This window comes from Globicephala melas, chromosome 2, assembly GCF_963455315.2.
Source record: "Globicephala melas chromosome 2, mGloMel1.2, whole genome shotgun sequence".
In the NCBI taxonomy this organism is placed as follows: domain Eukaryota; kingdom Metazoa; phylum Chordata; class Mammalia; order Artiodactyla; family Delphinidae; genus Globicephala; species Globicephala melas.
Window position 1 is genome coordinate 16604223 of NC_083315.2, and position 288358 is coordinate 16892580.

At 42.2% G+C, this 288358-nt stretch overlaps 1 protein-coding gene across 7 annotated transcripts; it reads right to left on the bottom strand.

The window, feature by feature from the left end:
• Positions 1-14584: 14584 nt before the first annotated feature.
• On the bottom strand, positions 14585-153929 carry NRP1 (neuropilin 1). Of its 7 annotated transcripts, none has more exons than XM_060293150.1 (18): positions 152666-153241; positions 149124-149298; positions 98464-98645; positions 92160-92387; positions 86089-86244; positions 83904-84070; positions 58168-58323; positions 54915-55059; positions 45908-46239; positions 41207-41351; positions 36967-37071; positions 32850-32909; positions 26581-26718; positions 22544-22818; positions 21958-22054; positions 19798-19848; positions 17364-17673; positions 14585-17044 (listed from the first exon to the last, which is right to left on the bottom strand). In XM_060293150.1, the coding sequence occupies exons 1-17, from the start codon at positions 152736-152738 to the stop codon at positions 17384-17386; spliced, it is 2775 nt and encodes a 924-aa protein (XP_060149133.1). In that variant the 5' UTR covers positions 152739-153241; the 3' UTR covers positions 14585-17044; positions 17364-17383. The 7 variants fall into 7 exon arrangements, with proteins under 7 accessions (XP_060149133.1, XP_030692947.1, XP_030692954.1 ...); XM_030837087.3 differs by adding an exon at positions 153769-153929 and having other exon boundaries at positions 14586-17673; positions 152666-153180; XM_030837094.2 differs by having other exon boundaries at positions 14586-17673; positions 22544-22815; positions 36988-37071.
• Between the last annotated feature and the right edge of the window lie 134429 nt (positions 153930-288358).

Genomic DNA, 288358 nt, shown 5'->3' on the forward strand with positions numbered 1-288358 from the left:
AGCAATAAGTCCCAACCCTGGACCACCAGGGAATTCTCAACTTTAATTAATTTCTGAGATGCCTAGGGGCCCTTTGGAATACTCGAAGTTAGCTAGAGAAAGAAACTTACAATCTGTTATCAAAAGCAGTTCAATATTCCAGAAAAACTTTGTTCTCTCAACAGAGAGAGAAAACCAAATTCCAGTCTTATGCTAGCTTACTATATATAACAAAATTCATTTATCTAATTAAATTCAATCTAAATCAAACTTGACAATATACAAAATTCTTTTCTCAAAGTTCCTTTTTCACAAACCTTTTATAACTTTCTGGACCCATATTAATTTTTCACTTATTTTCCCCATATATAAGCAAAACAGCTCTAGGACAAAATACTTCTTTTTTTCTTCAAAAAAAATCTCCATTCTTTATACCTTCTCTTGCTGACAGCACATATCTTACTTGCTTCACACACTGAAATGCTTCCCCTATCATTTTAGTAGATTTAATTACATATTACAATTTTTAACCCTTAAAATCTTAACAAAACCAAGAAACAAGTAATTGAACTGTCTGTTATACCAGCATCTGTAAAAACTATTTTTAAGTAAACATCCCTGAAACATAATTACTCTGAAAGTGTTTATCCAAAAGCTTTTATCCAATTTATCTCTATTTTATTATTTATGGCAATATCACACATAGACATATGTGCCTCCAGACAGAGACCCCATAGCTTTATCTTAAAACTTATTCATGAATCAAATATTTTAATACAGAGCTCATTAGTCTATTAATAACAGTTGGAGTAAGTTAAGTTTACAAACTTCAGTTTAAAATATCTTTCCTCCTTTTTTTTTTCCTGGCTTGAAGTTCTACTAATTAACCCAAGGCTGAAGTCTCAGGCAAAGTGGGCTGTTTTTGTATTTCAAGGACATGATATGAGTTAACTTCAAGTTTTTTACTAGGAACTTTTGTTCTCATGGATTCAGAATTCTGAAATTTTTTTTTTTTAATCAAGCCAGCTTTCTCTAACTGCATACGTGAAAAGAACCAGTTTTGGAATTTCAAAAGAGTTTCATCTTAACCAATTTTCTCCAGAGTCTAAAGAATACTGTTACCATACATTGTTAAAAAATTTATCTTTCTTTTTCTTTAGTCATAATCTCATAGCTAAAATTTTTCTAATAAATTGAACCTGAATTTCTCATTTTACAAAAGACAACAAAGATACCAATCACACAAATGGAACATACATTCACACACCACAAGACAGAACTGTCACAATCCTCCAAGACGACCGATACGGTGTCCCAAACAAACACGTCCCCAACATAAATGGTCCTCGACGTCACACACACCTCAGAACCAATTGGCAAAATGCCCAACAGCGCTTCGTGCTCACAAATGGTCCTCGACGTCAGACACACGTCAGAACCAACTGGCAAAATGCCCAACAGCGCTTCGTGCTCACAAATGGTCCTCGACGTCAGACACACGTCAGACCAACTGGCAAAATGCCCAACAGTGCTTCATGTTCACAAACGGTCCTCAACGTCAGACACACGTCAGAACCAACTGGCAAAATGGCCAACAGCGCTTCGTGCTCAAAAGACAAGTTTGCCCGGGAAACACCAGTGGACTTACTTGGTCTTGGAGCTCGTCAGCAAGTCCAGATGCATGTTTCCGTTCCACCAAGGAAAAGCGTACGTTGACAGCCAGTGCCGAGCAGGGGAGAAACAGGGAGGATCCCCCAAACACATGGTTTCGGCAGCTGCTAGGAGCGTCCCCCCAAACCCCACTGCCGGGGCCAGCGAGCCTCGAGCGGCGGCTCCTCACAGCCATCCCGGCGCGTCATCATGGCGGCTCAGCTCGGGAAAACCCCGGGAGCAGATGTCGCGAGAGTGCAGCAGCCCCAGGTTGGGAGCCAGAGACTGTAACCGGAAGTGGGGTAGGGCTGCTCGCCGCTCTAAAGCCAATAAAGAGGCCAGGTTGGTGGGAAGGAAAGTTTGCTTTATTTCAGAGGCCGGCAGCCTGGCGGGGGAGGGGGCAGAGGCCTGTCCAAAGGCCGACTCCCCGCGCTGACAATCAGTGGGCAAGAGCTTTTATAGATGTGGGGAGGGGGCTACACGCAGAAACAGCACAGTCAGCTCTGACAGTCATCTTGACGTTGGTCATCGGAGGTCTGATCGGCATCATCTTGATTGTTTTAAGTACAGTTAATCTTCAGTTCCAGGGTTACTTTTTTCCCATTTCTTTGAGTCCAGTTCTCAGAACTGTGGAAGCTATGTCATGGCTACAGTCTGGACATCACGCAGTTAACTTCACCCACCTGGTGGGGCTTTCAACATCTATAAGACAACTCACGGGAGCTGTTTTCCCTTGTTTCTGTAATTTCTCACTTCTCTGATTAAACTTATTGTTTGGCTAAAATTTTTCCACAGACATAAGGCAGTCTGAGGACATGGTGGGCAAGGACCATAGGGTCCTGGTCCGTTTCAGTAGGGTGTGAAAGAAATGTCTTTTAAGAAAAAAATCTTGATATGTGAACCCTCCAAGTTCTTGCTCCATAACGAACTCCTGGTAGGTTAAACCTGCCCCTAAATTTTCCCCTCATTTCCCATTTCCATGAAAGTTCTCTTATTCCAACCAATCACCATGGCTCCTTTATTCAGCAAATATTTATTTAGCACTTACCGTGTGCCAGACACTATTCTGTATGCTGTGGAAACTGCAGTGAACTAAACAGACGAAAGTCACTGCCCTCGTGGAATTTGCATTCTATTAGTGTAGATGGATAATAAAATAAATGAGTAAAGTATACAGTAAACAAAAAGGTGATAATTTCTATGGAAAGAAAGAAAATAGGGAACGGAGATGGGATAGGACTCTGGATATAATTTGACCTCCTTTCTTACGTTTTGGACACAAACTTTTCCCAGTCTCCCATCTGGACAGCTGAGATGCACGAGGACTTTACAAATGACTAAATAGTACTAAAATGAATTAATACTAAGTGGCTAGTTGTTAAGGGAGATTCAAGTAGAAATACACAGAACATACTTGAAGTATAAAAAAGTGTGCTCCCAGGACTCACGGAGCCTGTCTCCTTTTACACACTGCTTCCTGACCTCCCTAGTCTCTGGACAGAAGGGCTGCAATAATTCCACAGGCCCGTAGCCCAGGTGCTGCACATCTTCTCTGCTGACCTGTCCCCACATGCAGGAGGCCCCTCGCAAGCCAACATTCAGGAGTCTCATCTTTGACACGAGATGTCTCATTTTATTTGCCCGCTCCCCCTAAGTTACTCCTCTCCCTGAGCTGTGATTGGTTTCCAGCCCGAGAGGCACCTCACTGCCCCAGGTGGTGGGGGTCATGGATGATCTCATCCGCCTTCTCCAGCAGGACTGCCCTTGTGGGTTGTGGCAGCGACACCCACTCCTTATGGGATATACATGCGCTCCCCACTTTGCTCAGAGCCTTCACAGTTTGGTGGGGCCATAGGTCGGTCTCAGGCAGCATTGAAGAAACAGTGAACAAACTTTCTTGTCTTCTCTGGCACAAAGGCTAGAAGCCCATGCTCTGACTGGCATTACAGCAAGAGGTGGAAACAGCCCAGATCCTTGAACAGAGCTGACATGCAGAGCTACCAAACCCATAGTAGACTCCGTGTGGGTAAAACATACACCTTTATGTGTTGAGCCACTACAACTGGAAGTTTCTTTCCTACCACAGCTTAGTTAAACTAATACCCAGCCTATAATAGTCAAGTGAGATCACAGCACTGGGCATTCCAAAGCATTCCGATAACACTTGACATTTGGCAACAAGGAGACCATTCCTTCACACGGAGGAGGCCGTGTGGGGCAGCATCTCAGATTACAAACTTTGGGTTAGACAGAACTGGGTTTGAATCTTGCAGATGCTACATACTAACTGGTTGTGAGACATGAGTCATATTGCTCAGCCTTTCTGAACCTCAGTTTTTGTAACCTCAATTCATCAGGTTGTTTTAAGGTTGATGGAAACATCTAGTAAGGTTTGGTACACAGTAAGCACACAGAAAATCGTAGCAGTCATGATGATAAGGAGTTCAGAAGTTTACGTAGAGTAGATTCAATAATGTGCTCGCCGATTAGCCGAACCACACACATCTGATGTCCGAGCTCTGGGTGCTAAGGGAACAGAGAACAAAACCAAACTGGTGTCACTGCCTGGACCTCTCCAACCACCCAAACTTTCTAATAAATACATGAAAATAAATCAAAGGGATGATTTGTTATTTGGATGACCGAATAACATTATTTGGTATTTCTTCTTACAACTCATAGGAACTTAGGTAACTTAAATATATATAAAATTAAAAGTTGACCCAAGAAAAATTATGTTTAAGACTCCAGATATAAGGTCTTTTTAGATATAGGACATGAATCACAGCAGAAATTTTGAAAATGATCTGAGGGTAATGATTGAATCTGCTTTAAATACATCGCGAGGAGTAGCTTCAAGATGGCAGCGGAGTAAGATGTGGAGATCACCTTCCTCCCCACAGATACACCAGAAATACATCTACACGTGGAACAACTCCTACAGAACACCTACTGAACGCTGGCAGAAGACCTCAGACCTCCCAAAGGGCAAGAAACTCCCCACGTACCTGGGTAGGGAAAAGAAAAAAGAAAAAACAGAGACAAAAGAATAGGGACGGGACCTGCACCAGTGGGAGGGAGCTGTGAAGGAGGAAATGTTTCCACACACTAGGAGCCCCTTCGCGGGCGGAGACTGCGGGTGGCGGAGGGGAGAAGCTTCGGAGCCGCGGAGGAGAGCGCAGCAACAGGGGTGCGGAGGGAAAAGCGGAGAGATTCCCTCACAGAGGATCAGGGCCGACCGGCACTCACCAGTCCGAGAGGCTTGTCTGCTCCCCCGCCGGCGCGGGCGGGGCTGCGAGCTGAGGCTCGGGGTTCAGTCGGAGCGCAGGGAGAGGACTGAGGTTGGCGGCGTGAACACAGCCTGCAGGGGGTTAGTGCACCACGGCTAGCCGGGAGGGATTCCGGGTAAAAGTCTGGAGCTGCCGAGGAGGCAAGAGACATTTTCTTGCTTCTTTGTTTTCTGGTGCGCGAGGAGAGGGGATTAAGAGCGCTGCTTAAAGGAGCTCCAGAGACGGGCGCGAGCGACGGCTAACAGCGCGGACCCCAAAGACGGGCAGGAGACGCTAAGGCTGCTGCTGCCGCCACCAAGAAGCCTGTGTGCGAGCACAGGTCACTGTCCACACCCCACTTCCGGGGAGCCTGTGCAGCCCGCCACTGCCAGGGTCCCGGGATCCAGGGACAACTTTCCCGGGAGAACGCACGGCGCGCCAACGTCACGCCGGCCTCTGCCGCCGCAGGCCCGCCCCGCGCTCCGTGCCCCTCCCTCCCCCTGGCCTGAGTGAGCCACAGACCCTGAATCAGCGGCTCCTTTAACCCCGTCCTGTCTGAGCGAAGAACAGACGCCCTCCGGCAACCTACACGCAGAGGCGGGGCCAAATCCAAAGCTGAGCCCCAGGAGCTGTGCGAACAAAGAAGAGAAAGGGAAATCTCTCCCAGCAGCCTCAGGAGCAGCGGATTAAATCTCCACAGTCAACTTGATGCACCCTGCATCTGTCGAATACCTGAATAGACAACGAATCATTCCAAATTGAGGAGGGGGACTTTGGGAGCAAAGATATATATATATTTTTCCCTTTTCCTCTTTTTGTGAGTGTGTACTTGTATGCTTCTGTGTGTGATTTTGTCTGTATAGCTTTACGTTTACCATTTGTCCTAGGGTTCTGTCTGTCCGTTTTGGAGGGTTTTTTTACTATTTAAAAATTTTTCTTAATAATTACTTTTTATTTTAGTAACTTTATTTCATTTTACTTTATTTTATTTTATTTTATCTTCTTTCTTTCTTTCTTTCTAATTTTTCTCCCTTTTATTCTGTGCCATGTGGAGGATAGGCTCTTGGTGCTCCAGCCAGGCATCAGGGCTGTGCCTCTGAGGTGGGAGAGCCAAGTTCTGGACACTAGTCCACAAAGACCTCCCAGCTCCATGTAATATCAAACGGTGAAAATCTCTCAGAGATCTCCATCTAAACGCCAAGACCCAGCTCCACTCAACGACCAGCAAGCTACGGTGCTGGACACTCTATGCGAAACAACTACCAAAACAGGAACACAAACCCATCCATTAGCAGAGAGGCTGCCTAAAATCATAATAAGGCCACAAACACCCCAAAACACACCACCAGACGTGGACCTGCCCACCAGAAAGACAAGATCCAGCCTCATCCACCAGAACACAGGCACTACTCCCCTCCACCAGGAAGCCTACACAACCCACTGAACCAATCTTAGCCACTGTGGACAGACACCAAAAACAATGGGAACTACGAACCTGCAGCCTGCGAAAAGGAGACCCCAAACACAGTAAGTTAAGCAAAATGCAAAGACAGAGAAACACACAGGAGATGAAGGAGCAAGGCAAAAACCCACCAGACCTAACAAATGAAGAGGAAATAGGCAGTCTACCTGAAAAAGAATTCAGAATAATGATAGTAAAGATGATCCAAAATCTTGTAAATAGAATAGAGAAAATACAAGAAACGTTTAACAAGGACCTAGAAGAACTAAAGAGCAAACAAACAGTGATGAACAACACAATAAATGAAATTAAAAATTCTCTAGAAGGGATCAATAGCAGAATAACTGAGGCAGAAGAACGGATAAGTGACCTGGAAGATAAAATAGTGGAAATAACTACTGCAGAGCAGAATAAAGAAAAAAGAATGAAAAGAATTGAGGACAGTCTCAGAGACCTCTGGGACAACACTAAACGCACCAACATTCGAATTTTAGGGGTCCCAGAAGAAGAAGAGAAAAAGAAAGGGACTGAGAAAATATTTGAAGAGATTATAGTTGAAAACTTCCCTAATATGGGCAAGGAAATAGTTAATCAAGTCCAGGAAGCACAGAGTCCCATACAGGATAAATCCAAGGAGAAACATGCCAAGACACATATTAATCAAACTATCAAAAATTAAATACAAACAGAATATATTAAAAGCAGCAAGGGAAAAACAACAAATAACATACAAGGGAATCCCCATAAGGTTAACAGCTGATCCTTCAGCAGAAACTCTGCAAGCCAGAAGGGAGAGGCAGGACATATTTAAAGTGATGAAGGAGAAAAACCTACAACCAAGATTACTCTACCCAGCAAGGATCTCATTCAGATTTGATGGAGAAATTAAAACCTTTACAGACAAGCAAAAGCTAAAAGAATTCAGCACCACCAAACCAGCTTTACAATAAATGCTAAAGGAACTTCTCTAGGCAGGAAACACAAGAGAAGGAAAACACCTACAATAACAAACCCAAAACAATTAAGAAAATGGTAATAGGAGCATACGTATCGATAATTACCTTAAATGTAAATGGATTAAATGCTCCAACCAAAAGACATAGACTGGCTGAATGGATACAAAAACAAGACCCATATATATGCTGTCTACAAGAGATCCACTTCAGACCTAGGGACACAAACAGACTGAAAGTGAGGGGATGGAAAAAGATATTCCATGCAAATGGAAATCAAAAGAAAGCTGGAGTAGCAATTCTCATATCAGAAAAAATAGACTTTAAAATAAAGACTATTACAAGAGACAAAGAAGGACACTAAATAATGATCAAGGGATTGATTCAAGAAGAAGATATAACAATTGTAAATATTTATGCACCCAACATCGGAGCAACTCAATACATAAGGCAAATAGTAACAGCCATAAAAGGGGAAATTGACAGTAACACAATCATAGTAGGGGACTCTAACACCCCACTTTCACCAATGGACAGATCATCCAAAATGAAAATAAATAAGGAAACACAAGCTTTAAATGATACATTAAACAAGGTGGACTTAACTGATATTTATAGGACGTTCCATCCAAAAACAACAGAATACATATTCTTCTCAAGTGCTCATGGAACATTCTCCAGGATAGATCATATCCTGGGTCACAAATCAAGCCTTGGTAAATTTAAGAAAATTGAAATCGTATGAAGTATCTTTTCCGACCACAACACTATGAGACTAGATATCAATTACAGGAAAAAATCTGTAAAAAATACAAACACAAAGAGGCTAAACAATACACTACTTAATAACCAAGAGATCACTGAAGAAATCAAAGAGGAAATCAAAAAATACCCAGAAACAAATGACAATGAAAACACGACCACCCAAAACCTATGAGATGTAGCAAAAGCAGTTCTAAGAGGGAAGTTTATAGCAATAAATTCGTACCTTTAGAAACAAGAAACATCTCAAATAAACAACCTAAACTTACACCTAAAGCAATTAGAGAAACAAATTAGAAGAACAAAAAAACCCCAAAGTTAGCAGAAGGAATAAAATCATGAAGATCAGATCAGAAATAAATGAAAAGGAAGTTAAGGAAATGGTAGCAAAGATCAGTAAAACTAAAAGCTGGTTCTTTGAGAAGATAAACAAAATTGATAAACCATTAGCCAGACTCATCAAGAAAAAAATGGAGAAGACTCAAATCAATAGATTTAGAAATGAAAAAGGAGAAGTAACAACTGACACTGCAGAAATACAAAGGATCATGACAGATTACTACAAAAGCTCTATGCCAATAAAATGGACAACCTGGAAGTAATGGAAAAATTCTTAGACATGCACAACCTTCCAAGACTGAACCAGGAAGAAATAGAAAATATAAACAGACCAGTCACAAGCATTGAAATTGAAACTGTGATTAAAAATCTTCCAACAAACAATAGCCCAGGACCAGATGACTTCACAGGAGAATTCTATCAAACATTTAGAGAAGAGCTAACACCTATCCTTCTCAAACTCTTCCAAAATATAGCAGAGGGAGAAACACTCCCAAACTCATTCTATGAGGCCACCATCACCTTGATACCAAAACCAGACAAAGATGTCACAAAGAAAGAAAACTACAGGCCAATATCACTGATGAACATAGATGCAAAAATCCTCAACAAAATACTAGCAAACAGAATCCAATAGCACATTAAAAGGATCATACACCATGACCAAGTGGGGTTTATCCCAGGAATGCAAAGATTCTTCAATATATGCAAATCAATCAATGTGATACACCATATTAACAGATTGAAGGAGAAAAATCATGATCTCATTAGATGCAGAGAAAGCTTTTGACAAAATTCAACACACATTTATGATTAAAACCCTCTAGAAAATAGGCATAGAGGGAACTTTCCTCAACATAATAAAGGCCATATATGAAAAACCCACAGCCAACATCGTCCTCAATGGTGAAAAACTGAAACCATTTCCACTAAGATGAGGAACAGGACAAGGTTGTCCACTCTCACCACTATTATTCAACATAGTTTTGGTAGTTTTAGCCAAAGCAATCAGAGAAGAAAAAGAAATAAAAGGAATCCAAATCGGAAAAGAAGAAGTAAAGCTGTCACTGTTTGCAGATGACATGATACTATACATAGAGGATCCTAAAGATGCTACCAGAAAACTACTAGAGCTAATCAATGAATCTGGTAAAGTAGCAGGATACAAAATTAATGCACAGAAATCTCTGGCATTCCTATACACTAATGATGAAAAATCTGAAAGTGAAATTAAGAAAACACTCGCATCTACCATTGCAACAGAAAGAATAAAATACCTAGGAATAAACCTATCTAAGGAGACAAAAGACCTGTATGCAGAAAATTATAAGACACTGATAAAAGAAATTAAAGATGATACAAATGGATGGAACGATATACCATGTTCTTGGATTGGAAGAATCAACATTGTGAAAATGACTATACTACCCAAAACAATCTACAGATTCAATGCAATCCCTGTTAAATGACCAATGGCACTTTTCACAGAACTAGAACAAAAAATTTCACAATTTGTATGGAAACACAAAAGATCCCGAATAGCCAAAGCAATCTTGAGAAAGAAAAACAGAGCTGGAGGAATCAGGCTGCCTGTCTTCAGACTATACTACAAAGTTACACTAATCAAGACAGTGTGGTACTGGCACAAAAACAGAAATATAGATCAATGGAACAGGATAGAAAGCTCAGAAATAAACCCACACACATATGGTTACCTTATCTTTGATAAAGGAGGCAAGAATATACAATGGAGAAAAGACAGCCTCTTCAATAAGTGGTGCTGGGAAATTGGACAGGTACATGTAAAAGTATGAAATTAGAACATTCCCTAACACCATACACAAAAATAAACTGAAAATGGATTAAAGACCTAAATGTAAGGTCAGACACTATAAAACTCTTCGAGGAAAATATAGGCAGAACACTCTACGACATACATCACAGCAAGATCCTTTTTGACCCACCTCCTAGAGAAATGGAAATAAAAACAAAAATAAACAAATGGGACCTAATGAAACTTAAAAGCTTTGGACAGCAAAGGAAACCATAAACAAGACGAAAAGACAACCCTCAGAATGGGAGAAAATATTTGCAAATGAAGCAACTGACAAAGGATTAATCTCCAAAATTTACAAGCAGCTCGTGCAGCTCAATATCAAAAAAAACAAACAAGCCAATCCAAAAATGGGCAGAAGACCTAAATCGACATTTCTCCAAAGAAGATATACAGATTGCCAATAAACACATGAAAGAATGCTCAACATCATTAATCATTAGCGAAATGCAAATCGAAACTACAATGAGATATCATCCCACACCGGTCAGAATGGCCATCATCAAAAAATCTACAAACAATAAATGCTGGAGAGGGTGTGGAGAAAAGGGAACCAACCCTCTTGCACTGTTGGTGGGAATGTAAATTGATACAGCCTCTATGGAGAACAGTATGGAGGTTCCTTAAAAAGCTAAAAATAGAACTACCATACGACCCAGCAATCCCACTACTGGGCATATACCCTGAGAAAACCATAATTCAAAAAGAGTCATGTACCAAAATGTTCACTGCAGCTCTATTTACAATAGCCAGGACATGGAAGCAACCTAAGTGTCCATCAACAGATGAATGGATAAAGATGTGGCTCATATGTACAATGGAATATTACTCAGCCATAAAAAGAAACAAAATTGAGTTATTTGTAGCAAGGTGGATGGACCTAGAGTCTGTCATACAGAGTGAAGTAAGTCAGAAAGAGAAAAACAAATACCGTATGCTAACACATATACATGGAATCTAAAAAAACTAACAAAAAAAAAGGTCATGAAGAATCTAGGGGCAAGACGGGAATAAAGACACAGACCTACTAGAGAATGGAGTTGAGGATATGGGGAGGGGGAAGGGTAAGCTGGGACAAAGTGAGAGAGTGGCATGGACATATATACACTACCAAACGTAAAATAGATAGCTAGTGGGAAGCAGCTGCATAGCACAGGGAGATCAACTCAGTGCTTTGTGACCACCTAGAGGGGTGGGATTGGGAGAGTGGGAGGGAGGGAGATGCAAGAAGGAAGAGATATGGGAACATATGTATATGTATAACTGATTCACTTTGTTATAAATCAGAAACTAACACACCATTGTAAAGCAATTATACTCCAATAAAGATGTTAAAAAATATATATCGCATATTCAAAGTCAAGAAGCATTTTAATCAACATTGAAAATCTTCAGAAATTGGACAAAAGTAGAGCAGTGACAGCCTAAGAAACCATGGAATGGTTTCCAGACAGGATTACATCAAGATCGTTAGTTTTGCCAGCATCACGTCTCTGCAAGATGATGATGGGGCCGTGAAGAAGGGTGCTAAGTTAACTCATGTCAAAAGTGATGGTCGGGGGAGATGCCCAAATCACTGAAAGGAGCATTACAAAGACTAGAACCTGCTCTCCATCCCGAGAAGTCATCTCAATCAAGCTGCCGAAGGGTGAGACTCAATTGTACCATCCCCAGACAGCAGGTCCATTTCAATCCAACATTCTGCCAGAACAAGTGACTTTCCAACTCTATTAATAGGGCAGTGATAAAATTTGGTATTGGCTATGAATGTTTCACGTTTATGGAACTCCTACATCATAATAGGTATCATTCTAGTTAGACGCGGAGATGAGAGACAATCTTTCTATAAAGAAAAGCCTTCTCTTGGGAGTCACCGTTGGACAACGAAACTCTACTGTCTGATAGTTTCTCAGTTATTTGTAATAAGGACCCTAAGGAACAAGAGTAGAAGTTATTGAAGAAAGATTAAATTGGGTTCACCCTACTTTTACCATTCAGGATTTTAAAGCCATTGGAAAGTAGTAAACTGTGTGAGATGAATGAGGCAACTTCTTTTGAACAGGAAGATTTGGCTTTTCACAAATTGGTCCTCCCCTTTGACTCCTGACCACACCGTGATGAGTAACAGAGTATTCGCTTTGGTCTATAGAACTTTAAGTTTTCCACCAAGCAACATACTTTGTGAGCACTCTCTTCCTCTCAGAAAAGTCCACATGTAGGGCTCTCACCATCAATGAGGCAGGATGGCTGCAACGTGCTTCTGGGCTAAGTGAGTGGGATTTCCAATTTCCTAATTTTACTTTGTTTTCCAGGCTGCATTGTGCTCAGGCTCTTCTGTATTGTGCTCTGAGAAACCTGCAGTGATGTGTTCTCTGTCTTGGAGTGTCTCAAAACCACCAGGCAAATTCTGGAACCACTAGCTTAGTGTACCTGCAGGCGGGGTCGCTGCTTCTCAGACCTGAATGGATGGGCGTATGGGTCATCTGGGGAATCTTGTTAAAATGACTCAGCAGGTCTGGGGTGTGGCCTGATACTCTGCATTTCTAACAGGCCTCCAGGTGGTGCTGTTGCTCCTGGTTCTTGAGTAGCCAGTCCCTCTGTGGGCACCTGTCGAGATCATGCAGTACTATGGCATGGTAGGAGGAATGGAGGGGGAGATGAGACCAGATACGTGCTGGACTCATTCCTCAACCTGCCTAAACTTTGGAGTCCTCATTTATAAAGTAGAATAATGAGAAAGCTTAGCTCCCAGAGCTGCTGTGAAAATAGAATGCTCTCAGTATTAAGAAGTATAGTGTTATCACCATACAAGATTCCCATAGAGTTTACTCCTTCTCTCCTAAAATGATAGAATTGGTTAATGGGAACTTTACTGCTACTAAGAAGTGGCATACGTGTGATAACGTGATGCTCTTATCTGTATCATCTTGCAATGTTTCTTTGGAATATTAAAAAAAGAAATGCCAGAGATCATCCTGGTCTCACTTGCTTCTTGGTGCTAAGTTGTACTCAGTTTGAAGCTCCCTTCCCTCTGGCTTCTCAACCCCTGAGCTGAAAAGCTGCTTAAGACGCCTTCGTGGATAGAGTTTAGGGAAATAGAGCTAATTCTTGGCAGAACTGCTTTTCAATGCAACACAACAGCTCTATCACTGGGAAGCAGAAACATTACAGAATGCTACAAAATCCATCTGATTTGCAAAAAGATAAAGTGCAATCCAGCCCAAGTGGTGATTAATATGTTAGGAGGGAAGACAGGAGATGGAACAATAAATGATTTTCATGTTTGAAGTTAAATGTTTCAATCCTCGTGACCTATTTAATTCTTGACTTTGGGAAGAATTCTACAGTGATTTAGCTCATTAAACCCAGGAAGAAAAGCCTAGCTTAGCAGCTAACTAGGGATAAGAAATGCGTGAAAAGCATGTATGTTTAAGGTTTCTCAAACAATGAAATAGAAAACATTAATCTATATGGCCCTTAGCGTTCTTCAGAAAGTATCTCCGGATTAATTCTGATAGACTCCTTGTAAGTCATCATGTTTTCTGGAAACACCCATGAGCATAAATAGAATTTAAGTTCAGTAAAGTGATTACCCAACTCTGGATCTTTTCTCTAAGCAGAGAGACCTAAAACTCCACTGAATAGGGAAAATGTCCTCTTCTTAGTTAAATCTTGGAAGATGCCAAAGGTGTCAGTGTCCAGAGAGAAGTAGGAATATTGATTCACTGGGAAGAGCTGTGCAGAGCAGTCCACCCCTGTGCTTCAGAATTTAGTTTTCCTATAATCAGAGAAAGGTGAAGAAAGAACCGTTAGCACATGGTGGGGATAAGGGGAGGCCAGTTGTGTTGCAACAAGCTTTTTTGTTTGTTTGTTTGTTTGCGGTACGCGGGCCTCTCACTATCGTGGCCTCTCCCGTTGCGGAGCACAGGCTCCGGACGCGCAGGCTCAGCGGCCATGGCTCACGGGCCCAGCTGCTCCGCGGCATGTGGGATCTTCCCGGACCGGGGCATGAACCCGTGTTCCCTGCATCGGCAGGTGGACTCTCAACCACTGCGCCACCAGGGAAGCCCACAACAAGCTTTCTTAAGGGTTTACTCTACTCTACCCTACCCTCTTGTCTTTGTTTATTATTATTACCACTACTATTATTTTAGTCCCAGATGGAAAAGAAATTTTCCTAAGAATTACCAAGTAGCTCAACTTTGCCCTTTCTCAAAATTTAGCATAGCTGCATGCCTAAACACTGTCAGATTTATTATCTATTTACTACAAGAACAAAACTTACCAACAGATATTTGGGAATTTCATTTAAAAAAAAAACTTTACTAAATGGAATATAGAAACATTTGACACAAGATTTGGAGTTGAAAATTTTCCATTTATAATGCCAAATTCTTTATGCCTTATCTTGACAAGTATCCAGTTTGGGTTGATATTCTTTCAGGAAATGTCTTCTTAATCTTCTCTCCTTATTAGGATATTATTTTTAAAAGAGAACTTTAAAAAATCTTGAAAGTTATTTGATGCTGGAATAATACCAATTTCTTTAACAATAACAAAGCTAATATAATAAAAGCCATCAGGTTTGGGATATTTTAGGAAAATGTTTAATTCAACTGTTTCTTTGGAATGTAGTAGTCATAGTTTGGAATTTAAGTTACAGTTCAGTTCTGTGTGGTTTTTTATGCAACTCAGTGTCTGAGAATACAAATGTCATTTAAAGTTAAGGCTTCGCTGTTCATTTTGAATCAACAATTTACAAGTGTCATATTGTCATAGAAAATAAAAATTTCTGTAAAAAAAATTTGCACAAAACTTTATGATGGTACAAAACATGAAGCAATAATATACCAGTAAAATGAAAACATTTTACTACAGAAAGTTTTATAGATCTCAATAAAGAAAAAAATATGTTATTTTACACCTTTTAAAATTACGAAACAATCTAAAACAATATAAACTGAACATTTTGTAACACTGCCTTTACAAATTAATAACTTTATAAACATATAATTTTTAAATATATTTATCAGTGCAAGATACTTTCAAATTTAAAGTTGCAGTATCATTTTTCCTTGGCTGAAGACAACTGTAAGTCTGTTGCCTTAAAGGTAAATCAAGTCTTAGTGCTTTCATCCTGGTACGATTATAACGGCTGAATGGATGCCTCTGGGGATAAGAATCTATTCTTCTTTCATAGTGATCAATACTTTCCTGGAAACGAAAGGCATTCTCAATTCAATTAGACCAGGATGAATGGACTTTCCCCTCCATGATGCAATGTGACTCCCACAAATATATTCGAGTGAGACCTACAGCAGTGCCGGAAGGGAGGAAGTTCTTACCTACAACACGGCATGGCACAAATACACGGAAAACAACCAAAGCTTCTTTGGGTTAATTCAATGCTGCCTGATAGGATATTTACTTCTCTGTGCCATTGGAGGCTTAGGTCTTAACAGCCCCAAGGCAGGCTTTTTGTTTGTGAGGCACTGGAAGTTTCTAGAAGCATTCATTCAAGTCTCTGTTATTTCAGGGTTGCTGCAGACTGAATTTTTAAAAACATTTGTTTTGACTTTACTCATTTTCTTCCCCTCTGTCATCTTAAAATACTTCATCCCCAGGCACCATGATTTATTGTCGCTTTCTTAAATTAACTGTTCTTTCTTCCACTTCCCTTATCTGACTCAATACCAAAACAAGAAGGCTCTCACGGGTCATTTTTGTGTATTTGGATGTAAAAATCTCCTGTTTTTGGATATGGGGAGAACTCTATTCCTTTGGGTCTCACTTGAAAGCCAATTAGTATTATTTCTTCTCTCAACTTATCGCTATTTTTATTAAATGCAAACATTTCTATTGAAGATCATTTCGATTGGAATAGACAGACAAATGGCTTAGGAAAAGAGATACTGTCACTTTAACCAGTTAACAAGGAAACCAAAGTTAGACTTTGGAGGGCAAAGTTAGGAATTTCCCTTATTTATTTACTTTCCAACATAAAGTCTAGTAAAAGTGTTCGCCATTACCAGCAGGTTAAAGCTGCAAGTTTCTTTTCTGGATAATGGCAAATGCTTAAATCCTAAGAGAGGAAAAAGACAGAGAGATAGGAGAGAAAGAGTTTACATTTGAAAATACATTCCATATGAAAGAACAGTAAGAGAGAATATTGCAGCTTTATACAAAAGGGTCAAGAGACATGAAATTGAACTACGGAAAAAGCAGAACAATTAAGCCACGTTGCCAAATCTTCAGAGCCCTTGCCTACCCGGAGGCTGACATCTCACACTAAAATATACTTTCTTCTTAGTCAGTGGGCCACCAGGGTTTGATTCAAGAGGAGGGCTTTCACCAGCGAGAAACAGGGCGGGTTAATGTAACACAATGAGAACCAGTACAAACAAAAAGGCACTTGAGAGGACGTAGACCAGCCAGTGCCAAGGATTCTTCGTTGTGGTTGTCGGCATCACACCCAGTTGCCAGCAGTGTCTGGTGATCGCACAGTTTTCTGTATGGAGTTCACAGCACAAGGTTGAGTACAACACTGGAAAACATGGAGGAAATCTGACGGTATTGCTTCGTAAACAGAGCTGACACGCTAGACTGGTACTGAGGCTACGGTACTTTAACAGAAAGCATCCTACTCCTTCTTTGCCTATGCACAACGCGGGCGATGATACACAAGGCCAGCTTCAGGAGTCCACTGAAATGTGGTTACGCGAATATATTCTGGGCACTGGGCTGCAGGTAGCATGTCCGTCGAAAGGGCCCCACTGAATACACCTGGTACCAGCATCTTGGATTTTGCAGTTTCCGAAGAGGATCCAGAAGAGGGAGAGAGAGAAGGGAAAGGGGAGTCCAAATGAATTATTAAGTCAATCATACTTGGTCTCAACACCAGCATTTGATTATTCAAAAGAAACCAACAGAAGGAAGCTGACTGTACAGCATTTCGATTGTTAACACAGCTAAGTCGTTCATGTCTGTCGGCCGAACTCATCGAAGCTCCTGAGAAAACCTGGCTTGGCATCATTAACGCACTTCCCAGCCTGAACAGTGAAAGATCAGCCGGTCCCCAGCTCAAGCTCTGTCCTCCGCTCCACTCTCCTGCTCACCTGGTCACCTCTGTCTGCCTTCATGCCTCCGAGTAAGTACTCTGTGGATTCAGTTTGTCTTTTTTCAACTTCACGCCATCCACAAGTTCGAAGTTATAGTTCTCCAGGGCAGATAAGTTTCTTTCCGACATCCCGTTGTGCCAGCAGGCACAGTACAGCACGACCCCACAGACGGCGCCCAGGAGGACGCCCAGGGCGCTCATGGCGATGATGGTGATGAGGATAGGGTCCAGGGTCTTCAACACGTTGCCCGGCTTCCTGGAGATGTTCTCATCACCGTCTCCCGTGCCTTGGTATCCTGGGGTGCTCCCTGGGGAGAAAAACGAAATTGGCTCCATGAGCCGCCAACGTACCAGATGACAGCAGACAGAGAAATGGAGAAGAAGGAAAGAGAAAGGAGTGAAGCAGACATCCGGACTGGGCTGTCCTCCCCGAGAGCCTGCGGGGGATTTCTGCAGCGGGGGTTTGGTTCCCCCATCGCCAAGAAACACCAACGTTTAGGTTTGACTCATCGCTGGGAATTGAAGGTGGGAGGGAAGGGTATTGGGTGTTGGTGCTGTGATTCTGACAGGAAGCTTAGCGCATGGAAACCACTGACTCTGGGTAAACGATGAGGGTTCGGTTCTAATCTAATTCCGATTTCATGCAGCCCGCCATCTGTGAGATTGTAATCTGTATTTATCGTCCTTGGCCAGATAAGAGGTCTGTAAACTTTGCAAAATGCTTCGTCACACATTTGTCTAGAGGGGGATTTAACCATTCCTGGCACCTTTGCCTGATCCCAAAACCCGGCACGAGGAACCCGCCCAAGCTGTCCTTCTGTGTGGTAGTGCTACCACATATCAAGTCTTCAAGTTTCCTCCTTGAGTCAATGGTGGTTTCACTCAGGAAGGAGAGGGCTTTCAGAAAGAAGGAGGGCATGCCTGCTGCTGACATTTCAAGTGGCTTATGGCTCCAGTCTAGAAGCTGGGTCAGTGCTGTGCTGAACAGAACACATTTAATAATCAGCATCTTTGCTGCCCTGGTGGTTTCGCTGCAGATGGTCACACAGCTCTGCGCTCAGGCACTGGGGAAATGTTTTCTTTACAGTGGAACATGAGAAATTACTAACATGGGAGCTTTGAGTCTCATTACCCGGGACTAGAAATGAGACTAAAATGTCCATGTGCAACAGGCCTGGTGTTTACTTAATGGTGTTCTGATCAACAAGGATTCCAATCAAAGAAAACTAAAAATATGAGACGCAAGTCCCTAAATAGGGGGAAACAAGCCATGGGGACACATTAATATTCTCTCCCTTGATGCAACATTGTTTTGAAACAACCTCTAATAAAGTTTACAACCCAGCGTGGACTACATAACTAAGCTAAACGAGTCACGTGTTAATATGACCAACCGCAGACATGGGGCCATCTTTATTTGTCTCCATCAAGTCCAAGTCTGGCTATAGTAGGTCCACATTTCTAAGGGCAACAGGTGCTGCTGTTGATGGGTAGGGCACAGAACTGCCGGCAGCAGCTGTGAGTGACGCTGGGGCAAGTGTCCAACACCACCACTGCTGGCAGGAGGCGCAGAGACTTCTGGGAATAAAATAATATCAGGCAAGGCCTAACTCCGACCACATGTCTTGCGTTGGATCACAAAGCAGTGTGCAACGAAAACACGCATTTTTGAGTTAATCAGTCTGAAGTCCGAGGCTACCATGTAATTTGCTGTGTTACTTAAGGCCAAGCCACTGCTCTGAGCTTCAATCTCCTCATCTGTAAAATGGGGATAAATACACTCAGAGAGCAGCTGTGAGGATTAAATAAGATAACTTATGTAAAGCGATTGGAACATACTAGCTACTCAATAAACCCCCATCAGCATCGTCAGCATCATTGTCATCAATACTGTGATCATTATCGCAAAACGAGGGTTTCAGGAGAGGAGGCTGGGAACAGATGGCCCAAACAAAACAGATTATCACAGAAATTGGGCTCCCGGTCTCTACAGATTATAGCTGGATATAAACCAGGAACAAGAATTTGGGCTGGTTTCAAATTATTATATGAAAATTATTGCAGGTCTTTGGGTAAGAAACAATCTTCACTAGTTTCCTGTGCCCATGGTTACAAAATGAGAGTGTTTCACATCATTGCCCTCTGGGTCCCCTCTTGCAGCTCAGGCAGGGAATGGCCAGGGTGGCACACGTCCCCAGGGCTCGCCCCCCTACACAGGCTGTGCCTCTTACGGCGTGAGGCTCCCAAGTCTGCAGAGCAGGTAGGAGAGGGCACTCTGACGACAGCCCAGGCACAGCACCACGGATGCGGGTGTTTATTTCATGTGAGCTGCTTTGATACACCAGTGCACCAAAGTTCCAGAAAGCTTCTTCATAAATATACTGAAAGCCACAGTAAAATATTTTAGAAATCGGTCAGCAAGACAAATTTACCTGTTTCGTCGATTTTACTTTCTGGGTTCTTTTTATCCAGGTCTGCTGGCTCTGACGAGTCAAACAAAATTGAAAGAGATATTTGAACTGCCAACCAAATACAGTACACATAAACCTTTACACACACACACACACGCGCGCACACACGCACACACACACACACACACCCCACTAATGGCTCTGCTGGGTTTCCTTTGGAGTTTTTAGTACAATCTGACCCCACCAAGTAACTGGAGAGCTATAGAGAGGCAGTGTTAAATGACTAGGGAATTGGTGTCAGATCTAAATCCAGGAAGCACTGCTGGAGCAGAGTGTGTTGTCTTAGGAGAAGAGCAGGGAGGAGGGAAATGGTTTTGGCATTTGGAGTGTGGGGAAATCTGGTGAAAATAGAAAACAGAAGTGGAGTTGCACATATGGCTACCATCCTGTGCTTTTGTAGATAACTGCTTCGTAAGTGTTAGTCAGTTTCTCATATGGTATGTCAGCTCATTAAGGCCAGAGATTGTGTCCTGTGTCTTACCAAAAAAAAGAAAGCATCTGGAGGGAGTGGAGTTCTGGTATCCCTTATGGTTCTGAGTAGAACACAGGGACCTGGTTCACTTCTATGTCCCCAGCATTTAGAACAGTGTTCAGAACATACGCGGTGACTCAATAAATATTTATCAATGCATGAATAATTAACAAAGAGCTGATAATCTCCCAGCACCCATGGCTAAATATTCAAGGAAATATATTTGTCGAATAATTGTAGAATTATCTTAGACGCCTTTTCATTGTTACAGCAACACCAAGTTTTAATGGTGCTGTAGCTGTGACTTTAGCTGTGAGTATAATGCCCAGCGGTGAGCACAGCTAAGCAGATGAGTCACATGAAAACAGAAAGGCTCACGGACTCGTCTTAGCTTCTATACATTCACTGTAGCCCTGGATGCTGCTTTGCACATAGAAGGTGGTCAGTGAAAACCTGTTGAACCAGATTGAATGTATTTCTTGGTTTCAGCTGGTAGAGCTTGCTCTCCCATTCCAAAAACATCACCATCAACCTTCTCATCTTGGAACAGGAAAGCAAGCAGTACGTGCCCTGCGTAACGGCATGAAACATACATTTTAACAACTGTGTAGATCTGGATGTGGGGAATTTGTAAAGTAGTTGCAACTTAAATATTAAGCCTTATTTTCTGTGAAGATCTGCAAAGTACTGTGGCAGGAAGCAGTCTTTGGGTGAGACTGTCCTCTTTTTCCCCCAATTTCTTCAATCAACCCTATCAAATTATTGCCACTTTAGGGATTACGTATATCCAATACATTGTATAATAAAAGCTTTGTAAATTGCCGAAATGACCAAAAACCCATTATAGCCAACAGGCCTCCTTTGTCTTAAATTTGCCCAATAGGATTATTCCATTTTGTTATAATTAACATCCTATTATATAATGATATATAACAAAAGTTTAAGTGTAGCAAATGGAGCTTAAGACTAATTCCTGTGCTATTACATTGCCATTAGTGGTGCTATTTATAATTATATATCAAGAACTGGGAGAATGAATTGGTTTCCTACGTCAGACTCTTACCCATATACACCAGACCGATGAAATCCATAAACTCTGAAATACTAGGCAAAGTCTCTAAATTTCCTTTATTCTTTTGAGTCAACTCAACTGTTTTTAGAGTCAGAAACATCTACTTATTTGTAATAAAGCGAAGAATGATGGTGTCTATGATTCATTCACATTGTAATCTTCATTAAATCCACTGTGCTAAAAAATTTCAAAGGCCTGCTGCTTGTGGACACACTCAGATATTTGGAATTATCCAGCTGTCTGAGTTTTACGCTTCTCATCACAATGTTTAGGCATGGCGTACACAGCCTGGAAACCGTGAGTTTCTTCTTTGCTACGATCTTTGGATTGCATATTATTTGTGTAGTTTTGTGGGTACCAACCAGACATTCTAAGGGAACCAGGTTAGATAATGGGGCAGCTAAAGGTAGACTGACCTGGCCTTATGCCCTGTTGCACCAGACCATGCGTTCTATAGGATGTGCTTATAGCCCACATTAAAATTCGAGGTCCAAATGAACACGACAAAGACCATTCAGTGGAAAGACACGTGCCCTGAGCAAGCACTGCTTTGGTTTCTACAGCAACCCATACTTACTTGTGCAGTCCTCTTGAGGGATGTGGTTATTGATACTAATGTCATCCACTGCAATCCCGCCAAGGTTGCCTTTTCCGATTTCACCCTCAAAAATCACCTAAGAAAATGAGATCGTTTTCACAGTATTTAAATGTCGGGTCCCAGATAACAGTGCTTACAAACGCTTGTTCAGCTCAAGTCACAGAACGTAAATGAAATTCGTGAGGTTTCGAATGATCACACGATTTGCTCTTCAATCCATATTAACTGCTTGGGGATGGCATAAAACTTCTCCTCACTGTATTTTTGTATGATACAGAATTTAAAACTGGAAAAAAGCAGCAAATTAAAGGAATGTTCATTGTGACAGCCCCAAATAATTATTGAGTAGCATTTTCCCTTCTTTCTCAGCAGTCGGTCCTACGTCTGTAATCTAGGAGACTGTGAAATATGCTACTGAGATTATCATCATTGCAGCAGTATCTCAGGTTCACGAAACACCTGAAATAAAATTTGGAATTTTTTCTGCATCTCATTTGCATAACTTTCAAATATTACCCCAGAGACCCCAAAACAGCTATCCGCCCCATCCTAGAGAAGGGCCCACCTGGTAAAGTTTCAGAGATTTGTGCAGCAGGACACGCCCCTCTTTCCAGTGGTCCCCTTGGTGTCCGATGGCCATCCAGACCAACTGGTCATATTCCTCTGGCTTCTGGTAGTGCAGTTTGACCCTCAGCGTGCCCACGTGTGAACCAGACATGTGATACCAGAAGGTCATGCAGTGGGCAGAGTTCTGGGAATAAACCACAGGGCTCACCAGGCGAGCCACTTTGCCTTTCTGGTTTTCATCAGCTTGGGAGTAGATGAAGTTGCCATCTCCTGCTGTGACAAAAAGCTGTGTTAAAGAGAGTGGCCAATGGATGAAGCTTTGTCTCTTTTCTGTCAAGTTCTGCTACTCAAACCTTCTCTCCTGGGCTGAGCACCAGAACCCAATTGTGCAGGAGAAGGGAAAGTGGGCAATAGATGGAAACCTCACTGACACTGGAGGCTCTGCTCTCAGCTTCTGTGAAAGCACGTTTGTGACAGAGGCTGTAAACAGCGCTCGTCTGATACCACGTATCTGGAACGCACTGTCACACGGACACGGGCTATGACTTGTGTTGGTCTCTGCACCATTGCAAGCAGATCGGATGTACAGGAAGACCTATTTTCATGCAACTTTAAGATTGCTTCAGCAGCACACACGTGAACACAGACACTAAATGGAAACATTTAGATGTGTTCTTATCTATTTACCATTGGAACAGGTAGACTTCTGGTTGATGATGCTTTGGTCACTGTAACTGCTTGATAATAAAGCTGCAGTTTGTCCAAATAATCTGGCAATCTTTTTTTTTTCTGCCAAACTTCGATGCTTTTCCCCTAGTTCGTTTTAATGGCTTATAAATTCCTTAAATACACCTGAGAGCCTGAAACTCAGCTGTGAGCCCTACTTCTGTTTGATGTGGGCTTCTGGTTCTAGGAGAGGTGAGGCTGCATTTCTGAGGCTTATTAGAACCTGCCATTTTGGCAACCGAGATGCTTGCCGAGCTTGGAGGACTAACTCCTGGCTCTACTGTTAATGACCCCCTGTGGGAGCACTGCCTTCTGCCACCACCTGGTCTGAACACACAACTCGCGTTTCACTGTTTGCTCTGCAAATAGCAATGCTACTATAACGCCGCACCTGCTGAAAATATGCATCTGATGCTGAGCCTCAGCGGGCAGCGGGATGTTCGGTGTGCTGCCCCAGAGGCTGGCGTGCTTGGGAGATACTCTTTCCCTGCGTGTACGTGGGCGCATCCTGAGTCAGCAGCGTCCAGGTGAAGTGATGTGTCCTCAGGCGCTTTCCTCCCTCACCTGGCTGCTTGTCTGAGATGGCTCTCAAGCACGCTTAATACAACCGGTGGGCGGGGAAAATGAAAGGAGAGTGGAAATAAAAAACATGGCCCCGGGCTTCCCTGGTTGCGCAGTGGTTGAGAGTCCGCCTGCCGATGCAGGGGACACGGGTTCATACCCCGGTCCGGGAAGATCCCACATGCCGCGGAGCGGCTGGGCCCGTGAGCCATGGCCGCTGAGCCTGCGCGTCCGGAGCCTGTGCTCCGCAACGGGAGAGGCCACAACAGTGAGAGGCCCGCGTACCGCAAAAAAAAAAAAAAAAAAAAAAAAAACCACGGCCCCGGCAGTCACGTGTGATGCTCTGGACCACGCAGACTCAAGTCACCCCTGGGGTCTGTTTCCTCCCGCTGATTTACCAAATGATGCTCGCCTGTCTGTGAGCTCACCTGTCTATGGTGCCCCTTCACTCAGCCCACCAAGACGGGCTGGTAAGACACGCCCCCATCTTGCTGCTGCCCACCCCCCCCCCCGCCCCCGTCCCCGATCTTATGGAGAAGAATGACGTTGAGGATGCTTAGCTTAGATGGTCCCCGAGTCAGGCCGCTTCTCTGCCCCCTCCTGTGCTGTCTTCTGCCACTGTTGCTCCCCCGGCCATTGGACACCCTCATCCCACTGCGCTGGAGCCGTTTCCCACCCAGAACCAGACTGTGAGCACCTCCAGGGTTGGGTTCCCTCCCTTACACCTGAATCTCCAGCGCCCCTCACTGCATCTGCCATGTATGTGGGCGGCTCGATAGCATATGTGCAATGAAGCGGAGGAAGATGCGGGTTTCGGAAATCCTCTGAAAGGAGGAACGTAGCTTCATTGTTAGAGGTCAAATGCAGAAAAGCATGTGGGATTCCTTTGGTAAATCCAAAATTGGGCCGCAGGCTATTGTACCTAGATAGTGTTCATTTTCCGAAATCTCCACGTTAGATTTGCAAAGTGCCGCACGTGATCTGTGGCAGGCTGTGTGCGTGTGTCCTGTGGGGGGGGGGGGCTCTTTTCATTCAGACTTTTTCATGTTAACAAGTTCCTGCCTTTCAGATGTCAGGCTCACCCATCTCTCTTGCCAAATGATTGTGTGTCTAGGGCTGCGGGGGTTCCTCCTGGTTTGGGCAGACCTGGCACCACTGCCAAGTAAATTGGGGCGTCTGGGAGGACAAAAGAGACCAATCCTTCTGAAGGAATCGCACTTCTCAGCCGCTAATCTAAGACAAGCCCGCCTTTTCTGACACTCCAACACATAAAGTGCTGATGTTTCTCCTTTCAGGGATTTTATCACAGCTCTGGGTCGGGAACTCTCTCTCCGTTTTCTCAATTAGCACTGTACTTCTGCAAGCCTTTTAGCTTTTCTCTCTGGCTAACATAGCTTTTAACCTCCTTTGAATGTCAGATCCTACTGAGCCATTTTGCTTCACTTTGCATCAATTTTTCCACCATTACTGCCTTCATTTCAGCTAATTGCATTTGGTTAATTTGATGCCATTTCTATGTACAGTGCCATTTACAGTCAAAGTATTTTAAGTTTTCTAAAACTGCTTGTCTTAAGATTCAATTGAAAGTGTCTCAGAATTGAAGGAGTCCAATTTTATCCAATTTCCTTGTCATTCTTATTAGGAAAGGAAGTAGCTGTGATGGAAGGAGGCCTATTCAACCTACTTAATGGTTGTATTCACAGGGGAAAAAGTGAACAACAAAGTGGGAAAGGCATGAAGTACCCTGTGCCTGTCCATCGGCCCACTGGCCCACTCACCCCAAGCACATGCATGGGGAGACTCGGCTTAATGAGATTTCTCAGCATCAGCAAATGCCCCTCTGGGGTCTCTTTTGGGAAACATGACTTGAGGAAGCAGTCCTGTCGGTATCACTGATTAGGGCAGAAGTTCGTGAGTTGGGTGTTTGTGTGTGTGTGTGTGTGTGTGTGTGTGCGTGCGCGTGTGTGCATGTGCATTTTTCTGCAGGACACTGATGGTTCTTTATTCCATATTTCAAGTTGGGTGATAAAATGACTAGGAGGAAAGTGGCTGACGGCTCCCTATGTACCCCAACCCTAATTAATCTTAGAAGGAAAGTAAGACAGGAGGTGAGGTGGGTTGAGGTGTGGCGAGGTTTCTATCTGCTCGGAGGGAATGGGCTACATTTACAATCTTCCTCAAAAGAACAAGATTTCTACCCTTACCCCAATCCATTTCCACTTCATGGGTCAAGAGAGTAAGCGTTAAGCTCACTTATGGTTTCTGCAGCTGCGAAATAACTGAGATGACACCATCTATGGTGGTGTTTGGACTTGCTTCCAACCAATCCAGAGTCAGGATGCTAGAGATAAAATAAGACTCGTAGGATTTGATGGTGGTTGAAGTTGCGTTATGTACAGAGAGGGTTCATTTTGCTATTTCTTTTCTACTTTTGAATACATTTGAAATTTCCCATGAAAAATGTTCAGAAAAAGTAGAAAACAGGTATTAATTCACACACACTGGTTTGCCAAGTTTGCTATTTTTTCAGAGGGGTCAATGAGTTGCCACATTTAATCAGTATTCTCTACAAAGTGGCCTAAGGGACTCTCTACTAGGGAAGGACATGATGTTAATTCCAGAAAAGAAAAGCAAAAGTGAATGCTCTGTAGTATTTTCTAAACTCCCTAAACTCACAGACCCATCAACCCTCCGCAGTAACACTTTCTCTAATTCAAAGAAATGAGGCCACAGTGAACCCTCCGTTACCTGTGTGATCCTGAATCGGTCCCGTCTTGCTGGTCAGCACACTCCATCTGAGCTGCACGTGATTGTCATGCTCCCAGTGACAGAACGTCTTATGAGAACCCCAGCCAAACTCACAGTTAAAACCATATGTTGGAAACTCTTCAGTGGGTGGAAAGGAAAAAAACAGAGACAAGCAGAGAAAGACACATTTAATCATTTAGGTCAGAGAGGTCCTTAATTCGTTCATGGAAAGCATGATTTACATAACTTCATGTCTGTTTGAAAATTCCAGGAAAGCCACAAAATCCAGGATTACCACGAAACTCAAAAGATGCATGGAGAAGTCCAAATGCTTACAACATCATATTTAGTAACATTTAAAAATAATTTTTTTTTAAATCCAGCTCAGAAAGATTATGGACTGCCTGTCAAATTGCTACATAAAATTTCCAGGAAGGTTACTTTCCAAAGCATGTATATTACATGTATATTATGTTAGCGTTCTCCCTATTTCCGCAACACTTAATGTGAAAGATACTCTGCTCTTGAGGATGAGTCATATAAATTGATATCCACCAATGAAAAGAATCTTAATTAGAGATTGATCCATGAACCTCAAAAGTCTAGCAACGTGACTTGGCTGAATATCTCACCCTGGAGGTTATTTGTATTCTCACCACACCAGCTTATGCTTCAGGTTTTTACCGGCAGATCTCTGAAGCATTGCTTAAGATTATTTTTTACTTCTGTGCTTTATATCAGGTCAGGTATTTTAACTGGAAGCCTCTGCTGTTTTAGTGAATTTTCAGATTTGCCTATAAATTGTTTGCCCCACTTAAAACCTCAATGTAAAGTCAAGTAAAGACAAAGCATGCTGGAATAGGTACCCACTTGTATATTTTGTAACGTTCAAAATGCTTCCTTTGGAATCTAAAAGGAAAGTATGAAGGGAGTCTCAGGAATGATGTGTGTGTTCTACAAGGTGCTCTTTGGCTATGGGGTTTTTTAAACCTCCATAGCTTTATTTTTTTACTCAATCCTTTTTTTTGGGAAATTGGTTAACTTTTTAAGAATGGGGAAAATGAAGTCTTTGATGCTTGGAATTTTGGGGGGGTAAACTTGAGCTAACAATAAAAAATAATCCTAAAGATAAGATTCTCTTGGCTTCTGCCAGTCCACTCATCCCCCGAATATACGATAAAATTAAGCACACAATAGGGGCTGGTTTCTCTAATGAGGGTTATTGCTTCTCACTGAGTTCAGGTGTCCACAAGATGGCAGCATTGAGACGAGGAGGAAGGTGCCTAGGGCAGCTAGCCAACTGATCTAAAAAATAAAGCCTCAAAACAACTTCTCTGTACAATAAGGGAAGCATGGTATTATATGCTGTGTTAGGGTCAGGCTGAGAGCCTATCTCATTTGGATCTTTTCTTTAACTTTGTCTAAGCATTTAACACAAATATCTTGCTTTCTTCTCCGAGTCTGGGCTCCCTTGCCCCTCCCCCACTTCAACAATGGCAGGAGGGACTGTAATGGAAAGGTTTATTGAATAGATAAGAATGAGTTACTTTGCATTTTCAGTTTCCAAGGAACTCTTTTCAAATGCTAATGTGAAATTTGGAAGGAAGGCACCACACGCATTGTCAAAACTGAGCAGGATGGATTCTCCCATCCGATGACAGTGTGACCTGCCAAAGGATTCACAGGGACAGCTGGGAAAGTAAACCTAGTAAGTCACGTGATGTGTATAACGTGAGCACTTTCAGTTCGGGCAAAGGGCTGTATTTCACAGCGGTAGTGTCACTGGAGAGATAGATTTCATGCCTAGTCCATCATAACCATGAAATAGGGCTTCTTAAAGCATGAGAAACCCTCTCCAAAATCTGCCCCGCTTCTGTACAGCAAGATTGAATTTTGCAGAAGTAGTGGTCAGCTGAACAGTGACAGAATGGTTGAACAACCTTGGATGTCAACGCCCACAGCCCCGAAAGGTACTGTTGTGTAATCTCGTGTTAGAAAATGTTAATATGGGAAAATGTTAATATGTGTGTGGTTCTGGGGGTCTCTACTTAAATGTTATTTATAAGACACGCACAAAGAGAAGGGCAGTAAGCCATTACAGCATACACATTTCTGGTTATATTTGCCTTGTAAATACATTAAATTTATTGTATAATTTACAGAAAACCATACTATCCGTAATTTGGCTATTACTATTCTGGTGATGTCATAAAATATAAGAAAAACTCGGGTATTTTTGTCATGGCCAGGACAGAGGATGGCTTTGCCTGAAGGAGTAATTCAGGCACTTCTGCTCCAGTGAATGGAAGTCAGCCTTTATCTTCCACTGTTCTTCCCAATCTACGAATTTAACATGGCGATCTGCTCTAACTACTCTTTTATCTGCTTGTCCCGATCATATAATTTATGGCAATCTTGTTAAATTAAAATAAATGTTTTTTTTTTTAATCAGTACCTTTTGTGGGGGATGGGTATGGAGTCAGAATAGTTCGATGTTGAAGATTCAAGCCTGGCTAGAAAGGCTATTAAACACACACAACACACAAAAACATTTCCAGAAAGGAAAAAAAAAAAAAAAAAGAGAAAGAAAGAGGAAGAGAGAAGGACAGGAGCAGAGGAGAAAAGGGCAGAGAAAGAAAGAGGAAAAAAAGCAAATGGACGAATGAAATGTGTATATAGGACTAAGTACGTGTGACCTTTCAATCTTCAAAATATTACCCAGGCCCTGTGGCTGCACAATTCTCATTAAATTCATTGGGAATAATCTGGCTAAATCCCTCCTTGACTCTTCAAAATAGCAGGAAACAATATTCTGCACTTAAATTTATAGCCCCTGTGAGCCAGCACCAGCTGCGCCTGGTGAACCCAGTTTGCCCAGAGTTAGATTGTCGTTAGCACCATATACGTACAAGGATTTAATTTTTAAATCTGGTCTTCAAAACTTCTATTGGGTATGCAAGCTCGCTGACTCATAGGCTGGTCTTGCAGTGGAAATAAGTGGAGGTGCCTGGGTCAACGCAACCAGGGGTCGTGAACATACTCTGAACTGCTCTAGTGGATGTTTGGGGATCCCTGGAGGGTAAGAGGCTTCACCAGGGGGAGCTGGATTTAAAATGCAGGGTTTCTCATCAGTTCCTGGCAGAGCATTTAAACAGGCTTTTATGCATCCGATTACAACCCAGACAGTATATGAATATTATATGCCCAATGAATGTATTATATTGAGAAGAATCCTCAACATGAAGACTTCAGACTCTGCTTGAATCTCTAGTGGCTTCAGCAAAATCAGATGATGATGCAAGTTTAGGGTCTGACTTGCTGCTGCTTGTCAAGGTGCCTGCAGGACAGTGGGGATCCAGGTATCAGTCGGTTCATCTGACCATGGGGTGAACACCACAGTTAGACCTGATCTCTGAGCATTGGCTTAGCCAGGAGGTGACAATGAACGGAACTCCTCAAAGAAGCTCAGACAGTTCACTATCCATAAACGAAGATCTAGAGAGCCAGATTCATGACTCAGACAATGGAAAAACAGGAAACCAAGGCAAGTTGTAAAGGACTCTGCGCTGACTGTAGAACAGACAACCCCATCAATAAGCCCTGTGGTCCTGTAACAGAAAAGAACAAACCTTGGGGACTTCCCTGGTGGCGCAGTGGTTAAGGATCCGCCTGCCAATACAGGGGACATGGTTTCGAGCCCTGGTCTGGGAAGATCCCACATGCCGTGGAGCAACTAAGCCTGTGCGCCACAACTACTGAGCCTGCGAGCCACAACTACTGAGCCCACGTGGCAAAACTACTGAAGCCCGAGTGCCTAGATCCTGTGCTCTGCAACAGAAGCCACCGCAATGAGAAGCCTGCACACTGCAATGAAGTGAAGCCCCCGCTCACCGCAACTAGAGAAAGCCTGTGCGCAACAACGAAGACCCAACATAGCCAAAAATAAACAAACAAACAAACAAATAAATACATTAAAAAAAAAGAACACAACCATATTATAAAAAAAAAAAGAAGAACAAAGCTGACTGCATATTGGATCTATTCCTTTAGCTCTAACCCTGTGCTCTCTTGCAGGTGCTTAGTCTTGTTGGCTCTGCACTTTTGTAAAAGAATGTTGCCTATAGCCTGAAATATACAGGAAAGCCCATTCTCAAGGCTGACCTTTAAAGGTATTACACCTTTCCATTCATATAGAAATAAAAAGTTGCAGAATATAAAATAACAATTGTCTTGTTGGAGGTTTATAGGAACATTGTGACCACACGTCCACGAACAGCTGCAAGAACAAAGGATTCCAGCACTAAGAAGTTTACAACAACTAGCCACATCCCCTCCCCTTTTAGTCTAAAAGAAGCTTGAATCCTAACTCGGGTAAGATGGTTCTTTGGGACACTAGTCCACCATCTTCTCGGCCTGCTGGCTTTCTGAATCAAGTTGCTATTCCTTGTCCCAATACTTCGTCTCTCGATTTATTGACCTGCCGTGGGGTGAGCAGTATGAGCTTGAACTCGGTAACAGTTTGACGTGAACTTGTTCAGGTGGTGGTAGCAAGGGGTCTTACTGGTTCACGATTTGTACCTCTGCCCTCTGACCACAGGAGACCCTATGAGATGACTGTCTGCTCTGGATCTCCTCTGTGAAGCTATCAAGACAAAGGCCTTGAGTTCATGCACAAATCAAAAGTTCACAGAGCCATTCCTGGTCTGATAACAAAGACTTCCAGCACTGAGGGAGAGTCAGCCCATTTTGGGATCTGATGTACCTTTCCATTTTCCCCAAGGCTGCTGTTCATGTTTGGTTTTTTGATGACCCCTAGTTCTTTGGACAGGCAGGAAAAGAGATGAGATCTAACAAGCTAGCTGGCAACTTCCTAGTGATTGTAATTAACTCTCTGGCAAGAGGAAAAACTAGAGAGACAGTTAAAATGTTTGTTACATTATTAGAACGTCACTTGTTCACCTTACCCCTCTTCCCTGTGACAGAGGGTCATAAAGAACCTGCAAGGAAGTTACCCCATAAAAACCGCCCTGATGGGGCTGAGTGGGAAACCAGGAATTTCCTATCAGGGAAGATGGGAGGAGAGCAAGAGCCCCATCCAGGAGGCAGGGGCAGCCAGCCAATCCCCCAAGGCTACGTTTTATAACCTGAAAAGGTGTGGATGGGACTCCCAGCTGGCTGTTGGAATTTAGCTGAACACTATTCTTCAGTTTCATCTTCGGTATTTGGGGGTGTCTGAGCTGAGTGGTAGCAGGGAGTGTGTCACCCTGAGCCCACCATGGGGAAACCTGGGGTTAAGATCAGCTAAAGGGAAGTTTGTTTTGCTGGTTAATTGGGTCAAGAGTGACAGCACCCTTTAAGGAAGCATGCTAATCAGAGCAGTCCTTTCTGTTTTCTGCTGGCTGCGGAGGGTCTGCTGTTGAGGAAACAGTGATGCACACCACATGCCCCATTAAGAAGTGACCGTGGAGGCCAAGGCTGCGGGCTTCAGTAGAGGAAATGGGAGAAGCTGGTGAGCTGACCTGTTCACCTCACTCTAATGATTAACTTTAAAGTATGTAAAACTTCTGATTGCTTATACGGACAGTTTCCCCTGGTGTGTGTCTGTGGGGAAGATTTTCAAAAAATACCAACAGAATACAAAAGAGAGTGAGGGGGAGACCACCTTACCCCTGTGGCTGGGCCCTGATCAACAGCAAACCAGAGGCTCTAAAAGTCATCACAGGGCCTCTATTAATAAAAGGATGCAGAGGTGCCCTTCCCGAGGGCGCGCCTCTCCGGGCGCACTGCTAGCCCTGGTTTCCTGCACCCCATCTCGCGGCGCACCCACTGGAAATGCGGCTGTAAACCTGCCAACTCTGTGGCAGACAAAACTGACAAACTTCGCCTGTCTCCGATTTGCTGAGTGGCGATGAAAATAAATAGTCAGGCTGCTGCCTGGGAGACTTCCTTCTCCTGAGTTTGCAAACACAGTCCGTGTCCTAGATGTGCTGCGTTTAAACAAAGTATGTTCCTCGGTTCCTTCCGCTGAGAGCGGGGATTGTCACCATTTGGCAATGACTGATGGGGAAGGAAATGTTGCTCCCTGCTGCATATACATGTGGATGAAAGGAAAGCAGTGTTTATGGCTCATGCTTGGGGACCAGATGCTGGTGGCATCTCTGCTAGGACTTTGAGGGAAACGGAAACTGAGAACCGTAGCGATGTGCTATTTTGTGGGAAAGAACAGGCATATGTGAAATCTACCACATTTTCTCTTTGGTATTTGATACCTGATTGTATAGTGCTGTCTATCACGGTTGGCTTTTCTGTGGTCAGCACAGTGGTACCACCTGAAACACAGAAACAGTAACATATGAGATGAGAAAAAGGCAGCATTGTAGGTAATATTTAGTAGAGAATGCTGTATGCTTACATACATCTGTTAGAGGCTAGCAGTTCCCTCAGATAATTCTTCCTTTAATTCCAGCTATAGCAAATGTCTTAAATTTTGTTCACCACAATACATTTATTCATAAAGCATCTAGGCAGTATGGAGAGTTCCAGACTTCCTTCCAAGGGCATTCCCTGACTCCCAGACTAATCGACGACGCTCACAATTGCAAGAGTGAAAAGCAAAGGCCGCCCAAGGTCCTTAGTGACTTAAGTATTAAACTTGACCTAGACCTCTAAGCTTCAAATAGTTTCCCAAGGTTTCAGATGTGTGTCTTGGGGGGAGTTGCAAGGCTGGTCCCCACAATCTATTTTAAAAACTGAAGTTTTAAAGCAGATGGCAGTAATTCCTCCTTTCTTTTGCGGCTGCGGTTGTTTGTTTTTCCCAAGGACAAATAATTCCGCCCAGTATGCAGTTCGGAGAAGCTGCAGGAAAAGGGGAAGGGGCGGAGGGACACATTTCTTCACAGTCCCGAGGAGCTGGAAGGCTGCACAAACAACACCCTGAATGCCATCAACTTCAGTCAGCCCGGGTCGACTTGGAATTCGTGGTCTGGGGACCAGTGGAAACTTAGATTTACCCTCTTAGCTTGGGTATCTTAGCTCAGCCATTTTCCGCCCTTCGTCATGAGACTTCTGTTTTAAAGTCCCGTTCTTCAAGTTGCCCAACCACAAGCATCACCTGAACGCTTCTTGAAAAACTGGTTTGCTGTTTATTACTTTGGTGCTTGCGAAAGCCATTTCTCCATATGTGTGCCTGCCTTGCAGATCATGGTCGAGAGCATCTATTTGCTTTCCCGAGAGATAAAGTCCTGGGTAGACTCAGGGTAAGGGCATGGGGGGCTCATGCCCATCGTGGAAAGTTTGGAGGTGGCTCTGAGGTGCCATTGTACACCTCCCAGTAGTGTCATTCAATAGAGACTGTAGTCATCTCTATTCTGGCCGAGGCCTAGTCCTATCCTGCAGCTCCCATGGGTGAGAAATCACCCGGATCATGAATCAGAGAGCCGTAAAACTGAGCTCTTGAAATGGCCTGAAGATTTCTGAGCTAGTCCACTGTAGCACCAAGTCGTGGTACCCCTGCTGGCCCAGTAAATATGCTGGATAAGTGGTCTCACGTGTGCACGGCCTCAATGAGGCAGGCGCTAGGAGAAGCCATTACATATATTATGGGTTAAGAAGGTGAATCTATAATGGCAGAATTGGAGGGAGGCCAGACACATTAGCATTCCGTTCCCAGTGGTCTTAAAGGAGAAAGACTCAAGGTGAAACTTCACTTTTAAAAACAGATATGCACTGTCAGTTGTGTTAGAGGTTGGGAGCCAAATTCCGCTGTTGGGGACACACAGATCCAATGTGAAATTTGGCCTCCTGGTGCCTTTGAAGCCAACTGTATTATCTAATGACATCAAAGGCATTTGCAAATGAGTAACTTCAAGGGTGAATTTTCACCCTGACAAGCAAGCAAGGGAGAGCAAAACCTCTCCTCATTTCCATGCATTTGGTACAGTTCACCTGGAATTCAGTGTTGTTTATAGGTAATGAGCATTTTGCTAAATACTTATTTCCCCCTATATTCAAATAGGCCACCCCCCCAGGAGAAGACATTAAAGTGACATCATCTCTGTTAAGGAACCGAACCTTAAGAGAGCATTGATCCCAATTTCCATGCTGCCAACCATCAGGGTGAAAGGGAGAATACTTTTCATTTGGTTTTGGACACTGAACGTTCAAAGTTTGCAGCTGTGACAGAAAGAGCAAGGAGGGTACAGACTTGTGTGTGAGCCCAGGAGGTGAGATGCTCACCTGTGAAAAGATAGTGGGTTAGGTAGGGGCAGGCTGGGCTGCTTGCAAACGCCGGCAAATGTCAGCCCGCCCTTCTTCAGAAAAGACTAACACAGAGCTTCATAGAGCAAAATAAGCTTTTAAAAAAGGAAAAATGGGCCGTCATGCAGTAAATGAATACAAAGCATGAGGATGTCTTCTTAGATCACCTCTTCTTGTTGGGGCAACAGAGTGAGCCTTCGCAGCACCCCCGGAAGTTCTTAATATATGCACGTATAGATCAAATTATTGAAACAAACGTGCTGGCCTGAGAAAATGACTTTTTTCGCCAGGGTAATATGTAAAAAAAAAAACCCAAAAAACTAGAATGGATTTTTTTCTATCTACCCAATAAATGATTTTAAATGCTGTAGATAAACTATCGCCTTGTACTTATAAAGGACTGTCAGTGTTTCCAGTCAAAATGACCCATTTTCTGTGGTTTGCAACTCGGGGCCATACACAATTTGCTCCAGGCTAACAGACTCACCCTATTTCATTCAAAGGCTTAGGTTTCAATTGATTCAGTCATGAGCCAATGCACAAATGAGAAGGTTGGTTGTTCTGACACAAGGAATAAATCTGAGGCTTTGTCTCTAATCAATATTAACTGACCACTTTAGGGTTTATAAAGGAAAGAACCTCTCCTCAAGAGGGTAATTGAACAGGGGAGTCTGTGATGACGGCAGACGTTCCTTTATATGAGGATTTTCACTACGGATGGGACGTGTGACCGGGTTTGCAAAAAGCCTGAGGTTTGCAGAGTGTTCACAGGCGACCTTGGGAAGGTTCTGCAGGACCTGTTTCACCAGACTGGTACTCTGTTTTAACATCAGCCGTATAAGCTTTTTAGCTGGAGCTTGACATCTTACAAAGAAAAGCCCTCTGCATTAATTAGAGTAATTTTTGTGGCTTGCAACTACTTATATACAAGATTTGTTTTCAAAAGCCCATAGCCACGTGACATTTATTGGCCATTCGACTGTAAGCAATTATCCTGGAAATTTGGAGGCAGAGAACCTTAGGAGGTAGGATTTAAATGTAAACTCAGTTCATGGTACTAAACTTCTGAGCTAGATTTTACCCCTTATTCCATCTCAGGGTGCAGAGCAGTCTTCCTCCTTCAGAAGAGAGCTTTTGAAGTAATTGGAAATCTGGGACATTTCCTTCCACATTTTACATTAATGCGTTAGCTAATAACGTGGCACTATTGTGAAGTTACATGGTAACGTCTTCAGTTTCGCCCATGAAAATGAATTACGTGGGCTCTCCTGAATCCCTTTTGGGTAAAAATACAGACCTGCATCCACGGGCTCGTGTTTAATGTAAAATGAGAGTCAGATGCTGTAAGAAACTGTGTTTTGATCTGGGTAGCAGTAAAGGCCCCATGGTACCTTTGGCAGCAATAGGGTGATAATTCTAGTGCTTTGGCCAGTTTCCAAATGGTGGCGTCCCATTTCCCCACTTGCTTAATGTTTCCTCTGCCAGTCCAAGTAGAAGAGAAGGTCACTTTCTAGCTTTTAGAGTTTTAGAATATCATGGAGTAATCCTCTAAATAAGTTTGTGAGGCACGTGGCACACACCATCCCTGATCTATCTGCTAGTGGTGATGTCAAATAACAACAAATTCTGCCCTTGTAAATTCTAATGTAACATGATTCGCAAAATCCTAGCTTCAAAGCTGCATTTCAAATATAAGCTTGATTTCATTAATTAGTTGGTTAAAGGATCCACTCAAAAAATTTGATCCCGGTTAGAAACTGAAAAGAAACGTTCTCCAGCGTGTGGTTATGTACGGGTGGCGCACATGTTATCTCGGAAGGGGGTGGAGGTCAAAGATGAGAATCAGTTTATGTTATATTTAGCCATGGAGGAATTCTTATCCGATGAAGACAATCCTAGCCTTTGGCTCTGAAAATGGCTAACATTATCGCTCGAATGGCTGTGGCTGTGAAGGACAATTTGTTTACACGACAACATGAGGAAATGAAGATGCACGTGTTTTGGCAAGGCTTCCTCCCGCCTGCCGCCGCCGTGAGGATTTCCGAAAACACAAACAGACGTTAATTAGCGGGTCTCGACTACAACATGAACTGAGATGGTACAGCAATGGGATGAAGATGGTTTCTGCACCTGTGAGCTGGAAGTCATCACCTGTTCCGCTGTGGCAGTTGGCCTGGTCGTCATCACATTCATCTACCAGGTTCCCATTGGGAGTGGTCGGTCCAGCTGTAGGTGCTGAAACAAGATCCAAAGATTATTTTCTCACACCTCTGAAATGTATTCTCCAGCCCCCGGCTGTTGATCCTGCTAATGCTTTTGCAGAAAACTCTAATCTGTGGTTAGAAGACCGGGAGTGTGGTTTGCCTCTCTTTCAGGAGCGAAATATACTCAGAGTTTGCAGAATGCGTTGGGGACTGCTTTGTTTTGGTATTTGATCTGTATCTCCTTCGTAGAATTGGCTGCCTTAGCATTTTATACATTGTTATCTACATACACATCCTTTTTCTGTAAAGTTCTTGTATTCTCACTGGTTATTTATTCATGACCCTGAAGTTGGGAACTTTGATGATAGAGATTTGGCTTGAACTGTTTTTCCTTTTATTTTCAAGGTGCTAGAGGACTGACTTGTCAAGAATTCCTTTATATTCTTGGTATTTACTAAGTTTATCTTGTAAAATTTTCCCCAAAAGTGAGTCTCAGCATTCATTTTTAGTACAATATTGTTCTTTATTTCTTTATTTTTTAAAGAGCAACTCCATTTCCCTCTAAGTAAGCTTCTCAGATTGTGAGCCCAGGCAGGTGTCTGGGAGTTCCCTGGGGTCCTTTTACCTTAACTCCCAGAGGACTACATTCCACTGCTGGCAGGTATTCCCATAGCTTTGAGTTTGTAGTTGAAAAGTAGCCAACATTAATCAAAGACTGCTTTTGAAGTTCTTTAAATTTAGTTCCGTCTATTTTTCTTTTCCAGCCTGTTACTCATTTTTGCAATCTGTTTAATATCTTACAGTTTTCGGCATTACATTTCACTTTACATGACTTGAGATAATGGACAGTTCTCTTGATGTCTGAAAACCAGACAAGATGCTGGGAGTGGGGGCCTGTTCTCTAACAGCTTCTGGCCAATTGGAATGTGCTGGTAACTGCTGCTTTCTCAATAAAAATTTGACCCTGTTTGTTATTGTGCTAAAGGCCTGAGCAGAGTTATAATAAATGTAGAAACATAGCTAGTTTCAACTTCCTCAACTGCCCCAAACACACACCAATAATAATTAGGAAATCGCCACGTACAGGTAATGTTCACACCGTTTAGGGGTACAAACTAGACTCTGTAAAATGCATACACACGTATTCTGGGTTCTGCTTATTGCTAACACTGAATCAATAGAATCCTCTTTGGCAATCCAGATGCTTGCCTTTGCTAAGCTGCCTTTGCTCTTGGTAACGTGCCACTTTCAAACTCTCTATTCATCTTGCTGGTTTTTCCACATTCCTTATGGTATTTAAAAAGGAGGAGTTTTGCACTGGAAGTGGACCAGGGTAGTACGGGGATTAAATTGAAAAAAGTAAAAAGTGATGTCCCAGTTTTACTACTTGAAAATCTTTTATCTTCTGTGGTTCTCTAACTGTTTCTTAAACATAAGAGCTAGCCCCAAATAAGATGGAGACTCCGAGATGGCTGGGCTGCACATCACCCTCTTTCTCTATCTTTGGGTATCTCCTGTAGCACAAGGTACAAAGTCAGTATTTAATAAGGGCCTATTAATCGTTTTAAGGGAGAAGAAAAACACTCCCTTTCACCAACTGTGTTAAACAGCTTTGACAACACTTTCCCTGGGTGCTGGCTCCTCGTGTGGCTTGGGGCAACTTCCCCACCTCGGTGAGTGCCTGCAAACATCTGCAGCAAACCCCTTCACCACCATTGCTACCTCACCACAGAGTTGACACTGGCAAACTGCCACCAGGCTCAGTCTTTTCAACCATCCATTCATTCCACCTTCTAAATCAATGTCGCTTCCCAGAATTGGGGCTAAAGTCCTGCATCGGAGCAGCAGACGCCCTTTTCCAGGCAACCACATTGCTCAGCACACTGAACGAATGTGTCTGCAGGTGGTTCAGTCTGCCCATCCCTTCTTTTTCTTGGCATCTTTGCCAAAGTCCTGGCACATGGTCATTCTTGGTCTCTGTTGACAGTGACTAGATGATTCAGAGGTCCTGGGACATAACTACAGATATGGAAACAACTACCTAATAAAGAATCGGCGATAATGGCCTGCTTTTCGATAAACACATAGGAAAGCAGCTATGAATTATTCACTAGGATGGTGATTTATAGCTTAAGATTCTTTAGTGTGTAAGAAATGTTTTATGATATTTAATGTGCTCAGGAATGTAATTATATTTGGGTAGCTCAAAACACAAATAATTATGAAATCCCAAGAAGGTGATATTTAAGAGGCATCCTTCCAAACAACTCTGAGCATATGCTCAACGGATTAACATCTGGGTACCAACAATAGCCATTCTTTGCACTAACCTAGAGAAAGACCTTTCTGGGGATGAAAAAGTTGGTATAAGGTTACTCGTTTATGCCCAAATTGAAGGCAGATGGGAATTCCAATGCACAAAAGCATTAAATAGTACACTACGCAACCATCATATTTTTTCAAACATTCATCTCATTCATTATGTGAAAAAATGCAGAGGAGAGTGCAGTTCTGAGGTCAGTGTGAGAAGTGAATTTGTCCTTGATATGACCTTCCTATGATAACCTAAGTCTATCTTTAAACAGACCTCACTGTACATTATATATATTATCTCATGTAAAGTTTCGTTTCTCTGCAGCAGCCTAAGAAATTCATGCAGGGGACTTCCCTGGTGGTTTAATGGTTAGGGCTCTGTGCTTCCACTGCAGGGGGTGCGGATTCAATCCCTGGTCGGGGAACTAAGATCCCTAAAGCCTCACAGCGTGGCCAAAAAAACCCCAAAACCAAGCCAAAACAAAACAAAACAAAAAAACCAACAAAAATTCATCCAAGATAACGTCTTGATGTTTCAGCCCGTCAAATGCTGCTTCCTGCTAGTATGGGATGGTAGTCAACACTGCAGATGCCAACTTGGACCAGACACGGACCTCTGAACAACACTAAGAAGGTCATGGAATCTGTGGTCGCCGGGGTTGAGGGAGGGGGACTGCTTAATGGGTAGGGGGTTTCACTTCGGAGCGATGGAAACGTTTTGGAACTAGATAGAGGTGTTGGTTGCATAAATAATTGTCAATGTACTAAATGCCACTGAATTGTTTACTTTAAAGTGGTGGATTTTAGGGAATTCCCTGGTGGCCTAGTGGTTAGGATTCGGAGCTTTCACTGCGGGGGCCTGGGTTTGATCCCTGGTCAGGGACCATCCTACATGCCACGAGGTGCGGCCAAAATACAACAACGACAACAAAATAGAATAAAATAATTAAGGGCTTCCCTGGTGGCACAGTGGTTGAGAGTCCGCCTGCCGATGCAGGGGACACGGGTTCGTGCCCCGTTCCGGGAGGATCCCACATGCCGCGGAGCGGCTGGGCCTGTGAGCCATGGCTGCTGAGCCTGCGCGTCCGGAGCCTGTGCTCCGCAGTGGGAGAGGCCACCGCAGTGAGAAGCCCGCGTACCGCAAATAAATAAATAAATAAAATAAAAATAAAATAATTTAAAAAACAAAATGGAGGATTTTATGTTATGTGAATTTCACAATACATCATTTTAAAAAAAAGTCAAAGAAGACAACCCCACAGAATCTGAGGAGCGTTATGGAAACAACCTACAAAAAATTAGGATGTGAAGGCACTGTTATGGAAGACAGGGCACGGGGCCAAGTCCTGAAGGATGGGCCCGGTTTCTAGGGGCAAAGCCCAGGGGCAGCAAGTGCTGGTGTGTTGGTCTACCTCCTCCATCCATGCTGAACTACTTGAGTGTAAGGTCCACGTCCTACAGACCTTTGTGTTCCTGGTGCCCCCTTTGTGTCTGGGGAAGAACTTGTACTCAGTAAACATTGTCAAATGAGAAGATAAACTAATCCCAAGGGGGTAGACAAAGGACTAGGGGAAGATCTGGGAATGATGCAGAGTGCACTTAGGGACAGGAGAAGGCTGCTTGTCTACAAGTCTTCCTGTTGAAACAGGGAGAAATGAGGGTCAGTAGCGTATTTGCTGAATAAGTCGTGCAGGGCGTCAGGTGATGAGCCTTACGGACCAGCAGGCACAGGAGACACAGGATCGCCCAGGAGAAATGGGGCAATTTGCAGCAGCACCGTCAGGGGCATAAGTGCATGATGAAGGAACTAAAACATCTGGGGAACCAGGGCGGGCTCTGGAAATCGTGCTTACCTTCCACCTCACAGCCCAGCAGCTCCATCCGTAGCCCTAGTCCACCGTGAGTGGCTCTCTCGGGGTAGATCCTGATGAATCGTGTGGAAAGGGGTGGAAATGTCCGTAGCTCAGGTGTGTCATAGTTGTTGTTGCCTTCAAAAGACTGTGAAGTATGAAGAACACCAGGTATTAACAAAACCTCCCTTTCAGCAGAAAAGTCCTTCCTTTAGGACTCTTAGCAGGGCAGAGAAATGGGCCTCATTCTACTAGTTCGTAAACGGCTGACATTCCTTTCCTAAATGAGAAGGGAAAAAACAATCAAACCTTCTCTAAGAAGTGACAGATGTCGTTTCTTAGAAACTCTGGAGGATACACTGAGGCTAGACCAGAAGCTGAGGATTTAATGAGACACATTTTTAAATGACAGTCTGATGTGCCTGGGAGAAGTGACACTTTTACCACTTCCTTGAAAAAGTGGAGGAAGAAAACTCAGGAAGGGGGCCTGCCATTTTTCAGAGCTTGTAACAGACACCACATTTCCAATAACAACTCCTGTCACATTCTCTTAAATGAATGGGTCCTGGTTTTGCTAAAACTCCGTCCTCTAGAAGAGCGAGGAATTCCATTCCTGGAGGAGGAGATAGTAAATTTCACGTACTTCAAGCTCTCTGTAACCAAGAACTTGGGTTATTCCAATCCATTGGAACTGCTGTTGACTTAAGCAGTACCACCAGCTGGAGGCATTTGTAGATAAAAGACTTTCTCATCTCAGGAAAGTGACAGGGTCCTGACCGCTAAGCGATGTTCTGATGCCTGGTTGCACTGCAGTGAGTTGGCACCTCTTGGTGAAGAGCATTCCTAACTCGACATCACTGTGACACGTTCAGGAGCCCGGCCGTTATTGCCCTGCTGCCACTGGATTATTCTGTTTTCCTTTTTACAGTGACAGGAAGGTCAAAATCCTTGAGTGGAATCATAAGAAAATAGAGCAATGGCTAGGTTTGTTTTCTCTTTTAAGAAATGGATAAGCCTCTCTGTATCCTCTTCTCCCAACATCATTCCTAACTCTGTCCAGAATGGCAAGAAGGGAGGGGATTAGACAAATCAAACTGCCTTATCACTGGGAGTATCCTTTTATATATCAAGCATCATGTGATGTTTACTCGTGCAAGGCATTGTTCCATGTGCTTACAATGTATTCACTCAGTTAATCCTCAAGACAACTCCAAGAGGTAGGTTCTATTATTGCCCTTCTTTTACAGGCAAGGCACAGAGGGGTCAAGTAATTTGCCATGACCTTGGGATTCAGACCTACCAGTCTTATCTGGCGTCCTTCACCACACTGCCCTTAGAAACAATCTAGTCTGATTTCCTCATTTTAATAGATGACAACACTGAAGTCTAGGACACTGAGGTCTATTCCCATGGCCACACATTCAGTTTCATTGCTTTTTCTTTCAACGGATTATGATTTGGGCTTCCAAATCTGGTAGATCATATTGAGTGGGTGGCCATATCCAACAGGAGTGGGAACCCTGCCCAATACCTGGGTCAAAACATCACAAACCAGCCAAAGATGCCATCATTCGGTGGTGGAAATATCTAGGCCAAATGGGTGACACAAGTAAGAGAAGCTAGATTGGGAAGGTTGTGACATAACTAGAGGTTTTTTCTGAGTTCTAGAAGTAAATTAATTGACCTTTTCCAACTCAGAAAATCTTCCAGGAATCTAGAAGCACAGGGCTAATACAGACCCACCTCTCTCAATTAAAGTTTCCTTTTATCATTTTCAAGAGTAAATTCACTACCGGGGGCCTCTGCATTCTTGACAGAACTGCAGTTGCTGCCATTAATGGAGAATCTGACGTATAACGTCAGGCCCAATGAAGTGTTCTCAGTAAGATACTAATTATAGTAAAAATAGTATTACTACACATGCAAGTTCTGTGTACGTTAACATAGCTCCAACATTCTCAGGAGAAAAGCACTTATATCTACGGAGTCCCAGGCTTTTCTCCTACTTTTACCTTGAGCAAAGAATTAGCACAATGTAAATACATTATAAACGTTGTCAGTGATGAACTGGGCAGAATATTAGCAAGGAAGGGCCGTATGGAATTGGGCTAAGTTTGCTAACATAGGATTGTTTACAAAATGTCTTTGTGTCCTTTCACTAATCATGCTTTAGAAGAAGAGGGCTTGGAGTATTTAGATCTATTTGCCCCTGAAAAGTCTAGTTGATTCAAAGACTCTGGGGTCCCTTGTCCATCATGCACTATTTAAGGGTAGGAAGTAAGGTGAGGGCGTAGAGGATTTTAAATCCATCAAAGTGCTGTTTTAGAACACAAAACAGTGTGCTCCCTTTACCGTACGTAAAAGGTACTTGGCATCCTAAGCAGGTAATCTTCATTTGCAAGTTAAAATATAGTATGTTTTAACTATCTTTGTGCAATTTAGAAATAAATACTGCTCCTAAATGGAAGGTTTAACCAGTTTCCTTTTTCATCTTGAAGATTTTATTCCAGGGGAAGGACATGTTAGGAATCAGAGACCAGATGCCATGTAAACAATTTAGAAACTTTTATGGTTTAAATACATAAGAACATGATAATGATGGATGAAATGTTTTAGGAAAAAAATCTAACACATTCAACCAATCTTGAATGGAGTTTTTCGTTAAAATTGAAAGCTGTGTGCTGGCTTCTTGTGAATGCTATATGCGATGTCCTACAAAGGGAGTGATAGCTTTAGACTTGATCGCAGACGAGTGGATTGGATACTAAAGGCCAGGAAGCATAAGACGCATCCCATCCAGAGCCTATGGCAATTTGTCTCCTTTCCCTCTTAGAAACCGAATGTTGAATAAAGTGTCACAACAGCTCACACTGCCGTGCGACAGTGGCTCCGGGAAGTTGTTGATTTGCAGCATATTCACACTTGGTGCTAAAGCCACAGGGCTCACAACTCCTCAGAAAAGATCGCCTCTTAGGGGAACTCCAGTTTCTGATGTTTATTTTACTTTTTCTTCTACCAAAACAAGAGGGGTAGACATAAAAGGGGAAAATGAAATGGACACAAGCAAGAGAGTAGCTGCACATAGATTAAAAAAAAACCCACGACACTGGAAATGTTTTAGAAACCACAAGTTAACTGGGGATGAGATGGGAGAGGAATTCTTACATTTCCAACAGCATCATCCCTCTTGGTGGCCCGCCCACTGGTGCGGAGTGCAGCCGTAGGGACAGTCTCTGCAGAGCCTCCACATCTGGGCCGAGTGGGAGCTGGCTGCGTGGCCCGGCTTTGTTTATTGTCTGCAAAGCCTTTGGCCCCAGTGACTGTATGAAGCCATATTCCCACACTCCCATTCCCTCTAATGAGCTAAAATCTTTTCATAAAAGGAGTAGGTCCTTGGCAAAGCAGGGACGGAAAGACTGGGACCGAAAGGCCAATTGTGCTAGGCGTGAGAAGTATCATCAGTTGAATACAGAACCCACATATAGTTCTGCATGCAGAACTGAACTTCTGGGGGCTCTTCCTTATTTTAATCTGAAATCAGTTTCTAGGCCATGCAGCATACTCAGGGTGTCCTTTCCTAGTTGGTGTTCTGTGCTCAGGAAATGCACATATATTTAACCAAGAGCCTTAGAAAAACATAATCACTAAAGAATACCTGTTGCGTTAAAAAAAAAAAATCATGCCACGTGTTCTGGTGAAGGTTGGAATATTTCTTTTTCACTAGATCCTCAAGGGCCAACTGCTTTTTGAAAGGTTCCAACGTATAAGAAATAGACATAAGCATTATTCATGATGGCCAAGAGTTAGAAGCAATGAAAGTGTCCGTCAGTGGATGGATAGATACCCAACATGTGGTCTGTACATACGATAGAATATTATTCAGCTTTAAAAAGGAATGAAATTCGGACCCAGGTTACGACATGGATGACCCTTGAGGACATCATCCCAAGTAAAATAAGGCTAAATATTGTCTGATTCCACTTACATGAGGCTCCCGGAGTAGTCAAATGCATAGAAACAGAAAGTGGAATGGTGGTTGTCAGGGGCTGGGGGAGAGGGGGTGAAAATATTGTTTAATGGGGGGTGGAGTTTGTTTTGCAAGATGAGGAAGTTCTGGAGGTGGGCTTGCACACCAGCGTGAATGTACTTAACCCTACTGAACTGTACACTTAAAAAGGTTAAGATGGCAAATTTTCTGTTATGTGTATTTCAGCACAATTATGAAACTTTTGAAAATTGTAAAGCACTACAGAATTTAAAGAGTTTTTCATTCAATAAAAAAAAATTTTTTAAATGTAAAAATACACTTAAGGGATGCGTGACAGAAGGGCCCTGGGGGCGGGTGCTCATGGAAGGATTAGAGTCTGCAGAGAGATTCTGAATTCCTACCGCAGTGGCCCCCTGGACCCACCCTCACGACCTCCCGGTCCCCTGAGCCACCTGCTGTTCCCTATGGGAGAGAAAGGTGACCGGCGACGCGATTCTCAGCCGTGGAATTCCTGTCTCCCCTAGAATCTTACTGTCTCCATCACTCGCCCCCGCAGATCCCACGGCTTTCAGGAAATGAGAAGCAGCTCTTCCACAGGAAGAAGCCGGGGTCCTTGATTCAAGTCAAGGCCGTGAGGCAGGGCCCCCTCCCGGCACCGCCCCCCACTCCCGGCGCCGCCCCGCCCCCTCCCGGCGCCGCCCCCGCCCGGGCCTCACCTTGGCCTTGCGCTTGCTGTCGTCCATGACCATCTTCCAGTCCGAGCCGTTGTTGCTGTACCCGATCTTGAATTTCCTCATGAACACCTTGTTCTCCCGGTGTTTGCCCCCCTGAATGATGACGCCCCGCACAATCTTCTCCTCCGCCAGGTCCACCTGAAGCCACTCGTTCACGTACGGGTGCGGGGCGGGCGGCAGTGCCCAGCCCGAGCGGCTGGTCACCAGGCGGATATTTTCAGGCATCCAGTTCCTGTCCCCTTGGTTGGATGCTGTGATCTGGGAGTCGGAAATAAGTCCGGACACCATACCCAACATTCCAGAGCAAGGATAATCTAGAGAGGGGAACGGAATAGGCGATGTAAAATGATTTTCTAGAAGTCTCCATGCTTAGAAAGAGAATCCAACATATTGAATAAAATCATGGTCTGTACGCATTCATGTAGATTTGCAAATGTCTGGATCATCTGACATTAAACCAGAGCTTCCCCGTTCCTCTTTTCTACACTCCCTGCCCTACACTCACAGTCCGGTAAAGAAAATCTTTGATAAGAACATTCATTTCTTCCCTTTTTGAGTTCTTCTAAGTTTAAGGTCAAAGTATTGACGTTCGGTCCCTTTGGTATCCGGAAGTTATCTCTAGATCAAGTACAGGCCCTGCCCAATGGAGGTTCAGTTCATGCGGGGCTGGAGATGTGTAAACCAATAATTCCAACAGCAGGAAAGTTGCCAAGACAAAAGCAAAAAGAAGATGATGAGGTGGTGAAGAGAAAGAAAGTGCTCGGCTCAGCTTGAAGAGGTAGGAGGGCCCCCTCCCGGGGGTGGGGGAAACCTTTGGATTGAGCGTTGAAGGAGGGGCCCATCCTCCCCCCAGGTGTCCTCCCCACCCCCGTTTCTAAACTGCACGAGAACTTTGCACGATCCCACTGTCAACTCAGATGTCCCAAGTCCAAACAGAAACAGTCCTTTCCCCTCGACACCAAATCCCTTTATCCAACTCTGCACTTTAATGGGTGGAATCACCACCAATCAGCTAGCTCCTGCCTAGTCATCTTGTCTTTCCGTTTTCCGTTTTCCATTCCTGTTCTGCTACCAAATCCTGTCATATTTTTGTTAAAAAAAAAAGTGTTGCGATCTTCATTTCTTTTGGCATCGTCTTGATACCATGGCTACATGCCAAGTGGTCTGCTGACTACCCTCTCAAGCCCCAGTTTTGAATCAACAACACCCGCGTCGCTTTTCATAATTTTTTGTAATGTCACTCTTATGTTCAAAAATCTTCCGTTGCTAAGGAAAATAAGCCAGACACAAAAGGACAAATACTGCATGATTCCACTGATATGAGGTACCTAGAAGAGTCAAATTCAAAAGGACATAAAGTAGAATGGTGGGTTCCAGAAGCTGGGGGGAGGGGAGTGGAGAGTTAGTGTTTCATGGGTATAGAGTTTCAGTTTGGGATAATGAAAAGTTCTGAAGATGAATTGTGGTGATGGTTACACAATAATGTGATTACTGAAGCAACTAAATTGTATCCTTAAAAATGGTTAGAATGGTAAACTATGTTATGTACATTTGACCACAATAAAAAAAAGAGAGATCTTTGAAAAATTTTCATGGCTCTCCATTATTTATGGGACACTATAAAAAGTCTCGATCTGGTTTTTCAACACCCTCATTTTGGCTTCCTCCTAGGTATCTAATTTTATTTCCTATTACTGACAGTAATCCATTTTCTTCCCACATACCATAGAGAGAATTCTCATCATTGCCTTTGTTCAAAATGTTCCTGCTGCCCCCTCATCCTCCTGTTGACAGAGGTGAGTTCTGCCCAGACTTTCAAACCCAGCTTAAGGCTCTTCCTGAAAACTTCTCAAATGACTCTATCCTTTATCCTGAACCCTCCCTTCTCAGAAATATGACTACCATACAGGAAGCAGCACAGAGTTTAGCATTAAGCCGTTCTCTCCATGTTTTAAGATTGGGAGTCCTGTGTTCAGAACCAGATTAGAAATTCCTCAAAGGCAATGAATGGCATCATAGATCTTTCTATATCTTCTATAGCAGCCCAAGGAGCTTCTGAGCAGGAGAGTACCCATCACTGATTAATTGATTGGTGGGTTAATAACAAAATGTTCAACACTTCAATTATTCTCTTTGCAAAATTGTACATCTCCATTGAGGACATGCCAGGAAGGAGAATCTGTTTTTCTTTGAAACAACTCCATTCTGCATAAATCAAAATTCAGCCTAAAATGTAACCATCGTGAGAGGCATGTTTCTAATACTATTAGGCTGTGTCCGTGTTACCAGCTGACCCTTAAGAATGAATTATTCAGATACTTTCCACCTGAGTTGTGCAGTTCAGATCATGCCATTTCTTTACTCAAAAATTCGGTGCAGGGTTTCCCTGGTGGCACAGTGGTTGAGAGTCCGCCTGCCAATGCAGGGGACACGGGTTCGTGCCCCGGTCCGGGAAGATCCGACATGCCGCGGAGCGGCTGGGCCCGTGAGCCATGGCCGCTGAGCCTGCGTGTCTGGAGCCTGTGCTCTGCAACGGGAGAGGCCACGACAGTGAGAGGCCCGCGTACCACAAAAAAAAAAAAAAAAAAAAATTCGGTGCCTGCTCACCTACAAATTATGCACGTACTTTCAACCCAGTGTGCCAGGTCTTCCATACCATGGCCTTGCAAGGCCCCTCCTCCATGAAGGCTCCCTCACCTCGGTGGTGGTAGTAGTTGGGGGCTTTCTCTCATTCTGTTCCCTCCACTAAAGAATTCCCCATCATTTTGTCCTTCCCACTATCTTAAAATCTTGACCTGTTTTCAAATTTTACCTTATATATTCAATTTTTCTGATCTCTCCAACTAGACATGGTTTTCCTTCTCTGGGGCTCTTCCTAGCTCTCCACCTGCATGTCTCATGTATACTGGCCATATTCAGTTCTTCGGGTTGCTACTTGCCTCCCCAGGTTTTAAGTTCTCTGAGGGAGTGAACCAAGTCATATTAAAAACTTTTCTATGACTCCTTGTGCCCTTTATTCTTGGTATTTACTCTGCAAATATTTGTTGAATGAATCAGCTTATTAACACAATAAAAGGCAGTTGTCATTTTCCCCAAGTACCCTTTCCTGTAATTCAGCCACAGTGTTTGCTCCAGGCTGGGATCTGGAAACCAAGAATAAATTCAATGGGGATTATAAAAAGATTGACAAAAAAGATTTTACTGAGGGTCTCTGGAAGTTATAGTGTTAAAAATAGAAGTCACATTTTCGGTCACTGTGGTCACACCTGTCCGGTTCAAAACCAGCTTTTGCAAAGAAAATGTTTAGCTGGTAATATATACCAGATGTTACCACTTGGAGAAAAACACAGTTAACTTGAATACTGTAAGGAGGGCAGAACCTTTACCGGAAGAATGTCCCTTCTCTAGTGCAGAGCTGGCTGGGGCACAGTCCTCGCATCCACAAGCCTTGTGATACCAGCCCACATCCTGCCAACATGGCCCTCGTGCAGTCAGAAGGGCATTCCTTCTGCAAGTCGGCCTCATCCAAGATCAAGGAAGAGGCACCTTGATTTGCCTTTGACTGAAAACCAGTGACTCACTTTCAGCCACGATTAGGAGAAAGGTTCCACTAACAATTCAAGGTTTGCATAAGCTGCTAGGATCTAGCTCTGTTCGTCCACAGTAGGCTAGCTCAGATGTGCCCTGATTAGCCTGGCTCCATCTCAGATCCTTTGGAAATAGTGTTGCTAGATTTAACGAACAAATAATCTAACAAAAACAACAACACAAGAAACAGGCTGCCAAACTAAATCAGAATTTCAAATAAACAGCAAATAATTTTTTAGTATAAGTTTGTCCCCAGTATTGCATGGGACCTAACTTATACTAAAAAGTTATGCATTTATCTGCATCAAATTGAACTAGACATTCTGTATTTCACTTGGCAACCCTGTTTAGAAACCTTAAAACCAATCCTAGATGGGAGGGAGAAATGAGTTCTGTGATGGGGAATTAGGTGGTTCTTTTCTTTTTTTATTGAAATATAGTTGATGTACAACATTACATTAATTTCAGGTAGACTACATAGTGATCTGACATCTGCATATATTATGAAACGATCACCATAAGTCCAGTAACCATCTGTCCCCGTACAAAGTTTTTACCATATTATTAGCCATATTCCTTATACTGTACATTACATCGCTGTGGCTTATTCATTTTACACCTGGAGGTTTGTACCTCTGAATTTCCTTCACCCTTTTCAACCCCCCACCCCCGCAACTCCTTTCCCCTCTGGCAGTGGTTATTTTCATTGATGTTATTTTCCAGTAGAATCTCTGAACTGAGCTTTAACGTGAAAACAGATATACTGGTAAACCAAATAGTTAACCAGTTTTCAAGGAATGAGGAGGTAATAACTGCATTTGATGGGTGAAGCTGAATGAGCATAATTTAATCTTCCCTCGATGACTCAGAAGGTACCTCTGGATGTTGTAGGGCCTGAGATCATCCCTGCAAACTCTGATCAACACAGGAACACGCTGACCTGTGCAGAAGCCGCAGTTAATTAACTTCTGGTTAACGAAAAAGTCAACAGCGTTTGTGGTGTGTTCTCAGACAGCAAGGGCATTTTCACCAGTTTCCAGCTTTGCCAAAATGATGAAGCCTACCTTGTCAAAATAATGAAAATGCTCCTTTGTCAATTACCTACAAAGTAGAACGGTTTGCTCCAATTTTGTTTTCCTTATCTCTCTATATGGTGACCCACCATTGTATCCTCTGGTTATTCCAGGATTGCTGTATTTCTAAAAAATAATTTCTGAATGGAAAAATTGGTTTAAAACTTGTGGGCTCTGGAGACTTTGGATTCAAGTGATGTGTTCTCATGGTAACTTTTAATTCAACAGTTTCTTTTAAAAAAATCCAGATTGAGTTGGGGCTTGCCCACTCAAGCGGAAAGGGTAAAATTTTGCAATCCAGTCACTTGTTTATCGTAAGAAATGGATAAAACTGCAGTTCATTCATTCATTAAAGAAATAAGTGTACTGGGCACGTATTTTGTTCCAGGCACACAGGACGCAAGGAAAAGAAGATAAACATGGCTCCGGCTTTCATGCATCTTCCAGACCCCCAGTGAACCTGCAGTCTTGTATTTCTTTCATTGGTCTCCACGGAGGGGACCATGGCCTCTAAAAGATGAAAATTATCTACTCTGGTAATTAAGAAGAAAACACGGAGGGCTTCCCTGGTGGCGCAGTGGTTGAGAGTCCGCCTGCCGATGCAGGGGACACGGGTTCATGTCCCAGTCCGGGAAGATCCCACATGCCGCGGAGCGGCTAGGTCCGTGAGCCATGGCCGCTGAGCCTGCGTGTCCGGAGCCTGTGCTCCACAATGTGAGAGGCCACAACAGTGAGAGGCCCGCGTACCGCAAACAAACAAACAAACAAACAAAAGCCCCAAAAAACAAAAAAAAAAAGAAGAAAACACTGATACCATTGTCTCATTAGGGGCTCTGTTTGCTGGGGCCTATTCTAGGTTCAATTTATTGAGTACCATGAACTGTTTAATTTACTGGGTACCATTTAGTGAGCATTTACTCTAAGCCAAGCGTTATAAAATCCTTTCACTTAAATCTTCATTACAGCTGAATCAAGGAGATGGAGATCTACTGACTGACAAGGAGATGGAGATAAGAGGGACTGAGGGTCTTGTCCATGGTCACTCATTCACTAAATGGACAGCCCAGAGCAAAGCCTGGATATGTCTGCACACCTTCTTTCTGTGTGACCATCGTTATGACACACTGGCCTCTCCCAAAACCTGCTTTGATCAGTTATTTGGCAGTTGTAGCGATCTTACTAAAAAGATCTTACTAGGAAGTGTCTAAAATATATTAGGGGTCGTGATTAAGACAGCAGCAGTATGCAATTTGAAAAAAATTAGCTACTTAAAGTAACTGTAAAATAGAATATGTGTGAAAATATCAAAACATGGTATTTTAGACCTCTGTTTAGATAACTAGGTCATTTAACTATTTTTAAAAATCCAGTAAATTATTTGCCTTGTTTACCTGTAAAGACTCATATGCCTAGAATTACCTTTCAGGAAAATCCTTGTGAAAATGAGAAAGGGCAGTTCAGGCTTAAACAAGGATTTTGTTTAATTAAAAGGAGAGCCAGAAATTCAGAATTCACACTAACGCATTTGGAGTCTTTATGAAGTTTACTTCTTTTTTTCTGGTACAGTGACGTGAAATTAGGTGGGAGGAATGGACCAGCAATTTCCACCCTGCCCTCAGATGGCCTTGTTTCTATGAATTTATGGGTAGTCTCTCACATTTGTAATGCTCTGAAAATGACCTAGAACTTTCATGCAACTGCTGATCAAGAATAAAGCCAAGGTGGGACTCCCCTGGTGGTGCAGTGGTTAAGAATCTGCCTGCCAACGCAGGGGACACCTGGTCCAGGAAGATCCCACATGCCACGGAGCAGCTAAGCCCGTGTGCTACAACTACTGAGCCTGTGCTCTAGAGCCTGCGAGCCACAACTACTGAGCCTGCGTGCCGCAGCTACTGAAGCCCGTGTGCCTAGAGCCTGTGCTCCGTAACAAGAGAAGCCACTGCAATGAGAATTCTGTGCACCACAATGAAGAGCAGCCCCCGCTCGCCACAGCTAGAGAAAGCCAGTGCACAGCAACGAAGACCCAACGCAGCCAAAAATAAATAAATAAAAAATAAATAAAAAATAAAGGAATAAAGCCCTTTTGTCCCTCCAAGCCCTTCTCCACCCAATTCCTGCCTCTAAGGACTTGAACTTTCTAAATGCTTAGATCCTAAAACAATAAACAAGTCTGTCTCTAGGATGGAAATAAATAAAATTTGGGGAAGAAATCAAAAGTCAGTTTTCACTTTCCAAAACGAACTGTACTGTAAACAAATGTTTTTTTTTTTTCCTCCTTCATTAGCTCTTTTTCAAATTGCTTGTAATTTCATGGAAAACTGCCCAGGTGATCTTTTTTTTTCCTTCAAAAGTCAATAGTTTCCTTCTCTAAAAATAATTATACTTAAGAGGATAAAAATAAAAACAATAGTGTTGGCATTCATGCAATGCGAAGTTAAACGCCCTTAATATGTATACTAACGTTATATGAAAGATAGTTCGCAGATTTTTAAAAAAATAAATTTATTTATTTATTTTTGGCTGCGTTGGGTCTTCGTTGCTGTGCTCGGGCTTTCTCTAGCTGCTAGATATGGGATCTTCCCAGACCAGGGCTCGAACCCCTGTCCCCTGCATTGGCAGGCGGATTCTTAACCACTGCACCACCAGGGAAGTCCCAGTTCTCAGATCTTTAAACATTGTTCACTTTTAATTACTTTTTGGTGAATCAGTTACCGATTCTGTCTTTGAAGTTTTAAGCTTACTATGGAGGTTACACTGTACTTTTTTTTTTTAATGAAAAATTTGCAGTGTATTTACTTAAATGGAAAGGAATTCTAATGTGACTGCTACTTACTTCAGAATACAGAGTGGTTGTACAAGAAGATCAATGGACAAGTAAGAGCAGTACTGGTCGCCATAGAAACACAGTGAGAATAACAGGACCTTCTTTTACTCCCTGCTCGGTACCTGCCTATCTTTTTCGCCACTTAATCGCCCAGTACCTCATCTTCGCCTCTCAAGTGGATATAATCCACCTACTTGTTCCAAATTTAACAGAGACTTTTAAAGTTCTTTTAATGTCAGAAGAAACAAACTCAAAAACGAGAAATACTGACAAATTGATTTCTAATGTTAGCATATTCATTCAACAAAAGATAGACATATATTGAGCCAAAACCTAGGAGAAAGTTGTCAGGGCAGTTAAGTGAGTAAAAGGAGAAATTCTGGTAAATTAAACTCCTCCTGAACAGCTACAGCTGATGAGGCCACCTCTAGACCTCAAAATTAAAAAGACAGGTAAGTCAGACAGAGAAAGGGAAATATTGTATGATATTGCTTATATGTAGGATCTAAAAAGAAATGATACAAATGAACGTATTTACAAAACAGAAACGGACTCACAGACTTAGAGAATGAACTTATGGTTACCGGCGGGGAAGGGTGGAGGGAAGAGAAAGTTAGGGAGTTTGGAATTGACATGTACACACTGCTATATTTAAAAAGGATAAGCAACAAGGACCTAACTGTATAGCACAGGGAACTCTCCTCACTGTTAAGTGGCAGGCTGGATGGGAGGGGAGTCTGGGGGAGAATGGATACATGTATATGTATGGTTGAGTTGCTTTGGCTGAAACTATCACAACATTGTTAACTGGATATACTCCAGTGTAAAATAAAAAGTTAAAAAACAAAACAAAAACAAGTAAGATGCAGGGATATAATATATAGCACAGGAATATAACCAATCTTTTGTAATAACTTTAAATGGAGTATAATCTACAAAAATATCAAATCACTTTGATGTACACCTCAAACTAATATAACATTGTAAATCAACTATGTTTCAATTAAAAAATATATATGTAAATTAGAAGAAAAAGTAAAAAGACAAAGTAGGTGAAGAACATTTCACGCAACAGTTATTTATTGTAAATCTACTAAGTAGCAGTCAGTGTGCCAAGTACCGAGGAGACAGAGGATGATGGGGAAGGTACCTGCCTTCTTGGAGCTTTACCTGCCTTCCTGGAGCTTGCCGTCTAGCGGAAAAGCACCACTTAGTAAATACCCACCACACGTCAGGCTATGTAAATGCTTCGTATCCACTAGCTGATCCGTTATCACAACAACCCTGTTTTCCAGGTGAGATAACTAAGGCTTTGAAAGGTCATAAACTGCCCAAAGAAATAAGCCAGCGAGTAGTACAAGGAGGCTTTGAACTCACTTTTGTCTAAATCCAAAGCGTATGCTCTTAACTATCAAATGAAAATGACCAACCCCATTTACACCAAATGACTCTCCCAATATTTAAAAGTTTACATAAATCAAACCCAGGTGATCTTCAATCTTACCTGTTATCTTGCAGCCATAGACTTCAAATCTCATAGATATACCAGTTTCCCAAGTCATAGGTTTCATTCGGACAAATCGAGTTATCAGGGGTTTGGGGAAAACTCCAATCACAACATCTGTGGGGTTGGTGTTTCCCTGAAAGATCTAGATGGAAAAAGGAAGGGCCCTTTAATAGCAGACATTTTGGATTGTCTGAAAACAAATCCAGAAATATGTTTTCACCAGTGCTTGTCAAATTATTTACAATTTCCTCACTGTTTACCGTGGTTGAGGTAGCGTTAATAATTTGTCATGTTATTTTTCCAAATAATGGCAATCAGAAAGAATTGTGTCTAATATAGAATGTTGTCCTAATCATCTATTCAATTTTCTGAAAGGACAGAGCCTCCAAAGGTACTATTATAAGGATAGCATTTGTTATAGAATACTATGCTATTATCTAAAAAAGTGGGAAAATTATTAACATTATCAGAAGGACTTACAGAATACTGTAGACAATTCTTGGGAACTCTCACTATTATACTTTCCCAGGAACCCCTCAAAGGAGTGCTTTTTGAGTTCAATGTAGGGTCTGACTTTTTGAAAATTCTAGGTTATGTTCAGCAGGAGGTCAGGGAGCTTCCTCCCTTTTAACTTCATTTCTTGATGGAAGATCTTATCCCTGACGTTTATGAAAGACTTTAATCTTTTTCAGTTATTGGTAAAATTATGTGTTAGTGGTCAAAATCAAAACTGAGTTATAAATGATATGTAATGGAGAATCAGTTTTCCCAGGGCTTCTGTTTCTAGTTTCAAAAATGAGTCATTTTATTCTAAGAAAGATGAGGCATGTAACTGCAGATGTAATGAGTGCCAGTCACGAACCGGTTTCCCACAAGTGTCTGTCGGAGGCACTCAGCCTGGGCACGGCTCCACGGCAGTGTCCTCCAGTGAGATCTCTGAGGAACGGGGACTGTCTGCCACGTGGAACCCCCTGGCACTCGACCAGTCTCAGATGGGACTGAAAGCCTCCACTCCCCTGGATTTTACTCCAGCTCTGGGTGGGGACAGCTGTGTGAAAGCACCATGTCTCAGTCACAGGCCTTGTGTAGCTAGAGCATCCCTGGGCCATCAGAGGTGCAGAGACTCCCACCCACCTTCCCAGATGAGTCCTAGGAGGAGGAGGAGGAGGAGGAGGAGGAGGAGGACCACCGTTCCCCTGGGAGAAGGGGCTTAGGAGAGTCAGCCTGGAGTTCTTACTCCATTTAGCCCATGAGGCCTGCTCCAGGGGAGGTGGTCAAATGCTTTACTCAGTCGGCTGTTAGCCGGATCCCTCTCCTGAGATGATTTAATATCGAATTTATCCCAGCCTGTGACAGCCTTTAGATTTCTGTCTTACTTCAGCAAATCTCTCTCGGAAACAATCTGTGTGGAAGCATTTTTGTGTGACGATGAATAATGGGGACATGCCTGAAGGAGCAGAGCTTCCCAAACCAGTGTTTCAAGGGCCAGTGGATCCACCTCAGGGAGGGACCACAGTCTGGTTCACCCTGAAGGCATTTTATATTTGCTGAAAACCAGGTAAGGACACACATGCCACCAACAGAAAGAGGGCTGCTGGAATGCTGGTGGTCGAAGGCTGCTGTTGCTGAGGTACGTAAGCCAACTCTCTCTGAGGAAAGCAGGGCAGGGGGTGTGCCTGAAAGGCCCCAAAGTAGTGAAAGGCAGGTGGGCAACGAGAGCTGGACTCCGGGTGGATGTGGGGATTCATTCGGGTTCAGTGAAAGGGTGCAGACACATGCCAGGTCTTTGCTGACCCCTTATTCTTTCTGCCTCCTACTCTGGAAGGCCCCCTGTGTGCCAAGGTGACCCAGATCATGGACCAGGAGTGAGCTGTGTGCATGTCAGATGCCCCTATGGCCCTCGTGTGCTCCCCACACCCACATCCGGGCCACGCGGACCACTGCGGACCACGGCTGAGAAGCGTGTCTTGGAGAGACAGTGCTCATTGATTAAAGAGATGGCCTGAAAGCTGGGGTCAGCCCTCCCTACTCTCTCCGGGTTCTTCTGTATGTTGCTGTGTCCTTGGCATTAGTGTTTTTTCGTTTGTTTGAAACTAAAGCATGCCTTCAAAAAACGACTCCAAAACAAGAATAAGTCATTACACTCAGGGTCAAAATTTACTCACTAGATCTCCACCAATGAAGACTATGAGGGTGTTTCTTCCCCAGACGGAGGATCTATTCCACATCCTCTAGGGCTAGACAGCCGCCTTGTGCTGGTCTGTTCACAGAGCAGCTGCATCCCTGTGTCTTCGGCCTTCCCGCCCGCCCCAAGGGACAGCCAGGACTTTGCAGCTAATCAAAGCGTACTTATAGGACTCTCACTTCACACCCAGGAGGCTTTTCTCAGTTTCAGACCCAGAAGGAGAAAATCAAGGCCAGGGATGCCCCAGATGGAGACAAGGACATGGTAATTGGTCTCTTCCCAAACCCAGGATTCCAGGCTACCTGGATCTTTGCTACTATCCTCACCAATTCTGTGCATTTCACTCGGCCTCCAGGGCAAGCTTTTAATTTTGGGGAGACAGCAAGCATGAGTTCTCCAAAATCTTTTGATTAGTAAATCGGAGCAAGTACAACTTCAAATAAACAGCAGGCTGAGAAAAACATCTCAGTTCCAAATATTCAGAGCAGAGTGCCCGGGGCGCAGGGCATGGTGCGGCCTCCTCCACAGCAAAGTAGTGAGGAGGTGGCGTGTGGCTCGTGGGATCTGAGGGGACACCTGTAGTTCTGCTCATGCGCACAGAAGCAGCCAAACACACTTGTAAATTAGTTTGTGAGCCACAGAGGGTAGATAAAAAGGAGTCTTCTAAAACCAGCCCATTACAGAGAGGAAGAAAGGATCAATCTAGGAAAGAGAATGAGGAAACGCAGGCAGAAAGACAAAACAAAACAACTCCAGAGGTTCTAAGAGGACGGTGTTTATCCTGTGCATAGTCTGTGTCCCCGAGGGAGGTTTAAAGTGATTCTTGAGTTTGACTTAATTTGGCCGGTATTGACTTTTCTTGGAAACATCCATATAATTTCCTTTTGGCTTCTGGATCTGGGAACATGAGACCCCTTGGTCACATTTAAACCTCTAATTGCACTTTTCATTTTAAATCAATGCGAAAATAAACCAGGCAAGACAGCAAGCTCCCAAACAAACAAGTGAAAATTGATCATCCACTTCAAAGACCCGATTGCTGGGGGAGGTGGAAGGGAAACTTACAACAGGTTTATTTCCTTCTTTGATGGTGATCCAGTCTTCCCCGTTGGAGCTAATGTCTATCCTGTATGTCTTGACGTAGTATTTCTTCTTGGTTTCCTTTGAAATAGCTCCCTGTGTCCCGACAGCAGTGACAAAGCGCAGAAGGCCCAGGTCTACCTACAAGACAATACCAGCCTTGTCAGTTGCCCATCCTTGTACATCCGGAATGTGAGCATCTTTTCCTGTGGGTACCATGGTGTAGTTTTCATCCACCTGGGATCAACAAACCCTAATTCCATCGGCATCAACACCCCCAAGAAAGCCTCCAATACGATAAGACAGCAGCTGCCCTAGGTTGGCAATGGCCAAAAAAGAGACCTTTCTCATCGTTGCCACCAAGATTGCTTGATCCTTGGTACAAAAGAGAAAACTGGGTTCAATATCGTGTTACTGTATTTTCTAAGAGATTCACAATACTTTCTAAACAGCACGTTAATAGATGTCATTTTACAAATAGAAAATCAAGACAAACAAGATAAGCTCACATACTGGATACGGAGAGGCCTGGACTAGAACTTGAGTCTAACATGATCCCACTTCCCATCCCTCTGCAGCATCCTACCCCTTTCCAAACAGAATGTGGATCAGAACGATCCTGACTCTGAAAGCACTTGTGTGTACTGCGGGTTGAGAAACGGGCCATAGATTTATAATCTGGAATGGAGTCGAGGGAAGGAGGGCAAAGTTAGGATTTTTGATCCATCTAAATTTCTTCCTTTTCCGTATCTCTCCTTGTAGTTCAGCTTGAGAGGCAGAAGGATTCCCAGGCATCAATCTGGGAAGGAACGATGCCTCTGTGGGACAACAGCTAGGACTTAACAAGCTTCCTCTGGTGAGTTTCCAGGGGAGATGTTCCTCAGCGCAATGGCCTTACCTTCATCCCTCACTAGACTTTCTCACACCCCTGACAGCTGGGCCACCTGGAGGGCACCACAGTAGTGATGACCAGAGGGTGACCAAAGCCCGAGGTCCCTGATTGCATCCCAGAGGTCTGCAGTGGCTTGAGTTGTTCCCATGGCCCTGTGATGTGAATGGGAAGGACAGAGATCAGGCCCTCAAGGTTCCAGTACCGGCTCTGCCTTGAGTTTGCTCTATAGGGCCTCTGACAAGTCACTTCATCTTTAGGCTTCTAGTTCTTCATTTGTAAAATGAACGAGTTGGACCAGATAACCCGGAAGACCCCTTCCCTCTCCGACTTCCTAGGACTCCATGCTTTCAGAAAAGTGAAATAGGTATTTTTTCTTTAACTTGCCTTATTTCCATTGTTAATAACCAAGAATCATCTTAAAACAAAAATCATTACCAGTTTCTCTATATTAGAAATATTTTCCTTTTATGAATACATTTGATTATTCCTATAAAATTGTTTTCCTCTACTATGTCCTCTATTTATTGGATTTCTGTATAATACAGAGATTTTAAAGAAATGAAGCATAAATATTTGGCAAATATTTTGTAAAGGACACAAAAAGTAATTGCACGTTACAACTGATTAAGAGTAACAAGAGGGGCTTCCCTGGTGGCGCAGTGGTTGAGAGTCCGCCTGCCAATGCAGGGGACACGGGTTCGTGCCCTGGTCCGGGAAGATCCCACATGCCGCGGAGCGGCTGGGCCCGTGAGCCATGGCCACTGAGCCTGTGCGTCCGGAGCCTGTGCTCCGCAACGGGAGAGGCCACAACAGTGAGAGGCCCGCGTACCGCAAAAAAAAAAAAAAAAAAAAAAGAGTAACAAGATATTTCAACCATATATTATATTCACTAGTAAGAGGCTGTTTTCCCTGAAAACGGCGACAAAAGCCAAAAAACAAAACCCCCCAAAAGCCCTAAGCACACACCCCCCAACCACAACTTCTGAATCCTACTTTCCAGTTGCTAGATGACAACCCAATTTTCTGAAAACAATATTTCAATTAACCCTCTAGTGCCCATGGGTCATGAACAGCTAAAGAATTTCCATTTTATGTACAGCCTGCCTCGTGAAGAACGGCTATTGTCTTCCACGAATTGCTTTTCCTGAAGGCCCTTGGAGTAGTTAAATCAACAGGTTGCCAATTCCTTCAAAACTGAACCAAGACTTACATCCAGGAAAAACAGCAATGTCCCTGCCACAGAGAAGCCAACTTGAACTTAACACAATTCAACAATAGGAGATTTCATCTAGAAAGGAAGGGGATACCATTCAATGTAAAACAATCTTTATTTCATTTTCCTGAATTTTAAGATGTAAAGTCTAGGCTATAAATGCTTTCACCAGATTTAAAAGAAAAAAGAGCAAGCCTTTAATAGCAATAAATATTTTAAGATAATAATGGTGGATGTTCTAAATCTTAATTTTACAAATAAGTATTTGTCCAATGTATTTTATCAAGTGCCTATACTTGTTAACTGGAATTTGCATTTATTCCAAAAGTGAATACTAGTACTTTGTATGAATTTGTGTACAAATTTCAAAAAACGGAGGCAGTCCACGTTTCCCAGATTTCGCCAACAAAAATGCAAGCTCTTCAGTTAAATTTGAATTTCAGATAAACAACAAATGTTTTTAGTATAAGTATGTCCCATGCAATATTTGGGACATACTAACAACAGGTTCATTGCTTACTTGAAATTCAAATTTAACTGGGTGTTCTTTTCTCGATGTTATCTGGCAAGCCCAAACCTAACTCTATTCTGGACAAATAACCAGATGATTTCAGGTTGCTGCAAAAACTCTGATTTCCTAATGCTGCAACTTGAAAGTTAATGGGTACTCTAGACATGGCTGCACGGAACTTTTTCAACTGTTTTCAGATGATCTCAGACACTTAGTGCTTTGCTGACTGTCCACTGAGTCATGCCCTCATGCCTAATACCGAATCCACTTTCAACCTGAAGGGTCCTTAAAACCTTGACATCCAAGGGGGCATGAAGTAGAGCTGTGCAAATAAACTCTTGCTGTCAAACCTACAAATGGCTCTTCAGTTTGGAAATGCTTAAATTCCCATGAGTGTATATGCAGCTTAGGCTGACTGGAAATAACTCCAGAACTTCATTCCCTGGCTGTACTTCTATTTTTAAAATTTTGTTCTCAGGGTAAGATTTAGTTACTAGGTAAGAAAGAAGTTAACTGGTGGTCAACTAGAAGAATCCTAGGCACTAGAAACAACTAACTTGAAAGGAAGGAGCCATTGACTGAAATTAACCGGGTGCCAACACATGAAACGACATGAAAACACATGAAAGTCCCAGACTGAAAGGCCCCAAAGCATACGTATGAATCACTCGTAAAGAAGAAAAGGTATTTTCTTTTCTCAACAGCAATGAAATGCATTCACAACCTCCCCTTGTAATTGCATAAGGTTTCCTGTTGTGCTTTAAAACTCTGCAGATTCTCTTGCTCACTGTGCTGGGATACCTGAAATTTCATTTCATTTTTCTTCCTAACATTACTACTACTGGGTTTAGAAAGGATGAATGACAACCTCACCAAATGATTAGGACTGGGACTTGAACGACTGCAATTAAAAGTGAATGGCGGGCTTCCCTGGTGGCACAGTGGTTGAGAGTCCGCCTGCTGATGCAGGGGAACGTGGGTTCGTATCCCGGTCCGGGAAGATCCCACATGCCGCGGAGCGGCTGGGCCCGTGAGCCATGGCCACTGAGCCTGCGCGTCCGGAGCCTGTGCTCCGCAACGGGAGAGGCCACAACAGTGAGAGGCCCATGTACCGCAAAGAAAAACAATACAAAAAACTGAATGGTACCCAGAACTCTACTAAGACACAGACCAGCACTGTGGAGACGCTCACTGGCAACACCACAGAGGTTCTTTTAAGTCCTTTCTCCCTGGGGACCTTTGTGGAATGCCCTAACAGAGACCCTCAGCGCCTGAGAGAGTTTGGGAGGAGATAGATAACTCTCAGCCTCAGAAGCCCAACTGCTCACACCACAGGTATCTGTCAGGAGACCCAGAGGGACTTAACACCTGGTTGTTTATACCTTTCCCAGGGCTGAAGCCATCTCTGCTAATCATGACATTGGCCTCGATCTACCTGCTGTTTTAGTCTCACCTGCTGCATCTACCTCCCTCCAACCGTATCTTCCAGCCGCATAAAGTATTTATGCTTCCTAACACAAGATATGCCTTTTCTGTCTTTGTGCCTTCACATGTAAAGTTTTGTCAACTTAAAAGAACATTTTCCTCTTTTTTTTGACTGCAAATGACTATTTCCTCTTTTTGGTCTGATGGGCAGAATAAGGCACTTCTGACTCCAAGATGTTTAGTGCAAAGCTCAGGTCTCCATCTGTCAATTCATCATACTGTGTTTTTCCTCTACTTCCATCCAGACATTTACGATTTCTTTTAAGGAATATCTGCTTTTCTATATAGAAAAGTGATAGATGTCTATTGAAAATTCGTAAGATGCAGAAGAGATTAAAGGAGAAATTAAAATCTTCATAAGACCACCAATAGGAAATAAAGGCTGATAATAGCCTTCCAGAGTTCTATTTCCTTATGCAAAATATATGTAACCATCATGTGTATGTTTTGTTATTGTAAAAATGAGGTCGTATTACCTCTATGTTCGATATCCTGCTTTTCGTTTAGTTTTATGGATATATTTCCATGCCAGAAGTATTTTTCTACATCATCAATTTCAATGGCTGCATGGTATTCTATGGCCTGACCGTAGCATCATCTATTTAATCAGTCGGCCGCCTGTGAACACTTCTACTCACCTTGACTGACATTCATCCAGTGGACACTTAGTACTGCGTTTCCACTAAGTTCTGTATTAAGTGGTGAGGATACAAAGAGCAGCAAGAATGGGAAACACAAACACAAGATTACAGGATGGGGCAATGCACGGGGGAAGGAGAGGTAGGGGGATTGGACACATCTCACAGCTGACTTTGATGTCTAAGACACCTACTGAAAGATGCACAGTAGGAGCTCACAACTGGGTAAAAAGGGAAAGGCTGTTCTAGGGAGAAGGGGGAACAGGAAGGGCAGAGGCAATGGGGAGGAAATGAATGAATGAAATAACATCACTAGACAACCTACCATGTTTCCCTCACCGCTAGAGACACTATTTGTCAAGAAATGGATTGATCTCTAAAGACTACTGTGCTCTGCTCATTCGGAGGCCAAAAGAATCAGTTGTCACGACCACCATTCAAAATCCGGCCATCCTCTTGGTGGGCTAGCTTTCTGAATCTGATGAGCTCTCACCAACCTCACATCCAGTAGACAAGATTGGCGACCCAAGACAGGCAGCTGGAGAGACAAAGACACAACCCCGAGCAGTTCTACATAATGGTAGCCCTCTGTGTTTTGGAGGGTTCATCATCCTAAACAATATTTCCCTTCTTCTCCTAAAAATTCAGACACACATGGGGCTTCGCTGGTGGTGCAGTGGTTGAGAGTCCGCCTGCCGATGCAGGGGACACGGGTTCGTGCCCCGGTCCGGGAAGATCCCACATGCCACGGAGCAGCTGGGCCCGTGAGCCATGGCCGCTGAGCCTGCGCGTCCAGAGCCTGTGCTCCGCAGCGATAGAGGCCACATGCTTTCCCTAAATCCAATCAGCTCTGCTCCCATCACTATTTTCTTATTTTGAAAGAATGTCATTCATTATTTCACAGCTGCTTTATTTTTAATTGGAAGATGGGTGTGATTTCACATCTGAGTTTGATGTACTTTCTGTTTAACATTAAGGGTGATGGCGATGGGGTGGGAGGATGCGGGGGGGGGGGCGGGTAGCACAGAGCTGAGCGTCAACTGCATTCACTGAAACTGTGGAACGTTTCACTCCGTGTGTGTGACAAACATAAACATCTGGTACTTATCTGATGGTCTGTAGGCAATTTGACGGAAGTTTACCAAACTCCTTTTGAGTTCAAGTGGCCACTCTGAGTTAGCTTATCACTGTTAGCAGAAGTGACCCCATACGACATCCTGTTTCCAATATAAATATAAAAGCCTAACACTGCTGGTAGAATGTCTACCTACATCTTATCTTCACCGTGCTCCCCACACAAAGAGAAGACATAGCTAGACATCAGGCACAGAGGAGGAAAGCGCAACTTTCATCCCGGGTGGGGAGAGGCACACCAGTAGAAGAAAACAGCTGTCTTCATCCCCTTCTGGGGGGCAGGGGATGGTGTCCTACAGCTCCTGTGGGGTGAACTGTCCACCTCCAACTCCCTCTTCGTTGTAAGATGTCTACAGGTATTAACCTACATGCACTTTACGGCCATGGCATTGTCTTAGTAATGACAGGAAACACAATCCCCAGATAAACAGAAGCCAGGAGAGATACACATTTTACTGGGAATCACTGGAGGACAAAGGGCACGTTTTAGCATCGTGCGGTACATCGTGAAGCAAACCTCTGCAAACGGCTGGTTAAATACCAGCATGCAGCCTGCCAGCCATGAAATAGACATCATCGCTTCCTATAATAATACACAACTAGCTATTGGTAACGTCGTAATGTGCAAAGTCTCATTTCTAAAATGAAAAATCTGTCTTGCTCAATAAAATACTGCCCATGGAGCAAGCATTGACAAGGGAGTGTTTCCAGGCTTTTAACATTCCCAAGACAGGTCAGTACAAGAGCCTGAAAAAATAAAGGACAAAGAACTGGAGTCTGATTAAAAACAGGAAAAATACTTTCTTGGTGGGGGGAGGTGGAGTGTGTCGGATTCTTTTTAGAGCATCTCTGATGACTCAAAGAGCTGTTTAATTCATCACTAGACACTACAAGCTAAAGAAAATATTTTTAAGCAATTGTCTCATTTCCTTAGATAACACACGTGCTTTCTGATAACGCCTAAGCATCTGAACATCGGTGCTGTTCCAGGATCTGGGGGCTTAATTCACAGCACCTGATCATCATGTTCCTTGACTTAGGATCTTGGACTTCTTATAGTTGCCAGTAGGAATACAACCATTTTATAGTTGGTGACATAATTCTCTCTTTATGTATTTTTCATGATTACTGTATTACACAGAAAAAACACGGATGGCTAAAATTACTATTATATATAGAAAATTCATAAGGCAACCCCTATGTGTCAGACATTTTATTAAGGGCTAAATTTATATACATTATCTTTTCAACTCTTAACAATCATACAAGGAACTGAGGAACAAAGTGATGTGTGAACCTTGCTCAGAGTCACGTAACTTGTCAGTGATTAAGCCAGGACTTACCCCAGATCAGACTGGTGGCCCATGTATATGCCGCTACACCCATGCTCTTCCTCAATTCCTATCTTAAAAAGCACAATTATCAAAAGGTAATTTAGAATTTCTTAGTGAACAAAAAATTAAATCTTAGAGATATTCTTTCTGGAAATTACATATTTGTATAATTATCGAGAATATGAAACCATTTATGATTACTTTGACTCCGTTTAACGTTTACACTGACTACTGGAAAGCCAAGTTTTACAAATGAGTCACTCATGCTGTTGAAAAACAAGACAGTGGTGACTGATCATTTTTAGCAAAAGATAATGAGAAAAGATTTAAAAATTCTGGTAAAGAACACAAATATCCAAGAGCAAGAAAAGTGCAGTGCAGGGAGAACGTCACCAATTTTCTCTTCTCGTCTTAATTGCTTGAACTATTTTTTTTTTTCCATAAAGGAAAGCATTTTCCTGGGTGGAAGCAAACTACTGGTTGCAACAAAGCCTGTGCTGATAGTAAAACAATCCCAAGTGAATGAACTGATGAATTTTCCTTTCCGAAGACTTGAGTCAACCAGCTAGAATAACACTAGATAAGGCTGTGCAGCCCAGATGCAGTGCAAAGCCTGGCTTCCCTGATGGCACTGTACTTCGCGCAAAAGAACAACAAGGAAAGCACAAGACAAATGAAGTCCTCAAACAAGGGCTGACCTCTGTCTCCTTTGGCTGATAAAGGAGATTATGCTGTGGGGCTCCACTGCCTTTGGATGTTGGCATATCCTTTCATTCTCACATTAATATTTTTGGCATAAACCAGGAGCAACAAATTAAAGAAGAAATATTTAATTCTGATATGTTCTTGGAACTGGAGTGCCATGTGGTTCTTTCTGAAGAGTAAGATCTCTTGAAGTTGTTAGAACGGGCAAGTGGCATCGGCAGGAGGAAAGGAAAGGGACTCCGTACTGCAGGTTAATACCAGCATCTCAACTAGAGACATTTCCAGAACCCAGCTACCCAAATCACTCCCACGTGGAAACCACGAAGATGGAACTTGAAGAGGAGGACACTGTCTGGGAGGAGAGCACGGCGGGTCCACATCTCCTCAGGGTGTCTGATGCAGCATTTCAAAGACCTTTGAGAGCAGGGCAACAGGACTGTGACACCCACCGGAAAACGCTCAGCTTCACTGATGACATCAATTTAAGAGAAATATGGGAGGGGTCTTCACATATTCCATGCAAAATCTGAGGGCTTCTTTTTCCCTTCTATATTTTCTAGAACAGATATAATTGTGTTCAGAGAAAACAAATATTACATTTGAGTTCCTCTCTTACTCAATAAACCTGTAAAATCTGGACACCAGGACACAATGTATTCTGATAACAAAGGAGGAGAAAATGAGATCGTATGGGGGTTCCTATAGACTCTGCGATACAAGTAATCAGCATCAAAGACAATTGGAAAGTTCTATGTAGAGTTAAAGAGAAAGGCTGACCGAATGCCTAGGCTTTGGCAAAGATTGTTGTACATTTTTAAGACATACGCCAACCTGAAAACTCTGTTTTTCTTTAAAATGAAGAAGATTCATTACTTCAACACCATGTTCACTGGCAGATGGGGACCTCAGAAACTTTAACAGCTCAGTCAGGAGGATGACACTTAGATGGTCCCCTCTTCCAACTTAGATACTTAGGAGTTCTTACTGGGCGGTAAAAGATTCAGGGACTTAATATTTTTATTAACATTTTTTGAATACTTATTTGTAAGTTACACTAAATTGAAAACCTGAGCCTAATACTTTGATCTGGAAAGAGGATAAGTACTCAGAACAGAATAAACGTAATCCCTAGAAACCTGGTTAAGAATTTAACCTACAAACTCTGTAGTAAATATCGCATAGTGGAAATGTCTTAAGAAAGAAAAATAAATATGCTACCGTTTTAAAAAAAATTGTAACCAGCCTCAGATATGCATAAATATGATGTAGAGCTAGTCAAATGCCTATAGGACCCTTGTACCATGGGCTCTTGCTAGAAGATTCAGTCAGCAAAGATTTAGCAAGCATCTCCTGCATGGAGGACACAGGCTGGTTTAGGCTCTTCTGCTGTAACTCTTGGTTCCATCCATTAACTGTTTATTGTAATACTCATGAAAACTAGGGGAGCATTCTCCTAGTTAGAAGGCTTAATGGGCAGGAATTGCTCCGCATTGATCAACATCCTGTGAGATCAAGGAGACTGTGTGAACGGATCTCTGCTTCTGATGTCTGTCTCTGCTAAAACAAAGGGGGCGCAGTAATGGAAGAATGACTAAAGGGTGTTCTGGATGACAACCATTTTAAAATGTAACAGAAGAACTTATGACCTCCACACATAATTTCAGTAGGACTGTATCATGCAGATAAAGCATTTATTATTCTTGCTTTTATGATTAAAAACATTTCGGGCAAACTGTAAACCGATGCACGGAGCCAGGGTGCATGCCCACACGGATGTGTCTTAAAGCCCAATAATGGTGCTTCACGCATTGTAGACGCTTAAACTGAAAGTGTGAAATTAAAGTAAACCGAAGGATGCCAAGGGTTCAGATAAAACCATTTAATCCATTAAATTCAATAGATACATATGGTATGCCAGGCTCAGGAAGGAAGCAGGCCTATGCAGAGAAAAATAATACCAGACTGAAAAGAAGAAGGGCCACCGTGCCCACAGATGAGGCGCTGTGAGGTCCAGAAGACGATTACATGCACAAGGGGAAAGTTCAGGCTTTACGGAAAAGAGGTCATTTGAATCATTCAAACTGGACCTCATAGGATAGGATAAGATTTTGGCTGTGGAAGGGGTCAGGGTTGATGAGTTAAAGGCAGAAGGAACAGGAAAAAAATCCCAGCCAATTTCCTGCATTTCAAAATATCTGATATGATGAACATTCTCCTTCTGTCTAGTATCTCTTGGCAAAAGTCCTTTAGAGAGCAAGGAAAAGTGTCCTCCCCACCCCTAGCCCCCAGCACACATCCCCCTTTGCAGAGGCCTTCATGGGATCCATGGGTCCAGGCCAGGAAGTGCTGGGCTGGTGACAGAGAGACCATGCAATCTTATTTGTAATTAAACTTTCAGCTCATGACCAGGCACTGCACTGCTGAGCTAATTCTGCTAAAATGTGTGCTTTCACTGCCTCTGGGAATCCAAGCATTCCTGGGAATAAGACCTAACCCTCAGTCTGCATGAGCCAGATACCTCTCTCCTGAGTCTCAGGGCACACTGTCCAGCCCTACCCTCCATTTATATCTACGTTTGAAAGAAAACATCTCAATGAAATGGCATCAAAACTGCGTGTTTTCTTGAGGAGTCCACACTGCTGTCGAAATCACATTGTTTGCTCCTCAAACAATTAAAGAGAGGGCCATGAGTTGAGATCATGAGCTTCCGGTGGTGGGTATTTCCGTGTCTAATATCCCTTGCACTGTGGAGGGAAGCTGGTGGCTGGAGATTCTTCTTTTATCACACAAATAAGTGCTAGATACTTGGGTGCAAGAGAGGGAAGGTTACCAGATTCCTGCCCTCTCGTCAGTGAGGGAAAAAGTCGAGTAAACGATAAATCTCAATATAGAGGGAACTGGCTGCATTAAATACCCTCAATGAACTCTAGGGCTACAGGGAAAAATACCTGGGTGATGCAGGCAGCGCACGGTGGCGAAAAAGCACAGGCCCCAGGAGCACCTCTGTGGCTTTGATATTAAAGAACCACCTGGAGTATGTTTAGCAAATTAATTAGCCATTCCAAGCCGCGGTCTCCTCTTCTCTCCAACAAAAACACCAATGCATAGCCCATTTAGTTATTTTTCCTGGTTTTATGAGAGTCATAATGAAGCATTGGTACACACATTAAACATAAGAATGTGACCCTAATATTTCTTCCCTTAGTCATGTGGGTAATTGGAGTGTGTGTGTGTGTGTGTGTGTGTGTGGTTTTGCCTGTAGTAGCTAGATTGTTGTAACTTGTTTGAAAGAGGGACAGAGCCCTCTTTAACTTTAAATTCACCTAGCCCGACCTGCAGCATCTCATCCTTAGCAAACGCTCAATACACATTTGCCGAGTTTAAATTCAACACTCTGTCAGTTCAGCGTTGCTGGCAAGACCTGAAACTCCTTTCTTCCAGATAAAGCCAGCTACCCATTGTTAAGCCAATGTTAGCATTTGAGCAACAAACTTGTACTCTTTTTTTTATTTTTATTTTTTTGCGGTACGCGGGCCTCTCACTGCTATGGCCTCTCCCGTTGCGGAGCACAGGCTCCGGACGCGTAGGCTCAGCGGCCATGGCTCACGGGCCCAGCCGCTCTGCGGCATGTGGGATCCTCTGGGTCCGGGGCACGAACCCGTGTCGCCTGCATCGGCAGGCGGACTCTCAACCGCTGCGCCACCAGGGAAGCCGCAAACTTGTACTCTTAATTGAGGAATATGACTATTCTTATCTTGGTGTTTAAACTGCAAATATTAAAACTACTCAAAATTTCCAGTCCTTTGAAAAGTTCACCACTTACAGGGAAGGTCTGCTGGATGATGAGTTTTGTTGGCCAGGTCCATGCCACGTGAAGGATTCTTTTTTATTTATTTCTCAAAAGACCTCTCACTAACTTACGAAGCGTCCCTCCTCCCAGAAGTTACCTCAAAGGGCAGCAAGGCTTAAATCACTTTTTTGCCGTATCTATCATGCTCTCCAACCTCTTCTCAATCTTTTTGTTTTACAGCCAACTTATTTGGGATCATGACGTCCACAGGGTATTTATGGATTGGCTGTATCTGGTATCTTAGACTTTTCTCAGACCACTTCTGTATTTTTGAAAAATTAGCAACATCAATATTTCACTGTCTAACTATAGGTCTCCAAGTTTTCACCTAATTAACATATGATCCTCATACGATGTTGGAATTGTAGCTTTGTGTGGCTGGGAATTGAGTGCAGGTTTCAGGCCTTTTGTGATCTTTGTGTTTGTCTCATGGTCTCTGAGAAGCAGCCCAGTAGGAGAAGCAGTAATACTAATTCTGCATTGAGGCCAGGCAACATAACACCTTTCCAAGGTGCAAGAACCTCAGTTATGGACACATACATCTTTCCATCTAGCAGCAGTTTAAAGAGATTTTTAAACCTGAAAGACCAAGAAAATATTAAACAGGTACAGGTAAGGTCTATTTCTGTTTCAAAAGCTGTTGTTCTGTGCTCCCCATAAAGTTTTATTATCTGCAGTACTGGGGAGATTTCTAAATGACTCAAGATCAACACACATCTGTACTCAGAGAGCATCTGTCTATTTCAGCACCAACAAAATGGCTTGTTTATTATTAGTTTTGCAGTAAGTCACGCCTTTAATTTTTCTCCCTCCTTCTAAAAGCTTGGTTTCAAAATCAAACACAAGGATGAGTTTCTAGAAACTAAAGACTTGCAGATGGGGGCAATGGTCTAAATCAGGCTCTTGGCCTATAAACTTTGACAGCATCCTTTTACACTGACTTTCCATGTATTTCTCAGGGATCTACATGGGCCTCTCAGGTTAATGAGAGTTTCATGTGTTGATGGGGAATCTGGACGTGCAGGTGTCCAAGAAAACCCCTCTACTTGGCGTTAAAAATCCTGCAAGGAGCTGACGGGATTACTGAGATTAAAGTCGGTCACCCACCATAAGTTATAACAAACACTGCCCCGGAGACAAGGGAGAAGACAAAGAACAGGCTGCCTAGGTACAGCTGGTTGTCAGAAATTGTGTGTAAACAGTGGGTCTCTGAAGGGATGCCAATCATTCCCGAGAACAGATGAGATGAACATCATGATTTAATATATTTGGTCAAGTGCATTTTCCCTGTTTGGAAGCTTACCATTCAGTCAGGAAGTGTATACTGATTTTTTTGTTTTTTGAAGATGACTTATAAAGGAGGTGGAAACGTGCTTGAAATAATGCATTTTCAAAGAATTACTCTCTAAAAGAATCATCTGTAATTACCATTCACAATGGATGTTCTATAGTTTCGGACTGAGCAGAGGCCAGCCCGTGGCAGGAAAAGGGCTGGAAAGTTGGAAACTGCATGGATGGAGGTGGGTAACCAAGGTGAGGAAGGGGGAAATGTTTTGTGCTCTGAAGACACACTGTTTTGCCATCCAGATGTTGTCAGGGAACAGAACTGCAAATTCTTTTAATGCTCTGAAAGAAAAAATCTGTCTATAGTAATTTCATGCATTTCAGTCCAGGTCACACAATGGGAAAAATGCATCTGCATGTCTACTTTCAAAGCACAGGAGAACAAGCACAGATGTTCCACGAAACATATCATGCTCTTCCTCCCCTATCCCTGCCCGGAGTCCTTAACATAATGGAAGAAGCTGTGATTCGCATTTATCCACTGGAACCATTCTTAACACATGGACAGACACGTCTATTTCACCACATCCTTGGAGGTGACACAAGGTGAAATGTTTTCTTGGTGAACATGGCCATACTGTGGTGTGTGTGGTGTTGGGGGTAGCGGGGTGGGCTTCTTGGCAGAAAAAATAGAGCTAAGGCTCATATTTGGAAATGTGGAAAAAAGCATTTCTTTATGCTACCTTGCAGGTTTCCAGGACAGTAAGAATCCTATCATTTTGTCACTACACTTTAAGATGCAAAGTCAGGCCTGAGAACACATTACTCTGCGTGGTTTTAATAAAGCTGCTGGTATATAAGAAGAAATGGAATAAATAAATTTTACATGGAATTAAAATCTTTTGATAAAAAGATTTTAATTGAGATGAATTTTATATGAGACACATGAATATTCTAAATCTAGACACTTTAAAAAAAGATAGGTAGATAAACAGATGTTCCCATAAACTCTTCTGGAAAACAGCAAAGTTCTTAGACTAATGGAGCTAAATTATTATATTACACAAGTTGATAAGAGTTCAGTTTCAGCATATTTCAGATTGAACCCCAAATTACCTATTCCTGTCTGCTTTTCCTTTTTGTCCTACTCTCCAGAAGAGACAGGAATGTCCAGATGTAGATCATGTAAGATGCCTTCTACATTTGTCTTAGTAAATGAGATTCTTTTATTTACGAGTGGTTGATTGAGAGGAAATAAGTTAAATGAACAAATGTATTGACTGATTTTTCTTCACGTGGTACATGATTGTTAAATAAATGAATTCTTACCATCTTGGTATTAGAGCTTTGTAAATAAAGGTATCCTTATAAACGAATGCAGTATTTGGAAACATAAGTTAAAACTACAGAAATAGGATAATGTGTGTGCTACAAAATGTTGCTGGTTGACAACAGCAGTGACTAGTCTGGATTTTCAGAATAATGTTTAAAAAACTAGGCCAGGAAAACTCTGCATACTCTGTCTTCATTTTTTAAGACTGGGAACTTAAAAAAAAAAAAAGTTCTTTTCTCTTTTCCCCATGAACTCTGTGTGCCTCCTGAAATATCAAAAACAATTTGTTCAGTGTTTCATATTTCATTTAATTTGCTAACTTCGTTTATTATCATGAGTATTTCCCACTGGAAATTTTATCTTTAATTTCCGGATCTTCAAACTTAAGGCTCTGTCAATTTTCTTGCACCTGTAGCCATCAGCCTGTGCATCTACCTGGGTCTCGGTCTTTCTCTTTGGAGATGGGGTCTGTCTTTGTCAGCTTTAGCCCTCAGTAAACACAGCGAGTCATACACGCATGAAGATCGCCGTGATGACTTTCTTCTTAAGCTGTATCCCTGGTGCTGTTTTTTTCCCCTCCGCTTTTCTGCATTAGTATGATGGCCTATAACATGCTCCGAATTGCATGTGGTATTTGTCTTCTTAAGGAAAGAAAAAAGACGGAGTATTGGCCAGACTTTAAGGTGTGAACAGCCTGGAATGGTGGGTAAGCCTTTGCCTTTCAGATACTTCCGTCAAAGATTAGAGAGACATGAAAGATGAACTGCCCAGACTTCATCTTATCTCCCCTAGTGAGCTGCACTTCCCCCTGAACTAGCACAAAAGAATCAAGCAAAACAGCCCCACTAGTGAGGTTTCTATGTGAAATCCTCAGATAAGCTTCAGGGTGAAGCCGACCTAAACAATTACTTGATCTAAGGAAAGAAAATCTTTTTAATTAAAAAAAAAATATTTTTTTTTTGCTATGTGCTGCCTGATATGATTATCAGTACTATTTAAAACGAATTTGAGCTATGCTTCGCATATTTATATTTTCTTTTAAGCAAGCCCATGGTACCAGCTGATAGAGTAAATTTATTTTTAATAGAATCACAGAATCTTAAATGCTTGAAAGGATTTCAGAAGCTGTCAGGTCCAATCACCCATCCCCTGAAGAATTCTATCTATTGCCGTCTCAGGCTTGCTAGAAGAATAAAGAAGCTTATTTATTTTTCTGCTAAATCCAGAAAATGTAGTTAGAAGTTTAAAGCACTGGGATTGTAAGAAAAATAAAACCTTGGTAAAATTAAGACTTCATTCTTCTGAAGGAAGGCAATTAAAGGAAGGCCATGAATGTGTTTTTAACCCGTGGAGGCAAAAAGAGCTGGAAAAAAAAATGTACAAGTCACTTGTACAAGTTCATATGTGATTATTCTAATTGCACATTAGTCATAACATGTGCAATTAGTCTCAACTGCTTACTCTGTTCGATAGTTGGAAATATAAAAGCGTAATGCAGTTTATTACTGTTGGGATTTATAGAGCATTTTTAATTTAATCTACTTTCCTCTCGTTATTTGAACGTAGAATTGAATGAAACGTGAAGGCTGGGGGCTTGCAGTGGAGAAAGGAAATACGTATGCGTGTTTGTGCGTGTCTCTGTTTCAGGTCAGCATCCAAAACTGCGATTTTGATGTGGATCAACATTGCCATTTGGATGTGGACCTTTCAAATGGTGCATTAAATGAGAAATATATGAGGGCACAGAATATCCATTTGCATCCCGGCTTTGGAATTTCCAGGGTGGGCCTTTCTTTTGGAGAAGTTTGCCGTGGAGGTGCTTGAAAAGTTTCCAACTGTGGGTTCTGCCACTTCTGAAGAACACACGTTGTTTTGCTCTGGGGCTTTCAAATTCTGATATGAAAGTTATTTAGAGCTTAGGAGTTTGTGTGCTACATTACATGCTGCATAAACGTAGCCATCGCTCCTAGACGTGAACATTAACGCACTCTGTAAAACATAGTTATTACCGCCAGGGCAGAAATCAACAAACCCCACCAAAGGAATTTCTTAAAACTGCTATCATAAAGTCTGTGCCCGTTATGGATTTCATTAACATTTTACTCCCCAAGGATTCCCAATTGTATAATAACAGAAGTTCTTTAAATTTTAAATACCACAGACAGGAACAGCCTTTCACCTAAAACAGATGTGAAACCATCAACCTTGCCTTCCTATTGGTCCACAGATATGAAACTGGATGGTAATTGATGGCTTCTAATGTGTTGTTGTTTAGGTTACAGAATTGGAAACTTAATAGTATGTTTCCCATGAAAAGATAAGTTAATAAAGCAATAGACAGGTTTTCAAACACAGTTCCTTACTCTTGATTGCATGTGAAGTTAAAAAAAAAAAGAACTGTTTATTTACATACTGCAGAAAAACTAAAACAGGTAAGTCAAGGTCAGGGACACACAACACACAGTTGTGGAAGAGCTCATTTCAGTCTTATGTTTCCTAAATCTTGTCAGTGATGACTGGTGATTTTATCCTTGTGTTTCCTTTTCTTAATCCCATTCTTATCAGTGCATTTTGAGACCCAATCGTGCAGTACTCTAAAATAACATCTGTATTTATTTAGCTAAAAACAGTCCACTTTTTTGTGTGTGTGTGGCCTCTCCCGTTGCGGAGCACAGGCTCCAGACGCGCAGGCTCAGCGGCCATGGCTCACAGGCCCAGCCGCTCCGCGGCATGTGGGATCTTCCCAGACCGGGGCACGAACCTGTGTCCCCTGCATCAGCAGGTGGACTCTCAACCACTGCGCCACCAGGGAAGCTCCCGTCCACTTGTAACAGCTAAAAGTAGTGAAGCTTAAGATAAATAAGCAGGCAGGTTGATGATGCTGTTTTCCTGCATCAGGTAAACAGATGCATCTGTATTTTTGGAAAACAAAAGAACTACGACTCTGTTCAAATATCTACAGTAAACGATGGAAAAGTGACAGAAACCAGCCAAGCAACCAGCTACTTTTTCTTTCAAAATTCTGATCAGTCTGATTATTTTGAAAATGACTTGATTAGGATTTTGCGCATCTTCTATACCAGTGGTTTACAACTGGGGATGATTTTGCCCCCAAACAGGACATTTGGCAACTCCTGGGGACGTCGTTTTTGGTTGTCGTTTTGATTGAGGGTGCGTGCGTGTGTGTGTGTGTGTGTGTGTGTGTGTGTTACTGGCTTCTAGTAGCTGGAGGTCAAGAATGCTGCTAAACATCCTACAACACACAAGACAGCCCCACAACAAAGAATTATCCAATCTAAAATGTCAGGAGTGTCCAGACGCAGAACCCCTGCTCCAGACAAAGTCCAATCATTTGTTTAAATTAAAGCTTCTGCAGCGACTGTTCAATTTACTAGACATCATTTACCAATCAGCAGCTAAGCAGGATATACTGGGATTTAAACGTGCCTGCTTGGTCTTCAGACACAATCTTCTGAGAGGATCCAAATTCACGTCCTCATACGGTTGCAACCGTGGGAGCAAAGAAGTGGTGGCCAGGATACTGAGATTCCAGCCCGGGTCTGTCAGTAACTGGCCCTGTGGTCTTGCAAATAACTTAATCCCTCTGAACACATGAACAATAAGGAATTTAGACAAAAGGATGTTTGTACCTATGTTTAATCTTACTCTTAAAGTGAAGATATTCTGGAAAGAAATATAAAAACCTCTCCTCTAGAATTTAACTATGAATGTTGGTTCCAAATAGACACTGCCATAAAACAATAAGAAACCACAACAGCAAAAAGAAATGTTCATGCTCTGGGGCTTCCCTGGTGGCGCAGTGGTTGAGAGTCCGCCTGACGACGCAGGGGACGCGGGTTTGTGCCCTGGTCCGGGAGGATCCCACGTGCCACGGAGCGGCTGCGCCCGTGTGCCATGGCCGCTGGGCCTGCGCGTCCGGAGCCTGTGCCCCGCAACGGGAGAGGCCACAGCAGTGAGAGGCCCGCGTACCACAAAAAAAAAAAAAAAAAAAAAAGGAAATGTTCATGCTCTACAAACTAACTTATTTTAAGTGTAATTCTACCCAAACACCTGTCATTCTTTCAACACTCTCTTCCCAGTGATGCTTCATCATAAAAATCAGAGGCTTCTTTAAATGTCATATATTTTCTTTAAAGTGTGTTGACATGAAATACTAACTAGTAAAATCCTTTGACTGATTTTTAAAATTGAATTAAGTGTTCAACTTGACCAAAATGGTTAAAATTATCTTGCTATGTTCTATCTGACAAAACAACAGCTAAAAATGTCTAAATAATTATGTCACATGTACATTCTGTTTCCCCCAATCATATCTTCCTTCAAAAACAACAAAAAGCTCTGAATTTCATCTGTCCCTATAAACACATATTTCCTTCAAATGACTTCCTATAATGTGAAACACCAAGGTAAGGTACCAGAGAAAGCATTAGGCAAAGTTCCTCAGGAGACAGTAAATTTTGGAATATGGGCTTCCTGGGTGGAAACCTAGTTAGAGATAACAGTCCTATGATACATGAAGGGTCAGAGGTAAAGCATTTATTTTGTGCATGAAGTATAAGTCAATGCAGAACTAGGGTAAGATAACCAAAGTCTCACCTGGGCTACTTTTTTAAAAAGCAAATTGTCGGGACTTCCCTGGTGGCGCAGTGGTTGGGAATCCGCCTGCCAATGCAGGGGACACGGGTTCGAGCCCTGGTCCAGGAAGATTTCCACATGCCACGGAGCAACTAAGCCCGTGTGCCACAACTACTGAGCCCGTGTGCCACAACTACTGAAGCCTGCGCGTCTAGAGCCCGTGCTCCGCAACAAGAGAAGCCACCACAATGAGAAGCCTGCGCACCACAACCAAGAGTAGCCCCCGCTCGCAGCAACTAGAGAAAGCCCGCGTGCAGCAACGAAGACCCAACACAGCCAAAAATAAATAAATAATAAAATTTTAAAAAAGGAAAAAAAAAGCAAATTATCTCCCTTCCAGATCAATGTTTCAGCTAAAGTAGCAAGTTAATATTAATTGCAAAACACACACAGAGCACACCTGGGGGATAAACATTCATTGGAACAGCTGTATTTTCCCTAAATTTGCCAACATTATATCTTACATGCATCATTCCACATTTGGGTAACCCAGTGAGCTATTTTCGTCCGTTCTCTAGTCACACATTTATAAAGTATTTTATTGCAATTTCAGCAATCTGCTAATGATCTGAATGAGAAAATGCCCCCCGATCCTCGAAGTGTCTGGTCTGTAAGCACAGAGTGTTTACGGTCAGGATAACTTGCCTCCATACATGTTCTGGATTAGTTCAATTCAGCAGATAGAACCGATTTTGAACACAGATTATAAACCTACTAGAAACTAGAAACTGTATGAAAAATCACAAACTATTTCATAGGAGATCCCTGTTCCACACTCAACACATTCATATAAGAGAATGAAAGATCTGTCCAAGAGTTGAGAAGGAAAGAAAATGAGATATGAAATTTGTGAAAATAAATGACATTTAAAAGTTTTAAGATAAATTACATCAGCGTCTACTTTCAATTTGGGGAAACCCTCACTTTGAAGAAAAAAAGAAGGGTTTCAGATAAGAAATTCTTCTAATCGAGTAAGAAACATTCACTTCTCCCACCTAAAATGCGATAAAAATGTGTAACAATACTGTGTGTCAGAGGGAACATTTCCAAGAATTCATGAGTTATTTCATCCCATTTGGCACGTAAAGGATGTCCAGCTAGCCCCTTCTTAGCTCTTTTTTTTTTCAGTATGTGGGACTCTCACTGTCGTGGTCCCTCCCATTGCGGAGCACAGGCTCCGGACCCGCAGGCTCAGCGGCCATAGCTCACGGGCCCAGCTGCTCCGCGGCATGTGGGATCTTCCTGGACCGGGGCACGAACCCGTGTCCCCTGCATCGGCAGGCGCACTCTCAACCACTGCGCCACCAGGGGAGCCCCCCTTCTTAGCTCTTGAAATCAGGTCCATGCCTTTAAATGATCTTTTGTCTCCATTCTCCGCAAGCTGCAAGTGAGATTCGGAGGTTGCTGGTAGCAACAGCTCACACCCCTGGGGTGGATGTGCAGGCACCTGTGGGTAGTAAACCTTGAAGGACCCCCTGGACTACAGGGCAGACCTTGGGGCTTGGGGGCTGGGAACCTGGCGAGAGGAAGGACCGTTTCCTCTGTGACTCATGAGGTCTTAAGACCTCGCTAGGATTTTCGCTTTGCCCAGTTTAGCTGGCGTGAGAGTATCTGCCCGGCTTACTGCATTTGACAGAGCAGGAGGTGAAAAACTCACAATTCCAATGGCCAAAGAGCTCTGCAAAGGCCAGCTGCTTGGGCCTGGTTCAGATCTGACACCGAGCTGTGACTCGCCTCCCGCCCTCCGGTTCTCCCAGTGCCCAGTGACTCAGGTCCCAAGTCTGAGGAAAGAAGTCCCCTTTGGCCCTGTGAGGCTGACTTTCCCCACAAGTTGCAGCTTTCCCCCAAATCAGGACTTGATGAACTATTTAACCTCTCTGGGCTTTAGCCTTCTCATAGGAAGATGCAGATAAAGAACCTCTGGTCCACTTAACCTACACTCTAAGACTAAAATGGGATGTGTATGAAAAGGGGCTTTTATAAAGGGAAAATGCTATAGAAACATAAGGTTTTGTTGTTAGAACATGTCTTACAATGAATTTTAAAATCCTCAAATCAACCCAGGGCCACTTGGATTTGAGCAGTTTGAATGAGGGCACCTACTTTCTTCAACCCTGCAGCTGTGGCTGTGAGTAAGTGAACCCTGAGAGAGAGAGAGAGAGAGAGTGTGTGTGTGGGGGGGGGGCTGTGTTTTGACTCAGTTCAGCCCAATTCCTTACACCAAGGCCTTTGGTTACTGGTGTCTGCTTTCAAAGTTCCTTCAGTTAGGAAATGTGCAATATTATCAAAGGGAAATGCATGTAAAGCAAAAGGAAAACACTGAAACAAGCCTCCGCAGAAGGTTAGCGTGAGCTCCTCTCTTCTGGAACTTTCCTTCTCCTCATCCCTCAGAATGAATATTTCTACCAGAAAATGTAGTGAACAGAGAAGGGGCTTGCTGATGTATTCTTACAGCTACAGAGGGTCTTCTTGGAGATTACTCTCTTCTGTGGGATTAATCCATCATAGGGCTGATGGACCAAACCAAACAGGATGTGGTTTAGAAGCCAACTGCTTTCTGCTCCTCTGGAATAAGAGAAGGCATGAATAACCTAGCACCAATTTTTAATTTTTCCCACAAAAGACAATATTACCAAATTTGGAGATGAGCAGAGTTTCAGCCTGAGTTGGTTTGTCAAGTAATTCTATTTCTAAAGTCACTGGAGGGTGTAGTAATCGATTAGTCCCTAGTGCCATTTTTATTTCTTTGGATCAACAAAGTTCATATCCCATCCAGGCATTATGTCTCTTGACTTTTTTTTTTCTCTTGTCTCCTGGCATTCTAATCAGGGCAAAGTCACAGTTGTTTTGAGGAAAGCACTCCCAAGAGCTTTAATTAAAGCTAGAAGGATAAATCTGTTTACAGTGCAGTGAACACTATCATTAATAAAACATTGAAATAATTAACGAATTAAATTCTGCTTTGTGTGTGAATGGCTACACCAGGATTTAGGAGAACACGTTTTCTGATCAGACACATTCTACACACTTAGTTTGCAGATCTGAAAAGAAAAATCCGAGCCTGCTTTTTTCTGCGATCCACAGTCTCGTAGACTGCCAGAGCTTGAATGGAGAAGGCTACGTCACCTTTATTTTATAGGAAAAGAAATTCAGTGTCAATGAGGTTAATGGCTTGGGATCTAATAATGTGCTTGAAAATTAAGAATTTTTATAGCGCCACCGATACACTGAGTCTTTCCTTAGAATCCTTGATTATTTAACCAGAAACAAAAAGAAGATAAAGATGAAATGAGTAATAAGATCAGCAGTTCTAGGACACGGAACAGAATGGAATACTCTGAAGAATGTGGGCAAATCTCACAGGGTGACTAACTCTGCAATTGACAAGTAGGAGGTTTTCGCTTGTCAGGATATGAAGTGGCCTTTAGAACAGGATGTGACCACGTGGAAATGTCCAAGCCGGGACTTCCCTTCATGCTTCTCCTCACTAAAGGGCTTCTTGCCCTGGTTCTTAAGCTTTTTGCCAGACAACAGATCCCACAGGAAGCACCATGGAGGACATCCACACCGGCGGTTAACGATGCATTGTTTTTTTATGTCACTCGGTAATTTCCTAGAGAAAACAATTGAACCAAAGACTGTTCCTGTCTTGAGGGAGAGTCAGTTTCCAGGGCTGCCTTATTAATTTAACACATGCAAGTGTTTGTCCTTGTTGCTACAGCACCATGTTTGGTGGGGTATATTTCATGCAAAATGTGACAAAGCCGAAAAAGAAAACAAATGCCATCCTCATTCTGATGTGCATACAAATAGGACTGTCAAGTACAAATAAATGGTCCTGTGATGGGAGGTATGTACCTCCCGCCCTCAGCCTCCCTTATGCTGTGCTTATGGGTTAACTTATAAAACATCTATCCAATGAAAACAAGCCCGCCACTTCCAAGGAGTTTCAGAAAAGCTGGAAGCACATGAAATTATTCATAATTAGGTGATGGGTGGATGTTAAGACCTCCCACCAAGTACACAGACGCAACTAGCGTGGAAATGAGCCCGCTGAGATCCCGCAGAAGAAAAAGATCATTTTCCCTCAAGGTGAACTGACGCTGAGCTCCTCTGACATCCACCTCCCGGAGGGGCCGAGGAGTAAGGGCTCCCCATTCTTGGTTTAGAAGCAGGAAGCCCCCGCTCATCCTGGTGTGAGGCTTCTCAGCACGAGGAAAAGCATAAAGGGTTGCGGACGGATGCTTCACAAGATACACCTGAATATATAGGAATTAGTGATAAAGATAAAGCACATCGAAGAGTAAAGAAGCAGGTGTTGGAGTCCAACAGACCTTGCTTCCAAGCCTGTGACCTTGGGCATTTACTCATATCTCCAAACCTCAGGGTCCTCATTTTAAAAATAAGGATAGGGCTTCCCTGGTGGCGCAGTGGTTGAGAGTCCGCCTGCTGATGCAGGGGACACGGGTTCGTGCCCCGGTCCGGGAAGATCCCATATGCCGCGGAGCGGCTGGGCCCGTGAGCCATGGCTGCTAAGCCTGCGCGTCCGGAGCCTGTGCTCCGCAACGGGAGAGGCCACAACAGTGAGAGGCCCGCGTACCACAAAAAAAAAAAAAAAAAAAAAAAAAGGATAACTGAACCTCTGTCACAGGACTGCTCTGAGGATTGAATAAACATGAGTCAAGTACTCAGCAGAGTTGGGACACACAGGAAATACTCGATACATGGCGACTATCCCATGAATGGCACAAGTGTCATTTGTGCTGTCCTCCCTCCAGCACGTGTGGAATTGCTGCCCCTTGGAAGTTAAGCATGGACAGCCGTGGGATGTGCTTTGGCAATGAACTTGGTGTCATGCTCCTCAACGGAGCCTCATGGGTCAGCATGCTTGGCCACACTCCCTTCCTCCCTCTGCCTTGGTGACAGGTTTCGGATGACGGCCGCTCCCTCCAACTAGGTCCTGGTGTGAGAAAATGTGGGGCAGACCCCCTGCCGGCCAGAGACAGGGGGTGGCATGAGCAAAAAGGAAAGCTTCTTGTCTGGGGGGTTTGGGTTACTTAGCTTATTCCGACCATACTTTGATAGAAAGAGTTGGACTATTTGAGATTTTTCTTCTGGGGCCATCTCAAATGGTGCCCAAGTCCTGAGAGTGATGTAAACCCTGTCCCGCTGACAAATGCTTTGTGAGAGCCTGTTGTCTCCACGCATCTACTGACACAGAATTCCTTGCCCAGAAGAATTGCTACCGTTGCATTTTCTGAACTCTTGCAAGACTAACATCCCTAAATTATTGAGTGTTCTCCACCCTGCCGAGAATACAACGACATTACCATGCAAACATGCTTAGCACTGCAAAACGTAAGCTTCTCTCTAGAGGCACGTCTGTCAATCACATGGAACTGCTGGTTGGTGTGGGGATGTGGAAACACAAGTCTCCAAGAGCTATTTTGACGCAGACAAGTTCGTCTCATTTCTGACTTAATCTAGAGCTGGATTCAGCAATCCCACCCAAGGTGAAAGCCTCTTCTTTTCTCACCCTCTACACGTTTCTCAGTGTTATCATTTCGAGGTTAGTGTGAGTTCAGCCTTCTGAAATAGGCCATTTCACTTTAAGTGTATGTTAAACTAATATTGACCTTTCCAAAGTAAAACAAAATCTGGTATTTGTGCTCAACAGACTGAAACAGGCATAGATGTAGAAAGTAGGGGATTAATCATCCTGGTATATTTTCTTGCTTAGAAACTCTCCCTGGGAATTAGTCATTTTTATATATCTCGCAATTAGTGCAGGACAGGCTCTGCCTACTCTCCTGAAGAGGAAATCTGGATCCTTCAGCAAATAACATTGGATAATCTGCCCACAGTTTAACCCACACAGCCAGATATGATGTTTCATTTGACAGTGGGTGAAAAAGTCAAGAACATGAACATCAGGCCTTGGGTGGGAGTATCCAGACATCAAGGCTGGGCAAGTTTAGGCTTTGGGAGTGGTGCCAGGGATGAGCTGGAGATGAGTCCGGGTGGAGGTGCAGAGGAGGGGAGCCTGCGGGGAGCGGAAGGGTGAAGGCAGGGAGGGGAATATTAGAGCAAAGTGGGGAGAGCAGAACCGACATCACTCTTAAGGACAGAGACGTGTACATTTCATACGTCTGTGCCTGTGCGTAATCCACAGAGACCAATACCTTCAACTAAACCACTTCTCGGGCACGTGCTACTTGGACCAGCATGGGGAAGGAAACCTCAACCCCGCTCTGCTCTTCTCCTACCCTGAGCAAACAAACCAACAAAACACCTTACAAAACAATGACTTCAGGCACACCTCGAAGTACAGGTAATATATTTCATTAAGGAAATAAAAATCTGTTAAAGAAGGAAGCACATCCATGGAAAATGTATGGCTGCTGTGGGAAAAAAACCCTCAGATCTTTCAGTTGTTACCCAAGTGAGACATCTGTGCTCAGATTCTGTAAGAGTCATATGTAAGTTATCTGAGAAGATAAGGGGTTTTCAGGGATGTCATCTAGGCCTGCTTTTCTCTGATCCTGTGAATGCTGCAAAGTGATTACACTCGGTGGTGGTCCCTGTCCTTCTCGTTGGAAGGCATTAGTCACGGCGTTGCTTTTTTTCAACAACCATTTTATGACCCAAATCTTCCACCCTGAGTGTGCCAGGTATAAGCCACATACCTGGATCCACTCTTTGTAGGAATCCTCTCCAGGGGTCCACCCATTCTCAGGATAGTGGAGGCGGGAACGTTCGGCAGACCAGTTGGTGCTGTACTGGGAAGAAGCTGTGATCTGGTCAGAGTGAATCTCTCCGGATTCCATGCCCAGAGCTTCCATACACTTGAAGTCTGAAGGGGAAAAAAAAAAAAAAAAAATGACCCTAAGCCATCAAAACGAAGGGGACCTAGGATGCATATTTCCTTTTTTGATCTGGAAAACTAAAACAGTCTTTTCGATGTTCACACAGTCTTACAAAAGATGACAACGAGGGACTTATTGGATTGTAGCACCGATACGTGCATTTTCAAGGCAAGAATTCTGAAAAGCAAGGCTATGAAGATCTCACAGTTGGTTATTTTTCCAACAGGGCTTAGGTTGATATAAATACTATAAATACTATTAGAAAGTTTTTAGGAAATGATGGAAATTCGGATTTATTTTCAAAGTTGAATGTATGCAGACATGTCATATGCATACACATCAAGAGTTACATTTAAATAAAATTGTATTATTTCCTCTAAGATCTAATAAAAGTGAAAAAGACTCTTTGTCCATTTATAGCCCATATTTGGTGGGCTAAGTAGACCTTAACTCTCCATCTTTCAGAGTCCTTGCAATTGGCACACAGGCCTCCACCTTTGTTATGCCCCTGCCCTGGACTGGCCATAGTTGTTAACACCGTTGGTTTATTTTATTAAAACACAACAGTATCCATCAGGGTAAAGTGCAGTATCATAGGGTCCCAAAGAGCACCACAGTTTTACAGCATAAATAGTAATATTCACAACGATGACCATGAATCGTGAAAACATATATTCCATTGGGCCTCATATACTCAGCAAACAATGAAATATGAACTATGATACTGGGAAGTGAATAATCCATTTTAGGAAAATGTAAAGTACCAAAGTGCAAAAAAAACTTTAGAGATTAAAAAGAAGATTCTCAACCATCCAGAAAAACTTCAACTAACCCAATTTCCACATTTTCTGAATTTTCTATCATAATTAATAAGGTTTTGTGGCATAAAAGGTTTTCTTTCACTGGTTTTCTACTTTTAAGCTTAGGTTTGTTATTTGGAATATAAAATGGCACAAAAATACATGAATGGATTAACCAAATAAATTAAGTAAAGATAAGATTTTGAAGTTTAATTGGCCTTTTTGTTTTCCAGTAAGATCTGGTAGAAAAGATACAAGCATATCTGTAGAACAGGTCTCCTAACTCCCCTGCCTTTTCCCTGTGCTACGTTACAACCTGGCAGCTAAAACTGATGAAACACAAATTATTCACTGTTTTTTCAGGTTTTTTTCCCTCGGGCTCTTAAAAGAGCTGGAGACCACATCAACTTAGTCGTGTATTTTTTTTCTTTTTTTGCGGTACGCGGGCCTCTCACTGTTGTGGCCTCTCCCGTTGCAAAGCACAGGCTCCGAACGCGCAGGCTCAGTGGCCATGGCTCACGGGCCCAGCCGCTCCGCGGCATGTGGGATCTTCCCGGACCGGGGCACAAACCCGCATCCCCTGCATCGGCAGGCGGACTCTCAACCACTGCGCCACCAGGGAAGCCCTAGTAGTGTATTTTAAGAAGATACAAAAAACATATTACTTTTTTTTCTTTTATGGAAAGTTATAGCAGAAGTTAAAACGTGCTTCTTTTACGTGAATATCCGCTTTCATTCACATAAGAAAAACAAAAACAGCTTCCACCAGGGTCTCCCCAAATCAAACCACCACGCACCATCCATTCCACCTGCCTTCCTGTCGATGAACTCCACCGATGCTGACTGGTTTTCTCATCCAGGATCGACGCCTGTCCTTTCCTGGCTCTCAGCCCAATACACACTGGAGGGTACCAGGTAGGCGGTCTGGCCATATTTCATTGTTTCAAGGCACAGTTTTGCCGTTTCCCACTTTTTCTCCCATAATTTCAGAGGCTTACATGCAGCCTTCTCGCACATAGTTTTAAGAAAGCACCCCAAAGAGTTCTTCCCATTGATATTCATATAAACCATTTAAAAGAGAAAAAGAAACCCTGGGCACTCCAACTCACGAAACACATCTGTAGTGTTCACAGGGCCACAGGTGTGTGAGGAGGAATAATAGCGACTATTTACCGCAGGGCTTTGCAAGAGGCGTAAATACTGACCTTCTGAAACACTGCTTTGCGAGACGGTGTAGTTTGCCGAGAAGCCTTCTTTGGCTATGGCACTGTCCGTGTAGAAAACCATGGACAGGATGCCGGATGAGGAGTGGATTCGACCTGGTGTTTTCTGCCCACAGTAACGCCCAATGTGGGGACCAACTGCAGAGGAAGAAACGCAGAGACCGTAAAAATACCTTTTCTTCTGCAGCAGATGCCAGCAGAACCATTTGTGAACATGGGTCCCAGTGGAACCCGGAAGTGTTTTCTTACCCCAAGCAAGTCTTCGCTAGCTAATTGTTTTGCAGTGAACATATTGGATCGGGTTTGCGGAGAGGGTTTTCAAGTGTGCTCTGAAGGGCAATTACAGGCATAACCACATTCCCCAGTGAGCAGGACTGTTTTCAGGAACAAAATCGAAAATCTTGCTTCGATTGCAAAGGAGATTTGGGCTGTCAAGTGCACCCTGGCATTCATCTCCAGGACCGCACGGTGCACACGGTCCGGCGCCTAGGAACTCTAGCCAGCTTGTGATCACCCACAGGGGGCTCTTGGAGTCATCTGTCCTCAATGCCCCCGCCCTAGGAGGGGATCCTGGGGAATGTTCTGGAAACCAGTCCTGGCACCAGAGCAGTACCAAGGTCCGACCCAGCCCTGGGTGACCCCCACCCCCTTCCTCTTTCCATCTTTCAGTCCTGGAGCCTCGTTATGACGAACACCACAGAATTAGACAAAGGACAATAGATTATGTCCTAATCAGGGCTGTATCTGAAGACTAATTCATAATTGTAACAATTAAAAAATTTAGAAATTATAGATACCGGTAACTTACACATAATAGCAAATTGTAATCAAAACAAAAGAAAATGAGTCTTTCTGACTTCTCAGTTTTTTATCTCCCAAAACCTTAGAGAGGTGACTGCATTGCACTTGTGTCCAGGGACGAAGAGGTGACGCAAAGCAGCCACTTGACTGCACACCAGGAAACAGGTAGTAACTGAGGCAGAAGAAGGTTGGGAACACTGACTGATTGGCGATCAAGTCAAGTCGTTATTTGGCTTATACTGGCCATCCCTTTGTTGAAGTGCTTTTAGACCAACCGTGGCAATTAGCAACTGTAAGTTGCCTTATAGACAGTGTGGAAGCCCCCTGGGCTTGGAAAATCTTTCCATTTCCCTGTCCAGATCAGCAGCAAGACAAAAAAAAAAAAAAAAATCCCCTTTTCTCTAGATTTTTTTTTATTGCACATATGGTAAAAACATACCAGACGGTTTGGGCTTTGAAGGACAATCTGGTGTGGACCATTTTCCCCTCCAAGAAATCCGTGGTTCTGTGCCTTTCAACTAAGAGTTATTGCTGTGTTCAAGGAGGCACAGTAGGTGGACCTTTCTCTGGAGGGATGGGCCTTCGGCAGGGAGGTGGGGTTCCCAGGCCGGTGTGTGCTGCTTGGATGCAGAAGGCGAAGGCAGCTGGTGAGAGCTGGGTGAAGCTTCAGGTGTGATCGAGAAAGTGAACCCCACGCGAACTGGCCTCCCTGGAGCCCCACATGCTAGCTGAGTTCCTGGCAGGTGGCTATCTGAGCACCCTGCTTTTTAGAGTGCTTGGATCCTGGGCTAACAGGTTTTCAGTTCTTGGCCAACCCTCTTTAAAAAATAAAAGGAAAGAAAAGAAAGAAACTAAGCTAAAGTGGTTTACTATTTGAGTTAGCGTAAAATGATGAGTTTGAATAGCTGATACCTTCTCCACGTGCTCAAAGAAATGGATGTGACCGATTTCTCTCTCTACTGTCACCCCTCACTCTCTAGCACCCAAATGTTTGTGTGTGTCAACTGCTTTATTACGAAGAAGACAAGGTGTCTGCCCATTTAGAGGACGGATACATAGGTACCACGTGGTCGTGGACAGTGGCTCTGCAGAATGAGGGGAAAGGTCATGATTATCAGGTTTCCCAGTTGGCAGAAGACAGCATCTCAGATGAAACTCTCACTGCTTTTTGTTTCTCTCTGGCTTTAATCCTGGCCACAGATTCTCCCACAACAAGTACTAGCTCTTCGCCAAGTTTTCTTCATTCTGAATGTGGCCCTATCACCAATTCAACACTTTCCCCTTCCCCTAAGAGCGCAAAGTTGCCAGCAACATATGCATGACAATATCTTGCTGGAGTCATAAACTCAGGTCTTTCCTTTCCTCAAAAAGAATCCCATTTCTGGTCTGTAATCTTAATGGGAGGCTTAGAGTCTATTCATCCTCCCTCAGTCTTTTCCCTCATTTAAATTCCATTATTGTGGTTTCATAACTTTCTTTTTCTTGAGTGTGTGGGCAAACTTTTACAGCCTTACTCCTGGCGGTCTTTCTCAGATCGCCACAGCCACTGACCTTACCAAGAATACAAGCACACAAGGAAAGCTGCAGTCACGCCCTCACCACCCCGCGCTACTCGCTCCTCCGGCTGCCTTCCCTCCCCTCCCCTCTGCTGTCACCAGTTCCTCTGGGGAGGGCGGGAGGTGGAGTCTCTTTGAAAGAGCAAACAGAAGAGAACTTGTCTAGTGCAGACTCAGAATTTAGAGAGTCTCCATGACTCACTGGTTTATAATGTTGAAGACATGCCGGGTAAATCTGCCTTCTGTCCTTTTGAATATTGCCCCGGGACAGCAAGCAGCATGCAACTCTCTTTAGGAGCCCTCAAGATAGGAGAGTGAAAGGCTTTTTCGACCATAATACAAAGAAGTATTGAATTTTCCTGAACAACAGCGAGACCTTAGCCTAGCAAGCTAATGCAATATTGATCTGAGCCAGAGCGGCTGCAAGACCCTCATCTGTCTTGTGTATGCGCTCATTTGTGGATTTACATGACCACAGCTCTTGGGTTCCCTACTTCTGGTTATTGTGGAGCCAAAGGCCTAGGAGATGAATTCAAACTGTCACAAAAACAGAAGTATGATTCAAAAAAAGAACGACTGGAGAATTTAAGCAACAGGTACTAAGCTCTCTCTTGGGGGAGAGCAGGCCTGCGATGATCATAGCTTCTCAGGTGTGAAGGCAACACAGGATTTGTGCTGTTTGAAAGATACACCTGCAACAGGAAATGGCAAAAGCCCATTCTTTGTATTTTCCCACTAATCCCTCCATTAATTATAACCCTACCTCAGAATCAGACAATTTGGCTTTCTGCCCCTTTTTTATGAGAAAAAAAGGCAACAGTCTACTACAAGGAGGTACTTTTAAAACGAGGTATTTTGAATAAATAAACAAGAAAGGGGATCATTTTGAGAAGGTACAAGATAGGCTACATCTACTTTTCTTAGCATAAACCTTTTGGCGGAGAATATCTGGATTTTGCAACTTTTCCCCAGAGAAAAGAATTTGCAACATTTGTGTCATTTATATTTTGGAAGGTTGATCTCATTGATATTTTATATTTATATAATTGATATTTTATATTTTAGAAGGTTAATTTTAATATGAAAGTAAATAAAAACCAAACAGAACTCAATCCAGCTTTCATGATGCTTATTCCTAAAATCATTGATAATTTGGGGAGCGTAGGTCACAGCCTCAGTTCCAACTCTTTGCCCAGCCTGGATGGACAGCTGGCTTCATCTGCACCCAGGTTTTGTGAGCCAGGCATTCATGTTTGGTTCCATGATTCAGCACAAGCATTTGCAGGCATGCTTAGCTCATGGCTCTCAAACCATATGTAAACTTCCACCAATGACTCCAGAGCCACTACTTGGGAATCTATGTGGCTTCAAAGAGAGTGCTAGCTGGAGGAGTGGGGTTTGCCACGTGCATGCCTGGGATCTCAAGTTTTGGAGTAAACTGCTTCTCTTCAAAGTCAATCTGAATCAATGGGTCACTTTCAATTACTCAGTCGTCTAATTCACTGCTTATGATAAAATGCAACATAAAATCACTTGATGGTTACAAGCCTTCAGCACCTTCTGGTTGTTGTTTTTGGAAAGGCTATCAAAGACTAAAAGCGATTTTGCTGGCAAGGAACTCTATGTGTTGAACTACATGACAAAAATGTTCCTAGTGCCACTGATAAAAAACCCAAGAGGACAAAGTCTTTCATTCTGCCTAAAAAAGAGTGAGCTGTGATGCTGTTGTACACTGGACGAGACCAGATAGATACTAACAAATACACGATCACATTTTTCATATTCCAAAGCCAGTTTTCTCTGGGAATAAGTCAAACACAGCATAGTTTAAAACATGGGTGAACTGCAAGGCTGACAACCTGTATTGTTAATTGTTCTTCGCTTCAACTCCGTGATTTTCTAGAGCCAGAAAATTACTACTTTGGAAAACCCTTGACACTAATAACAATGTGCTTCTTTCTACATAAGTTGGTTGATTGGACCTTCTTTTCAGATGTCAATTTAAATATAAGTTCTAGAAAAGAAGGCTGCAAATTTGGATTGTGAACAAATAAACCCATTATTAAATGTTCCAACTATTATTACAATACTATTATAATACTGTTTTCCTAATTATCGGATTGAATACTTGGAAATCAATCAGTGCTCTGTTTGGGCAAATCTCACTACTTAATGAAGGAGTTCCGATAAGATCATCATAACCCTATTTATATGGTAAAAAAGCAAAGAAGAGGCTAAAGTAATGATAACTCAGCCATGTGCTCCAATGACAACATAAGCTTTCTCTAAACCCAGATTTTCTCCAGTGTTTTCTACTATTGAGGAACATACCTAAACTGAATTACACTGATCATTTTCATCTCATTTCAAAGACAAAGGCAATTTCTTTCACATTATACTAGCTCTTTGTTTACAGTTTACTTAAATATTCTTTCCTCCATCTTGATAATAATATCTGACTATTTCATAGATGGCTCCAAAGTTCTAATTGCATGATTTGTAAGAACTTCCAAGCCACCCTTTCTGATCTGTGCAGAGTGTGTTCTCCAGAGAAATCTTACTATTAAACCAGACTAAACACAAGACAAGCAATGCAGCTGCAACAAATTATTTGATACTATCTCCCTCTGTTCAGAACTTGGGTGTGTATTTTTGCCATTCACCTTCTAGTTCACAGGGGTTGAAATGGAGAACTTTCATTTAGCTGGCCACATGGCTACCTCCCCCGCCTCCTTCAAATCTCTCTCACTTTCTTAATAAGGTCTGACCTGACTGCCCTATTTAAAAATTCCCCCCATCCCTCTCCCCTAACCTTAGTTCTTCTCATGCCTTTACTCTACTTTTTCTTTTCTTTTTCTTTGTTTATAGCACTTCTCATCTTCTAACATTCCATACACATACTTCATTTGTCTGTAATGTGCCCTGTTTATTACCTCATTCCCCCTGGTAGAATCTAAACAGGGCAGCCATCTTTGCTTTGTTTGCCAAGAGGCTAGAACAGTGCCTGGTCCATGGCAGGTGCTCAATAAATATATTTTTTGAATGGATGATGAATTCAGACGATAGGAACAAGGTGTACCAAGGATGTACTGAGGCAATTTGAATCCCCAAAGATAAAAATTCCCTAGAGAGCAGACAAGGAATCCATCTAAATGAGGAATGTCCAAATGTTCTCCTCCTTCCTTTCCTAAATTTCTAAATGTTTTGGTAGCATAATAGACACATATTTCACTGTTAAAATTTTAGCAGGTACTTAACCTCTCTGGCCCTTAGTCTCTGCATTTACAAAATGAATGGTTTGATTTAACTGATGTCTTAAGAGCTCACCCTCTGACGAGTTTATGAATTAATGACCTACAGGCAAGTCATTGAAATGAGCAAAATACTTAAGTCAGGAAAACCACGGATTGGTCCCAATTTTGTCAGCAAAATAGTTATGAGACCTTGCATAGACTTTTATGGCCTCCGTTTCCTCATCTATAAAATGAAGGCATTAGATTAGAAAGTTACCAAGTCTTCTTGGGCTCAAATATTTCGTCATGGCTCTGCATAAAGAAAGTTACTGTTTTGCTTTGTTTCGCCTCCTCCTTTTGAGCTACTTTTTAAAGTGACGCATGTGTCATGATGCTTGTAAAAGGATCCCAGGACCCTTCCCCCAGATCCTTCCCTTTTGGGGGTGCTTCCTGCCATTCTTACCGTCAGGGAATCCATCCCAGATTTCTAGCCGGTCATAGCGGCAAAACATCCCCCCAGGAGGATTTGAGTCAGCCTCCAGGTCAAAGCTTTCAAATTCCAGGATAATCTCCGACATCTTTGGTGCAAAGATAATATAGGTGCATTCTAGGCTGTTGGGATATTTTTCAGGGAATCCTGGGGATTTTATCACCCCACTAGGTGTTGTGTAGTTCTGGGAACATTCAGGACCTATAAGTAAAAGAAAAAAGGAGCAAAGTGAAAATTCCACTTAAACGACCTTCCCAAGAAATAACCTGGGCAAAGACGGTTTATCTTTCTAATAAAAGCCCACCATTATAACCATGGCCCTAATCACTCCTTACTCAGCCTTTTTGCAGTGGTGATAGGTATGGAAAGTCAAGTTCAGATTTATTGTGTTCACCTTAGTTTTCCATTTGTGTGGAGCAATTTCAAAACTTCTGCTCTTGCAGAGAAAAAAAAATGACAAATACAAAATCATGTGGGAACACTGAATGAGTAAGCTACAGAAATCTCGACAGAGCCCTAGAGAAATAATTACAGCCCCTTCAAGCTTAAATCTTTAAATCTTGAGGCTGACAGCCCTTTACTGGTGAAATAGAACATTTACAAAGGCGAGGGAGAGAATTCAGTGGAGGGAGTTTGGGTTTCAGATTCCTACACCAGTGACTCAGTAACTCTACCAGATGTGACCTCTGCCTCTTTGACAAACCAAATGTGAAAGGTAATTCGTACATGTACGCAGGGTGAGTGACTCATTTGGAACGGTGTTGACACAGGTGTGCCAGTAAACTGTGGGTGTTGGTGGGGGCATGGTAAACTGGGATGCAGGTCCTGTGGCTACAAGTCACCTGATACCAATGTTGACATCCTAACCTTCTCCAAAGTATCAGATACAGTACAGGAGGTCATTCTAAAATGTTAATGTATATGTTTATAACGTGTAATTTAAATGACGGTTCAGTGTTATCACGACAACAAATTACAGTGATCTGTAATTTAAATTACATATATTGCAAGTCATCCTTATGACTACATGAATTACCACAATTTCAGTTCATGGAATCAGCACTGAACAGGGTGCTATTCACCACACAATTGAAAACCGCCCATCTACATGGACAGGGACATCAGCCTGTCAGCTTCTGCCCCTTATCACCACCACTGCTGCCCTGATCGTCAAAGAGCTCTTAGGGCTCCCTGGGAAACAGAGATGACCTGACCCTTTTGAATCTCAGGATCCAATGCGGGGATGTTTAGTTCAACAATTCTTTTCCCAGACTGTTGCCTCACTGATGGGGACCCTGCGAGGAAGTGTAAGGATTCAACTCTAAATAAGGAGGCTTGTTGGGCTTGTTCTTAACTAAATATTCTTCCAAAGTGCCAAGTACTAAAGGCAACATATTAGGCATTAATACACATTAAATTTAACTAGCAGATCTCTATTTTTACTGGCGAGGGCTAGTAAGCTGAATCTCCTCCGCAGCGCATCTGGCAGCCTGTTGAAAAAACAAATCAATCGCTTTCTCCCCACGCACGTATTAGACAGCCATGGCCCTGGAGACGAAGACGACTTAGTAGACGGCACAATAACCCTGGTCGGTAGAGTTCTGACTTGAATACCTTCCCAAGCCTTCTACGATGGGGCTCACCCTTTAGCATGATGGCCTCGAATGCTTATCTATTTGATTCTGGTTAAAAAGTTATTACCATGTGGCATTTTGCCATGTCAATTTCAGGTAACGAGATTGTGAAATGTGCGTCTAATTTATAATATGCTTCTAAGCTATTTGGTGGCTTCTGAGATGACTAGGCCAATTTGTCATTAATTGACAAAGTCATTTATATGTAGGTAATTGGGAACCCTTCAGAATTTGATTTCCAAGATGTAGGAACAGTGACTCTGGAGACCTCCAACCTCCTCCTTGGGGATTTGGCTGGCAAAGCAAACAGGAGAGTTTAATGCAGGTTCCAATATTTTCTCCTTCTTAAAAAAATAAAATTACCCAGGTTAGGTTAAGATTTAATGAGAGGGAAAAAAATGACAGGAATTAAGGGCATAATTTCAAAATCAAATAAATTCCCATGCTTTCACTGTATATCCTTGTCATGTCAGATCCCTTTATTTTATTTTATTTATTTATCTTTTTTTGGTACGCGGGCCTCTCACTGTTGCGGCCTCTCCCGTTGCGGACCACAGTCTCCGGACGCGCAGGCTCAGCGGCCACGGCTCACGGGCCCAGCCGCTCCGCGGCATGTGGGATCTTCCTGGACCGGGGCACGAACCCGTGTCCCCTGCATCGGCAGGTGGACTCTCAACCACTGCGCCACCAGGGAAGCCCCAGATCCCTTTAGAAGCTAGCCCAGGTTTTCTAACGTATTTTGACAAAGGCCGGGGACATTCCATGGGGAAGCAGAAGACGGCTGGATGGATCACCAGGAACTCTGAGCTCTAGTCCTGCCTTTATCACTGACCTGCTGTGTAGCCTCCGTGGCCTCTTAACCTTCCTGGTCCTCAGATTCTGTGCATCACAAATGGGAGGTGGGTTTTAGGATTTGAAAAAAATTCCTTTCAAACTCAAAGCTTCTGTAATTTCCTACTTCCTCCATTATACATCAAAATTTGTCTTACTCAGTTCCTTAATCCCTGTTGTGTAAGTTTGCCACAGTTGAGTGAGCACTTCCCCAAAAACGATGATGGCGGGAGTGGGCTGAGGGATCCCATGGTGAATACACAAGCCGTAAACAAGACTAAGGGCGAGCAGCTGGTGTGCCCAGGAGTGAGTGAACTACTGGGGTGAGGGGGGCACACACAGCATTGGCAGCCAGTGACACCATGCTTTCCCTGCTACTTGTAAGACTGACAGCATCCTGTGTAGCCATAGGCACCCCACATTTCGTTGTTAAGGACCATAAGGATGGATAATGATAAGAGCTAAAATATTCTCTTTGGAATTATTATTAAATGTACAGACTTTTAGTCAAATAATGTATGAAGTGACCAATCCCGCTCTCAATAAATGCTGCCCCCGCCCCCGCCACCGAGACCCACGGGAAATGGATATGGCTTCTTCCAGCATCTGGGCCTGGATGACCCAGACCCAGGGAAGGACAGGGGCAGAGTGGGAGGTGTGCAGGCTGGGGTTTCCTAGAGAAATTTCTTCCAGTGAATGGAAATCATTTTAGGGCTGGTAGTCCAAGGTTTTAGCATCTGGGAAGAGACCTGCAGAAGGGGAATGTGGTACCTGAGGAGAGGACTAGGGTGTCCAGGGGGCTCCAGGAGGCATGGGGAAGAGGTAAGGACTGGCCACCACTGTCAGGCAAAGGTGGTCCTCTAGAAATGCAGCCCCAGGGATGCAGAAATGGCCCTGTGATCTACTGTCAGAAAACCTCAAGGTCAACAAGTGAAAATTTAATGTATTGGTTCAACTATGATTAGTCTAATTTATGTGTTTTGAGGAAACCTGAAATTGCTGCAGCCTGGAAGAAGTGCTATGTTTTCAAAAGAATGGAGGTTCTATAACATCATTAAATGGCTTTAGAGGAAAGAACGCCCGTGAACCTGTCTATGTGTTCGTGAATGTATTCTCCTAGTTCATGATTTTATGGAGTATCTATAAGGACTACAATATGTGCAATGAGTGAGAAAGAAAGATGTTTTCTTTGCATTTTTTAGGTGGTACCAATTTAGTTGGGAAATGATACATACACACATGAAGAAATTTGGGATTACTTAGGAAAAACATTTAGTGAAACACAGTTGTGTGTGTGTGTGTGTATATATACATACAGTTTGTATATGTGTATATTTGTGTGTGTGTCTATTAAGGGACAAGCTGGGTACAAGCATAGGAAAATAAAAAGTACATTAATGAAGAGGAATAAGCTTAGAGCCTGGTTTCCATGGAGGTTAAAAGGCTTAAACCAGAAGAGAGGGAGGGCTGTGAAATCTGGATAAAGCACCCCCTTCATCTATAATCACTGTAACAGCTAGTGTGCATGGGATGCATCTTCTGGGACAGGCACTGGCTACATGTTTTCATTTCAGCTGATCTTCACAAAGAGCCTGTGCTAGATACTGTCATCCATTGTTCAGATGAGGAATCCAAAGCTCTGAACCTTCACACAGACGGTCAGTAGCCAAATCAAAATTCACATGCAGGTCTGCTGCACCTCACTCAGCACACCCACCTGGGGCAGGAAGCCAGGTTGTGGGTTTGTAAGAGTGAAGCCGGGAAGGTTGGGAGCAGCTGATGTCAAGGCTTGAGCTTGACCTTGGAGGACTTGACCCGACAGGTGACAGACACCCGCCATAGGTGTTTTGGGGACAGTAGTTTGATGACTATTTGAGAAGCTGTGCTAGGATATGATAACATGGGGATTAACCACAAGGCAGGCTTGTCTGGCCAACGGCAGAGGACGTGGAAAGGAAGCTGTGACTCTCTCTCTTTTTAATTGAGGTATAGTTGATTTACAAGATTATAACAGGTTCAGGTGTACAGCAAGGTGATTCAAGATTTCTGAAGCCATGACTCTTTGAGACTTTGGGACGAAAATCCAAAAGAACTGGCAGCCATATTGGATGTAGGGAGGCAAGAAGAGAAAGAAGAAAATAAGGCTGCGAGTCTCAAGGACGGCATTGAGGGGAAAAAAGGGCGGAAATCACGGTGCATCTGAGACTAACAGAAGTGTGGGGATGAGTTCATCTGGAAGGAAGCTGAAGAACTGTTAATGACTTAGGAAGGATCTCGCTCTTTCTCCATCCACCATCTTCAGATCTTTGAGAAACACTGACAATGAAAAGTTATTCTTGCCTCCTTTTCTGACACTTTCTTTGATGCTGTCACATGCAGGTCAGCAAGCAAATGCGTGTGTTTGTGCATGTGTGTACATACACATACGTGGATTTAGATAGGTCAAACAGCTCTCAACACAAGGAAATATGTCCATATGTAATCATGTGAACACACTGAGGTCCTATGTCTGCTGTTATTTCTACTAAAGGTTTTCTGAGCACGTGCCCAGATGAATTTCTGAAGAAAGTTCTCTCCATCTATCCATATTTATATGGGACAGTACCAGATTTCTTTGACATTTAAAGAAGTTGTGCCAATGCTCCCAGAAACACTTAAAACTCTCTTTTTGGTTATTCTTGGTGGCCACCGACCCAGAGGATCTTAGGCTTTTGTATTTGGTGTGGCTGGATTTCTTTTCTATTAAATAAAGCTCTTTCTCCTATATTCCAGGACAATACATTTAAATCTTGAGCCTCTGTCCCTGGAAGGTCTCCCGCACATTAATGTCCACTTAAAAGGGGAGGCTGGATTGAGCACACAGCAGGAACCTACAGGCTGTTGTGAAAAACAGTGACATCCAGGTAAAGCTACAATTCGTATCAATTGATATGTGTGTTGAATTCCTCAAAGCTGGGAGACTGTGCATTCTCAGATTCTATCCCATCCCAATATATACCATTGTGACTGAAGATCAGTAAGTGATTATTCTGCAGAGGGCAAGTGATAATTAATTTGGAAGGGGAATGCCATTTAAATGCAGGACGATTTTGCTTCCTCCAGGAAGTTCTTTCCCCAACCATGCCTCCCATCAACAGAAAGCCTCTTCTTCTTCCAATAGCTTTCGAAAGTCTAAGGCTAGTGGACTAGCGCTTTGCTTTTCCTGGGAAATACCAGTTTTGAATTTTGCAATAAAATAAAGCGAAGAGGCAAGAGGGAGGGGATATGGGGATATATGTATACGTATAACTGATTCACTTTGGTATACAGCAGAAACTAACACACCATTGTAAAGCAATTATACCCCAATAAAGATGTTAAAAAAAAGAATAAACTTAAATGAGGTGTTAAAAAAAAAAAAGGGAAGAAGATGTACGTGACTTTAAGGTAAGAGGGACTCATGCATTTTTAACTAAAGAAATGAAACTTCAAGAGTAGATCAAACTTATTTTTGAATAGGAAAGATAAGAATAAATGTTCTTCAAGGAGTTTTACAGAGTATATACCTTATAAACACTGGTCAGCATATTAGAATGATGAAATTGTGATGCTTAAAATACATTTTAAAAGTTTTTTTAAATATGCTTCCTCCATACACTGGGTAATTTTCCTTTGTTTAAAGTATTTTCCAACATTTTTGTAATGGGAACATATGACTTTTTACCAAAAGTTTAAAAACGTTACTCCTTGTCTCTCTTTTCACTTTGTCTCTTGCGAGCTCAAGCAATGTTAATGACCACTTAGTCACACTTGTTCTCCTGTAAGTTACTCACCTCTCTTGAAAATTTCATAACGTATGGAAAATCCTGCCCCGTGTGTCTCATAATCAGAGACAAACTTGATAAAGAGAAATGGCCCTGAAGACACGACAGGAGAAGGGGCAATCTTTCCACAGAACTTTCCCCATAAACGCCCATTTTCATTCTCTCCATCGATGACTTCCACGTAGTCATACCTAAGACACAAAGATGGAAGAAAACATCAGGTTAACGAGAAAAGTCCTTTTAATTTCAGTAACTTAGAAACCAGCATTCTCCACCACCATCTGTCAGGAGCAAAACTGCTATCTGCATTCACTGCTGGATTTCATGGAGAGGGAAAGAAGTCTAGCAAAATGAAATCATTAAAATGGACTACATCATGTCCATATACATCATCTGGCAACACAGAACTATTAAGAATAATGGTGTCCATTATACTTGCAGACAATGTCAGTTAAAGTAACCAATTAACAAGAAAAAGGAAAATCTCATGAGCACAATTCTCTTTTATTAAATTGTGTTCCTTTGTCTGGGGTTGGGGGGTTGTCAATACATAATGCTATGCATTCTTTTCAAACTGTGAAGTTCTTTTAGGAATTCAAAATGTCTCCTTGGCTGGAGCTCTCCATAAATAATACTTTGATTTCTGTGAGCGACCCTCTAAACATATGGCCACAGAATAATAAACAGATTCTTTACTATTTAACTCAATTCCACTAAGCTCCAGGCTTCTTAGAAGAAAAAAAAAACTCTCTCAGTATCCACTGTGGTCAAAACACAGATCATCTTTTCCCCAAACTACAACTTGAATTGCAGAACATAATCTCTTCAAAGAAAAAAGTTTATTTAAAAATGGAAAGTAACTTTATTTACTACCAGCCTTATTACCTTTAAAGGAATATTGTCATTTGAAATGGAAATATGACACACTTGAAATCATCAAAGTGATATGATTTTTAAAAATTCAGGCTTAATGATACACTAAGCAGACAAATGATGAAGGAAGTAGCAATAAAATATTACCCTAAAGATTGCACTGAGATAATGCATGTGTCTGGACCATTTTTTTCACTAAAAGGTGGAAATCCATCTCCAATAAACTAGCATTCCCCCAGCAAAACAGGAAGACTTTTTTGTTCGGCATTATCTATTTCTTAGTGTCTTGCTCTTTCTTTTCGTTTTATTTGCCAAGTCACCTAGGAGCCAGATAATCTGATTTGTCTTCCATACTTCTTCTAGAACTGACGTGAAGACATTACAATCCATTCATTGCAAAACATTATTTCTGTGTTTAACTTGGTTCAAAAGTCCTGGGATATATTAATTTCAGGAACGGCTAAAATATGGCAGTAACATAAACTGTATCTGGCGATTTAAAAGAGATCAAAGTGTGGGAAATCTTCATGATGACCAATGTCATCCTTAGCAATCCTTTGCAAACTGTCCAGGACACATGACTTATGTTTATGTAAAGTCTCATGAGACAACTGCAAAGATGCTATCAAGAGTTAAAGTGGATAGCTTAAGGCTCTCTAAATTAAAAATGACATTACCTCATCAGTCAAAATTGTGCCAGCTTTGTGTATATCAAGAAGAAAATAAAGCTGACACTGAATGAAGAAGCACTAGTGTATGTGAATTATTGTAGTAACTGAATTTCCTCTGCTGCATCTGCTGATTCCAGGAGTCAAATCACTGGCCGGCTAGCATCGCTGTCCCTTTGCAAAACTATGGAGCTACACAGAGGAATTGTTTGTTTCTCTAGACACTGGGAGATGCTTTGCATGTTAAGACAAGACAAAGAAGGAGGATGAAGACAGCGTTACCTTCAAAATCCTCAGGGACTTTTTATAGTCAACTGAGGGCAGCTGGAAAGAACCCCATCTCTGTACTCATGAAAGCCTCACAAGTTGGCATTTATGCAGTAATTCCTTTTATCTCTGCTGCTTCATTGACCAGACAGGTCTGCATGGTTTGCCCCACGCTTGCTTATAATTTAACTGTGATTTGAGCCGTTGACTGCGTTTGGCCTGGTGACTGTGCGTCCGGCTCTGCTCTATAGGCTTTTTACTTGCATCTCGACATGGTCTGAATACTAAGTGGCCGCATCCTAGTGCATTTTGCCTTCCAGACACAAATAAGAGAGGTGTGTCAGGCATTCTGAAGAAGTAAGGGCATTTCTGTGAGGAGACCTTTCTCCCAGGTATGACAGAACTCAGCTATTACACTGCTGGGGAATTACAACAGTGGATGAAGCCAGTCTTTTAATTCACATTATCTTCTAGTAGTAAATACTAGACTCTCCCCTTGGCAACAGTAAAAGCTATTTTGAAAAGGGGCAGAGGGACTGGATGCTCTACCCAGCAAGAGATAAATCGTCGCATCTTAAGTGCCAATTTTAGGCAATGGGATTATTCGGGGATACAATAGTTACATTTATAAACTCGGATGCTGCTATCACTTTAGCACTTTCTACCATCCACCAGGGCCCCCAAATGTATCACAGATAGCAGTTCATGTAAATATTCAAGAGGGTATATGCGTAAAAATTGCAAAGGGTGATACTGCCAAGGAAGTTAAGAAAGCAGCTTGCTTCTCCCTCTGGAGTTGAGACCAGTTCCACCCCATAAGTTTCTCGCTGGCAAACATGGTGCCAGGAATGCAGCTGGTGTGCCAGCATCCCTCCCCGGAGACTAAATGTGTCGCCACAGCGACGCGCCCCGCCTGCACTGGCCTGAGGCCCAGGATCCTGAGTTTGCAAATTTCGATCCCCCAGACGGCTGCACTGCTCTGTTACTGCTGCCGGCGCGGCAAGCACCACGTTCCTTGGGATGTTAAGATCCTCAGTCCTGGAACCAAAGACCTGAGCAGGTGAGCCTGGAGGTACCTATCCGACTCGCATCCCGAACCGACAAGCACAGGCTGCGGGAGGAGATCTGGGGAATCCTGGGAATCTAATTCATAAAAGCTAGAGGAGGGATCACAAAGTTAACCCGTCTGTCCCTTTGGAGCCCGGCTCTGGAAAAAGAATGTTTCCAGGTGACCAAGAGGCTGCGTCTGGGTCCAAAGTGCACCGCCCACCTGTGCAGGAAAGCCTTCCTCAGACCTCACCTCCCCACATTTCATCACAGGAACACCAACATCAAGTGGATTTAGCCATCTTCTCATCCCTCTCTTTTTTATAATTAAAAAAAAAAAATTATTTTTGGTCGTGCCGCGCAGCCTGTGAGATCTTAGTTCCCGAGATCAAACCCGGGCCCACTGCATTGGAAGCATGGAGTCCTACCCACTGGACCGCCAGGAAATTCCCCCTCACTCCCCATCTCTCTTCATCAATCTTCTACCTTAAACCTTTCCCTTTCTGCACTAATAATGGTAAAGCAGCCCACCTTTAGTGGGAATAAGGCATAGATCTCTCTACCTAAGCTTCTTACAATTAAAGACACTTTCTCAAGGTTTCAGTTTTCGGGTGTGCGGCCCTGGGTGGCTCTTCCATGAGTATCCCTGGCTTTAAGCTCGTGCTTCTCAGGCCCCACGCCTTCCTGCTTCCATAACCCCCGCTCTCACACTACCCAGGTATATGTGGGTGGTGAAAACATTTTGAATCCTAATACTAATCACGAGTTTAGTTTCCCATAAGAGTGATAAAAGAATAAAGATTTCCTTCTAAGAATTCTTGAAAGGATTACTCAGAGATTTTTTTTTCTTCTTCTTCTGGAAAGTTTGAATTATGGTTTTAGGAAAATGGCCAAGGAAAGGGAAAAGTGATGGGAAAATGAGAAATGTCTTCAGTCACTAAAGAGTGCTTTGGGAGGCTTTCTAGGTATGCGGTGCTGAATAGACGAACAGCACACTTATACTTAAGTCGGGTTTTCTCCTGTGAGTACAAATGACCCCCGACTCTATGGTGGGGTCTGTTAATGGGAAAAAACCCCCGAATCCTCTACAGGGTGTTGTCTGTACGGGGAGCTACCGTACCAACCCCCTCACAGCTTCTGGACATTCTCGAGTTGTTAGGAAGGGGGATTTTAGGTAATGGTGTCTTTTTAATCTCCTTCCAAGAGGCTCTCCCCTCACACGCATACGTACGTTAATAATGGAGAAATTCGATACCTGACATCATAAACCAGAGTGAGAAATGATGTTGGCTAAAATAATTTTCACCTACAAAAATGTGTTTCTTTGGATCTTTGGTTTATTTTACAGAAGGCATTAATAGCTATCCCAACTGAATAAGCTGTAAATGATTACTGTATTGTTGTCCAAGAATTACCTTCCTTCTTCCCCAGAAGAAAACAGATTTTTTTTTCCTCAGAGTATTAGAAAGAGGAGTTGGATATAAAAATATACGATGATGGAGTATGGAGGGACCAATTAGCTCGCATCAGTGTTTCTGAGCAGTTTTATATGACCCACTCCCTAACCATTCTGGTTTCTTTGCAAGGTTCTAATCAAGATAAATATATGAAAAGCCTTTTATAAGGTTCATAGACTCATGTAGTAAAAGCATTTTTAGAAATCTATTCAAAAGAAATAATCTGGAATAATGTCAAATATGTATGCAAAGAGTATTGCCTGAAGCTTTATAATGGGAAAAATGGAAATAAGGCCTACAGGAAGAAGAAGGAATTTACGTACATTCATATTGAGGAATATTATTCAGCCATTAAAAAGCATGTTCAACAAAAGATTTTTTATAACAAAGGAAAAATGCTTATGATAAGTAAGTGAAAAAAACTTTACACGGTATCTCCTCAATTTTCATTCATATGAAGTAAAAGAACAGGAGGGAAATATGCAAGCTATTAACAAGTGTTTTTCTCTGGGTAGGGAGATTATTTCTGTATTATTATTTCTGTATTTTTCAAGATGTTTACAATGGACAAGTACTCTTTCTTAATCAAATTTATTTTGAAAGCATTAACTACTTATATATGAAGTAGCAAATCAATACCTTATTGCCCAGCTAACAATTTTATATTTCTTGCTCAGAAAACACTATCTTTTTTGATGTTTCATTTGGAAATAAATCAAAGGCTTTGCCTTTTGTTTTTAAAACAATGGGATCAATGAGTCTCCTTGTGTGATACATTTTTGGGGAGTACTAGAAAGTTAAAGTGAATCTGATTTGATCTCATACTTTCTGAAATGCTGGCAGTAATACCTGCCATTTGTACAGTAACTTCCCTGTTACAATATACTCTCAGATCACTGTCTAACACGGTCTTTACAGTAATCCCAGGAGAGAGATTATTAGGTGGTACCATCTCAGAAGGAGCCCAGAGCAGTAGAAGCACCAGGTAAGAGACACATGAATGAAATCATTAGTATCTTTTCCACATTGCCCAGTCTGGGACAAGTTTGATTCTAGTATCTGCTCTTGTTACTCCCTTTCATACGTATTTTTTGAGGGTGGGAGATGGGTATGGCTTATTATTTTAGAATTAGTCATGAACAACTGGTCAACTGGTCAATGTTGCTAGAAAATGCCACATCAATGAACACTTCATTGGTGGTCTTCTTAACAGTGTGCTTAGAGCTGTACAAACAAGAATCCTGGTGTTTGCAAAGGTATATGTGCAGGTGTGCATGTGACAGATAGAGACAGAGACAGCGGGAGCCCTGGCCTTTCAGGAGTCACATGAGTTGAAAGTTTCAGTGGAATTGATGGTGGCCACTACATGGGATTCCTCCTGGAGCTGTCCTGGCCCTCCAGCTCAGGCTAATGTTCAGGGACCACGTGGCTAGAACCCAAACCCAGTCTGGACAACAGAAATGGGAGTGGGGCTGAAAGGTAGCTGTGATTTCGTTCTCTCCCTGGTGCCAGCACCTGGGCCTGGACACAGATGGCTCCACTAAAGACGGGGCGGAGGTAGAGCCTGCATCCCTAGGGTGCGTAGGTGGGAAGGGCAGGACCTTCTGACGACCCCCAAGTCTGGAGCCAGCCTGGTGCAGCACCCCCAGGATGGAGCTGGCAAAGCCGAGATTCAGAGCTGGGGAGAGGGCCTGAGTTGGTGGAACGGCGGAGAATCCCGCAGCACTTTCAGAGGAACAGAGAGGTTGGGCTGTGACCTGGCTGCTGTCCCTCCAGCTCCCGGGCCTAGGGTCAAATACCAATTTCTATGAAAGTCATTCTAAATCCCTACAAAATTTTAAAATTTGTACCGTGAACTGATATTTCTTTGTTTATTACATTGGTATAGTCCCCTTTCAAGTTTGTTTCTAGGTTTATAAAGTAATTGTTGCTTCATTAAAATAATGGCATATATTTTTCCTAGATATATATTTGTTCATATAGATATTATCTTTTTCTTCCTATATGCACACTCTGCGGATTATGAGCAGGGCCGTAGGACATTAGCCTCGACCTGGGGCTCATCTGCATTTGTTAGAACACTTTCTAAATTTCAGTTTTTCTTACTTCTATTCTAGTAGTACTTTCCATACACCCCGTGAGCCTAACTTCTAATCCACAGCATTATCACTTCTCTACCTGTCGTGTGTTTATGCGTATTTGCACGAAGTAAAACGCTCTTGACACTGTCTGCACTTCTTTCCAGTTGGGGGTGGCTGCCCGTGAGACATTGGGGTAGCAGGTTAGCATCTGAGTGGCATTTCCACTGCCCCACCATCCAGTTCCTTCACTGATCTTATCACCCAAACTCAGGCTCCAGCTATGAGGAGACGGAGGAGGGTCTAGCGTCTACTGAACTTCAAGATGAGCACAAGTGCCAGGGTGCAGGTACAACCGCTGGCTGGCCTGGGCCACGCCACAGAGCCCAGGGGAGCCTGGTGCTAGACGACCAGGCAGCTTTGCTCAGTGGCTGCTGGATGTACTTCAGCCAGACCATCTCTCCAGCAACCTACTCCACTGATGGGAAATGGGACGTCAAACATCTCACCTTTCTTGGAACAAAAAGTTGCTGCCAACACTGTCTTTCGTTTAATGCCACTGGCCTCCTCAAAGGCCCACATGGTGTTACTCTTGTTACTCGTGCACAGGCTTCCAGATCGTTCTCCTCCAGGAAGTTCCAATGCCATAGAGTCCACCTGACACCTCTGCTGTGCGGCTCCTCTGATTAAAGCTCAAGAAAGATTTCTATATGTATGATGGTCAGATAACCCCTTCTCAAATAATCAGAGTACAGTAAAACTCACAAAGCTGATCTCACACATTAAAATTTTCATTTTTAAGCTTGTGTAATGCCTCAGGGCCATAATAATGAATATCAATAATTTTACTGCAGCCATAGAAAAATGGATCATGAATAGGTTAGATAATAACATAATATGTATAAGAGCAAACAGTCCCAGGAAATGAGGTATTACAAAAGTAAAGAAAGAAATATTTAAGGAAAAACTTTTACTGGAGTGAAAAGAAATATTAAACGGTTTTCACTGTAGTAATACAAACGGATAATCAAAGGCAGTGGGTCACAGCTGGTCAAGACCAACTGGAAAGAAAGAAACTGAGATAATAAACATTCAGCAGGTAGTGGACAGCTTCCAGCTGCTGCATAACAAGTCACCTCAAACGTAGGGGCTTAAAACAGCACACACTTATTAGCTCATAGTCTGTAGGTCAGAAGTCTGGTCTGGCCTGGCTGGGGTCCCTGCTCAATGTATCACAAGATGGAAATCAAGTGTCTGCAGGGCCGTGTTCTTATCTGAGTTCTGTGTCTTTGTCACAGCTCACACTGCTGTGCCGGAATGCAGTTTCCTGCAGCTGTGGGACTGCAGTCCTCATTTCCTTGCTGGCTACCAACTGGGGGCTGCTCTCAGATCCCCGGGGCCACCCACCTTCCTTGCCACACAAGGGAGCTGGCCCTCTCCAGCTTCAAAGCCAGCAACAGAGACTTTCCCTCCCATTGGATTCTTCCTCTGCTTCAAAACTCCTCAGGAAAAGCTGAGTCCCTAGTGAGGGTTCACCTGATTAGGCCAGGCTCACCCAGGATAACCTCCCTTTCTCGAGGCCAACTGATTTGGCAACTTAATTAAATCTGCAAAATCCCTGTACAGCAGCACCTAGATTAATAATAGGTGATTGAGTGACTGGGAGAAGATGTGTGTAACCAGGGGCCGAGGATCTTGGGATTCTGCCTATCGCTCAGACCCAGCTCTGGATGGACGCATGGAGCTTGGAAGCTGCAGTACAGACCCAAGCAGCAGGGATTGTCCACTTACATCCCCTGGCAGGGCAAAGCCTAGAAGGATCCAGGGTAAGATGAAGGGCAGGGGTGGGAAACTGCACAAGGCTGGAAGCTATTTCAATGTTCTCAGCTCCCATCATCAGCTGTTGGTTTGAAAGCCCTCAGCCAACCATGGTCCTCGCCTGCAGAAAGGAAAGCAGGGTTCTGGAGAGAGTCACGCTCTCCTGATTGAAGCAAAACAGACACTCCGAGATTGTCCAACACATATGTCTAGAGACAGAAGAGTGATAATAGCTTAATTCAAAAATAAATATATAAAAGAACTCAAGACATGTGGTGTAAAATAATGGTCAAAATATATATAATTTTCACGGAAAGTGCTTCGAGTTTGAATTTCTCATTTCTGAGGAATCTCACTTTATAATTAAGATTTACTGGCATGGAAGATAAAAAATCCTTCACATGGGGAAATATCTTTAGGGTTTAACTCCGATTATGAAATCCAAAGATGCATTTCAAACGGAAGACCAGGGACGCCTCCTTTAAAACAACTACACTCCGAGGTAATGGAGTCTTCCAGTGTCAAACTTGCAAAGTTCAGTATTTATAGAAAAATTCACATGCCTTTAATTACCATAAATTTGGTTCCCAAGTAAATCGGTGCCGTCTGGAAGATATTAACATCATTTACAACTTGTTCGCCTCCCTATTTCATAGAAAAGTTTTACTTCTTGCCAACTTTCCACTGTTCTCAGGGAAAAAAAAAGAATTACTTTCATGGATTGTCTTAAGATGAGTTTATATAGCTAGTCAAACCATCAAAAAGTGACAGAGGGGAAGTCTTGGACACATTTACTTCCTTCTTATTTACTTTAAATACTTATATCTTTTTTTTTTTTTTTTGCGGTACGCGGGCCTCTCACTGTCGTGGCCTCTCCCGCTGCGGAGCACAGGCTCCGGACGTGCAGGCTCAGCGGCCATGGCTCACGGGCCCAGCCGCTCCGCAGCATGTGGGATCCTCCCGGACCGGGGCACGAACCCGCGTCCCCTGCATCGGCAGGCGGACTCTCAACCACTGCACCACCAGGGAAGCCCTAAATACTTATATCTTTAAGTTTTTGGTTTTTGTTTTAAATAAAGGCTGTTCTCTCCTCTCTGTTCCTCTTCTCTCAGGCTTCTCAGGGGGATAAAGTGGAGAGCGAGCTCAGGTGTTAAAAACTGGGTTCTGATGTGGGCTCTGAGCTTCAGGACTCACTCCTGCACCTTTTATCTATCAAGAAGCGCCACCATTTTTGACCTCCCACAAAGTCTCAAAGGGAACAGTGGGGCAGGAGGTGCCACCTGCCTGGCCAACCATCAAATTAGCCAAACTGGGACACAGCTGCGGTTAAGTCCTCACACTCAGTCACTGACTAGCTGAGTGTCACTAACGAACGTCTGTGGGCCTCAGTTGCTCACCTGCAAAATGGACAAAATGATAATTAAACTTATAAGATAACAGGGAGGACTCAGTGAAATACTACACGGTGATGTCCCCTTCCAAGTGGGGCCGGAATGCAGGAGAAGCAAAGAGACAAATGCACAGAGAACCCAATGGAGCACAGCTTTACTTTCCCAAAGGTATATATTACACAGTTCAAGACAGACTGTAGTTTAGGTAGTACAGGAAGTTTGGCTATTGTTATCTCCCTGGGGGATCTATCAGTCAGAAGATGACTAACTCTCAGAAGATGACATAACCTGATACTCTGAAAAATACTATTTGGAATGACAGCACGTCTTGTCCTAGTACTACCACCAAAAACCAGTCAATTAAACCCATAGTCAGAAATGGAGTTAAAGAAAATATATATACTACAAGACTTTTTTTTTTTTTTTTTAAAGAAATCACTAAATCCGTTAAGTGTTTCCACTGATGTACCCAACTGATTTAATGATCTGCGACTGGATTAGTGCTATCAGCATGCAGTGCTGAATTTGCTCAGAAAGCCCCCTCAGTTGGTATGGTGGACGCACCAGGGGACAACTTCCAGTTCTGGAAAAGCAGTGACTCTGCCTTAAGGCATAGCAGGATCATAATCTGCAAGTTTCCTTTTCAATTATTTGGAAAAAGAAATAAAGGCATAATTCCGTTTTAGACTATAGGACCTAATGTGCTAATTTTAAGAGTTAAAAAAAAATCCTCCTGATTAATTAGTGATTATTCAGTGGGGATCTAGGTAGTTTGCTAATCAGAGCTGCAGGAACTAACACTGGCAAATACTCATTTTTTAAAAGGCTTTTTTTCTTTCTTTCTTTGCAGTAATTACAGTAGAACCTTTTCAGCATCAGGTAGGTGAGATTATTCATCCTGGAGTGGGGAAGTTCCTTAGTCTGTAATGACAACCCATTTTTTTTCTGAAAAAGTGGAAAGCAAAAAATGCTGAAGAAAAATGGGTCTAGTGACAGACAGATGTCTCTTCCTTTTAGTGACACCGATGGTGAGAGAAAGGTTGAGCTGACTTTTATGATGGCCAGTTGGCACCAATCCAAGTCAAAATGGTGCTATTCTGTTCAGTAGACCCTTAAGGTTTACTTAAGAGTACAAACCCCTGAGCTAACCACAGCCAAGAAATATGAAGCTTTTAGATACGGGCCTGATTCATGTATGGTGCTAGAAAGAAATGCACAAGAGAAAAATAGATTATGGCGTAGAGAGAGTTTCTTAATCCCTCGTGTTTATTGAAAGCAGCGTTCTGTTTACCGTAAGTCATGTTTAGAGTCCGAAGCATTCATGCTTAGGGTATTTGTTCTTTTTTGAATTTTTCACTATTTAGAATTCTATTAAGTCATAAAGCAGGTGTTTCAACTGCAGATGACTGGGTTACTAGTAGTCTTACTAACTAACCTAGGATATATTCTGTAACCCCAAGTCAATTTGTGATACAGGGAATAATTTAAATAATGAGAAATATATCATGGACATAAAATACTTCAAGTGTCAACCAGGGCTTTATTTTATGTTACAACATGGAAATTAGTTAAAAAACAAAATATGCAGAGAATCATTGGTTATTGGCCTAAACATTAGTTTGCATGATTTTTTTCTTATTGCTGACTTGCTTTACAGACTAATTAATTGGTATAAAGCAAGCCTTTAATTATCTCTGTGTTAGGAACAAGCTCATGGAGACAAGAAAAGATTTTAATGACCTAGGTGGCCTCATGATTTATATGGGTCTTGAGGAGTAATTGTGTGTTTAGAAGAAAGGAAAGCAGTGGCCATAAACTTCACCGGTAGCCTAAGACCAGAAGTACCCTCTTGCCACATAAAGGGTCAGCTTGCAGAGATGGCTCTGTGCTTGGAGCATGGATTTAACCCAACCAGGAGATCATATAGCCCTCATCCTACCATCTAAAGCACTCCCCAGCCCCAAAGCATCTTTATGGTAAGCTTAACAGAAAGGAAAAGGGAAAAGGGTCAAGTTAGCTAAAATAAAACATTGCATAAAGGGAGCATTTTCAAACACATGCTTCTCCTAAGCACAGCACAAGCTAGAGAAAGGTATAAAAAGTTCCCCTTGATAATACTAAAGACTCAGCTGTAAAAACAAGACAGGTAGGCATAGGAGAAAGCTGTACTCCACCTTCCTTACTTTGACTAATTATTTCATAAGGAAAGGAGATGGTTTTTTTCACCGAAAACCAGAATACATAAAACAATTTAACATTTCACAGCCTAAGTTCTTTGAACGGTCTTAATGTAGAGGGCTAAAGTTCACTGTGCTTTATATCTATAAAGTTTATTAAGAGAACTGACAGTGTACAGTCACAGGGAGAGATAGGAATAAGGCAGTCTTCCGCATTTTGGTTCTTGATTTGAGGGCAAATAAGTGCTCATTTACAAATACATGACAAAACAGATCCTTTGAGAATCTTTTTAGGGGAAACATTTAAAACATTGCAGCTCTTGAAGTTGTATTACTTTAAAAATACCCCATATTTCAGATATTTCATTAATTCTGATTGCATTTCCCTCTTATAATGGCAAATTACCTAGATTACATTATTATTGTTTTCATCACTTTCCGATCTTGTTTGCTGTTTTTTTTTTTTTTTTAAGTAGGAAGCAGAAATCGTAGGAAACTGGCCCTAAAATGTGTCCCTCAGAATACTAGTCTTATGAAATGCTTCTGAAAAGAATGTTTTTTCCCCAAAATCATTTGGGAACACTGCACATCATAATGTTCCTTCTGTGAATATCCATAATTTGTGTCAGTATAAGGCTCTGAGAAGTCCCATGGGTATGAAACCTTGATTTAACTTGGTTTAACCCAACATATACCAATTTCATTGATCATAAGACCCTTTTATTACACAATAGAGGTGGAACTCGTGTTGGCCAGAAAGTATTTTCTACATGCTATTTTGAAAAGTCACTTACTTTGCACTAGCCACAGGTCAGAAATAATAAAAAATCCAGGGAGGAAGGGAATCAACTTCGTAAATGATGACATAAATTTGGGAAGATGGAGATAAATTTGGCAACCTAATCCTTCTCCTATTCTGCCTTACATGTTAGAAATTTAATTTGAATCAGTGCTTTGAAAAACTGTTTTAGCGACTGTTTCTGACAGTCGGTACCGATACATAAGATACGTAAATACGGTGCCGATATGTAAGACTGTGCCTATACTCAGTAAAAGGGACTCAACTGACGCTGACAAATGCACTGGGCATGGCTGAATCCGGAGTCTCTCTGAGCAAAGGAATCAGGAACACACTGGTTTTACTACCTAGTTAATGTTAAGGTGAACACGATGAATAGAACTAGCAAAAGTTTACCGTGGGAAGAGATCTAAGGGATACATTTTATAGATGAGAAAACTGAAGCCCAGAACACTGAAGGAACTGCATATTTCAAATCCAGTTAACACAAGAATCAGAACTTTCTACAGTATTATGATGAAAGATGAACCATTGCATCTCATTTTTAGGAGATGATGAAAAGGGTCTCTATGATCATCAGGGTCTACTTCTAATTTGAGATTTCCACCAAGGGATTTCTCAGCCTTCTTCAAAAACCTCCAGGAAGAGGAAACACACTGAGTCCAGGCAGGGAGTTTGGCCCATCTTCATTGCCTGGCAATGATCCCAAGCCTTCCTGACTTTGCCTCAGATCTGTTCCCTCAATAAATGTTTCTTCATTATTTAATGCAGTTTCCACCCATTGATCCTAAGACCACATTTAGTTCCTCTTGCACACGAGAGCCTTGCAGCTCTTTAAGCATAGCCATCACGCCCCTCATCCCTCACTTTGTTAGTACTGTAAGAAGAGAAAAATTCCAAGAATTCATTTATTAGATCGACACACAAAAAAAACAGGCAAAACACAGATAACTATAGAAACTTCTCTAATTGCTTGAAGGCTGATGTGACATCATTATTTTAGCAACCCAGGGATGCTGAGAACTTTGAAAGCATGTATCCATTTCAAAGGCTCTATAACTGAGTTTTGGGGACTTGGGGTGGTATCTGTGCCACCAAGGGCAGGGTGGAGGGCCAGACTTCTATTCTCCTCTCTTTCCAGAACCTTCTCTGCCTTCCTTCTCCTCCATCCCACATGCTCCAGTCTCTGCCCTTCTTACTGATTTGGGACTAGGTGATCTAGAGTTAGGGTCTTGTCCTGGGAACGAAAAACCAGCTCTGGGGAGCAAGGATCCAGGAAGGTGTGAAGCAGAAGGAAGGGCTGATCCAGGACCCCCCGTGGATGGAGCCAGAGGTCAAAAGATGCCTGGGTGACAATTTAACACAATTTCCACATCGACTTTAAGTGTTGGCTTTCTGATACTAAAGATAAAATTTAATTTATCCTGATGATTTTTCTTTTACAAACTAAGTATGCCAGCCAAAATCTCCAAATTCTGGACAGAGAACATTCCTCTTTTTGTAACTGTTAACTTTCGATGTTGAATTTTCTCTTACTGCTTTCCTCTTCATACTACTATGTAATTCCATACCAGCTGATAGTCCCTTTAACACCTTTCTGTGTGTGTAATATAGTAAGATTATTGCTGCCTTGCAAAAATGTCACTGATCTAGGACACTTCCCTGAATGACTCAGATTGTAATTATTCTCTTTCCCAGACAGAGACAAAATACCCATTTTCACTAGTTAAACACACACACAGCCTCCATAATCTTTTAAACCTTAAAATAGGCTTTTGTAAATTTGGAAGTCAAATGGGCTTTCTATCAATGACTTACTACTGAATTCCTCCCTAATTATTCACTGATGAATGTACACTCAGAAACACAGGTTAACAACAGTTCAAATACTACCGAAGCAGAAGTAATGTTGGGTTTGGCAGTCTTTACATATAATAACTTCAACTGGAGGTTTCTCTAATTTTTCTTCGTTAAAATCCAATGTCTTCAAACATACTTTCCCCTTAATGTGTGACAGACATGTCAAACACTGGCTGGGTAAATGTTTGAACAGTAATAATATTGATCTCTTCAATGGAAATCTTCCATACAAATGGTAGAAGACCATTAGCAAAAGCTTTTATTTTTTACTCCCATTATGCTTTGCAATTAATGAAGAAAGTATTCTTAGCATGTGTGAAATACATACACACACACACATATATATAATTTGTGGTAAAAAAGTAGTAATAGCTTATATTTATATACAAGCTTATAATTGTTTATAATTATATATACAGAATTTTTGGTGAAAAAATAGCAATAGCTTATAATTATATATATAAAATTTTCGGTGAAAAAAGTAGTAATAGCTTATATATATGTAGCACTCTTTTCTGAATAGCTGAGAAGGCTTTTATGCTTGTCCTTGGGGTACAGGCTTGAAAAGAGAGAGTGAACCGGTAGCATCCTATGACATGTGAGGATGTCTTTTCTGCAGTTGTGTCCACATCACTCCTAGACCAGCCGGTCAATTTTGTCAAACCACTGGCTTCACAGGCAACTCATTACTGAATTTACTAGTGAATCAACTGAATTAACTCCTGAATGGTTTGCCCAGAGTCACCCAGAGCACCTGGAATGGAGTCCAGGGTCTGAGTGGTGGTCCAGACAGAGAGCTGACTCCTCGCCCCTGGGTCTGGACCTCGCTGTCAGGGACTAGAGGTAGCACTGGTGCTGGGGGCTGGGGGGAGGTAAAAGAAACGGAAGCTGTGCCAGGGGAAGGTAATCCGAGGACACTTCTATAGCAGCGCATCTTCCACGGCCTCCAGACTGTGCTCTCCTATTTCACAGCTGCAGGGCTGTCTCAGGAAGGCTGTAAGCCCAGGCTTTGCTAGGGCTGCAAACAAAACGCAGCATTTCCTTCTTGCTCTAAACTGAACTTTTAAAAACAGTGTTTAAACCTGGTTAATATGACTTTTGATAATGGCCCTAAAAAAAGTCAAAAGATAAAACATGAATCCTAGAAGATAAATGGCAGAGTAAAAAGGAAATTAGAAAGGGTGATTTGGAGGTCAAATGCATGTCCAGGTACTAGTTGCAGGGTTTTCATTTTAAAGCACAAACTGAAGGAGCCATGCCCTGGCTAGTCCTGGGGACTCCGTGACGTCTCTGACCAGTTACCACCCTGGGATAGTGTTAACTCTTCTGAAGGTCAGGGACAACTGCCCTGATGTCCCCCATCTAAGGATAACTGCACAGAATTATTCTGGCATCTCTTCCCTAGGAGTTTCTCTTTCCCTTTTTCTGCCGATCCAAATTCCATACTTTCAAAGCCCAACTCAAGGTTCACTTGTTCTGTGAAGATTTTCTTAGACTCAATCGCCTGTAAATGTTTCCTCCACTTGAATTTATGGAGCCCTGAGCCAGTATGGACTGAGTAATCATACATTTGCCCAATGCCGACCTGGAATTATTTTCTTAGGTGTTACCATGACTTATTTATTTCCCTGATAAGATTGTACTTCTTGTGGATAGAAAATATGTCTCTCTATTTATCTTGGATTTTTCTGAGAGTCAGAAACAAAAACAGTTTCCTGGGAAACGAGTTCATGCTTGTTGAGAAAATAAATAAACAAGAAAAATGAGAACAAACATGGCATAACTATGTATTCATATTTTAACATCATTTAATCGGGATCTTGTAAACTGTTTAGTAAATAGTTCTGAAAGAAAACATCTTACACTTTCAAAATTTTTTTCTACAAATCACGTAAATTGCTTTTGGGAAAACTCAAGGAACTGTGTTCTGCTTTTGTTCCAATTACATTAAACCTTATGAAAACAGCCATCATGACAACAACGTCTCTTTGGAAGAGAACACCAAATACTTAGGGGCATAGCCTCATCTAGATGTTGTTGGATTCAAGAGCCCAATTCCTATTAGTGATAATAAGCTCTATGTCTATAAATCCCTAGACACTTATGTCAAGCCTACCTGTTTCAGTTTCCACAGGTGGAATGATGGTTCTAATGAGGTCCACGTCCTCAAGATTTCTATTTAGAAAAATATCACGTTTAGACTTCAACTTTTCAGCCATCCCTGGTCGTGTTACGGATAAGTGTGACATTTATGCATTTTGAATCGTACGTTAAGAAGCTGTAATTCATGACCTTTTAAAGTAGTTTGCTCCACATAAAGTCTCAATCCAACGGACATTAGTATGTGTTCGAAACACATACAAACGGTGAGTTTTGCCTAATGAAGCTGTTCATTATTTTCTCCCTGTTATGTTCCTGCCTCTGCATTATCACTGTCCGCTGCTTCCTTCAGTCAGCGGACAAGCATCATAAGGTTTCACAGGCTTTATTTTTATACTGACCTTCTGAGTGCACTACACACAATTCATTCTCCTTTTTTTTTTTTTTTTTTTATGGTACGCGGGCCTCTCACTGTTGTGGCCCCTCCCGTTGCGGAGCACAGGCTCCGGACGCGCAGGCTCAGCGGCCATGGCTCACGGGCCCAGCCGCTCCGCGGCACGAACCCATGTCCCCTGCATCGGCAGGCGGACTCTCAACCACTGCGCCACCAGGGAAGCCCCCATTCTCCTTTCTTTAGTGCCTGAACGCATAAATTCACCACCGTTTGTATTTAAGGTCAGTATCTGTAGAAGCCAACATTTTTGACTATTTTTTTCATCATCTTAATTTCAAATTCTTATCCTCAAATGCTTTTCACCCCTCTTGAAATCCAGAGTCTAAGGAGAATTGCACGCCCTGCTCTAATAATCTGTCTGTTGTATGGCTTTTAGAGATGTGAATTACAGGTTTTGTTCTTTCATTTCTCCTTTTTAGTACTGAACTTACATTACAATGAATATAAGTCCAGCAGGCACTTCGTAAGTGAGGATATATGTGATGCCTACATGGGATATGCCTGTATGCACATATATTGGTGTATGCATGAGCATAAATACAGAAGATTACAATCTTATCTAAGGAAGATGAATTTATAAATAAAAAGATTCCAAATCTATGCTAGTCTACACAAAACATTGCCATTTGGAGTTAATTTTGTGGGCTTCCCTTACCAAGAGATTTTCTTATCCATGGGAGCCACTGAGGCAGGTGGAGATGACAGATGACGGACAGGTTAACCCAAACCCCAGGACTGAGAAACGATGAACTCTAGTCGTCAGGTGATTAGCCCAAGTCGTAGGGTCACAACCTTGCCTGTCAGTACGTTGCACCCAAACTCCTTCAGGAAAGGTAAGGAAATCGGAACATGCCATTTTTAAAGCCAAACTTGGTGCATTTGCAACGGACTCTGTATTCTGTGCACACCTTCTCGGTGGAGTCTGATTTCCAGTTTTTTTAAATTAGTTTCATATCAGTCAATACTTGTTTAAAAACATGTCATAAGTCTGTGGCTTGTGCATGCTTCAATTACCTCTGATTATTACATCAAGATTCACAAACGAGATACCACAGGCACTCCTATTTACTGCAAAACGCTATCGAAACAAACTGAAATTCAATTTCGGAGCAGATTGCAATAACCCATCAAAACAGAGCCAGTGGGGAGGTCAGGCCCCGAGGTGTTCCTGGCCATCGTTAAACCAAGACGGTGTCTCACCTAATCATTTAAACATGGTCTTGTGGCCTGACATTTTTAATGCTTTCTTGATCTCTTTCTTCTGGCTCTGTGTGTGCTTTGCCACTGTGGGGTGCAGTGCATAGCAGGTTATGGATTAAACACCAAGTCTTTTTCTGCCAATAGCACTTTGAGGAGGGGACAAATGACTGGGTACTTTTTACAGATAGTCACACCATAGGTGTCCGCAGAAAGCAACCTTTACTCAGGGTTCTTAAAAGCTGCCTGCTTTTTAGATACAAACCAATCCATAAAACTGCCAAGTTCAAATTTTCAGCTACTATCTGGGCAGTAAGTCTCGGGTACCTTGGTAGGCTGATGGGACATTGTTGTTAGCACACATTAAGATCCCAGGCTTAACTAATGCAATCTGGTTTTAAAAATTAATTTCACTTACATAATCCCTCTGGGATATGCAGTCCTTGGCTTGCATTTACTTTGTGATTCATTGCATTTGGATTAAACTGGAGGGTTAAGAATTTTACGTGCCAGCCAGCTCTGACCCTGAAGAACAGAAACATACACATATCTCTCCCATCATCTGTTGCTTCAGGGCAAGAGAAAAGAAAGCCACTGTAATTTGGAGACAAGACTTTTCCAGACAGCTGCGAACGACAGCAACCATAGCGAGTCACTGAACAGAAGTGTGTTGTGGAGACCTGGGGCGCGGTGAGAAATTAATGGGAGCACAGAAAGGGGACCAAATATGCAGTTTTCCAAAGAGAAAGTGTTGGCAAGAATTCTAGAAAAAAACTCAAAGAGGCTGCAGATTCGTTGACCATAACCATTCAAAACATGGGTTACAAAGTTTTTCCTGGAAGCAGAGAATTAATGAAATGGGGATACAATTTAGAAGAGGTAAATATTATAATTATATACACCGTACAGAGAGGGTTATCTACATCAATCCTCAAGCTGAAATGAAATGAACTGGTTCCATCTCTTTATGTTAAATACGGAAACGGAGACGCAGGGAGGCTGAATCGCCCAAGATCACAGAGTTAGTTTCAGTGTCAAAAGACTCAGGACTTCTGACTGCCTAGCTAGTACTTTTCCACAGACGTTTCAAACATGTTTTCCCACTTCTGTTGGTTAAGAATGCAAATCTTCTCTACGGATTTACTTCTTTCCTAATTTTTCACGAAGAACAGAATTCTACCAATGCTTGTTTATGGACTCTTGTCTCTCTAGCATATTTTTGAACAATAAGCAAAGTGATTTTAAATATCTTCACTCAAAAAATATACATTTTCTAGGGTCCTGATTGACTTAGTTAATGCTTAACTACAAATAAGGTCAAGAGGAAAGTAAGTTTTTATGTCTGTGCCACTATGCTGACATTCACACTGAACCTCCAGAGGCCAAGTGTCTGAACATTTTGGTGGGAATCATAACATCAAAGGGCTTGAAAAGGCTCTGAGTTCATTTGGATAACCTAATCCCACTCAGGCAAGTGAGCAGATTTGTGCCTGTCCAAAGGAAGAAAGTCCACAGCTTCCCTGCTAACTTTTTCCTATATTCCATGACCCTGACTTTAAAACAAATTTTACCAGACTGTTCCAATCTGTCTTATTTTATTTTCATACCATTTTTTCTTTTTCCGAATTTATTTAAATGTACATATGCACATGTACTTAAATAACAAGCTATTTTTATCCCACTATACTCAAATTCTCTATTTCTTTTCAGACGAGATAAGAAATGTTTATAAAATATTAACTTCAACACACTAATCCGGACAGGGACTTTTTCCAGACTTTTCCTTCCCTGGAATGTTTTTGGCCCAGTAAACTTTAATTGTAACATCTTTAGTAGATATCTTGGCATCCAGTGCAGAGGAAAACAGAAACAAAGTGCTTCCTTAGAATTTTACAACCTGTTTGCACTATTATGTCTTTACAATGGTGATGGTGTATTTAACCAAATACAATTCATTTCATTGTGCTAGAAACAAAGAAAACTATCAGGAACCAGAATTACAGAAGGGAATTTGGAGGGCATCTTCTCTGACCCCTAAATGTAACAAATAAGGAAGCAGAGACCCTAGTAAGTGATGTGGACCACAGGTCATACGACCAACAGTCTGCAGCAGAGTTAGTGTTGAATTCTGGATTCTCTCTTGCAAATCCAGTACTTCTCCTATTAAAACACACTCAGTCAGCATTCAGCAAAGGGAAGAAAACAGAAAACATATTCATTATCTTTGAAAGAATGCTTGATATCTACTAATAGCGGGCGCGCACACAAACACACACACACACTCAAAATCCACAAAAATCCCTTAAAACACAGCTGATTTGCATAATAGGGAGATGGCACTATTGCTATACTGTGGACTTAGCAATTTTTGCATGCCCATGTGAATGAATGAATTTCACTCATCCACATCCAATGTGTATTCTTTCATCCATCACAGGTGTAATGTGGATAATGTTCTTTAATCAGGCAACCTGAAGAAATCCCTAATACCAATTAAATATATTCTTTATTTCCTGTTACCATTGAACAATGCCAGGTAGGTGTGAGCAAATTCAACTAAGCAGGACTTGTTTATATAAAATCAGAGGAGGGGTTACAGCCTCAAGTTAAAATCAGTGCATTTCTATCAACATAAGGCATTGATCACACACTGATTTTTATGTATATGTGACGTTTTATGTAGTGGCAAGATTCCTGCATCTCTCAGATGCAGGATTTGAATTTGGGAGTAAGCTCTCAGAATGTGACAATGTAGCAGAAGGCTAATTCCACATCTAACTTCTTCCTTATGGCATCACTCCTCTTTGGGGGCTTAGTCTCTTTGCAGAATAATGCTTCAGCAAAACCCATTTCTAGTAACTATGCTGAGAGATACAACAGGCCAGAAGAGTAAGTGTCTGAAAGTTAATGAGGAAGAAAAGAATATGCCCTTCTTGTAAAATCCTGAAGGGTTCACCCTATATACGGGAACCTGGGAGAGAACCAACATCTGTATTACACCTGCGCAATAATAATAACATTAAACAAGGACTATTTCCTCAGCGTCATAGCTACCCATCCACTAAGCTGCCCGAGTTGCAGCAGGCAGCTGTGATGGGGATGGCCTTGGCCAAGAAACCAGGAGGGCAGAATTGGAAGTCAAACTCTGCTGCTGAACAGCTGGGTGATGCTGGGTGACTCACCTTACCTCTCTGGGCCTTTGTTTCCTCATCTACACCCTAAGGGGTTTGCTCTAGAAGATCTCCAAGGCCCTTTGCATTAAAACACACTGGGATTCAAAGTAGTCACGTTGTGCTCTGGTTCCATCATAGCCTCTGGTCACAGCCCAGAGCCTCTGACTTGCTCTGATACCATCTCTAATATGTCAGATGTGGGCGGTGGATCTCAGCTGGTCATTCTTCAAGTGTCAGACAGTTATAAAAGAATTTAGAAACTGTAGGTTTTCATTTTGATGATTATCTTTTAAAAAGCTCAACCCAAACAAAACCTCGGTCACCACCATATAAGGAACACTGCCGTGTGTTTTTGCAGGCACATGAGTATTTGTGTTTATGATTAAATGCACGTCACGTGCAGGCCACAAGAAAGCTCCCCGTGTGGACAAAGACCCAGTGGAGGGAGAATGACTCATCTCTTGGGAACCAGAAGTAACAGAGAACTGAACTCTTAAGAAAACCAGCATCCTGGCTGCTGGCACCATGGTCTACTCACTGGGAAACCAATAAGCCATAGCTCACCCATAGCAACTCTAGGCATAAGTGGGCAGTGTAGAACTTCTCATTAAAAGGGTTTTATCCAACATGATATTTTGGGGTACACCATTAAATTAATCCACCATTAACAGACTATGAATTTAAGCCATCAGTGGCTAAAACAAATTAAACAAAACAAAAATTGAAAACAAGACCATGAAAATGGCTAAAAGGGTTGTCCATCATGCTGAAACTCAAGGAAAATAAGTTAATAACAAGTAAAGCATAAAATTGCAAACACATCCTACCATTATTACGTTACCCAATAAGAAGGATTTTGTTTCTACCAAATGCCATCATTCATTACATCAAATCGAGGTTGTTATCTGAGTGTCTGGGTTTTGCAGTTTGGTTGGGATGAGTGTGTAAACTTGCATTGCTTTATTTATTCTAGGGGGAATTTAAGCATAAATAAAAGATGAATAAATTTTGGGGATATGTATAATAAGTAAGATTATAATAAAAAATAGTTTTCAATGTGAAAGGTCTATGGACATCTTTTCTATCAAAGGGGGTCAGTATATTCGAAAGTTTGAGAAACACTTTTCTTTCAGTCATATCCTCAGGCAGGAGCCCGCAGCCAGACAGGAAGGTCTGTTTGAAGCCAGGCTGCCTCTTGGTCCACTGACCTAAGTTCGATTGTTCTGGAACTCTCAGTCTCCTTTTCCTTTTAGTGACTCTAAGTAGACTCATGAAAAAAGGTTCTTTTCATTTTAATACTACTTATACCCAACCCAGCCGGAAATCTCCAAACCGGCTTGAAGGAGGAGGACAAGATGTCTCTGGACCCTCAGGGAGGGCCTGGATGTGGACAGGAGAGCTGGGGAGGGTTGATCTCGGGCAGTAACTGCCCCCTGACCCAGGAGAGGCACAAGGGGCCATCCTTACTCTAGAGCTTGTGGGGGGGGATGGGAGCAGGCCCGAGGCTGCACACCAAGGCTGGTTCAGGCCAGGCAGTGGGTTCCCTGGAAGGGACAGGGTCACCAGAGCCCAGATGGGATTAGCATCTCAGTTCTAATAATCCAATTTAAACAAAGAAAAGTCATTCAGCACAACTTCAAATACTCTACATATTGATTACAAATCACAAACTGGAGGTCAACACAAACTAATACAAAACAAACACCAAACACTGTTGTCTACAGTGATGCCCTATAATTTACGGCAAATTTAGTTAAGGCCACGGGCTGTGTCTTATTATAAGCAGCAGCGCACTTTTAAGGGGAGACTAGTTCATCCGTAATCTGAGTTAACAGTTTTTTCCAAGGATGTTTTTAGAAGCTGTTTGTTATGAATTTCTGTTTCTTTAGATTTAGATTGAATATAAGTAAGGATTCTGGAATACTGCTGGGGCCTCTGCATATTGTATTTCCTACCTTACATCTCATGTAGTCAAAGTACATCTTGTTCTAAGGAAACTACTTTTCCTTCAAACGCTTTGGGGCTTAAAAGCAGGATTAACTGTCCTAAATTGGACAGTCCCCAAGGGTACAGGGAGGGGAGGGGAAAACAGAGATTGACCCTCTTGGTGACTGACTGGAATCCTAGGGCCTCATGGCCCTAGAAAATGAGATTCTGGGAGAAAATCAGCTGCGCTAAGAAAAAATTCCTAAACGTTACATTATCCTTGAAAACAAGTACCATATTTTCCTGTTAATAATATACTTATCAACTTCAGTTCACAGTTGAAATTCATTTTCCTGTTAATCTCACTCATTTTGGCAGGCATAAAATATACATATTTTTATGGAGACAAGCGAGGTTTTCAAGATATTGGTATCTCCTGAAACATTTTTTCATTTGGTGAAGGGGATCTTGCCAGAGAGCCTGTTTTCAGCACAGGTGCCAGGAGTAGCGTGTAAAAGTCACGGTCAGTTTATGTCTACCCTGGGTGACCAGGACTCACCTGCTGGGCACTTAGAGATGCAGGTGTGCCCTGACCGCCCAGGCTGAGAGTCTCACGGATCTGAAAGAGCTGTTTCTGTGTGTACAAAGCCATTCTTAACCCCAAGAAATGCCTCGTGAATTTTCAACCTTGAAGTAGAAGGGCCCCCTGCATGTTCTAACCCGAGTTCCCAAGATCCCAAGTGCTTTTCACCTACTGCTCAGGAAATAACCACACTTGTAACTAGTCAGGCTGATGGGGACTCCATAATCTCTGTTTCCCTGGTTGGGGAACACAAGGTCCCCTAGCCAAGCATCTGGCTGGGCAACATACAGGCCATGGTTTTGGCATCAGAAGGATCTGGCTTCAAACCCTCATTTGCTACCTCAAGTTCTGTACTCTTCGGCAGATTTTTCTTTTTTTTCAGCTACTTATTTATTTATTTAATTTTTTTTATTTTTTATACAGCAGGTTATTATTAGTTATCTATTTTATACATATTAGTGTATATATGTCAATCCCAATATCTCCCCCTGCTTTCCCCCTTTGGTGTCCATACGTTTGTTCCCTACATCTGTGTCTCTATTTCTACCTTACAAACCAGTTCATCTGGACCATTTTTCTAGATTCCACATATATGTGCTAATATACGATATTTGTTTTTCTCTTTCTGACTTACTTCACTCTGTATGACAGTCTCTAGGTCCACCCACGTCTCTACAAATGACCCAGTTTCGTTCCTTTTTATAGCTGAGTAATATTCCATTGTATATATGTACCACATCTTCTTTATCCATTCGTCTGTCAATGGGCATTTAGGTTGCTTCCATGACCTGGCTATTGTAAACAGTGCTGCAATGAACGTTGGGGTGCATGTGTCTTTTTGAATTACGGTTTTCTCTGGGTATATGCCCAGTAGTGGGATGGCTGGATCATACGGTAATTCTATTTTTAGTTTTTTAAGGAACCTCCTTACTGTTCTCCATAGTGGCTGTATCAGTTTACATTTCCACCAACAGTGCAAGAGGGTTCCCTTTTCTCCACACCCTCTCCAGCATTTGTTGTTTGTAGATTTTCTGATGATGCCCATTCTGACTGGTGTGAGGTGATACCTCATTGTAGTTTTGATTTGCATTTCTCTAATAATTAGTGATGTTGAGCAGCTTTTCATGTGCTTCTTGGCCATCTGTATGTCTTCTTTGGAGAAATTTCTATTTAGGTCTTCTTCTTAGGCTGATCTTATAACCTTTTTATACTTGGCTTCCTCTTTAGTAAAATGAGAATGAGAATGTCTTGCAGCGTGCCTGTGGGGATTAAACATCATCCCCACCCACCACCAGGCACACAGAGACGCAATATGAATTGCAGCTGTTACCATGATAGGTCTAGGCTGGCACGTTGCTAGAAAGTAAACTCCATATTCTTCCCACTAATCAGAATATTCCTCCACCACCACCACTACTATACCTTCTACTACCTACTCTTCATGAACACCGACTTGTGACAGGACCTTAACTAGGTATTTTCCCTGCATAATCTCATTTGATACCCAATAACCCCACAAGGTACTGATTTTAGGTCCACTTTGTAGTTGAGAGCAAGGAGGTTTAATAAGGTTCCATTGAGTAAGCCCAAGGTCACAGAGTAAGTGGCTGACCCTGGGTTAGGGCTGAGGAAGCCATGCCTTATTCCTTCTGCAGGATAAGCCAACTCTGCCCCCCTCACCACCACGGAAACCCCCCTTTCCCCCCTCGGACTGCTCTTCCTTCTGTCCACTAGCTCTCCAAGCAGGAGTCCACCAGGCCCACAGGCTTGCCCAGAACAGCAGCCTTTGGGTCAGAGACCTGAGTGCTGAGATGGGGCCTCATTCTACCCATTTATTTATTTATTTATTTTAAAATAAATTTATTTATTTTATTTATTTATTTTTGGCTGCGTTGGGTCTTCGTTGCTGCACGTGGGCTTTCTCTAGTTGCGGTGAGCGGGGGCTACTCTTCCTTGCGGTGCGCGGGCTTCTCATTGCGGTGGCTTCTCTTGTTGCGGAGCAGGGGCTCTAGGCACTTGGGCTTCAGTAGTTGTGGCTCACGGGCTCAGTAGTTGTGGCTCGTGGGCTCTAGAGCGCAGGCTCAGTAGATGCGGCACACGGGCTTAGCTGCTCCACGGCATGTGGGATCTTCCCGGACCAGGGCTCAAACCCGTGTCCCTGCATTGGCAGGTGGATTCTTAACTACTGTGCCACCGGGGAATCCCCCTCATTCTGTTCTGCTCACAGAACTGTCTCTGGTCCTTCGTGAGCGCCATCCCTAGAACTGTAGTTCCAGACGGCTGAGGCAGGAACCAGTTCCGGGTATTTTTTTTAAATTGCTGCAGGCGGTTGATTCTGAGGGATGTGCTTGGTTGAGAATCACGAATAGGTCCTGGTGGCCTTGAGAGCAGATGTTGCACTTTGGGGGGATCCCTGGGCGTCCTCCCGGTTTCCCTACCTGAACTCCGGGTTGCTAAATGCTCTCTACTTACATAAAGAGCATCCGTGGAAAGGGAAAAGATGACCTTTGTGATCTGGAAAAGTCACTTGAAAAAGTTCATGCTCTGAGCTTGCTGCTCTCTCCTACTTCCTACCAAATCAGGATGAACAACGTTGTTGACCTTCCAGACACTTGCCTTTTCACAGTCCTCAGGTGCCTGCCCACCTGTGTCCTCTTCACGGCCATGGGAATCCGCCTGGACTTCTCTTCAAACCAGTGCTAGTGAAATGTTTCCAATGACCCATTTAGCTTAGCTTTCAAAAGGACAAGAAGACACCTTCCTCCTGTTTCATTGGCAGTGATAAAAATCTCTACACATTTTGCGTGTCCCCCTGGCAGGAGGATTGTAAAGTCTGGACTGTTCTCGGGGACAGCTCTGTCACTGCCTCTGCTGTGCCGGAGGCCTGAAGCCCCACTCTGGCCGGTAGCGGGGAGAGGATTTCGGAAGCGCTGCTACCTGCTGTCCTGGACCCACAGAAGCAGGAGCAGGAATGCTGCGGGCAGCTTCTGGGAGGTGCGCTGGCTTGACCGCCCGTGCTGACCACACTCCTTCTCACAGGGCTGTTGCCCTGTCTCTCCTCCATGTGAGCTGAGCCAAGTCCAAAGCAGGCAGACGTTTCCACGCAAAGGAACACGACTGTAGCATCACCGGCATCAAAAGAGCCGCTACCGGGTTCCCGCTTGGGTTCCGTCTGGAGCGTCAAGTTAGAGACGCATGCGCGGGAGCCCTACATGGGGAGAGCAGGAAAGCCTATTTAACTCTTCTGCCTTGAGATACATTCAGGATCTTTCCTTCAGCCTGAAGTTAGGGAGGTAGGCAAAGAGGGCTGACCTTTGGAGGGAGGTTTTCATAAAATAAATAAACTGGATGACAGCATATGAAAGTTACTAACCTCCTTAGAATGCGAGCAACTTGTAAACAGCCCATAAATATCACCTGTTGGGTGCGAAGCAAGGAGGCTGATACTGAATTCTGCACGAGCACATTTTCTGCAACACAGAGCGTCTGGTAAGGACAATTTATTCTCTGGTTGTCACAGGACGACAATGATAAAACCTGTTACTACTGACTTACGTCTGGAACCGTGGACCGTGGGCGGCTCAACCTGGGTGTGGAGATAGACCCGGTGGGTGGGGCTCCGGGGTCTCTTGGGGGCCGGGTGGTGCTAGGAGCCGGATTGGAAAATGAGCGGGGCGTTTGGTGGGGATCTTGATTCCACAAGCGGGATTTCACCAGTCACCACCACACACACAGTTTTCGAAGCAATGCATAGTAATGCCCGACTTTTGAGCCATTTTCTTAAAGGTTCACAAACATCTGTCACTCTTAGAGAACGGCGTGTGGAAAAAGCATTGTGAATAGCATCTTTAACCTTTACACACAATTTTCAATTTCCTAATAATTAGTTCTAGAATAATTAATTCTACGAAGGATAATAAGGTCTTTCCCAGGTTCTATTTCACATATAAAATAATATTAGAAAGAATGAAGTTTGTCTTTTCTCCCAAGCGCACTTAGCACAGCGTTTTGAGGTAGAAAAACTATTTCAGATTTCTCCGGAGAATAACATGCGTGACAAGGGAAACAGAACCGAAGAAAAGGTGGGCTAATGGCTTTCTTAACTATAAACATGTACACAATCCAGACATATTTTAATACCATTATCTCCTACCCTCCCAGCACAAACCTTTCCAATTATACTTTTAATCAAGAATTCCCTCTTATGTTGTTACTTCCTGCCCTTCTGAGTTCCTATGATATTCAGTTTCCATCCTGGTCTCATCCTGTTTGGCCCCTTTGCGTAAAAGCTAAGGAGCCTGGCCCACAGCCTGCCAGGGCTTTCAAAGCCCCAGCAGTCTGTAAACAGGAAAGATTTCCTCTGAGGCGGAGGGCCCCTCCTTGATCAAAAGATGGCCCTTGGATAAGGACTTCCCCCCAATTTTCAGCCATTAGCACTTTGAGATCAGATGTTCTCTTGGAGGGCACATTACTAGCCATCCGTGGCAGAGGCGCTGGGCATCTTGCCAGGGGTCCAAGGGCCACACAGAAATTGCAGGAGGAATCAGTTGCAGCTGCTCTGTCTGTTAATGAGGAGGTAGGGGCTGGAGAGACATAAAGATTTCCTCTGAGCAACAGTCCCGGCTGGTGAACAGCCGTGGAGGGAGGGCAAGCTAATCAGACTTCAGTTCAGAGCAAGAAAGCGGGACGGGGAAGCTGCATGAGGCGCTCTGGCAACCCTAGGGACCCCAGAGTTTGGAAGTAATGACTCTACACAGAAAGGCTGCTTTTATCCCCATGGTTAACCAGAGGCCACTTCAAAACTGTTTTTGAGCAATGGAAGCATAGCTGATGACATTAGTTGGAGATATCCTTCCATGACAAAGCTCCGGTTATGTTTGTTTTAGAGTCGACTTTATTACTTTATAGCCACAGTTCCTGTTTTCAAAGTTGAGGACATCTTTATCCAAGGCATCTCATCTTCCCCCCCACCCCCATCACCTCATCAGAATCTATCAAATTCAGGCAAAATCTGTCCCTCACCAGTCACCATATTTTGCATTCTTTTCTAGTTAATCACACCCGGCTGTGAACCTAAGAGTAAGAGTAAAGTGAGAGGGGGAGCAATCACGCCATCCGTTATCTTCCTTCTAAGTTGGGCAAACAGATCGAAGTCTGTACCAAAACAAACAAACAAACATTTTTAAAAGACCTCCTTTCCTATATCGGTCTTATCTACAGAACCCGTTCTTCTTTTTAATTACCTGACAAGGAAAAGGGGTGCTTTGAATTCTTATCACACACTTCTCTGTGACTCTCAGCTGGCCCTTACAGACTGCCTGGTTTCATTTGCTATCTCCTTATTCAGATAATCTCCACCTTCTGAAATAGATTACACGCTTTTAAATCCCAGGGGGGTGGGTAGTAAAATTGTTCGTCTCTCCCTTCCATATTCCATAGGTACTAACAGATCAGTAACAACTTCACATTTAAACTCTACCTAGTTCCTTTCCAACTGACAATGATCAGGACCTTATTTCATTATCATATGGGAACAGTGATGGGGACAAACTTTGTCAGTGTGAAAGGGTTTCACAATCTCTAAGTCAGATTTTAGTTTTAATCTCTAGATCAGAGGTTGATGGTTAATAAGAAGAAAGTAAATGTTAAATGTGATGCAGGTGACGAGAGGAAAGTGAAACTGCCCACAAAACCACACTGGACGGCGACTTAGAAAACATCTTACTCCCCCTTCAGCCATAGGATTTACCATCCTAAACTGTAAAATATCTATTTACAAGTCCTGCTTTCCCCATTCACCGTAACCCCTTCAAGAACAATAAACAAAGCGTTACTGATCTTTCTGTATCTGGTACCCACTAGTGATACTGGCATATGATATACACACACACAATTTTTTTTTTTTTTTTACTGAATAAGATCAAATAATATTGGCATGGGATTGAGAAAGAAGAAATGAAGATTCTGATTTTTTCAAACTTTGAGAATCTGTTTTCCGGTCAAGACATAAATGGGGGATTTAACCAAATCACATGAGGAAACAAGCATTTCCTGTGTAATACTTAGCTGTTCTTGGGAAATAACTAGATGAAATTTGGTTAACACATAAACAGAGGTCAAACAGTTGAAAAGAACTGAAACACATTATAATAATTAGTTTAGGAGGTGACCCAAGACGTTTTCAGCAAAATACTTTCCATTTTTGGCCTCCATTCCCTCTTCTTTCACTGATTTGCTTTTCCTTATTTGAATGGAATCCCTACCCCCAGAAGAACTGTATCATCACTGAAAAAAGTTGAGAAAGCTAGGAGAATGGGGAAGAAAACAAACACCGCATAAGAGACCTTGGCAACAATCTTTTCCTTCTCTGAGGTTCCCCGTCAGCCATCTCTGTCATAATCCACAAGCCCCCAATTATTTTTATTTTATTTTTTACTGAAGTATATTTAATTTACAATCTTGTGTTAGTTTCAAGTGTACAGCAAGATGATTCATTTATACATATATACATGTATTCTTTTTCAGATTCTTTTCCATTATAGGTTATTACAAGATATTGAGTATAGTTCCCTGTGCTATACCATAGGTCTGTTTACCTATTTTATATAAAGTAGTGTGTATATGTTAATCCCACACTCCTAATTTATCTCCCCCCACCCCCAAAGGCCCCAAATTATTGCCGCACTGGTCCCTTTGCTCTTTAGCACCCAGGGCACCAGAAGGCTGGTACACAATGACTGTCCCTTAGCGGCCATCCCAGTGCCATTATCCAATTGAAACTTAGCTTTGAGATAAGCTGTGTCTTTCATTACGTGCTCTGGGGAACGAAATGAAACGACTCCATAAACCAACGGCCATGTGATTGGCATTCAGTCTGCTCATCTCCTTTTATTTGTGGACCCATTCAGTCGAGGTCCGAATTTTTACAAAAATGCACGGCACCCCTCAAAGATGGCATCAGGCCACTGCTTGAAAGCTTCTGCGGGGAGAGAAGCTCACCACGTTATGAAATGGTCTCTCATCAGGGCAGAGACAGAATAGAAAACCATGTCTTGAGTCTAAGCAATGAAACCCCCAAAAGCAAAAGCATCCATACCACCCGACGACTTAAGGCAACGTAAACAATTGAATCAGTTCTTTGTAACTGAAGAGTGATCTGCTATAGAACCATGCACACCATGATGGTGTGTCCTGCCAGGTCACAGATGAGCGCCTGTGACATTACAAAGGCCCAATCCACAGCACACAGGGACAGCAGCGGGAATCAATGGTTTGGGTGACCTCGCTGGTAATTCCCTTCTAAGATGTGCTGTCACATATTGAGGTGGATAACAACTCTTCTAATGTGCTGAATTGCGTTTGTATAAACATATGTAATGTACTAAGACCACTTAAAAAATATGTGAAACTCTTCAGTTAAAATAACTCAAGATTAAACCTGGACATCCCTGAGAAATCATATTTTATGAGTTAGGAGGTTTGTTATGGTGTATTAGGATGATAATTTCTACCTATTGGTCCCTGTTCTACCCTTCGAGATGACACAGAATAAGTTCTAAACCCCCTGGAGGACTCACTGCAGGAGGGGGTGCAAGCATCCCAAAGCACCACATCACGAATGGGCACAACCTGCAACAAACCACAAAGAGGAGACACACCAGAGCTGAAAAGGAAGGGTGGACAGGTAAGGGAACCACTGTTCTGGGGACCAGGAGAACCAGGTTTGCACCAGGGACCCACTCACTGGGCAAGTCACTCACTGTTGAAACGCCTGTTTCTTCATCCATCCAACAGAAGGGTCAGAATGTAAATCTGGGGTCATCTTCCTGCCTGGCTGCCGAGCGGTAGATGTGTGTTTATCACTTTCTACACATTTTAAAAAATGTGTATTACGACTAGAAGCTTATGGTGGGAACACAATTTGGGGTCTTTTAGTAAAAAAGAGTTATTTCTAAACAAAATTTTAACTTACAGCTGTTATACATATATGGGGTTTGTGTGTGTATGTGTGTGTGTGTGTGTGCAGGAAAGTTATTGTTTACACTAATCTGCTAGGGTCAAATCCATTTTTTCCCCAGCTCTTGGTTACTTGCTTGGGCTGACTGGGCACACACTTCTATTATTGGCAGAGGGCTGTCTACATCAAGCTCACATTGTTTCTCTAGCATAAATAAGAGAGACAGAAGCAATGAGCCTATAACCACCGCTGGACTCAGATGTGGTGTTTACGAAGGCAGCTGCTTTTGCATCCTTGGGGTCAGAAGGATGTGTGCGTGAGTGCGTGCATCTACGTAAGAGCCAACAGCCCTTGAAAGCAACATCCCTTCATCCTCACTGTGCCAGAAGGATTCTTCATTCAAAGCACCTTCACAAGAGAGGTAGACAACCAGGGAAATAACATGATAAAACATATTTTATCCCCCTGGTCAATTTACAAGTTTCTTTGACAGATAATTGCTAATGATCTCTGTCATAGTAGCATTACTTAGGCAGTTACACTTGGTGTATTTCCTTAGTGTTTTACACCTTTTTAAAGGTAGTCAATGATGTCTTTTAGCTGCTCTACAAAGGGTCACCTAAGGAAAAGCAATTGTATGCTTAACAGCTGGGAAAAATACTGCCTGTTGGGTAGGTTCCATGAGAACAAAGTTATTTCTCAGATTTTTCCCTTCCGGCTTCAGCTTTGTTTTCCTAGGAATAGTGCAGTAACGCTGGAATTAATGAGTGACTGAGCCCTTGATTGAATCAATATTGAGTGAAAGTCATTTGTATACATAAATGTGACTCTTTCCGTGGGAGTCAGAGTGAATTTCTCAAAAAAGTACCAAGAGAAGATGCAGGGCAGACACAGCTGCCTGACAGAGGCAGACAGAAGCCTAACTTTATAGACCTTTCCATACTTCACATATGTTGAAACAACAGGCTGATTCATAGTTTCCTTGCTTAGTTTCCAAGTTGCCTTGCAACAGAAGCAGATTGACTCGCTTCCCTGGTCTGTAACTGGGATTCACAATCCTACAAGCTCCAATCTTCAGAAAGGAAACACTGCAAAGCATGGCTCCCAATTTTTGATAGCCACAAATTCAGATGTTTTCACAGAAGAGCCAAATTTTCAATTAAGACAGGGGTTGGCAAACTATGGCCTGCAGACCAAATCTGACCAACCCCTGTTGGTCTGTCTTTATAAATAAAGTTTTACTGGAACACGGCCATGCCCATTCCTTTACCTGTTGTCTACGGCTGCTTTCTCATTATAATGGAGGAGTTAAGTCATTGAAATTGAGATTGTTTTGCCAGACAAGCCTAAAATATTTACTCCCTGGTCCTTTGCAGAAAGTGTGCCAATTCCTAATTTAAAATATCAATTTATGTCGTAAAGATATCAATTTCTTTAAAAATGTAGATGTAATTTTAAAGTAAACATCACCAATCTCCTTCATCCCTGAGAATAACCCTCTCAAGCAACTTGGTAATTTGTATCAGGAGTCTTATTACTATCATTGTTCAGTTCAGGAACCATACATCTAGGAATCTCTTCTAAAGAAATTCTCAAAGATACATAAAGACGTGAATACAGATGTACAACTGAGCGTCGTTCACATCTGCCTGTAATTCTGAGTAACTGAAAACAATCTAAATATCCTAAGCAGTTTGGGTTAAAATTATTATTTTGCAAAGTCATGTGACATAAAAGATATGTTTTAAAAACTATTTAAGGACCTAACATAAAATGCTTAAAATATAATTTTTAGAGAAAATGGTAGGGTAAAAGGTGTCTATAAGGAACCGTCTCAATCTTTTAAACATATGTATATTTCTAAATGCAAAGAAAAAAGGCTGAAAAAAGGCATATGAAAAATACAGACAGTGTTGTCTTTGAGTGCCAGGATTATGGGTGACTTATTTTCTTGTGTTTTTCAAATATTTATTTAAGGGAAAAATATGCAGCATGGCTCCCTCATACATATGCAAACTCAGTGTGTGTACATGTCTCCATAAAAGGCCTATTGTGCAAAACAGAAGACGAGGTTTGCCAAGCCACACAGAACATTTTTATTTAGAACTATAAAAATTGTATTTTTTTTAGAAAAGAGAATCTGCAAACCTTGAGTTTTAAAAAGTGATTCTATGGAACACATACATTATACTTCATTTAAAACAGAGAAATTAATCCAAATATTGTCAATGGGCTTACATAACAATTAGGTTTTGAAATTTATTTCTGATAACTCTGTGCTCAAGAAAAATAAATATGCATGCCTTTTTATTTAATTAACAAAAACGTTTGTCCCAAATAAAACTCTTCTCTGCCATTCTGTGGTTGCCCATTTCCCAAAGAGGCCATTTCTTCGTATGGATTAAAGATGGCAGATTGGTAAGCCTTGTGATACCACTTTTTCCTCGAGTCCACGGCAGGCACTGCAGTCCATTCTGCTACTTTTTTCTCGAATGCACTCCAAGTGGCAACTACTAATCAATCAGCGGTATCGTGATAGCAAACATATCTGCCACCCTCCACATGGCGACATAACAGGTTTGGCAAGTTAATTCTTATCGCCCTCCTTCTTTTAAGACTAAATGGGGGACTTCCCTGGTGGCGCAGTGGTTAAGAATCCGCCTGCCAATCAATGCAGGGGACACGGGTTCAATCCCTGGTCCGGGAAGATCCCACATGCCACAGTGCAACAAAGCCTATGCGCCACAACTACTAAGCCTGCGCTCTAGAGCCCGTGAGCCACAACTACTGAGCCCGCGTGCCTCAACTACTGAAGCCACACTCCTAGAGCCCGTGCTCCACAACAAGAGAAGCCACCGCAATGAGAAGCCCACGCACCGCAAAGAAGAGTAGCTCCCGCTCGCAGCAGCTAAAGAGAGCCCGTGGGCAGCAACAAAGACCCAACACAGCCAAAAATAAATTAATTAATTAATTAAAAAAAAAGACTAAATGGTCAAACCCTTTTTGATCAGCATTGAACCTGATCATCTTACTTCGAAAGCAATAGAATTTTGTGTGTATATTTCAACAGCATCTCAAAATGTCTGAAATGGGACCCACTGTCTCTTTTCTTTGACTATTGACATTACCGGTACTACTGTTTTTTCAGACCCGAGGATGGAGACATTTAATCATTGAAGTCCCAGTCTTCAACTCCACTCAAATCCTATCACTGGTCAAGTTCTGACCACGTCTCCTTGAGGATACCTCTTTCTTTCTATTTCCATTGCCATTACTTAACGTTCAGGGAGTGATGGGGATATTTTGGGGGAAGAGATGAAGATGCAATGGTAAGATGAAACATCAACCCATTTACTTAGTCACTAATTTTTTTTTTAATTGATTTATTTTTTTTGCGGCACGCGGGCCTCTCACCGCTGTGGCCTCTCCCGTTGCGGAGCACAGGCTCCGGACGCACAGGCTCAGCAGCTACAGCTTACGAGCCCAGCCGCTCCGCGGCATGTGGGATCCTCCCAGACCGGGGCACGAACCCGCGTCCCCTGCATCGGCAGGCGGACTCCCAACCACTGTGCCACCAGGGAAGCCCAGTCACTAATATTTTTATCAAAGAATTATTACTTTTATGCCCTGGCTAGGGATATGAGGTAGAAAAGATCTCATAAAGCTGCTTTCTTCCCTTTCTGTTGAATGTGTTCCACTTGAAGAGCCAGTAAAATGGCTGGTGGGGCTATAAACCAACTCCAAAAAGTCATAGCTGACTGTGTTCAGTCCCCACTGAGATTCCTGTATGTGAATCACCCAGAGGCCGTATCCCCAGCAGCCCTGCTGAGCTGGCTCTTGGCAACGTATACTTTGCAGCAACCCCAAACCATCCTGGGAAGCTTTGGAAGCCACATGCTCGCTCTGCCACGTCTGGTGCTTCCTGAGGCCCGTCACTCAGGGCCTGCTGGAGGGTGAAACGGGGATGGACTGGGACCAATAATTTCAGGCAAAGAAGACATGATATGAAGTTAGAAGAGCCAGTCAGTGCCAGGCGTGGAGAGTAGGCATCACCGGTCAAGTATTCGGGGCTGGAGATGAAGCGAATTTGGGGAACAAGAGCAGCCCAGCTGAGGGCTGAATCAAAGGAGGTCTGGAGCCCCAGCAGAGGGTTACAAGTCGAGAGCATCACAGCCAGGAACACACTCGATGCTCAGCCAACCGTTGCCTCGGCCAGACATCTTCTATATGCATCTTGTTTGGTGCAAGAGCCAGGTCCCCAGGGGGCCTGTCTTGGAACGGCAGGGGAAGCTGATGAGGATCTACCAGCTGGAAGGGCACAGAGGGCACAAAGGACACTCCTGCTGCAGCAGCTCTCCTTTGTCTTCCTGGAATGTAAGCGCCACGAGGGCAGGGCATGATGCCCGAAACCCAAACAGTGATCGGCACATACTAGGTAGTCAGTAAATGCGTACTGAATGAGTGAATGAATGAGGTAGCAGGCAACAGCTGAGCTATTAGAGGGGGAATCCTGGTGTCCAAATAAACAATGCTTTACAAAGTGCCTGCATGTATCCCAACTTTCAAGTTTGTGAGTTCTGAATTTATTACCCTGTGTATTTTTTTTCTAAGTCCATGTCACGATGAATGTTTAACAGTGAGCTCGTGTTCATCATCCATCTCAGGGCCTGTGCGATCAATACATAAACCAAACCCTCAGACAACACTGATAAGAAACATGAATAGTTTAAAATCTCAAGGTCAGGCCCAGGAAAACTGTAATGACAAAAATAATGGAGGTTGACAGTTCGAGTTCTTTTTTTAGGACGGTGTTTAGAAATACTAGACATTTTTCAATTAATGCTGGGAATTAGCTAAATAACTTTAGACGTTAGTCCACGACTGATCATTCGCTTTAACAAAAATATGGCTCAGGAGGACCAAGCAGAGGAGAAAAGTACAATTAGTACGTTCATTCATTTCAGGTCCTGTTTACATCTGCATCTTGAACGACTTGGGCTTATTTTTTTAAACTAAGTTTCCTGCCTGTAATAGAATCATTAACATTCATCTTTATTGGTAACGCATCTGTGTTTAAATTCTTCAGAAGCACCTAGTCAGATGTGCTCAGGAAAGGACAAACATAGAAGGACAGCAGATTTTATCCACATCTCTGCCCCTGTTCAGCCTTTGGCAAGCTGCTTAGTCTCTGAACCTTTGGGTGATTTCATTCTAAAATGGGTCTGGTACAAATAAAGGATGTCCCAAGGATGGGTGAATTAACCTGTGGTTATAAAGAGTTTTGAAATGATGATGTGCTATCAATGCCAAGTCAAATTATGAAATCACACCTTTGCAAAAAATGCTATTGCGGGAATAAATGAATCTGAACATTGTATTTACAGTGTGATGTGCTTCTGAAATAGAATATTCATAATGGGCCTCAGCAGGCGACAGCGAAGTGCTGTCTTCTCTCCTGTTGATAGACCGCAATTTCAGAAAATGATTTTTTACAACGGCGTCTGAGTAAGCGCCTTAACTCAAGGCTGTTTTACAAACAGATACGTAGCTTACACGGCCACGGAGACATAAAGAGTGAGGTGGGATTCATGAACAAAATCGCTGTTGTCATTCCTTTGTACTTTTGCCAATGTAATCTCGTTCTTCACCATCTAATTTTAACAAGCTATGTTGAACAAAAAGATAAGGTAAAAGCTACTTCTGTGTTAGTGATCAAACCCGAGTTTAGGTTAATAGTCAGGTTATCAACTGCAGTTAAATTACCCTTCGAACTGGGCCTGTGGCTCATCTAGTTTCAAGAACAAACAATTCATTCCCACAGAGAATTTCCGTAGCCTGCAAATGTTACATTCGGCAACAGCAGAACAATAAATGAGTATTTCTGAGGCCACATGCCTAGTTCTTTTAAATAAATGATTCGCTAAAACAGGGCTGTTTGTGGGTAAGATTAAGGTCTAGGTGAAAACGTGAATGATTCCTTGGAATAAATGCGGCCAAAATAGAGTTTAAAATGCCTGACACAATTGGGGGGTAGAAAACGGACATGAAATCTGTGTCTTGGAGAAAAAAAAGCAGCAGGCAGAGGCTGTGTTGCAAAAGGCAGGGAGGGTCTGGGCTGAGCTGGGGTAGCTTGGAGAGAGAAGTGGGAGGGATGAGGGGTCTTGTTAAAAACCAAAGAAAGGAACGGGAATCAGGGCCAGGCTGAACGGGCAGAAAAGGCATGTTTGGAATTTGCTCTTGTGGCACCAGGGTTCCCCTGCACAAGCTGAGTCCTGCTATGTTAGAGGCAAAAGGGGCTCATTGCCCAGGACCCATCCCTCCCACCTTACAGACGAGGAAATGCAGGCGCAGAAAGATGAAACACGCGAGCCCACAGCTATTTGGAGGCTGTCACTTCTAGAACTCAGGACCACGCTGGGCTCCTAGAGGCATCACACTGACCACTAAGCCAGTCTCCGGAGGGAACCGTGAACGTGAAAACACAGGACGGACCCAAAGGAGAACAAGCTGAGGGCATGATCAGCTGGCCCTCTGCCTCGGCCCCAGCTCACCTTTCCCCTGCAGGGAAATGGAAGAGCTTATCATACGAGTCGTTCTGTTCTCTGGATGCAGACAAACCTGAGATGGGAGAGTGAAGGGCTATGGGTTTCCCGACCAAAGATGTCACACAAACATCCAGAAATACCCCAGAGAACTCGTGTAAGGTCATGGCGTCGGGGAGGCAGCAGGAATGTGGAAACTAGCCATGGTGGCTGAGGTGCTTGCTGTTGTGGACATGGCCATGCACCTGCTACTTCTTTGTCCCTCCCTCTTGGGTTGACACTTGCCTATTGTGACACACAGCTTTAAGAAATGCTTAGCAAACACTGTTATGGTGAGAAAGGTGAGAGCCGGGGGAGCAAATGAAACCCCTCACTATCCACTTCAGCAAACGCCTTGGGCGGACTCGGTCTGTCTGCTCTCCAGGACAGCATCTTGACATGGCTGCTCTAGGACACAGGGCTTGGTTTTTACCTGGTGACGTGGACAAACATATTTACAACACTCAGCACAGGATGCATCCCGTGTTGCTCTTTCTAAGGGGGAGGTTCACGTTCTACATCTTCTCCAGCAAGCCTGCTGTGAAGTTAACATGTGCATTTATTGGGGTTGCCAGCTGGAATGGAAGAAGGCTCTAAATTATTTGTGTGAAATTTAGGTAAAGGTGGTTTGGATGTGAGCCCAGATAGTAATATACAATAGACAAAGTTTACAGAGTTGTGATACAAAGTCCCAAGAGTTTGGGGATGTCAGAACATGCTCAGCAACCTGGACTGTTGCTACAAGGTTAATACATTTGATGCCTCTAACCCCAAAACAGATTGTGGAGATGACTGTGAAACAGAAAGAAGAGATTTCTGTCAAGCAGTATCTCCGCATCTTTTTTGAGATTTAGCTAAAGCTACTCACATGTAGAAATTCTAGGCTTTCCAAAGTAGAGGTTTTTAGAGGAAACATGTAAGTTTGACTCCACTACCCAGGAAAATGAAGGGTTTACCTTATAAATGAGAAGTGTAAGTGTGCATGTTCGTAGTCTAATTAAGTTAGAGCTTTTCCCGGGCAGCTGACTCGGTTCTTTGGCGCTAGATGAACACGCTGAGAAGGATGTCAGTCAGCCAATTCAATTCGGCAAATATTAATTGAGCAGCTGCTACAGGCAAAGCACTGTGGGAGGCTCTGCAGGGCTGGGAAACACTCTCAGCCCCTGCTCTGGAGCATCTTCCAAACTAGCTGGGTGAACAGTAGTAGAATATTAATGATTATGACCAGACACAGAATACTAGAAGGAACATGAGTGATGCATAAACGTAGTTCTTGGGGGTGTGTCTGAGGACAGAGAAAGAGACCACGTTTAATCAGAAATGGCTTTCAGAAGGAAGCATCGCTGTGGGTAGGGCCGGATGATGGGCCACACGTTGACAGGGAGACGCAGGTCTGTGTAAGGCACTGACCCCTCGTCCGTCTGGGAAGGAAACAGCCCGTGAAGAGGCATGGGATAGGAAAGCAGGAGTGACGATGAAGAACTCCAAGGCGGCCACTTTGGCTGAATATAAAAGAGAACCACAGGAGAAAGGCCAGAGAGGCAGGTGGGAGCGACATGATTTCATTTCTAGTTGCATTGAACTCGTAATTCAAGGCTGAGAAACACAGATAAAGCAAGGGGGGAACGGGGAACTCTCCATGTTTCTAAGTGGCGGGGTGGGGGGAGAAGGAGGAAAGCCCCATTTCTGAGGCTGTGTCAGCACCAGGGACTGGTTAACAAGTGTTGGAATTTGAGCGCTAACAGGAGAAACATAACAGAAAAGATAGATGTGATGGATATTGTAGTTACATGAGTTAGAGGCTTTAAACTGATGTGCGGGACAAATAGGAATCAAGAGATGCCCCAGAGTCTCAAGCGTTCTGGACCGTGCTGTGCAAGGTTAAAGAAATTCAGGCCGAGGAAAGGCCAGTGGTTTGGGGCATGAGAATAGTCACTGGAATCTAACATAACATGTGCGCAAACAATTCAGTCAACTGGAGGGGAGAGGACTTAGGCTGAGAAGGGTTAAGGGAGAAAGTGGAGTTCTGGGGTGTAGACACCACGTTCAAAGCCCTTGGCAGTCATAGGAAAGGGAGAGAGAGGTGAGAGATTAGTCTGAAGAGTAACAGGTCCAAGGAGGGTTTCTTTTACTCACGAGTGGAAAGTCCTACAGAATCTGTTGGACCGGGGAGGCCCATGAGGTCCCACAAGAAAGAAAGAAAAGCCCTTCTGATGGACCCCCAGCCATACACAGCTGTGGTCATTTCAAAGGAAAACAGTGCTGGGGGAACTCTGAGAGGCTGCAGACATCATTTTTATCACATACGACCATTCCTGAGGGTGAGGTGACGAGAAGAGTCTAAAATAGTAATCTCTTCTCAGCCACTATCCTAAGAGCCTTCCTGCGGACGTGCTTTTCTTCGAGGCCACCGAGAATCACTCCCTCCGCCCGGCCCCACTATTGGGAAATCTGTCCTAACCAGAAATGGGGGGAAGGAGATAGCAAGGTGAAAGGGGCTGAGGCTGCTAGGAACTGAGGGAAAGCGGGGAGGATGGAAGGGACCATCAGTTTTAAAACATTGATTTTCCCAGCTGCTTTTCACTATGAATTTATAATACAAAATCCATGTAGTTTCCTCTCTCTTGGACACAACTATAACGGCACTATTTGGTTTCACTGATTGGGAAGAACGGACATCCCTGTTGTAATAACCACCATGACACTGGCTCCTGCCTTAAAGGATGGGTTGGTTTCCCATTGGATTGTACTGAATATACTTATAAGTCCGAAGGCACACCTTGGCAAATAATGGCTCTTTAAAGGCCATTAATGCTATTATCGAGTTTGTGACACTGAGATAGCATCTTCCTTGAATTTTCCAGAAACTCCACCCATCCAGATTTTTATTTTTTATTTAAAAAACTTTTTTTGGAGTCTAGTTGATTTTAAATGTTGTGTCAGTTTCTGCTGTACAGCAAAGTGAATCAGTTATACATGTACACACACCTACTCTTTTCAAAATTCTTTTCCAATATAGGTCATTACAGAGTATTGAGAAGAGTTCCCTGTGCTATACATTAGGTCCTTATTAGTTATCTATTTTATATACAGTAGCGTAGATTTTTAGAAGACTGCAATTATGACACTCTTAACCGGCCAATTTATTATAAGAACATTCAGAAATTCTTGCTGGCTGAATACACGCTGAGCATGAGATACCATCTCTATTGTGGTGTGTGCCGCGCTCTTGAAATATTTATGTGTCTCCTCCCAAGGATGCAGACTTCATTGTTTACTGTCTGAACTTATTTTAAGGAAGAAAACCTGCGGATGCAGTTCCTGTTAGAGTAATACCTAGGCTTTATTTAACATATTTATCTTGTATTCCTAAGATATTTCCACCTACATTATCTCATCCACGTTGTGTTATTAAGATTGGGAGAGAAAGGAAAGCATTTTGTTTTCTTCAGAAAGAGAAGGAAAAAGATTAACTGAAGCCGTGTCTAAGTAGACACAGACCTTGATGTCGTCCAGTCTTCCTCAGCCATGCTGTTAACACTGTCAAACCACAGTATCAATGGTGGCATAACCAAGCCATTCATAGATTGCAACCCTGCCCATATGACCTGTGTCCTGTCTCATAGATGGGCATGCACGGCAGAGGGGCAATTATAACCCACGTCCCTAATTCTCACCAGAACACTTTTTCACAGGGAGCTGCTAACATGATCCCCTGACAATCAGAAATCCCCAGTTCGTGTTAATGAGCTAACACACACATCAGGCACGATGCTAGCACAGCTACAGAGGGAAATGAGGATGTGCCTTGAAGGACTGAACCAGTGTAGCCTAACGGTTACTCAGTAGGGGCCTCAGCCAGGGACAAAGAAATTGGCACTGGAATAAAAGGTAAGGAAAATGCAAATTTTTTTCCTTGGAAAAAAAAAAAGGAAGCTTCCAATCAGTGCTAACTCCCCCCACCCCCCCTGCCCCTTCCCTCAGCTTAATGTCAACAACCTTCGATGAAAAATCAAGTTATGGGCTATCCCTTGTAGGTGCTACTACACCTAAAAAACAACATAATCCTGAATCAGACCAAGTCAACCCAGGGCCACCAACTTTGTGGGTATCCGTGTCCTTCATTGTCTTTGAGTCAAGAGTGTGTTCTTTCTTCTTTAAATTTGGAAATTTAGTGCTTTCTAATTTTGTAAAGCTATCTAGCCAGGACTAAGATTTTGACCACATCTTAACTTTTTCCGTGCCATTTCAGTGACCAAGGGTATCTTACACAGTAGCAGGCCTGCTCACAGCATCTGGTGGTTACAGAGTCAGATGAGGACTTGAAATCCTGACTACACTGACTGGCCTTTGCCTCCTCTGGCTGTTCTAAAGAAATGTAAGAACTCGAATGGGGAGACATTCAGCATCCTCTTTCAGACGGGACTTGGCTGTGCTCTCCGTGACATGCCAATCTATCACAGAAGCAACAAGCCATCACCTCCAACCTGTCCGGCTGCTTGTACAAGTGTCTGAACAGATAGAAACAAAATACTCTGGAGCATTGGTTTCTTCTCAAAAAACACTCTTCTGTTTCTCATAGGGACCCAGTGCCTTGAGCAAACATTCTCTCTTTAACCCTTACAGAGTCACTGTGGCCAACACAAGTATCGAAATCTTACAAATAGGGGAGCTGTGGGAAAGCAAAACTTTCCTGCTATTTGCCTGAAATTAAGTGAAGGAGGGGTGTTTGGAAGAGAACCCAGTCTTCTTACTCCTGGGCTTGTGAGGATCTGGTATACAGCTGGTACAGCTGGTATCTCATATGTCCCTTGAACTAACTGTATAAATGGAAACTTTGTGCTGCCTGGTTACCAGGCCTTCAGATAAATATTGTATTTATGTGTGTTTTGTGTTTTCAAACTCCATCAACCGAAGGAACCAGAATTCAGATACACCCCCTGCCGCATCCACCACAAATTTCATTGCTAAGACAAGTTTTGACTCAGTGGAAAATCATCAATTTGTTGGAAGTTTCTGTGCACAAGGCTTCACTTAATCCAAACTAAGAGTTTAAAATTTAAGTCCTTCCTCAGAATCAGCTGGTTTGTATTTAAATTTTTGTGTGTTTCATAGAAGAAAATGGTTGCTGAATAAAAAGTAGTCTAGTAATATTTCATTCGAATTTTTGCATTCAAAAAGTATATCCCAAGCCCCTTCAATCACAAAGATGGAAAGGTATTTGGTGCAGCAGCTGAGCATTTGGGGTCAGTTAATTGCACTTTTCTAAGCCTCAGTGCTATCATCTGCAAAATAGGATGATAAAAAGATTAAGTGAAATGAAGTCCGATGAAGCACAGAGTGTTTAGTGAGCACATGGCAGCCACAGAGGACTAAGCAGCAAGAACCAGCCACGATGACTCCTTTCTATCAATGTTATGTGGCAGCCTGGATGGGAGGGGAGTTTGGGGGAGAATGGATACATGTATATGTATGGCTGAGTCGCTTTGCTGTGGGCCTGAAACTATCACAACATTGTTAATCGGCTATACTCCAATATCAAATAAAAAGTTTAAAAAATTAAAATAAAAAAGTTTAAAAATTAATAAATAAATAAATATTCTATTGATGATTTAAATTAAAGGAGAAAAAACACGCTGACCTAATAAATAAGATATAAGATATGTACAATACAGACCTGGGCTTGATGAGGAGAAAAACTACGTTACAAGCAATTGAATGGACAGAAGCCAAAAGATTTTTTTTTTTCCTCTCCGTGCTTCTGCAGCATTTAGTAGAATTCTGAATGCAAGCAGTTCACCTTCTGTGCTATCTGTGAAGACTAAATGACTTTAGCCATAAGCCATCATAATGTGTTTGGTGTGCTTCACAGCCAATCTGAGGGTTGTCCCGACCTTGTGTCATCCTAACTGACCTGGATACTGGACACAGTTCAATCAACCAGAGAAGAGCAGGAAATATCTTCTTCGGAGGTGCTATGTTCTGCCAGGTCACTGACTCCTACAGTCAGGATTGATTACAAACACCCAATTAAGAGGCATTTGGAACCTGATCTGAACACTAATCTTGTCTCTTGTTCTTCTTCAGGCTTAACGATCAGCCTTGATGAATACTACGACCATTAGTTAAGTCTATTTTATAGTCTCCCTCACAAGCACACACACGCACATGTGTGTTTGTGTATGTGCTTCTCCGAAGGATGTCAGCACGCATACAAGTATCACGTTTTACGCTGGAAGGAAAGGAGCTGATAATACCCATGCCGGCTGCAGGCATATGTCTCCCTTGGATCAATTTTGAAGGGCCGCCTCCCCAAAATGAAATCTGGTTGGAAATGCCATGCACATGTTGATTCAATTGGATAAGATTTCAACTAATCTTCTCATAAAGGTTGCTTCTTTCAAATTACGGAAATGCCCAACACACAACAACCTTGTAATACTCAAAATTCATTATGATCCAATGTGATTGCTTATAGGAAGAAATAATAAAGGAAATTAATTTTATTAAACACACGGAGTTCTTTTCAAATTAAATCAGTGCTAATGCGGAAAGAAATCAAAAGGAAGAAAGTAGATGATTATCTGCTTGAGCAGCAACAAAGGATGCTGCAGGTGGTAGCAACCACACTGACATCCGCTGTTCTGAGAAGAGTTCATTTTTACCCATTCAATAGTTTTTTAATTGAATTTAGCTTGGTGGTGGTGCCTCTCACGCTGCCCATGTTGGGAAGTTACTTGAGATCAAAATCAGCAATGAAAAGATGAGGAAAAATAAAGCAAAGGAAGATCGTTCTGAATTTGCCTGGCATAAAAAGCAGGCTCTTGGACCAAAAACTTTGTGTTTATTTTAACGTAACTGTAGTATAAGCAAGAAATATATTTCTATAGGAGTCAACGAAAAACAATTAGAAAAAATGCTTCAGTAAGACTGTTTTTGGATTAGAACATTTTTTTCTATCCCCATTCCAAAGAGTTTGGTGATCTTCAAAGGATAGTACATCCAGACTTCAAGACTATAGATGAGTTTTGTCTGCTTTTGAAATTTATAAAAATGGAATCACAGAAGTCAGGATGGCAGCTGCCCTTGAGGCCAAAGGTCAGAGACTTAAAGTGGACAGGAGGTGGCCTCTTCCTAGGAAGCTGGAAACGTTTGCTCTGGTTCGGTGATATGGGTGTGCTCACTTTGTAACATTGTATCAAATGTTACACTTACTTTGTATATTTTTCTAGATATAGATTATAATTTAATATACTTTTATATTTAGTATAGAAAAAAGAGAATTACTTTGGCAAAAAACACCCACTGTTTTCCATAAAACAAAGTCCTTGTTTGCTTTGGTCTAAGTGATGCTCTAAAACCCAAGTCTAGGACTAGCGGTACGCCCATGCCTCAGATACAAAAAAACTCACTAATCAGGATAGATAATACTTTAACGCAATTTAAAAAAAATAAAATTAATGCAAAAATCCATGCTGAACAAAGATCAAAACAAAAAATATAACTTAGGGAAACCAAAAATGGAACTTTTAGTCCCCAAATTCCCTATAACAACAAAGTTACCATTGTATAATTACATTTTCAGGAAAAATCAGATTTGAGGAGCTAAGGGAAGATTAATTTTCATTCAGTGAGTTTATAGTCTATGAAAATAAATGGTGTTTCCAAGTTTATAACAGCTTAGGAAATTTTAAAAGTAGCATTAAAGACAATGTGTGATTTATTCCAACAAAATCCCTAGACTTGAGTATCGTCTCTACTTAATTACAGTTTTATGTGTTTAAACTTCATATGAAGTTACAAGAGTGAAATCTTCCTTTGATTGCACTGAATTAAGAAAAAGACACCAATTTATTGGTTACACAAAGAAAAGGCTACAAATCGTAATGACAGAAAAGCATTTATGGGATGTTAGCCTTGCGTCTTGGTGAAATCCTACGAAACAGCCCTGACAAATCAGGCAGTGAAGTCAGGAAGTTGTCACTCAGAAGACCTCCCTTCTCCCCCATCACCACCACGTTTTTAGACTCTCTTTCTGGAGCTTCACATTCATTTTCCTAATGTTTTTAACCCAATGTCTGTGAAATTTTTATTGCTCCCCAGATGACATCTGATCTGAATGTAACCACACACCTCTTTGCTCAGCAGTATTTGTCACAAACCATTATAAATTATCATGCTGATAGTTTGCATTGCTGGGAAACCGGAAAAGCTCCATAAATTCTAACTACTGTATCAATGACATTCTTGTTTATTATGCAGATATAAAGTTTTATGAGAGTCAAGATGGCCGCTTTACCACCGAAGGAAACTCCAGTGGAGTAAAACCCAACCAGCTCAGTGTAAGTTCTGAAAACCATTTTCAACGCACCATGAACACTGCCTTCTGACCAACACTCTGCAGGTGGGTTTTTCTTTCTTTCCTGCTTTTAACTCTGCTTTGACACTTCACAAGCATGGAGGAGTTTGCTGGTGCAAAAGAGAGAAATCAGATTCCTCCTTTTCTTCTCCATTCAGAACATTCTATAGCCACCTCTGGTATCAACATCACAATAAAACCAGGCACAGACTAGCTAGCTAGAAATCCCAGCCCAAGATTAGCCTGCAGACAGATGCTCTATGGCTCCATGGATTGACTGATTGATACCACACCTTGTTCAATGAAAGAATTCAGGGAGTCCTCATATTATGTCTTTGATGCTTATTTGTAATGAAACCTGATTCAGGGGTGGCATACACATAGATGGTTGAATTTTTAAAGCTACCAGGCACAACTTGGACATTCATTTTCCTTAAGGAAATATCCTCCCCCCCTCCCCCCCCCCACCCCCGACATCCACTGTAAAAACCTTTCTGTAAGGTTAGCACAGGTTAACTATGTACTGGGCCAGTCCTGGTACTCTTCACATGAAAATATGTGATTGTGTGCATTTCACTGTATGGTTAAAATTATGAGAGCATATTTTAATTTCATGATAAAGAAAACAATAAAATAGAAATAAAGGTATTTTTCCTACCAGAGCTTGGCTATTTAATTACTTATTTATTCCTACACTCTAAGAAACAATTGTTTACTTGGGTCTCCAGGATGTTTTGCAATAAGCAAATTGTGAAGGAATCAATTTCTTGAGCGTTCCCATTATGAAAGCTCACTATTCGAATACCGACAGTTTCAAGAGAAATGCAGGATTTATTGTATGCGGATCATCCCCATTATTGGATTAACACATTTAGTTTGCTTAGTTTCCTATGTCCAAATGTTCTAACAATCACCAAGTTGTTAAAGATATCCTAAGAATGATGATAACGGCTTCTGAGGGGAGCTTCTAGCTTTTCAAAGGGCTTTCATATCCACTATCCTATTTTATCTTACTATAAAACGGGAACAGCAAGTACTTTTTACTGCTATTAGACATATAATATAGCTGAGACAAGGAAAGACATTAAATACCTCAAATAAGACAAACGGCTTGTTCTTAACAGAAATGATAAGTAAAAGCTTCCCAGTTCTCTGAACGTGATGTGTCATCTCAAATACATTTTTGGAAGTGGCTTAATATAAACGAAAAAACCCCACAATCCACCAAACCCCCAAAATCTATACTTTTGCACATCCAACATAAACTTTGGAAGTCTATGAATTTATTCCTACAGGAGTTTCTGGTGCTTTCCATTTTGCTAGGGAATTCTAACCCCCTGTAGATTTTAAAGCTGTGGATTCTTCTCACAACCAAAAGGAGATAATTGTGCCACATGTGTAGAATTTTCAGCTGCAACCTTCAACAATAACCAGGAGTCATGTGGACCAGTCAGGAAAGATAGTGATGGCAAATGTCTTAAGTTAGTCTTCCTATATCATTTTTGGAATTTTCATTGATAAAACAATCAGGGAGCACCACTTGGAAACATGGCACAAAGGTATTTTCCAGGGCCATAATCTCCATTGACCATATCAAGCTAAAGGTATCAGCCTTCAAGACTGGGCAGGAGATGGCTCCTTCACAGAGAACGAATACTCACTTGCTACAATTTAAAAACCACCTTATTCTGTAGCATTAAAAAACAAAAACAAAACTCACCATCGTAATTACAGAAACAATCTTCTTGGCCTTGTCAGCTTCTTGCTGATATCACTTAAATGGTCCCTTACTCTGAGTTATAATTATCCCTAACAAAAAAGTTTGCTCCCCCCATCCTACCATACTCTACCTCACATCATGATATGGCAGAGAATTATTTAAGGCTTGCTGCGTGCCAGACACTTGTAAACACTTTACACACATTATCTCATTCAACTGGCTTCCCCTTCTTACACTCCTATGCAGTTGGGTGCTGGAGCTGACTCACACCAGCTCACGAGAACCAGATGTACACAGTTCTTTGCAAGTCTGTGCACAGTGACATCACTGTAGTTTGAAACTGGCCATGGTAGGAATATTTACACTACAGAAATCGGCAAATATCACAGATCAGGACTTGACCTATCCCCTCCCTAGATCCAGTTGTTAACACTGACCAGCACACCACTGCCAATAACTATTCTGAATTCCTTAACTATTATATTACATATATACATGGTCAAAACTCTCAGATCAGGAATTAGTAAGCATGAGTTTACTGAAATCTAACAGCACCTTATTTTGAGGAATAATGTTATTACTTGAGTATGTTTTACCAGAGTTTCTTAAAAATATCTCCTATAGCAGTTTAAGTATTGGTAAAATGCAAAACATATAACAAAACAAAATAAAATGAAATGGAAAACAAGTCTCCAATTTGTCTAGGTGACTGACATTGTAAAAACCACCATACAGAATACTGGCCAAAAAAAAAAAAAAGAATTCCCTGTTTCCAAGAAGTTACTGGAACACTCTATTAATGTCAACTTTCACACAAGATTAAAAAGTCAATATAATGCCCTGAAGCACTTCTGAATCACAGAACAAAGATTCAATTGAAATTGGCATAATTTTACCTGCTGTAGTGTTCCACTGATTATTTGGAAATTGACCAACAGGACATGAATGTATGCTAATTCTCCAGGCACCAGATGTTGAATTAACCAGATGACCTCATCTCCCTGACCATGAAAAACTAGTTTACCCCACCAAACCAACAGGTTCTTGAGGACTTCTTGCAGGTGGGAATATTTTCATACTATTCTTTTCTTCTCTAAAAAGGTTATGTGTTGGCAAAGAAAATATTTTAAATAATGAAACTCATTTTAAAACTTGGGAAAACGTATCAGTCTTTGAGAAACACTTTAGAAGTGAGATTTAAATAGATTACTTTCCTTTGCTAAAACTATATATCTAAACATCACTGAAGGTTGTTATTCAGGTTCAAGTCTCTGGAGAATACATCATATGCAGTGTGCCAGAACAGGATGACACAGATAAGACAGAGACAGGTGGTCTGCTGCATGGATGTCCAGTGAGAAAAGCAAATCTGGATCTGAGTGGACTGCCGCTTGCAATGTTCAAACATACTTTCCAACTGTGGAAAGCAAAACCTACACACAGTTCTTTCATACGAAGTGAGGAAATATAATTTAGACTGTCCCTCTAGTGAGAATGTTTTCATAATAATGAAACCTGGTATAAATTGATGCTTAGTAACTTAACCATAGCAGGAGATAGGAATGCTAAAGCACATGAACAAACATTATATTCATCGTGAATTAACAGTTCTTTTAGCATGTTCCATAAGAGATTTGCAGTTATTAATCTACTATAAAAATCCCTCATTAGACTTACCCTATAGTCCTCATTTTTTTTTTCAATGACAATTTGCTTTGGTCATGTCAAACTCAGTAAGATAAACAGAGTTCTTAGATCACAAAACATGCCCCAGATTTGTTTAAAAAAAATACCCGACCTCACCGTCTGCCAATGCACTATATGAGAGTGACCTACGATATTTAGTAAGAACTCAAGTGAGAGTCTGGGTTTCTAATTCTTCACCTTTCCAGGAAAAAAAGACACATATATACACATTTCTTAACAAAAGAGTTCCAAAACCAAAAGTGTTAACAGGAAAAAAGAGTATGAGAAATTACACATTTAAATATAATCTCCCTGGTTTAGGGAACTCAGAAATCACTTAACATAATTTAATTTCCATACCATTGACACATGATCTGGCCTAGATCAGAATCCCTCCTGGATCCATTTACATTCTAGGTGGTTCACAGACTTCCCCCCCATAGACACCTGCGCCCACTAGATGGTGCTGTGGCGCCCTGTTCAAACATTCTCACTTACTTGCAGTCTCTGTCTTCCAAATCGAAGTGAGGGTTGAAGTTAATCATAATTCTCTGATATGGGTCAGGAGCCTGAATCAGCCATTCACATTTTTCACTTGGGTGATAAGAATGAGGATAACCAGGAGATGTAAGGTACCCGGGGCTTTCAATTTTTATAGTATCTCCACATTTATCTGCAATAAAAATAATATTTTAGTAGACCTTTTCCTGACAACCAGTTAGGTATTCTAAATTTACATATAAATGACCAGTTATTAAACATTCCATAACTTTTTAAGGGGAGCTCCAAGAGGCGCTTGCAGGTCCTTCAGGTGGCGCCAATACCAACACGCCACCAAAGGACACTCTTTGATCTCAGGAAGTCGGTTCAGGAGGAGAGCAGACTGAGATCTGATAGGACTCCACCCCCACTCCACACAAAGTTCCCTCCCAAGAAAAAGGTCTTCTAGCATTAAAAACATTAAGTCCCCTCAATGGATGTTAACATGGTCCCCAGGGAGCCTCTGCTAGACTTAATTATCCCCCCAGAAGTGTAATTGCATTAAGGAGCAAGTTCTAAGTGAAGGCGACTAAAAGATGCTATTTGACCCTTTGTGTTGCTTTTTGATGATAAGCCTGGTCTGTGTCATTGATCAGTGGGGATTGTCATCCAGGATTTCAATTGGCTTAAAGCCAGACCTTTTGTTGTTGTTGTTTTATCTGCCTGTAAACCTAAGTGATTTTGAGTTATCTCTGCTTTTGAGATCCAGATCATCAGAGAACAAAGTATATGTGGTGAAGCAGAAATAATTCTGCTCTACTGCTCCAAGTTGCTCAGTCTTGGAGACCAGATCAAAGTAACTGGGCAGAAAGAAAAATAAATAGCTACACAGCATTAATTCTAGTTACCTACAAGTTGGAAAAAAGCTCCACGACAGGGAGGTCTGGGTATCACATATGATGAGCTACACTGTCACAGTTTAGGAAAGGTGAGCTAACAAGTTTTGAGCCCTCCTTTCAAAAAACCCAAAAGCCAAAGTGATTCACTGAGAGCCAAAGAAACCAGTCTCTGGGCTGCTTTATTGTTCAGTGTGGACCCTCATTGTCACTTTTAATGATGGATTTCATATTGGAGAGCCTCAGCCTGCAATGCTGCCACATTTACTGATGCTTAATCTCGAGCAATAAAAATTTGGTGCATAAACTATGTGAGAGGAACAGGTATGAAAGCAGTGAAATATATAAGCCTATCAATCACAAATTTTCAGTAATGGTATCTATAGATTTTAATATTGCATCTAATAGATTCCCTGTGGAAAGCGAATGGCATTCTTTGCTCTCAGCATGAATTTATAAATCTACAGAATTTTATTACAGGAAAACCAGGTCAAATGGAAACGAAAGATGAAGCGCACATCAAAAATGCATAAAGCGACATGCATTACAGAAGTCATTTCCCATAAACTAAAAAGAAGACAATATAAATTACATTGTTTTTCTCGATTGCTAGATGTTTTTGACTTTGTTTCTTAGACTGGGGGTGGCCTTATATGGGTTTCCTTTGCCTTGGCTTTTAGAAGCTTAAGGTTCGCCAAGAAGAAATGATGTTGTAACCGGAGTTCAGAATCTCAGCTAATGATCATATTGGACTCTGTTATGTGATTCTGCCGAGGCTCTTGCATTATTTTAAATGTGCAGAAAACTTGGAAAGCGACCCCATCTCATTAAGTCTCCTCCAGCTCTGTACAAACATCATGGCAGTGTCTGGCATCTGTTAGACGAGTGAAATAAAACAGCACTGCTTGTAGCCACTCGACAGAGTCACTTCAGAAGACATTTAGGTGGATTCAGTACCACACCAGAGCTCTTTAATCTGTGACTTCTGAGAAAGTGACAGTGTAATAAGATAATGCGGACTCCTAGACTCCCTGGCTCTGTTAAATCTCTCTAACAGTTGATTAAGAAAGAGCAGTTTCTAACGATTCTGGACCATTAGTCCTAAATAAGGTTAATGAATTAATTTAGCAGACCCTGGTACTTGGAGGAGGTGGACATGGCTGGAAGAGGTCTGTTGAGCTACAAAGGCATTAACTGGCTCTGGTCCCTGCAAGCACAGCAACATGGGTTTAACTAGTCAAGTCACCGATTGAAGCTCAGGGTCTCAGCCTTCCCCAGATGTCTGTGAAAAAAATTAAGAAGTATATATATTTCTCATGTATGTACATACACATACACCCCCACACACAGACATATGGAGCTCACAACCTAAAGTCTGAAAGCTATTTGCATTGGATTTCAAATCCATCCTATGAACACCACCACCAATTTAATCTCCAGAGTTGTGAGGCAGAGGTTGGGTTACTGTAATTTCTAAAGTCTAACCACTTGAGCTCTTTCAATTGGAGTGAATGTTATTTCGTTCCCTGCCAGACTATAGAAAGATGCCATCATCCGAGATTCATTAATAAATTGAACTCCACATTCACAATTGTGTGTGTGTGTGTTTTGCTTCCAAGTGTATCTTTTAGAACACTGCTTGGTAGCTGTTGGGGAAATCGATTGCTTCAATCACGAAACCTCCAGAAAGCATATTAGAAAGATTAACTTCCATCGTAAAGATGTGATTTACATTCCTCTCGGTATGAACTCCTCCACTTGTGGTCTCTTATTAAAACAATATACCACCGTAAGTAGCGGATGGTCTTTCCTTCTAATTACTCTGATTGAAATCTAAGCCAGACAGAAGTAAATATTTGATAATTAGTTAATAATAATTGCTGAAGACTTACTGTAAAGATAATGCCATCCCCTTGCTCCCACCTACTTTACAGTGTAAGTCAAACGTGCCTACAACCAGATCCCATTTTAAAACACATTATTTAGGTTACAGGATACTGTTTATAACCCAGCACGGTCTTCCATTTACTTAACAGTGAGTGGTTTTAAAAGCTAAGTGGAAGCTACAACTAGGTTGGGGATTTTCAGATATCCTGGTGCCTTACACTGTATATATCAGATTCCTTTATTGACACGATGTAACTTTCATTCATACTCCAGACAGATCAGGGCCATTTACAAAAGCGGAGGAGGGAGTTACATGCACCAGCAAACCGCTATCTCCTGCAGGCACCCACCAGAGGAAACAGTTCGGGGGAGCTGCTCGAGAACCAGGAAGTTCTCCTGGTAAAGTGTTCATTAACTTTCAACAGCCATCAGATTTTTGAAAGGGAGTCTCATCTAATTTGCCTTTGGGAGGAAACATTATTAAGATAATTGGTGTGCTGCTCCGGGAAGGTAAGCAGTTCTGCCTTGTAGCAGAGGTAGGAGAACCTCCACGGCCAAACAACCAACTTCAGGAGGGAGTCGGAGCACTTGAAATCTCCCTGCCCTACACCGACTGATCTTATTGCTTGATTTCTCCGCCTGGATAAAAGTTTCCTTCGCCCAGGAGGCGGCTCTCCGCGGTGGATCCCGGCAGCTGGGCGCGGGTCCGGGGTCCGGACGTGGGCAGCCTGGAGCCGGGTTCACCCCCGTGGCCGCGCGTCTCCGCCTGTCACTTACCGTTGCGAAAAGCGCCGGCCGCCGAGAGGACCAGGGCGAGCGCGGCGCACAGGAGCGGTAGCCCCCTCTCCATCCCCCCTTCGCTGGGTTCCCGGGCAGACGCGGGAGAACCGAACGTGCAGGGAAAACAGAGCACCGGGGCGATCTCAACAATCCGGAGAGCTTCCACTCCTCCCAGAGCTGTAAAATCCTCAGTCCGTCTTGGAGAAAGGAAAGCGGCGAGGCAATGCCGTGATCCGAGAGAAACCCTCCTCTTTTTGTGTCTCAAGTCGCCTGCATCCTGTCATTTAGCTCCGGTTTCCTCTCTCTTTTCCCACACTTGTTCCTCTTCCAGGAGCCACTGCCCGGGCCATGTCTCAGAAAAAAAAAAGGGGGGAGGGTGGTGGTGGGAGGAGGAGAGACGTAGAGAAACGCACACCAACGCCAATTTCCAGAAAGAAAGAAAAAAAAAAATCCGGCTTGTTTCTGGACGCGTTGGAGCCGAGGAGCTGGCGCCCAGGGGAGGTCCGAGGTGTCTGCGCGAAGGAGAGGAGCAAGCAATGAAAAGATGAGCGGGAGACGGAGTTGTTTCACCAACTGCACCCCTGCTTCCCCCACCTCCTCCTCCCCTCCCCTTCTGGAGCCCTTCCCTCGCTTCCTCCCGCCCCTCTCCCCGCACGGGCTCGCCAGCAATTGCCTGACAGGAGACGGGGAGGAACAAGTTTCCCTCCGTGTGCGTTCCCCGTGCGTCTGTCCGTCTCTCCCGCAGGCCCTGTTGGGACCTTCCCGGGAAGGGAGGCGCCGGGGGTCCGCGCCCAGGGCGGGCTGGCGGGTGTGTCTGGGGGACTGGGCGTCGAGGTCGGTGGCAGCGCCAGGGTCGAGCTGGCCCACCTCGGCGTGCTCGCTCGGTACCCCGGGGGGTCCCAGCCCAGGATCTTGGGGATCCGCCGCCGAGGCGTGCGGGGCGCTCGGGAGGTAGCGTTTGCTGCTCCCAACTCCGGACGCCCGGGAGGCGCCCGGGGCGGCCGGGTAGTGACCTAGGGCAGGAGCAGCAGGGTGCCCCTGGACGCTGCGGGACAGGCCCGGAGGGGCTGAGGAAAGCGCGGCAGGGGTGGGGGACGCACCCCGGAGCCGGGCGAGGGTCGATAGTGTCGCTGCCACGTAGAGCCGAGTCAGGGCGAGGCTGTGCTGCGGCCCCACCCGGCCTCCCTGCCCGGTAAAGGGGCGCGCTGCTGGGCGCCTGGCGTGCTCGGGTGCCCGCCGCGCGCCGCGGGCTCCATTGTTACCCGAGATCTGGTGTCCTCTCCTCTGGGTCAGAGGGGACCCTGGAGGGTGGGAGCTGGTGTGCCTTCCAGCTAGGGGGCAGTCGTCGCCCGACCCCGCCCAGCATCCTGACTCGGAGCCCAGGTGCTCGGGGTTTGGAAATTAGGGGTCCAGTGCCCCGGGTTCCTGTGCAGTCCGGGGGAGGGGAACAGTGGCGGGGGCGGGGTTTGCTCCTGGCAGGGCTCTCACGGTACCAGTTCAGATCACAGGCCAAGGTCACGCCGGCCCTCCAGCTCCTCCCCCCCCCCCCCCCCCGCCTCCCACGGCGGCGCGTCCTCACTGTGGGCTGGATGCCCCCCAGTTCCATCCCCGAGGGCTTTCCGGGAACTGCTGCAGAAAGCCTCTGCGGATAGGAACAGCAAGGACACTTCAGGGAACAGACAGGTTTTGGCAGCGGATCAGGCCCTTGAGAGGGGTAAATGCCCGCGGACCCCCTCCGAAGGAGTTCGTGGGGAAGGTGAAAAGGTCAGACGCCTCCTGGGAACGGCGTTTCTGCACACACCCGAAAGCAGAGCCTTATTCCTACCTGGCGCAAAGAGCTGGCAAAAGAGATTTAGGAATGTTGGCAGGAAGACTCTGGTCAAAGGTTTTGGCGGAAGAACTAGGGGCGGGACGGGAGAGAGGAGGCCCAGGGCGCGCGGGCCCCGGGCGACGGCTCAGCGCTCGCGGGTGGCGGCTGGGCGCGGTGGCGCGCGCCGGTTGGGGTGTAGGCGAGCCCCGCGCGGTGCAAAGCTGCACCCCGGGCTCGCCCGCCCGCGCCCGGGAAGTCCCCGCCTCCAAGCTGGAGACCAGCACCCAGGGCGCCGCGAGTCGCCCTGCCCGAGAGCGCCTGTTCGCCCTCACTGGTTTCCTGCTTCTCGGCTATCCCACCCCGGACGCGGAGTTGGAAGGGGGCACTACGAGGCCGGGAGTCAAACGCCTGGGTGGAGCGGAAGGGGCAGTGGCGGGGCGAGACAGGGCGCCAGCCGCGCCCTGCGCAGACCCCGGGGAGTCAGCGCCGCGGAGGGAAGCCCGGGCGCTTGGCTACCGCGAGCGTGCGACGCCTCCTCCCCGCCTTCCTCTCGGTCCCCGGCGCACCCCCGCCAGTCCCAGTCCCCGGCTGCGCGGGGCGAGCGGCATCGTCAGATTTGGGGTGACCCCGGGCGACCTTAGCCCGAGGCTCGTAGGGAGAGCCGCCTCTCTGAACCTGGCCGGTTGACAGAGAAGGCGAACCGGGCGGCGCAGCGCCCGGGCGTCCTGGAGTCAAGGCTGCCCTCCTCCTTCCTAGTGGGAACTGCGCGGCCGCGCTCGGTCCGGGAAGCGGTTTTGACCCGTCTCTGTGCCTCCGCGGGGTGAGCGAAGGGGCACAAGCGGAGACTTGATCTGTGTTGTTTTTAGAAAACTGCCGCCAATCTCTCTTCCCTTTCCCTGCTGAGTGTGCATTTCCCAGGTTGGAGCCACCAGCTAACAAATAAAGCCACCAGATCCTACACTCAGAAAGGCACTGCCCTCACTCCGCAACCTCGCCCCCGGGCTCCCTCCCGCCTTTCCCGGGGAAGGGCACCTCCCGCGGGTCGAGGCGCAGAAAACGTCTGTCTCTTTCTTGCTCCCCATCTGAGCATTTTGCCAGTCTCTCTCCAACCAACTAATAAGACACGCAGAAGGTACTCTGGGGGAAATATCATATTTAAGTTCTGCCTCTGATTTTTCTGGTCTCAGCTGATCTGAGGCTTTTCTGGACTCCGGAGTTTCCACACGCAGTACTGGGTAATGGAAGCCCTACCGCACTGATTGATAATTGCCCGCTAGTGGGTTGGTGCAGAGCAAATTGTTCTCGCTAACAACCTCTTTCCTCTGCTGTTGGATTCTACTAAGCGCAGAAAAGGGTCAGTTTTAGACTTCTGCAATTCCCCTGCAAAGGGAGACAGACCGACCTTTACTTGACGTAAGTGATAGACACAGGAAGAGTTTGGCAGTATTCCTAGGTTGATTTTATTTTGGTCTTGTGAACACATCATTCTTCCGGACACCACAAATCCCCAGACTAGGTAGGACCCAATTCCACTGAAGGGAAGATTCATCACACCCGAGAGCCAGTCAGAGGCCCTGGATGGGCAGTGCCCAGCGCAATGGACTCCCATGGAGGGGTTGCTGCGGGAAGAAGGCCCTTCGCTTCTGCCTCCTGAGCGGGGCTGGAACCGAGGCCCATCATTAAGAACAGACTGGGTGCATACAGAGTGAAGTGAGTCAGAAAGAGAAAAACAAATACGTTATGCTAACACATATATATGGAATTAAAAAAAAATGGTTCTGATGAACCTAGGGGCAGGACAGGAATAAAGACAAAGACACATAGAGAATGGACTTGATGACACGGGGAGGGGAAAGGGGAAGGGTAAGCTGGGACAAAATGAGAGAGTAGCATCGACATATACACTACCAAATGTAAAATAGATAGCTAGTGGGAAGCAGCTGCACAGCACAAGGAGATCAGCTCAGTGCCTTGTGACCACCTAGAGGGGTGGGATAGGGAGGGTGGGAGGGAGACGTGAGAGGGAGGGGATATGGGGATGTATGTATATGTATAGCTGATTCACTTTGTTATACAGCAGAAACTAACACACCATTGTAAAGCAATTATACTCCAATAAGATGTTAAAAAAAATAGACTGGGTGGTAAATGTATGGTTTCTTTCATCAAGCGCTCATCAATTTGTCAAAAATAAGGTGAGAGCCATTGCTCCCATAAGGCCATTTGAGCCGCTAACGTCCTCAAAGTATTTCAGGTTGGTGCATATGGAGACTGGTATTTCAGATCTGTATCAAGTCTAGTCAAGTTTTTTAAAGCATCAAGTCCACATATTTCAGAAAAGCAAGGACACAACATATTTTTAGTAGGAGCTAACCTACATTTGAAATGTAAGAATGGAAGAAGTGAAACAGAAAAGATTAAAAATTGGAATTTAATTTCCTATTATTTAAAATAATTCTATTAAAAATAGCACTGCTGTTAAATGACTATCATTCACGGGGTGTCTTTTGGACCTCATGTAGAGCTGTCTCCTTCATTTGCATTGGCAGAGGAAGGACGAAAATAAACAAATTAACTTTTACTTTCTGATCCTTCACTTTGGGCCTTTTAAAAGTTACACTGAAAATTCTTTAAATATTGGAGAAAAGCCTGCCATCAAAGTTTTAAAACAAAGTTACACTGTAAAGTTTCTATGATACAAGTACATGCAGATGCAGGAAGACAATGTTAAATTTTGAATCATGTGAGCAGATTCACAGTATTTGTTGGTGTTAGACATTAGGGCTAGAATTTGAAAACTATTATTTGTCTGAAAGAATAATCTTAGATTATTCTGCCTTCATTGAATTACTTTTTAATTATAAAAATTAAAATAATAATAACCAATAGAAACACTCATAAAACCAATAAAAACATCATTAGAGAGAACCTATTCAACATCTCAAAAGGACTATTTTTAAGTAGGACAATCTATAAAATATAATTTGAGCAATCAAATAAGGAAAGGCTATCTCAAAATTTAATCATAGAAAACTAAAATTCTAAAGAATTTAAAAATCAGTAAAAACTAAATTAAAACCATCAACAACCAATGGCCAAAAAAAATTCTAAAGAATTTTAAAAATCAGTAAAAAAAAAATTAAAAAACTATCAACCAAAGGTGAAAAAAAAAAAGAAACCACAAAACCCACAGTTAAGATGAGCTGAATTTATCCTAACAGAACTTTATTTTGTATTCTTAGTAGATGGCTCTAGCTATTTACATGAGAATGGGGTATGAGTGGAGCAAGGGAAGAAGTGAAAAGACTAGTTAGGAAGGAAGTAAGAGAAGGCCATGAACAAGGATCATGCAGTGGAGATTGGAAAAGGTTGTATTCCTGACATATTTAGAAGGTGTAATCAACAAGACAGATGATGAGATGGATAGTCCAGCAAAGGAGAGGGTGTTCTCAAGGATGACTGTTAAGATTCCAGCTTCCATAACTGGATGGGTGGTAGTGATAGCCTTCACTTAGGCATGGAACACTAGACTAGTGTGGAAGGAAGATCATGAGTTTGATTGAGTCCAGGTTCAGTTTTTAGTCTCTTTGAGATAATCAGATGAGTCAGGAATATGGAGGAATGGTTTGGATTGGAGATATGTATCTGTGGGTCGCTGATGTACATTGATAATGAGCATCTGGAGAGGTAGAGGAAAACCAGTAGAACATAGTGTCATAAAAGTCAGGTAGAAGAGGGATTTCTAAAAGGAAGTGCCAAGCAAAGGAGTTGGATAATGTTGACAGTTCTAGTTGGATGAGGACTGAAATACACTTGAATGTAGTGGCTTGATGGTTATTGAGGATTAACTTGAACAAGAGTCTTTTCAGAGGAGTAAGGGAGAGACAGGACTAGAGGCCAGGTTGGAGTGGACTAGTGGAAGTGGAAGTGAAGTGAATGGAGGTAAGGAAATAGGGACAAGGAGTAAAGGTCACTCTCTCTGAAGGTTCCTACTGAAGGGAAGGAGACAGACAGTAGTTCTGGAAGGAAATGGTGTGGAAGGAGGTTGATTTTTTTTTTCTTTTTTGTTTGCTGGGGTACTCTCTTGAACATGTTTTTTTCCTCAATTTTTTTAAACTACAAAAACAAAACAAAACCAAAAAAAACCAGTTCACCTATTTCTCCCACCCCCACTTCCTCTGGCAACCACCAGTCTGTTCTCTGTATCTATGAGCTTGGTTTAGCTATTAGGTTATTTATTTTCAGATTTCACATATAAGAGAGATCAGACACTTATTTGTATTTCTCTGTCCGACTTATTTTGCTTCACATAATACCCTCCTTCCTTGTTGTCACACATGGCAAGATTTCATTCTTTTTTAATGGCTATTATTCCATCTTATATACATATATGCATATACCACAATTTATCCATTCAACCATCAATGGACACTTAGGTTGTTTCCATACCTTGGATATTGAAATTAATGTTACAATTAGCATGCGGATGCATATATCTTTTCAAGCTAATGTTTTTGTTCTCTTCAGATAAATACCTTGAGGTGGAACTGCTGGATCATATGGTAGTTCTATTTTTAATTTTTTGAGGAACCTCCATACTGTTTTTCATAGTGACTACACAAGTTTACATTCCCACCAACAGTGTGCAAGGGCTCCCTTTTCTCTACATCCTCACCAACACTTATTTCTAGTCTTTTCAATAATAAGCATTCTAACAGATATGGGCTGATATCTCATGGTGGTTCTGACTTGCATTTTCCTGAAGATTAATTATATAGAGCATCTTTTCATGTACCAGTTGGTTTTATGGTTTCAGGTCTTACATTCATGTCTTTAATCCATTTTGAGTTAATTTTCATGTATTGTGCAAGATAGTGGTCTAGTTTCATTCTTTTGCATGTGGCTGTCCAATTTTCCCAACATCATTTATTGAAGAAATTATCCTTTCCCCATTGTATTTTCTTGGTTCCTTTATCATAGATTAACTGACCATATAAGTGTGGGTTTATTTCTGGGCTCTCTATTCTATTCCATTAATATATACGTCAGCTTTTATGCCAATACCATACTGTTTGGGTTATTGTAGCTTTGTATTATAGTATGAAATTAAGGAATGTGATGCCTCCAGGTTTGTTCTTCTTTCTCAAGATTGTGTTGGCTATTTGGGGTCTTTTGTGGTTCTTTACAAATTTTAAGATTGTTTTATTTCTGTGACAAATGCCATTGGAATCTTGATAGGGACTGCATTGAATCTGTATATTGCTTTGAGTAGTGTGGACATTTTAACAATATGAATTCTTCCATTCCGTGAAAATAGAATATCTTTCCACTTATTTGTGTATTTTTCATTTTTTAAATTAATGTCGTATAGTTTCCAATATACAGGTCTTTCACCTCCTTGGTTAAATTTATTCCTAGATATTCTATTTATTTATTTTTTGATGCAATTGTAAATGGAATTTTTTTCTTTCTTTTTAAAATGTCTATTTATTTATTTGGCTGTGTTGGGTCTTCGTTGTGTCATGTGGGATCTAGATCCCTGACCGGGGATCAAACCCAGGTCCCTTGCATTGGGAGCGCAGAGTCTTAGCCACTGGACCACCAGGGGAGTCTGGACTTGTTTTCTTAATTCCTCTGTCTGATAGTTCATTATTAGCATACAGAAACACAACAGATTTTTGTGTATTGATTTTGTAGTTTGAACTTAACTGAATTCTTTTATTAGTTCTAAGTTTTTTGATGGAGTCTTTAGGATTTTCTATCATGTCACCTGCAAATACTGACAGTTTTACTTCTTCTTTTCTATTTGGATGTCTTCTATTTATTTATTTATTTTTCCATGCCTAATTGTTCAGTCTAGGCCTTCCAATACAATGTTGAATAAAAATGGAAAGGGTGGGCATCCTTGTCTTGTTCCTGATCCTAGAGGAAAACCTTTCAGCCTGTCACTGTTAGGTATGATGTTAGCTCTGGACTTGTCATATATGGTCTTTATCATGTTGAGGTACATTCCCTCTATACCCAATTTGTTGAGAGTTTTTACTGTAAATCGATACTGAATTTTGTTAAATGCTTTTTCTGCATCTATTGAGATGATCATGTGATTTTTATCCTTCATTTTGTGAATGTGGTGTATCACACTGTGTAGCTTGCAGATGTTGAACCATACTTGCATCCCTAGAATAAATCCCATTTGATCATGGTGTATGATTCTTTTAATGTATTGTTGAATTCAGTTTTAGTAATATTTTGTTGAGAATTTTTGTATCTCTGTTCATCAAGGATATTGGCCTGTAATTTTCTTTTCCTGTGGCATCCTTGTCTTGTTTTGGTCTTGATCATTCTTAAATGCTATTGGGTAGAATCTAGTATTGGGGGAGATGTCGAAAATAAGCCACAGAAAAGATAATCAGAATGTAAATTGCCTGAGAAGGCAGGAGGGGATATAATCTGGATTACGGAAGGACAGATTTACCCTAGATTGAAAGAGGGACAGGTCCTCCGTTATAACTGTAGGGAAAGAGGAGCTGATCAGTATAATTGCAAGTAGGTTTGTTATTCTGTCAAATGAGTGGACAGCAGTTTCTCTCTTTCATATCTCCTTTCTCCTATAACAAGAGATAGAGAGGTACTGAAAGTCAACAGAAAGCAGTGAAATTGGTGTGAAGACCTGACTCACCAGAGGAGCTATTATTGCTGTTGCTGTAGTTTTGATAATTTTTTAGGTTGGGAATTTGACTGAAAAACACATTTTCCTAGAAAAACTGGCTAGTCTTTCCTGAAACTCACAAAAATCTGCTTAACTCCTACTGAACTTGTAATAGCCTATGAATGGTATTGTTTCAGCTTTAGTGATTTAAAGTAGGTGCTCAATAAATGCTTTTTGAAGGCATTCAAAAAGGGGAATCCCCATAGAAGAGGGGATTTTTCTAACCATTATTTACAACAAATCAGTGACTGTATCTATTGATGTTCAGGGAAGTACCCCAAATATCTCTTTGCAACAACGTCTGCCCCTACCCAGTCCCTTCTTTGTCCTTTAATCTCCTAGAGATGGCCAAAGGAGAATTTAGAATTCATATTTACACCCTATACCAGACATCCACAGACTGGCATATTTGTATAATTCATGTGAAATACCACCAAAATATTTCTTTAGTTTTGTAAGTTCCAGAATCAACATCGATGTTGCACAAGTTTTTCACAGATATTTATGTGAATTTTTTGCTTGCTTTGAATTGTATAATTTCCTGCCTTGATAGTTTGGACAAATGTATTGGGTAGACTATTTGTCAGTGGGCATCTTTCTTCAATGTATTATGTTAAACCATCAGATTGTTAAAGTGCTTTGTCTCCTATGTAAGAGGTGATACATTAATACTTGTTGATTTTCAGCTACAAAATTCACTGCCTGGATGGACTTGTCCTAATGCCATACAAAAGTTTGCATGAGGTGAGAAAGTCATGCAGAACAAGGCAGATTTTCTTGGAAGTTTTATATTTTAAAAAGTTTTCAGCTTATTAGTACAGCTGGTTACCTTTTGCAGGCACATTTTCCTTCTGCTCAAAAGCTGTAAACAACCCAGCAGGGACAATAAATAGCAGTGTAGACAGGAAGGAAAAATATTTGTCAAGAGTCACTCCTGCACTTTCTCTCCTTCATTTTTTCAGTGTAAGTTTTAGTTGCAGAAGCTGGAAATAATAGAACCGTAAAAGTTTAGACAGCAAAATTGTAAAGTGACAGGGAATAAGAAAATATATGTATAGGTTTGCCTTTTGAAATGTAAGGCCAAAAAGCAAGTGCACATCAGGCCTTTCTAATTATAATTTGCATTCACAGAGTTCAGAGTAGACCTGGGTCTTACCAGCCTCTAGAGGCACTGCTTCTCTCTCATGCCACAGATGGGAGAACCAGGATACATGGTGAGCTCGAATTTAGCAAGGTTATGCAGCAATTCTGTGATGGAATAAAATATAGGAAATTGATGTTTTGAATTTAGGTTTGTATCTTATAAAAGCTGGAAGTAAGGCCTTCTAATAAAATTAACTAACACAGTGGGTTTATTCTTTTGAAAATTCATAGTAATATTCAATAGCTTGTGTTTTATGACATCAAACGGCTTCTTAAATTCATACTGTGCTATTGTCTCTAGTCTGGTGTGCCAAGGCACATTTTTCCACTATAGTTTTTTCTTTTTTAAAACCCCTTTGTGATTTTACAGACTTTGGGATTATATTGAGGCACAGACTGGATGCTGTCAAACATACTCAAATTTAACTCAGACTCAAATTGACTCAAAAATACTCAGATCTAATGCTGTCTGCCAAAGCAGACTCCCATCTCTTTGATTTTTAGGGTTCTTTGGGCCTTGATTTGAAAATGTCTGCCTTGGGCTTTTAAACAGCCCAAGTCTTATCTTTTAAACAGTCTGTCTTATCTCTCCTAGACAGACCAACTCTGCCATCTATGAAGTTGATGTTACCCTTGATCATATCAAGCAAACATCTTTTATTATGTAGATATAAGATCGCAACTTTCCTGTAACATATAAGAGGAAGCACCTCGTCAATTCCAGGATACATGAGTGTGTGGTAATCAGGGTTGTCCCTTGCATAGCAAGAAACAAATCTGGATTAATTAAACAAAAAAGTAATTTAATGGTCATATCTGAGGGAAGTGAAGGAGTGGACTTGGTGTCCGGCAGAAGTGTAGCCAAAGGTTCAGTTTGTGCCAATCAGCAGGACGTCTTCTGTGTTTCATCTGAGCTGGCTTCCTACTCAAGCAAGAGTTCTCCAGGTAGAGTTACCAGGTGGTCATGGCTGTTCCGGGCTAAGTGAGCCTTCCTTCCAGGTTGTGATCACAGAGGAAGGATTCAGGGGCAGGGTGCTTCCTCCCCCAGAAGAATGTGATTATCTTAATAAAATTCTGATTGGCTCCACTTGGATGATGTGCACAAGGGAGATGGGTTACTCTCTTTAGCCAACCTGGTTCACTTGCCCACCCTACCTGTGGCCATGAGGACAAAATGCAGAGAGGAATTCTCCCAGAGAAAAAGAGGGTCTCTGGACTCTGAAGAAAGGGGAAGGAATGCCAGACCACCGAAGCCACAGTTGTCTGCTCTTCAGAAGAACCCTCTCTTTGTTACTTAGCTGTTTTCAAGTGAGAGTGTTTGAAACTTTTAGTTCTTCATTTTGATTAGGGTTGATGTTATTGTGTTCTTTGTTTTTAGTTTTTCACCTAAATATCCACTCATAGCAGACAGCATGAATCCATAGCTTTTGTTTCACGATCTGAGGGTAGTACTTCATTCAGGGTTGACTGTCAGTCAAAATTATAAAGCAGGTGAAGGAGTTCAGTTTTAACTTCATCTTCTTTTTGGTGAATGTCCTGTATTCTATTCTCGCTCCCCGGTTCCCTCACAAAGACTTTGAAATAAATAGATCACTTTAAGAGCACAATACTTAACCCACAGAATGGTGAGATTCAGGGAAGGTTTTAGAGGTGAGGAATCTTCCAGGATACCCTCATAAGGATACTGAATAAGGCACCTGTGTGCACTGGTGTCAGGGTATATCACTGGGGGTTCATAAATTCTAAGCTGCCTTTGAGGGGAAAATGAAGACATATTTACTCTGGAGAGATTGCCATGAAGACATGGCCTAAGACTTCCCAATAAAATAACACGTTTTCTTTAACAAACGAAAAGTTTTTAGGTTAACATGATTGGTGGACTCTAGGAATGAAGTTCGTAATAAACAGCAATCACATCATACAAGGAAAGGCTTGGAACACTATGTTCTTCGTCAAATCTTGTGTAGTATGTTTTCTTGAGGTATGTTAAGCTCCACAGAACATGAAGAAATAGAGAATATGAACAGACCAATTACCAGTAATGAAACTGAATCAGTAATAAAAAAAAAAACTCCCAGCAAACAAAAGTCCAGGACCAGATGCCTTCCCAGGTGAATTCTACCAAGCATTTAGAGAAGAGTTAACAGCTGTCCTTCTCAAACTATTACAAAAAATTGCATTCATTCTACGAGGCCAGCGTCACCCTGTTACGGAAACCAGACAATGATACCACAAAATAAGAAAATGACAGACCAATATGACTGATGACCATAGATGCAAAAATCCTCAACAAAATATCAGCACACTGAATGCAACAATACATCGAAAGAATCATACACCATGATCAAGTGGGATTTATCCCAGGGATGCAAGGATTTTTCAGTATCTGCAAATTGATCACTGTGATACACCACATTAACAAAATGAAGAATCAAAACCAGGTGACTATATTGAGATATATTGGAAACAAGCCTCTGCAGTGCCAGTTTATTTTCTTTTACAAAATGTTACCCATTAAAACTTTTTTTAAAAGATACATGCTTAAACTCAACCACGGAGCTTCCGGGAAAATGGCGGAAGAGTAAGACGCGGAGATCACCTTCCTCCCCACAGATACACCACAAATACATCTACACATAGAACAACTCCTACAGAACACCTACTGAATGCTGGCAGAAAACCTCAGACCTCCCAAAAGGCAAGAAACCCCCCACGTACCTGGGTAGGGCAAAAGAAAAAAAAAATAAACAGAGACAAAAGGATAGGGACGGTACCTGCACCAGCGGGAGGGAGCTGTGAAGGAGGAAAGCTTTCCACACACCAGGAGCCCCTTCGCGGGTGGAGACTGCGGGTGGCGGAGGGGGGAAGCTTCAGAGCCGCGGAGGAGAGCGGAGCAACAGGCGTGCGGACGGCAAAGCGGAAAGTTTCCCACACAGAGGATCAGGGCCGACAGGCACTCACCAGCCCGAGAGGCTTGTCCGCTCCCCCGCCGGGGCAGGCGGGGCTGCGAGCTGAGGCCCGGGCTTCGGTCGGAGCGCAGGGAGAGGACTGGGGTTGGCGGCGTGAACACAAGCTGAAGGGGCTAGTGCGCCACAGCTAGCCGGGAGGGAGTCCGGGAAAAGTCTGGAGCTGCCGAAGAGGCAAGAGACATTTTCTTGCCTCTTTGTTTCCTGGTGCGCGAGGAGAGGGGATTAGAGTGCTGCTTGAAGGAGCTCCAGAGACGGGCGCGAGCCGCGGCTAAAAGCGCGGACCCCAGAGACGGGCATGAGATGCTAAGGCTGCTGCTGCCGCCACCAAGAAGCCTGTGTGCGAGCACAGGTCAGTATCCACAACCCCCTTCCGGGAAGCCTGTGCAGCCCGCCACTGCCAGGGTCCCGGGATCCAAAGACAACTCACCCGGGAGAACGCCTGGCGCGCCTCAGGCTGCTGCAACGTCACGCCGGCCTCTGCCGCCGCAGGCCCCGCTTCCGTGCCCCTCCCTCTCCCCGGCCTGAGTGAGCCAGAGGCCCTGAATCAGCGGCTCCTTTAACCCCGTCCTGTCTGAGCGAAGAACAGACGCCCTCCGGCGACCTACACGCAGAGGCGGGGCCAGATCCAAAGCTGAGCACCTGGGAGCTGTGAGAACGAAGAAGAGAAAGGGAAATCTCTCTCAGCAGCCTCAGAAGCAGCGGATTAAAGCTCCACAATCAACTTGATGTACCTGCATCTGTGGAATACATGAATAGAAAACGAATCATCCCAAATCGAGGAGGGGGACTTTCAGAGCAAGATTTATAATTTTTTCCCCTCTTCCTCTTTTTGTGAGTGTGTATGTGTATGCTTCTGTGTGATTTTGTCTGTATAGCTTTGCTTCCAGCATTTGTCCTAGGGTTCTATCCGTCCGTTATTTTTTGTCTGTTTTGTTTATTTTCTTGATAATTATTTTTTTATTTTAATAACTTTATTATATTTTATCTTTATTTTATTTTACTTTATCTTCTTTCTTTCTTTCTTTTTTCCTTCCTTCCCTCCTTCCTTCCTCCCTCCCTCCCTCCCTTCTTTCTTTCTTTCTTTCTTTCTTTCTTTCTTTCTACTTCTACTAATTCTTTCTTTCTACTTTTTCTGCCTTTTATTCTGAGCCGTGTGGATGAAAGGCTCTTGGTGCTGCAGCCAGGAGTCAGTGCTGTGACTCTGAGGTGGGAGAGCCAACTTCAGGACACTGGTCCACAAGAGACCTCCCAGCTCCACATAATATCAAATGGCAAAAATCTCCCAGAGATCTCCATCTCAACACCAGCACCCAGCTTCACTCAACGACCAGCAAGCTACAGTGCTGGACATCCTATAACAAACAACTAGAAAGACAGGAACACAACCCCATCCATTAGCAGAGAGGCTGCCTAAAATCATAGTAAGTCCACAGACACCCCAAAACACACCACCAGACGTGGACCTGCCCACCAGAAAGACAAGATCCAGGCTTACCCACCAGGACACAGGCACTAGTCCCCTCCACCAGGAAGCCTACACAACCCACTGAACCAACCTTAGTCACTGGGGACAGACACCAAAAACAACGGGACCTACGAACCTGCAGCCTGCGAAAAGGAGACCCCAAACACAGTAAGATAAGCAAAATGAGAAGACAGAAAAACACACAGCAGATGAAGGAGCAAGGTAAAAATCCACCAGACCTAACGAATGAAGAGGAAATAGGCAGTCTACCTTAAAAAGAATTCAGAATAATGATAGTAAGGTTGATCCAAAATCTTGGAAATACAATGGACAAAATGCAAGAAACATTTAACAAGGACCTAGAAGAACTAAAGGTGAAACAAACAATGATGAACAACACGATAAATGAAATTAAAAGTACTCTAGATGGGATCAATAGCAGAATAACTGAGGCAGAAGAACGGATAAGTGACCTGGAAGATAAAATAGTGGAAATAACTACTGCAGACCAGAATAAAGAAAAAAGAATGAAAAGAACTGAGGACAGTCTCAGAGACCTCTGGGACAACATTAAACGCACCAACATTCGAATTATAGGGGTTCCAGAAGAAGAAGAGGAAAAGAAAGGAACTGAGAAAGTATTTGAAGAGATTATAGTTGAAAACATCCCTAATATGGGAAAGGAAATAGTTAATCAAGTCCAGGAAGCACAGAGAGTCCCATACAGGATAAATCCAAGGAGAAACACGCCAAGACACATATTAATCAAACTGTCAAAAATTAAATACAAAGAAAGCATATTAAAAGCAGCAAGGGAAAAACAACAAATAACACACAAGGGAATCCCCATAAGGTTAACAGCTGATCCTTCAGCAGAAACTCTGCAAGCCAGAAGGGAGAGGCAGGACATATTTAAAGTGATGAAGGAGAAAAACCTGCAACCAAGATTACTCTATCCAGCAAGGATCTCATTCAGATTTGATGGAGAAATTAAAACCTTTACAGACAAGCAAAAGCTGAGAGAGTTCAGCACCACAAACCCAGCTTTACAACAACTGCTAAAGGAACTTCTCTAGGCAAGAAACACAAGAGAAGGAAAAGACCTACAACAACAAACCCAAAACAATGAAGAAAATGGGAATAGGAACATACATATCGATAATTACCTTAAATGTAAATGGACTAAATGCTCCCACCAAGAGACACAGATTGGCTGAATGGATACAAAAACAAGACCCATATATTTGCTGTCTACAAGAGACCCATTTCAGACCTAGAGACACATACAGACTGAAAGTAAGGGGATGGAAAAAGATATTTCATGCAAATGGAAACCGAAAGAAAGCTGGAGTAGCAATTCTCATATCAGACAAAATAGACTTTAAAATAAAGACTATTAGAAGAGACAAAGAAGGACACTACATAATGATCAAGGGATCGATCCAAGAAGAAGATATAACAATTGTAAATATTTATACACCCAACATCGGAGCACCTCAATACATAAGGCAAATACTAACAGCCATAAAAGGGGAAATCAACAGTAACACATTCATAGTGGGGGACCTTAACACCCCACTTTCACCAATGGACAGATCATCCAAAATGAAAATAAATAAGGAAACACAAGCTTTAAATGATACATTAAGCAAGATGGACTTAATTGATATTTATAGGACATTCCATCCAAAAACAACAGAATACACATTTTCCTCAAGTGCTCATGGAACATTCTCCAGGATAGATCATATCTTGGGTCACAAATCAAGCCTTGGTAAATTTAAGAAAATTGAAATCGTATCAAGTATCTTTTCCGACCACAACACTATGAGACTAGATATCAATTACAGGAAAAGATCGGTAAAAAATAAAAAACACATGGAGGCTAAACAATACACTACTTAATAACGAAGTGATCACTGAAGAAATCAAAGAGGAAATTAAAAAAATACCTAGAAACAAATGACAATGGAGACACGACGACCCAAAATCTGTGGGATGCAGCAAAAGCAGTTCTAAGAGGGAAGTTTATAGCAATACAATCCTACCTTAAGAAACAGGAAACATCTCGAATAAACAACCTAACCTTGCACCTAAAGCAATTAGAGAAAGAAGAACAAAAAAACCCCCAAAGTTAGCAGAAGGAAAGAAATCATAAAAGTCAGATCAGAAATAAATGAAAAAGAAATGAAGGAAACGATAGCAAAGATCAATAAAACTAAAAGCTGGTTCTTTGAGAAGATAAACAAAATTTTTTTTCTTGCTTTTTTTTTTTTTTTTTTTGCGGTACGTGGGCCTCTCACTGTTGTGGTCTCTCCCGTTGTGGAGCACAGGCTCTGGACACGCAGGCTCAGTGACCATGGCTCACGGGCCCAGCCACTCTGTGGCATGTGGGATCTTCCCGGACTGGTGCACGAACCCATGTGTCCTGCATCGGCAGGCAGACTCTCAACCACTGTGCCACCAGGGAAGCCCAAGATAAACAAAATTGATAAACCATTAGCCAGACTCATCAAGAAAAAAAGGGAGAAGACTCAAATCAATAGAATTAGAAATGAAAAAGGAGAAGTAACAACTGACACTGCAGAAATACAAAAGATCATGAGAGATTACTACAAGCAACTCTATGCCAATAAAATGGACAACCTGGAAGAAATGGACAAATTCTTAGAAATGCACAACCTGCCAAGACTGAACCAGGAAGAAATAGAAAATATGAACAGACCAATCACAAGCACTGAATTTGAAACTGTGATTAAAAATCTTCCAACAAACAAAAGGCCAGGACCAGATGGCTTTACAAGAAAATTCTATCAAACATTTAGAGAAAAGCTAACACCTATCCTTCTCAAACTCTTCCAAAATATAGCAGAGGGAGGAACACTCCCAAACTCATTCTACGAGGCCACCATCACCTTGATATGAAAACCAGACAAGGATGTCACAAAGAAAGAAAACTACAGGCCAATATCACTGATGAACATAGATGCAAAAATCTTCAACAAAATACTAGCAAACAGAATCCAACAGCACATTAAAAGGATCATACACTATGATCAAGTGGGGTTTATTCCAGGAATGCAAGGATTCTTCAATATATGCAAAACAATCAATGTGATAAACCATATTAACAAATTGAAGGAGAAAAACCATATGATCATCTCAATAGATGCAGAGAAAGCTTTTGACAAAATTCAACACCCATTTATGGTAAAAACCCTGCAGAAAGTAGGCATAGAGGGAACTTTCCTCAACGTAATAAAGGCCATATATGACAAACCCACAGCCAACATCATCCTCACTGGTGAAAAACTGAAAGCATTTCCACTAAGATCAGGAACAAGACAAGGTTGCCCACTCTCACCACTCTTATTCAACGTAGTTTTGGAAGTTTTAGCCACAGCAATCAGAGAAGAAAAGGAAATTAAAGGAATCCATATTGGAAAAGAAGAAGTAAAGCTGTCACTGTTTGCAGATGACATGATACTATACATAGAGAATCCTAAGGATGCTACCAGAAAACTACTAGAGCTAATCAATGAATCTGGTAAAGTAGCAGGATACAAAATTAATGCACAGAAATCTCTTGCATTCCTATACACTAATGATGAAAAATCTGAAAGTGAAATCAAGAAAACACTCCCATTTACCACTGCAACATAAAGAATAAAATATCTAGGAATAAACTTACCTAAGGAGACAAAAGACCTGTATGCAGAAAATTATAAGACCCTGATGAAAGAAATTAAAGATGATACAAATAGGTGGAGAGATATACCATGTTCTTGGATTGGAAGAATCAACATTGTAAAAATGACTCTACTACCCAAAGCAATCTACAGATTCAATACAATACCTATCAAACTACCACTGGTATTTTTCACAGAACTAGAACAAAAAATTTCGCAATTTGTATGGAAACACAAAAGACCCCGAATAACCAAAGCAATCTTGGGAATGAAAAACGGAGCTGGAGGAATCAGGCTCCCTGACTTCAGACTATACTACAAAGCTACAGTAATCAAGACAGTATGGTACTGGCACAAAAATAGAAAGATAGATCAATGGAACAGGATGGAAAGCCCAGAGATAAACCCATGCACATATGGTCACCTTATCTTTGATAAAGGAGGCAGGAATGTACAGTGGAGAAAGGACAGCCTCTTCAATAAGTGGTGCTGGGATAACTGGACAGGTGCATGTAAAAGTATGAGATTAGATCACTCCCTAACACCATATACAAAAATAAGCTCAAAATGGATTAAAGACCTAAATGTAAGGCCAGAAACTATCAAACTCTTAGAGGAAAACATAGGCAGAACACTCTATGACATAAATCACAGCAAGATCCTTTCTGACCCATCTCCTAGAGAAAAGGAAATAAAAACAAAAATAAACAAATGGGACCTAATGAAACTTCAAAGCTTTTGCACAGCAAAGGAAACCATAAACAAGACCAAAAGACAACCCTCAGAATGGGAGAAAATATTTGCAAGTGAAGCAGCTGACAAAGGATTAATCTCCAAAATTTATAAGCAGCTCATGCAGCTCAATAACAAAAAAAACAAACAACCCAATACAAAAATGGGCAGGAGACCTAAATAGACATTTCTCCAAAGAAGATATACAGACTGCCAACAAATACATGAAAGAATGCTCAACATCATTAATCATTAGAGAAATGCAAATCAAAACTACAATGAGATATCATCTCACACCAGTCAGAATGGCCATCATCAAAAACTCTAGAAACAATAAATGCTGGAGAGGGTGTAGAGAAAAGGGAACCCTCTTGCACTGTTGGTGGGAATGTAAATTGATACAGCCACTGTGGAGAACAGTATGGAGGTTCCTTCAAAAACTACAAATAGAACTACCATATGACCCAGCAATCCCACTACTGAGCATATACCCTGAGAAAACCATAATTCAAAAAGAGTCATGTACCAAAATGTTCATTGCAGCTCTATTTACAATAGCCCGGAGATGGAAACAACCTAAGTGTCCATCATCGGATGAATGGATAAAGAAGATGTGGCACATATATACAATGGAATATTACTCAGCCATAAAAAGAAACAAAATTGAGCTATTTGTAATGAGGTGGATAGACCTAGAGTCTGTCATACAGAGTGAAGTAAGTCAGAAAGAGAAAGACAAATACCGTATGCTAACACATATGTATGGAATTTAAGAAAAAAAAATGTCATGAAGAACCTAGGGGTAAGACAGGAATAAAGACACAGACCTACTAGAGAATGGACTTGAGGATATGGGGAGGGGGAAGGGTAAGCTGTGACAAAGTGAGAGAGAGGCATGGACATATATACACTACCAAACGTAAGGTAGATATCTAGTGGGAAGCAGCCTCATAGCACAGGGAGATCAGCTCGGTGCTTTGTGACCACCTAGAGGAGTGGGATAGGGAGGGTTGGAGGGAGGGATACGCAAGAAGGAAGAGATATGGGAACATATGTATATGTATAACTGATTCACTTTGTTGTAAAGCAGAAACTAACACACCATTGTAAAGCAATTATACTCCAATAAAGATGTTTAAAAAAACCCAAAAAACATTCAACCACAACATAGAAAAAAAAAAAAGGTACATGCCTAAAAGGGGATGGGACCAATGGCGGGGGAAAGCCTCACCCATGCAAGCACATGACAGAAAGCACAACTTAGTTTCAGAGGCTGGGAGTCCAGACCCAGCTCCACCGTGATTGTATGCAATTCCGAACACATTGTTTAATCCTGCTGGACTGCCAAGGTTTACATCTGTAAAAGACAGATATTGAATTAAGTCACCCTTTAATACCTTATCAGTTGCAAAACTGAGTGATTCTACAATCTTGTGAGCAGTTTTTTAAAAGTTGTTAAGAGTGGGTGTTATCACCCAAGGTCACGTGAAACCTGGAATGGGTGTATGGCTGTACCAGGACATCACATGGAGTAACTCATACCAACAGGGCTCCTTTGTGCTTCTGATATTTGAAACCTTCTCAGTATATTTTCTTTCTGAATTGTTTGTGTTCCTAACATGGACGGTGACATGGAGTGCGTGTCCTATGTCTATCTGTATATACTGTGAGCTCGCATGAGAAATCTGATAATAAAATAACGTACTATCAGAGGAATGGCAGGGGATGATCAAAATCATGAGAAAGTCAAAGAAACCACAAAACACACAGACACAGACACTCCTCATCAAAACTCTTCTCTGCCTGATGTCTCTTAAGTATAGGGCAAATCAATATTCCCATCCAGCGGGATCAGGAGTGTGCTTGTTTCATGAAGGATATTTGGGAGTTAACTAAATTTAAAAATTAAGGAAATGATTTTTTGAGAAAATACGGGTTAAAGCATGGCTGTTCTTTAATTTCTCTGATCATGTGCGGTTGTGCTACTGGAAAATGTCTGCCCTTCTAGACACCCTTGTCAATGGAAACAGATCAACACCAAACTGGGTTTCTGCTCTCCACTTCCAGTTCCAATCAGGAGCAGTCATGGAGCATCCCTAGTGGCAGGTCAAGTTGAAGACAAATGATAACACATTTTGGTTGTAGGTCTCCTCTTACATTGCATCTAGCTTCTTCTATACCAGCAGTATTATTTTTAGAGTATTTTTCAGACCAGTCTTGAGCTTAATTGCAGATTTGCATATAAGGTTGCAAGCTCTACCTACCACATACTGTGCTTTTGACTGAGAAGTTTTCTGGCCAATATGGGGGTCTTCACGGAGATCTTAGGTGGGCTCATACTGCTGAAGCTGTGGCTAGCTGCAGCAAATATTCTCAGTATTGTGAAATCCAGGATGTAGGGTCTGTTGCTAACATAAAAATGTCCCTCAGTGATGTGCTGGCCCAAAGCTTGAGGAGGTCAGAGAGAAACTTCTCCATCCACCTAACAAAGCCTACATTGGCTGTGGTTTTAACAACCACGTCCCTTAATAAAAGCTGTCCTTGGAAAACAATATAAATAAAATAAAGTTTTATAAAGGCCCCCGAAGATTCCACCTGTTCCCCTGAGGCTGTAATGACGATCCTGACTTTAAAATCCCCTGTCTTGTTCCTTCTGAGTTTTCCCATTTCGTGCTCCCTGGGAGTTTCTCTATAAAATTAACCTGTGGGTAATGAGGAAATCAATGCCTTAATTGAAGGTCAGGTCTACAAAGATCTAGGTAGGTGTGCTCTGGATGATGGAAAAATCCCCCAGGGTGGTATCCTGCCTCCCTGAAAGAGAAGCCGGGTTGCAATTTGTCTGAACTGTGGTGGCCCTTGATTGGACTCCAACACCTTGTCTTCTTAATCTCACAATCGGGTAGTTTCCATTCCTGATGACTCCCCTCATTTGAAGGGGAAAAGGAAGAGCCCCCAAGGGCTTCATAATTAAACACAAACACTCTCACAGTCCTATGTCAAAGCTGAATGACTCTGTATCCTGTTGCTGTTGTGTTCGTGCCTTCTACACAACTGTGACCTTTCCCTTCTGCCTAGATCGGTGCCATGGCCTTGTTATTTTTCTGTTTCTTCTAGTGTCTTTCTTTTAAAAGAAGAACCAAGAGAGTGGTATTTTTGCTTTCTTTTATCTTTGGTTATTGTTAGCATCTAGGGTTGACACACTTAGCTTAAAGCAGGGAGGCCATTCTAAACACAAAAGCTACTGTACTTTCAACAACTCGATTTCCTAAACCATTGGAGGATTCTGGGATACGTGAGACTGCAGTGTAAGCATTTTATAGGGGTTCCCGTGACAGCATTATTAGCTAGCAGTTTTACCTAAATAGCCTTCGTAATGTCCTTCTTCTTCTCTCTCTCTCTCTCTCTTTTTTTTTTTTTTTGGCCAATTTACTTTCCCTTTCTATAGCTACAACTATTAAATATACATTCCCAATATCTTAGTTCCTCTTCTTTCCCTGGCGGAATATTTTCAATTCTGTAATTTCAGCTCCTGCTGCTTATTTTGGGTCATTATTATCGTGTGTAGTCCCTAGCTTAGGTATGGGTTATGCTCTAGGTATCTGTTTCAAAATTAGTTTCCTAGAGGGACTTCCCTGGTGGCGCAGTGGTTAAGAATCCGCCCGCCAACGCAGGGGACATGGGTTAGAGCCCTGGTCCCGGAAGATGCCACATGCCGCAGAGCAACCAAGCCCGTGTGCCACAACTACTAAAGCCCACGCGCCTAGAGCCCACGAACCACAACTACTGAAGCCTGTGAGCCTAGAGCCCGTGCGCCACAACGAGAGAAGCCACCGCAACGAGGAGCCCGCACACCGCAACGAAAAGTAGCCCCTGCTAGTTGCAACTAGAGAAAAGCCCGCATGCAGCAATGAAGACCCAACGCAGCCATAAATAAATATATACATATAAAAGAAACTCAGAAGATATTTCAAGTATGTTTTTTTAATTTATTTATTTTATTAATTTATTTTTTATTTTTGGCTGTGTTGGGTCTTCGTTGCTGCACGCGGGCTTTCTTTAGTTGCAGTGAGTGGGGGCTACTCTTCATTGTGGTGCACGGGCTTCTTATTGCGGTGGCTTCTCTTGTTGCGGAGCACGAGCTCTAGGCATGTGGGCTTCAGTAGTTGTGGCGTGTGGGCTTCAGTAGTTTTGGCGCATGGGCTTCAGCAGTTGTGGCGTGCAGGCTCTAGAGTGCAGGCTCAGTAGTTGTGGCTCACGGGCTTAGTTGCTCCGCGGCATGTGGGATCTTCCCAGACCAGGGCTTGAACCATGTCCCCTGCATTGGCAGGCGGATTCTTAACCACTGCACCACCAGGGAAGCCCTCAAGTATGTTTTTTTAAAAAAAATTAGTTTGTTAAAGTTCTACATGGTTCCCCACAGAAACGATGTCATAAAAGATAAACCACAGGGCAGTCCACCAAGACATTCTAGACTCACACATGGCTGGACTTCTATTCTTGGTAGCTCCGAGCTGTGGGACCCTTGATGACCTGAGCTCTGGTTATTTTTAAGAGGGGTCAGGGCACTAAGTCAATAGGGTACTAATAAGGACAGGCTAGCAAGAGCTAGCAGGGCTCCTCTCTTGGGATGGCGAGGGGAATTTCTTGGTAGTAGGCCCCTAACGCTGTGGTAGCTTGGGGTCCTAACAGGATTCACAGCTCCAGGAAGGAGGGCCCTCACAACCGAGGACATCAATTTGAAGAAGACGGTCAGAGGGAATGGGTGTTATCAGTGAGGCCAGGGATGGCTTTGTCACCTAGGGTGGAGCAGCAGGTAAGCAGGTTGCTCCTATTGGTAAATGGCTTATTTGGAAGTTAGGGGCTGTCTTAGTCAATGTCGTTACAACTTTAAAAGTCAGCCATATTTCTCTATTATAGGATCACTTGATGTTTTCAAAGATTTGAGGAACACTCATCATTTTTCTCTTAAAGCAAGGCCATCTAGTTCTCTTTCCTTGAGTCATGCCTTTATGTTTTTGCTATTGGATGAAAATGGTTATATACAATGCACTATTTTTCAATTTTCCAGAGTAGATTTGAAGGATTATTATCATTATCCTTTACTCTTCCTTTCATGACTCAACAATAATTTTTGCACTTCATTTAGCCTTTAAAAAACTAGATTAATGGATCCAAGGATGAAGTCAATTGCAGAGTGACCCCAGGAGCTTTTGCTTCAAAACTGCTATTTTTAATATCAAATTGCCATTGTTTGGAGGCAAAAAATCATTTCAAAATGATTTCAACAATCTAGAGCGGCATTTAAGAAATATTATCCCCAATCCTGCTATACGTTTTCAGATGTACTCTTTGTAGCTGAAGATTGTTTTGTAAAATCGTTTGACTGCTCTTCTTCTGTTTAATGTTGTAGTCTAGAAATATTTAGATGGCTTGCTGTTATGTCAGACGTATCCTTGAGGCCATCAGAAAGGTTAGCTCATTTTCCCAACACCAATTTGGTATTTTTTATATATCCAAGGTGGAGTTTAGAAAACCTGGGTGACATGATCAATAAGCCATTTTGAGAATTGCTCAGAACTCCATTTTATCTTTTTTTTTTTTTTTAAACAACTTTTAAAAATCAGAGCCCCGACATAGCACTCTCCAACTGTGCCACAGAAGGCCACAAGGACGCCGGTGCTTTTTCCTGTCTATTTTTGTCCCCTACCATAGCATAGCCCTGGAAGGGAGCTTTAGAAGTCATTGGTCTGTGCCATTGCCTTCGTGCTAAACATCACAGAGATAACCTAGCCTGTTCTAAAAGGCTAGGCAGTGGAAAGTATTTCAAAATTAACTGACAAATATCTGTGCTTAATATGTAGCTAGAACAATATGGAGCGAGGAATATGGTGTTATCCTTACCCCCAAGACGTTATATTTCATTGGGAGAGGGTAGATACATTTATGTTCATAAAACTACCATCAGAGACTCCTGAATTTGGTGTAGATCTTGAAGATCTAACTTATTGATTGCTGCAAATGTCTCCTCTTGACTTCCCTGCTTTTGATCCTATCAGTTCATCACTGGGAAATTCCAATTGCTAATAAACTTTACCCACTTCTCGATTCTAAAGGCTTTAATGTATGATAATTAGGTTTATAGAGGTTAAATGACTATTTTAAGAATCGTCAGCTGGGGGACAAATTTTGGCTTTATCAATTATTAACCTTGTGGCCTTGGCAATACTACTTAATGTCTTTGCCTTTCGATTTCACATATGTAAAACAGGGGAAAATATACCTACTCATAGGCTTGGGAGAGTTCCATGTTTGATTTTCAGAATAGTGTCTGATATGGGGTCAGTGACCATCATATCAAATGGTATTTGTTCAACAGTCATTCAAATATTTCATTGTACCTTTAATGTCTCATTTCCTCTTCCTCCTTCTGCCTGCTCTTTTCCAGGTGAAACCCCTCCGTTTGTGTGATTAATGGTATAAGGATTCAACTGTTGATCACAGAATAGGCTGTAATCATAACTGATCATAACTAATCAGTCTTCCTTGTTGATTATTAATGCCACCCTTACTCCAAATAACTATGAATAGAAAAGAGAGGGTCAATTACTATGTTCCAAATACTATCCTTGTAATATTGCATCCCAAGTTTGCAAAGGTACTGTAGCAAAAAAGGTGAACAAAACATAAGGCTTTCCCTCAAAGATTTTACTGTCCAGTAAGAAAGGCAGACACATAAATAACTTTCTTATTCTCTCATTCTTAAGTCTGAAGGGCCAACCATGGATCACCAAGCATTTGAGAAAAGCCTGCAGCACAATAGTAAAACACCAGAAAAGAAAACCGACCCCAAAGGAAAGAGAAATAATTCAGGGAGGAAAAAAGAACTTAAAAAATACTCAGAAACTATGACTAGGATACTCAGAGGAACTTGAAAAGATGGGGCGACATTCGTGAGAGGGGAACATGAGGTGAGTCATCCAAGCCAGGTAACAGGGGCCTTAACTCCACTTTGTTGATAGTGTTTTTCAGCAACATGGATGGACCTAGAGATTGTCATACTGAGTGAAGTAAGTCAGACAGAGAAAGAGAAATATCGTGTGATATTGCTTATATGCAGAATCTTAAAAAAATGATACAAATGAACTTATTTACAAAACAGAAACAGACTCACAGACACGGAGAAGGAACTAATGGTTACCAGGGGGGAAGGGTGGGGGGCGGGAGGGATAGTTAGAGAGTGTGGGATTGGCATGTACACGCTGCTATATTTAAGATGGATAACCAACAAGGACCAACTCTATAGCACAGGGAACTCTGCTCAATATTCCGTAACAACCTAACTGGGAAAAGAATTTGAAAAAGAATAGATACATGTATAGGTACAACTGAATCACTTTGTTGTATACCTGAAACTAACACATTGTTAATCAACTATACTCCAATATAAAATAAAAAGTTTAAAAAAGATCAAAAGCTAAAGTTTGTTCTGGGCTTAGCTTCCAATTTTGTGAGGTCCTTAATAAAGTCCATGACTGTGTCACCGTCATTCCATTGGTGAAGTCCTAGTGTTAGCACATTCATTTCTTGGAAAATATTCATTCCTTGCTGGAATAGTGTGTGTGTGTGTGTGTGTGTGTGTGTGTGTGTGTGTGTGGTATGTGCATGCACATGCCCAGTATCATGGTTTGGTTTTGTTCTGCTCTGCTTTAGAGACTCCTGTCTTTTCAGCTGCATACACACCGTAGCACATAGGATCAAATGACTTTGGATCTTTGGAGCTTGGAGCTTAAGAAGCTTAAAAATGATCTCATTTTACAGGTGAGAAAACCAAGACCCAGAGATGTTTCCAAAGGTCACACAGTCATTTAGGGGCCTGGCTCAGGTCTTGGTCTCTGGCCTGATAAATACCAAGTAAAAACTATGGAAGGTTAGAAAGGCAGAGTGGACTTCAGTAGGAAAGGAACTTGAGCTGAGCCTTCAAGGACGTGTAAGGATGACATGGCGTCTCTGTTCCCATCTAAGTGGAGGGTAGAGGGAATTATGTCAAATATTTAAACACTGTTAGAGGCATAAGTGAATAAGATTTGTCTGAGGACAGTAAGTAGACAAGAGGGAGAAGATAGACGTAATACGGCAACAGAACACGAGGTTGTTGCTTGCATGTGAAGGGTCGCTAATGCCAAAGAGAAGGATTTCGTACTTGATTCTGTAAGCAGTTAGAAGCAACTAAAGCTGTTTGGATAGGAAAGTAGCATGTTTGGTAGAGTCTCAGGAAAATGTGTCTTGTGTCATTAAATGGGATTGATCGTATTGTAAAGAGAGTGGACGCAGGAAGACCAAACTGCCATCTAAGAATGAAAATCATCTGACCGAGATCATCCGAGAATGAAGAGAACTAATAATCTCTTCCTAGAGCCATTCTGTAATAAGATACGGAGAAGGAAAAATTCAGACGAACATTTCACCTGGTGTTTGAATGGCTAGTCCATATATATATATATATATATATATATATATATATATATCCCTAAATATGTTTTGACTTCTTTCTGCTTTAAGCACAATTAGCCTTTTCTGGCTTTCTCCATTGACTTCCTAGATGTTCTTTTCCCTGGTTCTTTTTCCCTCTGTATAATGGATATTGCTCCTTTCTTTTTTCCATACTATGTCCCACACCATGATTCCTATCATTCCACCTTTAGACCTCTTTCCCTCACACTCCAAATTTTCCTGGTTGAACCCGGTCCCATCCTTGGCTTCAGCTCTCACCTATAATCTGCGATTCCTCGAATCCGCTGTGATCTCTCTACTGCACTTCAAACCCAGATTTCCATGTGGATGAGCCACAGCAATGCAAATCCAAAGGCTCCCAAATAATTTCATGTCTCTCCTCAATCCATTCCCCCAACTTTTCTTCTTGGACTCTTCATCTTGGTTACACCATCCATCAAGATACCAAAGCTAAGAGCTTGGAGGTTTCTGTGGCTCTTGTGGGTCTCCCAGCTCTGATGTTCCAATCCACCCGATTATACCACTCACAAAAATATCAAGTCTGCTTGAACACCTTTTATGGTTTCTCGTGTGTATAGGATAAAATTCACACTCATAGTAGGATAAATATATTCCTTAATAAGCTGGTCTCATATTCCTTCCGGAATCATGTTCTGCTGGTCTGCCCTGTTCACTCTCTTGGTTTAGGAACTCCCAGTCTGATGTCTCTGATTTGCTCATCTATCTGTCTCCTCATTCTTCAAAGCTGACCTAAGGTATCAGCTCTCTTGTGATGTCTTCCCAGAACCACCCGCTACAAGACTCCCTACCCTCTATGCTCCGTGGTATTTTGTTAATTCTCCTGCTTACATGGTGTGTTCTGGTTACTAATGTGGTCTTCGCTTCCTTTACTGGACTACAGAATCCTTGATAAGAGAGATTCTATTTGATTCATCTTTTTCCCAGGGCCTCGCAGTGTGTCATATAAAAGTCTGTTAAATTGAATAGAGAAATAATAAAAAGGTTGACATAGGGGATATTTTCTTTCTGATGTTAGCATCCTAATTATTAGAAGACATGGGAGGCCTGGGAGGAGAACTAACTTGTAATGAGCATCTACTTTGTGCCGTGCACTACACAATGTGGTTTCCATCTTTGCTCATTTGATCCTCTTAGGGATGTGATAAAATTAGTATTATTATCCCCACTTACATTTAAGTAAAATGAAGTTCAGAGAGTTGAGTCACTGGCAGACTCTAATTTATAGATTCCAGGTCTTGGAAGTCAGTAAAAACTACGACAAGGACCAAATTAACTTGAGTTCCCCTAAAGCCATAGACACATTAAATGACTCAGAAGAAATGAGAAGTGGTCTGAGTTCTAGGGAAAAAAGCTATATAAATATGATAATGACATTTTCTTATTCCAAACCCTTTCAATTGCATTGTTTTTGCAGACAAACTAACTAATTCCAATTCTTCAGCCTAGCGTTTAGGAGCAAAAAGCTGGATGGTGACATTCATTTCCACTCCTCACGGCCATGAATTCCACCTACACGCTCTGTCCTGGTGGAATGAACTCCAAGGACTTATGCATCCTTCTACCTTCCGACTTTTGCTCACTCTTCCTCCCCCCTGGAATGCACTTTGTCAGAAAGATACTTGCAGTGCTAATTAGCTTACTTAGCCTTATCATAATTAAATATATGGTTTTCGTAAGCTTTTGGAAAAATGAAATTATTAATGGGCCACCATTGCAAACTCTATGGCAGTTCAGGAATGTCCCGCTGCAAAAATACCCTAAAGAAAAACCGATTCACTTTGGTACATTACAAAAGAAGAAAAGAAATTGGTACTTCCATCAACATGATGAAACATTGCCAGAAACATTGCTTGAAACATGGAAAGATGATTGAAACTGAAGGATATAGAACGTTGTTGTTGTTGTTTTTTTAACAACCATTCTGAACGAACTTACCACATCTGTTAACCTCCTAATCTAAACTTTCCCTCAACCAGTTCTTTCAGCTACCCCATGCCCAGTTCCCTTACGTATAGCTCCAGCCTTGGTGAAAGATCCGATGGCCCCATTCATCTGCCTGTTGGATTTGGTTCAGGAGTAGCCAAACTTTGTTCAGTTCTCCAGTTTTCAGTCAATCTCTGGTCCGGCATATATAGTACAGTAATTACACAGTTACACAATGGAGCATAATGTATATTTTCCGGCACATTCAATGCTGTGTTTCCTAATTACAATTCACTAACTTAGGGTAGGGGGTGGGAGACAGTGTCTCTAAAGATGATCGAAGCACAGCTGTTGGGCGGATCCTCCCCACAAATGTAAACCAGAGGAGGGGGCTGACCTCAGAGCTGGCTCACTCCAGGATAATTTCCCTCCACCCCTCTCTGACCCTACAGAAGTGAGCCTACTTTTGTTCCTATAGTTTTATAGGAGGTTAAGTTTTTCATGGGTCGTGTGTAAAACTTTATTCCTCTAGATGAGCAGTGGTAGACGTATGTGATATTCAGAGAAACAGCACATCAATTATTACCCTATTGTTTGAGCATTATGGCCCTCTTCCTCAAGGAGTGTGTAAAGTCTCTTGGAGAAAAAGAGAAAATAAAAAGTCAAACGACTTGGGGCATGGAGGATTGTTATATTTACAATCTCTTATCTGAAATCCCAATCCAAACCAAATATGATGCCTTTGTTTGTTTACTTATTTATTTATTTGTTGACTATTCATCTGGAGGCCAAAACTGACCAGATTGGACAACTCACTTGTCAAGATGACCTGATCTGCCTTGTTGCTAGGCTCTTAATGGTCTTTATTTGTCCCACTTAGTGTGACAATTCATGGTTTTGCTACAGAAATATTAATGTGATTGATTCGAGGGTACCACCTGTATGGATCCCATTAGGATATGACATTTGGACCAGATCTGCTTTGTGAAATTTGAAAAACTCTGAACTCTAGCTAAAGGGGCTTTGAATTACGGATTAAGACCTGAAATGCAGGAGAAACTCTCTTGATTTGAAGCACCTCTCTCTTGAGACACCATAACCTGTCCCTCTAACTCACACCAGCGATTCTTCAGTGTTATCTGCATCTGAAATCCACTGACCTCCCTTCCTTGTGTGGCTCATCTCCATCCTTTTTTTGTTGCGGTACGCGGGCCTCTCACTGTTGTGGCCTCTCCGGTTGCGGAGCACAGGCTCCGGACGCGCAGGCTCAGCGGCCATGGCTCACGGGCCCAGCCGCTCCGCGGCATGTGGGATCTTCCCGGACCGGGGCGTGAACCCGTGTCCCCTGCATCGGCAGGCGGACTCCCAACCACTGTGCCACCAGGGAAGCCCTCTGTATATATTTTGATGATTGAAACACCTGAATGCCACTAGTCAGTGCACAGCAAGGAAATGTTACTAAATTGTACTCTGTGGAAAGGAACATCTTTCAGGGCTTTCAAAGATTTCCCATAAGGGAGACTTTAAATCAAAATGCTATACTTCATTGCAAATTAAGATCTGTGCAGAAGAAACATACATATATTCTTATTATATTTATATATTACATATTATATTTTATATGTTAATATTCTATAATATATATTTAAATCTTTTCATGTTATTTTTCATATTAAATGCTCAGTATGCTATTTTAAAATATTGTTTTTGTTTTTCTAAACCAGCCTGATGGAATTAAAGTGGAACTTTCGTTTTTAACTTCATAGGTTTCTACTTTACTTGAATTATTTTAATAATAAGATGCACGACTTTCATAAAGAAAGGAAGAGACAGAGAGAAGAAAAGAAAGCTAGTAGTGCCAATGTATCTGAATATTGCCTATCTTGGCTTGATAATAGAACTTCTTAAAAGGTCATTTGGTAAAGTAAAAGAAATGACTTGGAAAAAAGAAATACTCCCAAAGGAAAATTGTTTTGAACAATTAAATCATAATAATAAGAATTTAAACCACTTAGCAATTAGTCTTTTCATGAACGCCTACAACTCCAAAATGATTTTTACAAAAATGAATCTTGGCAACCAATTAATGGTTGGTCTAGTCTAATTTATTTGATTTTCTTGAGGACAGAGAAAGCCAAAGAAGATTCCTAGAAATGATAGCCATTTAAGGTATTCAAACATGATAATATTTTTGAAAAGCCTATTATATGGATTACAAATTAAAATATTGTACCTTCTTTCTTCTTATCAAATACACTGCAATAACTTTGAAGCAGTTTGCATTCCTATGCTTTAAGTAAGCCTGCATGATGCAGACACATCCTACACACACTGAGCCTTATTACATTCTTATTATATTCTTCTGTTAAAGAACCTAATAAACCATTGTCAGTAATTATTGGTAACTTTATTTAGAAACAAAGTGTCACCATCTGCATGCTAATGATTATAACAAACTCATTGTTACATTAAATGCAAAACAGCATCCTCTTACTTACTTAAATATATATTTAAATTTATTTTTACAAGTAAAGCAACAGGGACGAAGTTGCAAGATTACTGGCTATTTGCTAAGCCATCTCTCTCTCTCTCTCTCTCTCTGTAGTGACTATAAATCTAAGAAACAGCTTTCAGGTGTAGCTCATGGAATGTCAGAATAACAGGCTTCTGTGAGCTTATACAAATATATGTGATATTTTATGTTTTAGTTTCACTCTGTATGAAATATCTTAACACATAAAATATATTTTATATTCTTTAATATGAATCCTTTTATGATTCATCAAAAACAAGACCAAAAATTTACAACAAAACACACACCCTTGTAATTTATTTCACTCAACACATTTGAAAAAGGTTATTGGATTGATAAGAAAGGAGAGAAAAACATAAATTAATTGGTAGCACTGATATGTAATTAAAAAACTCAACAATTGCATTTATTTCTCCAATGGTCCCTGTGATCAAGAGCTTAATAATACAGTTTTATGGGCATGACTGTGTCCCGATGGGAAGCAGGGTACCAAATACTCAAAACTGCATTGCCCATGTCTCTCAAGGGCTTGTGATTAGAAACAAAAAACAAAACCAAACCAAGTCAAACCAAACCAAAAAAATCCCATGGCAACATTTGAAAATTATAGAAAATGACAGAAGGGCTTGATTTTTACATCTCTTTGTCATCTGATGCCTACTCTTATTTCTTTTGTTGGGAAGCAGAGAAAGAAAAAAAAGTGGGAGAATCAAAAAGAGAAGGAAAGGGCTTCCCTGGTGGCGCAGTGGTTGAGAGTCCGCCTGCCGATGCAGGGGACACGGGTTCGTGCCCCGGTCTGGGAAGATCCCACATGCCGCGGAGCGGCTGGGCCCGTGAGCCATGGCCGCTGAGCCTGCGCGTCCGGAGCCTGTGCTCCGCAACGGGAGAGGCCACGGCGGTGAGAGGCCCGCATACCGCAAAAAAAAAAGAAGAGAAGGAAGGAGCAAAAAGACTTGAAGGGGCAGTAAGAGGAACTGGGCAAAGTGAAAACAGACAAAGGGGTTGTTTTAGCTGCCACTACACATGCTCTTTGGAAAAGACGGGGCCCTCCTTATTCTGCTCACGGCCTTTCTTGCCCTGCCCACTCTGCCTCGTCCTGGCCCACCATGACCCCAGCATCTGTCTGTGGGTATCTGTGCCCAGAGGAAGGGTGGCAGGGGGCCTCCCCACGGTTTCCATGACACCCAAGTAAAGATCCTTCAGATGTTTGTGATCTTGGGGAAGCACATTAGCTTCTCTGAGCTTGTTTTCTTGTTTCTAAAATGGGAAAACTGCTGATGTTAGAAACCGTTTCAGAGGAACAACAAAAATAACACACATGTCCACACATGCACACACTCACATCCTGCCCTTCCCCTAAAACTAAACAGGCGTGGCCTTATAGAGTCTAAAAAATAAACACATAAATAAATAATAAACCTCCCCGAATCATATATTTTTTGATTACCCAAGTGAAGACAAGACACTCTGTAGAGAGAAATTTAAATAATATATAACTCTCAAAATAGTCACTTACTGCCTTATTCTGGTATATTCTTTTGGAGTTTTTCTTCAATGAATATGCATACATGTATTTTTATTCCCAAACACAGATGTATATATCATTCTGCAACTTGCTTCTTGAAGGTGACAGTACAATTCAGACTCCTTTTCATGTCAATACATACACTAGATCAATCTTGCAAATTTTAACGGTTGTCACTTACATGGCTACGTTATAATTTATTATAGTGAATTTTCTTGATGTTTTTGCATATATATATAGATAGATAGAGATATATAATATCAATTTTTCTGTAGGATAGGTCCTAGAGTAGAATGTTTGTGTGATAGGAATGGTGCATTTGAGGTTTTGATAACACCAGCTTCCCTCTAAAAAGACATCCAGATTTTTTCCCTTTATACTTAGCCTTATCAAGGGATAATTGATATACAAAAGATGCACACGTCTGATGTACATATCTTGGTGGGTTTGGACATAGGCATACACCCATGATACAATCACTAACAAGGTACTAAACATACCCATCACCTTCAAGTTTCCCTTGTGTTCTTTTTTGTATATGTGTGTGTGTATTTGGTAAGAACACTTAACATGAGATCTATCCTCTTACCATTTAAAAATATGCAATTCCAGGGGGTTCCCTGGTGGTCTAGTGGTTAGGATTCCTTGCTTTCACTGCAGTGGCCCAGGTTCAATCCCTGGTCAGGGAACTGAGATCCCACAAGCCATGTGGTGCGACCAAAATAAAAATATTTTTAAAAACGCAATTCCACATCACTAACTACAGGTACTGTGTTACCTCTACAGATGGTACAGCAGATCTCTAGAACTTCATCTGGCATAGCAGAAACCTTACACTCATTGAAGAATAATAACTTCCCACTCCACCCAGACCCTGGCAACTACCATTCTATTCTCCAAGATTGCCAACTTTTAAAATTGCCAATATTTTTATTGCCAGTATTTTAAATTTCAGTTTTCCAAGCTAGAACATCAGGGTCATCATCCAACTTCTTCCCTTCATTTTTTAGCCTCCTTCCAAACTGACACCACATTCTGTGATGATTCTTCTGAACTGTCCTAATTCTATGCCCCCATTTTTATCATCATTGTTACTTTCAGAGCTCTCTTAGCAGAAACTTCCAACTGTTCTCCAAAATACTTTCTTTTTTCTCCTTGGGCACATTAGGAGCGCACAGTTTTCCCACGCTCCAGGCGTGGCCACGACAATGGACAGAGAACAGAAACGGCACATGTCCCTTCCAGCCTTGGTCACCAAGAACCTCAGTGCTCTTCGTCGTCTGCTGGCTGAGTCCTGCTGACAGCAAGGCCCAGGGGGGTGGAGGGGCCACAGATGCCGAGCCTGGGTCTCCGAATGACTGTGTGGAACTGACCCACTGCCCAGAGCAATGCTTCTCGTGTTGGGCTGTGGTCCGTGTGGTCGCTTTGTTACAGCCGTCAGCCTGCATCACACAGGATGCTCACACTATCGTAGCCGCCCCCTTGCTGGCCTCCTGCCACCTGCTTCTTCCCCTTCCCATAGCCCTGACCCCAGAAGAGTCCTCTGCACCACCCTGATGGTAACTCCCTACTTTGAAGCCGTCAGGAACTCAACATCCTTTACTACAGGGCCACTCCTTCCATGAGGCTGGTCTTCATCCCTCCCCCACCCCCACCCCCGGCTCTGGTGCACAGACTGACATGCATGGTGTTCAGTGCATACGTGGGGGGTGAACCAATGCATGATGTTACCTTAGAAGCAACGTAACACAACCTCTAGGAAGCAGTTTCATAAAAATGATTTTGCTACACAGGACTATTCATCTGTGCTTAACAATTGGTGAGAATAGTGATTTCATGGTTCACCTCTTCAGGTGGGGTAAAACAGCGTGCTTCTGGCGTTACTGATTTCTGCTCACAACGGTCTAAGCTTAAAAAGGCCTGAGAGCTCATCTAGAGCAATGTCCTCATCCTGCAGGTAAGAAAACTGCCACCCAGACGGCTGGATGAACTTGCTCCAGACCATGCAGCCTGTGTGACAGACTCAGAGGAGCGCCCAAGCAAGCCCAGTCCCAGTGCCCAGATCTGGCTTCCCTGACACCTATCGCCACCGAGAGCAGCTGCAGAAAGCAAGGGACATCCGCCTTCTCCTGTCTGCTCTGATTCAGCTCACTTGCAGGCTCAATTTAACGCTCTATTTAAAGCTTCTGTGCCTGTTGGTTCCCCGAGTCTCGGTCCCCCAGCCCACTCTGCAGGGGACAGGGTGTTAGGTCTGGCTTCTTAATCTGTATGCACATCCTCAGTAGGCAGACCGAGCTCTTCTGTGGACATGGCCTTTTTCACTCCTCGGGGCCCGAGGCTACGAGGGGGGAGGGAAGCCGTCTTTCGAAGGGGGAGGGAAGTCGTCTTTCGAATGCATTGGGAGGAATGGCGGGTTTGTAACTGTAATTATACCCCACAGATGATAACTGTTACTTAAAAGATGTATTGTTCCTTGTACTTGGGATTAGAAGCTCAGCGATGGCCCTGTTTAGAAATCAGTAATGCAGTGAGCCAAGCTTTTGGCTCAAAGAAATTCTGATCTAGTGGGAAGACAGGATGGGAAGACACTGGTGCTTTGGGTCACGGTCGCAGACTATAAATGAACTGAAACATTGTATGGCATTTCTGACTGTCCTGAGCTCCTTCTGGCTGGGTCCCCTTCTCAGATGCTCTTCCTGTCCTTACTGGTACTTCTGCATCATGGCTTGCTCTGTCTCCAAGCCCCTCCCTGTACACGGAATGTACATCCCAATGGGAAGTTCACAGTGGGAGAAATAATACGCCACCTGAGCTGTACTGGTTATATTTTGGTGTATAAAAAATGGAATCTAAAAAAAAATGATACAAATGTACTTATTTACAAAACAGACTCACAGACTTAGAGAACGGACTTATGGTTACCGGGGGAACAGTGCGGGGGAGGGACAGATGGGGAGTTTGGGATTGACATGTACACGCTGCTATATTTCAAATAGATAACCAACAAGGACCTACTGTATAGCACAGGGAACTCTGCCCAATATTCTCTAATAACCTAAATGGGAAAAGAATTTGAAAAAGAATAGATACATGTATATATATAGCTGAATCACTTTGCTGTACACCTGAAACTAACACAACATTGTTAATCAACTATGCTCCAATATAAAAAAAAAACCAAAAAAACCACCCCAAACTGAATGGCTTAAAAGCGCAATGGTTTATTATCCCCACGATTCTGTGGAGGAGCTGCGGGTTCTCCTGCTGGCCTCCCCTGGGCTCACTTGTGGGGCTGCCTTGAACTGGAGGGTCTGCTGAGGCTGGGCTCAGTTGGCAGAGCTGGGCTGGCCAGGCCCCTCTGTCCATGTGGACTTAGGGTTCCATGGGAACAAGCACCAAAGAGAAAGCATTTACCCTGTGCATCATATATGCTCATGCTTTATGGGCTCAGAGCCAAGGTCAGAGGGACAGATACGTATGGGATGGCTGCCAGGAGCCATGATGCATTGTGGACCATTATGGATACAATCTAACACGTTGGTGATAAGAGGTACTAAGAAAAATAAGGCAGGTGGTAGGGAATCCATAGAGAGTGACAGCGTGGTTATTTCAGGTGTGAAGGTCAGCATGATTCTCTGCGAAGGGCAGACAGTAGATCCTGTGCAGGAGGGTAGAGGCCAGGTGGATGGGAGGGGAGAGGGTTCCAGCCACATGGGCAGCATGTGCAAAGGCTCTGAGTGGGAGCCACGAGGGGGTCAGTATGGCTGGAGGGATTGAGCAAAGGGAGAGTATGGGCATAGTCGGTGAGACAGCCAGGACCAAACCATGGAGGCCTTTGTAGACTGTGGTAAGGAAAACATTTACTCTGCGATTTTAAAAAGGAAATTAAGGTTTTTTAAGATGGTAGATGCCCATGAAATATTTTAGTTTTATCCTACAGGTGAGTTAGTTTAACAGATGTCAAATGTAGAAATTCTCAGTACGTTATCTGAATATCCTGCCTGTAATTCCCTTTTCTTATTAGTGTTTGGAGAATCACATTTGAAGGACACTCAAGAGAATACGAATAGGCCAATGCTTACTAGTTTTGTGTAAAGTGTAAAGCTTGAACACATTCTTTTTTACATTTGACAAAAAGTCAAGCTAATTCCTATGCAGTCTGCTGAAGAAACTTTTCGTATCCATGGCATTTATGTCCCCCTTTACTGAGTGCAAAGCTGCTATTTTTTTTTTTTGCGGTACGCGGGCCTCTCACTGTTGTAGCCTGTCCCGTTGCGGAGCACAGGCTCCGGACGTGCAGGCTCAGCGGCCATGGCTCACGGGCCCAGCCGCTCCGCAGCATGTGGGATCTTCCTGGACCGGGGTATGAACCCGTGTCCCCTGCATCGGCAGGCGGACTCTCAACCACTGTGCCACCAGGGAAGCCCACAAAGCTGCTATTTTTGATGTTGATGGGAGTTCAAAGTTTACTGATCAGAGAAGTAGAGGAAACCAAAGATATAAGGCCACAGACTGTCTTAAAGCAAAGAGCCAGGACTCACCCGGCGGTCCAGTGGTTAAGACTCTGTGCTTCCACTGCAGGGGGCATGGGTTCGATCCCTAGTTGGGGAACTAAGATCCCACACACCACGTGACTAGGCAAAATTAAAAAAAAAAAAAAAAAAGAAAGCGAAGAGCCAGGATGAAAAAGGGGCTGTGTCGAGGGGCAGGAGGCAGGCATACTGTGAATTGATCAAGACCCCCCCCCTCTATGAAATGAGCAGCTGTCCTTGACTCAGCACTTTCCTCATCCATCTTATTTTATTTTCTCCGTAGCACTTATCACCCTGAGATCTTTGAGGATGGAAATGTGATGATGATTTTTATTAGTTATTTACTATATAAGAATTATCTCATTATTATTCTGCCCCCAGAGTCAAGGTCTATCTGACCATAATCTTCCTAGAAGTTGGGTCCCTGTTTTTTTTGATTCGTTGGCTGTATGACTTCAAGCAAGTCCTAAATTTCTTATGCCTCAGATGTATAATTTGTAATATGTAGGGTTTTTTGCATACCCTCCATATTTTATTTCTCTTTAAAAAACATGACTTTTGGGATAATTCCACATTTGGCTTTGAATGAGGAGACTAGGACATTAAGGAAAAATGTAGAAGCTGGGAACAGAGAATGTGGGGTTTGAGAATTGAAAGAATGAACAAGATATGCCAGGAATCCAAGTTTTTGAGAAAAGTGAGGGAGAAGAGAAGCTTCCTTTTCCATCATTCCTTTTTCTGCTTTGAATGCCTAGACTCCTTCATGGGTTTCCTTGTTGAAGTTCAATTTTTTTTTTCTTGGTTAATATTACCTCATCCTGTCTCTTGGAGGCAAGCATAGAATCCCGTTTGCAAATTAGTTTAAGCCTCTCACACAGGGAGATATTGTCAAGTGTGATGTTGGGGGGAATATTGAAGCACAGGTAACCCTTAGCCCCAGGGCAGCATCACCAATACCGCGGGTATTCCCAAATAGAGAATTCCCAGGAGAATCCATAATTAATTATGGCTATTACATCCTCAGGTACTATCCATACCTTGAGTTTCTATGGTTCTATGAGATTCTTGTCTACGTGATTCATGGGTTTTCAGGAGAGCTCTTTGTCATAGATTCTATTTCAAATCTGCTAATTCATGAAAAAGTTTCTGATCCACATTTTTGAAAGGTTTACTGGTGTCCTATTCTTTACACTATGAATAGATACACAATCTGTAATACTAAAGCTTAAATGTTATACAACGTACAGTCTTTTTTTTGCGGTACGGGGCCTCTCCCGCCGCAGAGCACAGGCTCTGGACGCGCAGGCTCCGGACGCGGAGGCTCAGCGGCCATGGCTCACGGGCCCAGCCGCTCTGCGGCACGCGGGATGCCCCCGGACTGGGGCACAAACCCGCGCCCCCTGCATCGACAGGCGGACTCCCAACCACTGAGCCACCAGGGAAGCCCACAAGGTACAGTCTTAAAGTCCAAGTTACGACTTCAATTTCTCACTTACCTCATCTCTGATGTGCTTGTTATTTCGTCTCTATTCTTCAGAGGGAGAAAGTGCAGGACGACAGTCATTAAGGGTCTAAATTGGTTGTTGCAGTTACTGCCAATGGTGACACAGTCCTTTCAGTGACCTCGCTTTGCCTCTCGATGATGAGAGGGGGGACTAGGCCTGCTGGGCTCTGCTCGAGGTGGGGGGCGGGCAGCAGGGGTGCAGAGGCAGCATGCATGTGTATCCTCCAGCTTCTGAGATTCAGTCTTCCATCTCTGAACCACTTTTGCGGGGCTGGGGGCAGGAGTACCGCTTCTTCTAGCCAGATAGGAGTACCAGTTTCTTACTGATAAGAACACGTAGGCATAGAGTATATGTAAGTATCTAGCTTTGTCCAGATAAGGAGACCATTCTTACAGTTTCCCCTGGGCTTGGATAATCTGTCCAAGGCACAGTCAATTCTTGACCCAGCTGGCTCCCTAAAGTCTATTTTTCTTCTGTGTTGGGCTTGTCTCTCGGAAGTCAATGGTCAATTTTTTGTTTTTAACATTATCCTCTTTCTGCAAAATCCAACCCAGAAGTTGCCTGGTTCTTTTGTCTGCTAATTCCTCTATTCAGAGCTATCTATTCCTGCTTTGGGAGGACAGAGAGATCTCCCTCTCTTCCTTAAAACCACCTAGTTATCAAAATGACTACAAGACTGTCAACTCCTTGAGGGCAGGGATTACAGATTATTCATCACTGTATCTTCATTAGTGCTTAAATACTAGATAAATATATGTTTTGTAAATAAGGTATATGAAACCAAAGTGGAGCAGAGGAAATTCAACACATATCGTGTTTATAACAACTGGATTTCCAGATATTTCCAGTATAATAGATGTACTTTCTGTCCTTCTCCTCTTTTTCAAATAACTCCAGCCAAACTTCTAGATTGTGTACCAATTAATGTTCGAGATTATTTTATACACACACACACTGTATACATATATATGTATTTCTGTGTCTCCTATGGTGCTAAGCACAATGTTTGGCAAATCCTAGGCACCCGGTAAAAATCCCTTAAGGGACTGAATGTGATTTTTTAAGCCAAGTTAGTTTATTTTTCAGAAGAATTGAGTTTTAGTGAATTAAACTTTTATGATCTTAGCAAATCCTTCATACAAACCAGTTGGGAAAACACCTATAATTTATGCTTCACAGACCTTCTGTCTACATTCTAAAATTTTATTTGCAGTGCCTACACTAATTTGAATGAGATGAAAACCAAGTAAAAAAACCCCCAAACTAGCGTTGAATGTTTTTAGAAATTTAGGACTGTAATAATCTTATTTCTTCATTCCCTGTTTCTCTTACCTCATTGAAGTATGAGATTTAAGGTTTGGTGAATTGTAAGTATATTTTGTATGAATTTTAGACTAAATCAGAGCATGTAATAGAAATTCTAAATGGAAATTGCCTCAGTGATATTATTTTCAAATTTTGTTGAACTATTTTGGTTTAGCTATTTGGTTTTACTAATAATGTACCAAATGTAACTGGCTTTTGTGAATTATATCAAAAACACATCTATTTTTGAAGTATTGAGGGCAATAATGAACCCTTGGGTGGAAGACTCAGACACTGACAATACTAGAGCAGAGGTTGAAAGCAGAGGCTTTGGATTCTCTGTTCTGGGTTTGAATTCTTGTGTCAGTGCTTCCTGGAAGTAAAGCTACTGAGCTATGTGGAACCCTAAGACGTGGCCTGTATTGAGGGCCTTCTCTAAAGCATGGCTCCCTCCGAGGTTCTCTTCTCTGAATAGAAGTCTTTGGGATCTAGAGGGGGTTATGGAAGGAGAAGACATTAGGAAAGAGAAAAGAAAGCCTCATTCATTGGGGCTGATTAATTATTTAAACAAGAACTTGCAAAAGAAAAGAAACTGAAAGGTCAAAGAAATGAGTAAACGCCAATACTTGCTCCCTTTCACACTTGAGTAGAGATTTCTTAGAATGAAACAGGTTGACATGCTGCATTCCTATCACCACCCATAGAGATCGTGAAACACAACATTTGCAGTGTCTGATTATACAAGAATCAACTGGCTTCCTGAGGAGGAAAACAGTATTTCACACAGTCTGTATGTCACTAATGGGATCAGGAGCCAATAGAGTAATAGGCAGGCCAATTTTTAATGTTTTGTCCAAAAGCTATGCCGTGGAGGGACAGCCAGGTTTAGGGTTTGGAAACTGAATTTGTTACTGTCTGCATGATCTTGGTCAAGTCGCTTCATCTCGTAATCTAGGCAACATCAATGTCCTTCCTGTCATGATTGATGGGCCCTGAGCGGACAGAAGCATAAACAAGAACACAAGTCTGACACCAGAAAGCAAAGAGTAAGCGTGTGAACGTGTGCAGGTCTTATCCGGGCTATGAGAGGTATTAGACTGAGGTCTTTGGGAAGCAAAGATTGAATTAACTAGCATGTGCTTGGTGCCTAGAAACTAAACACAGAAATGGGTCAACCCATTACCAAGAGTGGGAGCTAACAAAGAGGAACCAGAGAAATAGCCCAGAAATCCAGTCTACTCATGTTAGAAGCTGTAGTCCTTGGCTCCGTGTAAATTCCACCTGTCGGTCTTTGCTCCCTCTGACATCTTTTATTGTAGCCCAAGCTCATGCAAGGCTCTTATCCCATCACCCCCAGCACTGCCCATGTTCCAGGGCATATCAAGGATCCAACGAGATGGACCCCAAGCTCTTCTGAGATGTTAGTCAGGGTTGTCATTAGGATGGACACTATAAGTTGTGTTATTTTTAAACACTTTCTTCTAAAGTCATCTTTCCTTTAAGGAAGCCTTTCTTAATTCAGCTTGAGGCAGCATGGCATTGTGAAAATATCATGGATTTTGGTGTAAGAAAAACCTGCAATTGGAATCACTGTTTTGTTAATTACTATTAGCCTGATCTGAGATACTTATTTAACTTCTTTAAGCTCCCATTTCCTCTTCCTTAAGTAAAACTAATATATGTCTAAGTAGCGTTGCAAAGTAGTAATAAAAACAGTAAAAATAATTGCTGCCTAAACATAAATAATGTCACTATACCTTTATGCTAAGGCTTAGTACTGGCAAACACTTTGACCTGTGCTATTCCACCCAATCTTCATAGGACCTTGGGAAGGCAGTGAGGGTCCTACCAGTTAGAACAGTTTGCTGAGTGATTTGTATCACCTGAAAGCCAGCTTAATGGTAAATGGCGGGAAGGAAGCAAGAGACTGTTTGGTTTCTACATTCACAGAGTCAGCAACTGGTAGGTGTCTGAGAGCCTTTGGGATGGTTTCATCCTGGGCTTTTCAAGCTCATCTTCAAAGAGACTGGGAAGTGGAACAAGAAGATGGGCGTCCAGGCCCCTGCCCGACTTCAGTCTTGGCAGTTATGTATTTTCAATGTATTATTGATTGTGTTTCCATGTAAGATTTCAACTGAAGAAAGTTCGAATCAAACGCTTTCATTTTACGAGTGGCCAAACTAAGGCCCACTGTAGTTGTGACTTTTATCCCAAGATCATCATAAACCTCTATGGATTAGAAAAAAGAGAGGGAAACTCAAAATTTAAATGGACAGATTTGCCCATTGACTCACAGATTGGATAGTTATTTTCTCTGCCAACACTCTCCTGAGTGATTGAATAAGTTGCGATTTTAATCCTTAATTAACTCACCTGAACATGACATCAATTTAAACTATTGAAGCGGCTTCTTCATTAAACAGTATTCTTTGATGGTTTACTATATACAAGGCACAATCAAAGATACCATAAAAATAAATGTCTATACACTCAATACAGCTATAATTCAGATTGAGTAGATGACTTAAACTTCTGAGAAAGCAGGAGATAGTGCCAAATAAGTGTGAACATCTTGAGAGAAGAAATGACTCAAACGTTGAGGTGATATAGGGATGTATCTTCTTTACAGAAGTTGGGGCTTTTTGCTTGTCCCTAAAGAATGGATAATATTGAAATAAGAGACAGAAGACAAGACATTCCAAGTGTGGAATATCTTCAGTAAAGTCATAGATCTAGGAAATCTCATGGCTCCTGCATTGAAGATGGTAACAAAATCAGTTTACCAAGAGATGAAGGTTTATGAAAGGAAGTTGATAGAACAGCTTTGAGTGGCCAAGCATTGAGTTGTGGGTCAGTGGGTGGCAGCTGAGGCCACTCCTTATCTTACAGAAGAGGGATGGGTGTCCAGGGGCAACTCCATGGATAGGGGGCAGTTCTTCTCTGTCCTCTCATGCCATCGCTGCCAGTCACCTCAATCCCCCACTGTATCACACTCACGGATAACAAGGTCTAAGTCATTTCTAATACCTTGACTTTACCACCACTGTTCAATCAAACTGGTGGCTGATCCCGTTTGTTATTCTTTATTTTGAAGTGGAAGTGGGTGGTTGAGTTAACCCTTCTCCTCGGTTCAAGGCACATCATCCTCTTCCATCTGAGCAAGGCCTCATTCTTATGTTATTTTTCTCCCTTTTAAAATCCCTATACCCTGTTTCCATTACTCTATTTCCATAATCAAAATTTTCAGTGTGTTTGATATGCATTCTTTATGTGTTCTTGAAAAATGAGCAGTATTATTTTGTGTGCATATATTTTTAATTTATAGAAATGATATTAATTATATAGCTTCCCTTCGTTTTTTCCACTAAGGACTATATACATATTTTTAAAGATTCATCCATATTTCTATGGATGCTTCTAATTCATTGCTTCTAACTGCAGCTTCTGCCCTTTCAATTACATACAATTAATTCCCTAAAGCAAGGGGCAGACTTGGGAGACAACATTCATAAATATTAATTAACATATTAAAAGCAGTTCAGTTGAAAAAACATTTGTTGAGCACTTACTACCAGACACTGTGCTGGTAGTACATTGGGAATACCGAGACGAATAAAATTCTGACGCTGTCCTTGAGAGATGCCTGGTCCAGTAGGGGACCCAATCACGCAAATAGATAATTACAGTTTAGTGAATTATGTGCAGAAATAGATATGAGCTCAAGAAAGAGCAGGGTGTGATCGTTTCTGCTCAGAGCTCGGCACAAAATGAGTGAAATGTGGAACAAAACAGTGACCCTTCCTAGGTTTCAAAGAATGAGGAAGAGGAGTGCTCTGAGTGGATGGGTGGGGAAAGCGTATTCTACGAAACAGCACTTTTGAAAAGAGTTGTTTCATTGCCTGCCCTCCCCCATGGCCCCTTCCAAAGACCATCCTCCACCCACAGGCTCTCCGAACAGCAGCGGTGTTTACCTCTCCCACTTCCTGAGCCAGGACTGCTTGTCTAAGGGGTGGGTACCTGGTACTGGACACACAGGAAACCTACCCATGGTCCAGCAACCAGCCATGTGTGGTCTTGGTTAAATGGCTAATTTGGTCCAGTCTATTCTTTCCCTTGACATTTGACCTAAGAAAGCCAGGCATGTCGCCAGGTGGTGATAGAAAAGGGAGCTGGTAGGTCTTGTTGCCTGGTTGTCACTTGCATGTTGATGAATAAACAAAGAGAGTGGGCTTCAGCAAATGAGGGAATGGTGCCCCTCTTGGGTGGACAGAAATGCCACCTTGCTTCCCAGCAGTTTTCCATCCTCAGCTCCAGGTCTCCAAGTTTGACTTTGCTTCCTACCTCGAGTGGTGTGAGGTCTCTTCGGAATCTTCACAGTCAAGATTCCCTTATGATGAACAACTTTGAGTTTCTAAGTGATGTTTGCTTAAAGCATGTGCTCCAAGGCATGCAGACCTAAGAGACCATAATCTGCTTACAAAGCTTTAACTCGCTTGCTATTCTGAGTGTAAAATATGTGGGTTGAAGGAAAATCTAAAGGAAGCACCTGCAGGACTTGGTGTCTGAGTACACATGGGACACACAGATCACCAATTCTGAAGTTCCAGAAGAATGATGGCAACATTGATATAAAGCAAGGGAAATAAAGGAAAAAGGGAGAAGAATTCAACTTTAGGTATGTGAGGAGACTTGGGGAAACTAGATATAAATATCAAATGGTAAATTTGAGAAAGGAGAGATCAGGTCCTTCATTAACATGAGAGAGGCTCCGGGTGAGAACAAGAGTGGCCAAAGATGGGGGTCATGGAAACCAAAGGAGAAAGTTTTAAAAAGCGAATATAATAGTAATAGTAATTGCTACCAAAAGTAGTAACCGTAATTAATAGTTTAATGGTAGTAGTCTATGAAACACAGCCAAGACAGCAAGGAAATGAGGATTATAGAAAGGCAAAACAGTCCTATAAATCGTTCCATTTTAGAAAAGTTTTCAGTGCCTTTTAATGTCCCTCCACAGATCTCTCTATGATAACACAGATGTAATTTTGTGTAGTAAAATCCGAGTTCTGCTCTGTTGAAAGTCGCTTTATCTAATGCTCAATACAATGCCATATGTACTTACCAAATATATTTTGATTAATAAGATGAAGAAGGTTCCTGTGCTAAAGTTATCTTTATGGACTTAAAATTAGAAAGTGGTAATCTTGGCAACTGTGGCCATGGGAAGGGGCCGCTGAGGACTCCATGTTTAGAAATGACATATAGTGAAGCCTGTTCTCTGAGCCTCCTTCAAGCAGTCACAGCTAATTTGGATTTGGAGGTTTGAGGGAATTTAAATGTGGGGATTTCCCATGTGAAGCCTCGTTCTGCCATCACGTGCTTAGCTAAAACTGCTCCTTTGCCAGGAACGTACATACTCGCGATGCATTGTTAGTTTGGAAAGAAAATAAAGGACAAATGTTCCCATTCTATCTGTGCTGCAGATTTAACCAACTAATTAAATCCATTTTGCTTTCTGGGCTTATGGTGACTTTGTGTAATTCAGACTGGAATCTTGTCACATCCAGAAGATCTGTCGTTGTCCAGGTTACCATGGCAGCTAAATTTTTTCCTTTTTGTAAAATTATCCCCAGCCCTTGGCTTCAGTTAACCACATAAGCTGGTGTATTATTAGCTTAATGAAGGGACCCTTTCTGCAGACTCCTTCCAGTGCTGTCAGGTAGCTGTCCAACTAGCATGGTGTTGCTGTGTTTGGTATCTTACACTCAGCATCCATCTGGAGCTCTTTTACAAAGCTGGTAGGTTGCGTGCCAGAGGACATCCTGCTGCATCCGAAGAAAATTCATCTCCTTCTTCCTTAAGGGTGACCCAGTGACATCATGCAGTCTCCCCCACCCCATCCTGAGCTCCACACTCTGAGGAGTGGCTTGGTTGCCATCTAAGCCTTCATGGCTATTGTCTGTGCAGAGATTCATTTTTTTCATGCCTGTACCTATAATGCAACATACTCTGGGATCAGTTTCAAACTCTAATGATTAACATGTGTTTATTCATTCCAAATGGAGCTATGGCTACAGTCCCTGCTGCACACATGTTATTAGGTTTGTTTTGTTGTTGTTATTATTTTTCCTCCCTAGGTTGATTCCGCCCAAGGATTAGAAGAAGCAACCAGCAATTAACTCCAGAAATCTTTGTCCTTTGTCTCTGAGGCACCTTTCTGCACTTGCCACTTACCTGTAAGGTGCATCCCCAGATCACCTTCCGGACGCCATGCAATAGTCACTGAAGTTCAACCTCATGCCTTAAGCTTCACTCTGGACATGTGCTCCCACAACGTAATGACAGCCAACTAGTGGCAAATTTACCCTCACAGTCTCTAGGCAATGATGCACAGCAGAGATGTAGAGATGGGAAAAAAAGCAGTCTTTGATAGAGTCTAAAATATGGTAGGTGAACATTTAATGACACAAAGGCAGCCATTCTCAAAGAGGTTAGGAAAACTAGGGACATTGTTTATGTCAGCTAAAACAGGTCAAACCCAGGATTGCATCATCAGCTTCTCCTGCTGGTACTCACCTACGCAGGAGACATCCCAGAGTCCCACGGTCAGGTTTGGGGGTAGAGGTGGGAATCTCCTTACCCAACACCCTCAGAATGGCCTCACTGTCAGCTCTACTCAGAGACCCAGGGAGAGAGCTGCATTACCCAATATGCCAAAACACAGATAATTTGGAGCAAATTGTGATTTACTGAGGGATTACTTTTGGTTAAGTGGTTTTCCCTCCTCTCTAAACCCTATCCCAAGCCGAATCTCTGAGCTAAATGGAAGTTTCTGTAAATGCATCCGAGCAGTGGAGGTTAAAGAGCCACTGCGAAATGTATTGCATCCCTGAATTTACAGCTTTGTTAAGCAAAACTATATAAAAACCATGAAACGAAAGAGACTAAAAATAAAAAGGGAAAAACCAATAACAAACAAGCAAATCCAGCCAGCTCTTTTCCCTTGCCCAAGATGAAATGAAGAAAGTAAGCGTGGCACAAATAACTATTTGTAATTTTTTCCAACTTTAATAGTCTATAAATGAGCATAGATAAAGAACATGTGGATATCCTGGGTTTTTTTTTGTTGTTGTTGTTTGTTTGTTTGCGTTGATCTCTTGTCATTTACCTCTTCTGAACCTGAGGTCTCTCTGATAGAGCAATCAGTTTTAAGCCTTGAAAGAGAGTTAAGTAGTGATTGTAATTTTAAAAATAGTACCTAAGGCACTAGGAATGCAGAGTAAGTGCCAAGCTATAATCATTTAAAATCCTCTTTTATTTATCCCATTTCTCATGGTCTGCGTTGGAATAGAACCTCTTGTTTTCACAGGACACTTGAGTCACCTGGTTCCAGGTAGTCGCAGCCTAACGTTCAAGCACAGCCATTACCAGCTCTCCTACCAGGATGGATTTATCCTGTATAAACTCTTCTGATTGTCTATAAATAGCATCACTTGTGAGGATTGTTGAAATAATTTTTTACTATAATTATAGTGACATTTCTAGCATGCTATGATCATATAAAACTGCAGATATAGAAGGATGCTATTTTGGAGTTATTTTTTTCCAACTCAGTTTGTGTTTTATGGAATGGAAGAAAAGATTAGGAATGTCACTTTTTCAGAGAATGGGATCAGCTGCATTATAATAGGACAGAACAATGATACACGAAAATCAAGCGTACTTCCTTAAGAAGAAAGGCAGCTAGCTACTTTAAAATGGACTTGGTTTTAGTTACAAAGAAAAAGAAAGAAAAGAAAAGAAAAAATCCCCCCAAGTACAATTTCATAAATACGAGTGAAGTGAAGACATGTGATTGTATTATCCTAGCTGAGGGCCTTAGCCAAGACAAAGTCATTTTAATTTTTCATAGGCCTTTACATTTTTGATGACAACGTCTAAGTGGAGGAGTCACAAATGTCTGAAAAGGAAATATTTAGGATGGTTGTACTGTAAGAATCTTTGAAAAAGACAGTATGTTTTGAATTGACAAAATAGCTCCATTAGTTCCAAATGTTCAGCCAGTACCAATTAAACAAAATAAAGATTTTTTGAGAAAATGCTGTTTGCTGGTGAACAATCACACAGTGTGAGGACTGGGCCACAGTTACAGGTGCTTTTAAACTGCTTCTCAAGATTCTGAAACAGCATATGGTATCTATATAAGTGATATTGATTGACAAAAGTATAAAGTGTCAACGTTTATTATATTTATTTCTTTAGCTTTATTGGGGTATGACTGACAAGTAAAATGGTAAGATATTTAGTGCATAAAATGTGATGATTTGGTATATGTATACATTGTAAAAGAATTCCAAAAATTGAGTTAATTAACCCACCCATCACCTCACATATTTACCTTTCAATTTTTATTTTTTGGTGAGAACCCTTAAGTTCTACTCTCTTAGCAAATTTCAGTTATACAATACCATGCTATCAACCGTGGTCACCATGTTCTACATTAGATCCTCAGATCTCATCTACCTTATAACCAAAGATTTGTACAATTTAACCAACCTCTCCTCATTTCCCTACCCCCAGCCCCCGGCAACCACTATTCTATTCTCTGTTTATATAAGTGATACCATGCAGTATTTGTCTCCAAATACTGAATGCTCTCCAGGTTCATCTATATTCTCAGGATTTCCTTCCTAAGGCTGAATAATATTCCATTGTATACATATATATATATATATACCACATTTTCTTTACCTATTCATCCATTGACAGACACTTTGGTTGTCTCTATACATTGGGTACTGTGAATAATGCTACAATGTGCAGATAATCGTCTTGAGATAATGGTTTTGTTTCCTTTGGGTATACACCCAGAAGTGGGATTGCTAGATCACATAGGAGTTCTATTTTTAACTTCTTGAGGAACCGCCATACTGTTTTGCACAGTGGCTGCACCATTTGACATTCCCACCAACAATGCATGAAGATTCCTTTTCTCTGTGTCCTCACCAGCATTTGATAGCTCTTATCTTTTTGATGACAGACATCCTAACAGGAGTGAGGTGATATCTCATTGTGGCTTTGATTTGTATTTTCATGTGCTTGTTGGCCACTTGTATGCTTCTTTGGAAAAATGCCCTTTCTATTTCTTTGCCCATTTCTTAATTGTTGTTGTTTAATTGTTGTTTGTTTTTTGCTATTGAGTTGTATGAGTTTGTTATATATTTTGGATATTAACCCTTATTGGATATGTAGTTTGCAAATATTTTCTCCCATTCAGTAGCTTGCCTTTTCATTTTGTTAATGATTTCCTTTTCTGTGTAGAAGTTTTCTAGTCCCATTTGATTTGGTCCCATTTAAAATTTTTGCTTTTGCTGCCTTTGCTTTTGGTGTCAATTCCAAAAAATCATTGCCAAGACAAAGTCAAGGAACTTATCACCTATGTTTTCTTCTAAGAGTTTTACATTTTCAGGTCTTATGTTCAAGTGTTTAATCCATTTTGAGCTGATTTTTTGTGTATGATGTAAAAGAGGGGTTCAAGTTCATATTTTTGCATGTGGATATCCAATTTTCCCAACACCATTTATTGAAGAGACTATCTTTTCTGTACAGTATATTCTTGGCACCCTTATGCAAATTAAGTGACCATATATGTATGGGTTTATTTCTGAGGTCTTTATTCTTTTCCATCCATTCTGTGTCTGTTTTTATGTCAGTATCATACTGTTTTGATTACTATGGCTTTGTAATATAGTTTGAAATCAGGAAGCATGATGCCTTCAACTTTGTTCTTTTTTCTCAAGATTTCTTTGACTGTTCAGGGTCTATTGTGATTTCATACAAATTTTAAGGTTATTTTTTCTATTTCTATGAAAAATGCCACTGGAATTTTGGTAGCGATTGCATTGAATCTGTAGATCATTTGGGTAGTATGGACATTTTAAAAACATGAATTCTTCTGATCCATGAATGTGGAATATCTTTCTATTTATGTCCTCTTCAGTTTCTTTCAACAACGTTTTGGAGTTTTCCATGTACAGATCTTTCATCTCCTTGGTTAAATTTATTCTTAATTTTTATTCTTTTGATGCTATTGTAAATGAGATTGTTTTCTTTATTTCTGTTTGGGATTTGCACTGAGCCCAGGGGGCATAGCTGTGGGAAGTGTTTGCATACTCCTTTGAAAACTGCTTTTTTGTTTGTTTGTTTGTTTGTTTTGTTTAGTATGGTTCTGTAAATGCCCACCTGGATTGGCTATCATCCTAAGTGATTTGAGGGCCCATTCCTTGGGTGCAGGCCACAAAAGATGGAGTGCTAGATGTGAGGGCAAGTTCCTTCCAGGGAGAAGCCGAAGTCTTGCTTTTTCTGATGGAGCGAGCTGCAGGGAGGAGGTAGGGCAGGTCTTTTGGGATGCTGGGAGGATCGCACTCAGCACCTCAATGCAGGCTGATTAGAAGCTGGACCCTCAGGCAGCAGCTAGAAAAGTACGCAGTCAATCCTCTTCCAGAGAGAAACTGGGAGATGGGCATTTTGCCTCTCCCTCTGCGCTGTGAATAGTTCTGTGGGGCTTATGAATGCAAGCCCTGTAGGCTCTCGGAGTACGTGATTTGGGGGTCTGCCCCTTGGTTGGATGCTTTAAAGTTGGAGTACTGTACGTGTGGTCCTAGCCCTTTGCTCATCAGGGAGAAGCTGGGATTTGGGGGTTTCTTCGGATTGTATGTCACTGAGACTAGGGAGTGGTTTATGGCAAGGGCATGTCTCAGCGTTTCCTCCTCAGTTTGATGTGGATAATTTCTCTGTCATCCAATGTGTAGGAGTCACTCAACTACTTCTGGATCTCTTCCAGAAGGAATGGTCCATGTGCAGCTGTATATTCAGTGTATCTGTGGCAGGAGGAAAAGTCAGGAGCCTCCTATGTCACCATCTTGGTGATGTCACTCATGTCAAAGTTTATTTTAGATGTAACTCCTCTTCTGAGTTCCCATGCTGAGACCTACTCCTTTGACCTGGCTGATGACCCCACACAGCAAAATGGGAGTTGGCACTGTCTAGCTTTTTTTAGCACTGATCAGGGTTATAATTTTATTTATCTGTATGATCTTTTCTCCATATGTCTGTACTCTCCAGGAAGCTGGACATCCTGTTTGGTTTGTACCCAGTCTTATTAACAGTCCCAGGTCAAGAAGAGCCGGACATATAGTAAGTTGACAAGAGTTGATGAATGAATGAATGATGGAATCAGATTAATGCTGGCTCTGAAATTTATAAGTTGTAAATTTGGGCAAGCATTTCAATTCTAAGAGCCTCAGGTTCTTTATTTATAAAGTGGCTTGTTCGGCCAGGAAGTTCTCCAAGGTCCCCAGCCTTAAATTCCTTAAATGAATCCGTGGTGGATGCCTCAGGGCCCTGCCATCACCTCTTTCTCTGGGAACCATCGGCTCAGCCCCCAGCTACCTCTCACCTGCTTCACCACCTTCCCTGGATGTAGCCATCAGTCCAGGGGTGGATCTGGAACCTAGCTGGGATGATCCCATTCTCTTCTCTAGGTATGTGGCTTTAGGCCTGGACACCTGCCAACCAGAGTCTGCTTTTGGCTGTGCTGTGACCTGTGGATTTGGGGACTTTGGAATGGCCACCTCCTGCCCAGCGTGGACAGACAGGCAGAGTCAGAAGGTAGCGAGAAGAAAAAGAAGTCTACAGAGCAGAGCAGGCTTGCCATGCGGAGAGTTCCGGCAATTCCCAGTTTCTCCCTGAAGCCTACAGCCTTCTAACCGCGGGTGCCTTAGGTTGGCTTGGGTACTGATAGTCAATTTCCCCTTTCCCCCTTTTTAGGATGAAAAGTAGCTCTAATTAGTTTGTTACTTGTATTCAGAGGCCCAGCTAAATATACACATACATTCTTCTCAATAATGAAAGTTCGTTTAATTGGACGTTGACTAGATTCATTGAATCCTCATTCAGAGAAACTCGTGCCCAGTATCTGCTGTGAGCAACATTTATCTGCACCTGTGACTCACCGACTGTCTCTGGGACAATCTTTTGTGTTTCTACACAGCAGGGACCCCATAAACCTGGGAGATGAAGAGCCTTTGACCTGGGATGAGTAAATAATCCATTCTCAGCCCCACCTCTGAACAGGTTGGTCTCGCCGGCTGCTGTTGACCTTTGTGGTCATCCCCGCACACCTGCCTGTAATTTTCAGCCCCTCCTGCCCACCACTGCGGACGTCCCAGACCCTGGACAAGAGTCAGCTCCCTGATAACATCAGCGCAAGCCCGTGTCTGCCCGTGGTCTCCTCTGAGCTGCCCTATCTTGTTGTCACACACATCCTGACTTTGTATTTCCCTTCCTGATCTCACTGAGAAATGAGTAATTGGGTTATGAATTATCTAATTCCATTAGCCTCGTTATTCCTCAGAAATCTGAGTCCTGGATAGGCAGTGCTACAAAATGGATGAAGCCAGAAGACTCGGGTCCTTCTGGTGACCATGATCTTGAGCAAATCTCAATCCTTCCTTATTCATAAGATTAGAGCCAATTGTGTGATCTCTGGGATGCTCCCACCTCTCCGCCTATACTAGTGTCTCTTTCCACGTTCCTCTCACTCCCTCCCCAGGCATCCTCCAGGACCTGAAGGTGTGGGGTCTTGTTTGTAGGCGGCTTTTCTCACTATGGGTCTGTCAGTTCTTTGTAGATGTTTTAACATTTCAACTAAATGAGCTTTTTAAAGAAAAGAGGCTCCCAAGAGACAGAGGGAAGACGGGGTGTGGGGAGCACAGCTCTTTGACCTGGAAGGTCTCAAGCACTCAGCTCCCCCCCCTCTGTGTGCTGTTAGTGTTTGCCCACATTTTTTTCCCCTGTGTCGTTGACTGCCACCATCACTGGCCCTGGTTCTTTTTGCCTTACCAGATGTTAAGCGTTCCATGTTTCTTCTAGACCAGAATGCCTTTGTTTGACACACATGAAGCTTTCTCCTTCTGCTTACCTCACATTCCAATGTTGAAATGTTTTTAATAATCATTTTTTTCTTTTAGTTGCCATCACAATCCCCACCTTGTTCTGTGAATGACATCCCTGAGCAGTAAATCAAGACTCTGGAGGGGCCGGCCCTGGGACTCCAAGGTAAAAATTTGGACACTGGAGGGTTTGTCTCATAATCTATGCTTCTGTTACCGGGCTGGCATGTGTTCTGGTTGGAGAGTTTCAACCGAGGAGGTCAACGGACGAATCCAGACCAGCAGTCTCGATCCTTGTGATAGTAAGGGAAGAACAGCAGACTAACACTTCAGGTATAAGCTCAAAGCAAAGTTTATTTAAAGCATAGGTACACTCTCGGAGGGAGAGCGGAGTGGCTTCTGTGAAGTGAAAGCAGCCCTGCTGCACAGGTTGTGCGAAGTTTATAAGGAGGGGAGGGGTTGGGTTGAGGTCTGGTGGTCAGGCTTCGTCATTTGAGTGACGGGTGACATTGCACATGCCCCAGTTGTAACTTCCTTCTTATCACCCCTAATCCATTCGAAAAGCCCACTGGGTGGAGGTGGGACGGCTAAGCCGCAATGTAAATTTATTATAATGATGACATAATGAGGGTCAGGTTATTTCAAGTTATTGCCAGGTGTCTGCTGCGCCTGCACACCTCGGGGAGTTCCTCTTTGGTTGGGTTCTTCCTGTCTTCTCAGGATGTGCTGACCACAGCCTGTACCTCAGCCCCTCCTTGTCAAGACTGGCTGAGGCAGGCCCCTGGCCTTGAGTTTTTCACCCTTCCGTTCTCAAGCTGCTCATTTCTAGCTAACTACCTAACCTTTCCATCTTAGTGAGGACGAAGTTAACCACTTGACCATACCTTTCTCTCCAGACGACAGACCTGCCCTTCACACATCAGTCAGATACAATAGCCCAGCTTCCAAAGCATGGCTGCCCTGCAGCGCTGGGTGACCAGAGAAAGGAGAATATCCACTAAAGTGTCTCACAGATACAATAGCTCAGCTTCCAAAGCATGGCTGTCCTGCAGCGCTGGGTGACCAGAGAAAGGAGAATATCCACTAAAGTGTCTCACAGTTTGGAATCATTTCCTTACTAGCATTATATTGGGGCCAATTTAGCATGACAGTGGTGCTTAAGATACTGAACCAAAAATGTTTATTGATTCTCCAGGGCTCTATCACAGCTCTATCTGCCGACTGAGATCTTCTATGAATTTCTCCACTTCTTTTCCCTCTGAGTTGAGATCATACCAAAGGAGAGACTGAAAATAAAGTAATTTACCAAGTGGGAAAGAGGGTATTTTTCTTGTGACTGTTAGCTTGCAAAAACAAAATTGAAGATAACATAGGTTCATGCTATGTCCTGGGTAATGACAACAATCTAGTAACAGCCAAGAGAAGGCAAATTTATTGCTTTCTTGCAAACGAGCCAAAAACAATAGTTCATCAAGTTTCCACTACACTCATAATGGAGCATTTTATGATCTTCTAAGGAGAAGTTTGAAGAAATACAAGACGTGTGCTTTGGATAAAAATGCCAATTTCTCTTAAAATCCTTAAATTTATTTGTCACACTTTCTTTCGCAATTCCAGACTAATTTCTTTGGGGCTAAGATCTTGACTAATTTGTTTGTTTCTTCTGTAACATAAAGGCCATGAAATTTACACTCAAAATGACCATTATTTTGCACTGGGTGTTCTTGGCCTGTTATTTCCTACATAATCTTCACTATGGCTTTTGGGGACTGATTCATTTAGTCTTGGCACTTACTGAAGTTTTCTTGTCCTTTGCAGCTATAGAGATGCCTCAAGTTGGCAGGAAGGGAAGCGAAGTCTTTGTGCTGTTGAATACCAAAGTTGGCCTCTATTACAGAGCCAGAGGAATGCTTTTTGGAATGACATTGGAGACAGCCAAAAGAACATCGTGAAGACATTCTGATGTTGACGGAGAGAACTTCCCACGGTGTCATTGGTGGTTAGGCAGGCAGGCAGGGCAGCTATTGTCGTGTTTGGCTTAGACAGTATGTTTTGGAAGACAACCTAAGTGAAAAGGAAAGCCTCGATGTGATCAAGGCCTGAATGTTTTCCTGTTACTCAGGCAGCCTTTGATGGAAGAATCGGTATTAAGAAGATTACCTTTTTGAATTACTTCCAATGTTGGGCTAAAGTCAGACAGCAGGGGACGTCCACGAGGCCAGATAGGTGGGGTATAAAGCATCACAGCTAGATGAACCCCACAAAAGCCCATCCATAGACTAACTAGCCTTCACTGCTATTGTCTCCACCTGAGGGTTGATGAGCCGCTTGACAAGGAGATTCTGTCCAGAGTCATAGGTATAGTCACCACCCTGCAGACCAACAATTCAGGACAGGATACTGAATTAGGGTGAATCTGCAGGGTAGACTTCAATAGCATATTCTGGGCTTTCTTCTGGGAAGGAAGTGAGAGAGATTCTTGGAGCAGTAGGTGGGGAGAGATGTCAGGTCGAGGAAGGCTTGAGTAAGAGAGGTTAAAGAAAATCAGAAGTTTGGCCCTAGAAGGCTGAATGTGGCTGGAAACAGGAGAGAAAAGGGGAGAGCAGTGTCAAGGCATGGAGTCCTTCTGGAATCGAGACTTGGGTTCTTTACACCTGCCGCTTCCCCACTGGTCTAAGCCTGTCCCCCGGTGTCTGTGGTCCTACTCCGTCCCCATGGCTTGGTTTGGCAGTGATCTGGATGAGGCAGGGAAAGTGGGAGAGAGTAGTGGGGACGGTACAGAGCCTGGTGACAGCGCGGGCATTTGCCTCCTTTTGTGGAGGAGCTCAAAGCCAAACACGAAGCTCTAGCTTCTAGGCTCTCGTTGTCTGAACGAGCTGACTTGCTGCAGAGTAAAGCCACAGATATGCCGAGTTTCCCAGCACAAACAGCTGGAGCAGTTTCCCAAGGGCTTGAGATCAGGGAGCAGTAAGAGTGCCTCTGTGTGTGTGTGTGTGTGTGTGTGCGCGCGTGCGTGTGAAGGGGGCATGGAGGGAACCCATGGTGTCACAAACTCTCCTGTCAGAAAACCACCATCATGTTTATTATCTTGCCAATTAGACCTGTGTAAGTGTGTGGTCGAGATATGGAAACACAGAAAAGATACAGTTCATTTGATCCCCTGTTGCTGTTCACTGTCTACCTGTAGAAGGAGAAAGTGTTACGGAGAACAAACCTGACTCCATATTGGATCTATTCCTTTAGCTCTAACCCTGTGCTCTGTCGCCTGAGCTTAGTCATGCTGGCTCTGAGCCTTTTGTAAAAGAATGTTGTCTATAGCCTGAAATATACAGCAGGGGTCCCCAATCCCCGGGCGGTAGACCAGTAGTAGTCCACGGCCTGTTAGGAACCAGGCTGGACAGCATGAGGTGAGTGGTGGGCGAGCGAGCAAAGCTTCATCTGCTGCCCCCGCATCGCTCACGTTACTGCCTGAACCATCCCGACCCCGACCCCGACCCCGTCCATGGATATATTGTCTTCTACAAAACCTGTCCCTGGTGCCAGAAAGGTTGGGGACCACTGGTACACAGGATAGCCCATTCTCAAGGCTCTGATCTTTAAAGGTGTAACACTTTTCCATCCATACAGAGATAAAAAGTTGCAGAATAGAGAATACCCTTTGTCTTGCTGGAGGTTTACAGAAACATTGTGACCAGACCTGTGTGAACAGCTGCAAGAACAAAGGATTTCAAAACCAGGAAGTTGGCAACAACCAGCCACAGCCCCTCCCCTTTCAGTCTAAAAGAAGGCTGAATCCTAACTTGGGTAAGATGGTTCTTTGGGACACTAGTCCACCATCTTCTCGGTCTGCTGGGTTTCTGAATAAAGTCACTATTCCTTGTCCCAATACCTCATCTCTCGATTTATCAGCCTGTAGTGCGGCTAGCAGTATGAGCTTGGACTCAGTAACAAAAGGAGGTAAAAAGGCATGGAAAAGGATGACAGCTGCCCTGTGATACCCACAACCAAAGGGGCTTGGCCTTATTTTAATCCCAGAGATTTTTGAAATTTATCAAGGGAAAGAAACACTAAACTCCTTTTCTGGCATGTTAATGATAATATATGCTTGAAAAACTCATTATAACCATTAACATGAATAACTAGTGATTTAGAATTTGAGTTAAAGAGTTAGGTTGCTACACTTGTGCTCTCTGGGTGTTTGAATACAATTATTTGAGGATTAAACTGAAAGACATTGATCAGTTCCAGAAATAAATAGCAGGCTTGCTTGCAAAGCTAAAATTGGAATGGAGAAATGAGAATTCTTGGGGAAAATGTCTGTTGTATGAATGAATGAATCAAAAGTGAGATATTCCACACCTAATTACAGGAAGATTTTAGCAAAGAAATTGAGGTTTTTAAGAAGATAAGAGAGCAATTTATGACTTTAAGAAACAGTTTTGCTTTTGTTTTGGTCTATAGGATTGAAGGTGGGATTAAAGAGGTAAAAACTGTATTTTTATTATTTAGTAACCTTCTTCATTTAGACAAAAACTGATGCTAGGCTACCTTTCTTGGTATAAAAGGAGTATCTAGGACCTATTTAAACATTATCTCAAATAGCAATTACATATTAAATTGAGACAAACCCACTGCATCATCCTTAGTTCCTAAAAAACAAATCCTTGGTAGTTTATATTGTACCTAGAAAAAAATGGAATTTATCATCAAAGCTAAACAAATCAGTAGCTATTTGCTACATTATAAAGATAACCTTGGATTTGATGGTGTTGCATATACTCAGGATCAGATGACTACACATATTTTTGGGAAAAAGAAAATCCTTTCAATTAAATCTTTTTCTGCAGTGTAAATGCGTTTCTAGTGATTTAAGTCAGACCCTGAAGGCTGATTTTAATGTACTTTCATTAAGGATTTCATTGATGTATGAGCCTATGGTCCTTTGGGCTGAACTCCCGTCGGTTGAGATGCTAGTGAAACATCAAGCAAGGTGAACAAAACAGGCAGCTCACATGCAGTATTCTGCAGGTCTCACGAAAATAAAATCATCTCAGAGAAACTTAGAAATGTAATGCCAAACAGAATGCGGGAGCCGTTTTCAAAAGCTTTTCTGCCTTTGGACTCACAGACCACCCAAAGGTCAGCAAGATTCTGATGTGCAGAGGAGAACATTAGGAAGTTCTGGGTCCACTCATCCCTGGGAGACTAAAAACCTAAGAAAAATTCAAACCGTTCAAACCATTTTCTAATATAAAAAAGAATCCAATCCATGCATGTTTGTAATTTCCATAAATTAGCCTTGCAGGCTAGCATGGTGTTTCATAACATTGTCGAGCTATGCATCATACAAATTAGACCAGAGCTCTGGCCAAGAACCGTTTTAAGGAAAATTACAGATCCTCTACCCTTTCTTGCACGCGGAGCTCATGGATCTTCTCTTTCTGCCTGGAATCACAAAGAGGAAACTGAACATTTTACCCAAAATATTATTGTAAAACAGTGGCACAAAGGCTCTTTCCAAGAGACAAGTCCTGCAGCAAACTTGGGCGAGGTCGGGGCAGAACGTCTGAATCGGGTGACAGGCAGCGGCCAGGGCTTGGGCTCCGAACAGTGGGCTGGATTTGCAAATCACGTTTCAAACGAGCAGTGAGAAACAATTAGGGAGATCAGTGTATGAAAACAGCACCTGGGGCTACTGAGGTGGGAATGCAAAACTGTGCTGAGGATTCAACAACTCTTCTGACACAGTTGTTAGATACGGTGAAAGGGGACTCTTTTGTAATGCTGCCACACCTCCACCAGGAGCCCCAGCTCTTGTCAGGAAGCCACCTCCTGAAGCTTCCACACCCTTCCCGGGTCGCTGCTGTCCCTTACTCCCCTTCCCACCTCCCTGCCTTTGCTCTACCCAGATTGCCTGCTCCACAGGCTTTTGTGTGTCTCCTAACAAGCAACCCGGATTCACTGCAGCCCGGCTGTGTGGGAGTCTTTGCTCTGCTTGAAGTGTATGGAATTCAGATTTTTAAGACCCAGGCACTTCCCTCAAGGGGTTTAAAATCTCCTCAGAATGAAAAGAAACAAATGTATAACAGATAACTAGAAACATAAGGCAATAAAATAGCCCAGTGCGTGGGAGTGATGTAGAAATGCAGAGAGTGCTCATCCCCTGGGAAGTCATGAGACATCGCGGAGGGCACTTAACCGTTTAACTGAGCCCTGGAGGACAAGCAATATTCAGATAGGTAGACTTCGATGGTCTGGGGCGTGGACTGGCAATTCCCACCGGGGCTCAGCAGCAGGAAAGGCCAGCAAGCAGGATGAAGGAGAGAGATGGGGAGGGGTGGAGATGGACGGGGTCAGGTGTCCAGAGCAGGGAGCCACTTAACGTGCGAGGCCAAAGCTTGTACAGGTTTGCATTTGGCTAGGTTACCCAGTAAGTGAGATGAAGATACTAGAGTGACGGGAAGTTTCAGGGATAATATGCAGGACCCAGTGCACAATGAAAACACGAGGTCCCTTGTTAAAAACGTGGGTGGGGGGAGAGTTCCTTTGAATTCCTAAAATCGAAAGCTAATTTTTTCCCCCTGTGGTCTTTACCTTTTATGGGTGTTTGGTTTGCTGTTTAATATCATGCTTCCCTAGGCACAGGATACTCTCAGGGAAAGTGCAGTGCTCCCTGGGGGCCTGAGAAGCCCAGCCCACGACTCGGGGTGTGGTGAGGGGTGGTATCCTCTAGCGACCAAGTTTTCCCTCCTGCCAGCCGCTGGATCAGCGTGCCTTAGTGACGAAGTGGAACCAGGCATCGTCCCTTCCCGTGGTGCACGGCCCACGGCTCCAGCCCAGGGCAGGTGGGTGACCGCACGCATCACCCCTGGATGTGCTGGGATCCTGGATGCAGCTGGGTGAGAGGCTCGCCTCTGCAGAGGTGCTGCCAGCCCGGGGCAGAGAGGGCCACGGCCATGGTCCACTCTAGGATCCTGCCCTGAATCTAAGTCCCGGGTGGGCCCCAGGGAGCCAGCGTGCAGGGCTCTGGGAACCCATGAGGGAGACAGAAAGCTGCAGGATATAGGCTCCAAGTCCTGGGGCATGCTGCTCGCACACGGTGAGGCCTGGAGAGGCCAGTGCCCTGACGGGGGAGGCTGGGGTCTGACACAGGGGTAACAATAGAGGGAGAAAGCGGGGAGGGGACTGCGGACCAAGGAGAATAAAAGTCAGGGCAGCTATCGGGTTTAGAGCTTGGGTAACACAGAAGATAATGACACTCTGCTATAAAAAGGAAAATAAGCCAGAGTCAGTTTATTTAAGTTTTCTTTTTAGTTTTGGGTGAGGGGCGGCAAAGGTAAGAGGTATCATTTCGGACATCACAGCGTGAGAGCAGGTTCCTGGGACGAAGTGTCCACAGGCAGGTGGCCACCCACCAGGCGAGCTGGGGACAAGGTGGGGCTCAGAGGAAGGTTCAGGAGGAACTTGCCCAGAGCGGGGCTTCCTGGAAGGCTCTCGGTGGAGTCTCGGTGGGGGGACGGTCCAGGAGGGGCCAGCACACGTCAGAGAGTGTGCTCGTGGGATGCCTGCCTTTAAAGGGGAGAGAGAGGGCGAGCAAAGAGGGGACTCCAACGTGATGCCGAGAGAGGAGGGAATTTTCAGAAGAAAGCCGAAGGAATCAACCCAGAAAATCTTGGAGAACAGGACAAAAAATAATTCTTCTTTGTAATTCCCAAAGATATAATTTCAGTGGCACAATTAACTGGTTTATGGAGTGAATAGGAATCACCCATGTGAATCAGGACATTCTGGGGCCGAGTCCAGTCTGGGACGGACAGTGTGAAAGAGGTTTTGGAGGCAGACAGTCGAGGTTCGGAGCTGCATTTGGACACTTCTAGTTGCCGACATAGGTGGCAGAGAAGATTGTGCCAGGCAGGTGGAGGTGCGGGAGAGCACAGGGGACCCTCTGTCCAGCTGCTGGTAGGTTGCTGCAGCGGAATGTGTGGAAGGGGATGGGGAGGGGCAGAGGTGGGCAAGGACCAAGGAAAGACAGTTATTGAAGGGTCTGTTGTAGGCCAATGACCCGAGGAGAACAGCAGAACTAGGGGAAAGTTTTGCCGCATGCCGAGAGCATCTGCCTGCTGCCCTGATCCAAAGTGGATCCATGAAGTTCAAACCCGTGTTGTTCAAGGGTCAGTTTATATACATATACAGTGATAAACACATATCTATAAATACCGTTATCTATATGATGTAAAATAACTGTATTGATCAGTTGATCAATCGAGTATCTTTGATTTTGCTGCAGGTGACAGTTTTTTCAATAATAGCTTTATTAAGAAATTCACATACTCTAAACTTCACTCTTTTGAATGCTGCAACTGTACAGTGTCTAATTTTAGAACATTTTTGTCATTCCGAAAAGAAACCCTGTATCCATCAGGAGTCACCCCCCATTACTCTCCTACCTCAGCCCCTGCACATTATTCTCATTCTATTTCTAATATTTCCATTTTCTAATTTCAAACATTAATCTAATTTCTACTTCTATTGATTAGTTTATTCAGGCCACTCCACACTAATGGAGTTATACAACAGGGGGCTTTCTGAGACCGGCTTCTTTCTCTGGGCATAATAATCATGGGCTCTACTTTTACAAGTAATAGTTTTGCCCCTTACTACCTAACACAGGTCACCACTTTTCCTAGCTTTGAAAACAATTTCCTCACCACGTCTCCAGCCTTTGCTAACAGTGTGCTTCCTGCTTTTCCATCTTCCACTCACCCATTGGTTCCAAAATCAATGCTGCACATGTTAGATTTTGGTTACATCAACATCCTACTTCTGGTACCAATTTCCACATCATTATTTATTACCAAAATAATGTTGTATCAAAGACATCAAACACCAGTGGCATGCAATAATAATCATTTAGTTGGTTTTTTTTTCTGTACGCCGGCCTCTCACTGTTGTGGCCTCTCCCGTTGCAGAGCACAGGCTCTGGACGCGCAGGCTCAGTGGCCATGGCTCACGGGGCCAGCCGCTCCGCGGCATGTGGGATCTTCCTGGACTGGGGCCCGAACCCGCGTCCCCTGCATCGGCAGGCAGACTCTCAACCACTGCGCCACCAGAGAAGCCCAAATCATTTAGTTTTGTTCATGAATCTGCAGGTCAGTTGGATGGTCCTTCTGGTCTCAGCTGGCTCACTTATGTACCTGCCGTCAGCTGTAGGTCAGAGAGCTCTGTTGGTCTCTCTTGGGGGCTGGCTCACTGTAGGCTTGTCTGGCATGGCCTGGCTAGGGCCAGTGGGCTCTCTTTCATGTGGGTTCTTGTCCTCCAGCAGGCCGGCCTGGCTCCTTCACATAGTGACTGGGCAAGGTTCCAGGAAAGAGAGCAGGATCACATGAGGTCTCTGAAAGTCTGGGCTCAGAACTGGCACACAGACACTTCTGTTGTGTTCTATTTGAAAAAGCAAATCACAAGGCCAGCTCAGAATCAAGGGGTCGGGAAATAGACTCCCCCTCTTGATGGCAGGGGCTGAAAAGTTACATCATAAAGGGAGACCATTAATTGAGGCCATCATTGCCATCAATCCCAGCTGTTATTTCATCACAGACACCAAATAACCACAGCCAGTTCAGTCGGACAGCTGGAGTTCCATAGTTTTTCCCCAATTCAATTCAGCAAATATTTATCAAGTGCCTGTCGTTTGATAAACACTATGTGTGATCTTGAGGAGATAAAGGTGAAAGGACTTGGAATCTGTCCTCAAGGAGTTCATAGTCTAAAAAGGGAACTGGACATGTGAACCAGCATGTACAAGACAATGTTATAAATTCAGCAGTACGTTCAAGAAAGAAAATGAAGTGATACATTCCACTGGGGGATAAGGGAGTATCCTAGAGAAGATCGTAACTAACTTGGGTCTTTGCAGGAGAACAGGAGGTTTCCTGGGAGAAAAGGGGGTGACATGGATCAGTCAAAGGAGAGGGAAGAGTATGGACAAAGGTTTAGAGGCATAAGTGCTTGTGGTGAGAATAGGGATTCCAAGTAGTTCAGAATCCTTGAAGTATCGGGTTGTGGGAAGGAGGAAGCAGGAGATAAGTGATGGAGGTAGATGATGAGGTAATGGTGTGAGCTGCTGGGGCTTCTCTCTAATGCTTAAGAGTTATTTATTATCCTGGATGTAACTGGGAGCTGGTGAAGCAGATGAGTGGCAACATTTCTCTTAAGAAAGGCACCTAGCTTTTGGTACTTTTGATAACGAATGGACTGCAGAGAAGAGTAGAGGCTAGTCAAAAGGCTATTGGAATAGTCCGGTCCATTGAGGGAACAAAGATGTACCAAGACAATGGTGGTGGAAACAAAGGAGGAGATAAGATTTAAGGGAGGCGTAGGAAGCAGGACTTGATGATTTAGTGTGGAGGAGGATGAAGAAAAGGAAAAAGTGAGAATGATATCCAGGTCTATTATCCATTGCCTTGGTACCCGGAATTAAGGCTCCAACTTCTTACTCACCGGCCACGTGGCCCTAAGGTGATCTTTCAGAGGAGCAACTCATCAACCTAAAACCTCAGTCCTATCAATCAATAGCCTACAGATATTCTTCAGACATTAGCAATGTTAATGCTTTTTGTTTTGAGATAACTGTAGATTCACAGGTAGTTGTAAGAAATAACAGAAGAGCTCCTGTGTACTTTTTATCCAGTGTCCCCCTCATGGTAACTAGACCGCACTGATGCTCTCTGCCAGCCGTATTCGGATTTCACCGGTTACATGCATTTATTTATCCATGTATGTATTTAGTTTTATACAGTTTCATCCCATGTGTAGATTTGTGACCACCACCACAGTCAAGATACAGAACAGTTCATCCCAGGTTTACCCCCGTTACCCTTTATAGCCCAGCTACTTCTCTCTCTTTCCTGCTCCTTGGTCTCTGGCAACTACTAATACGTTCCTCATTTCTGTAATTTTGTTATTTCAAGAATGTTATGTAAATGAATCATATAGTATCGAACCTTTCAATATTGACTTTAAAATTTGCATAATTTCCTTGAGATCTGTGTATCAATTGTTCCAAGTTCCTTTTTATTGCTGAGTGGTATTCCATGGCACAGATGGACCACAGTTTATTAATTATTTCACCCACAGAAAGACTGCGGGTTGTTTTCAGGCTTTGGCTCTTAGGAATAAAGCTGCCACAGATATTTGTGTACAGATTTTTATGTGAACATAAGTTTTGACTTCTCTGTAATGAACTTCTAGTAATACAATTTTTTGGTCTTATGGTAAAGCATGGGTTTAGTTTTATAAGAAACAGCCATATTCTTTTCCAGAGTGGCTGTACCATTTTATCTTCCCATCAGTAATGCCTGAGGAATCCAGTTTCTCAGCGTCCTTGCAAGCATTTGGTATTTTTAATTTTAGTCATTTTAACAGTTGTGTGGTGATGTCTTGCTGTGGTTTTAATTTGCATTTCCCTAATGGCTACTGATGTGGAATATTCTTTCATGTGCTTATTTGCCATCTGTATATCCTCTTCAGTGAAGTGTCTGTTTATGTCTTTTTTTTACTCTTAGCCTCTTGTGCATTTGTCTAACCAGAAAATAGTCTGATTTTTTTTTTTTTTTTTTGCGATACGCGGGCCTCTCACTGTTGTGGCCTCTCCCGTTGCGGAGCACAGGTTCCGGACGCGCAGGCTCAGCGGCCATGGCTCACGGGCCCAGCGGCTCCGCGGCATGTGGGATCTTCCCGGACCGGGGCACGAACCCGTGTCCCCTGCATCGGCAGGCGGACTCTCAACCGCTGCGCCACCAGGGAAGCCCCAATAGTCTGAATTTTATCTTTATGTTTTCACTAAAGAGATTTTCCGTGGGAAAGAATCAAAAGTCCCATTAAATCTCCAACCATTAGATGGCTTACTTAGTATAAGTCATTTTATTGTTGAAACATATGGGACTGGTCCCGAAGACTAGTTTTCCCTCGAAGCCACTGAATGTTTCCTAGTATCCTGTGTTGCATACAGCTGCTGAAGGGTGACTCATTACTTAGACTGGTACTATGGGACTTGTGTTGAAGCAAAAAAGTCTGGCTTGAGGCCCAGCTAAAGCTTGTTATTTGTGCATCTCTAAAGGATACTGTTGGCCAGGCACTCAGGTGGTGCGCCAGGTAAGGAGCAGAAGATCATTGTACAGTGGTCTGTGTTTGATTGGAAACTGGAAAAATGTTCTCACTTATTGATAGAAAGGACCACCTTTCAGCACCTGATGCACTTCCCCTCCTCTGGCGTATCCTGTGAAATGTGTCCTAGATTTACTATTTGTGTTTTTTACCCAATGAGTTCAAGAAGACGGACATACCTTTTATCTCTCTTCAATAAGTCATAACTGCTGGATCAGTATTTATAAAAATTTTCTAAACAAAATTAAGATCAAGCATATGTAAGTAGGTAATTTAGAGGAATAGGAAGAATTATCAAAGACCCTTGCTGGAAAGTGTAAGTGAAAATTTTCTCCACCTTCTCCAACAAACTTACAAGCATATCCATTTGTACAGATTTTCTCTCTAGCACAGAATATAACCAAAAGAATTCTGTAAGACCTTACAATTTAATGAAACAAAAATAATAAAAAAATACATGGAAGAATAATCATTTCCATTTTGGAAGTTCTGGGATTGCTGGCTCTATTAAGCATTTGTTCTTTGGAGAAGCCATCCTGGAACAGATCCAGGCATCTGCAGCAGGATGGTACTCTAACACGCCATCTCTCCACGTGGGTGGATGTGTGGCAGGCCCTACTGGTGGCATAATGACAATACCAGAGCGCGAAAGGTTAGGTAGAGGTGCGCACATAGGACCAGAGAACTCCGGAGCATTTATCTTTGCATCCAGCATGTATACATCAAGCTCCTTCCATAGTCTAGTTCTGTGCTAAGTACCTGCAATCCACAAATAAAAAAATCCCAGCTCTCAAAAAGTTCAGAAACTCACATGGGAGAGAGGCAAATGATCATCTAATAGAAAGGGATATAATAAGTGTTAGGATGGCAGCAAGCACGTGGTATTAGTGACAGACAGAGGAGCTCTGATTCATCCCTGTGGTGGTGATGGGGTAGGATGGGTAAGGGACGATGTCCTGGAGGACTTGAGCACTGAGATTGGTCTTGAGGGTGAAATAAGAATGTGCTCAGCAGACATAGTGGGGAGAGAAGATTGTGCCAGGCAAATGGAAGTGTGGGGGGAGAACAAGAGACTCTCTGCCCAACTGCTGGTAGTTTGCTATGGTGGGGTGTCTGGAAGGGGGAAGGGGTGAGGGCTGCAAAGGTGGGAAAGTGCCAAGGACAGACAGTTATTGAAGGGTTTGATGTGGGCCAATGACACGAGGAGAATGCATAACTAGGGGAAAGTTTTGCTGCATGCTCAGAGCATTTGCTAGCTGCCCAGAGAAAGTGAAATCGGGAAGCCAATACCTGTGGTTCAGAGTGTTAATATATATATTTTACCATCAAATTGCTCCTCCGGAGCCCAGCCTATTCTCTGGACACTGGGCTACAAAGAGACTATCCTTTAAATGTCAGTGGACAGAGATTGTCACCTGGCAGGGTCTGTACATAGGTCTGAACACTGAGTCATCACAACTGGGTGGGGAAGCTGATGGAGATCATGGGTGCTGATAGCTTGTCCTCCCCATTCACAGGTGCTGGGAACCCCTCAGATGAATCCTGTCCTCATCGATGTGTGTTATTTCTCCACTAGGGGTGGGATAGAGTTTGAGATTGGAAAATTATGAAGGAGATTTAAATCATGACATAGGAGCCACAGCTGAAGTATACGGGAAGGTTTTATTGGGATAGATGATGTCTCACAGGAGACATTGCTATTTTTAAGTACTAAAAGTGTTTTCCATGTAGGAGGAGGGATTTGACTTTTGCTGTACAGCTGTAGGTTGTACAATTGGATGAAGCTAAAGGAAAACGTGATTTAGTGCACAATAAAAATTATGATGCTTATCATTTGGTGAGTGACTAATACACACCAGATATTACGCTAGGATCTCCAATCCTTTCAACGACCTTGTAAGATAAATGTTTTCTTCCTCCTTGTGCAGCTGAGGGGCCTCAGGTGAATTCAAGACGCAAACCTATCTGTCTGACTCTCTTTTTCTGATACTTCAAGATTCTCTTGGGAAGAGCTAATCTGTAATGTTTTATTCCCCCCTGAGTGGAGCTATCTGAGGTGAAATGGACCACGTGCCAGGTAGATAGTTTCCAATCCACCCAGTGATCACTGCCATGGATATTGTAATGGGGATTCAAACATCCCTTGGGCTGTTGGACTATGTGGGCTTTAAAGCCCTGTTTAAATGAGAGCTTCTAGGATTCTGTGCCATTTTGTAAGCAAGTCGGATACTTACACTATATGACATGGGTATTAGTTTCCTGTTGCTGCTGTAGCAAATTGCCATAGAATCAGTGGCTTAAAACAGCAAATGTTTTTCCTCTTACAGTTCTGGAACTCAGAGCCCACCTTCACTGGACTAAAGTCAAGGTGTTGGTGGGGTTGGCTCCTTCTGGCAACTCTGAGCTCTGTCTCCTTGCCTTTATCCACTTCTAGTGGCCGCCAGTATTCCTTGGCTTGTGGTTTCTTCTTCCATCTGCAAAGGGTATCACTCTAATCTCTCCTTGCATCCTCACAACCCCTCTTCCTCTTCTGTAGTCACATTTCCCTCTGCTTTCCTCTTATAAGGACTCTTGTGATTTCATTGGGCCCACCCGGTTAATTCAGAATAATCTTCCCATCTCAAGATCCTTCACTTGATCACATCTGCAAGTAAGTGCCCCTTTGTCACATAAGGTAACTAACATTCACGGATTGTGGGAATTAGGACACGAACATCTCTGGGAGGCTATTATCCAGCCTATTGCAGCCCGAACAGGCTAACACATGGACACAGTGAAGATGGTGAAATCTTCTCTGAAGGAATGAACTCCAATTCGTATATGTCCTACAGACACTCAGGACAGATCCCTTTAAAGTTGTTCTCTAGCACATGCATTGCCGATAAAACAAAGAACAGCTCCACAGGGGACCAAACGAAAAGCACTCTTACTTATCTTTTCTCACAAAGGATGACAGCATTTTAAAATTCAGATAAATAAAATATGTGCCCAGCATCAAAGTCTCTGGAGGCAGATGAAATACTAAAGTACAAAAATAACCAAGAAAAACTAATCACAAATCAGGCAAAAACCGAGCACTACCATTGTTTTGCATTAACCGAAACTGTCAAGCCCTCAGACCTAGGGGACCAGGGGAGGGAGGCACATACAGATAGAGAATTTAATATTAACACTGGAAAGGAGTTTGACACACAGCTGATCCAACTGGCAAAAGTAGCACATCTCAGAGTCCAACACCTGATAATAAATTATCACCTTACACAGATGCCAGACTTTCCCCAATCCCATTTTACACTGACTTCTCTGGGGAGCTATTTGAGCCCTCAAATACACCATATAGGAGTCTGGGAACGAGGCATTCATGCAACAAGAATCTGTTGACCTTCTAGGTAAGTAGGTGTCACCACATCAGACACTAAGGGAGATATAAAAATAAGTGGGACGGACTTCCCTGGTGGTGCAGTGGTTAAGAATCCGCCTGCCAATGCAGGGGACACGGGTTCGAGCCCTGGTCCGGGAAGATCCTACATGCCGCAGAGCTACTAAGCCCGTGAGCCACAACTACTGAAGGCTGCACGCCTAGAGCCTGTGCTCCCAACAAGAGAAGCCACCACAGTGAGAAAGCCAAGCTGGTTGTTCCTTTGCTGCCATCGCCTCATGTCTGTAGGGTGTCCCCTGATGCTCTGGAGAGGCGGAAATTCTCATCCACCTTCACTTAAAGAATTAGTGCAGCAAAGATGGGTTAGGAAAAAAGTGGGGTTAGGACAGGAATTCCAACAGCCTGTGGCTTTTTACTGCAGAAATTTTAGCATCTGGGAGGGTGAAGGGAGGAAGCTGACCGTAGCGCCTGTTGGCCCATTGACCTGAAGAAAGAGGGTTGCTCGCTTCAGTTCACTGCTACTCTACCTCTCACTGTCATTTAAAACATAGTTATAAGATTTGGGGGTTTTGTTCTGAATATTTTTGTTACCCAGATTTACTATTTATTTAGTTTCTCTGTCCATTCTGGAAGTGATAGTTTTGGATGGATGAGAAACACTCCCCCCAAAGTACAGTCATGAAATTGAGGTTTTATACTTCTGTGCAAGTTCCTGAAAGTCTGAGAGATGCACGAACTCAGCTTGGATGGGCACTTTAATGCAAAGTGGGGTGAGGGGAGGACCGCTTCCACAGCAACCACAGTGGGTGATGGTGTGGGGAGGGAGGAGACGATGTGAGAGACTTGGAGAAGATCAGGGCTTGCACGGAATGTCCTGGAAGATGGCAGACGCCTACAGAATGGGTGTCTAGTAAAAGCCGGGAAAGAGATGTACAGACGACCTCATGAGGGAAATTGCTGTTTGAAGGAAAAAGAAGGAAGGAGAAATAATAAAGATGGGAAAATGCTTGGTTTAAAAAGTCGATGTTTCTGGCGTGGGTAGAATTACTCAGTTAATTCCTCTGAAGTTTCAGAAGGCAACAACTGGCTGACAGTGAAGAGAGCAGATCTGTGAAGGGTCAACCAGGAGGAAGAGGGCAAATCACGAGACGGACAAAAGCTGATTCATCATCAGGACGAGGTTGGAAAGAGAAGTCAGTGACTGTCCACGCTGGGGCATCCATCCTGGGAACTTTCATTATTCAAACGCTGGCCTTGACTCACTCACATTTCAGTCATGATTCAGATTCCAGAGTTGAGAGAGTATAGAGTATAAAGTAACCTTTAGCCACGGGGCAGTTTCTGACTTATTCTGGAGCTGAGATGGGCATTGACTTGGCAGCCATACTGATAAGTAGACCAAGGACAAAGCATGTTATTTGATCACGTTTACTAGAGGGGACACAGCTGGATGGACAGAAGCAAGGGTCTGTCGTAGACGCCTGACCTGACCTGGGGTGGAGTCATGGGAGTGCACGCCAGAGTGAAGAGGGAGTTTTGCTTTGTTCTGAAACCCTTCTCTGGGAAGGAGTGAGAAATATCTATAGGTAGGCTCTGTAGCTGCACACCCACACTGCAGGTCTTCAGAGACCATTTTCTCATTAATAATTTTCTCAGACTCACATATGAGCCCGGGCCCAGTGGAAGTGGTGCTTTGTGACCTCACGTGGCAGGGAAAGCTGCATTTGCTTCTGTGGCTCATAGTCAGTAAAGGATAGGCCTGTGAGGAAGGAACCAGAGACAGGAGAAACAATGAACAGTATCTTTCTGAGATTTAGCCTTCCTTCCTCAGGATTGCCAAATTCTAAACAGTGCACATCATGGCAAAGATTATGAAAATGTATGACCATACACTAATTTGAAAAGATACATGCGCCCCAGTGTTCATAGCGCCACTATTTACAATAGCCAAGATATGGAAGCAACCTAGATGTCCATCAACAGATGAATGGATAAAGAAGATGTGGTGTATATATACAATGGAATATTACTCAGCCATAAAAAGAATGAAATTCTGCCCTTTGCAACAACATGGATGGACCTGGAGGGTATTATACTTAGTGAAATAAGACAGAGAAAGACAAATACTGTATGCTGTAACTTATATGTGGAATCTAAAAAATACAACAAATGAATGAATATAACAAAACAGAAACAAACAAGTGGTTACCACTGGGGAGAGGAAAGAAGGGAGAGGTAAGAGAGGAGTAAGGGATTAAGAGGTACAAACTACTGTGTATAAAGTAAATAAAGTACAAGGGTATATTTTTTTAAATCCTCTCTTTGTTGAATGTATGATTCAATATCATAAGAATGTAATGTTTTCCCAAGTCAATTTATGAATTCAGTTCAATCTCAAAAAAGGTATGACCAAGTATGCATAATTTCTAGATATCAAAACTATAACTGAAGATCAGTTATAGTTAAATCATGTCCTGATAGATCACAAAAATGCATTTTTAGTTACTCAGAAAATGAGAGTACACCAGCAGTCTTATTTCCCAGGAGATGAGACAATCCACCCCTGCTTTGACAATCCGTCCCTACTTTCAGAAAAACTGTGCAAATCCAAGAGCTATGTTTATCTCAGGAGCTAACTCTGATTCCCATAGCAGAAGTGGCTTGGATCTGAGTGGTCCAAGAGGATGAGGGGGAGCCGTGTAACAAACCCAGGAATACGCTTCCCATAACCCAGCAGAGAAAAGTGGGGACAGAACAGACATTATGCTTACGGATCCTTCCTGAAGCCTGAAGGAACGATGAGAGAGAAGCTGAGGATAGGGCTGGAGATATGTATAGAAAATGTAGCGTTGGCGAACTATACAGCAACAAGGAACTTGGGATAAAATCAAAAAGGATGAATAATACGTGATACAGAAGGATGATGTGAAATTTTTTGTACAGTTGGGGAACCTCCTTGTTGAGATTCCAATGAGTCTTTGAAGAGAGAAAGAATTACACTTCTAATTTGTGGCAAGTGAACCCAGATTCTATTGGAACCTTCTTCATATTAGAGAAGGTTTTGAGGATCAGGGAATGCTGGAGGCACTCCTGGGTCAGGAATGACTCAAAATCTAGTCCCAGCTTTTTTGTTCAAAAATCATTAATACACTTGTGTTCATTAATTGACACAAGGTGGGCACAAAACTTCGATTGTCTAAAATGAAGATATATGAGAGGGGATAAAAAAGCATATTATAATGCCCTGGAATGAAAAGAAAAGGTTGATTTTAGGAACAGATGAGGTTCTATATATTAGTTGGCACCTGATAGAAGAAGAAACATGTGACTGATTTCTACTCATAGCAAATTGATATGAGGGAGATGCCCATAAGAGGAAGCAAATCTCATGGAAAAACTAGAAGAAAATACCATTGTAAATGTCAGCCAAGCAGCCAGTGCCCTGAAAGCAATATTGGGGGCATAAGGAAGCACCCTTTCTGTGGAAGCCTGTTTATTTTGTACTTTATGGGTAATGGGACTTCTTGAACATTTTTGTTTAGAATCACAAACCTTGAAAATCTGTCCCTACTACCACCACCGTCCCCCATCCCCCCAAATAAACATTGATATTACAGGAGGAAATAAGTAAATGTCTTTATTAGACCTTTCTGTGCTAAAGCTTTCATTTCATTTTGAATAACCATAAAGAGTGACCCATACAACTGGACCAATTTCTTCTAAGCTCAAAGGCAGGTGAAGGATGAGAATAATGTAAGATTCTAAAATAAGACAAAGGCAATAAAAATATGAGCAGTGGAAAGCAATTCAGGGAGCAGCAGTGGCAGCTTTCAGAACGACACACGGGAGGCCCCAAAGTGTACAAGAAAAGAAAGCAGGCGGGCAGATGGCTTAGTCAGCTCAGCGGTGACAGTGGGACAGAACTGAGGTCCTGAGCAAGTACTTCTGAGAACTAGCAAATAGCTTTTTCTGCATGGAGGTTCCTGAGATTATGATATCCATTTCTAAATGGACACAGTGTTGGCTAGCAAGAAAAATTTAGCCTAATGAGGGGAGAGGTGACACCTAACCTAAATGGTGAGTGGAGGGCCAAAAATAGCTTACTTACTGAGTCTGAATCAAAAGAAGCATATGATAGGAAAAGTCATCCCCCTTCCAACCTCCCAAGCCATATAAGTATATAGGTTGCTATTAAAGTTTGTACATATGAGAAAAAGATAGATAGATAATAGGTAGGTAGCTAGATAGAGATATAGATGCATGAATGGAAAGATGGATGGAGAGATGGATGGATGGATGGATGGATATATACATACATACATATGATATACATGAATTTTATAGTTAATAAATAGTCATTAACATTCTAATATCAACTGAGTGAATGGGAAATTTGTGGAAGAATATGGCTCTGCATCCTTTGGATTCATCAGCTGGATAATTGGTGAAGATTCCTTAGAGAAAAATCAGGAGCACACGTAGGTCAGCCCAGGATAGAGTGGTTAGAGGGAGCGGGGGAGACGCACCAACCTTGATTGTGCAGCTTTGGGTAACTGAATAAGAGCGTTGTCAGAGAGGAAGATGGAAGGTTCTCAAAAATAGATGACATATGTTTAACTGTTGGTGTCTAAAGTCAGTTAAACAAAATCCAGGATGTGCAAGATTGAGAGTGAGGAGAATGAGAATGAAAAGGAAATGCTATAGAAGAGAGGCCTGTTGCAATGCTAGGACGTTAGACCCAAACTGGGGAAGTATATTCATTACCCAAAGCATATGGATCCTAGCAGTAGACCGAGCATTTGCATAGCACTGGATCCACCCAGCATCTATGGGGTGAAAACCCCCCACTCTGTGTGCAGTGCTCTCCAGACCCTGCGTCTGCATCTCGGCATTAGTGCTGTAGAGGGTATCTTAGCCCACAATCCACCTTGGTATATATTCCATTTACACCACACGGAGAAATAAAATGTATTTCTAATTGGCTTTCTAATAAGTACTAATTAGTTCAGGCCTTTGTGATCCATAAAGAGATAAAGAATGAGCTTGCATCCTTCCATCAAAGCCCTAAAGCTGCAGCTGGCACAGTGTCATGCTGCTTTCTGTGCTGATCTTTGGGAAGGAATTGAAATTACCTCCATGAAAAATCTCATTTAGTTTTTGCTAATATGTATTAAAATCGTAGAGGTGAAACAGTGCAAGCAACTGTGACAGAGTTCCCAGGAGTGGTCTGAGGGGACCAGTTTGGGGCAACATTAGGACAATAACTAACTCTTCCCGGAAGTAACATTTAAACCAGGTTTTCAGTTGTGACCATCGTGCAGCCTCAGCCATTTCAGTACATCTTCGTATTGAAGGACTCTGAAGGTGACACCTAAGAGTTCAAAGTCAAAGGAAGAAAGTGAATGCATCATATTGGTTATTATGGATGAATGGGTTTAAGTTGGACTGGAGGAGATATGGGTCTTCATAGCTATAGGCTTCAAAAGGATCTTCCAGCTGAAGAGGTGGTGTGAACACCACAGAGAAGGAGTCCAGGACCAACGGAAAGACTTCAGAAAGCAGGCTGCTGGGGCCACTGTCCTTGTGCTTATATTAAGCACTGGTCCAACTCCACCAAAGTTAGGAAAATTGGTCCCAAGTACCTTCTCCACTAAGTGAGTCATGGAGATACTCCCACAGTTTTCAGTGCATGAAAACTCCCTGGGAAGCAGCTGAGACAGTCTTTCTCTTGCTTCTGCTTTTACCTGGGTCTTAGGAAATGTCCCAAGTTATCCCCACAGCAGTTTCCATAACACAACATTTCCTCAAGGCTATTCTAGGGCTGTCCACTTCCCATTTCCTGTGTAAGGTCATGTTCTTAAAGAAATAGTAACAATGATGCCTTGTGCCACTGTTTGTTGTGATTCAAAAGAAGTATTTAGAAATCATTTGTGATGTAGTAACAAAATCTAATGCATCCTTGCTATCTGTAATCAGACCTTTCTGGAAGGGGACACAGTATATAGGCTATGTATAACATAGTGCTTAAGCTTTAAGTCCAATGTGTTAAAATAAAATAAATCTGTAAGTTAAAGGCTGCTGTGGTGAGGGGCAGAAGAAAAGATAAAAAGAAAGGTCATGCAAATACTGTGGGACTTTTGTACTGAAAAATGAAAAGTCAATCTAAGAGAAAAATCTAAGAGAAAAATCTAAGAGAAAAAGAAACCCACATAAATGAAGGACATCTGAGGGAGGGGACTAAGAAAATAAAATATTTTCACAGTAAAATTTTAGATTCCTAGGAACGAGAAGAGATAAGCAGAGAAGGAGGGTAGGAAGTCGGGGTTGTATACAGGTGGAGCAGGAAATTATTTCAGCCTAAACTAAAGTCAGAGTGGAAGTGAAAAAGAAAGCACTCAATTTGTAAGGTTTCTGTTCAGGAAGTGGAGCCAGGGTCCCATGGGAACGAGCGTGGCCGAGGAGGAAATGGAGAAATGATAGATGATTCCAGGCCCTGGAGTTGGGGAGGCGAGGAGGTGTTATTGACAGTCAAGAAGGAGACCAAGCCGTCTTAAAAAGGAAACAAACAGGGTTCATTTTTAGATTGGTTATTTGATGTATGAGGAGAAACATTTAAAAGTCAAGACCTGAGGGAGGATGTGTCTAGGAAATAGAGGGCAGAGGGGCTCGAGACACCCAGGGGATGACTCCTCTTACTCCACTCAAGGAGAAGAAACGTCTTAAGGGCCGAATTTAGCAGCAGGTGAAAACATGAAGAACGTGAGCACGATTGCCTGAGAGTTTATGAGATGGATTCATGGTCCTGACTGTACTGTTTCCTGTGCATCCACACCTGTATATCTTTCCGTGCATTTGTCTGAATCACGAAGCATGTAGGATCTGCTTTTTATAGATTGAAAGAATGAACTTTTGGAGATTATGGTAAAGAGAGGGTTTGGGAGGGGGGATGGGGAAAGCTCTTGAATAAAGCAAAGGATAAAAGTCAGAATTCTTATGTATCAAAGTGAATGAAACTTTATAAATAACTAGAAGGAAGGGAGAATAGAGGGCAGATAAGATTTTGACAAGATGAACACAAGACTGATTTTGAAAATACAGAGGAAGTAGCAAAAACACTGTGACGGGGCCAGGATGTGAGGCAATGGAAGGAGAGCGGGGGGATTGAGGGGTGGTAAAGGACAGAGGAAAAGACAAGTGTTCCGGAAGAAATTGGGAGAAATGTCTAGGGAATCAGAGGCAAATGCTTGGGATAAATGACACCCAGATGGCCGGGGCCACCTGTCCTTTTCCTAGAGAAACAAAGGCAGCCCCAACCCTATTCTTTTCAGCAGTTAAAGGCAATATCAGTGCGTGAAGATCCCACAAGAAGGGAAGTTTCTGATGCTAATTTGTGCACTAGGGTTAGAGGTTAAGATGGGCAGGGAACTGACAAATGAAGTAATCAATAACCTAGAAGTGAACACAATATACGGCTTGAAGAGCCAAAGATGCACCACGCTACTGCTGAAGCTGCATCCAAAGTTGTTAAGATTGAAGAAAAGAACCATATGGGACTCATGGTGTGGGCTTGGGAAACCTGGAATCCAAGTAGGTGCCATGGCTACTGATCCAGAGACAGAGAAGCAAGTTTTAAAGAACACCAGCGTGCACGTTCGTGCGCACACACACACACACACACACGTGCGCGTGTGCACATGGAAATAATTAGCAGGTGGGTACCTGTAGGCAGTGATTTCTTGGATAGTATTCACTTTCTACTTTTGTGCTTTTGCATTATTTTAAATTTGAATTACTTTGTAATCAGAAAAAATATGTATTTCTTTTTATCATTAAGAAAGCCAGCTAACTTTGAAAATCAAGCCAAATGAAGGATTAAGCCATCTTAATGCCCTAGCATGTAAGCAGTTAATCCTTGAAAAAATCTCGTTTAATGTCGTTCCATAAGCGGTAAGGGTGTTTTTGCCAGTAGGTGAGAACTTTAAGGCAAGGTGACTTCAAAATGCGAAGAACAATTGCCATTTCTTTCTTTCTTTCTTTATTTTTGCGGTACGCGGGCCTCTCACTGTTGTGGCCTCTCCCGCTGCGGAACACAGGTTTCGGACGCACAGGCTCAGCAGCCATGGCTCACGGGCCCAGCCGCTCCGCGGCACGTGGGATCTTCGCGGACCGGGGCACGAACCCGTGTCCCCTGCATCGGCAGGCGGACGTTCAACCACTGCGCCACCAGGGAAGCCCGCCATTTATTTTTTTAAGCACTCGATAGATACCTGTTGGATAGAGTGGAATTGTGAATAGAGTTGAATTTTGCAGGTACATACTCTACAGAGAGGTAAGATCTGATCTCTGCTGCTGGAAAATCTCACGGAAGCTCTTCTGTTTGGGGGAAGTTAATGGTTCTTTGAGGCAGGCCTCCGTGACAAACTCCTCTTCCGGAAGCTCTCTTTGTGTGACCTCTAAGCAAACATACCTTCTGGTTTTCTAGGCCAGACTCAGTTTCATACCTATCATCAAACCATCCCCCAAACCATAGGAATGTCCCAGGAATTTCAGCGTTTCTGACTTCTGAACTGTATCTGACTCAGACATCTCTGAGAAATGGGAAGTAACACCAAGATCTCTGTGGGGTCCCATGTTTGATGCTCTGGTTGGAGAGCACGGAGCCAGACATCAAATGTCAACCTGCCACCTTGGTCTCCCGGCTCCCTCACCTGCTTCCCGAGATTCCGAACAGGGTTAGACAGAGTCCTCACCATTGACACGTGTGCTTTATGCAGAGGTAATACAATTCCCTCTTTTGGCAGTGGGAGGAGGCCTGCTACAACCGGCTGACGACCTTTATGACTGAGCCAACGGCCTTTGAGTGGGTGAAGGACTCTGTGAAGTTGGATCAAAAAGGCAGAAATAAGGAGTCTCCTCTTTTTATTCATGTGAAGGGAATTCAGAAAGGACCCAAGTCCTCTTATTTGTGCCTCCCATTTCTTTGAGCCTATGTGGGACTGAATGGGGCTCCTTCCTGCTCCAGGTGGCAGGGGTGCTGTCATCCCCGGGAAGATGCTTCTGCGGATGCTTGGTCTACACATTTTGAGTGGTCCATGTGAGCCAGACGGAGATAAGGCGGCTCTGGTCTCCCCACCATAGTGACCTCCCTACACCTGTATGTCTTCTTTCCCTTGTGCCTGTGTGTGTTTTCCTGCTCATCTCCATAAATAAAATGTGCTTTCTCAGCTGTATAGCTGCTTCCCCTGATTAACTCCTTCTCTGGTCTCTCTGTAATGGTGTTTCTTCTTTAACTTAAAACAGGCAGGCTTCTGCATTTTGAGTTGAGTTAACGAGGAATGGAAGGGAGTTCGCCCAGTGTCCATGGGCTCTCCGAGACTCCCCCAAACCCCCTCACAAACAGCTTCCATTTTCAGGTGATTTCTCTTGATTTTGTTTATGCCTCACCAAGGTGGAATCTTTTACATGCCAGTCAGAATTTCATGAACCAGCCCACACTGGGTTGGATTTTAAGTAACACCTTGCAAGGAATCCGGGAGCTTCTGGCTATCATTCCTGCCCTCAGAGCCGGGTTGGTCCTTTGCCACCCTCAGAAGAACAAAGCGTTACATCTGCTTTCCTTGCCTGGCAAGGCGGCTTTCCCCATCTCACTGCGAGCTTTATTATCCACTGGTCTTCCTCTAACCCTTACACACAATAGCTTGCATCTATTTAAGTATCCAGATCCCTTTGGAAACAAAGCCTTCTTCTGACACACACGAAAAGGATTTTCAGGCAGCAGATCTGCAGGTAGTAATTTTAATAGCCACTAATGTGAATGAATAATTCTAACAACCTCATTTCAGATGTGTCATCGGGACACTGCCGAGGGTTGCCATGGCTGCTCTATTTTATTGCTCACAGCTGTGCAAACTCATTTTGGCCAGCAAAATTCTCCTGTCTAACCTCTCCTCTCATTGGTTTTGGTTTGTACAGTCTCAGGCAGTGTGGATTTAAAAAAAAAAAAAAAAGAAAACCCTTAAGGGAAATTTGTGTTGTGTTCTCAAGACTCCAAGTAAATAAGTACACGCTATTGATAGGTGACAGTAAGGATCCTGGTGCTTTTGATAGAATTATGCACTTTATATTCATGAAATTAAATCATTGCTCTGGCACATTTATCAATATCAATGTTCAAATTATAATTTGTCGATAATTCCAAAGCACCTTCTTTAAGTGCTCTGGGGAATAAACAATATTCCTTAATGAACTGTCTTAAGTATCATTGCCTCCAAGATTCCCAAAAGTGCATTAATTAATTCATCATCTCAGGCCTGTAACCAAGAGCAGACCCGTGAATGTTTAGCTAACTGTGCATAGAATGTTCCAGGGAGCTGCATGAGCACAGGGTAACTCCATGGAAATCCAACCTGTCTTGTCTTGAGGGAGCTCACAGCTGGGCAGGTAAGATTCGTACCTTAATAACTGTAATAGGATACTAAACAGAACTCCATTTATGAATCACCGGCTAATTTCCTGGCCTATGACAGCGTTTTAGATACACCTTCTTGCTGAATCCTCACAGCATTCCTATAAGGCTGTCATGCTGGTGGTTAAAACATGGCCACAATTTCTTTGACACTCCCTTTGAGAGGCAGGGTCTATATCCTCTCTCATAGAGTCTGGGCATGCTTGTGACTGCATTGACGGGTAGAACACAACATAAATGACACTAAGTGACTTCCGAGGTGTCTTAAAAGGCCATGCACCTTCTGCCTTGGTCTCTAGAACAATTGCCCTTCGAGCCTACAGCCATCATGTTAGAGGTTGGACACCCTGGGACCGCCATGCTGTGAGGAAGCCCAAGGCATGTCTAGGTGCTCCTAGTGACAGCGCCAGCAAGTCGGGTGCCAGACACTTGAGACGTCAAGCTTCCAGGTGATTCCTGCAGTAGATTCCATCTTCCCAGCTGAGGTCCCAGACCCTGTGAAGCAGAGACAAGCCATCTTCTCCATGGCTTGACCGAATTCCTGATCTACAGACTCCATGGCATAATAAAATTGTTGCTGTCTTATCCCTAACTTTTGGGGTGGTTTGTTTTGCTGTGATACGTAACCAGAACACTAGGGACACTTAGAAGTTAAGCATCTTGGCTAATGTCATGTAGTGAGTAAGCAGGCCAGGTCTGTTTGTTGCCACTGCTCAAGATCTTTTTACCATCAATTTATAAGTGCCACGGGAGACGTCTATAAATGGTGTTATGAAAACATGAGAAGCAAATATTTTTCTTTCTGTTCAGGGTCAGTACTGTGGACTCGTGGGGGGCTTGCCAATCCTAAATTCAGAAAAGCTATATAGAATGTGTGATCCTTAATTAGAGTCTGTTTTTAAAATCCACCTCTGGGTTCTTACCAAATTTTCATGTATCTGATTTGAAAAGAAGCCAACTCATTGACTTTCACTTTCATGTGAACCGATATGGCCTGGAACTCATAGGAACCCCTCAAGTTCTGTTGTCCTGCCATTGCTCCGTTGGAAGCCAAGCACGGGAAAGCCTTAACAGCTTTCCTTCTTCCCTGCCATTTAAATGTTGTCTTCTCGGTTCATTAAAAAAAGCTCTAAGGCTTTACAAACCTTGTTTAGGTCTCAGGACTGCAGGAGAGATGAAAATCTGAAGAAGTTAGACACTCCGACCATTCTGCCAGGGATGCAAAGTCTGTCTCCACGGTGAGGCTCACTCAGAAGGCCCAGTAAACCCAGACTCACTCTGCTGCTCCACACAGGCCTGGACAAAAAGGTAAGGCCAACCTCATACCCACTTAGAGGTTTGCAGGACTGAGGGAAATGCTTGATGAAACTGGGATAATTGAATAAAAACCTCAAGCCTCCTTGGAGCTGAACTCTAGGCTATATATATATATATATATATGCACTTTGAAAACTCTTACAGGAAAGATCGACATTTTACATCAACTCCATTTTCCTGGAACAAATGGACTAACTTTGTGGGGCATTCTTCATAATGAGAGGTCTTAATTCAAGGTCACAGGTAAGAGAATTGCTTATGCAATTAGTCACCAAATGCATCTAGAAGCCTTGGGGAATAAGGGACTTTCTTGCTGAGGAGACTTATTTTTTAACTGTATAATTATAATGTCTCTTATCAGCTTCTCTGTGGATTCGGTGTCCACAAAGACAGACTGTGGGGAAAAAATTATAAGGGAACAAATGTCCCACCAGATGACAGTGCCCTGTTGGTAGTAGCATTCGGGAGACTCAGGTGGAGAAACAGAGCAGGTGTGTTTTGTCCACCGTGTTTGCTCAGCACCTCCTGGGTGGGACCCCCTGGTGTATCACATGGGGCTTTGAAGCTGCCTCCCACACATGGTGCTGTGGAGATGGTGAAGGAGGATTCTAGAATACCTGAATGCTTCTCTGGAGCCCCAGGGTCTGCATTCTGCCTCTCAGGCTATTACATTTCATCTGAAAGTCCTGTCTCTGTTTTCTGTCTTTTTTTTTCAATTGAAATATATCTGATGTACAATATTATATAACTTGCAGGTATACAATATTATATAACTTACAGGTTCACGATATAGTGATTCATACAATATACTCCATTTATAGTTAGTATAAAATATTGGTTATATTCCCTGTGTTGTACAATATATTCTATAGCTTATTTTACACCTAATAGTTTGTACTTCTTAATCCCCTACCCTTATCTTGCCCCTCCCTCCTCCCCACTGGTAACCACTAGTTTGTTTTCTGTATCTGTGAGCCTGCTTCTTTTTTGTTATATTCACTAGTTTGTTGTATTTTTTTAGATTCCACATATAAGTGATATCATACAGTATTTGTCTTTCTCTGTCTGACTTACTTCACTTAACATACTGTCCTCCAAGTCCATCCATGTTGCTGCAAATGGCAGAATTCCATTCTTTTTTATGGCTGACTGGTATATATATATATACACACACACTACATCTTCTTTATCCATTCGACTGGGAAAGTCCCATCTCTTGAACTGCCCTGGGCAGGCTGATGGATCCTGCTGGCCGCTTTCCAACATGGTAGGTTCTATGACACCAGCAAGTAACATGACATTGAAATGTAACCTGCTGGGAGGGACCCCGAGACCCTGCAATGTCATCCTTGTGAGTGTGACAAGCTGGCAAGAGACTGGGCATAAACACTTCTTAACTGACCCTTGACTGTTGTTCTGATTCAGAGTTTTCATATAGAAAGGAAAAAAATGCCACTGTACTTTAATAAAAATCGAGCGTGACATTAAATATTGCCAGTTAAATTGTTTTTCTATGGGGCTGTCTTCTGCATGGGGTTTGTGGTATAATTCTTCGCAGGTTATAAAAGTACATAATCCCTTTTGACAAATATAGATACACGTATTTCCCCACTAGCAATAAGTGGATTAGATGATATTTCAGATCTAGACAACCCTAATTAAATTACTCCTAACTTTACTGGCCTCTGTGGATTGATCCCTCTTGACCTTCACAGCCCATCAGAATAAATGGAAAGAAAGCATTCTAATATTTTTTCACATTAAAACTTCTACGTGAGCCTTCAGATCTGTAGACTACATATATATATCAAACTGCAACCAGCAAGTGTTTGCTTGTTCTTTATGTGTTTTTTTTTTTTTAAACCTGTGGTAGTATATATTAGCATTATGTCAGGAAATAGATTAGATTACTGCAAAGAAAGGTCATTTAAATTACATTTTTAATGTTTCCACGTTCATTTAAGAAAGAAAAAAATAATATTTTAAAAGCAAGTATCCTTTCTCAAGACAGGATTCTAAATGTATGCTTATGCCTTTATCTTTTTAACAGTACAGGATAAAAGTACCACGGGACATAACGAACAAAAGGCATTTTCTTTAAATGGGCAAAGTAGTGGACATTTTTGCTACGACACCATGCACTAGAAATGGTTCTTCATGTGAAAGGAACCTTTATTGCTCCTTATGAGGCGTCTTTGTAGTAAATACTGTAAGAAAACACTTTTTGCCATTTGTGAAAAGGCAATGTTTATGTTACATTTTTTTGGAAAAAGGTTTGTATACTTCATTCTGTTTGTTTAAAAAACAGAATTTCATGGCAAGATAACTGATGTGCCCTTTGAAAAATAAGTATCAAATTAAAAAATTATGAGTAACATAGACTATTGGAACTAACAAGTTTTTCTTCTTTTTCCTTCTTTCTCTGCCTTATATAAGACAATTTATGATTTTCCAAAATTAGCCAACTTTCCTCGAGCATTTCAAATACAATCTTGTTTGTGAATATTTACATGCAAAGTCTTCAGGGTTACCCCTATTATGTAATTCAAAGTGCTACGCCCACAGTGGGAATAATACTGTAAACTTCTCATCTGATAGGAATATCCATGTATATTAAGCAACTAGAAGCAAGATTTAGTCTCAGTTTTTTTCTTTTTGCATTCTCCACAGTGGTTAGTACAAAGCTGTACACATAGGAGGTACTCAACAAATATTTGAATTAACTTGGACTATGGCATTGACCAATATGATGGGTGATTGGTACTTCCTAATTATAACAATATATAAACACAATGAAAAACAATTATACGATGGCCTGGTGATTTTGTTGTTTTGCTGAGTAAATATTCGTCTATCTGATTAATCACATGGCCTTTTTGATGCAGATGTATAATCATCTTCATCATCCACCTGATGGCACCTGACATGCAGGGGCATTTTGATGGGGTTTTGGCATCACCATTAGGTACTGGGTTTCTTTATCTCTAGTCTTCTAAGGGTACATTTCCTAATCCCATTTTCTCTGTCAGCTAGAAAAGATATTTTGGCTAAACACACACACACACACACACACACACACACACACACACACACGCACCACACACAAAATTTCTCAAGCCTGCCCATTTTCAATTGTAACTCGTAATTCAAGGGATTCTACACAGGGTAAAGGTTGATTGTAGAAGGAGACATATTGTGCTCTCTGATTTTTTGCTGTGGCATTCTTACGTCATGCTAACCTTGAAGAAGTACCAAATCCTCCAAAACAAACTGCAGTAAAGAAACATCTCCCCTCTCTTTGGCACCTTCCCAAGGCTCATAGCCTCAGAATGCCTGCTATTCCTTACATTATCAGGGTGGTCTCTTGAAAAAGACTGTATATTTGACATTGAATCAAAGAAACTGACATCCAGAAAGGTTATATAACAATGGTCATAATGTGGGCAAAATCAGAGTCAACAGACTTACCATTGTTTTTTCGGTAGTTTCTGCTCATCCGTGAATAAAGGTCAGTATTGTAAAAGAACTAACCATTCTTTCTCATCCTAATGAAAATCTTGACATACGAGTAATTTCCCAACCCCTCCCTCCCTCCTTCCCAAAATGTTCTTTTCAGTTAGTCTGTACTTGTGACTAGATGAACCAAAATCAAAATAAAACCTAAATTACTTAACTTTTGTATGTATATACACTTTCCCCCCAATGACTCCCACAGGTCATTTAAATACTCATAACATCACCTCTGAAAAAATTAAATTCCATAACTTCCTTTTCCTATTCTTTCTGTCTTATTATACTTTTCATGGTTGATTCAATCTTCTTTTTTCCCCCTCCTTCTATCCAGGGAACCTGGGCTGCCCCTTATAGCTCCTGTTTTTCCCCTTCTGAAAAGCAATTGAAAACATCTTTGCTTGCGACTCAGAGGGAATTCAGCCATTTAACACAAAATTACTCAGGAATTCCCCAGATGGAGAACATAAACATCTCCTATGGTGTCAAGGGAGTAGTTTCTACAGATGGCAAGTTCAAGAAATCGCAGCCAGTTGACCAGTGCCCCAACTCAGGTGGGCGGTCGCCGAGGGATCTGAATGCTGTGTAAGCCCTTCATCCAGTACCTGTTTTCTTGCTAAGATATTCCCACTGTTCGCTCTTGTCTATCCCTTTATTCACTTGAATAATCACTAGCAGCAGCAGAAGCCTCATTATCTACATCATCCTCTCTGTGCTCACATCACGGGTAAGAGGGATGCTGTTCCTTCCTTATGAATTCATCGCCTTCTTGATAAACGATGCAAACAGCGTATCATGCATAGAATTTCTGAGCAAAGGCTGGGAGCTTTTCAGTGAGTCCTGGTCTCACCTCAGTGGCAAGTGTTACCTGCCTCACTTCCCTTCAAGCTGCCAACCAAGACAGGGCTGGCTTCCTTAAAATGGGCCTCAGGGATGCTCATGCCATATGGCAGCACTGCGACTGTCACGCTATGCCCCAGGGTATCTCCCCCATGGCTTACGCAAATTGTAAATTATTATCCATAAAATAATGGGAAAGAGAGACAAGGGCAGGAAAAGGATCTGCTGTAAAGCCTCCATTAGCAAATGAGATTGGCTCTCCTATTCATGTGAGAACTTCAAGGAGGCAATCTTGTTAAACAGCCATTTTGCATAAAGAAATAATATGCCATAATGGACCTTTTCAAATAACTTTGATGTTTTCCAGAACAGTTTATTAATACCATGCTTTGGAGGAATAAAGGGTGAAGTCTCACTAGAGGATAAAATCATCAGTGGTTGAGCAGTTGGTCATGGCTCAGCAGATTCCCCACTGTCTGGAACACCCTTCCATCCTCGGCTAGAAGTGCCTCTCGGCACACTTTCCGGCCACTGCACCCCCATTTTATCTGGGCATTGTTTACATCAGGGAAACACAGTCCTGGTTTTCAATTGTCTGTAAATGACATCCCAAGCAATAGCAATGAACTACCATGTGACCTCTCCCTCTTTTCCATCCCTTCCCTCAATACCCCTGACCTTAAGACTGGAAACAAGGAGGAGTGTGGGTAGGAGGGACAGGAGGGGCAGGAGGGTGATGGGGCCGTGCCCCAGGTTTGCAAGGGGCAAGTTAATAATTTACCTATTTGAAGTAGGTTTCACAAGCAAGACCCATCATTTGGCTTCTTGGCTGGATGTGTACCTGCCTGTACACACCTGTGTGCTAAACTCACCCAACCACTGCTTATCAGACTCCTTCATGGAATTTGCCCAATACTGCCTGCTTCTAACTGTACCACTCAGCTTTCTGTCCCACTCTCCTGGGTAGGTTACATGAAATAAAATGTCCCTCAAGTGCTTTCAGTTTCTCCATGTTTTGGGTACATTCTCAAAAGTGATTTCTTTTCACTATATTAATTAATGATACCATATTTTTACAAGTGCATTCTGCTAGTTTTGTAGGTTGTTAAAGGAGTCCCTTGCCAAACAAATTTGGGAAACCCTGGAAAAATAAAGTTAAACAGTTTTCTTTGCGATGGAAATTTAACACACTATAGAGCTTTTAGTAGATTTGTTTGTTTTGTGAAACTTCTGGAGAGTTATATTGTTTGTTGCATTTCTCAAACTTACTCAACTTTTGCCAAGGAAACCCTTTTGTCAGACATGCTTTGTGCACCGCGATGCACCAGTAGGAGTCGCAGAGGGAGAAGGACTGATTTTTTTTCAGCCTCGAATAGCTTGTGTGGTCTAAGGTGGCTTGAGAACCAATAAATACACAGCATGGGAGCGGGATGGCAAAAGCTCTACTTTCTAGAGATTCTCTCTCTTACTGGCTTTGATGATGCCAGCAGTTATATTGGAGAGGCTGGTGTAGCAAGACACTGAGAGCAACTTCCCCCCAACAGCCAGCAAGGAACCTCAAGCTCACAGCCCTTTAGAGACTGAATCCTGCCAACAGCCACATGGGGGATCCTTCCCCAGTTGATGCTTCAGATGAAGCTGCAGACCCTGCACCCTCAAGTGCAACCTGGGAGAGATAGGAAGCAGAAGACCAGCTGGGTCATGCCTCCATTCCTGACCTACAGAAACTGTGAGATAATAAGAATTTTAAGCCACTAAAAGTTGGGGGTAATTTGTTATGCAGCAATAGGTAACTAATACAGATTATGGTCTCGAGTCTAGACTCATATGAACCAATGTCTTAGTGGGATTAGTTTTAAAACTTACAATTGAGAATGTAAGTCCTAGGCAGAGTTTTGAAGGAGAAAACAAGATTACTTTTCTTAGGATAAGAAAGTGTATCCTAGTCATGAAGAAAAGAATGTACAAGGACTCATAGGCCCATCATTGCAGAGAACACTTCCTGAGAAATATTATTGTTAATTCTATACATGGCACTATGGGGAGTAGAAGAGTGAATAATTTCTCTTGTCCTCAAGATACTTTGTCTCTAGAAGAGAAATGAATAAATAATTGAGCATCTATTTTCAAAAGCAGAAGTAAAATAAAGATACAAAATGCTATAGAAGCTATACTTCCATACGTGCATATGGGAGAGATTAGTTCCAACAGAATGGAAGGAGAGAACTAAGGAAGTTTACTTGGAGGAAATACCAATTGAATTGGCCTTGAGGAATAGGAAATAAAATAGTAGTATTTTAACAGATGGAAGGGATGAACAAAAGCATTCCTGGAGGAAAGGAAAGTGTAAGAAAACGTTCAGATATAAGGAAATATGGGATGAATTCAGGGTGTCTTCAGTAAGTATGTGTGGGACATTAAACAAGGTGCCTCTCAGAAAGAACTAAAACTGAAACTGAATATTCAAGTGATTTTGTATGAACTGGGTGGACTTTTGTTTCAACAAATTACATCAAGGGCATGACAATTTGGCTACCAGAATGAAAACGCAGTCTCAGTTTCTATCCTTTTGATTTCATCTCTAAGTCTGACACAGGGAACAAACATCTCCCTTCAGATAAGCCTCACCACCCCTTTCTAAATGACGTCAGGAGGTCCACGAGTTGAAGCCTATGACTTGAGATAAGCGGAGATTGAAGCCATCCAAGCCAAAGACCATGAAACCCATAATCACCTCAAGACAAGATTCCACATTTTCTCTAGGAAACTTCTCCTAACGTTTGACAACTTTCACAGCCAGACTACTCTTCTTGATTTTGTGTTCCCTGATGGTTAACTACCCACTTTCGAATTGTGAAGATACTTAACTCCTCTCTGAAAAGTTCTGAGTTTCTTTGACCTTTCTTCATAGGTCCCTCTTCTAAGTCATTAATAATTGTCATGTTCTCCTCTGGACCTAGTCCAAATTCTCTATGTCTCTTTAGTAGTAAAGACCCCATCTTGGCAGAATCCATTAATAAAGGGCCTTACATATGACAGATGGGGTTAAAGGATGACTTGGCTTTCACATTTCATATTCCATGCACATGACATCACATGATGTTTACTTCCTAATGTCAGGACCATGTCACGGGCCCACATTTGTTCTGCCCATCATGACTTCCAGAGCTAAGAGAAGTTTTGGCTGTATGAACAGATCACTACACTTTTCTGCAGGGTCATAGGATTTAGGAGTTATTACCCTTCACGTGAGCTATATTGTAACGAATACCCAATGTGATTAGAATTTTAATATTAGAACACTGAAACTAAAGCGGCCTTCTATTGGTAAAGTAGCACAAACTCACCTAAGAACCTTCACAGGCATCTTTGAGGGTCTCACAAACATCCTACTGTGGATGTTGAATGGTTCCTAATTCTATCATTGTTTTGCTATCGAGCAAACTAAGGTTTGGAATATGGTAATTTATTTATGTAAGTAGATCCTAAGTGATGAACTCCTAAAAATCGAATTGAAATCAAACAAACCCTCATGAGACCTGCCTCTTCAAGCAAACACTCTGCCTCAAGTATCCCCTAACTTGTCAAAGCATATACGCCCTAAATCACTGATAAGAACATGCAACTTCCTTAAGTTGTATTGTAGTAGCTAAAATTCAGATGTGATAATTGAATGATTAGGGTGTGGCTGGGAGGATTGGTGAGTTGTTTTGGGGCCCATGCAGCCCAGCTGGTGGGTCCCTGACCACTGTCAGTAAGACCACGATGCTGCTCAGCTAGGACCCTAAAAGAAGGTGCCGGGCAGAACTGGTATTTTTCCCCTGACAAGACAAAGCCACCACCTTCCTCTTAGGTGGTGGAATCCTGTCCTCTTAATACCTGATGATGCCCATCACACTTGGAATTGAGTGAACAGATCTATAAGCCGACTCTCTCTTGAAGTAGGGGACCTTCCTTTCTCCCCAGATGGGCAAGTGTCTGGCAATAAAAGGCAGTACATCTGTCTATCCATCTGTCTGCCTATCTACTCCTGGGTCTGTAGTCTTGGTTGAAAGGTCCTACTTCACCAGAAGAACCTGTTTTTATCTCCATCTTTAAAAATGAAAAATTGTTTTTAACCAAGCTAAAAAACCAAGATTGTACAACTGCTTAATAGCTGAGGATGGCCTAGAGTATGTGGGTCTTAATGCCAGTGTTCTTTCTATTAAACCACACAGTTGATAGTGAAAATTAACTGGGAACTTTAGTGCTTAGGAATCCCATTCCTATATGATTATACTGTTTGTCATCATAAAATTATGGATGTCATTGAGTGGTAGAAATCAGGAATTGCACAGAACCAGTCAGCAAATTATATTGGAAGTATTCCCCTTGGAATCAATTAAAGAACATCTTTAACAGATTAGTTCTTTTGTTTCATCATTAGAAAGCAATACATAAACAGAATATTTAGGCAAAGAAATATTTTTCATTCACATTAATTACAGCAAATTGGCTAGAGAATCTGTAAGAAATTGCAAAGTTTGACACCTTATGAACTTATTAAAGTGAAAGCTTTCCTCATACCCTTTAAATTATTCATTTTCATGGCTTAAAATTATAATTTAATAGTTTTATTGGCATGCGATAATTTTTAAATTACAAGAATATTGTCATGTTACTAGTACTTCATATACAACTGAAAATTACCTTTGGCATTTTAGTAGCAATATAAAATAATGAACAAATGTGCAAATCTGATTGGTTACATAGTTTTCCAGCTCTTTTGCAAAACAGATAAAAATTCTTCAATAAATCACTAATTTATACCGGAAAAGTTTAATCTAAGAAGACCAACTATTTTATTACTTCCATTTGATTTTGTGAAAATTTCACTTGGAACTGATTTTTTTTTTCTTCTCCTCATTTTTTTTTTTTTCACTTGAGTCAAACTCTTGATTTCCTCTGTGACAAAAGGAGAAAACAAAGAAGCATTCAGAAATCAACCTTTCTGTAGCTAAACAATGCTTTATCTTTCTGATTTCTAATGACTATCATTTTCTTTTCTTTCTTCCTTTCTTTCTTTCTTTTTTTTTTTTTTTGCAGTACGCGGGCCTCTCACTGTTGTGGCCTCTCCCGTTGCGGAGCACAGGCTCCGGACGCGCAGGCTCAGCGGCCATGGCTCACGGGCCCAGCCGCTGCGCGGCATGTGGGATCTTCCCGGACCGGGCCGCGAACCCGTGTCCCCTGCATCGGCAGGCGGACTCTCAACCACTGCGCCACCAGGGAAGCCCTCTTTTCTCTTCTTTAAATTATTTTCAAAACATTTACTGAAACATGCCTTAAAGATTTTTTTCTTTCAGGGAAACAGAAAAATCCATTTATGTCCACTAATACAAGCTTATTTTCAGTATAAGACTTTACCTTTTCGGGGGCAGACTGTTGAATCATTGGTACTTCTCTTCATGAAATCTCCTAAATTGCAGATGATTTAGCATCATTATATCTTTAATGATAGAAATCACATATAAATTGGGTTTAAAATTTCCAAGAATAGTTTTGAGGACTGCAGTACATTTGGTCTTTAGGGAGTCTGAAAATACCAAATTGACCAGGTCAGATTTGATGGTCTTGGATCACTGTGTTTCATTACAGCCTATACACAGAAACTTATGCATCTTCAAACAGCCTTGCTCCAATGTGGGGAACTGCTTTAAGCCATTCATAATCAATAAGGTAGCTGGTTATGCTTGAATTAAGTAAAATAATCAACAAGGATTGCAATAAACCCTGTTCAAGTAGAGTTTGGAAACCTTCAACATAGAGTTCTTAAAAGCAGACCATAGCTTCTAATGAATTACTTGCTCCATGACTGCTGCTGCTTGAATCAATTCCATCATCAACCTCATCAATATGTCTCTCCACTGCATTGATAAATAGGAAGTTCTGAATGGCTTCCATCATTTTCCCAACTTGGGCAAAACCCATCTGGTCATGCCCAGCCAGTCCTACTATCTACAAATGTTCTGACTTCCACATATGGACCACACAGCACAGGCAAGGCAATCAAAATCTGTTAGTCGTGGAATGATCCGTCTGGTATTTTCAGCCATCTTAATAATTAATTGGGTAGCATCTGAATCCATAATTCCATGATCCAAGTTGGTCAGCAATGCGGCCAGGCTTTCCTGATAATTGGTCTAGTTGTTTTGATTTCCAGGACCTAGTCACAGAAATTGTGAGGTCTTGACTAGGTTCTCAAAAACATTCATGCAATGCAGCTTTATGGAAATAATTCATATGAGCATTACAGTGCCAGTGATAAGGGTGAGAAGCATTAACTCAACAATTAAGTGATTTGCTCTTCATATGTACTACTAATGTATTAACTATGTCATTCCCATTATATAGTTTTTCTACCTATCTGTCTCTCTGGAGAGGTATAGAAAGATCTTGAACACAAGGATAAACATTTTGATAGAGTTTGGGGAAATTTTTCTATATCCATGTTTTATAAATAAGAAAAAGTTTTCATGAGAAAGATGCTATATTTATTCAGATATAAGTATATATATATATATATATATATATACACATATAATATATTATGCAGATATAAATAAATATTCTTCAGTCCCACGCCTTCTCTCCATTGCCCTTTGCAGCTAAAAGACCAAGACCTAGGAGAATTAAATATTAAAATTTATATTAACATATATACATATAGATAACTAGATATAATTATTTTGAAATTCCTCAACAATTAGGAGTTAAAAAGGAATTTAGGATGTAAAAACCTCTAAAATAGAAGGAGCAGCAAGAAAATAGATTGTAAAATTATTATTATTTAATTACAAAATACTTTGTTAATGCTCTTTTGCTCCATGAGAGTTTTTCATCTGACAAAAGGCTTAGCCACCTCTTCAAGCAGAAGATCACTTCAATACCTGAAGATAAATATCTACCAGTAGCCTTTAAATAATGCTTGCCATGTTTGTCATATATGAAGCAGACTTATACATAAATTGTCTTCCTAAACTGTAGCTATGAATCAGAGTCCTATGAAATGTGCTATTGCTAACACACTCTGGTGGGATGATGCTACGTGTTCAATTGTTTTAATGATAAATTTCCATTAGAAAATGGAACGATCTGTTGACAGACAAAAACAGGAACTAACAATGGACTATTTAGACTTGCAAATGATGGAACATTTAATTATTCCAAAATAGCATTCCCCGGTTAGGGGATGGTCATTAAATCCATCATCCTTCAGTGTATGTGCATGAAACATCTATCATGTCTTCCTCAAACAGGAGTCAGTCATCTAAATATAGATTTTTGGACCCTCCATTTCAGCATGACATTTCATTGAAAGCCTGGAATTCCATTTATTTTGTGTAACAGAGATAAAGTGTTTGTAAACGATGTGATAAGACCATAAAGAGAAAGTAAAGCGAAATCCAGCTTCATACAGAGATAAATACAAACTCCACTAAAGACACTACACTACAGAAAGTGAAAAATGAGAGACACTGTGTCAACCACACAATTCCAGGTAAGAGTCAGTGTTCTCCAGATATAGTTTTTTAAAATGTGCGGTCAGTTTTAGTACTGTAAATTGGTGTGCAAATTAATTTGCATTTTGACTCAAGACAGAGACAGCAAGATCAAGACGAAAAAAATGAAATATACTTGAATTCTTTATGTCAATGGTCAAATACTGAAAAAATATTTATCTACCATGTGAAAGATAAATGTCTTGCAAAACAAAATTTTAGGAAATTCAGAAATTAATTGTTTTTTCTGCAGGGTCTCATTGTTCAGCAGATATATATTGTAGGTAGATATGCATTATTTTAAGTCTGATTGGAGACAAGTTATGTTTGGGACCTGGACAAACATTTCATGGGAAGATAAGTACAAATAAAATCAAATAATTCTCCTAGAGGTGGCCCCCTCCTCCCATGGAATGGTAGGGAGTGAGAGGAATTTATAAGCAAGTTTTCCATAAGGGACCTTGAAGGAAAGGGTCTCATTTGGTCCAACATTACTAACTGCCCCTCCTGGTCTGGGCTTCTCTCAACCAACATTGTACAGCCTAGGAGACCAAGGCCCAGAGAAATTCAGTGATGGCACAAGGCTACATGCTGATGTCAAAGTAGGCCTCGTGTTCATGCTTCCCAACACTAAAATGTTATCTTAATTCACTATTCTGCCGAAGGAAAATGTGTATGTCTGTGCATGAGTGCATACATACCACCAAAAGTCTATCTATGAGGGCTTCCCTGGTGGCGCAGTGGTTGAGAGTCCGCCTGCCGATGCAGGGGACACGGGTTTGTACCCCAGTCAGGGAAGATCCCACATGCCGCGCAGCGGCTGGGCCCGTGAGCCGTGGCCGCTGAGCCTGCGCGTCCGGATCCTGTGCTCCGCAACGGGAGAGGCCACAACAGTGAGAGGCCCGCGTACCGCAAAAAAAAAAAAAAGTCTATCTATGAAATTTTAATCACACTATGAAATTGGGAACTAAGGGTTTAATAACCTACCCTATTTAATTGCACCGACTTTAGAAAAACTTTCAACTAGTTTTCTTAAAGAGCTTTGGACATGCTATGAAAGGTACAGAAAGTCATCATCTCTGCTTTAAATACTTGTGAAAGGCATATGTACAGAGGAGAGAGTGTTTGAGAGACCCTTATTTAAAATATGCTCAAAAACTGTGATCACTTAGTACAGCTAACAGTGTGTACACTCCCTTGTCCTCAGACCTGGACTTTTAAAACCAGAAAGACTTAGCTGTTTTACCTGATTCCCCTCCCACCCAGCCCTCCTGTCTCCAAAACTTGTTGTCTCTTACACATTTGAGGTCAGCTGAATCAATGATGGTGGATGACAAGAAAAGAGGGAATTATCACTGACTGTATTTATCTTTTCCCCTATTGTATCTACAACACAGAAACAGGCAGTCCCAGGCCTATGAAATGTTCATTAGGATTTGACTACCTGACTTGTGACCTTGCTAATGGCCAGTAAACTCTCCCATTTCTCATTGACCCCCTTCCTCCCGGCAGAAGAGGCCTAGTTCATTGTTTCTAAGAAAAAAAAAAATTGGTAAGTGGCTCTATTACTGTCCTGGTAAAGATAGAGAAATAAAAAATGCATCTTTCCTTACAAAGGAACTGGAAATTAATATAGATAGATGGTATGAACTCTTAAAATCTTGGCCGCTTAGCTGACTGATTCCTAAATAAAGCCAGGGTTCTCTGAAGTGACATAAGCAGAGCTCACCCATTTTCTCATAAATGGGTTGGCAAAGTAGAGGAGACAGTAGAAGACTTAAACCTAGGAAGTCAGAGAGAACGTTGTAGGAAGCCACAGCTGACTGTATAATGTGTCCTATTAATGAGGCAGCTACAGAGGTAAATAAACATCAGTTGTGTATGATATTGCCAAGTCTACACGAGCAAACGCCCATCATTCTGCTTAGTGTTTTGCATACATATGGACTGTAAGATCAAGCTTGATATGTGTGATTTCGTACGACCATCAGTATAAGAATCTGCCTTTTGCTGGCATGCGACACTGTGAAAGATGTTACTTTTAGACTCTGCCTGACATCAAATGTGGGTAACATCTACGCCTAGCTTCCGGCACCTGTCTCAGCTTCTTCTCTCTGCTCGGTTAAAATATCTTATAACAATGTCCTCATATGTACCATCTTCTCATACGTAGAGTTTTGAAATGTGGTACCTTGGAAAGTTTTATAGGAAAAATCCCTGGCGTGGTGAAAGCAGTTTATAGCACACCTACACATCTACAGAAACATTTGTAAGAAAAAAGAAAAAGTACCTCCAGGCGTTTCACAGAACTAAGTGTGGAAATATCCCTAACATGGACAAAATCTGGTCCCAGCAAAACATGATTCTTTCTGTGAAAAAAATCCTGTCACATCCAGCTCCTTGTATGATGTTTCTTCTTTCCTTCCCCACCGATACCCCAAGCTCCTCCCCTTCAACTGACTCAACTTTCAATATTCTACCATTTCTCTGCTAAATGTTTAGAATCAATTTTTTCGCTTCTCCTAATTCCTACTCCAATCCAAATTCCACACCCTCTTCCCTCTCCTCACAGCCCTCTCTCATCTCATTTAATGGCAGAAAGTCACAGTAGAGGCCAAACAGGTGAGAGAGCAGCTTCTACCTGGACGTGCTTCAGGTTTTCTCATCTCTAAGCCTCCCCACCACCTTGGCCATTTGCTTACGTTCACAGAGCAGTGTGTCTCCCAGGAGGGGTGGTGACGCGCAGAGGAAAAAAAGGCACACTTGGTGTGCCAGTGCCTCACAGTACCAACAGGAAATGGCAACTTGAAAATAAATTAGGCGAAGGAATTCAGGAAACTGAGGGACAAGTTGTCGTGACGGTGATTTGCCCCTCCCAGCAGCAACACACACAGGAAGGTCAGAGTAAAAACAAGTCCTCAGAAGCTGAAGTGGACGGATTGATCAGAGCCAGTCACGGGAGAGGGACATGAAGGATGCGAAGCGCTGTGGAAGCCAGTTGAGAGACTGGGGCGGCTAACCCTGAGAATGTTCCAGAATCAGAGAGGCATTGTAAGAGTCCTGAGGTCAGTTAGGGTGTTGTGAATTGAAACGTACAGGACTGAACTGGAGGACTATATGCTATTCAGGTTTGCAGAAAGAAGAGGCTGGAGCGGGTCAGCGGCTCAGGAAGGCTCTCACCTTCATTACCTGCTTCGGCCTCAAAGGGGTGGAAGGCAGAAAGAATTCCAGCTGACAAAGCTGTGTGTTCCCCTTCCTCCCAGGACAGTTCTTTGTTCCTCCAAACTTCAGGATATTACTGTTTTCCCTCTTCTTCAAATCAAGGAAATTAACTCTAGGTAAAAATGAAACTATATATACAATACATACATATATATGTGAACGTATACTCTTAAAATCGAATATATATGTGTGCAATATATAATATATAAATATACTATATCTATATCTACATAAATATAGATATATATATTAGACTTGAAGAATTTGGGGAATTCATAAAAGAAAATGAGATGATTCAAAAGTGAGGACTGTCCAGAAAAAAACAAGAGAGATAGTCAAGCAATCGGGTCCAGAGGAAGTTCAGGCATTGCCATTAACACAGAAATCTAGGGCACTGGCCTTGCTCATACCAGGTGCTCTTGAAAACTGAAGGGTTTGGGAAAGAATAAGGGAAAATAGCTGATACATCAGAAAGATATCATAGAATCAGAGAGAAATACAACGAAGAAAAAAAAGCTGCCCTTTAAAACAAATTGACATATGGAAAATGTACAAGTATTCACATGGTTTTATTCATTTTGTTCTTAAGAACCATTTTTTTTTTCAGAGCCCTAAGGTAATATTTTTAGACTACACTACATGGAAGACATATATTTTTCAGATAATCACACATGGTGTTAAATTAGCTTTGTGTATGTATCTTCCAGGCACTGGGGTAAACATTTAGCCACCAATGTCAATAATAAGTTTGTTTCATTCAGCATAATAGTCTTCAAAATATAGGCTTGCGTTTATAGATTAAGATTAAATCTAGGAGGGAATTGGGTAATTGTTAAGCCATAATGACCTCTCTCTTTTCTGAAAATGAAACAAATCTAACAGGCATTCCTTTTAACTAAGCCCTTGAGAGAGCCGTTACGTTAGTGTTTTCAGAGATTGCTACTCTGGAGCAAGAATTAGCTATTTGTTTCTGGGTCACTTTGCTATAATATTTTAATGACACTATAAATTTTGGAGCTAATTAACATAATAAAAAATTCCAACTAGTTTTCTTAAATATTCTAGGACATTCAATGAATAGTTTCAGAAAATCTTCAGACTCATGTTTCAAAACATGTCCAGTTTGCATCAGAATAACTCATGATTGTCAACAGTATCACCTTCCATCCAGAATCACTTCAGGCTAAGACAGAGTAAAAGGAACTGGATTTACCCTTTTGCCTGAAACAACCAAAAAAAACAAAAACAAAACCCCAAAACAAACAAAACATGTGAAGCAACAGTTTTCAAGACGTTAGACATTAGACAACAAAGGACCATGATCCCTGAGGGATGGTAGACTAATGAGGTAAGCTCTACAATTGCCCCAGCTATTGCCTCAGCTACTTACAAGCCACTGTGTAGGGAAGTGGAACCCAGGCAGAGTCTGGTGGTCTCATTCACTTGTGGAGAAGGAGCTGAGAGTTAAGGGAACCAATGCAGGTAGAATTCACAGGATACCATACTGTTAGGAGATATCTGCAGAGAGACAGAGACAGAGAGAAAGAGAGAGAGAGAGAGAGAGAGAGAGGGGAGAGCGAACTCTGCAGGTGTGCAGAGGGTCTCCTCTGATTTTTACCTGAATATGGACCAGATTGTGCATGTGAGGAGACTACCTGAAGCCAGGGAGAAAAAGTATTTGAAATGATTAGAAGATATGCAATGGAATTATAAAAAAATATGCAGTTGATTAAAAACACAACCTAAAAAGAGGGGAAAAAGGAACAAAGAGTAGGTAGGACAAATAGAAAACAAATAGAAAGATAGTAGATTTATATTTATCCACATATATAACTATATTAAATAGAAATGGTTTAAGAGGCCCTTAAATTACAAAAAAGCAAGACCCAGCTAAATGCTATCTACAAGAAACACATTTTAAATATAAAGGCACAGATAGTTTAAAAGTAAAAGAATCGCAAAAATATACTATGCAAAAACTAATTTTTTAAAAGTTAGAGTGGCTATACGAATATTAGACAAAGTAGATCTCAAGGCAAAGAATATTAATAGGGATAGAAAAAGGTCATAATGATAAAGTGGTCAGTTAATCAAGAGGACATAATAATTTTAAACATTTATGCATGTAATGAAAGAGCTTTATAATTTATGAAGCAAAAACTGACAGAGATACAAGGAGAAATAGATAAATCTACATTTATAATCAGAGATTTTTATACTCTTCTGTTAATAATTGGTAGAACAAGCAGACAGGAAATCAGTTAGGATATAGAAGATCTGAACAGCACTGCAACCAACTGATCTAACTGACATCTATAGGAAACTTCAGCCAAAGACTTAGAATAAACTATCTTTTCAAGTACCCATGGTATTTTACCAAGATATACCATATTCTGTCATTAGAAAGTCTCAGTACGCAATTTAAAAGGATCCAAGTAATATAACGTATGCTCTCTGACCACCATTCAAAGAAATTAGAAAACAGTAACAGAAAGATGCTTGGAAAATAGATAATTGGAAACTAAATATAGCTATTAAATTGGATCTGTTGTTAAAAACCTTCCCATAAAGAAAACGCTAGGCTCAGATTGTTTCATTTGTGAATTCTACCAAATATTTAAGGAAGAAATAATACCAAGCCTACACAAAGTATTTCAGGAAAGGAGAGGATACTTCCTAACCTGTTGTATGAAGCCAGCATTACCCTAACATCAAAAGCAAACAAAGACATTACAAAAAAAAAGAAGGTCAGTAGAGCACAATATCCTTAAAAACATACATGCAAAATTCTAAGTAGAATTTAACCAAATCATACTCCAAAATATATAAAAGTCATGATATATTATGACCAAATGGGGTTTATCTCAGGAATGCTGATTTAACATTTAAAAAAATCAATATGCTTCATCATATTAATCTAAGAAAGATAAAACAAATAATCATCTCAGTGGACACAGAAAAAGCACTTGACAAAAGTCCAGCATCCATCCTTGATTAGAAATATAAAAAAAATAAAAAACTCTCAGCAAACTAGGAGCAAACTAAAAGGGAACTTCCTCAACCCAATTAAGGGCACTTTACCTGTAGTTAACATTTTCTTCCAAAAATGTTTTAAAAATTAATGAGAGATTACCGTGAGCAATGGTGCCCAGGAAAGGGTCTTCAAGAAAGAAGGGCTAAGGATAGCTGCCTGATGTGGATTTGTCCCCACTAAATTTTTTAGTTTCTAGCATTGTGACGTAGGAAGTACTTTATCTGGTGCATTCGGCAAGTTCTGCCTTCAGCCTGCGCCGCCCTTCACTTGGCTGGCTGATCGCTGTCTCTTCAGTCTAACTGTGCACAGATCTGGCCTTGGAGCGGACACAGACACAAAACTCCTTGGGATTCCTTCAATAACTTGTTTCCTAAATTATCAGTCGGAATGCAGTCTAATTTTTATTGTCATGCATGATTTGGGATACAGTCATGCTGAACCCCATAAATCCTTAGCATCTGAATCATTGCAGGAGTTGGTTTGACTATTTTCAGACATAATCTCACTAGAATCTGGAATGTGGGTTCCTGAATCATCATTCCTAAATTTCTGAGCTAATCTGAGCTTTGTGATGATAATAGTTGTAATTCTGGATTTAATGTAGTCCCTTTCATCTTCAAAGTGCTTGGCAAACGTTAACTAACTAGCCCTCCAGTCCTCAAGAAAATACAACAGCACCATTTTTTTTTTTTTTTTTTTTTTTGCATTACGCAGGCCTCTCACTGTTGTGGCCTCTCCCGTTGCGGAGCACAGGCTCCGGACGCGCAGGCTCAGCGGCCATGGCTCACGGGGCTAGCCTCTCTGCAGCATGTGGGATCTTCCCAGACCGGGGCACGAACCCGTGTCCCCTGCATCGGCAGGCGGACTCTCAACCACTGCGCCATCAGGGAAGCCAACAGCACCATTTTTTAAATGAGATCTAAAAATATTGAAGTTTATAGTTCATTAGCTTGAAGCAAAAATGTGGGAGTTAAACCTAGAACCTGCTCCAGTTATGTGGGTTTGGAGACATACCTCCACCAGAGGACTTCAGCAAAATCACTAATTCTTTTCTTTTGCAAGTATGTGTATTATACATGCTGTTACTTTAAATGCTAGGATTTCTTTTTATGTGCTGATATTCCCTCTACCTAAAGAATTAACCTACAGATCTTGAGTCACACATAGGTAGTATTAACTTCATATTTTAAAGAAGCTTCTCCTGGTGCTTATGCCAAAGCAAGAGTACAGACGCATAGCCATAATTATGTCAGTACAGGAAGCACATAAAAATAATGGTGTCTCAAAATGTCTAGCTGCAGGTACTTCTTGTCCCTTTGGACTCAGACCATTTTCACTGTAAGAAATGGAGGCTCTCTGGATGCCTGATCAAACTCTGCCAAAAGTCCCTTTATTTGTTAAGCCTAAATTTCATATTCCCCTGCCTTCAAATTAACTCACCCTAATAATATGGAATGTCTTTCACGTTTGCTGCTTCCTTCATGAAGTAACCTGGCAATCACAGGTGAAAAGCTAATATTGCTGCAGCCCCTGTGCCAAATTTCACAAATAATACTGCTTAATTATCAACCAAGTACATTTGCTACCTGGTTCAGTCATGTGTAAATTATAACTGGGAAGGAAATCAGACAACGTCTTTGCTTACTTTCCTAAATGCGGCAACGACTGTGCCCCACGTTACTGAGAATAAAGCATGTGGAACAGAGGCTTTCACCGACTGCCGCGAACGGCAGCAAGCGTTTGTCTGAATCTGGCTCTGGATGTGCTCGGTGGCTTCCTTCCCCACCAGCAGTAAATTTTGATGCTTGCAACAAATAACCTTGAATGACATCATTGCAGTAGAGGCAGCCCATCTGGTGCTGTGTAGTCAGACCCAGGTCTTACTTAAAATAGGCCACCTTCACTAGGAGCATTTATCTCACTATTTCAAAGTGCTTGGTAAATATTAGTGCACTTTCTCAATGGTTTTGGAAAGCGTTATAACAATGGTCAAGAACAAAGTTGTTAGATGGGAAATCTAACTCAGGAAGTCCCCTACTGAAGTCAGAACAATTAGCAGCCAATCAGATGTGTGCCTGGTGCTCGTTCATTTACATGTTTGACAAATATTGATCAAGGGTTTGTTATACTATTATATTAGACAGTATAGACATAAACCCTGGCCTCCCAGAGTCTACAGCCTGGTGAGAATATGAGATAGCCAAGTAGCCAAGCAATTATAAACAATGCAAAAGCCCCATTAGAAAAAAGAATACTTTGGTGACACTTCAGAGAGTTATTGATTTCTTGTTCGGTGCATCAGGGAAGCCATAGGGCAGTAACTGACTTCTACACTGAAATCTGAAAAGCAGGTAGGGGTCAGTCAGATGGGGGAACATAGGTAAGAGTGTTACCAGCCATGGCGATGGTGTGCATGAGAGCCTGGAAGCAAGCAAGGATGTGGAGTGATTGGGGAGGACAAGATTTTCACTCTCACGGGATAGGGTAGGAAAAGGGGAAGCAGAGGTGGCTGTGGACATATTGCAACCAGGTTTTGCTAGTTTTCTAAACTATGTTAAGGACTTTGGACTTTTTTCCTGAGAGTACTGGGGAAAATGTTGAAGGATTTAAGCCATGACATATCATAATTGGTTTCATATTTTTAAAAATATCACTTGTGGAGCAGGGTGGGAAAATGATTGATGGCAGAGGCTGCTGTAGTAATTCAGACACAGAATGATGGCGGCCTAGATTAGGGAAGCAGCATTGGAGATGGAGAAGAGGGGATGGATTTATAGAAGATACAAGAGTTAAGACTTTTAGATCGTTGAATGTGGCAGGCAGGGGAGGCTGAGGAGTGAAAGCTGCCTCCCAGTTTCCGGCTACGTTTGATGTTGGTACCATTTGTTGATATGAGCATGAAGAAGAAGAGATAGGAGTGGGGCATGAGGGTGAGGAATAGAAATTTTGTTAGTACCATGGTCTAAACACTATTGGAGATGACCGGTAGACAGCTGGCTATCATATAGGTCTGAACTCTAGGAGAGAGAGATAGACTGGGGCTACAGGTTTGAGAATCATTGCCACATAGATGGTAGATGTATCAGGGGACTTGCCCAGGGAGAGTATGTAGAGGGAGAAGAGAGAAAGCCTTGGGTAAAATCCCCAAACACCGTCATCCAAGGGATAAAGAGGAATCTTGAAGGGAGATCAAGAAGCAGCCAGAGAAGTAAGAAGAATACCAAGAGAGAAAAATATCACAGAAGCCAAGGCAACTGTGTTTCAAGAAAAAGGAAGATAAAGTGAGTAAATAAGGAACTGAAATCTATGAATTGGATTGAGGAACGAGATTGTTGGTGTCTTTGGTGAGGACATCCCATTTCGGTGGAATGGTTATGACAGAAAGAATATTTCTGTGAGCTAAAGAGTGAATATGAAGTGAGAAAATATAGACCATCTCTGTAGACCACATTTGAGAAATTGGGAAGAGGAGTAGAGGAATAGGGCAACTGCTGAAAGGTGAGGACGGTACATAGATGGTAATGTTACAATGTGAGAGCATATGTAACTGCTTAGAGAAAGGAGCTAGGACAAGGTGAGAAAAAAGGTACAGGATGACGAGCACATAGCTTATGGAGCAGCTGGGCTACCAGCCCCGGCACTCTCAATACTGAGGTCCTTCCTGACCTCAGATCCAACGTATTAAAATACACCAATCGCTCACGTTAAGTACATTTTTCACAAAGAAAAAAAGTAAAAGGATGTTTATAATTTTGCTTTCAAAATGAGTTGGCTCTAGATAACTCAATTTATAATTCAGTCTCTTGATCAACACTTAATGTGCATAGTCGGGATTTTGAAAAATGGAGACCATCCAGCTCACAAATTGTTTTCAAATGGAGTGAAATGTTCATGAATATTAAGTTCACAATGATGACATAATGTTACATTTTATATACATTCTGTTATTTATTACATTTGATTTTCATTATTTATATTTTGAATTCAAACTTTTTTTCTGGACACAAACATGTCTGTAGGTACTAGATTTCTTAAGGGCTGAAATGGTCTAAAGAACAAGGTTCTTTAGGAGGTGGGAGGTGTCAGGGTAAAGGGCAGAGGGGAAGGGACTGTTCTTCAAAAGGAAACTCATTCTTCTGTACAAGAGAAAAGGACAAAAGAACAGGTGAAGAAGTAAGTGGATAAAATTCCCAATTAATGGTATCTACTTACTCTAGGAGGTAGAAATTGAAATGCTGTCACCTCTTTGTGTGCCTCTGTGTGTGTGTGTGTGTGTGTGTGTGTGTGTGTGTGCGTACATGTGTTCTTGAAAAGGCATGATATTCCTTCTGGAAACTTTCTTAGAAGCCAACACCTTGAAAATGTTCTCCACTGATGGTGTTTGGAAACTGTTGCCTCTTTCCCATCCCCTGACATCTAGAGACATCACACCCTGTGGGGTTGGATATGAACAGATGCACAGAAGTACTGCACCTCTCTGTTCAAGCTAAGAAATTGCTTACTTGCCCCATTCTTCCTCCTCAAAGCAACCCCTCTTCCCCTCTCCCCTCACGTTAGGATGCCAGAGGCTGAACAGGGCATTCTTATCCACCTTTGTGACAACTGCACTCCACTCCCCTTTAAAGTCTTATTTAAAAGAAAGAGGAGAACATATTTTAATATGAATTGTAATACATCCTATTTTCTCCTTTCCTTTTTTTTTTTGATAAATACTACATATTTCCTATAGAATAATCAGAAAATGCAGACAAAATTTTAAAAAATACCATCTTTGGGCTTCCCTGGTGGTGCAGTGGTTGAGAGTCCACCTGCCGATGCAGGGGACACGGGTTCATGCCCCGGCCCAGGAAGATCCCACATGCCGTGGAGTGGCTGGGCCTGTGAGCCATGGCCGCGGAGCCTGCGTGTCCGGAGCCTGTGCTCTGCAACGGGAGAGGCCACAACAGTGAGAGGCCTGCGTACTGCAAAATAAATAAATAAATAAATACCATCTTTAATACATCAACCATGTTAATATGTCACTGTTTCTTAAAAAAAATTCATGATAGGAAATATTTTATAATCTGCTTTTTTATTTCAAGTAAAATATTGTGAAGGTCAATAAACATATTTTACAACAAAATGTTTTATAGCTATAGTGTGTTCCATTGTTTAACCATTTTCCTATTGCTGGATATTTTCTTCCAAAATGTCAATATTATAAAGAACACTGTGATGATTATCCTTGTATTTAAATGTGTGTATGCATTATTCTTTTTTTAGTTTTTTAATTTTTTTATTCTTTTTACTTTATTATTTTTGGCTGCATTGGGTCTTTGTCACTGCACGTGGGCTTTCTCTAGTTGTGGTGAGCAGGGGCTACTCGGGCTACTCTTCGTTGCGGTGTGCAGGCTTCTCATTGTTGTGGCTTCTCTTGTTGCAGAGCACAGGCTCTAGGTGCGTGGGTTTCAGTAGTTGCAGCACACGAGCTCAGTAGTTGCGGCATGTGAGCTCAGTAGTTGTGGCTCGTGGGCTCTAGAGTGCAGGTTCAGTAGCTGTGGTGCACGGGCTTAGCTGCTCCATGCATGTGGCATCTTCCCGGTCCAGGGCTCGAACCTGTGTCCCCAGCATTGGCAGGCGGATTCTTAACCACTGCGCCACCAGGGAAGTCCCGTGTTTGTATTATTGATTCTACTTACTAAGAATGAACTTTTAGTAGTGGAGTTGCTAGTTATGAGTTTGAGTTTGTACTTTTCAAGGCTGTGGATTCATTTCGAGGTCACTTTAACATAATCCCTTTAGTCCTCTGAAATACCTAAGGTCTTGCCATCTATTTTCATCACCTTCTATATAGAGAAGTTGGAGGTGACTCAATGATTCTGGGGACCAGCTTGGAAAAAACCAAAATGTCAAAAATCCAACCTTCTCAAAAGTCTCTGCCTCTTTAAAAATTTGAATCACTTCTTTTCTCAAAGATATCACCACAAAATGGTGTTAGACTCCAAAACTGCAAAGTTGATGCCAGGCAATCCATTTCGGTAATGGGATGCCCGGTGCTGTTTTCAGCATTTGTAGGAATTGAAGGTCAAGGGTAGTGAGAGCGAGGTCTTCTCTCCTGAAGCATCGGTGCAATCTTATTCACTTCGGAAATGCTGCAGTGCCTGTGGGAAACCTGAGAGCATCAGCGGGACACTATTATTAAAATCTCCTAATTATTTGAAAAGCCATTTGGGATAATAGAGTAGGTTTACTTTTCTTTCATTAATGTCCCTGGGCAGGCTATAGAGAAGTAAGAGAGTCACAACTTCATTGCTTTTGGCCAAAGGCCATTGCAGTGCTTCCAGATGGAGGGATAAAATAGGTAGAGTGTTCTTCAGAGAAGGTTATACGCTTGTAGACAGAACAGAATTAGCGCACAATTCTTAGTGTACTAACACACAGTACTTTGGTATTGCTTTTCTGAAGAGAATGTCAGATCAATATACTACCATGTCAAATGGACCGTGATGTCTAAAGTAACTGTAGATCTGGCTTTAGAAGGAACTTGTGGGCAAAAAAGAGACGAAGGTACATGAAAGTCTGTGACGGACAATAAGTAACTCACATCTTATGGAACAAGGTCTAGATAAGGTACCGGATAAATTACACTGATAAACTTCTGAAATTATCCAAAATACATGTGACAGAAGTCTAGAGTAATAAGAAACAAGTGTCTGTCATAATTCGGTGTAAGAAATACCATTTGAGTTAAGCTCTTTATACTGTGTACATTTGCCTAAGCCACATAAATTAGTACACCTTTCTTTCGTATTGGTTTTTATATAGCAAAATTAAAATAGAGCAGTATTCAGGGGAGAGTATCTTGAAGGTCACAACAATGTGAAGAAGATGGCTGTGGGGCGTGTCAGCTGAATCACCCAAGGAAACTGGAGGAATAGGACTGGATTTCTTCCACGGAGCTGGCCTGGCAAATTCCCATGAAATTAGGTCACTAGGCAAACGTTCCAGGGCTGGCAGCATACTTACGATTCTCAATCTCCCTTCTATGTTGTTAAAAAAAAAAAAAGAGTCTTTGGTATTTAGAAATCCTGCTAAGGCAGTATCTGAAATAACAGAATGGCTTGGGGGGACACCAGATGAATGCTAAATAGGAGGAAAATATGGAGTTTAGAGAGAGTCCTGAGACTCGAGAGAGAAACTTAGCTACGGAGGCTAAAGGGTGAAGTCACAAGCTAATCAATCAACCAATTAACAAGTATTTATCGAGAATGTACAGGACACCTGATACCATAGCAACTAGAGATGCTGGGAAGTGCAGGACCTGCACTGGATGCTGCCTCTAGTTCATCTGGAGATTCAGGAACAGCCCAATCAGGGCTACTACATAGAAAACATCCACCTGGTGCACTCGGCTGCACGTTCAGAGGATGACATGAAGATAGATGAAGTAATGTGCTGGTCAGTGGCCAGTGTTTTAACTCACAAGACTCATAACCTTCTCATACCTCAGATCTCAAGTTCTGTTCTTAGACACACATTTTCTGGCACTTTCATTTCAAGAAGTCTCTAAACAAATACCAATTCTACACACTCTCAGAAACCCAAGAACGTCTAAGTAATTTTTCCCAGCCAACAGCACAGATATAACGACGTCCCTCTTACTGTCCAATACTTGTTTTAAAATTTAAGAGATATTCTTTAGCTTAGGTAGCTGGGCATCCCTCATTTACAAGTAATGGTACAACTTTCCAGGGAAAAACAAAAGCTTCCCGGGGTAACTGAGTGTCCGTATTCCCTGCACCATGTCTGAGGGCAGCCCCTGGCCCCTCCATGCTGTGGTCTTTAGCATTGTTGCTTGGAAAGGTGACCTATGTGCTTCCAACTATATGGATGGAGATTGTCTCCCATAATCAAAAGAGGAGAAGGTACTGAAAGTCTACTTCCTGTTGCAGTAACAAAGGCCCAAGTAACCTTTATCAACTGAACCTTGCTGGTTCAATTGATGGTTTTATAGTCATTGGTTTTTACGTGTGGAGAAGCCAGTATGTGTAAAGATACTTATCACCTGCTCCAGTGGCCTGTGGTCAGTGTACTTAGAACATCACCGATAACAACACACAATGATTTTCTTTAAAGATTATCTTGGACTCAGGTCCTAAACTGTCTTTTTTTTTTTTAATCTAGTGAGAAACTAGTGGACATTAGCTACGCTTGGTTAAAAGTTTGAAAACCATGCAGCTAGAGAAACAGTCTTGCAGTGAGTGAAATGCTCTAACTTGACTTTCACACTCTTTTAGTTTCATCACATTGACAGCAGATTTTTACATTTCTTATGAATTTTTGATTATTTTTATCAGACAGTTTGAGAAATTCTAAATATCACATTGCAAACCTAATTATTTTTAAGAAGAGCGTTATGTCACAAATGACTGACTGCTTATCTATAATATACAGGAAGACTAATCTTATTTGGAAATAACCAAAAGGATCTGTTAAATTATGGATAAAGCATGAATCATTTTATGCCTAATTATAAAAATAATGAGTAAAATATCAGAAAAATTTGTTTGGGGAATTCTAGTAAAAAAAAAATAAAACAGTTACCAATTTTCCTAATAGAACTTTGGAAGTAATTGTATTCCCAATTTCACGGAAAAATAATTTTATTATTATTAATGTGTTTAATTCTCAGAAGTTAGCTGTGATATTTTTAGTGTAAGCTTATAAGACATTCATATGTGAATTTTATTATTCCTCCAAGAAAGCAAAAATAAACAGTAAGACTAATTTCAGATAAGGATAAAGACGTCTAGATTCTTTGTGCTCTACTGCTGAGTAACCTTTGGCGAATTAATTTTCTGGAACTTGATTTCCACATATATTAAACAAAGAGGCTAGAAGCAGATCCCTCCTGACGATCATCCTGAGACATACTCTGAAAAACAATGTTCCTCGGACAAATGAATTTGGAAATCACTATACATTGTATCTCCAGAAGGATATTCACAATCCTGCAGTACAGGAACTTGCTTACTTTGTTATTGCCAAAATTCCCCAAAGTGATTTGGCCACAGACTTCTTCCTCTGTTTTCTTTGCATAACAATTAGCATACTTGGAAGCACTTTGAGAAACTCTGGCCATATGATCCGAAGGGTGTGCTCCAGATCCCACATGGTGCTGTCTTACGTAATTCAAGGCAAGACAATGAAAAGTTGAGTCTCACTCTTCTTTCAAGAACAAAAATTGGGATCTTTGTGTGCATTGAAATCCTGTTATTCTTCCTCATGATAGCTTACTAGTCCCACTTTTTTAGTATCCATGAACACCAAAAGTCATACATTTTATGCAGGCCCTGGACCACAACTTTTTATGCCACTGAGACTTCTGAGCCACTAGCAAATTACCACAACTAGCTTAAGCCTTACTCAATTATGAAACAAATGTCAAAAAGCTCAAAAAGGACAAATGGCTAAAGCCTTGGACAGCCAAACCAAACTTTCACACTTCTCAAATCATTGTAGCAAATTGTTGGCCACATCTGCTCAATAAACACTTAGTGAAGATAGGTTATATCACAACATTATGACAGATACTCTCAAGCAATGAAGAAGAAATGCTCCCATATATGAAAGGAGATTTTTGTCTAGCAGGAGATGAGATATACTAAAATATTAATGATAATAATATACTATTATATTACTTATATAATAATAACAGCAAAAAAACCCAATTACTACTGTTTATTGAGTCTATATTATATGGCAGGTACTACATATACATTATCATTTATCTTGTTAAAAAACCCTGAAAACATAGATTCTATTATTATTCTCATTTTACAATGAGGAAACTAAGAGAGGAATGATTTGTTCAAGGACACACAGCCGTCCAATGACAGAGGATTCAGACTTGGGTTTACATGACTCTAGCCTCACAGGACCTTTCAAATCAGGCTTCAATGAGACTGTAGGCAGAAAAGAAGGGATTCATGAGATAGGGAAACAGTGAGAATTAATTGATATAACTAGGTAGGATCAAATCAAGTTTGCCAGGAAGTGAGTGAGTTGACCTTGGTAAAAAAAAAAATAAATAAATAAAAATCGGATATCTCTTTCTCCGAGACAGGAATGAAAAAGATATGGATGAAAGAGGAGACAGACGTGTCAGGAGAAAAAAGCCTTCTAGACTCATTCTTTCCTCACATGAAGACCTGGGGAGGATTCCTAATATTCACTCTCACCCAGGCCTACATGTTTGAACTTGATCTCCCTTTGTTACTCAGTGTGAGCCTGGGCCCAGATGGACACAAGGCCTTGCAATGAAGTGTCAAGTCTTCCTTATCAGATCAAGTATCAGTATCCATCTCAGAAACTGAGACCCCAGCCATGCCCCCCAACCATTTTATTTTTTAAACTGAAAAAGCAGGCATAAGATATATTCCAGAATCCCAAAGTAACTGAAAAAGATTCTCCCGGGCTTCCTGGGTATGGAGACACAGTTCCCTCATCTTATTGTCAGGGAACCTTTCAAATGCAAAAAAAAAAAAAAAAAACCCATTTGCTCTTAGAGAACCTCAACTGCTGTTGGAAGCCTAGAGAAAGAGCACCTTGTATCTCAATGTACTCCAAATGTAAAGATTTACCTCAGCTTGAAAGGGCGTCTTCATTCCTGGTTCCCAACACTGAGTTTTGGCTTATCCTGGGCACCCAGATTCCTAACAGTGTCAGAGCTGGTAACTGGCAGCTTGTTACCGTTGACCATCACTGTGTGTCTTCCCTATGTGAACTTTACCTGCTTGAAAGGACTGAGAAAAGAACCCCCTATAACCTTTCACCCCTCTTCCATTTGTAACCTTTGAACTTCATGGGGCTTAAACAAATTAAAGTATTAGATTCCACCATGACTCAAAGTAATGAAAACCTTTCTCCAGGGTCTCAGATGAGCTGCAGAAAATAAAGACCGTATGTGAATTTTTTACGTCCATGACGTTGGACTGTTCAATGGGTGTTTAGAAGGGCTCCAAGAGCATCTTAACCAGGCCTCATCCTAAGGTAAGCAATGGTTTGGGACCCAAATGCTCTGAGTTCTAGCCTCAGCCCCTCTGCTAATTCACTGAGTGGCCTTGGGGCATTTAGAGGAGTTGGGTTAAATTGTCTCTTTTAAAGATCCTTCCAGGGCTTCCCTGGTGGTGCAGTGCTTGAGAGTCCGCCTGCCGATGCAGGGGACACGGGTTCGTGCCCCAGTCTGGGAGGATCCCACATGCCGCGGGGCGGCTGGGCCCGTGAGCCATGGCCGCTGGGCCTGCGCGTCCGGAGCCTGTGCTCCGCAGCGGAAGAGGCCACAGCGGTGAGAGGCCCGCGTATCGCAAAAAAAAAAAAAATCCTTCCAGTTCAAATATTCTAGATTTAAGTGGGCAAAATGAAACACCTGCATTGAGGAAAAACTCAGCTTTGAGTGTGTGTATTTCACAATGCAATGCACACAGATCTCTGTAAGCCAAAGACAGTATTTCCTCTGGACACTCAGCGTTTAGAGTGTGTATGCAAAAATAGACTCATTCATGGGAATCACATTAATAAATTATATGATTGTGTAATAAGTTCAAGCAGTGTGCTTGGCAACAGTTTCTCAACTCTGTCCAATAAAGGGACAAAAAATCCATACACTCTGGTCACCTTTGAGAGAGTCAGCAATTATCCTCAGGAGTTTGCAAGTCAGAAATTCTATACCTCTGATGCCTGCAACCCCAGAACCTGTCCACTCCAGACCATAGGACTCTGTGCCCTCTTACTTTGCAATAGGAAGAAGCAAATATAGCTTCCCAACTTGGGGAAGGTCCAGAAGTCTAACAAATGTATCCAACATTTACAATATTATGGAATTAACAATTTACCAAATTAAAGAGAAGGGCTTCCGGTGCCCTTGTTGTGTGTCATTTTTAATAATAATGCAGTATTTGGGTCAAACGTTTCCTCTTGCACGTCACCTATGTCCTGAGTACACAAACATTTGGGAAACTGCTGGCTTGAATTCAGAGGTGAAGTATGTAGCATTGGAAGAAAAGAAAACTAACTGATGAACTTAAATCTTGGGTCCATAGTTTAGTCTTGCTCAATCCGTACTACACTGAGACCAAAATTAAATCTAAGAGATCTCATTCTGTGTCTTAGCTGTCATTTTCCATTTGATTTCCACCAAGAGTGCTAAAGGTATTGTTTTCTCTCCAGGAGGAAAATTCCTATTTTTTTCCCAGACAAATTTTCTGCCACATGATAGGAAAGTTCAAAACAAACGAGATTCTAAACTATACGAGAAAAAGAATATACGTTGGCATCCCCTGACCTGGTGTGGTCCCTGGTGCCAGTAGGTGTTTACTAACTGTTTATTGAATAAAGTTACTAAATTAATGAAGTAATGGGAGAATGAAGAATTTAGGGTCCTAACAACATGTGAGTATACGGAGCTCACAAATATCTTTGTAAAATGCTACAAGTTTGGATTGGTTGATTCCATTCAGAGACTGGCTCCCTAGCATAATTCTACAGGATAATTATAAATTCCATCGAAAATCAAGAACATTCTCTTTACCAATTCAGACTGGTCCCGGCAGACCTGAATCTGTGAATTCTTGGTGTGGTAAATTCTCATCAAATGCCAACAAAACAATGTCTGGAGACAAATGTTCTCTGTTAGGTTCACTGAAAATGAGAACGGCATTTTTTTTTTCCTTTGATTCTTCCTAGAATAATTTGTTATAATGAAAGAACACCCCGCTCTCCCAGGGTCATTTCTAAGAAAGTTTAAGTTTAGACTTTTCTCTCAGTGTCTTTCAATAAGGTCTTCTGGAGTGATAAATGTTACTGTAGCCCCATCAACTTTGCAATAAGTAAACATGGAATCAAAGGAAAGCTACCTCTTTTCCCCCTCAACTATGTCCAGTCTCAGCTTTGGCAGTCTTGGGTTCAATTACTAGGAGTTCTGCCAGCATCTTGATATTTCTTCTAGGGTCAGACGGAAGAAGGACAAAGGTGATCTATTTATATGCTACCACTACCTTTGCTCGTTCCCCCTCTTGTTCCTACGTACCCAAGCAGTCATCATCTCTATCTTAGTTCCTCTTTGTTGTGTCAAAAGTTAGTGAAGAATTGCCAGGTGGATGATGAACTCTTTCATTTTCAGGCTTGAGGATCCCCAGCTTTACTGGGGAGAAAATAATGTAGAAACTTCCTGTGAAGTGAATGAACAGGTTTCATATAAATCGATAACAAAATGATTTTATCTTCCAAAAACAGCTCATTCATAAAAAATGAGACTAACGTTTATTTTCCCCTCTGAAGAAGAATAACACTGGCTATAAGAAGCTTGTATAGGACTTCCCTGGTGGCACAGTGGTTAAGAATCCGCCTGCCAATGCAGGGGACATGGGTTCGAGCCCTGGTCCGGGAAGATCCCACATGCCGTGGAGCAACTAAGCCCGTGTGCCACGACTACTGAGCCTGTGCTCTAAATCCTGGGAGCCACAACTACTGAGTCCACGTGCCACAACTACTGAAGCCCGCAGGCCTAGAGCCTGTGCTCCGCAACAAGAGAAGCCACCGCAATGAGAAGCCTGTGCACTGCAACCAAGAGTAGCCCCCCCTCGCTGCAACTAGAGGAAGCCTGCACACAGCAACGAAGACCCACTGCAGCCAAAAATAAATAAATTAATTAAAAAAAAGAAGACGCTTGTATAATGTTTATATAAGAATTTATTCATTTATCTGACAAATGTTTATTAAGCACTGAATATGTGCCTGGTGTGGTTCTAGTTCCTGGGAAGAAAATGGTGAATAATTCCAAAAAATCCCTGTTCTCAAAAGAGACATTTAAAAAACAAACTAATAGTTTAACATAATTTCAGGTGATTCTATGAAGAAAAGAAAAGCAGGGTAAAGCAGAGGGGACAGATGTGCATTTGTCTGAGAGGTAACATCCACATGTAGACCTGAATGACATCAAGAGAAACGTCAGATATAAAAGCCCAGTGGAGGTGTGAGATCAGAAGGTGCTGAAAAGCAAGGGAGGAGGTGGGTGGTGGAGCTAGGAGCCGAGAAGGACAGGGCCCCAGTGAAGTGGGTCTTTAAGCCAAGTTGAAGTTAGAACTTCATCCTCAGCGTAATGGTGAGGAATTGAAGACTTGGATGGCGAGTGATGCAATCTGATTTTTACTTTAAAAGATCACTTTGGCTATTTCATGGGGAAAAAGAGGAAGCTGGGAGCTGGTAGGAGGCTTTTTCAGCAGCCCAGGCAAGCGAGAAATGATGGTGAAAATATCAAAGTGCCGACGAGTAACATCATTAGAACTCTTCCTCTGGGTTTGTTTGGCGTGGGTATTCTTTCATAATCTCTGTCTCAGCGTCACGCCCTCTTAATCTCAGAAATAAGAATCCTGAACAAAAGCATTCTGCAGTCATGTCTCCTACAGTTGGGTGTCCAACACATTTTCCCTTCTTGCTAAGCCTAGTTAGACTGCAAGGATATTTATGGAAGCTCCCAAAATGAAGAAAATGAGGCAAATTATGTGAGACAAATGGAGACACATGATAACAAGGGGGATTGTTGTTCAAGCGAAGAATGGTAATCGTGGGCTAGGAGGAAAGGCGGTGATGTTGGGATTTCAACACACCAACCAATCTTCAACACTCCCTGTAAAGACGTAGATGGTTGAGCACAAGAAACACACACAAAATAAAATATTCCAATGAACTGGATACTGATTTATTACATTTTCAACACCAAAAATCTAAAGAGTATGGCCAGAGAAAAGGATTTTTGTAGCATTTCTGTGCATCTTTGGCAATGCAGGAAACGTATATTGAATATTCAAATGTTAGAATTGCCAGGAAATGTTCATGGTTTTATGTAGACAAAGGAGGCTTATTGTTTAGTTTGAGACCATTGAAGAAAGTTGGGGATAGACAGACATACGATCTATAGAGTGTTCTTCTTTAAAAGTAGATTTCCGTCCACCAGATATAACCTTGGTGAAGGGAGAGAAAGGAATTTCACCTCCACTCTCTAAGCAGGAGGATGGAACACAGAGAGGTGAGAAGAACTGCTTTCAATTCCATTAAGATGAGATCCAACCCAGAAACTCCACATCCATCTCCTTATCCACTATGCTGGCTACTCTAGTTTGGTCACTTAACAAGTGTCTGTAAGTCACCACATCCTTTCTTTTCTTTCATGTTGTTTCACTTAGTAGAGGAATGAGTTTCCCTGGCAGGGAAAGTGGAACAAAAGGAAAAAATGCTTATTTGCGAAAAGAAAAAGAAGCTATAAAACAGCATATATGTCTCACACACACACACACACACACACACACACACACACACACACATCATTCATCCTTTAGAAGCAATATATTTTTATCATACTTTTTCTACTTCTAGCCATGAGAAGATCTACTGTTCGTGTAGTTCAGTAAAGAATCAAATAAGTTAAGAAGTAGAAAGTGAAACCCAGGGAAAAAAGATCAAAATGGATCGAAAAGCTTAATTCTGAAGGACAGAGGCTGAAAGAGAATTCCATAGCAATTTACAAACAAAACAACTTACGCAGAGGTTGGTGACCAATTGCTACCAGTGTCGCATAATTGAACGTCTCCTCACTTTTGGTGCAAGGATGCTGATCTAGCTTCACAATGAACACAACAAGAATGGCTTGAAACTTCATTATGAGAATTTCTGGTTAGTTATAACTCAGACTTCTGGGAAATAAAGCAACTGTTGAATACTAGCATGATTTATACCAAGTGAGGGCTTTAAAAAGTAAACTCTATTCCTCTGAGGTCCATTTCAGCCTATTCTCTCTCCCAGTCACTTCCTTCTTTCTATCATTGAATATATCATCCCATGCACTCTTTCCTTTTTCTTCTGTTTTCAAGCCATAACTTATTTCAAGGCATAGTTCAAATACCACAATGGTGATTTTCACCTTCTATAAACCTCTGCAACAAAGCAGACTTTTGGAATTTATAGATATACCATTTGTACTTTCAACGATTGCAAAGGATTCCAATTCTTATTACTTTCATTGGGTACTAGAATCATGGTGTACAGTAAGAAATCACTGACCGGTGTGGGAATCTAGTCTACGGTTGAGCATCTTCAACTTAATGAAATCCTGTAGTTCTCTACCTATCTTTGTCACGCAGCAACTCTTGAACATGAAATATGGAATCTTTAGCTTTTATCTCTGCAAATCCCAGATTTAGGTACGATCTACTGTACCTAAAGTCTGTATTATAGAACGTAACTAGGGGTCCAGAAAGGATCTAATCTGAGTATACCTCCCCTAGGAATTCTGCAATATGATGGCATGCCTCTTGTTCTTTGATTTACGTATAAAATCATTTCAGCTGGTGAGAAATGAGTTTAAACTTCCTTTTCACAGTTCCTGGTAAGTTATACAAAACATCTGGGAAAAAAAGTGTTTTGGAGAATTTAGGTTCAGTATGCAATGGCCATACCGAACCTAGCACCTTCCAATGATTCTATGAAAACGACATTGAACTTGCCCTCGTACTACAGTATGAAGAAGGGTCCCAGCTCTGATCCCAGAGACAGCCAGTAGGAATGGGTTCTACTTTAAGTCATGGAGAAATGGCAGGGAAGAAGTGGTGTTAGTGCAGGAAAAGTGGGATCGTGCCATGGGAATTTCCACGGTCCAGCTCTATGAACATTTAGCCTAAATCCTTCAAAAATTAGCTCTAATGTATTAAAAAGTAAGAGCATTGTTTAGAGGTCAAGCAAGCTATTACAATTGTTGGTAAGAGATATGATGAGTAGTGGGAGATGGAAATCTCAGAACTGGGAGAACACTGACCAATTCTGCATAAGTACTGAATTGGCTAAAAGACAGAGTAACAATAATTAAAGGTAATAATTATAATACTCATCCTTGATAGAGTGAGTTCTCTTTATGGGTCAACACTACGTACATTATCTCATCTAATCCTTACAACTACTGTTTGAGGTAGTATCATTAAGTCATCTTACAGAGCAGGAAACTGAGGCATAGAGAATTGAAGCAATTTACCAAGAATCACATAGGGCATAAGTATCAGGGTCAGAATTCAAGCTTACACTTACGTGATTTCATAGCTCCTATTCTTAATCCCTATGTTCTATGTCTTCTACACGATGGTACAAGGCAGAGGAATGTTCTTGTATCAAAGAACAAAGCCCATGTAAATCTGCCTCATAAAAGGAATCCTAAACCTGGCCACTTGACAGCTGCAGTGAGGTGGGGTGGGATGGGAGACTGATGGGGTATGAAGACATAAGAATCCAGAGGGTTGACCTCAGTTAGAATGGCCCAGCCTTGGATTTCCCAGTAACAGAGGTGGCCTGTAAAACAAAGGTTCCCCTTATATTTTTCTCTAATCATTTAACATGCGGCATGTATCACTTTCAAGGTGAGAACTCAGTCTCTTATAATATTATTTAAGAATGCTTAACATTTAATAGATAGATGAGAAGTTTCATTATGACCCCATGGAAATGAAAGTCAGAGGACTGACCACAATTACTTTTAAAGGGCTTTTCAGTTCCCAAAGGACTTGAGTTTTAGTTACGTTCTCATTTGTAAAAGACATATTCAGATATTCAGGAAATTTCCTGGGCAACAAATGATTTTCTCTTGGATAGTTATACCCTTCACCTTTGCTTTCAATTCTGAACTTTAGGGCAAACAAGACGTAATCAGCTCATGGTCCAAACCTGCAAACCGAGCATATGTAGATTTATGTAAATATCCATGCAAATCAGGCACAGCCACTGGGCTTCTGGGAGGTTGCAAATGGAGCCCTTGGTTCAGCAGAGGTCAAACATCCTTGGATTAGAGCTCAATTCTACATGCAGATTTTTATAGGACAATGGCAGCCCCTAAACACAGCAGTCTTTAAATGCCGTGATAATTCTATGCTTGAGTAGTTTTCAGTCATAATTAGGAAGAGGTGACCTGGTTCAGAGAAAAATGAAGAGCAGAATGAAACTGATCTCTAATGTTCCTGTTTACTTAAGTTGGGTACTTATTATCTTCCTGTCCCTGCTTTGCTAATTTTTTCACGTGCCCATGGAAAGACCTCAGGTGGCATGAAAAATGACTTTTTAAATTTTTCAGCTGGCTTTGATTTGAGTACTGAATTTCTCCAACTTACCTAAAAGACAGGATAGAGAATAGTCCAAGGGCAGTGTCCTTGCAATGGCTTCAATGTCAACGGACCACCTTCCCTGAGATGCTGCACCACCACCATTACCAGTTAAATTATCCAAGGTTATAGCAGCAGAGAATCTGCAATGACAGTTATCACTGTTACTAAGAGCTATGGAATTTTAACTCCAGGGTGATCAGTGAAAAAGGCCATTAGACTTTGGAATGTCCTTGTGGGAGCTTGCTGGATTCTCCTGGGTACAGTAGACTAGGCTATTCCCAGTCCCTCAGTCTCAGGGCAGAGGAGCAGGTCTGCGGAGCAAACGGCGGTGATCATACCAAGTCAGTGTTAGACTTGGAGAAATGAGCGCAAATGGTCCTCTGCCATCCATGTGTGTGCGATGGCTATTGAGTTTCCAACCAGATGTTTTGTCCGCTTTTGCTGCAGGGTTCAATTAATTAAGCTTTACCAACACTTCTTGCCCGGAAACAACACTCATGCAGGAAAACTTTAACAGTTTCCAACCCTGGCCACTCCCAGTCCACTGCCACCCAGCACTGCCTCCTGGTCTCCCCAGACACCTCATTTCATACCTGACACTGAGAATATTCCTGTTCTCTGAACGTGTTTCCAGGACTGTGGCCAACGGCAGACACCAGGTCTTTAAACACATTCGCAGCTGAATGACTAAAGAAATGACATGATAGTTTTAATTAATTCTTTGCAATTGAGCCCTATGTTCCTTGGATAAGATTATTACTTCCATGTTCCTCTGGTTCCACTTCTATAAAACAGATCAAAATGCCAATTTTCTTCAATGAAATGGTCTGGAAAATAAGAAAGACAAAAATCTGAAAGCATTTACAAATATCTCTTGTTAAGTTGAGAAAAGGAAATGAGTGACTTTAAAATTAGCCAAATTCCATGAAGTCTTCGTGGAATTTTTTTTTACAGTCGTCTGTAAAAACTTTATCAGGATTAAGAGCTGTGGTTCTAGTGCTGACAAAATGTTAAAACAAGATTAAAATAGGTGGAGTGGGGCATCTAAAAAGTCAGAGGTGGAGTTCGCTGTGTCGAGGGCAGAGAGCCAAGGACTTGGGGCATAGGGAGTGGGTGTGGGAGCTTTTCTTTAAATAGACAAGAAAAAGCAGGCAAATTGTGCCATGGGGAATGGATCACAACCCAGCTTTCAGTTTGCCAGATAAGTACTTTCATTTAGATTGTAAATAATCTCACCCATGGTTAGGTATAAACCAGGTAAGCAGTACCAATATTTGAAAGAGAAAATCGTTCTCACTTCTAATTAAAAGATGTTATAGTCTCAGCTGGCTGTGTTGTCCAAGAATCTATTAATCAAAGAAGCCATTATATCTCTACTTACGTTAATTCCGTTATTATATCACGTGAGTTATGTTCAAACATTTATTGCCCAATAATTTTCAGAGAAAAATGTAATAACTTGGGTGGAGATACCATTAATGTGAAGAGATTTTTTTTGGCACAGGAGTTAATGAAGTACATGAAGTAACCCCCAACCCCAATTATAATGAACTTTTCCAAATTCCAAGGCTAATGGGAAAGCTCCAAATGGTGTAAATGAGATTGTAGGATTCCAGCAGCACCCTGTGAATGTCAGTTTAGTCCTAGACTTTTGCAAGGATAAGAGCAGGTGAACAAAATCAGGAATCTTTCTCACCTTCCAGAACACTGGCGGCTATTTCTTACTTGCCCATTAATTTTTTTAGCAACAATTTCCATTCTGGAAATCTTTATACACATAAAAAATTACTTTCTAAAACAGGCAATAGATTGTTCCTTTTTAAAATCTCAAGTGTTAGAACAAAATATCCTTACAAAAATCATTCTAATAAGACATTCTATGTTACTATAAGAGGATTTATCATGTGTATTGCCTTTTATCATTGGGCTTGTCAAACTACAGACTTGTGAGATAAATGGTGATAGTAGTCACATACTCTTTTCTGTAGGTTGTCTGAGCGATGGTAAGATGAGATGGTCCTTGCTAGACCTAACGCTTGGCTCCAGAACCCTGAAATGTCAGAGGTCTATGCAGATCTGAGGCAGAAAAGAGAGACTGAAAATGAGAAACTGTGGGTTTGGGCTCAGTCAATCACAGCACCTCGATGTTTGCAGTGACCTCAGGAATTATCTAGAACAGACCATTCTCCCAGTCAGAGATGAGGTGAGGCCTGAAGCTGAGGAACCCCGTTGCCCCAGTGTAGAGAAGGGTAGGAGAGTGGGGAACCCCCCAGGTCCTCAGGGAGTGGTTTTCCTTTTTTAGCAACAGAAAGTCAACAGACCACATTTGAAGTAAAATAATGTGTGACATCCCAATATATGAAACATGTAAGATAGAGGGGCTGGGTTGAAGGCAGAGGGGGTGGAGGATAGCCATCCCCCCACCAGGCTCTGCGCCATAGTCCCACGAAGTTTTCCTGTGGGAAGTTATCAGACCCTTACATCTCTGGGGAACTGCATGAGTTAGGACTCTTCTAGTTGCAAAGGAAAGAACTCAACCTGAGTAAGGATGAGGTCAAAGTCATAATGATGATGATAACAATTACCTCCTAAACCCAGAGGAGTCACTCACGCAGCGGGGTTTGAGGGAGGACCTAGAACTGGGACGGTAGGGCATCAGATCTCTCTGTCTCTCTCTGTCTCTGTCTCTCCCTTTAAACACACAGACACACTTCTGAATCCCATGTGCAAAGATCAGGATGGATCCAGTCTGGGTAGGGCCAACACCTGTGATGGGGTGGGGGGGTATGCAGGGAGGAAGGGGGTCACAGGGTCATGGAGTAGACACCTGGCTGCTGCTGGTCAGGTCACCCAGCAGTTAGAAAACCACTGAAATAATACACTGGAGGTGGAGACACACAAACTGGAATGGGACCGGAGCCTGGAGACCAACTGAGTTACAGGTAACCAGGCCGGGCATCTGAGCACAGACGTGTGATCCAGGACTGCCAGGGGTCCAGGCAGCAAAGGCACTGCTGTTCACCACCTGAGTCCCCAGGACTAGGTGGTGTCTCAGACCCCAGACCTGCATGGCAGTGGGAACCTGGGCACCACGAGGAAGCGGGCAGACAGCACAGGGAACTTGGGGAGCATGTTCCTGGGTCCCCACTTCTGGCTGAGCCCCAGGCCCTGTGGCACAAGCATAAGGTAGGGCCCTACCTCGGAAGAAGCGGGAACCAGGAAGTGGCCTTGAAATAAACATGGATTGGACAAGACAGAAGCCTAGCTTTTAGTCTAGACCTGGAGATTAGGGGAAGGGACTGTCTCTGGCATAGTTAGTCCCATGGGCTGCTGACCGAGGACTCGAGACCCAGCTGAGCAGTTCAGATGGCTTTCTGAGTGGGGGCCCAGGGGAACCTGCAAGAAACAGCGGGGCTGAGAACGTGGCCTCTGCTGGGACAGAACCAGAAGGGTCCTCAGAACTTCCACTTGCTCTGAATGGCATTTGTGGGGACGTGCCACCCCCGTGCCCCCTGCTCAGTGGTGGTCTATCTCTTAACCCTTCCTGATAGCGTGAGAGATTCCCGAGAGGAGAAAAGGGTAACAGCTCCAGCCACATATAACGTCTGAGCCAAAATAAAGATAGATGTGTTGAAAGTGTGTGTTCTCTGAAAATGAACAAACACAACCGGTATATACCTTCTAACCTAACGCTTTGAATAGACGTAGGCTTAGGGTGTTTATAAAGATTTTTAAAGAAAGATTTCATGGAATAACTTCCAGAGTTGCTCTTATGTATATTACCTCATGGTATTTTTCGTACACAGAAGGACTAATACGTTAAGCTTGCCTGCATCTCAATGTGCTACATGTTTTACTCATTTGCTTAATTTGCTGGAGATTTCAACGTCACGTGGCTGCTAGAAGAAGGACATGGAAACGTTTAGAAGCAGGACTCAGGGTTTTAACTTCAAACGCCCACTCCCAATGCTCCTGCCAAGAAATAACAAAATATTTGTCTCTGAGATAGCTAACCTCCCTTCCACGCACAATCTACAACACATTGCGCTGGCAAGCTTTACGTATCGCCCTGTCCTATAGACGATGGAAATCTTTTTGCCTAGGTTTTCAGTTTTTGTCACAAAGATGAGAAACACCAGGAACACACACACTGTTCTCCAACAAATTAGCTTGTCTTGAGATGATTTTTCACCTAATTTAAGGGTAAGTGTCAGAGAAATGTTTCACTAAGAGCTGAAATTTCAAACGGAGACAAAAAACGTGGTTTGTAACTCCAGTGAGCATTAAGATTTATCTGCATAGAGCTCTCTCCCAGTCCCCAGGATTCAGTGTCCAGAGGAAGAATAGACATCTGAGCTTGTCACCCCGGGGTGACAGAGTTGAGCATCTTCTTTTGTTTTTCCAGTTCCTTTCTTTCCCCCACGGACTCTGGATGCATTACGTATAAAACCAACCCATGGCTTTTCTGACATATTTTGCCCAAGCTGGCATTATACACACCTGCCAATCACCAATGAAAGGTGATTACTTATTCAGGAGAGAGGAGCTTTGAAGAACAGTGGGACATGGTTTCAAATAAATGACACATTTTATCTGTTTTTCAAATAATTCATGGAAAATACTGACATAAAGTGCCAATTATTTTTTGCCCTTGAATAGGGCTGGCAGTCTTATTGTATGCTTTAAAAGTCACTTACAATTTGCTCACAATTTTTTTTTAATTCCCCGTGGAAAAGGATGTACTTTCTTTGCTCTAAAGATTAAAGTTCAATTTGACTTCCTATTTTATGAAAGGGATTCTTAAAGACATTGCAGTCTCGTCCCCTCCTAGATATTACTACAAGTCATAAATTTGGTGATTGATGTGTAGAGGATAGCCTCCAGAGGCTGCACGCTGGTTAAAATAATAAAGTGCTCTTTATCTACTGGATGCATTCGGGAGAATAGCGGGTGGTCATTGTTTACAGCGCTAACGCCAGCCACTCCATTGGAGAAAGCTCATTTTGGACCCAAGCTTCACGCCATGCCTGAGTGATTAGACTTCTAACAAAGCCAACAACAGACTTATTCTCTTTGTTTAATCTAAATGAGAATTAAGTGCTGCTGCATGACAGCTCAAGACCCTGTATTATAAAATGGTTTGCTAGATATGTTTATTGAAGTCTAGCGGCTGCAAGATTTTGGAGGGGGGCAGGAATGATACCCAGTGGAAGCACACTCTTCATTTTCCACCTTCCCAAGCTATGTTAGACTGAAGCCAACACGGCAGATAGGAGAAAGAGAGGTGGCAATGTCCTTTGGCTTGTGTCAGGGGCAGCTGTGTCACTTGGACTCCCAGGGAAGCACACGGGCTCAGGAAAACAGTGGCCCATCTATTTTCATTAAGGAAAGAGTATGCAACTAGTCCATGAGCCATCAGGGTAATTGACACAGAGCCCTTCTCAAAGAGCACTGTAGCTACACAAGCATAGGGCTGGTCCATGCATTAGCTGCTGACGTTCCAGTTGAGAGGGTCAAACAAACAAACAAGAAACACAAGAAACAAAAACCTGTGCAAGCACTGTTCCCTAAAGTAGCCTCCTGGATACAGTTGAACAGGACTCTTTGGGACGAGCAGTAATTGTATCCTGGACACTTGGCAGGTCTAGCCACGTACAACATAGACCATTCTAGCCTTGTACCTTAAAACATGCATTTTAGATGTGATCTAAAGAATCTGAGTTCAAATACACAAGCGTCAGAGTGCTTTAGAAAGGACTCATTGGGGTCTGGTGTAAGGACCAAGGCCAAAGCATTAACCAAAATGCTGGCTTCTAAGCCACTGCTCCCGTTTTAAGGACCAGCTTGTTTTTATGTATTTATTTGCATTGCTGCTCTCCAGTTTCTGCTCAGGACACATTCAGTATCATATTTTTCTTTGAAAAAGATAGGTCATTCGTCTAAGACCAGAGGAGAGCCAGAGAGCTCAGGGTGGTCACAAAAATTATTACTGAAGTACGACAATCAAGGTATTAATGCCATCGGTATTGTTACTAGAAGAAAAAAACAGATGCCATGACCCAGGGTCATCATGGCAATCCTCATTGACTTATTAATTTATTGTTACTTCAAAGATGTTTTTCTTTTTTTCTTTTTTTTTTTTGCGGTACGTGGGCCTCTCACTGTTGTGGCCTCTCCCGTTGCGGAGCACAGGCTCCGGACGCGCAGGCTCAGCGGCCACGGCTCACGGGCCCAGCCGCTTCGCGGCATATGGGATCTTCCCGGACCGGGGCACGAACCCGTGTCCCCTGCATCGGCAGGCGGACTCTCAACCGCTGCGCCACCAGGGGAGCCCAAAGATGTTTTTCTTGACTCAGTCAATGCAGCCTTGTGAATATCGATACTTTGTTTCTCACACATTTATCTGCTCATGCAATGGTTTCTACCAATGATGCTGGGCCTTTTCAAGGTTCAGTGTAGAGATGTGTATGGACAGGCTGTTTGTCTATGACTTTCTGCTGGGATAATGGAGTTTCCAGGAGTGCAGGGCAGCATAAGTGGGAAGCCCACCCATTTCCTTACAAAACAATTCTCTACCTCTGTTCTCCAGTTTCAATAGCCTTAACTATACTTACCTTTTTTTCCTAAGACTTATCCAATCCCTCTTCATTTTGACTAATCTCTTTGGGATTCCTGCACCAGGTGTATAATCATTCTCTTAAGCCTTCAAGAATCTCCCAAGTTTCAGTCCATTGGTGGCAGATCTGGGTAACCAATTAAGAAATCTTTTTATACTTTCTGGAATCACTGTATCTTGTTTTATGATCCCCATTTTCTCAGAGTCTGGCTAACTTAGGAAGTGGGTAAAAGAAAACATGTACCAAGTCTCAGCTAAGAACAACATGAAGCTCATCCTCTTGGAGGAAGTAAAAAAATACCAAAAATAATAGAAAAGACAGTTGAATCGCTTTCATTTATTCCCTCCCAGCAAAGCCTAGAACAAGAGCAGACTCTAGCTCCCAGGCAGTGAGGTGTAGTTCTCTTTGCCATTTTTGTCATGAACCTCTGATGCTTCACAGGCCAGGAAGGAAGTCAGAACCTGAAATCTGCAGAATCCGGGCCTTTAGAAAGCAGTGGAATCCTCCCAGGTGAGAAGTCAGGAGTCAGAATGAAGGGTAGCAGGTACAATAAGACAGAGGCTCAGCAGCTAGGAAACATTTCCAGAGTCCCACGCCCAGGTTTTAAGATCAGAAACCTGTCGACATCTAGAAACTCCATTCGTGATGCACGGGCGACAAGGCTTGCCACTCTGCCTCTGGTGCAGACCCTTTGTATGGTTTCTCCTGGGGCAGGAGTCATTCTGGGTGTATATCCTGCCAAGGACAAGGGCTGAAAATAAAGGCTGCTGCTGATGGGAGTACAAGGGCATATATAAATGGCTCTACTGGGCAAGTATATTTGTGATGGTATCCATTACCTAATATAGACCCTCTTCTTGTTATTTGTTCATTTATCCTCTGGCTTTATTGAGGTATAGTTGACAAAATGGTGTATATTTAGGTTGTACAATGTCATGATTATGCGTATATGTGTGTGTGTATATATATGTGTGTAATATATGTGTGTATATATATGTGTGTATATATATGTGTGTATATATATGTGTGTATATATGTGTGTGTATATATATGTGTGTAATATATGTGTGTGTAATATATGTGTGTATATATATGTGTGTGTATATATGTGTGTGTATATATGTGTGTGTATATATATGTGTGTATATATATTTGTGTATATATGTGTGTGTATATATGTGTGTGTAATATATGTGTGTGTATATATGTGTGTGTATATATGTGTGTGTATATATGTGTGTGTATATATGTGTGTGTATATATATGTGTGTATATATGTGTGTGTATATATATGTGTGTAATATATGTGTGTGTAATATATGTGTGTGTATATATGTGTGTGTATATATGTGTGTGTATATATGTGTGTATATATATGTGTGTATATATGTGTGTGTATATATATGTGTGTATATATATGTGTGTATATATATGTGTGTAATATATGTGTGTATATATATATGTGTGTATATATATGTGTGTATATATATGTGTGTATTTATATGTGTGTGTATATATGTGTGTGTATATATGTGTGTGTATATATGTGTGTATATATGTGTGTGTATATATATGTGTGTATATATATGTGTGTATATATATGTGTGTATATATATGTGTGTATATATATATATAATTATGAAAGCTCAGAATACATTACTACAGATTTCCAACTTTCAGTGATCTTTAAAGCCATCTGGAAACTTTGGCTATAAGTCATATCCAATCTTAAAGCACTTCATCCATATCAACACGTTAAGTTCTGCTGCTGGGTTTCTTCAGCTCCTTCTGAGCTTCAAGGTACAGGATATTTCCAATACTGTATCTGTTAGGTGAGCCGACGCTGGTTGTGAAACAATTCAAAGAAAAATTAACAAGGGAAGAAAGGAAAGTTTTTATTCACTTTCCAAGGGAAGAAAGGGGTCAGATGCAGAGTGGCATTGGCACCAAAGAGGGGGGAGGGTTAGGTCTTTTACTGAGCTTCAAAGGGCAAGATACTGGAAAAGGGGGTGGGTTTATGTCTATTCTGATCCACAGAAGTACCCGGGCTGGCTGAGTCTCTATAGGATGTGGTTTTTCGGAGAATAGACTTGCAGTCTTTAGTAACTTTCCAGTTCTTGGGTGTCTGAAAGAGACTTAACAGTGGCTCTTGACAGGCACTACTCTATTGTGAACAATGTTGGATGGTTTTACAGTATCATTATCTTAAAAGAGGCTATTTCTTCTCTAGAGCTTTGCCTCGTAATGACCAGGATCATAATAACCATTCCTGTCTAGAAGAGAGAATCTAGAGAGGAAGAGGGTGAGACAGAGCTCAAAAACAAGAAGTGGCTAGTATTGGAGATAGAGTTTTAACAATATGAAAGCAGAGAAAAATTAAAAGAGACAATAAACCATGCATGTACCTATGCAAACATACATTGGATGGTTTCAGTGAAAATAAGAGCACCACAGAGAGATTCCTGGGCATCTCCATCCAGGCTGATGGAGGATGAGAGCCTGAGGAGACAGCTTGGGCTGCTGTAGCAAAGTACCATGGACTGAGTGGCTTAAAGACAACAAAAAGTTCTTTCTCACAGTCCCGGAGGCTGGAAGTCCAAGAGCAGGGTGCCAGCGTGGACGAGCTCTGATGAGAGCCCTATTCGGGGTGGAAGCTGTCTCCTTCTCGTTGCTTCTTCACATGGCAGAGAGAGAGAGAAAGCAAGCTCTCTCATGACACTTATAAGGGCACTAATCCCATTCAAGAGGGCTCCACCTTCCTGACCTCATCTAATCCTAATTACCTCCCAAAGGCCCCAACATCATCACACTGTGGGTAGAGTTTCAAATTACAAAATTGAGGGAGTGCACAAACATTCAGTCCATAACAGTAACTATAAGCTCTACTATTTCATAATGAACTCCAATTTCAAACAGGTTAAAAAATGGACATTAGGGAAAGCAAGATAATAAATGTATTACAATGTGCAGCCCTGTTGTCAAGAGGATAACTGTTTAGACTAAGCTTGTCAGAAATCAGAGCCTGATTTCTTCATTAGGAGCTGCAATCCCAAGTTGCAGAGGGAGGGAAAAGGGAAAAGGGAAGAGGGTGAGCCTATAATTGTGTCTACCGACTGTGACTGATTGCTAGGTCCATCTTTCAAGAAGCTGCATAGACTGTATCTGGTCAGTAGGTCTTGGGGAGAAAATGAGAATATTTATCCTCCATCTCCATCTCTCACCACTGAATGCTCTGCCCAGGGTGCATAAACCCTTCCACTCTTCAGGTTGTGCTTATGTGGACTCTGGGCAGGGTTTCCCTTGGATGGAAGGTGAGAGGCACATGACATGGGAATGAGGGAAGGTGACATCAAGGTTGTGCAAAATAGTCCAAAACTGTGCAGAAAAGGATGATCCTCCATTTGACGGCTAGAAAAAGAGACAGATGAGGACGAGCTCTGAAGTGTTATTGAAGAGGTATCTGATTTAGTAACTAAACACAAAGAACAGTCAGGCGTCTTTGAGGTCTTCTGTTTATTCATTCAGAAAGAGCTGTGGAGCACTTGATGTTCTTGACACTCTTCTAAGATCTTTGCACATATATTTCCATGGTAGTCTTGCAAGGCTGGCACTATTACACTGTCATTTTACAGACTAGGAAACTGGTATTTAAAGAGTTTTAGTACCTTGGTCAAAGTCTTATGCTAGTAAGGAGTATATCTGGGATTTGAATCCAGCTCTGTCTAACTCCTAATCCCATTTTCATTACGTGACATCAGCACCTCATACCAGACCAATGATATCAGAGTTTACTGGGAACGGATCTATCTATTGGCACTTAAAAAAAATCCCCAACTAGTTCCGACGTGCATCTAGGCTTGGGAATAACTGCCCTATCTTAAAAACAAAAAACCCTTAGAATAATTACCCACTGATTTCAAATATAAGTTGGCCTTCACTTGCACTCTGCTTATTTTATTACTGTGAAGATTTGTTGTATTTCAAAGTTGATAGGTTAAGGGCTTCTGTGTAGGTTAGAAACCTTTACAATAGTCAATATGCAGGCAGAATATTTATTAACCCCCTAACATTCAACACTATGTTGTGATCACATCTTTAACTTTTGATAACAATCTTTTGTTTTACTTTTCCTGCAGTGTAATCTCCTGAACTGTGTTGCTCCAACTTGGAATAAAAAAGAAATGCCTCTAGATTCTCCCTGGCAAAGATAAATCTTAGAAAATCGAATTCCAACTAGAGAAATCTGGTTTGGATCAAAGTAACTAAATCATTAATCTGGATCTTTCCCCCAAACTGGAGCCAACCCAAGTCCAAGCCATGATAAATATGTAAGAGGCCAGATATTTAGAAGGAGATTAATTCTTCCTTATTGTTGATATGTTTTTGCTGACAGAGGGGACAGAGACCAATGATAGAAGACTGAAAGCCTATGTTTGGGTATTTTTAGCCTGATTAAAACAAGGAATAATTCAAAATGTATTTCAAACGTCTTTTCCCACAGAATTCTGCAAAACTTCCAGCCTGATTTCTGGATCTGGGAAGCTTGGCCAAACGGTCTGGATACTGATGAACCTCTCCCATTCGGACTGAGCCTCCTAGTCAGAGGTCACACCCCATCCGTCTAAACAACATTTTTTTGTGAAACACACACAGACCACAGATGGGACTTGTATTTGGTGTCTTGGATGGGAAATGCCAGCAGTTCTCATGGATTGGTTGAAGACATTAAAAATCACACTGCAGTTGGCAAAGCGACTGCTTACCTTCTGAGCAACTCTCTCAGGTGACAGCAAACACAGGCAGGTTCTGAGTCACGGGACAAGGCGAATGTGCACCAAACGTGCACTCCCGGAAGGAAAAGCTTTTTTCCAGCCCCCTGAGGCTGCTGCATTTTCAGAAAGGTTGGCCTTCCTGACACCCATAGCTGGGGTTGGATGGAGGGCAGAGGGAGGGAGGGGAGCTGGATGACAACTCAAATCCTGCAATTTCTCCACTGGATTCCTAAGAAAGCCTGGACTGATGAGCAATCTGGGGGCTGATAAGACAGAAACACAATCGCTCTCCTGGGCCCTTGTATCTTGCAGGGTAACTTGGACAACACACCCAACCCCATTTTGGCACCTCTGCTATAGTCTGACTCACTTCCTCTACCCAGAGGAGAAACAAGGACTCCTTGGACAAAGCCTTGACCTTCACAGCCAATGAAGCCAGCAATTCTTCAGATTTTGAGAATTTGGGGGGACAAACCCCTCCAAACCTGTTCTCAGATGAAGTTCTTTCACTATTAGCTCTGGGTCCAGTCTGAGTTTCATTTCAGTGTTTTGGCTAATTCAATGCCTTAGATGTAAAAAGGAGCTGAAATAATTGGGGAATAAAAACAAACAAACAAATGCAGCCCTCCACCAAGATCTCCTGTTCCTTCCTCTGCCCTGTGACTCTATAGGTACAAACAGAGCCCAGGCGAGAGGCCAAGGTGGCCCACCCATGGCAGAACAGAGTCAAACCCATTTTATTCAATATTTATGAGCAGCCTCTGCTTGATAAAATTGACACACTTGGCAAAGCAGATAGAAAAGCTGAGCAGAATTCTGTAGAAAGAAACTGGACCTACCCCATCCCTTACTTCAGCTAGGAAATGTTCTTCCTCTGAGTCACCCAACGGCCCAGTTACTGGAAGGCCCCAGTGGTCACTCCTGGCACACAGGGAATTCTGAACCAGTAACACTTCTCTGGCTATGAATTCATATATTGGGTTTAATTGTGACGAAATGGATCCCAAGTGCCTCTTTTAATGGCTTTTCCTCCTTTCTACATGCACACTCCACCCTGTAAACGTGCACGCCAGTCACCCACACGTAATGCTCTCTCTTCCTTTAAGAACTGGCAATACATCATTTCTACTTGAGTCAGTGTGGATGACAACCCTTGGGGACAGGACAATCCAACCAGAGATTACCGCTGGGGTCGCTGGATTGTAACTCAGCGGACACGTTTGGGACAACCAGGCATTCTATCTGCCACACTTTGGGGAGAGCTAAGCTTGAAGATTCAGGAGGCAGATCTCAACGTTCAAATCCCAGCTTCACTATTTTATGTCCAGGGGCAAATTACTTAACCTCTCAAAACCTTAGTTAGTTCATTTAAAAAATAATTATAAAATTGTCCCTGCTGTGAGGATTAGGGGAGATCAAGTCTGTCGGGTTCTTAGCATCCTGTGTGTGGCAAGGGGTAAGTATGGCTCAATAAATAGGAGCTAGGATTATCATTTTATTATCATTATATGTCTTTAATCTTGACGGGATGCTACACAACTCAGTAGCATTTCCTGGATTCAACCAGATTTTCAAAAGGAAACTTCTCAATAATTCTCCTTATGACATTTAAGGTTGCTTCTCTGAGGTTTTAGGAAGATCTCCCAGTTTTCCTAACATAAAGGAGATCCTTTTCAGACTCCCTCTGACACCAGTATAGTTAGAGGGTAAAAACTGGGGTTCTTTATTACCTTATGACCCCAGAATCAGCCTGGGTAGTGTCGAGGGTCTGAGCTGAGATGAAGGGGCAGGCATAGGCTCTCCACACCCTCCAATTCTTGTGTTTCTGGGCTTTTTTTGACCTGCTGAGGGTTCCTCCCTGGCTGCAAAGTAGTGCCGGATGGTGACAACATCATCAGCTACATTAACTTGCTTCCATCCCAAGGTTGCCTGATGGGGATTGTGAATGTCAGGACTCTGGGTTTCACGGTTAATGGATCTAGCTAAGTAGATGGAGTGAGTGAGCTTAATTGATTTTGCCCAAGTTATGGGGCGTGGGGCAGGGGCAAACATGGGTTCTAGAGAGGAGTAAGCTTAAGGTTATCGAAAAGAGATGAGGCAACCTATTTTATAGAGGATGGATACACAGCAAGGTCCTACTGTATAGCACAGGGAATTCTATTCAATATCCTGTGATAACCCATAACGAAAAAGCACATGCAAAAGAAAGTATACATATGTGTAACTGAATCACTTTGCTGTACGGTAGAAATTAACACAACACTGTAAATCAACAGTACTTCAATAAAATATTTTTTTTAAAAAAAGAGATGAGAAATCTAAGGATTTTCATTGTTCACTAAAGAAGACCTCAGCGAGGACACCCTCTAAGCAAACAACAAAACAAGATTAGAGGAAGGCCAAGAGATGGCTCTTACCAAAGATAAATGAGTGGAGACATATTGGGTTTGAAATGTTTGGGTCTTTCTTGGCAAGAGACACGCTCCCATCTTGCTATTGTCTCCTTCCCCTTTCAGCTCTCATTTTTCAAAGACGGAGATCATCCCCAGACCTGATTTGAATCTGATTTTCCAGGATGTGCCCTGAAAACATTTTTTCCCTTCTCTTTAATTTTTTTTAAATCGCAGGTATGTAATAGAATCTTCATTCCTGAAAGTGATTTATTTGTGCTGACATCATCAAAATGTCACGACATGGATTCAACTTTGTGTTCAGGATGATTAAAAATGCATATTTCTTATCCTTAAAAACAGGAAATCATGTTTCTCCTTTAGAAATGGACCTCATCCCTAAAAGAGTTGGACTCTGTTTGAAATTCCCAGCATATGATTTTGAGGATCATCTGAAAGAGTCTGTTCTTTTTTTTTCTTTTTTCACCAAAACGTTCCCATAAACGTTCACATTAAAAGCAGAAATGCCCGGTAAATAGGACAAAAACCCTGAAAATTTGACTCATATTCTAACTGTTTCAGTGTATCCAGAAAACATCTGGACCAAAGGTTTTTTTATTTTTCCTCTTTAGAAAAAAAAAAACAAGAACAACCCACTCATTCGTTTATGTCTTTACATCTTAAACAAAATGAATTAATGGCTTTTAAACCCTTTGCACTAAAAAAGGAAAGTGCTCCCAGCTTGACAACTTAAATGATAAGTTGCAGCCCAATGTGTTTTGAAATAGACCAAACATAAATCCATCTTCAATAGGGAGTTTTAATTGGAAGCCACACTGACCCCTCACTCCAGCGGTGCTGCCACACAGCTTGTGATAATGAAGACGGACAAATTGTCACAGCTGCATGTGGCCCTACAGGATCTCCCCTGACCGCCTTAGCCACACTGAGGAAAGTCAGGAAGGAGATACACGTTCCCAGGTGCAGGGAATCTACAGAGATCCAGTGCGAGCTGCTGCACCAGGGCTCCCTCCATGGGGGGGTGGGGGGGGCAGCCTCTCAACAATGGGAAGAGGAAGGGGCAAAACCCATCTGAACAGCGGGAAGCCCAGGAAAAAGCCTCAGAAATTCAAACAAAGGAGGAGGAAGGAAAAAAAAAAAGTCTCTTCTGGAGAATTCCCTTTTTTGCAGCTTGCTTAGGGATTAAGTTATAGAATCTTCTTGAGCTTCTAAGATTGGTATAGGAGGGGTTGCAAATCTCACCCAGAGCCCTGATGATTTTTTTTTTCTGAAGAAAGTAAACCAGAAAACGAGTTTCTACTTTCAAGTGTCTGTTGAACAGAGATTGTGAGATTGAGACCATTCCAGGAGAGGAAGTTTTAAGGCCAAAATTAAAATAGCACATTTGTTCCTTGCGATTTGACTTCAGAATCCCCCAAGGCTCCTTCCTCGGGAAGCCTTATTTTCATTTGAGAGATGTTGTGCGCCATATGGATTTTCTTTTTTTTTTCTTTTTTGGTTTACATACGGCATTTGCCAAGAATGTCTTACGCGACACAGCACCTCATTTTCCATGGGGGTCCCAAGAGAGACAGATACCTTCAAAGCTCTATTTGCTTGGTAACTGTAAACATGCAGAACAAAACAACACCATTTAGCAAATAAAATGATACTCCTAACTTTTAAGCTGTGCGAATCATAATTACAGCAATCTCAATAATTATTAGCCCTTAATGTTCAAAGAACACCAACTTTCATTTACAAGTGAACTAAAATTGGAATCCAGCCTTGGCATTAGCCTGTTAAGAGTCAGAGCCTCAACAGAAGGCATATACGTGCTTGAACAGTTTGACTTAATTTCCAGGTGAATTCAATCAATGTGTCAGTTCCCACTGAACTTACAAGATGATTGACTGAATTGATTGGGCAAGTTGACTTGTTGTATGGTCACCTGGTAGACTTAGCCTCTGCGCAGATCTGGAAGTGGGGAGTTAGCTATGGGAAGATGGGACGTGAAACAGGAGACAATCGAAAGTAGCTGAGTGTTCAAAAGTACCTCCATGAACAGTAAAGAAATCCAGCAAACACTAGGCATTGGTGAAATACCTTCTAGAACCACATGCTACCCATTTTAGAAATATTTCCAGCATAGAGATGTGAGTATCTTATCAGCATACTCTCGGATAATCTTTATCGTTATATATATACATATATATATATATATATATCTTCAAAAGCATGTGAAAGTAATATTCAAATTTCACTTCATATCCAGCTAAAAGCTTATGATCCCTGATAAAAACAGGAAACACAATTCTGACAGAGAAAAATAAATAAATATCTTACAGTTTTGCATACCAATTATACTTTAATAAAACTGAAATTTAAGAAATATAGTAGTTAAGTGTTGTGTTATTCTCTGTAATTCTTCATATTTGTGGCTGGTATATTTGGCAGTTCTCAACGGAATGTAATTCACTAAAGTGGACTTAAAATGGAGTTGTGGAAGTGTTGAGTTTAAGAGGAACACATTCAATCCTCCCCGACAAGTTCCTCTAGACTCCTTTGTCGCTGGCAGTCTTGGAATAACAGACTGTCTCGTGATCTTTCAGCATCTTCTCTTTGGCACTCAGACTGAGTGCGTATTGCAGTTTGAATCTGGAAGACTCTTAGTTGTGTGGATCTTGGTTAAAGAAGAAACTGTCTTCTCTTCACTTACTAAATAGTCTTCAAGTTGAGAACAATTACTCTCGCTGTCTGACTTCATCTGCTGAATCACTAAAATCTCATCAGCTAAACGTGCTCGGAATGACAGAACACGCAGGGAGCCCGTACAGGGGCCCCGGCCCTCTGAAGATCTTGTATTTTGTTTGTTTGCTTTTGTAATTTGTAATTAGAGTACTCTAATCTACGTTTCCTGAGGAATACTCCAGGAAACATCAAATATACATATATACGTGCATACACATATATATACACACACAACAACCTTTAAAAAATTATCTATATAAATAAAAAGTGCACAGTGTCTTATAACACAATCATATTCACAGCACGTTATTAAAATACTCAGAAACCGGGCTTCCCTGGTGGCTCAGTGGTTGAGAGTCTGCCTGCCAATGCAGGGGACACGGGTTCGTGCCCCGGTCCAGGAAGATCCCACATGCCGCGGAGCGGCTGGGCCCGTGAGCCATGGCCGCTGAGCCTGCGCGTCCGGAGCCTGTGCTCCGCAACGGGAGAGGCCACAACAGTGAGAGGCCCGCGTACCGCCCAAAAACAAACAAACAAAAATAAAATATAAAATAAAATACTCAGAAACTTACTGTATTCGTCACAATAACTCAAAGAAATAATGGGAACAGGATGGGGGGCCAGGGTGGGGAGTGACAACAGCCAAACAGAACATACGAGTGTGAAAAGCCTTGTGGCAAACTGTCTCCCCAGTATTCTACAGGAAGTGTCTTGGGCCATTCAGTTCCTGCGTCGAATTTGTTGGCTTTTGCAACTACTAGTTTGATGGAAGCTCTGGAATGGTGGCAAAGTAGATGGATATCTAGCAAAAATAGTGGCACAAACTCAAGAAGTTAACACACACCTGTTTTAGTTCACTTACCGTGTGCCAGACCCCAGAGTAAGTGCTTTATGTATTCGACCTTATGATTTTCCATAGAGCGTGGATTCTGGGGTCAGAAGGAACTCGCATCCATATCTTAGCTGTGGCATCGAACTAGCAGCGTGAACATGGAGAAGTTAGTCCAGTCTCTCCAAACGGTTGTTTGTTCACCTGTAACCAGGTACGGAACGCTGACCGTTTCTGAAGAAAGTTTTATACACGCGCATTTGTGTGCTGAATTTCTATGGGTCACATTTCACTACGTGGGAGGGTTGTGTGCCTTAGACTTCACAATCATCTTTCTATCCCCCAAATACCCCAGCTTCTTTGGTTTTCTCATGGAATTCATTTCGGAGGCATCAAATTATCTTCACTGTTCTTCTGAATTATGTCCAAATTCTCCATAATTCATTTTAGTTCCGTTCCAAGAGAAATACAGCTCCCTCACCCAGGCCTGTCTGAAGTTGAATTAAAGGGAGGGATGGGCGTGGGTTTCTTGTGTGCAGCGCATCAGCAGTCTGACGCCCAGTACACCCCCGGGAAAGAGGTACCCTCTGTTTCAAATGGAGGAGCTGAGACACAGAGAAAAGAAACACCTCGCCCTCACGTCACGTGGACCCAGCAGCAATTTGGCCTTCCTCCGACCTAATGTTCATTGAACACCAACGCTCTGTCTCTACTTGCTCTCCTGACAAAACGACAGAACCACGCTCTTTGTAACATTAGACTAAGATGCTGGCTTTTTGTTTTATAGATACGTCAACAGTGTTTGAATTTTTGCGTCGCTAAGGGTAGATCGGCCTGGGGCAGCGTGCTGGAAGTGTCATGATTAGAACCACATTGAAGTAGAAATAAAGTACATGTGGTGTTTTGCAAGCAAAACTACTCATTTCAAGTTTTTTGGCAAGGACTGGTTTCTGATTCCTTGGAGACTTTTATTTATTTATTTTTAAAAGATTTATTTATTATTTATTTATTTAATTTATTTTTTGGCTCCGTCAGTATCAGTTGTGGCACGCGGGACCTTCTCTGAGGCATGTGGAATCTTTCGTTGTGGTGTGCAGGCTTATCTCTAGTTGTGGCGTGCGGGGTTTTTTTTTTCTCTTCTCTAGTTGTGGCGCACAGGCTCCAGGGCACGTGAGCTCCAGGGCACGTGGGCTCCAAGGCACATGGGCTCTGTAGTTGTGGCTCGCGGGCTCTAGTTGAGGCACGCGAGCTCAGTAGTTGTGGTGCGCCGGTTAAGTTGCCCCACGGCATGTGGGATCTTAGTTCCCTGACCAGGGATTGAACCCATGTCCCCTGCATTGTAAGGCAGATTCTTTACCACTGGACC

What these genes read in the sequence shown, in the direction of transcription:
- NRP1 (XM_060293150.1), bottom strand. Translation starts at nt 152,738, where the DNA reads ATGGAGAGGGGGCTACCGCTCCTGTGCGCCGCGCTCGCCCTGGTCCTC. An exon ending in TTGGAAGACAGAGACTGCAA is followed by an intron (nt 98,646 to 149,123) that starts GTAAGTGAGAAT and finishes TTTGTGTCTTAG; the next exon opens with GTATGACTACGTGGAAGTCA. An exon ending in TTATGAAATTTTCAAGAGAG is followed by an intron (nt 92,388 to 98,463) that starts GTGAGTAACTTA and finishes TTTTACTTATAG; the next exon opens with GTCCTGAATGTTCCCAGAAC.